At 47.1% G+C, this 276,014-nt stretch overlaps 5 protein-coding genes across 16 annotated transcripts in view; all 5 read right to left on the bottom strand.

The window, feature by feature from the left end:
- Window positions 1-8,844, bottom strand: part of LOC110506000 (sodium/calcium exchanger 3) — a 141,152-nt gene extending 132,308 nt beyond the window's left edge. For 3 of the 4 annotated variants that reach the window (XM_036962328.1, XM_036962330.1, XM_036962331.1), the window contains exon 1: window positions 7,941-8,844. The gene's annotated coding sequence lies outside the window, so the exon portion shown is untranslated. The remainder of the gene's footprint in view (window positions 1-7,940) is intronic. The other variant, XM_036962329.1, reaches the window with a different exon arrangement.
- A 37,965-nt stretch (window positions 8,845-46,809) lies between these two features.
- Window positions 46,810-81,710, bottom strand: cn112 (CN112 protein). 2 transcript variants are annotated; one of them, XM_036962210.1, is made up of 4 exons: window positions 81,531-81,710; window positions 80,951-81,028; window positions 49,266-49,334; window positions 46,810-47,193 (listed from the first exon to the last, which is right to left on the bottom strand). In XM_036962210.1, the coding sequence occupies exons 1-4, from the start codon at window positions 81,588-81,590 to the stop codon at window positions 47,080-47,082; spliced, it is 321 nt and encodes a 106-aa protein (XP_036818105.1). In that variant the 5' UTR covers window positions 81,591-81,710; the 3' UTR covers window positions 46,810-47,079.
- Window positions 81,711-82,774: 1,064 nt separating this feature from the next.
- On the bottom strand, window positions 82,775-216,071 carry LOC110504277 (alpha-actinin-1). Of its 5 annotated transcripts, XM_036962561.1 has the most exons (23): window positions 215,619-216,070; window positions 162,112-162,226; window positions 157,610-157,729; window positions 141,350-141,436; window positions 129,486-129,573; window positions 128,454-128,532; window positions 125,701-125,782; window positions 124,435-124,520; window positions 114,976-115,068; window positions 113,840-113,965; window positions 113,532-113,636; window positions 111,733-111,880; window positions 109,827-109,977; window positions 109,333-109,441; window positions 106,098-106,238; window positions 105,354-105,536; window positions 103,419-103,553; window positions 100,598-100,777; window positions 99,528-99,674; window positions 94,116-94,196; window positions 86,169-86,234; window positions 85,555-85,713; window positions 82,775-83,938 (listed from the first exon to the last, which is right to left on the bottom strand). In XM_036962561.1, exons 1-23 carry the CDS (start codon window positions 215,733-215,735, stop codon window positions 83,780-83,782), a joined length of 2,757 nt encoding a protein of 918 aa, XP_036818456.1. In that variant the 5' UTR covers window positions 215,736-216,070; the 3' UTR covers window positions 82,775-83,779. The 5 variants fall into 5 exon arrangements, with proteins under 5 accessions (XP_036818456.1, XP_036818453.1, XP_036818455.1 ...); XM_036962558.1 differs by lacking the exons at window positions 86,169-86,234; window positions 124,435-124,520 and adding an exon at window positions 122,385-122,470 and having other exon boundaries at window positions 215,619-216,071; XM_036962560.1 differs by lacking the exons at window positions 94,116-94,196; window positions 124,435-124,520 and adding an exon at window positions 122,385-122,470 and having other exon boundaries at window positions 215,619-216,071.
- Window positions 216,072-230,750: 14,679 nt separating this feature from the next.
- On the bottom strand, window positions 230,751-263,522 carry LOC110505975 (DDB1- and CUL4-associated factor 5). Of its 2 annotated transcripts, none has more exons than XM_036962566.1 (10): window positions 263,010-263,522; window positions 260,010-260,156; window positions 252,724-252,760; window positions 249,269-249,408; window positions 245,270-245,399; window positions 244,661-244,874; window positions 239,171-239,237; window positions 234,184-234,311; window positions 233,022-233,168; window positions 230,751-232,920 (listed from the first exon to the last, which is right to left on the bottom strand). In XM_036962566.1, the coding sequence occupies exons 1-10, from the start codon at window positions 263,215-263,217 to the stop codon at window positions 231,760-231,762; spliced, it is 2,379 nt and encodes a 792-aa protein (XP_036818461.1). In that variant the 5' UTR covers window positions 263,218-263,522; the 3' UTR covers window positions 230,751-231,759. The 2 variants fall into 2 exon arrangements, with proteins under 2 accessions (XP_036818461.1, XP_036818460.1); XM_036962565.1 differs by having other exon boundaries at window positions 230,751-232,929; window positions 263,010-263,518.
- A 10,621-nt stretch (window positions 263,523-274,143) lies between these two features.
- Window positions 274,144-276,014, bottom strand: part of LOC110505972 (phosphofurin acidic cluster sorting protein 2) — a 119,123-nt gene continuing 117,252 nt past the window's right edge. For all 3 annotated transcript variants that reach the window (XM_036962562.1, XM_036962563.1, XM_036962564.1), the window contains one exon: window positions 274,144-275,842. In XM_036962562.1, the coding sequence (XP_036818457.1) occupies window positions 275,724-275,842 (119 nt within the window). In that variant the 3' untranslated portion in view covers window positions 274,144-275,723. The remainder of the gene's footprint in view (window positions 275,843-276,014) is intronic.

Raw genomic sequence — 276,014 nt, 5'->3', positions numbered from 1 at the left:
ATTCAGCACCACAGACAGTACCGTAAACTAAAACATTCCATTCCGCACCACAGACATTACCGTAAACTAAAACAAAGGACTGACGGCTAAATTGAGCACAACGGCCTCTGAACAGCGCTGCTCGGGCCTCACAGCTCCAGTGGTGTTGGGTTAAGCTCCCAGATAGACTGTCTGCCATGTTGCCTAGCCCCCTTTCCAATGACACTTACAACTGTAAACCTATAAACGAATATAGAAAGAAAACACAAGGTTCAGAACGTAAAGACAGTGGACACGACCACGTCTATATCTAAACATTATGCAATGACACAAGATTACTACAAAGGAACATATTTTACAAAACAAATTCAATGTTATTAGGTAGTTATAACTTAGACCAAAATAGAAAGTGTTAAAATATGAATGTGCAATAACCTGTCTTGTTGCTATGGCCTCAATAACCTGTCTTGTTGCTATGGCCTCAATAACCTGTCTTGTTGCTATGGCCTCAATAACCTGTCTTGTTGCTATGGCCTCAATAACCTGTCTTGTTGCTATGGCCTCAATAACCTGTCTTGTTGCTATGGCCTCAATAACCTGTCTTGTTGCTATGGCCTCAATAACCTGTCTTGTTGCTATGGCCTCAATAACCTGTCTTGTTGCTATGGCCTCAATAACCTGTCTTGTTGCTATGGCCTCAATAACCTGTCTTGTTGCTATGGCCTCAATAACCTGTCTTGTTGCTATGGCCTCAATAACCTGTCTTGTTGCTATGGCCTCAATAACCTGTCTTGTTGCTATGGCCTCAATAACCTGTCTTGTTGCTATGGCCTCAATAACCTGTCTTGTTGCTATGGCCTTAATAACCTGTCTTGTTGCTATGGCCTCAATACAGTTGTCTGAAACCTCTACCTGTCTTGTTGCTATGTCCTCAATACAGTTGTCTGAAACCTCTACCTGTCTTGTTGCTATGGCCTCAATACAGTTGTCTGAAACCTCTACCTGTCTTGTTGCTATGGCCTCAATACAGTTGTCTGAAACCTCTACCTGTCTTGTTGCTATGGCCTCAATAAGTTGTCTGAAACCTCTACCTGTCTTGTTGCTATGGCCTCAATAAGTTGTCTGAAACCTCTACCTGTCTTGTTGCTATGGCCTCAATAAGTTGTGTGAAACCTCTACCTGTCTTGTTGCTATGGCCTCAATACAGTTGTCTGAAACCTCTACCTGTCTTGTTGCTATGGCCTCAATACAGTTGTCTGAAACCTCTACCTGTCTTGTTGCTATGGCCTCAATACAGTTGTCTGAAACCTCTACCTGTCTTGTAATATCATATCATTGACTTTTTCTTTAGTTCCTCAGTTATGTGGAGCTCTAAAGACGGCCTCTGCATCCCTACATAGATAGACCTCCCTCTCTCCCTCCATCCCTACATAGACAGCCCTCCCTCTCTCCCTCCATCCCTACATAGACAGCCCTCCCGCTTTCCCTCTCTCCCTCTCTCCCTCCATCCCTACATAGACAGCCCTCCCGCTCCCCCTCCATCCCTACATAGACAGGCCTCCCCTCCCTCCATCCCTACATAGACAGGCCTCCCTCTCTCCCTCCATCCCTACATAGATAGACCTCCCTCTCTCCCTCCATCCCTACATAGACAGGCCTCCCTCTCTCCCTCCATCCCTACATAGACAGGCCTCCCTCTTTCCCTCCATCCCTACATAGACAGGCCTCCCTCTCTCCCTTTATCCCTACATAGACAGGCCTCCCTCTCTCCCTCCATCCCTACATATACAGGCCTTCCTCTCTCCCTATCTCCCTCCCTACATAGATAGACCTCCCTCTCTCCCTCCATCCCTACATAGACTGGCCTCCCCTCCCTCTCTCCCTACATAGATAGACCTCCCTCTCTCCCTCCATCCCTACAAAGATAGATCTCCCTCTCTCTCTCCCTCCATCCCTACATAGACAGGCCTCCCCTCCCTCTCTCCCTCTATCACTACATAGACAGGCCTCCCTCTCTCCTTCTATCCATACATAGATAGACCTCCCTCTCTCTATCCCTATATAGACAGGCCTCCCTCTCTCCCTACATAGAGAGGCCTCCCTCTCTCCCTCTATCCCTACATAGATAGACCTCCCTCTATCCCTACATAGATAGACCTCCCTCTATCCCTACATAGACAGGCCTCCCTCTCTCCCTCTATCCCTACATAGACAGGCCTCCCTCTCTCCCTCCATCCCTACATAGACAGGCCTTCCTCTCTCCCTATCTCCCTCCCTACATAGATAGACCTCCCTCTCTCCCTCCATCCCTACATAGACAGGCCTCCCTCTCTCCCTATCTCCCTCCCTACATAGATAGACATCCCTCTCTCCCTCTATCCCTACATAGACAGGCCTTCCTCTCTCCCTCCATCCCTACATAGACTGGCCTCCCCTCCCTCTCTCCCTACATAGATAGACCTCCTTCTCTCCCTCCATCCCTACATAGACAGGTCTCCCTCTCTCCCTACATAGACAGGCCTCCCTCTCTCCCTACATCCCTACATAGATAGACCTCCCTCTCTCCCTCTATCCCTACATAGACAGGCCTCCCTCTCTCCCTACATAGACAGGCCTCTCTCTCTCCCTCTATCCCTACATAGACAGGCCTCCCTCTCTCCCTCCATCCCTACATAGACAGGCCTCCCTCTCTCCCTATCTCCCTCCCTACATAGATAGACCTCCCTCTCTCCCTCTATCCCTACATAGACAGGCCTTCCTCTCTCCCTACATAGACAGGCCTCCCTCTCTCCCTCCATTCCTACATAGATAGACCTCCCCTCCCTCCATCCCTACATAGACAGGCCTTCCTCTCTCCCTCCATCCCTACATAGACAGCCCTCCCTCTCTCCCTCCATCCCTACATAGACTGGCCTCCCCTCCCTCTCTCCCTACATAGATAGACCTCCTTCTCTCCCTCCATCCCTACAAAGATAGATCTCCCTCTCTCCCTCCATCCCTACATAGACAGGCCTCCCCTCCCTCTCTCCCTCTATCACCACATAGACAGGCCTCCCTCTCTCCGTCTATCCCTACATAGACAGGCCTCCCTCTCTCCCTACATAGACAGGCCTCCCTCTCTCCCTACATAGACAGGCCTCCCTCTCTCCCTACATAGACAGGCCTCCCTCTCTCCCTACATAGACAGGCCTCCCTCTCTCCCTACATAGACAGGCCTCCCTCTCTCCCTACATAGATAGGCCTCCCTCTCTCCCTACATAGACAGGCCTCCCTCTCTCCCTACATAGACAGGCCTCCCTCTCTCCTTCTATCCATACATAGATAGACCTCCCTCTCTCTATCCCTATATAGACAGGCCTCCCTCTCTCCCTCTATCCCTACATAGATAGACCTCCCTCTATCCCTACATAGATAGACCTCCCTCTATCCCTACATAGACAGGCCTCCCTCTCTCCCTACATAGACAGGCCTCTCTCTCTCCCTCTATCCCTGCATAGACAGGCCTCCCTCTCTCCCTCTATCCCTACATAGACAGGCCTCCCACTCTACCTACATAGACAGGCCTCCCTCTCTCCCTCTCTCCCTACATAGATAGACCTCCCTCTCTCCCCCCTTGATCCCTCACACAGCTGATGAAGCGGCCGAGTCAGCAGTGAACGCGCTCTGAGACACATGACATGATGTAGCCTGTGCTTCGCTCGGCGCACTGAGAGAAACCGAGACGGGCGCCTACGGATCTTTTTCCCCTTTCCCTATTTTGGACAGCCGGTTTGCAGAGGCTAGTTTAAGATGGCAATTTGAGAGGCCCGTAAACACGGACTCAGCAGGCGACATGGACAGCCTCAGCTGTTGCCGAATCAATCATTCAGAAGGACTTTTTTTCTTCTCATCTCACAGACACAGACAGTTCTGATTCACTGTTATTTACCTAAGGGGGGAATCCCTAGCCTAGTCTTACAGGCCGGGCCATACTTCCCTACCTACCTACCATTAGGAAAATAAACCAGGCCACGTTTACACATTGAATTATAATCTGTTCTATTTAAATCGTATATATATATATGGCAACACTGTCGCTAAAGCCTACTACCCTCATCATCAGAATCGACACCAGGCTTCCATCCATAATACAGTGGCATCAAAGTGGTCCAAACTATAAAGTGATGTAATAACGGTAGTTTAACCAATCACCAATAGGGCTGACATAGCTATGTGGTTGGCCAGTCCATGCTTGTCAATCACCAATAGGGCTGACACAGCTATGTGGTTGGCCAGACCATGCTTGTCAGTCACCAATAGGGCTGACACAGCTATGTGATTGGCCAGTCCATGCTTGTCAGTCACCAATAGGGCTGACACAGCTATGTGGTTGGCCAGTCCATGCTTGTCAGTCACCAATAGGGCTGACACAGCTATGTGGTTGGCCAGTCCATGCTTGTCAGTCACCAATAGGGCTGACACAGCTATGTGGTTGGCCAGACCATGCTTGTCAGTCACCAATAGGGCTGACACAGCTATGTGATTGGCCAGTCCATGCTTGTCAGTCACCAATAGGGCTGACACAGCTATGTGGTTGGCCAGACCATGCTTGTCAGTCACCAATAGGGCTGACACAGCTATGTGATTGGCCAGTCCATGCTTGTCAGTCACCAATAGGGCTGACACAGCTATGTGGTTGGCCAGTCCATGCTTGTCAGTCACCAATAGGGCTGACACAGCTATGTGGTTGGCCAGTCCATGCTTGTCAGTCACCAATAGGGCTGACACAGCTATGTGGTTGGCCAGTCCATGCTTGTCAGTCACCAATAGGGCTGACACAGCTATGTGGTTGGCCAGTCCATGCTTGTCAGTCACCAATAGGGCTGACACAGCTATGTGATTGGCCAGTCCATGCTTGTCAGTCACCAATAGGGCTGACACAGCTATGTGATTGGCCAGTCCATGCTTGTCAGTCACCAATAGGGCTGACACAGCTATGTGATTGGCCAGTCCATGCTTGTCAGTCACCAATAGGGCTGACACAGCTATGTGGTTGGCCAGTCCATGCTTGTCAGTCACCAATAGGGCTGACACAGCTATGTGGTTGGCCAGTCCATGCTTGTCAGTCACCAATAGGGCTGACACAGCTATGTGATTGGCCAGTCCATGCTTGTCAGTCACCAATAGGGCTGACACAGCTATGTGGTTGGCCAGTCCATGCTTGTCAGTCACCAATAGGGCTGACACAGCTATGTGGTTGGCCAGTCCATGCTTGTCAGTCACCAATAGGGCTGACACAGCTATGTGGTTGGCCAGACCATGCTTGTCAGTCACCAATAGGGCTGACACAGCTATGTGGTTGGCCAGTCCATGCTTGTCAGTCACCAATAGGGCTGACACAGCTATGTGGTTGGCCAGTCCATGCTTGTCAGGCACCAATAGGGCTGACACAGCTATGTGGTTGGCCAGACCATGCTTGTCAGTCACCAATAGGGCTGACACAGCTATGTGGTTGGCCAGTCCATGCTTGTCAGTCACCAATAGGGCTGACACAGCTATGTGGTTGGCCAGACCATGCTTGTCAGTCACCAATAGGACTGACACAGCTATGTGGTTGGCCAGTCCATGCTTGTCAGTCACCAATAGGGCTGACACAGCTATGTGGTTGGCCAGACCATGCTTGTCAGTCACCAATAGGGCTGACACAGCTATGTGGTTGGCCAGTCCATGCTTGTCAGTCACCAATAGGGCTGACACAGCTATGTGGTTGGCCAGTCCATGCTTGTCAGTCACCAATAGGGCTGACACAGCTATGTGGTTGGCCAGACCATGCTTGTCAGTCACCAATAGGGCTGACACAGCTATGTGGTTGGCCAGTCCATGCTTGTCAGTCACCAATAGGGCTGACACAGCTATGTGGTTGGCCAGTCCATGCTTGTCAGGCACCAATAGGGCTGACACAGCTATGTGGTTGGCCAGACCATGCTTGTCAGTCACCAATAGGGCTGACACAGCTATGTGGTTGGCCAGTCCATGCTTGTCAGTCACCAATAGGGCTGACACAGCTATGTGGTTGGCCAGACCATGCTTGTCAGTCACCAATAGGGCTGACATAGCTATGTGGTTGGCCAGTCCATGCTTGTCAGTCACCAATAGGGCTGACACAGCTATGTGGTTGGCCAGACCATGCTTGTCAGTCACCAATAGGGCTGACACAGCTATGTGGTTGGCCAGTCCATGCTTGTCAGTCACCAATAGGGCTGACACAGCTATGTGGTTGGCCAGACCATGCTTGTCAGTCACCAATAGGGCTGACACAGCTATGTGGTTGGCCAGTCCATGCTTGTCAGTCACCAAAAGGGCTGACAAAGCTATGTGGTTGGCCAGTCCATGCTTGTCAGTCACCAATAGGGCTGACACAGCTATGTGGTTGGCCAGACCATGCTTGTCAGTCACCAATAGGGCTGACACAGCTATGTGGTTGGCCAGTCCATGCTTGTCAGTCACCAATAGGGCTGACACAGCTATGTGGTTGGCCAGACCATGCTTGTCAGTCACCAATAGGGCTGACACAGCTATGTGGTTGGCCAGTCCATGCTTGTCAGTCACCAATAGGGCTGACACAGCTATGTGGTTGGCCAGTCCATGCTTGTCAGTCACCAATAGGGCTGACACAGCTATGTGGTTGGCCAGTCCATGCTTGTCAGTCACCAATAGGGCTGACACAGCTATGTGATTGGCCAGCCCATGCTTGTCAATCACCAATAGGGCTGACACAGCTATGTGGTTGGCCAGTCCATGCTTGTCAGTCACCAATAGGGCTGACACAGCTATGTGGTTGGCCAGTCCATGCTTGTCAGTCACCAATAGGGCTGACACAGCTATGTGGTTGGCCAGTCCATGCTTGTCAATCACCAATAGGGCTGACACAGCTATGTGGTTGGCCAGACCATGCTTGTCAATCACCAATAGGGCTGACACAGCTATGTGGTTGGCCAGACCATGCTTGTCAATCACCAATATGGCTGACACAGCTATGTGATTGGCCAGCCCATGCTTGTCAGTCACCAATAGGGCTGACACAGCTATGTAATTGGCCAGCCCATGCTTGTCAATCACCAATAGGGCTGACACAGCTATGTGGTTGGCCAGACCATGCTTGTCAATCACCAATAGGGCTGACACAGCTATGTGATTGGCCAGCCCATGCTTGTCAATCACCAATAGGGCCAGAGGCTATATCCAATGTGTAGCCCTGTATTTCTCTACATAACGCAGCTGTGATTTGACTGTCATGGGGTGTGGACCCTACAGAGAGATTGATTGCGTTGTATCTGTAGGCGCAAACGGAGCAGCACCCCGGAGAGGTGACACACTCGCTCTAATCAGCTTCCCCCTCTAGCGTGGCACGGCACACCGCATCAAACACACAGTCCTCATCCTCAACTCTACTGATGCACATGGACTGCCTGACTCATAAGGCATTGCCTAGGCGATGTTTGCTGTGACGCTGTGAAGAACCCCTCCTCCATACGAAGAGCTAGTCTGGTGGAACCTTATACTGCCACTGCATGGCTTTACGAAACATCATTGGCCCTTGTTATAGGCTTGGGGATATTCATTATGATCATAGGCACATACATACATTTAAATTATTACCGCCTCGGCTATCCGGATCTAGCAGTCTGTCTGCATCGCTTCTCAGAAACACTGTAGCATATAATCTATAGGTAAAAAATAGGTAAAAAAACGAACGTAAAATGCCATCTTAAAGGACTCGTACGCCTTCCACATTGCATAGCTAGTTGTCCTATACTCAATGTTACACATCCCCTTTCGTGTCCAAGGTCCCCCCTCCTTGAGAGTTGCACAGTGTTATTGTGCGGCCCTATAGTTTCAACGTCCATGCAGGCTATTGCATGCATATCATTGAGTTATAGCTACTAACGAGACCCTGGCGAATGCATTTCATTACAGCCCACCTGTACTTGTATCCTGAAGTGTTTTGGTCGACACTGCGTAATGCCTCTTTTCCTATCGACCCCTTTTTGTTTGACTCCGAGGTATCTATTTGGTCAGCTGTAAAGGTTTATATTGTTTGTATCAGCACCTCCTCCTCCTCAGTCAAACGTGCTGTAGCCTCCTAGCCTCCTGCCGTTGAAAGAATGCCCCAGAGGCGATATCGGTTTCCTCACGCACACTCAAACTGGTCCCCAAGCCCGTTCTGCTTCCGACCGATCGATCAAACCGGAGAAGTGATGGCTCGCTCTTCTTTTCCTCCCGTCCTTTTGCCGTTAGCCCGTTCCGCCAGGCAGATAGATAGACCAACCGCCAAGCTGTCAGCGGCGAAGAAGACGGTATTCTGAGGTCTGAACCGATGGAAGGGGACCTTAGAATCCAAATCCATGCAAACCCAAACGGCTCTTCTCTTCTCCCGCAAGCCGACAGCAGTGCTCGCCGCCTCTCCTGCCCATCTCCTCTGCGTTAGCGCAGAAAATGTATTCTGATGGTCTCGGTATAGATGCGGCTCCTTTTGCTGTCCAGTCCGTTGGTCAACTTTAATATATATATATATATATATATATATATATATATATATGTATATATATATATATATGGCACACCAGTCTTGCGAAATAACCGACCAAGGCTATATCCAACGTTACGATCTCAAATAAATCAAACACAAATATTCCATTTGATGATACATTGACATCATTTTGGTACGCGGACGGACAGAAGCTCCAGATTGTCAATTTGTTTTAGATTGTCTATTTGTTTTACATTTTAAATCCAGATGAAATTCCTTTAGAAAGATGATATTCTGTATTCAAATAGAACATCTTAAATGAGCAATGCCTTGCGCCCCTGCATGCCTCTTTTATCGTCCCCCCCCCCTCCCCCTTCGCCAAAAGTCACACAGACACACAAACACACGCGCGCATCTACGTCACCATCAGCTGGGGGACTTGGGTAGATAGAGAGAGAGAGAGCTGCAACACAAACCATGAATATTCTGTTTTATTGCAATGGTGCAGACGGGGCCGGGGAGGAGAAAGATTCCATAGGGACTGAGATTAGCTGGGACGCTAATCCGTCATCCGAATCCGATGGATTCCATTTCAAACTGTAATGGAGCCTTCTATGGCTGCTGCTGAAGTCGGTTACATCGTTGCTTCATGCCAATTACATGGATCATTCTGGAATGTTTCAAAATGAGCTATGGTTAGGCCACCCTAGTGTTAGTGGGATAACATTATTTAGATGGACTGTACTGTACTGTACTATATAGTTTAAGGGCTATGTCGTATTGCCTTCGGTTTATATGGATATACTGGGATGGCTTCTGGGAAAATAATTAGGTGAATATTTATCTAAGTCATTCATTCATTTATTAATGAATTTGTTTATTCATTCATGTATTTCTTCATTCATTAATTAATTAATTAATTCGTTTATTCATTCATTAATTTATTAATTTATTCATTCATTTGTTCATTTATTCATTCATTCATTAATTTATTCATTCCCAATGCTGCCGTTTGCCATTTTAAGGGAACCTAAACCAAAATGGATCTCCACAAGTAAAAGATATCTGGGAATCAAGGGGTTATGTTCTACACATTCAGAGATATCTGGGAATCAGGGGTTATGTTCTACACATTCAGAGATATCTGGGAATCAGGGGTTATGTTCTACACATTCAGAGATATCTGGGAATCAGGGGTTATGTTCTACACATTCAGAGATATTTGGGAATCAGGGGTTATGTTCTACACATTCAGAGATATCTGGGAATCAGGGGGTTATGTTCTACACATTCAGAGATATCTGGGAATCAGGGGTTATGTTCTACACATTCAGAGATATCTGGGAATCAGGGGTTATGTTCTACACATTCAGAGATATCTGGGAATCAGGGGGTTATGTTCTACACATTCAGAGATATCTGGGAATCAGGGGGTTATGTTCTACACATTCAGAGATATCTGGGAATCAGGGGTAAGGTTCCTACACATTCAGAGATATCTGGGAATCGGGGGTTATGTTCTACACATTCAGAGATATCTGGGAATCGGGGGTTATGTTCTACACATGCAGAGATATCTGGGAATCGGGGGTTATGTTCTACACATGCAGAGATATCTGGGAATCGGGGGTTATGTTCTACACATTCAGAGATATCTGGGAATCGGGGGTTATGTTCCTACACATTCAGAGATATCTGGGAATCGGGGGTTATGTTCTACACATGCAGAGATATCTGGGAATCGGGGGTTATGTTCCTACACATGCAGAGATATCTGGGAATCGAGGGTTATGTTCTACACATGCAGAGATATCTGGGAATCGGGGGATATGTTCCTACACATTCAGAGATATCTGGGAATCGGGGGTTATGTTCTACACATGCAGAGATATCTGGGAATCGGGGGTTATGTTCCTACACATTAAGAGATATCTGGGAATCGGGCGTTATGTTCCTACACATTCAGAGATATCTGGGAATCGGGGGTTATGTTCTACACATGCAGAGATATCTGGGAATCGGGGGTTATGTTCCTACACATGCAGAGATATCTGGGAATCGAGGGTTATGTTCTACACATGCAGAGATATCTGGGAATCGGGGGATATGTTCCTACACATTCAGAGATATCTGGGAATCGGGGGTTATGTTCTACACATGCAGAGATATCTGGGAATCGGGGGTTATGTTCCTACACATTAAGAGATATCTGGGAATCGGGCGTTATGTTCTACACATGCAGAGATATCTGGGAATCAGGGGGTTATGTTCTACACATTCAGAGATATCTGGGAATCGGGGGTTATGTTCCTACACACGCAGAGATATCTGGGAATCGGGGGTTATGTTCTACACATTCAGAGATATCTGGGAATCGGGGGTTATGTTCTACACATGCAGAGATATCTGGGAATCAGGGGTTATGTTCTACACATTCAGAGATATCTGGGAATCAGGGGTTATGTTCTACACATTCAGAGATATCTGGGAATCAGGGGTTATGTTCTACACATGCAGAGATATCTGGGACTCAGGGGGTTATGTTCTACACATGCAGAGATATCTGGGAATCAGGGGGTTATGTTCTACACATTCAGAGATATCTGGGAATCAGGGGTTATGTTCTACACATGCAGAGATATCTGGGAATCAGGGGGTTATGTTCTACACATGCAGAGATATCTGGGAATCAGGGGGTTATGTTCTACACATTCAGAGATATCTGGGAATCAGGGGGTTATGTTCTACACATTCAGAGATATTTGGGAATCAGGGGGTTATGTTCTACACATTCAGAGATATTTGGGAATCAGGGGGTTATGTTCTACACATTCAGAGATATCTGGGAATCAGGGGTTATGTTCCTACACATTCAGAGATATCTGGGAATCAGGGGTTATGTTCTACACATGCAGAGATATCTGGGAATCGGGCGTTATGTTCTACACATGCAGAGATATCTGGGAATCGGGGGTTATGTTCTACACATGCAGAGATATCTGGGAATCAGGGGTTATGTTCTACACATTCAGAGATATTTGGGAATCAGGGGGTTATGTTCTACACATTCAGAGATATCTGGGAATCAGGGGTTATGTTCCTACACATTCAGAGATATCTGGGAATCAGGGGTTATGTTCTACACATGCAGAGATATCTGGGAATCAGGGGTTATGTTCTACACATGCAGAGATATCTGGGAATCAGGGGTTATGTTCTACACATTCAGAGATATCTGGGAATCAGGGGTTATGTTCTACACATGCAGAGATATCTGGGAATCAGGGGGTTATGTTCTACACATGCAGAGATATCTGGGAATCAGGGGGTTATGTTCTACACATTCAGAGATATCTGGGAATCAGGGGGTTATGTTCTACACATTCAGAGATATCTGGGAATCAGGGGTTATGTTCTACACATGCAGAGATATCTGGGAATCAGGGGTTATGTTCTACACATTCAGAGATATCTGGGAATCAGGGGTTATGTTCCTACACATTCAGAGATATCTGGGAATCAGGGGTTATGTTCCTACACATTCAGAGATATCTGGGAATCAGGGGGTTATGTTCTACACATTCAGAGATATCTGGGAATCAGGGGGTTATGTTCTACACATTCAGAGATATCTGGGAATCAGGGGTTATGTTCTACACATGCAGAGATATCTGGGAATCGGGGGTTATGTTCTACACATTCAGCGATATCTGGGAATCGGGGGTTATGTTCCTACACATTCAGAGATATCTGGGAATCGGGGGTTATGTTCCTACACATTCAGAGATATCTGGGAATCGGGGGTTATGTTCTACACATGCAGAGATATCTGGGAATCGGGGGTTATGTTCCTACACATGCAGAGATATCTGGGAATCGAGGGTTATGTTCTACACATGCAGAGATATCTGGGAATCGGGGGTTATGTTCTACACATTCAGAGATATCTGGGAATCGGGGGTTATGTTCCTACACACGCAGAGATATCTGGGAATCGAGGGTTGTTCTACACATGCAGAGATATCTGGGAATCGGGGGTTATGTTCTACACATTCAGAGATATCTGGGAATCGGGGGTTATGTTCTACACATTCAGAGATATCTGGGAATCGGGGGTTTTGTTCTACACATTCAGAGATATCTGGGAATCTGGGGTTATGTTCCTACACATTCAGAGATATTTTTTTTTATTTTTATTTTTTATTTCACCTTTATTTAACCAGGTAGGCTAGTTGAGAACAAGTTCTCATTTGCAACTGCGACCTGGCCAAGATAAGGCATAGCAGTGTGAACAGACAACACAGAGTTACACATGGAGTAAACAATTAACAAGTCAATAACACAGTAGAAAAAAGGGGAGTCTATATACATTGTGTGCAAAAGGCATGAGAAGGTAGGCGAATAATTACAATTATGCAGATTAACACTGGAGTGATAAATGATCAGATGGTTATGTACAGGTAGAGATATTGGTGTGCAAAAGAGCAGAAAGGTAAATAAATAAAAACAGTATGGGGATGAGGTAGGTGAAAATGGGTGGGCTATTTACCGATAGACTATGTACAGCTGCAGCGATCGGTTAGCTGCTCAGATAGCAGATGTTTGAAGTTGGTGAGGGAGATAAAAGTCTCCAACTTCACCGATTTTTGCAATTCGTTCCAGTCACAGGCAGCAGAGAACTGGAACGAAAGGCGGCCAAATGAGGTGTTGGCTTTAGGGATGATCAGTGAGATACACCTGCTGGAGCGCGTGCTACGGATGGGTGTTGCCATCGTAACCAGTGAACTGAGATAAGGTGGAGCTTTACCTAGCATGGACTTGTAGATGACCTGGAGCCAGTGGGTCTGGCGACGAATATGTAGCGAGGGCCAGCCGACTAGAGCATACAAGTCGCAGTGGTGGGTGGTATAAGGTGCTTTAGTGACAAAACGGATGGCACTGTGATAAACTGCATCCAGTTTTCTGAGTAGAGTGTTGGAAGCAATTTTGTAGATGACATCGCCAAAGTCGAGGATCGGTAGGATAGTCAGTTTTACTAGGGTAAGTTTGGCGGCGTGAGTGAAGGAGGCTTTGTTGCGGAATAGAAAGCCGACTCTGGGAATCGGGGGTTATGTTCCTACACATTCAGAGATATCTGGGAATCAGGGGTTATGTTCTACACATTCAGAGATATCTGGGAATCGGGGGTTATGTTCTACACACGCAGAGATATCTGGGAATCGGGGGTTATGTCCCTACACGTGCAGAGATATCTGGGAATCGGGCGTTATGTTCTACACATGCAGAGATACAGTATCTGGCTAAATTAGATATAATTTAACTGAGATGGATGTTCTCTCCCAGTAGTTTACTGTGGTGTGTATATGCGTGTGCGTGCGCCAGCGCGCGCACGCGTGTGTGTGTGTGTGTGTGTGTGTGTGTGTGAAGTGGAACATGATTGCCAGAGCAGAGACACCGCTAGGGAACAAGTACTTATTGATTTGACATAAAACATAATTATAAAACATAATTATATGTTCGATGATTCCTTTTGGGACAAAACAGAGAGGAATAAAATGAAACAAAAGTAATATAGAGATTGATCATATGGGAATGTTGAAGAAGTAATCTGTGTTTTAGATTACTATTTATACTGTGAGAAGATACATTGAGGTAATATACATAAATACACAATTACATAACTTTATTACGTGATTAACAGTTCGCATGCTAAACAAAGCAAACAAATCACAGTGACAGAATCAGAATGGGAAGTTCAGCACTATGACAATGGACAGCGACCAGTGAAGTTCAGCACCATGACAGGGGACAGCGACCAGGGAAGTTCAGCACCATGACAGTAGACAGCGACCAGGGAAGTTCAGCACCATGACAGGGGACAGCGACCAGGGAAGTTCAGCACTATGACAATGGACAGCGACCAGTGAAGTTCAGCACCATGACAGGGGACAGCGACCAGGGAAGTTCAGCACTATGACAATGGACAGCGACCAGTGAAGTTCAGCACCATGACAGGGGACAGCGACCAGGGAAGTTCAGCACTATGACAATGGACAGCGACCAGTGAAGTTCAGCACCATGACAGGGGACAGCGACCAGGGAAGTTCAGCACCATGACAGTAGACAGCGACCAGGGAAGTTCAGCGCCATGACAGGGGACAGCGACCAGGGAAGTTCAGCACCATGCCAGGGGACAACGACCAGGGAAGTTCAGCACCATGGAGTGTTCAGAACCATGACAGTGGACAGCGACCATGGAAGTTCAGCACCACGACAGTGGACAGCGACCATGGAAGTTCAGCACCACGACAGTGGACAGCGACCAGGGAAGTTCAGCACCATGACAGTGGACAGCGACCATGGAAGTTTAGCACTATGACAGTGGACAGCGACCATCTCAGGTAAGGGAAAGGGGGATACCTAGTCAGTTGTACAACTGAATGCATTCAACTGAAGTGTGTCTTCCGAATTGAATCCAACCCCTCTGAATCAGAGAGGGGGGCGGGTGCCGCCATACTCGACATGCACGTCTTCTGTACCCGGGGAACAGTGGGTTAACTACCTTGCTCAGGGGCAGAACGACAGATTTTTACCTTATCAGCTCAGGGATTTAATCCAGCAACCTTTCAGTTAATGGGCCAACACTCTAACCACAGGTGCAGCTTTTCCCAGGAAGAGCACCTGAAGATAGCATTCTCTGATCTTCAAAGATGGCGCCGAAGAACATGGCTGACGGTTTACATTCTTCCAACCAATTGTGCATTTTGTGTAACTTATTTTTTTACTTATTTTGTACATAATGTTGCTGCTACCGTCTCTTATGACCGAAAATAACTTCTGGACATCAGAAAAGCGATTACTCACCGTGGACTGGAAGAAACATTTTCCTTTAACGAGTCCGACGAGAAGGATATCCTGCTTTCACTGGAACAGGCCCAGATCAACGCCTATCACTGGGACAGGCCCAGATCCACGCCTTTCACTGGAACAGGCCCAGATCCACGCCTTTCACTGGAACAGGCCCAGATCCACGCCTTTCACTGGAACAGGCCCAGATCCACACCTTTTACGTGAAGAAAAGACGCCGGAAAAGTGGACACAGATCGGGGATCCTTCTGAGAAGCCAGAAGCGAGTGAGTAAACTCCCAATGCCTTCCATTCTCCTTGATAACGTGCAATCGTTAGAAAATGAAATTGATGACTTACTATTAAGAGTATCCTACCAACGGGACATTATTAAAAACTGTAACATCTTATGTTTCACCGAGACGTGGCTGAACGAAGAAACTGACAATATAGAGCTGGCTGGATTTTCCATGCACTGGCTGAATTTTCCATGCAGAACAGAGGTGCTACCTCTGGTAAGACGAGGGGTGTGTGTGTGTGTCTTTTTGTCAATAGCAGCTGGTGTGCGATGTCTGATATTAAAGAAGTCTTTCGGTATTGCTTGCCTGAGGTAGAGTACCTTAAGATAAACTGACGACCACACATGCATAGCCGTCTATTTACCGCCACAGACTGATGCTGGCACTAAGACCGCTCTCAACCAACTCTATAAGGCCATAAGCAAACAAGAAAATGCTCAACCAGAGGAGGCTCTCCTAGTGGCCAGGGACTTTAATGCAGGGAAACTAAAATTCATTTTACCTCATTTCTACCAGCATGTCACATGTGCAACCAGAAGAAAAGAAAACTCTAGACCACCTTTACTCCACACACAGAGATGCATACAAAGCTCTCCCCCTCCCTCCATTTGGAAAATCTGACCACTATCCTCCTGATTCCTGCTTACAAGCAAGAACTAAAGCAGGAAGTACCAGTGACTCGCTCAATACGGAAGTGGTTAAATGACGTGGATGCTACACTACAGGACTGTTTTGCTAGCACAGACAGGAATATGTTCCGGGATTCATCCAATAGCAATGAGAAATACACCACCTCAGTCATCGGCCTCATCAATAAGTGCATCGACGACGTCTTCCCCACAGTGACTGTACATACATGTCCCAACCAGAAGCCATGGATTACAGGCAACATCCGCATCAAGCTAAAGGGTAGAGCTGCCACTTTCAAGGAGCGGGAGACTAATCCGGACGCTTATAAGAAATCCCTCTATGCCCTCAGATGAACCATCAAACAAGCAAAGCATCAAAACAGGATTAAGATTGAATCCTACTACTCTGACGCTCGTTGCATGTGGCAGGGCTTGAAAACTATTACGGACTACAAAGGGAAACCCAGACGCGAGCTGCCCAGTGACCCGAGCCTACCAGACGAGCTAAATGCATTTTATGCTTGCTTTAAGGTAAGCAACAATGAAGCATGCACGAGAGCACCAGATGTTCTGGATGACTGTGTGATAATGCTCTCTGTAGCCGATGTGAACAAAACCTTTAACCAGGTCAGCATTCACAAAGCCGCTGGGTCAGACGGATTACCAGGACATGTACTCAAAGCATGTGCAGACCAACTGTGAAGTGTCTTCACTGACATTTTCAACCTCTCCCTGACCGAGTCTGTGATACCTACATGTTTCAAGAGGACCGTCATAGTGCCTGCGCCCAAAGAAGCGAAGGTGACCTGCCTAAATGATTACCGCCCCGTGGCACTCACGTCAGCAGCCATGAAGTGATTTGAAAGGCTGGTCATGACTCACATCTACAGCATCCTCCCGGACACCCTAGACCCACTCCAATTCACATACCGCCCCAACAGATCCACAGATGACGCAATCTCAATCGCACTCCACACTGCTCTTTCTCACCTGGACAAAAGGAACACCTATGTGAGAATGCTGTTCATTACCTGCAGCTCAGCGTTCAACACCATAGTGCCCACGAAGCTCATCACTAAGCTCAGGACTCTGGGACTAAACATCTCCCTCTGCAACTGGATCCTGGACTTCCTGACGGGCCGCCCCCAGGTGGTAAGAGTAGGCAACAACACATCTGCCACGTTGATCCTTAACACTGGGGCCCCTCAGGGGTGCGTGCTTAGTCCCCTCCTGTATTCCCTGTTCACCCACAACTGCATGGCCAAACACGACTCCAACACCATCATTAAGTTTGCTGACGACACAACAGTGGTAGGCCTGATCACCGACAACGATGAGACAGCCTATAGGGAGGAGGTCAGAGTGTGTTGCCAGGACAACAACCTCTCCCTCAATGTGAGCAAGACAAAGGAGCTGATCATGGACTACAGGAAAAGGCGGACCGAACAGGCCCCCATTAATATCGACGGGGCTGTAGTGGAGCGGGTCGAGAGTTTCAAGTTCCTTGGTGTCCACATCACCAACGAACTATCATGGTCCAAACATACCAAGACAGTCGTGAAGAGGGCACGACAAAACCTTTTCCCCCTCAAGAGACTGAAATGATTTGACATGGGTCCCCAGATCCTCAAAAGGTTCTACAGCTACACCATCGAGAGCATCCTGACCAGTTGCATCACCGCCTGGTATGGCAACCACTCGGCATCTGACCGTAAGGCGCTACAGAGGGTAGTGCGAACGCCTCAGTACATCACTGGGGCCAAGCTTCCTACCATCCAGCACCATTCGGTGTCAGAGGAAGGCCCATAAAATTGTCAGAGACTCCAGTCACCCAAGTTATAGACTGTTTCCTCTGCTACCGCAAGGCAAGCGGTACCAGTGCGCCAAAGTCTAGGACCAAAAGGCTCCTCAACAGCTTCTACCCCCAAGCCATAAGACTGCTGAAGAATTCATAAAAATCTCCACCGGACAATTTACATTGACCCCCCCCCCCCCCCCCCCCCCTCTTGTACACTGCTGCTACTCGCCGTTTGTTTGTTATCTATGCATTGTCACTTCGCCCCCACCTACATGTACAGATTACCTCACCTAGCCTGTACCCCTGCACATTGACTCGGTACCAACTGTATATAGCCTCCACATTGACTCAGTACCCCCTGTATATAGCCTCCACACTGACTCAGTACCGGTACCCCCTGTATATAGCCTCCACACTGACTCAGTACCGGTACCCCCTGTATATAGCCTCCACATTGACTCGGTACCCCCTGTATATAGCCTCCACATTGACTCAGTACCCCCTGTATATAGCCTCCACACTGACTCAGTACCGGTACCCCCTGTATATAGCCTCCACACTGACTCAGTAGCCCCTGTATATAGCCTCCACACTGACTCAGTACCGGTACCCCCTGTATATAGCCTCCACACTGACTCAGTACCGGTACCCCCTGTATATAGCCTCCACATTGACTCGGTACCCCCTGTATATAGCCTCCACATTGACTCAGTACCCCCTGTATATAGCCTCCACACTGACTCAGTACCGGTACCCCCTGTATATAGCCTCCACACTGACTCAGTAGTCCCTGTATATAGCCTACACACTGACTCTGTACCGGTACCCCCTGTATATAGCCTCCACATTGACTCAGTACCGGTGCCCCCTGTATATAGCCTCCACATTGACTCTGTACCGGTGCCCCCTGTATATAGCCTCCACACTGACTCAGTACCGGTGCCCCCTGTATATAGCCTCCACATTGACTCTGTACCGGTACCCCCTGTATATAGCCTCCACATTGACTCAGTACCGGTGCCCTCTGTATGAAGCCTCGTTATTGTTATTCTTATTGTGTTACTTTTTATTATTACTTTTTATTTTAGTCTACTTGGTAAATATTTTCTTAACTCTTCTTGAACTGCACTGTTGGTTATTAAGGGGCTTTGTAAGTAAGCGTTTCAAGGTAAAGTCTACACTTGTTGTATTCGGCGCGTGTGGCCAATAAAGTTTGATTTGATTTGAAAAGACAAGAGTAACCCATTCAGAAACAAAACAACAACCTGTAAGGCCTCAACAGCAGGTGTTTCCACTATTTTACCTCCAGTCTTTTGTGTTCTCTGGGGATAGAAAAGAGCCCAACGCAGCAGCAGGAACATCAGTCCCATCTGATAGTAATTACAGTGGTGCTACAGTGGTGTCACAGTGGTGTCACAGTGGTGTTACAGTGGTGTTACAGTGGTGTTACAGTGGTGTTACAGTGGTGTTACAGTGGTGCTACAGTGGTGTTACAGTGGTGTCACAGTGGTGTCACAGTGGTGTTACAGTGGTGTTACAGTGGTGTCACAGTGGTGTTACAGTGGTGTTACAGTGGTGTCACAGTGGTGTTACATTGGTGTCACAGTGGTGTCACAGTGGTGTTACAGTGGTGTCACAGTGGTGTTACAGTGGTGCTACAGTGGTGTTACAGTGGTGTTACAGTGGTGTCACAGTGGTGTTACAGTGGTGTTACAGTGGTGTCACAGTGGTGTTACAGTGGTGTTACAGTGGTGTCACAGTGGTGTTACAGTGGTGTTACAGTGGTGCTACAGTGGTGTTACAGTGGTGTTACAGTGGTGTTACAGTGGTGTTACAGTGGTGTTACAGTGGCGCTCAGCATTGTGTTACGGAACCTGCTGTTACACACGCACACACCCCCTCCCCCTACTTCTCACCCTCCCTCCCTCCCTCTACTTCTCACCCTCCCTTCCTCCCTCTACTTCTCACCCTCCCTTCCTCTCTCTACTTCCTTCCCTCCCTCCCTCCACTTCTCACCCTCCCTCTACTTCTCACCCTCCCTCTACTTCTCACCCTCCCTCTACTTCTCACCCTCCCTCCCTCCCTCTACTTCATACCCTCCCTCTCGCCACTTCTCACCCTCCCTCTACTTCTCACCCTCCCTCCCTCTACTTCATACCCTCCCTCTCTCTACTTCTCACCCTCCCTCTACTTCTCACCCTCTTTCTACTTCTCACCCTCCCTCCCTCCCTCTACTTCATACCCTCCCTCCCTCTACTTCTCACCCTCGCTCTACATTTCACCCTCCCTCTACTTCTCACCCTCCCTACCTCCCTCTACTTCATACCCTCCCTTCCACTACTTCTCACCCTCCCTCCCTTCCTCTACTTCTAAGCCTCCCACCCTCAATCTACTTCTCATCATCACTCTCCCCCTTCCTCCTCCCACCTTTCTCCCCTCCCCCTCCACTAATTCATCCTCCCACTTTTCTCCCCCTCCACTAATTCTTCCTCCCCCCTTTCTCCCCCTCCCCCTCCACTAATTCATCCTCCCATCGGTAAGAGGGAGACTTTAATTAGCATAGGGAAAATAGCTGCTTGTTTTAATGAAGTTTCCTTATCTTCATTGGAAGGGATGAATGGAGGAAGGGATGTAGGAGGGATGGAGGTTAAAAAAAAAGAATGCAACGGTCACTTTGTTCTTCAGGGGTCTTTACTCTAGACCCCAGACCTGCAAGACCCTCCGTTCTGCTTGGTGAGATTAGAATTCAATGCTCCTAACTCTCTCATCAAAGGCATCCATGTGATGATTCATAGAATGTACGTGTAATCAACATACCAGGCATGCTAGCTGCTCACTGAGGCAGACAGGCAGGCAGACAGGCAGACCGACTGGCAGACCGACTGGCAGACAGACAGGCAGGCAGACTGACTGGCAGACAGGCAGACCGACTGGCAGACAGGCAGACAGACCGACTGGCAGACAGACAGGCATACCGACTGGCAGACGGGCAGACAGGCAGACCGACTGGCAGACAGGCAGGCAGACCGACTGGCAGACACGCCGGCAGACCGTCTGGCAGACAGGCAGACAGGCATAGGTAAACAGGCAGACAGACAGGCAGACAGGGCTGGGGTGGTTGTAGTACTTTACTGTATTGGTTTGGTGTAGTTGGTGGTATAGTACTGTATTGGTTTGGTGTAGTTGGTGGTATAGTACTGTATTGGTTTGGTGTAGTTGGTGGTATTATTGTACTGTATTGGTTTGGTGTAGTTGGTGGTATTGTACTGTATTGGTTTGGTGTAGTTGGTGGTATTATTGTACTGTATTGGTTTGGTGTAGTTGGTGGTATTGTACTGTATTGGTTTGGTGTAGTTGGTGGTATAGTACTGTACTGGCTGTAGTACTTTACTGTATTGGTTTGGTGTAGTTGGTGGTATAGTACTGTATTGGTTTGGTGTAGTTGGTGGTATTATTGTACTGTATTGGTTTGGTGTAGTTGGTGGTATTATTGTACTGTATTGGTTTGGTGTAGTTGGTGGTATTGTACTGTACTGGCTGTAGTACTGTACTGTATTGGTTTGGTGTAGAGACTGATTCTGTAAGCAAAATAAATATCCAAATATAGCTTTTAGGGGGAATCGAATATAGCTTTTAGGGGGAATCGAATATAGCTTTTAGGGGGAATCGAATATAGCTTTTAGGGGGAATCGAATATAGCTTTTAGGGGGAATCGAATATAGTTTTTAGGGGGAATTTAATACCTGTATACTCTGTAAGAAACATCAATAAAAACAAAAATAACTGACACAGTTAATGTAGGAGAAGAGGAGATCTCAGGTCAGGTCAGAGGTCACCACCATCATACAGCAGACTATCTTACCTCAGCAGTAGATGTCTGTTCTCGCCAGCATCACCTGTGGGGAGACGTGGTCTGACTGCTTGCTGCCTGCTCGCTGCCTGCTTGCTGACTGCTGCATGACAGTTGGCCGGTAATGAGGGATGATGTGAGTTAGAAAGATGAACGGTAATCTCAGATCAGATCAGATCAGACGGAGCACAGCACACTTCAACAGGCCGGTCCCCACTCACACACAGGACAGGAGAACAGGTCAGGACAGGTCAGGGGTCATACAGAGAGCTGAGGTGCACCGTACTGTTCGCGTCCTGTCCTGTCTCTCTGGCTCAGTGTGTCAGGTTGAGAGGAAGTTAGGAACTGAACTGGCAGCAGCACTAAGGCTAGGAAGATAAACAGTTATGTCAGATTGAACTCTGCACAGAACAGCCTTGTCCCTGTACCGCATGGCTGCGGTCAGGTATCCAACCAAAAGTTAAAATGCCGCAGCACCTATGTCACTTCCACGCTGGGATACCAACAAGATCTCACGGTTTTACCAGGCTGGGATATCAACAAGATCTCACGGTTTTACCAGGCTGGGATACCAACAAGATCTCACGGTTTTACCAGGCTGGGATACCAACAAGATCTCACGGTTTTACCAGGCTGGGATACCAACAAGATCTCACGGTTTTACCAGGCTGGGATACCAACAAGATCTCACGGTTTTACCAGACTGGGATACCAACAAGATCTCACGGTTTTATCAGACTGGGATACCAACAAGATCTCACGGTTTTACCAGGCTGGGATACCAACAAGATCTCACAGTTTTACCAGGCTGGGATATCAACAAGATCTCACGGTTTTACCAGACTGGGATACCAACAAGATCTCATGGTTTTACCAGACTGGGATACCAACAAGATCTCACGGTTTTACCAGACTGGGATACCAACAAGATCTCACGGTTTTACCAGGCTGGGATACCAACAAGATCTCACAGTTTTACCAGGCTGGGATATCAACAAGATCTCACGGTTTTACCAGGCTGGGATACCAACAAGATCTCACGGTTTTACCAGACTGGGATACCAACAAGATCTCACAGGTTTTACCAGGCTGGGATACCAACAAGATCTCACGGTTTTACCAGGCTGGGATACCAACAAGATCTCACGGTTTTACCAATTTTACTTCATATTCTGATGTCAATCCACGTTTCTCCAAATGTTGAATTTCAACGTGTTTTTTGCCGCCCCTTGGGTTGACTCCTGCTCGGCATCATTCAGTTCCTTTTCTCCAAACATCAAGTTAAAAAGTTAAAAGGGTAGGTAGCATAAACGTCATCACATGTAACTGTAAGAATCGATGCTATGGGACGAGAAGCAGGTACAGGGAGAGAACATTTAATTAACCACGGACATGGAACCGGACAGGACAGCGTCTGGACAGGAACACACAGAGACATTAATAATGACACAGGGATCTAACCAAAGAAACAGAAAAGATATAGGAGGGGCAATCAACATAGCGATGGAGTTCAGGTGGGTCCAATGAAGTGCAGGTGCGCGTAACGATGGTGACAGGTGTGCGTAACGATGGTGACAGGTGTGCGTAACGATGGTGACAGGTGTGCGTAACGATGGTGACAGGTGTGCGTAATGATGGTGACAGGTGTGCGTAACGATGGTGACAGGTGTGCGTAATGATGGTGACAGGTGTGCGTAATGATGGTGACAGGTGTTCGTAACGATGGTGACAGGTGTGCGTAATGATAGGCAGTCTGGCGCGCCCTGGAGCGCGGGAGAGCGGGGCAGTAACATTTGGATTTGCATTAGTAATTATATTAATTAATTAATAAATGAATAGTAATTATATTAATTAATTAATAGTAATTATGATTACATCAAAAGTCCTAATGCAAAGTTACACTTCTCTTTTCTATTTTACGAGTTGTTACATAAAACCCATCAGAATTCCCAAGAATCCCGAAGCCAATCCAGCCTGTTACCTACAATGTAAACTCCCAACAGAAATAACTTCAAATTAAAGAAAATCGTTTGCACTCGTGACGATTAGTTTCAATTACATTTTCAGCCCACTTACAACGTTGCAGGCATGGGTAGGGCTCAGGTTTAAAATTCATGCCCGTGCAGGGCTTTATTACAAATCAACTTGCAAGGTTGCTAGCCAACTAGCCTGCAAACGTCAGCCCTAATAACCTGCTTATGCTAGCCTTATCAGCCTGCTAATATTACATTAGCACTATCGTTAGCCCTACCAGCCTGCTAATATTACATTAGCACTAACATTAGCCCTACCAGCCTGCTAACGTTACATTAGCACTAACATTATCCCTACCAGCCTGCTAACGTTACATTAGCACTAACATTAGCCCTACCAGCCTGCTAACGTTACATTAGCACTAACATTAGCCCTACCAGCCTGCTAACGTTACATTAGCACTAACATTAGCCCTACCAGCCTGCTAACGTTACATTAGCACTAACATTAGCCCTACCAGCCTGCTAATATTACATTAGCACTAACATTAGCCCTACCAGCCTGCTAACGTTACATTAGCACTAACATTATCCCTACCAGCCTGCTAACGTTACATTAGCACTAACATTAGCCCTACCAGCCTGCTAACGTTACATTAGCACTAACATTAGCCCTACCAGCCTGCTAACGTTACATTAGCACTAACATTAGCCCTACCAGCCTGCTAACGTTACATTAGCACTAACATTAGCCCTACCAGCTTGCTAACGTTACATTGGCACTAACGTTAGCTCTACCAGTCTGCTGACATTGTATTAGCACTAAATGAGTCAGCTAGTTGCTATAAACACCTAACTTACAGCTACATTAAATTAAAACAAAGATTTGGGAATACATAACTTCATCTAACCAGTTATCAAAGAACGCTAGCTATATATGCAGTTATCTTAAGCAGCAAGCTAGCCAGCCAGCTAACCATAGCTATTTAGCCAACTAGCTATTAGCCTAGCGGTGACGGTTGGCAAACTAGAGCCCAACTACTGGAGACCAGCTAGAAATCATCCAACACGACTGCATATCAAACTGCATATCAAAAGCAAAGAGAGAGCAGAGACATACAGATTGATTGCTGGGGTCTATCCAATGGTAAAACTTTTAAAAGAGTGCAGGCTGAGTTAGCTGCCAAAGTGAAGGGGGAGAGTCAGGGAAATACAATAGGAATATCGGGAGAAAAATCAAAAATATATAGATTCCCAATGCAGCTAGCGCAGTAGCGCTAAGTCAACAGTACAGTGCCAATAAGGTTGACAAAACAAAAAGGACAACAGAGGAGGTACTACACAATGATTTTCTCTTTTCGGTTTGAGCCCACGGCAAGAAGGCACCAGAGCCTGCCGTGCTAACGGATTCCCACTAGATAGCACAGACACAAAGTCAGTGAAGAGCATGAGCTAGCTACCGAGCTAGCATATGAGTAAATCCTCCATATAACGTTGAGAATTAGCGCATTGTGGGTAGTTTTCAAGACATCCGGAAATAAGTTAACAAATACAGTATGTAATAACCTCAAAACATAACTATGTTTGTACTTATAGGTAACCAGACGATGACTAAAACTACGTTACTAAGTCTTTGACCACACTGTCGTCTCACCTACTGTTTTAGCTAGCTCTCCCAATCAACACCTGCGATTACTTTATGCCTCGCTGTATGTCTCTCTCAAATGTCAATATGCCTTGTATACTGTTGTTCAGGTTAGTCATCATTGTTTTAGTTTATGCGGTGACCTCACCCATTACAACCAGCATGTCCAGAGATACAACCTCTCTTATCATCACCCAGTGCCTGGCCTTACCTCCGCTGTACCCGCACCCCACCATACCCCTGTCTGCGCATTATGCCCTGAATATATTCTACTATGCCCAGATATCTGTTCCTTTTATTCTTTGTCCCCAACGCTCTAGGTGACCAGTTTTGATAGCCTTTAGCCGCACCCTCATACTACTCCTCCTCTGTTCCGCGGGTGATGTGGAGGTAAACCCAGGCCCTGCATGTCCCCAGGCACCCTCATTTGTTGACTTCTGTGATCGAAAAAGCCTTGGTTTCATGCATGTCAACATCAGAAGCCTCCTCCCTAAGTTTGTTTTACTCACTGCTTTAGCACACTCTGCTAACCCTGATGTCCTTGCCATGTCTGAATCCTGGCTCAGGAAGGCCACCAAAAATTCTGAGATTTCCATACCCAACTATAACATTTTCCGTCAAGATATACCTGCCAAAGGGGGAGGAGTTGCAGTCTACTGCAGAGATAGCCTGCAAAGTAATGTCATACTTTCCTGCCTCATTGCCTTTATCCGCTACGGATCCGCAGTCAAACGACCACCCCTCATCACTGTCAAACGCTCCCTAAAACACTTCTGCGAGCAGGCCTTTCTAATCGACCTGGCCCGGGTATCCTGGAAGGATATTGACCTCATCCCGTCAGTTGAGGATGCCTGGTCATTCTTTAAAAGTAACTTTCTCACCATTTTAGATAAGCATGCTCCGTTCAAAAAATGCAGAACTAAGAACAGATATAGCCCTTGGTTCACCCCAGACCTGACTGCCCTCGACCAGCACAAAAACATCCTGTGGCGGACTGCAATAGCATCGAATAGTCCCCGCGATATGCAACTGTTCAGGGAAGTCAGGAACCAATACACGCAGTCAGTCAGGAAAGCAAAGGCCAGCTTCTTCAGGCAGAAATTTGCATCCTGTAGCTCTAACTCTAACTCTAGTTCTGGGACACTGTAAAGTCCATGGAGAACAAGAGCACCTCCTCCCAGCTGCCCACTGCACTGAGGCTTAGGTAACACGGTCACCACCGATAAATCCATGAATATCAAAAACTTCAACAAGCATTTCTCAACGGCTGGCCATGCCTTCCTCCTGGCTACTCCAACCTTAGCCAACAGCTCCGCCCCCCCGCAACTACTCGCCCAAGCCTCTCCAGGTTCTCCTTTACCCAAATCCAGATAGCAGATGTTCTGAAAGAGCTGCAAAACCTGGACCCGTACAAATCAGCTGGGCTTGACAATCTGGACCCTCTATTTCTGAAACTATCTGCCGCCATTGTCGCAACCCCTATTACCAGCCTGTTCAACCTCTCTTTCATATCGTCTGAGATCCCCAAGGATTGGAAAGCTGCCGCAGTCATCCCCCTCTTCAAAGGGGGAGACACCCTGGTCCCAAACTGTTACAGACCTATATCCATCCTGCCCTGCCTATCTAAGGTCTTCGAAAGCCAAGTCAACAAACAGGTCACTGACCATCTCGAATCCCACCGTACCTTCTCCTCTGTGCAATCTGGTTTTTCCGAGCCGGTCACGGGTGCACCTCAGCCACGCTCAAGGTACTAAACGATATCATAACCGCCATCGATAAAAGAGAGTACTGTGCAGCCGTCTTCATCGACCTGGCCAAGGCTTTCAACTCTGTCAATCACCATATTCTTATCGACAGACTCAGTAGCCTCGGTTTTTCTAATGACTGCCTGGCCTGGTTCACAAACTACTTTGCAGACAGAGTTCAGTGTGTCAAATCAGAGGGCATGCTGTCCGGTCCTCTGGCAGTCTCTATGGGGGTGCCACAGGGTTCAATTCTCGGGCCGACTCTTTTCTCTGTATATATCAATGATGTTGCTCTTGCTGCGGGCGATTCCCTTCTCCACCTCTACGCAGACGACACCATTCTGTATACTTCCGGCCCGTCCTTGGACACTGTGCTATCTAACCTCCAAACGAGCTTCAATGCCATACAACACTCCTTCCGTGGCCTCCAACTGCTCTTAAACGCTAGTAAAACCAAATGCATGCTTTTCAACCGTTCGCTGCCTGCACCCGCACGCCCGACTAGCATCACCACCCTGGATGGTTCCGACCTAGAATATGTGGACATCTACCGATCCTCGACTTCGGCGATGTCATCTACAAAATAGCTTCCAATACTCTACTCAGCAAACTGGATGCAGTTTATCACAGTGCCATCCGTTTTGTTACTAAAGCACCTTATACCACCCACCACTGCGACCTGTATGCTCTAGTCGGCTGGCCCTCGCTACATATTCGTCGCCAGACCCACTGGCTCCAGGTCATCTACAAGTCCATGCTAGGTAAAGCTCCGTCTTATCTCAGTTCACTGGTCACGATGGCAACACCCACCCGTAGCACGCGCTCCAGCAGGTGTATCTCACTGATCATCCCTAAAGCCAACACCTCATTTGGCCGCCTTTCGTTCCAGTTCTCTGCTGCCTGTGACTGGAACGAATTGCAAAAAATTGCTGGTTGAAGACTTTTATCTCCCTCACCAACTTCAAACATCTGCTATCTGAGCAGCTAACCGATCGCTGCAGCTGTACATAGTCTATCGGTAAATAGCCCACCCATTTTCACCTACCTCATCCCCATACTGTTTTTATTTATTTATTTTTCTGCTCTTTTGCACACCAATATCTCTACGTGTACATAACCATCTGATCATTTATCACTCCAGTGTTAATCTGCATAATTGTAATTATTCGCCTACCTTCTCATGCCTTTTGCACACAATGTATATAGACTCCCCTTTTTTCTACTGTGTTATTGACTTGTTAATTGTTTACTCCATGTGTAACTCTGTGTTGTCTGTTCACACTGCTATGCCTTATCTTGGCCAGGTCGCAGTTGCAAATGAGAACTTGTTCTCAACTAGCCAACCTGGTTAAATAAAGGTGAAATAAAATAAATAAAAATAAATAAATAAACTGTGTTGTTACATCCTACCATTCAAGAGTTAAGGTTTGAGATAGGGTCAAAACAACATGTAATGCAATGGGATTATGCCCATCCACCCCCCCCCCCCCATCCACCCCCCCCCCCCCCCACCCCCCATCCACCACCCCATCCACCCCCCACCCCCATCCACCACCACCCACCCATCCACCCCCCATCCACCACCCTCTCCCCCATCCACCACCCCCCATCCACCCACCTCCCCCCATCCACCCCCCCCCCCCCATCCACCACCCCCCCATCCACCACCCCCCCATCCACCCACCTCCCCCCATCCACCCCCCCCCCCCCCATCCACCACCCCCCCATCCACCACCCCCCCATCCACCATACCTGTAGCAAAAACAAGACTATTTGATGGTAATACGCTATCTGCTGCCCCTAGGGACATGGACAGACGTCCAATTTGGAAGTCAATCTTGGGCGATCTGCCTGGGGGGGATACAGTATCATAATATGTCATGGAGCAGGGCCCAGAGTGTCCTAGATTCGACATGTGTGTTTGTGTGTGTGTGTGTGTGTGTGTGTGTGTGTGTGTGTGTGTGTGTGTGTGTGTGTGTGTGTGTGTGTGTGTGTGTGTGTGTGTGTGTGTGTGTGTGTGTGTGTGTGTGTGTGTGTGTGTGTGTGTGTGTGTGTGTGTGTGTGTGTTCTAGGACAGCAGAGACAGTAGATCCACTTGATGTGCAGTGGGACCAGTCATGCATCTATTCTATGGGAAGAGAGCTGTTCACACGGTATGGTAACACAATCTAATGGATGTCAGGGTAAATAAGTTAGTAGTGCCTTCGTGATACAAGCTGGGCACAGCGGAGTTGAACACACACACACACACGAGCAAGCTGTCCGGTTTCTCTCTCTTTTTCTCCTTCAATCTCCTTATTCATGAAACAGGTCTGTGGACCTGCTGCCTCAGGGTTTTTAAAAGGGGCACCATTGGTTCCAACAGTCTATGTAGTTCCATGTGTTCTACAGATATCGAATCCTAGTAGGGGATTATTGTTATTCTCTTAGAGTAAAGCCAGCTGTTCTGCTGCTGCTATGGTAACAGGGTTGAGCATGTTGACTGGATCAGTGTTCTGGAATGGCTCTGTGTGTGTGTGTGTGTGTGTGTGTGTGTGTGTGTGTGTGTGTGTGTGTGTGTGTGTGTGTGTGTGTGTGTGTGTGTGTGTGTGTGTGTGTGTGTGTGTGTGTGTGTGTGTGTGTGTGTGTGTGTGCGTGCCATGGGTGGTGTATTTGTTTTGCATGGTCTCAACCTCGGCTTCCAAGCCACACCATTAATATAACTGGTTTCAGAAGGCATGCTCAACCCTAACAGTTTTACTGGCTCCTGACCAATTCTGATATTTTGTGTATGTTTTTCATGCCGATCTGGCTAGCTTCCGGGTTAAGTGGGCGGGTTGTTAACTAGCGGGGTTTGCAGGTTACTTTTCGGAAGACGGATGACTTGACCTTCGCCCCTCCCGAGTTGCAGCGATGAGACAATTTCGTAATCAAGAAATTGCTACTTAAGCGCGGAGACAACTCACTAGACTACGTTAGCACGTTAGCGTGATGGCATCCTGACTAGACTACGTTAGCATCCTGACTAGACTAAGTTAGCGTGGAGGCATCCTGACTAGACTACGTTAGCGTGTCTGCATCCTGACTAGACTACGTTAGCATCCTGACTAGACTACGTTAGCATCCTGACTAGACTACGTTAGCATCCTGACTAGACTACGTTAGCCTGGAGGCATCCTGACTAGACTACGTTAGCATCCTGACTAGACTACGTTAGCGTGTCTGCATCCTGACTAGACTACGTTAGCGTGTCTGCATCCTGACTAGACTACGTTAGCATCCTGACTAGACTACGTTAGCATCCTGACTAGACTACGTTAGCATCCTGACTAGACTACGTTAGCCTGGAGGCATCCTTACTTGACTACGTTAGCATCCTGACTAGACTATGTTAGCGTGTCGGCATCCTGACTAGACTACATTAGCGTGGTGGCATCCTGACTAGACTACGTTAGCGTGGAGGCATCCTGACTAGACTACGTTAGCATCCTGACTAGACTACGTTAGCATCCTGACTAGACTAAGTTAGTGTGGAGACATCCTGACTAGACTACGTTAGCATCCTGACTAGACTACGTTAGCGTGGAGGCATCCTGACTAGACTACATTAGCGTGGTGGCATCCTGACTAGACTACGTTAGCGTGGAGGCATCCTGACTAGACTACGTTAGCATCCTGACTAGACTACGTTAGCGTGGAGGCATCCTGACTAGACTACGTTAGCACGTTAGCGTGCAAATAAACCGCCTCTACCGTCTGTTCTGTTGGCGAACGTACGGTCACTCAAGGACAAACTGCAAACTGCTCAATACGAGAATTTTCATCGTCAAGACCGTTCGGCAGCCTTGGGTAAGATGAGAGGGGAACAGCTGATGCGCCATCTCTAATGTTTTAAGGAAGTCTCGTGCTTTTGCTCGCCTGAGTTAGAATACCTCCTGATAATCTATAGACTTGACTATTTATCAAGAGAGTTTTCATCTATGTTTTTGTAGGTCTATTTATCACAACAAACCGATTCTGGCATTAAGACCGCACTCAAAGCAATGTATAGGGCCATAAGCAAACAAGAAAATACACACACAGAGGTGGTGCTTCTTGTGGCCGGTGATTTTCAAGCAGGGAAACTGATATCCGTTTTACCTCATGTTTACCAGCATGTCACCTGTGCAACTAGAGTCGACACAAAATTCTAGATCACCTTTACTCCACACACAGAAACACATACAAGATTCTCCCTCACCCTCCCTTTGGCAAATCTGACCATAACTATATCCTTCTGCTTCCTGCTTACAAGCAAAAACTCAAACAGGAAGTACCAGTGACACGCTCAATATGGAAGTGGTCAGATGAAGCGAATGCTGCAGCAGTCAGACAGGACTATGGTACAGAGACCTACAGCAGTCAGACAGGACTACGGTATAGAGACCTACAGCAGTCAGACAGGACTATGGTACAGAGACCTACAGCAGTCAGACAGGACTACAGTATAGAGACCTACAGTAGTCAGCCAGGACTACCGTATAGAGACCTACAGCAGTCAGACAGGACTACCGTATAGAGACCTACAGCAGTCAGACAGGACTACCATATAGAGACATACAGCAGTCAGACAGGACTACAGTATAGAGACCTACAGCAGTCAGACAGGACTACAGTATAGAGACCTACAGCAGTCAGCCAGGACTACGGTATAGAGACCTGCAGCAGTCAGACAGGACTACCGTATAGAGACCTACAGCAGTCAGACAGGACTACCATATAGAGACATACAGCAGTCAGACAGGACTACCATATAGAGACCTACAGCAGTCAGCCAGGACTACCTGCAGCAGTCAGCCAGGACTACCATATAGAGACCTACAGCAGACAGGACTACCGTATAGAGACCTACAGCAGTCAGACAGGACTACCATATAGAGACCTACAGCAGTCAGACAGGACTACCATATAGAGACCTACAGCAGTCAGACAGGACTACCATATAGAGACCTACAGCAGTCAGACAGGACTACCGTATAGAGACCTGCAGCAGTCAGACAGGACTACCGTATAGAGACCTACAGTAGTCAGCCAGGACTACCGTATAGAGACCTGCAGCAGTCAGACAGGACTACCATATAGAGACCTACAGCAGTCAGACAGTATTATGGTTTAGAGACCTGCAGCAGTCAGACAGGAATACGGTATAGAGACCTGCAGCAGTCAGCCAGGACTACCGTATAGAGACCTACAGCAGTCAGACAGTATTATGGTTTAGAGACCTGCAACAGTCAGAAAGGACTACGGTATAGAAACCAGCAGCAGTCAGACAGTATTATGGTATAGAGACCTGCAGCAGTCAGACAGTATTATGGTTTAAACCTCTGCAGCAGTCAGACAGTATTATGGTTTAGAGACCTACAGCAGTCAGACAGTATTATGGTATAGAGACCTACAGCAGTCAGCCAGGACCAGGACTACGGTATAGAGATCTGTAGCAGTCAGACAGGACTACGGTATAGAGACCTGCAGCAGTCAGACAGGACTATGGTATAGAGACCTACAGCAGTCAGACAGGACTACGGTATAGAGACCTGCAGCAGTCAGACAGGACTACGGTATAGAGACCTACAGCAGTCAGACAGGACTACAGTATAGAGACCTACAGCAGTCAGACAGGACTACGGTATAGAGACCTGCAACAGTTGAAGGTGCAGTCGGGGGATCTGGAAAATCAGGATACCCGGTCATCACTTCATTTCTTGATTCTTCCCATTGATTCTTATGGATTAACCTTGAGTTGTCTAGTTTGAGACAGACGACAGACCATTTCCTCATCCAATCCATGGCTGTGTAGCAAAACAAATGTTTTGAGCCGGAGCTGCCATTATGCTGATCCCAGACTGTAGCTTTAAAATGTAGAGAGCCAGCTTGGCTCGCTCTCTCCTCTTGAGGAGTTAATTAGTTATCCTATCCCTGTGTAGCAGTGTCTAGATGTGGTAAATATTGAATTTGATTTCTTCTTTTCTTAGCCTCGTCATGAATATTTGATCACTTTTTTTCGTGCATTTTCACAATAAAAAATGTAAGAGCACGTGACTGGGGGGGGGGGGGGGGGGGGGAATAACGAACTTCTCAAATCGGATCGGTTTCAGGAACGACTGGGGGTCCCTGCCAACCCATGCCATGCATCCTGACCACACGTTTATGTTAACGAACTAACCCGGACTAGGTTGACCCAGGTTATCTGGATCACTATGAGACCTGTTATAACCTGGTCCCAGATCTGTTTGTTCTTTCTTACAAATCAAATCAAATCAAATCAAATTTTATTTGTCACATACACATGGTTAGCAGATGTTAATGCGAGTGTAGTGAAATGCTTGTGCTTCTAGTTCCGACAATGCAGTAATAACAAGTAATCTAACTAACAATTCCAAAACTACTGTCTTGTACACAGTGTAAGGGGATAAAGAATATGTACATAAGGATATATGAATGAGTGATGGTACAGAGCAGCATAGGCAAGATACAGTAGATGGTATCGGGTACAGTACGTACAATGAGATGAGTATGTAAACAAAGTGGCATAGTATAGTATAAAGTGGCTAGTGATACATGTATTACATAAGGATACCGTCGATGATATAGAGTACAGTATATACGTATGCGTATGAGATGAATAATGTAGGGTAAGTAACATTTATATAAGGTAGCATTGTTTAAAGTGGCTAGTGATATATTTACATCATTTCCCATCAATTCCCATTATTAAAGTGGCTGGAGTTGAGTCAGTGTCAGTGTGTTGGCAGCAGCCACTCAGTGTTAGTGGTGGCTGTTTAACAGTCTGATGGCCTTGAGATAGAAGCTGTTTTTCAGTCTCTCGGTCCCAGCTTTGATGCACATGTACTGACCTCGCCTTCTGGATGATAGCGGGGTGAACAGGCAGTGGCTCGGGTGGTTGATGTCCTTGATGATCTTTATGGCCTTCCTGTGACATCGGGTGGTGTAGGTGTCCTGGAGGGCAGGTAGTTTGCCCCCGGTGATGCGTTGTGCAGACCTCACTACCCTCTGGAGAGCCTTACGGTTGAGGGCGGTGCAGTTGCCATACCAGGCGGTGATACAGCCCGCCAGGATGCTCTCGATTGTGCATCTGTAGAAGTTTGTGAGTGCTTTTGGTGACAAGCCGAATTTCTTCAGCCTCCTGAGGTTGAAGAGGCGCTGCTGCGCCTTCTTCACGATGCTGTCTGTGTGAGTGGACCAATTCAGTTTGTCTGTGATGTGTATGCCGAGGAACTTAAAACTTGCTACCCTCTCCACTACTGTTCCATCGATGTGGATAGGGGGGTGTTCCCTCTGCTGTTTCCTGAAGTCCACAATCATCTCCTTAGTTTTGTTGACGTTGAGTGTGAGGTTGTTTTCCTGACACCACACTCCGAGGGCCCTCACCTCCTCCCTGTAGGCCGTCTCATCGTTGTTGGTAATCAAGCCTACCACTGTTGTGTCGTCCGCAAACTTGATGATTGAGTTGGAGGCGTGCGTGGCCACGCAGTCGTGGGTGAACAGGGAGTACAGGAGAGGGCTCAGAACGCAACCTTGTGGGGCCCCAGTGTTGAGGATCAGCGGGGAGGAGATGTTGTTGCCTACCCTCACCACCTGGGGGCGGCCCGTCAGGAAGTCCAGTACCCAGTTGCACAGGGCGGGGTCGAGACCCAGGGTCTCGAGCTTGATGACGAGCTTGGAGGGTACTATGGTGTTGAATGCCGAGCTGTAGTCGATGAACAGCATTCTCACATAGGTATTCCTCTTGTCCAGATGGGTTAGGGCAGTGTGCAGTGTGGTTGAGATTGCATCGTCTGTGGACCTATTTGGGCGGTAAGCAAATTGGAGTGGGTCTAGGGTGTCAGGTAGGGTGGAGGTGATATGGTCCTTGACTAGTCTCTCAAAGCACTTCATGATGACGGATGTGAGTGCTACGGGGCGGTAGTCATTTAGCTCAGTTACCTTAGCTTTCTTGGGAACAGGAACAATGGTGGCCCTCTTGAAGCATGTGGGAACAGCAGACTGGTATAGGGATTGATTGAATATGTCCGTAAACACACCGGCCAGCTGGTCTGCGCATGCTCTGAGGGCGCGGCTGGGGATGCCATCTGGGCCTGCAGCCTTGCGAGGGTTAACACGTTTAAATGTCTTACTCACCTCGGCTGCAGTGAAGGAGAGACCGCATGTTTTCGTTGCAGGCCGTGTCAGTGGCACTGTATTGTCCTCAAAGCGGGCAAAAAAGTTATTTAGTCTGCCTGGGAGCAAGACATCCTGGTCCGTGACTGGGCTGGGTTTCTTCCTGTAGTCCGTGATTGACTGTAGACCCTGCCACATGCCTCTTGTGTCTGAGCCGTTGAATTGAGATTCTACTTTGTCTCTGTACTGGCGCTTAGCTTGTTTGATAGCCTTGCGGAGGGAATAGCTGCACTGTTTGTATTCGGTCATGTTACCAGACACCTTGCCCTGATTAAAAGCAGTGGTTCGCGCTTTCAGTTTCACACGAATGCTGCCATCAATCCACGGTTTCTGGTTAGGGAATGTTTTAATCGTTGCTATGGGAACGACATCTTCAACGCACGTTCTAATGAACTCGCACACCGAATCAGCGTATTCGTCAATGTTGTTATCTGACGCAATACGAAACATCTCCCAGTCCACGTGTTGGAAGCAGTCTTGGAGTGTGGAGTCAGCTTGGTCGGACCAGCGTTGGACAGACCTCAGCGTGGGAGCCTCTTGTTTTAGTTTCTGTCTGTAGGCAGGGATCAACAAAATGGAGTCGTGGTCAGCTTTTCCGAAAGGGGGGCGGGGCAGGGCCTTATATGCGTCGCGGAAGTTAGAGTAACAATGGTCCAAGGTCTTTCCTCCCCTGGTTGCGCAATCGATATGCTGATATTACCAACTCCTATGGTTGTTCACGACCAGGCTAATCGACCACAGAAGTTGTCAAGACAACACAAACAGATCTGGGACCAGCAGGCTTCTCCTGCTCTATTCAATGGGCATTATAATGTATGCGTGACTAAAAGGCTTTGGATAAAAGTGTCTGCTAAATGGCCCATATTATATTATTGTATTACATACTGCATATTAAGGGTTGTATCATTCTGACTACCAGTGTCAAGACCACTTAGAATACTGAAAGAACCATCTGTACCGAGGGATCACGGGGAGAATTATGTGAAATGTATTATTGTCTCAGACTGGCTGACAACATTAGGATAAGGAGAAGCGGGAGAGAGAGAGAGAGAGAGAGAGAGAGAGAGAGAGAAGAGGAGAAGAAAGAAAGAAAGAAAGAAATAAAAAGAGAAGGATAGCAAGAGAAAAGGATAGCAGAGGCAAAGAGACGGGGGAGAGATAAAGAGGGCTTGGGGACATCAGGGGAGGGACAGGGGATGGTCGACTAGCTCGGGAACTGGGCCATCCTGTCATGGTAGTAGTACTTGTACTCTGTTTTTACCAAAAGCTTTTAAAGTGGTGAATTTCTACATTCCCCTTTCCACAATGGCCAAAAGTCAATTATCTCAACAGCCAAACAGGATCAGTGCAAAGCTGGAAGCCAAAACTAGGTTTGGTTTTCGAGCCAAAAACTCTGAAACTCCCTCCCTGCAGGAGAAACAGAGATGACATCTGATCAGAGGAATCCTACACTAGGAGACAGGAAACCCAAACTACCCAGCTTTCAGAAAATATTCACACCCCTTGACTTCTTTCATATTGAAATCCAAATGGATTCAATGTATTTTTTTTTTCTTTCCATCGACACACAATACCCCATAATGAGAAAGTAGAAAAAAGTTATACTTTTGACTCATCTGTCCCATAGAACATTCTTCCAAGAGCCTTGATTATCATCCTTTTTGTTGTTGAGTCAACTTACTAGGTTTATTTCCTCGTTTTCTTCTTTCTTTTTTGGACGAGATGGTATAGATGGGTCCCATTATGTCAGGCGAAAACCAAACAGTGCATTCCACAGTAAGAACCTCGTACCAACGGTCCAGCGTGGTGGTGGTGGTAGTGTGATGGTTTTTGGGGATGCTTTGCTGCCTCAGGACCTGGACGACTTGCCTTAATGGAAGGAACCATACATTTAGCTCTGTGTCGGATCATTCTACAGGAGGAATGTCAGGCCATCCATCTGTGACCTGAAGCTGAAGCACAGCTGGGTCATGCAGCAAGACAATGATACTAGTCCACATGAAAATGGTTAAAAAAGCATCCATTTTTTGTTGTTGTTGTTGAATGGCCTAGTTAATAACCTCTTAGAGCTCTAGGGGCGCTATTTCATTTTTGGATAAAAAACGTTCCCGTTTTAAGCGCGATATTTTGTCACGAAAAGATGCTCAACTAAGCATATTCTTGACAGTTTTGGAAAGAAAACACTCTGAAGTTTCAGAATCTGCAAAGATTTTGTCTGTAAGTGCCCCAGAACTCATTCTACAGGCGAAACCAAGATGATGCATCACCCAGGAATTAGCAGAATTTCTGAAGCTCTGTTTTCCATTCTCTCCTTATATGGCTGTGATTGCGCAAGGAATGAGCCTACACTTTCTGTCGTTCGCCCAAGGTCTTAGCAGCATTGTGACGTATTTGTAGGCATATCATTGGAAGATTGGCCATAAGAGACTACATTTTCCAGAGGTCCGCCCGGTGTCCTTTGTCTAAATTTGTGCTTAATCTTCAGGTGCAGGCATTTTCTCCTGGGATTCAGGAGAGAAAGCATGTTTCCAAGAACGATGTATCAATGAAGAGATATGTGAAAAACACCTTGAGGATTGATTCTAAACAACGTTTGCCATGTTTTCAGTTGATATTATGGAGTTCATTTGGAAAAAAGTTTGCGTTTTGAGGACTGAATTTATGGATTTTTTTTGGTAGCCAAATGTGATGTATAAAACGGAGCTATTTCTAATACACAAGAAATCTTTTTGGAAAAACTGAGCATCTGCTATCTAACTGAGAGTATCCTCATTGAAAACATCAGAAGTTCTTCAAAGGTAAATGATTTTATTTGAAGGCTTTTATGTTTTTGTTAATGTTGCGTGCTGGATGCTAACGCTAATGCTAACGCTAAATGCTAACGCGAAATGCTAACTCTAGCTAGCTACTTTTACACAAATGATTGTTTTCCTATGGTTGAGAAGCATATTTTGAAAATCTGAGATGACAGTGTTGTTTACAAAAGGCTAAGCTTGAGAGATGGCATATTTATTTCATTTCATTTGCGATTTTCATAAATAGTTAACGTTGTGTTATGCTAATGAGCTTGCTGATAGATTTACACAATCCTGGATACAGGGGTTTTTTCATAGCTAAACGTGACGCAGAAAACGGAGCGATTTGTCCTAAACAAATAATCTTTCAGGAAAAACTGAACATTTGCTATCTGAGAGTCTCCTCATTGAAAACATCTGAAGTTCTTCAAAGGTAAATGATTTTTTTGAATGCTTTTCTGTTTTTTTGTGTAAATGTTGCCAGCTGAATGCTAATGCTAAATGCTACGTTAGCCATCAATACTGTTACACAAATGCTTGTTTTGCAATGGTTGAGAAGCATATTTTGAAAATCTGAGATGACAGTGTTGTTAACAAAAGGCTAAGCTTGAGAGCTAGCATATTTATTTCATTTCATTTGCGATTTTCATGAATAGTTAACGTTGCGTTATGGTAATGAGCTTGAGTCTGTATTCACGAACCCGGATCCGGGATGGGGAGATCAGAAAGGTTAAAGTCCAGACCTAATCCCAATTAAGATGTTTGTGACAAGACTTGAAACAAACAGATCACGCTTGAAAAAAAACACAAATGTAGCTCAATTTAAAAGCAGCTCTGTATGTAAGAGTGGGGCAAAATTCCTCCACAGCGAGAGAGTGTCACGGCCGTCAAAAGAAGGAGACCAAGTTGCAGCGTGGTGGGCGTGCATTTTCCTTTTATTCAAAATGTCGCCAACAAAACAGATAAACAACCGTGACGCTTACGAGGACTAAGTGCCACTAACACAAGTCAACGACCCACACTGAAAGGAGAGGAAAAAAAGGGCTACCTAAGTATGATTCCCAATCAGAGACAACGATAGACAGCTGTCCCTGATTGAGAACCATACCCGGCCAAAACATAGAAATCAAGAAACATAGAAAAGAAAAAACATAGAATGCCCACCCCACATCACACCCTGACCTAACCAAATAGAGAAATAAAACATCTCTCTGAGGTCAGGGCGTGACAGAGAGACTGATCAACAACTACAGGAAGTGTTTGGTTGGTGTCATTGCAGCTAAAGGTGGCACAACCAGTTATTGAGTATAACACGGTAATTACTTTTTCCCCTTTTTCTCCCAAATTTTTTGATCTTGTCTCATCGCTGCAACTCCCCAATGGGCTCGGGAGAGGCGAAGGTCGAGTCATACGTCCTCCGAAACATGACCCGCCAAACCGCGCTCCTTAACACTCGCCAGTTTAACCCAGAAGCCAGCCGCACCAATGTGTCAGAGGAAACACCGTTCAACTGGCACCCGGGGTCAGCCCGCAGGCACCCGGCCCGCCACAAGGAGTCGCTAGAGCGCGATGAGTAAAGCCCCACCGGCCAGACCCTCCCTTAGCCCGGACGACGCTGGGCCAATTGTGTGCCGTCCTGTGGGACTCCCGACCACGGCCGGTTGTGCGGGGCCGTAGTAACGCCTCTAGCATGCAATGCAGTGCCTTAGACCGCTGCACCACTCTGGAGCCCCTTCGCATCTTTTTTTATCCTGAAAAACTCCCCAGTCCTTAACGATTGCAAGCATATCCATAACATGATGCAGCCACCACTATGCTTGAAATTATGGAGAGTGGTACTCAGTAATGTGTTGTATTGGATTTGCCCCAAACATAACACTTTATATTCAGGAGAGAAAAAAAAGGATTGCTTGCCAATATTTTTTGCAGTATTACTTTAGTGCCTTGTTGCAAACAGGATGCATGTTTTGGAATATTTTTAATCTGTACTGGCTTCCCTCTTTTCACTCTGTCCTTTAGGTTAGTATTGTGGAGTAACTATAATGTTGTTGATCCATCCTCAGTTCTCTCCTATAACAGCCATTAAACTCTGTAACTGTTTTAAAGTCACCATTGACCTCCATGATGAAATCCCTGAGCAGTTTCCTTCCTCTCTGGCAACTGAGTTAGGACAGACACCTGTATCTTTGTTGTGACTGGGTGCATTGATGCACCATCCAAAGTGTAATTAATAACTTCACAGTGAAAAAGGGATATTCAATGTCCGCTTTTAAATGTTTTACTCATCTACCGATAGGTGCCCATCTTTGCAAGGCATTGGAAAACCTCCCTGGTCTTTCAAATCGAATCAAATCATTGGTCACATACACATGGTTAGCAGATGTTAATGCGAGTGTAGCGAAATGCTTGTGCTTCTAGTTCCGACAGTGCAGTAATATCTAACAAGTAATCTAACAAGTAATCTAACAAATTCACAAAGACTACCTAATACACACAATTGTAAAGGGATGAATAGAATATGTACATATAAATATATAAATGAGCGATGGCCGTGCGGCATAGATGCAGTAGATGGTATAGAATACAGTATATACATATGTGAGTAATGTAGGATATGTAAATATTATTAAAGTGCCGTTATTTAAAGTGACTAGTGATTAAATTATTATTAAATCCATTTATTACATCTATTCAAGTGGTAAGAGAGTTGAGTCAGTGTGTTGGCAGCAGCCTCTCTGTGTTAGTGACGGCTGTTTAACAGTCTGATAGCCTTGAGATAGAAGCTATTTTTCAGTCTCTCGGTCTCAGCTTTGATGCACCTGTACTGACCTCGCCTTCTGGATGATAGCGGGGTGAACAGGCAGTGGCTCGGGTGGTTGTTGTCCTTGATTATCTTTTTGTCCTTCCTGTGGCATCGGGTGCTGTAGGTGTCCTGGAGGGCATGTAGTTTGCCCCCGGTGATGCGTTGTGCAGACCGCACCACCCTCTGGAGAGCCCTGTGATTGTGGGCGGTGCAGTTGCCGTACATGGTTGTGATACAGCCCGACAGGATGCTCTCGATTGTGCATCTGTACAAGTTTGTGAGTGTTTTGGGTGACAAGCCAAATTTCTTCAGCCTCCTGAGGTTGAAGAGGCGCTGTTGCACCTTCTTCACCACGCTGTCTGCGTGGGTGGACCATTTCAGTTTGTCTGTGATGTGTCTACGCCGAGAAACTTTCCACCTTCTCCACTACTGTCCTGTCGATGTGAGGGCCCTAACCTCCTCCCTGTAGGCCGTCTTGTCGTTGTTGGTAATCAAACCTACCACCGCAGTGTCGTCTGAAAACTTGATGATTGAGTTAGAGGCGTGCATGGCCACGCAGTCATGGAAGTACAGGAAAGGGCTGAGAACGCACCCTTGTGGGGCCCCAGTGTTGAGGATCAGCGGGGTGGAGATGTTGTTTCCTACCCTCACCACCTGGGGGCGGCCCATCAGAAAGTCCAGGACCCAGTTGCACAGGGCAGGGTCGAGACCCATGGTCTCGAGCTCAATGACGAGTTTGGAGGGTACTATGGTGTTAAATGCTAAGCTGTAGTCAATGAACAGCATTCTTACATAGGTATTCCTCTGGTCCAGATGGAATAGGGCAGTGTGAGGGCGATTGCATCGTCTGTGGACCAATTGGTGCAGGAAAGCAAACTGAAGTGGGTCTAAGGTGTCAGGTAGGGTGGAGGTGACATGATCCTTAAATAGTCTTTCAAAGCACTTCAGGGGCGATAGTCATTTAGCTCAGTTACCTTCACTTTCTTGGGAACAGGGACAATGGTGGCCCTCTTGAAGCATGTGGGAACAGCAGACTGGGTTAAGGATTGATTGAACATGTCCGTAAACACACAAGCCAGCTTGGTCTGTGTATGCTCTGAGGGCGCAGCTGGGGATGCCGTCTGGGTCGGCAGCCTTGCGAGGGTTAACACGTTTAAATGTTTAACTCACGTTGGCCACGGTGAAGGAGAGCCCACAGGCTTTGGTAGCGGGCCGTGTCAGTGGCACAGTATTGTTCTCAAAGCGAGCAAAGAAGTTGTTTAATTTGTCTGGGAGCAAGGCGGCGATGTCCGCGACGGGGCTGTTTTTTTTGTTGTAATCCGTGATTGTCTGTAGATCCTGCCACATACATCTCATGTTTGAGCCGTTGAATTGTGACTTATTTTGTCTACTGACGCTTTGCCTGTTTGATTGCCTTGCGGAGGGAATAGCTGCACTGTTTGTATTGTCATGTTTCCAGTCGCCTTGCCCTGATTAAAAGCAGTGGTTCGCGCTTTCAGTTTTGTGCGAATGCTGCCATAAATCCACGGCTTGGTTAGAGAAGGTTTGGTTAGAGAAGGTTTTAATAGTCACAGTGGGTACAACATCTCCGATCCACTTGCTAATAAACTCGCTCACCGAGTCAGCGTATACATCAATGTTATTGTCTGAGGCTACCCGGAACATATCCCAGTCCCACGTGATCAAAGCAATCTTGAAGCGTGGAATCTGAATGGTCAGACTAGTGTTGGATAGACCTGAGCACGGGCGTTTCCTGTGTAAGTTTCTGGCTGGGAGCTACAAAATGGAGTCATGGTCAGATTTGCCAAAGGGAGGGTGGGGGAGGGCTTTGTATACATCGTGGAAGTTAGAGTTGCAATGATCCAGAATGCTACCAGCACATGCAGCACATTCGATATGCTGATAGAATTTAGGAAGCCTTGTGGTTGAATCTGTGTTTGAAATTCACTCCTCGAATGAGGGACCTTACAGATGTGTGGGGTACAGAGATGAGGTAGTCATTCAAAAATCATGGTAAACACTATTATTGCTCACAGAGTGAGTCCATGCAACTTATTATGTGACTTGTTAAGTATTTCATTTTCATTTTTTAATACTGATTGACTCAAGACATTTCAGCTTTTAATTTTTTATTAATCTGTAAACATTTCTAAAAAACATTATTCCACCTTGACGTTATGGGGTATTGTGATGTCATTATGGGGTATTGTGATGTCATTATGGGGTATTGTGATGTCATTATGGGGTATTGTGATGTCATTATGGGGTATTGTGATGTCATTATGGGGTATTGTGATGTCATTATGGGGTATTGTGTGTAGGCCTGTGACAAGAAAAATAATCAACATTTAATCAATTTTAAATCAACAAAATGTGGAAAAAGACAAGGGGTGTGAATACTTTCTGGGGGCACTGTAAATGACAGACAGAAACATACAGTTTAGGGTTGTCAAATTCCAGTAGTCTTCCCCCAAAATCCTGGAATCAGGAAGGAAGAAACAGGAAATCCAGAATCCTCCAAAACCAGGATATCTGGAAAGAAATAGGATGGCAAGTAACCAGACGTTTTACACCCCCTAGTACAGTAACGTATAATATGTTATGTTACTCTGTCAACTGGCTCACAGGGCATTGCCATTGGGTGGTAGGGTAGGGGCCCCAATACGGGGACCAATGACAACACAGTGGGTCAGATCCAGATTTGTAGAACTATAATCCTCTCATGTAAAGCTGCTAGTTGCTGTGACACTGTTGTCATCCTCTGAGCTAAAACAATAATAAAAAAAAAAGCTCTTGGTAAACAGTTATTAGGGTTGCTTTGTTTATGTGCTTTGTGTGCTTTGTGTGCTTTGTGTGTGTGTGTGTGTATGTGTGCGTGCGTGCGTGTGTGTGTGTGTGTGTGTGTGTGTGTGTGTGTGCGCGCAGCATTAGCAGTCACTCAACGTTATCTACTTGATGTAAATAAAACCCCAATTATAATTTTAAGAACAATTGTTATATTTGCATAATATCACTGTAATAAAATCAGATGAAATGTCTGCCATTTTAAAGCACCAACACAACAGCCAGCCAGTCAGACAGGGACATAGAGGGAAGGGGGAGGTAGGCCTTTTACGACACCTTAGGAAAACATGAAAGGAGGATGTGATGTTTTCTAATATCTATAAATTACCCTGTATGAGCGAGAGAGGAGAAAGAGGGGGAGAGGGAGAAACAGAGACAGAAGAGAGAGAGAGAGAGAGAGAGAGAGAGAGAGAGAGAGAGAGACAAACAGAGACAGAAGAGAGAGAAAGAGAGAGAGAGATAGGGACAGAGAGAGAGAGGGACAGAGAGAGAGAGAAACAGAGACAGAAGAGAGAGAGAGAGAGAGAGAGAGAGAGAGAGAGAGAGAGAGAGAGAGAAACAGAGACAGAAGAGAGAGAGACAGAGAGAGAGAAACAGAAAGAGGGGGAGAGGTAGAAACAGAGAAAGAGGAGAGAGAGAGCGAGAGAGAGAGCGAAAACGAGTGAGTTACAGGAGTGAGTGTGTCTTTGTGAATGTGTTTTTAAGAGTGTGTGCTGAGCACCACTACAAAGCCGGTCGTGTTGCAGCAGGTAGGTATATCATCCCCTTTATTGTCTCTCCATTAACACTCTGAGTCATCAGAGACCCTGGCTACGTCTCAAATGGTAACCAATTTCCAATGTAGTGCACTACTTTTGACCAGATGGCACCCTATTCCCTAGATAGTGCACTACTTTTGACCAGCAATGCATCTTCTCTTTTCTCTCTGAACAGCTCTAAAAGTGTCATGTACTTTTTCCAACAGCCTAGAACTGAGGGAAGAGTCCTACCAACAGCCTAGTGCTGGGTGAAGAGTCCTACCAACAGCCTAGTTCTGGGTGAAGAGTCCTACCAACAGCCTAGGACTGGGTGAAGAGTCCTACCAACAGCCTAGGACTGGGTGAAGAGTCCTACCAACAGCCTAGGACTGGGTGAAGGGTCCTACCAACAGCCTAGTTCTGGGTGAAGAGTCCTACCAACAGCCTAGGACTGGGTGAAGAGTCCTACCAACAGCCTAGTGCTGGGTGAAGAGTCCTACCAACAGCCTAGGACTGGGTGAAGAGTCCTACCAACAGCCTAGGACTGGGTGAAGGGTCCTACCAACAGCCTAGTGCTGGGTGAAGGGTCCTACCAACAGCCTAGTGCTGGGTGAAGAGTCCTACCAACAGCCTAGGACTGGGTGAAGGGTCCTACCAACAGCCTAGTGCTGGGTGAAGAGTCCTACCAACAGCCTAGTGCTGGGTGAAGAGTCCACTAGGTGAAGAGTCCACTAGGCGAAGAGTCCAGCAGGTGAAGAGTCCACAAGGTGAAGAGTCCACTAGGTGAAGAGTCCAGCAGGTGAAGAGTCCACAAGGTGAAGAGACCTAGTGAGACCACACAGACCTAGTGGTTCATATCCTAACCTCTCCACACAGGTCTAGTGGTTCATATCCTAACCTCTCCACACAGGCCTAGTGGTTCATATCCTAACCTCTCCACACAGGTCTAGTGGTTCATATCCTAACCTCTCCACACAGGCCTAGTGGTTCATATCCTAACCTCTCCACACAGGCCTAGTGGTTCATATCCTAACCTCTCCACACAGGCCTAGTGGTTCATATCCTAACCTCTCCACACAGGCCTAGTGGTTCATATTCTAACCTCTCCACACAGGCCTAGTGGTTCATATCCTAACCTCTCCACACAGGCCTAGTGGTTCATATCCTTACCTCTCCACACAGGCTTAGTGGTTCATATCCTAACCTCTCCACACAGGCCTAGTGGTTCATATCATAACCTCTCCACACAGGCCTAGTGGTTCATATTCTAACCACTCCACACAGACCTAGTGGTTCATATCATAACCACACAGGCCTAGTGGTTCATATCCTAACCTCTCCACACAGGCCTAGTGGTTCATATCCTAACCTCTCCACACAGGCCTAGTGGTTCATATCATAACCACACAGGCCTAGTGGTTCATATCCTAACCTCTCCACACAGGCCTAGTGGTTCATATCATAACTACACAGGCCTAGTGGTTCATATCCTAACCACACAGGCCTAGTGGTTCATATCCTAACCACACAGACCTAGTGGTTCATATCCTAACCTCTCCACACAGGCCTAGTGGTTCATATCATAACCACACAGGCCTAGTGGTTCATATCATAACCTCTCCACACAGGCCTAGTGGTTCATATCCTAACCTCTCCACACAGGCCTAGTGGTTCATATCATAACCACACAGGCCTAGTGGTTCATATCATAACCTCTCCACACAGGCCTAGTGGTTCATATTCTAACCTCTCCACACAGGCCTAGTGGTTCATATCATAACCACACAGGCCCAGCGGTTCATATCCTAATCTCTCCACACAGGCCTAGTGGTTCATATTCTAACCTCTCCACACAGGCCTAGTGGTTCATATCCTAACCACACAGGCCTAGTGGTTCATATCCTAACCACACAGGCCTAGTGGTTCATATTCTAACCACACAGGCCTAGTGGTTCATATCCTAACCACACAGGCCTAGTGGTTCATTTTCTAACCACACAGGCCTAGTGGTTCATATTCTAAACACTCCACACAGGCCGAGTGGTTCATTTTCTCATCATGACAATTGCCGAGGCATGTACCAGGTATGTGTACCAATGCACATGCCACCTAGTGGCAAGCCACTATGCCACCTAGTGGCCATATTGGACACAGACTCGTATTTCAAAACATGACATTTTTTTATATAACATATAAGACATGCACATTTGTTGTTTACATACAATTGGATCACAGATTCAACTGTCCATTTCCAAAACTCTCATTGACTCAAAGGTTTCGTTACTTTGAGTTACGACGATAAATACATATTACATTCCTCAAGCCATTGGCCTTGGTGATAACTTGGCCCTGTGTCTTCCCATCTCACTCAGTATATCCTGTTGCAAACCGTACGGGCCTCTGGTCAGCGGTATTCCGAGGCATATCTCCATCACGCTGCCTTGCCCTGTCTGGAGCGCTGCTGCTCTTGGTATTCCTTGGAGTCTTCCCAGGGACGAGGACCTCTGATGTTCCTCCACTCCTCCAGGTTTATATCCTTCATCTTCTGTTGTTGGGACAGAGAGACAACAGGACAGGGTTAGGGGCTTTACTCTACACGTCAGGGATAGGATCAGGTCAACACTGAACACCAGGAGGAGGTTTTACGAAAACCTCCACAGCACACCAGGAGGAGGTTTTAGTAGATAACAGAACACCAGGGAGGAGAAGGTTTTAGTAGATAACAGAACACCAGGAGGAGGTTTTAGTAGATAACAGAACACCGGGAGGTTTTAGTAGATAACAGAACACCAGGAGGTTTTAGTAGATAACAGAACACCAGGGAGGAGGTTTTAGTAGATAACAGAACACCAGGGAGGAGGTTTTAGTAGATAACAGAACACCAGGGAGGAGGTTTTAGTAGATAACAGAACACCAGGAGGTGGTTTCAGTAGATAACAGAACACCGGGAGGTTTTAGTAGATAACAGAACACCGGGAGGTTTTAGTAGATAACAGAACACCGGGAGGTTTTAGTAGATAACAGAACACCGGGAGGAGGTTTTAGTAGATAACAGAACACCAGGGGGGGGGGGTGTAGTAGATAACAGAACACCGGGAGGAGGTTTTAGTAGATAACAGAACACCAGGAGGTTTTAGTAGATAACAGAACACCAGGGGGCAGGAGGTTTTTAGTAGATAACAGAACACCAGGAGGAGGTTTTAGTAGATAACAGAACACCGGGAGGAGGTTTTAGTAGATAACAGAACACCGGGAGGTTTTTAGTAGATAACAGAACACCAGGGAGGGAGGATGTTTTAGTAGATAACAGAACACCGGGAGGAGGTTTTAGTAGATAACAGAACACCGGGAGGTTTTAGTAGATAACAGAACACCGGGAGGAGGTTTTAGTAGATAACAGAACACCGGGAGGTGGTTTTAGTAGATAACAGAACACCGGGAGGTTTTAGTAGATAACAGAACACCGGGAGGTTTTAGTAGATAACAGAACACCGGGAGGTTTTAGTAGATAACAGAACACCAGGGAGGAGGAGGTTTTAGTAGATAACAGAACACCGGGAGGAGGTTTTAGTAGATAACAGAACACCAGGGGGCAGGAGGTTTTAGTAGATAACAGAACACCGGGAGGTTTTAGTAGATAACAGAACACCAGGGAGGAGGAGGTTTTAGTAGATAACAGAACACCGGGAGGAGGTTTTAGTAGATAACAGAACACCAGGGGGCAGGAGGTTTTAGTAGATAACAGAACACCGGGAGGTTTTAGTAGATAACAGAACACCAGGAGGAGGAGGTTTTAGTAGATAACAGAACACCGGGAGGAGGTTTTAGTAGATAACAGAACACCGGGAGGTTTTAGTAGATAACAGAACACCAGGAGGAGGTGGTTTTAGTAGATAACAGAACACCGGGAGGAGGTTTTAGTAGATAACAGAACACCAGGAGGTTTTAGTAGATAACAGAACACCAGGAGGTTTTAGTAGATAACAGAACACCAGGAGGTTTTAGTAGATAACAGAACACCAGGGAGGAGGAGGTTTTAGTAGATAACAGAACACCGGGAGGAGGTTTTAGTAGATAACAGAACACCAGGGGGCAGGAGGTTTTAGTAGATAACAGAACACCGGGAGGTTTTAGTAGATAACAGAACACCAGGAGGAGGAGGTTTTAGTAGATAACAGAACACCGGGAGGAGGTTTTAGTAGATAACAGAACACCGGGAGGTTTTAGTAGATAACAGAACACCGGGAGGTTTTAGTAGATAACAGAACACCGGGAGGTTTTAGTAGATAACAGAACACCAGGAGGAGGAGGTTTTAGTAGATAACAGAACACCAGGGGGAGGAGGTTTTAGTAGATAACAGAACACCAGGGGGAGGAGGTTTTAGTAGATAACAGAACACCAGGGGGAGGAGGTTTTAGTAGATAACAGAACACCAGGGAGGAGGTTTTAGTAGATAACAGAACACCGGGGGGGGGGGGGGGGGGGTGTAGTAGATAACATATTTAATGATTAAAGATAAGGAAGAGTCATATCCTTGAGTCTTCCAGGATGGTATCAGAGAATACAGCATTACAGTACAAACACAGATCAACTCCCCTCGTCCATCAGACACCTACCTGGTACTCCTCCTCCAGGATAACAGACTGTTTCTGGGGGTTCACCTTGGCCTCTAGGGTGGGATCCAGCTGGAGGAGAGAGAAGAAGAGAGGAATGGTTTGTGCCACACACACACACAAGGCAGCTCCTTATTCACACACACAGACCGACACACCGATCTGAACTGTGATCTGGTGAACAAACTGTATATTTGATCATGTACATTTTCTGAAACACACAGCTGGTCTAAATCACAGCTCTCAACTGAATGGGGGGGGGGGGGGGGCATGAGGGAGGAAGGGGGAGAGGAGGAGGGAGGGAGGAAGGGGAAGAGGAGGAGGAGGGAAGGGGGGGAGAAGAACTCTTGACAATCAAAATGAGACAGCCTCCTCCTCCCCCCACCTTCCCTTTCTCATGCCCTTCCCTCCTCCCCCTCCTCATTGCCCTTCCCTCACCCTCTTCCCTCCTCATGCCCTTCTCCACCCCCTCCTCCTACCTCCCCTTCCCTCCTCATGCCCTTCCCTCCTCCCACCCCCCCCCTCCACCCCTCCATGCCCTTCTCTCCATCTATTATTTCTGTAATGTATAAATGATGACAGAAGCCAGAGGTAGTCTAGTTTCTAGCTGGCAAGTCGGAGAGAAGAAAACTGGCAGCGTAGAAAAGATGAGCACTAAGCTGACTCATTCACAGCCAGAAGTTACACCCCTCTTCCCCTGTCTCTTCTCTACCCAGAGAGTTGGCACAATTACAAATGGCCCTGTTTCCCTGATCAATTATTCAGCTTAATTTGGAGAAATGTCACCAGGTTGAGTAAAACAGCCAGCTTACCAGCCAAGCCAGATGACTTGGGAGAGGTCGCTTTCTGTCTTTTCTTAGCTGTAGCGTATTACAATCATTTTGAAATAAAGCCAATAATTTAATTTGTGTACCTCTTTGACACTGAGCACTTAACGAAACATTACACTAAAACCCCCAAAAGGCTGAGCGTAGTGTAACAGACTGCGGTGGGAGGGGAGGAACCCTGAGAGGAGACCAACTCTAGATGGGAGGAACCCTGAGAGGAGACCAACTCTAGATGGGAGGGGAGGAACCCTGATGGGAGACCAACTCTAGATGGGAAGGGAGGAACCCTGATGGGAGACCAACTCTAGATGGGAAGAAACCTTGAGAGGAGACCAACTCTAGATGGGAAGGAACCCTGAGAGGAGACCAACTCTAGATGGGAAGGAACCCTGAGAGGAGACCAACTCTAGATGGGAGGGAAGGAACCCTGAGGGGAGACCAACTCTAGATGGGAGGGAAGGAACCCTGAGGGGAGACCAACTCTAGATGGGAGGGAACCCTGAGAGGAGACCAACTCTAGAGGTAGGGAACCCTGAGAGGAGACCAACTCTAGATGGGAAGAAACCCTGAGAGGAGACCAACTCTAGATGGGAAGAAACCCTGAGAGGAGACCAACTCTAGATGGGAAGGAACCCTGAGAGGAGACCAACTCTAGATGGGAAGGAACCCTGAGAGGAGACCAACTCTAGGTGGGAAGGAACCCTGAGAGGAGACCAACTCTAGGTGGGAAGAAACCCTGAGAGGAGACCAACTCTAGATGGGAAGAAACCCTGAGAGGAGACCAACTCTAGATGGGAGGAATCCTGAGAGGAGACCAACTCTAGATGGGAGGAATCCTGAGAGGAGACCAACTCTAAATGGGAGGAATCCTGAGAGGAGACCAACTCTAGATGGAAGGGGAGGATCCTTGATGGGAGACCAACTCTAGAGGGAGGGAAGGAACCCTGAGAGGAGACCAACTCTAGAGATAGGGAAGAAACCTTGAGAGGAGACCAACTCTAGAGGGAAGAAACTCTGAGAGGAGACCAACTCTAGATGGGAAGGAACCCTGATGGGAGACCAACTCTAGATGGGAAGGAACCCTGAGAGGAGACCAACTCTAGATGGGAAGGAACCCTGAGAGGAGACCAACTCTAGATGGGAAGGAACCCTGATGGGAGACCAACTCTAGAGGGGAGGGAAGGAACCCTGAGAGGAGACCAACTCTAGAGGGAGGGAAGGAACCCTGAGAGGAGACCAACTCTAGAGATAGGGAAGAAACCTTGAGAGGAGACCAACTCTAGATGGGAGGGGAGGAACCCTGATGGGAGACCAACTCTAGATGGGAAGGGAGGAACCCTGATGGGAGACCAACTCTAGATGGGAGGGAACCCTGAGAGGAGACCAACTCTAGATGGGAGGGAACCCTGAGAGGAGACCAACTCTAGAGGTAGTGAAGAAACCCTGAGAGGAGACCAACTCTAGAGGGAAGAAACCCTGAGAGGAGACCAACTCTAGATGGGAGGGAACCCTGAGAGGAGACCAACTCTAGAGGTAGGGAAGAAACCCTGAGAGGAGACCAACTCTAGAGGGAAGAAACCCTGAGAGGAGACCAACTCTAGATGGGAGGGAACCCTGAGAGGAGACCAACTCTAGAGGTAGGGAAGAAACCCTGAGAGGAGACCAACTCTAGAGGGAAGAAACCCTGAGAGGAGACCAACTCTAGATGGGAGGGAACCCTGAGAGGAGACCAACTCTAGAGGTAGGGAAGAAACCCTGAGAGGAGACCAACTCTAGATGGGAAGGAACCCTGAGAGGAGACCAACTCTAGATGGGAAGAAACCCTGAGAGGAGACCAACTCTAGATGGGAAGAAACCCTGAGAGGAGACCAACTCTAGATGGGAAGGAACCCTGAGAGGAGACCAACTCTAGATGGGAAGGAACCCTGAGAGGAGACCAACTCTAGATGGGAAGGAACCCTGAGAGGAGACCAACTCTAGATGGGAAGGAACCCTGAGAGGAGACCAACTCTAGATGGGAGGGAAGGAACCCTGAGAGGAGACCAACTCTAGATGGGAAGGAACCCTGATGGGAGACCAACACTAGATGGGAAGGAACCCTGATGGGAGACCAACTCTAGAGGGGAGGGAAGGAACCCTGAGAGGAGACCAACTCTAGAGGTAGGGAAGAAACCTTGAGAGGAGACCAACTCTAGGTGGGAAGGAACCCCGAGAGGAGACCAACTCTAGAGGTAGGGAAGAAACCTTGAGAGGAGACCAACTCTAGAGGGAAGGAACCCTGAGAGGAGACCAACTCTAGATGGGAAGGAACCCTGAGAGGAGACCAACTCTAGATGGGAAGGAACCCTGAGAGGAGACCAACTCTAGATGGGAAGGAACCCTGAGAGGAGACCAACTCTAGATGGGAGGAACCCTGAGAGGAGACCAACTCTAGATGGGAGGAACCCTGAGAGGAGACCAACTCTAGATGGGAGGAACCCTGAGAGGAGACCAACTCTAGATGGGAGGAACCCTGAGAGGAGACCAACTCTAGATGGGAGGAACCCTGAGAGGAGACCAACTCTAGATGGGAGGAACCCTGAGAGGAGACCAACTCTAGATGGGAGGGGAGGAACCCTGATGGGAGACCAACTCTAGATGGGAAGGGAGGAAACCCTGAGAGGAGACCAACTCTAGATGGGAGGGAACCCTGAGAGGAGACCAACTCTAGATGGGAGGGAACCCTGAGAGGAGACCAACTCTAGAGGTAGGGAAGAAACCCTGAGAGGAGACCAACTCTAGATGGGAAGGAACCCTGAGAGGAGACCAACTCTAGATGGGAAGAAACCCTGAGAGGAGACCAACTCTAGATGGGAAGAAACCCTGAGAGGAGACCAACTCTAGATGGGAAGGAACCCTGAGAGGAGACCAACTCTAGATGGGAAGGAACCCTGAGAGGAGACCAACTCTAGATGGGAGGGAAGGAACCCTGAGAGGAGACCAACTCTAGATGGGAGGGAAGGAACCCTGAGAGGAGACCAACTCTAGATGGGAGGGAAGGAACCCTGAGAGGAGACCAACTCTAGATGGGAGGGAAGGAACCCTGAGAGGAGACCAACTCTAGATGGGAGGAACCCTGAGAGGAGACCAACTCTAGAGGGAAGAAACCCTGAGAGGAGACCAACTCTAGATGGGAGGGGAGGAACCCTGATGGGAGACCAACTCTAGATGGGAGGGGAGGAACCCTGATGGGAGACCAACTCTAGATGGGAAGGGAGGAACCCTGATGGGAGACCAACTCTAGATGGGAGGGAACCCTGAGAGGAGACCAACTCTAGATGGGAGGGAACCCTGAGAGGAGACCAACTCTAGAGGTAGGGAAGAAACCCTGAGAGGAGACCAACTCTAGATGGGAAGGAACCCTGATGGGAGACCAACACTAGATGGGAAGGAACCCTGATGGGAGACCAACTCTAGAGGGGAGGGAAGGAACCCTGAGAGGAGACCAACTCTAGGTGGGGAGGAACCCTGAGAGGAGACCAACTCTAGATGGGAAGGAACCCTGAGAGGAGACCAACTCTAGAGGTAGGGAAGAAACCTTGAGAGGAGACCAACTCTAGAGGGAAGGAACCCTGAGAGGAGACCAACTCTAGATGGGAAGGAACCCTGAGAGGAGACCAACTCTAGATGGGAAGGAACCCTGAGAGGAGACCAACTCTAGATGGGAAGAAACCCTGAGAGGAGACCAACTCTAGAGGGAAGAAACCCTGAGAGGAGACCAACTCTAGATGGGAGGGGAGGAACCCTGATGGGAGACCAACTCTAGATGGGAAGGGAGGAACCCTGATGGGAGACCAACTCTAGATGGGAGGGAACCCTGAGAGGAGACCAACTCTAGATGGGAGGGAACCCTGAGAGGAGACCAACTCTAGAGGTAGGGAAGAAACCCTGAGAGGAGACCAACTCTAGATGGGAAGGAACCCTGAGAGGAGACCAACTCTAGATGGGAAGAAACCCTGAGAGGAGACCAACTCTAGATGGGAAGAAACCCTGAGAGGAGACCAACTCTAGATGGGAAGGAACCCTGAGAGGAGACCAACTCTAGATGGGAAGGAACCCTGAGAGGAGACCAACTCTAGATGGGAGGGAAGGAACCCTGAGAGGAGACCAACTCTAGATGGGAGGGAAGGAACCCTGAGAGGAGACCAACTCTAGATGGGAGGAACCCTGAGAGGAGACCAACTCTAGATGGGAAGGAACCCTGATGGGAGACCAACACTAGATGGGAAGGAACCCTGATGGGAGACCAACTCTAGAGGGGAGGGAAGGAACCCTGAGAGGAGACCAACTCTAGATGGGAGGAACCCTGAGAGGAGACCAACTCTAGATGGGAGGGAAGGAACCCTGAGAGGAGAACAACTCTAGATGGGAGGAACCCTGAGAGGAGACCAACTCTAGATGGGAGGGAAGGAACCCTGAGAGGAGAACAACTCTAGATGGGAGGGAAGGAACCCTGAGAGGAGACCAACTCTAGGTGGGAAGGAACCCTGAGAGGAGAACAACTCTAGATGGGAAGGAACCCTGAGAGGAGACCAACTCTAGATGGGAGGGAAGGAACCCTGAGAGGAGAACAACTCTAGATGGGAAGGAACCCTGAGAGGAGACCAACTCTAGAGGGGAGGGAAGGAACCCTGAGGGGAGACCAACTCTAGATGGGGGAAACCCTGAGAGGAGACCAACTCTAGATGGGGGAAACCCTGAGAGGAGACCAACTCTAGATGGGGGAAACCCTGAGAGGAGACCAACTCTAGATGGGGGAAACCCTGAGAGGAGACCAACTCTAGAGGGGAGGGAAGGAACCCTGATGGGAGACCAACTCTAGATGGGAGGAACCCTGAGAGGAGACCAACTCTAGATGGGAAGGAACCCTGATGGGAGACCAACACTAGATGAGAAGGAACCCTGATGGGAGACCAACACTAGATGAGAAGGAACCCTGATGGGAGACCAACTCTAGAGGGGAGGGAAGGAACCCTGAGAGGAGACCAACTCAAGATGGGAAGGAACCCTGAGAGGAGACCAACTCTAGGTGGGAAGGAACCCTGAGAGGAGACCAACTCTAGATGGGAAGGAACCCTGAGAGGAGACCAACTCTAGAGGTAGGGAAGAAACCTTGAGAGGAGACCAACTCTAGATGGGAGGAACCCTGAGAGGAGACCAACTCTAGATGGGAGGAACCCTGAGAGGAGACCAACTCTAGGTGGGAAGGAACCCTGAGAGGAGACCAACTCTAGATGGGAAGGAACCCTGAGAGGAGACCAACTCTAGAGGTAGGGAAGAAACCTTGAGAGGAGACCAACTCTAGATGGGAGGAACCCTGAGAGGAGACCAACTCTAGATGGGAGGGAAGGAACCCTGAGAGGAGACCAACTCTAGATGGGAGGAACCCTGAGAGGAGACCAACTCTAGATGGAAGGAACCCTGATGGGAGACCAACTCTAGATGGGAAGGAACCCTGATGGGAGACCAACTCTAGATGGGAAGGAACCCTGATGGGAGACCAACTCTAGAGGGGAGGGAAGGAACCCTGAGAGGAGACCAACTCTAGATGGGAAGGAACCCTGATGGGAGACCAACTCTAGATGGGAAGGAACCCTGATGGGAGACCAACTCTAGATGGGAAGGAACCCTGATGGGAGACCAACTCTAGATGGGAAGGAACCCTGAGAGGAGACCAACTCTAGGTGGGAAGGAACCCTGAGAGGAGACCAACTCTAGATGGGAAGAAACCCTGAGAGGAGACCAACTCTAGATGGGAGGAATCCTGAGAGGAGACCAACTCTAGATGGGAGGAATCCTGAGAGGAGACCAACTCTAAATGGGAGGAATCCTGAGAGGAGACCAACTCTAGATGGAAGGGGAGGATCCTTGATGGGAGACCAACTCTAGAGGGAGGGAAGGAACCCTGAGAGGAGACCAACTCTAGAGATAGGGAAGAAACCTTGAGAGGAGACCAACTCTAGAGGGAAGAAACTCTTGAGAGGAGACCAACTCTAGATGGGAAGGAACCCTGATGGGAGACCAACTCTAGATGGGAAGGAACCCTGAGAGGAGACCAACTCTAGATGGGAAGGAACCCTGAGAGGAGACCAACTCTAGATGGGAAGGAACCCTGATGGGAGACCAACTCTAGAGGGGAGGGAAGGAACCCTGAGAGGAGACCAACTCTAGATGGGAGGGAAGGAACCCTGAGAAGAGACCAACTCTAGAGGGAGGGAAGGAACCCTGAGAGGAGACCAACTCTAGATGGGAGGGAAGGAACCCTGAGAAGAGACCAACTCTAGAGGGAGGGAAGGAACCCTGAGAGGAGACCAACTCTAGATGGGAGGGAAGGAACCCTGAGAAGAGACCAACTCTAGAGATAGGGAAGAAACCTTGAGAGGAGACCAACTCTAGATGGGAGGGGAGGAACCCTGATGGGAGACCAACTCTAGATGGGAAGGGAGGAACCCTGATGGGAGACCAACTCTAGATGGGAGGGAACCCTGAGAGGAGACCAACTCTAGATGGGAGGGAACCCTGAGAGGAGACCAACTCTAGAGGTAGTGAAGAAACCCTGAGAGGAGACCAACTCTAGAGGGAAGAAACCCTGAGAGGAGACCAACTCTAGATGGGAGGGAAGGAACCCTGAGAGGAGACCAACTCTAGATGGGAGGGAAGGAACCCTGAGAGGAGACCAACTCTAGATGGGAGGAACCCTGAGAGGAGACCAACTCTAGAGGGAAGAAACCCTGAGAGGAGACCAACTCTAGATGGGAGGGGAGGAACCCTGATGGGAGACCAACTCTAGATGGGAAGGGAGGAACCCTGATGGGAGACCAACTCTAGATGGGAAGGGAGGAACCCTGAGAGGAGACCAACTCTAGATGGGAGGGAACCCTGAGAGGAGACCAACTCTAGAGGTAGGGAAGAAACCCTGAGAGGAGACCAACTCTAGATGGGAAGGAACCCTGAGAGGAGACCAACTCTAGATGGGAAGGAACCCTGAGAGGAGACCAACTCTAGAGGTAGGGAAGAAACCTTGAGAGGAGACCAACTCTAGAGGGAAGGAACCCTGAGAGGAGACCAACTCTAGATGGGAAGGAACCCTGAGAGGAGACCAACTCTAGATGGGAAGGAACCCTGAGAGGAGACCAACTCTAGATGGGAAGGAACCCTGAGAGGAGACCAACTCTAGATGGGAGGAACCCTGAGAGGAGACCAACTCTAGATGGGAGGAACCCTGAGAGGAGACCAACTCTAGATGGGAGGAACCCTGAGAGGAGACCAACTCTAGATGGGAGGAACCCTGAGAGGAGACCAACTCTAGATGGGAGGAACCCTGAGAGGAGACCAACTCTAGATGGGAGGAACCCTGAGAGGAGACCAACTCTAGAGGGAAGAAACCCTGAGAGGAGACCAACTCTAGATGGGAGGGAAGGAACCCTGAGAGGAGACCAACTCTAGATGGGAGGAACCCTGAGAGGAGACCAACTCTAGATGGGAGGGGAGGAACCCTGATGGGAGACCAACTCTAGATGGGAGGGGAGGAACCCTGATGGGAGACCAACTCTAGATGGGAAGGGAGGAACCCTGATGGGAGACCAACTCTAGATGGGAGGGAACCCTGAGAGGAGACCAACTCTAGATGGGAGGGAACCCTGAGAGGAGACCAACTCTAGAGGTAGGGAAGAAACCCTGAGAGGAGACCAACTCTAGATGGGAAGGAACCCTGAGAGGAGACCAACTCTAGATGGGAAGAAACCCTGAGAGGAGACCAACTCTAGATGGGAAGGAACCCTGAGAGGAGACCAACTCTAGATGGGAAGGAACCCTGAGAGGAGACCAACTCTAGATGGGAAGGAACCCTGAGAGGAGACCAACTCTAGATGGGAGGGAAGGAACCCTGAGAGGAGACCAACTCTAGATGGGAGGAACCCTGAGAGGAGACCAACTCTAGATGGGAAGGAACCCTGATGGGAGACCAACACTAGATGGGAAGGAACCCTGATGGGAGACCAACTCTAGAGGGGAGGGAAGGAACCCTGAGAGGAGACCAACTCTAGGTGGGGAGGAACCCTGAGAGGAGACCAACTCTAGATGGGAAGGAACCCTGAGAGGAGACCAACTCTAGAGGTAGGGAAGAAACCTTGAGAGGAGACCAACTCTAGAGGGAAGGAACCCTGAGAGGAGACCAACTCTAGATGGGAAGGAACCCTGAGAGGAGACCAACTCTAGATGGGAAGGAACCCTGAGAGGAGACCAACTCTAGATGGGAAGGAACCCTGAGAGGAGACCAACTCTAGATGGGAGGGAAGGAACCCTGAGAGGAGACCAACTCTAGATGGGAGGAACCCTGAGAGGAGACCAACTCTAGATGGGAGGGAAGGAACCCTGAGAGGAGACCAACTCTAGATGGGAGGGAAGGAACCCTGAGAGGAGAACAACTCTAGATGGGAAGGAACCCTGAGAGGAGACCAACTCTAGATGGGAGGAACCCTGAGAGGAGACCAACTCTAGATGGGAGGGAAGGAACCCTGAGAGGAGAACAACTCTAGATGGGAAGGAACCCTGAGAGGAGACCAACTCTAGGTGGGAAGGAACCCTGAGAGGAGACCAACTCTAGATGGGAAGGAACCCTGAGAGGAGACCAACTCTAGAGGTAGGGAAGAAACCTTGAGAGGAGACCAACTCTAGATGGGAGGAACCCTGAGAGGAGACCAACTCTAGATGGGAGGGAAGGAACCCTGAGAGGAGAACAACTCTAGATGGGAAGGAACCCTGAGAGGAGACCAACTCTAGAGGGGAGGGAAGGAACCCTGAGGGGAGACCAACTCTAGATGGGGGAAACCCTGAGAGGAGACCAACTCTAGATGGGGGAAACCCTGAGAGGAGACCAACTCTAGATGGGGGAAACCCTGAGAGGAGACCAACTCTAGATGGGGGAAACCCTGAGAGGAGACCAACTCTAGAGGGGAGGGAAGGAACCCTGATGGGAGACCAACTCTAGATGGGAGGAACCCTGAGAGGAGACCAACTCTAGATGGGAAGGAACCCTGATGGGAGACCAACACTAGATGAGAAGGAACCCTGATGGGAGACCAACACTAGATGAGAAGGAACCCTGATGGGAGACCAACTCTAGAGGGGAGGGAAGGAACCCTGAGAGGAGACCAACTCTAGATGGGAAGGAACCCTGAGAGGAGACCAACTCTAGGTGGGAAGGAACCCTGAGAGGAGACCAACTCTAGATGGGAAGGAACCCTGAGAGGAGACCAACTCTAGAGGTAGGGAAGAAACCTTGAGAGGAGACCAACTCTAGATGGGAGGAACCCTGAGAGGAGACCAACTCTAGATGGGAGGGAAGGAACCCTGAGAGGAGACCAACTCTAGAGGGAAGAAACCCTGAGAGGAGACCAACTCTAGATGGGAGGGGAGGAACCCTGATGGGAGACCAACTCTAGATGGGAAGGGAGGAACCCTGATGGGAGACCAACTCTAGATGGGAGGGAACCCTGAGAGGAGACCAACTCTAGATGGGAGGGAACCCTGAGAGGAGACCAACTCTAGAGGTAGGGAAGAAACCCTGAGAGGAGACCAACTCTAGATGGGAAGGAACCCTGAGAGGAGACCAACTCTAGATGGGAAGAAACCCTGAGAGGAGACCAACTCTAGATGGGAAGAAACCCTGAGAGGAGACCAACTCTAGATGGGAAGGAACCCTGAGAGGAGACCAACTCTAGATGGGAAGGAACCCTGAGAGGAGACCAACTCTAGATGGGAAGGAACCCTGAGAGGAGACCAACTCTAGATGGGAGGGAAGGAACCCTGAGAGGAGACCAACTCTAGATGGGAGGGAAGGAACCCTGAGAGGAGACCAACTCTAGATGGGAGGAACCCTGAGAGGAGACCAACTCTAGATGGGAAGGAACCCTGATGGGAGACCAACACTAGATGGGAAGGAACCCTGATGGGAGACCAACTCTAGAGGGGAGGGAAGGAACCCTGAGAGGAGACCAACTCTAGATGGGAGGAACCCTGAGAGGAGACCAACTCTAGATGGGAGGGAAGGAACCCTGAGAGGAGAACAACTCTAGATGGGAGGAACCCTGAGAGGAGACCAACTCTAGATGGGAGGGAAGGAACCCTGAGAGGAGAACAACTCTAGATGGGAGGGAAGGAACCCTGAGAGGAGACCAACTCTAGGTGGGAAGGAACCCTGAGAGGAGAACAACTCTAGATGGGAAGGAACCCTGAGAGGAGACCAACTCTAGATGGGAGGGAAGGAACCCTGAGAGGAGAACAACTCTAGATGGGAAGGAACCCTGAGAGGAGACCAACTCTAGAGGGGAGGGAAGGAACCCTGAGGGGAGACCAACTCTAGATGGGGGAAACCCTGAGAGGAGACCAACTCTAGATGGGGGAAACCCTGAGAGGAGACCAACTCTAGATGGGGGAAACCCTGAGAGGAGACCAACTCTAGATGGGGGAAACCCTGAGAGGAGACCAACTCTAGAGGGGAGGGAAGGAACCCTGATGGGAGACCAACTCTAGATGGGAGGAACCCTGAGAGGAGACCAACTCTAGATGGGAAGGAACCCTGATGGGAGACCAACACTAGATGAGAAGGAACCCTGATGGGAGACCAACACTAGATGAGAAGGAACCCTGATGGGAGACCAACTCTAGAGGGGAGGGAAGGAACCCTGAGAGGAGACCAACTCAAGATGGGAAGGAACCCTGAGAGGAGACCAACTCTAGGTGGGAAGGAACCCTGAGAGGAGACCAACTCTAGATGGGAAGGAACCCTGAGAGGAGACCAACTCTAGAGGTAGGGAAGAAACCTTGAGAGGAGACCAACTCTAGATGGGAGGAACCCTGAGAGGAGACCAACTCTAGATGGGAGGGAAGGAACCCTGAGAGGAGACCAACTCTAGATGGGAGGAACCCTGAGAGGAGACCAACTCTAGGTGGGAAGGAACCCTGAGAGGAGACCAACTCTAGATGGGAAGGAACCCTGAGAGGAGACCAACTCTAGAGGTAGGGAAGAAACCTTGAGAGGAGACCAACTCTAGATGGGAGGAACCCTGAGAGGAGACCAACTCTAGATGGGAGGGAAGGAACCCTGAGAGGAGACCAACTCTAGATGGGAGGAACCCTGAGAGGAGACCAACTCTAGATGGAAGGAACCCTGATGGGAGACCAACTCTAGATGGGAAGGAACCCTGATGGGAGACCAACTCTAGATGGGAAGGAACCCTGATGGGAGACCAACTCTAGAGGGGAGGGAAGGAACCCTGAGAGGAGACCAACTCTAGATGGGAAGGAACCCTGATGGGAGACCAACTCTAGATGGGAAGGAACCCTGATGGGAGACCAACTCTAGATGGGAAGGAACCCTGATGGGAGACCAACTCTAGATGGGAAGGAACCCTGAGAGGAGACCAACTCTAGGTGGGAAGGAACCCTGAGAGGAGACCAACTCTAGATGGGAAGAAACCCTGAGAGGAGACCAACTCTAGATGGGAGGAATCCTGAGAGGAGACCAACTCTAGATGGGAGGAATCCTGAGAGGAGACCAACTCTAAATGGGAGGAATCCTGAGAGGAGACCAACTCTAGATGGAAGGGGAGGATCCTTGATGGGAGACCAACTCTAGAGGGAGGGAAGGAACCCTGAGAGGAGACCAACTCTAGAGATAGGGAAGAAACCTTGAGAGGAGACCAACTCTAGAGGGAAGAAACTCTGAGAGGAGACCAACTCTAGATGGGAAGGAACCCTGATGGGAGACCAACTCTAGATGGGAAGGAACCCTGAGAGGAGACCAACTCTAGATGGGAAGGAACCCTGAGAGGAGACCAACTCTAGATGGGAAGGAACCCTGATGGGAGACCAACTCTAGAGGGGAGGGAAGGAACCCTGAGAGGAGACCAACTCTAGATGGGAGGGAAGGAACCCTGAGAAGAGACCAACTCTAGAGGGAGGGAAGGAACCCTGAGAGGAGACCAACTCTAGATGGGAGGGAAGGAACCCTGAGAAGAGACCAACTCTAGAGGGAGGGAAGGAACCCTGAGAGGAGACCAACTCTAGAGATAGGGAAGAAACCTTGAGAGGAGACCAACTCTAGATGGGAGGGGAGGAACCCTGATGGGAGACCAACTCTAGATGGGAAGGGAGGAACCCTGATGGGAGACCAACTCTAGATGGGAGGGAACCCTGAGAGGAGACCAACTCTAGAGGTAGTGAAGAAACCCTGAGAGGAGACCAACTCTAGAGGGAAGAAACCCTGAGAGGAGACCAACTCTAGATGGGAGGGAAGGAACCCTGAGAGGAGACCAACTCTAGATGGGAGGGAAGGAACCCTGAGAGGAGACCAACTCTAGATGGGAGGAACCCTGAGAGGAGACCAACTCTAGAGGGAAGAAACCCTGAGAGGAGACCAACTCTAGATGGGAGGGGAGGAACCCTGATGGGAGACCAACTCTAGATGGGAAGGGAGGAACCCTGATGGGAGACCAACTCTAGATGGGAAGGGAGGAACCCTGAGAGGAGACCAACTCTAGATGGGAGGGAACCCTGAGAGGAGACCAACTCTAGAGGTAGGGAAGAAACCCTGAGAGGAGACCAACTCTAGATGGGAAGGAACCCTGAGAGGAGACCAACTCTAGATGGGAAGGAACCCTGAGAGGAGACCAACTCTAGAGGTAGGGAAGAAACCTTGAGAGGAGACCAACTCTAGAGGGAAGGAACCCTGAGAGGAGACCAACTCTAGATGGGAAGGAACCCTGAGAGGAGACCAACTCTAGATGGGAAGGAACCCTGAGAGGAGACCAACTCTAGATGGGAAGGAACCCTGAGAGGAGACCAACTCTAGATGGGAGGAACCCTGAGAGGAGACCAACTCTAGATGGGAGGAACCCTGAGAGGAGACCAACTCTAGATGGGAGGAACCCTGAGAGGAGACCAACTCTAGATGGGAGGAACCCTGAGAGGAGACCAACTCTAGATGGGAGGAACCCTGAGAGGAGACCAACTCTAGATGGGAGGAACCCTGAGAGGAGACCAACTCTAGAGGGAAGAAACCCTGAGAGGAGACCAACTCTAGATGGGAGGGGAGGAACCCTGATGGGAGACCAACTCTAGATGGGAAGGGAGGAACCCTGATGGGAGACCAACTCTAGATGGGAGGGAACCCTGAGAGGAGACCAACTCTAGATGGGAGGGAACCCTGAGAGGAGACCAACTCTAGAGGTAGGGAAGAAACCCTGAGAGGAGACCAACTCTAGATGGGAAGGAACCCTGAGAGGAGACCAACTCTAGATGGGAAGAAACCCTGAGAGGAGACCAACTCTAGATGGGAAGAAACCCTGAGAGGAGACCAACTCTAGATGGGAAGGAACCCTGAGAGGAGACCAACTCTAGATGGGAAGGAACCCTGAGAGGAGACCAACTCTAGATGGGAAGGAACCCTGAGAGGAGACCAACTCTAGATGGGAGGGAAGGAACCCTGAGAGGAGACCAACTCTAGATGGGAGGGAAGGAACCCTGAGAGGAGACCAACTCTAGATGGGAGGAACCCTGAGAGGAGACCAACTCTAGAGGGAAGAAACCCTGAGAGGAGACCAACTCTAGATGGGAGGGGAGGAACCCTGATGGGAGACCAACTCTAGATGGGAAGGGAGGAACCCTGATGGGAGACCAACTCTAGATGGGAGGGAACCCTGAGAGGAGACCAACTCTAGATGGGAGGGAACCCTGAGAGGAGACCAACTCTAGAGGTAGGGAAGAAACCCTGAGAGGAGACCAACTCTAGATGGGAAGGAACCCTGAGAGGAGACCAACTCTAGATGGGAAGAAACCCTGAGAGGAGACCAACTCTAGATGGGAAGGAACCCTGAGAGGAGACCAACTCTAGATGGGAAGGAACCCTGAGAGGAGACCAACTCTAGATGGGAAGGAACCCTGAGAGGAGACCAACTCTAGATGGGAGGGAAGGAACCCTGAGAGGAGACCAACTCTAGATGGGAGGAACCCTGAGAGGAGACCAACTCTAGATGGGAAGGAACCCTGATGGGAGACCAACACTAGATGGGAAGGAACCCTGATGGGAGACCAACTCTAGAGGGGAGGGAAGGAACCCTGAGAGGAGACCAACTCTAGGTGGGGAGGAACCCTGAGAGGAGACCAACTCTAGATGGGAAGGAACCCTGAGAGGAGAACAACTCTAGAGGTAGGGAAGAAACCCTGATGGGAGACCAACACTAGATGGGAAGGAACCCTGATGGGAGACCAACTCTAGAGGGGAGGGAAGGAACCCTGAGAGGAGACCAACTCTAGGTGGGGAGGAACCCTGAGAGGAGACCAACTCTAGATGGGAGGGAAGGAACCCTGAGAGGAGAACAACTCTAGATGGGAAGGAACCCTGAGAGGAGACCAACTCTAGAGGGGAGGGAAGGAACCCTGAGGGGAGACCAACTCTAGATGGGGGAAACCCTGAGAGGAGACCAACTCTAGATGGGGGAAACCCTGAGAGGAGACCAACTCTAGATGGGGGAAACCCTGAGAGGAGACCAACTCTAGATGGGGGAAACCCTGAGAGGAGACCAACTCTAGAGGGGAGGGAAGGAACCCTGATGGGAGACCAACTCTAGATGGGAGGAACCCTGAGAGGAGACCAACTCTAGATGGGAAGGAACCCTGATGGGAGACCAACACTAGATGAGAAGGAACCCTGATGGGAGACCAACACTAGATGAGAAGGAACCCTGATGGGAGACCAACTCTAGAGGGGAGGGAAGGAACCCTGAGAGGAGACCAACTCAAGATGGGAAGGAACCCTGAGAGGAGACCAACTCTAGGTGGGAAGGAACCCTGAGAGGAGACCAACTCTAGATGGGAAGGAACCCTGAGAGGAGACCAACTCTAGAGGTAGGGAAGAAACCTTGAGAGGAGACCAACTCTAGATGGGAGGAACCCTGAGAGGAGACCAACTCTAGATGGGAGGGAAGGAACCCTGAGAGGAGACCAACTCTAGATGGGAGGAACCCTGAGAGGAGACCAACTCTAGGTGGGAAGGAACCCTGAGAGGAGACCAACTCTAGATGGGAAGGAACCCTGAGAGGAGACCAACTCTAGAGGTAGGGAAGAAACCTTGAGAGGAGACCAACTCTAGATGGGAGGAACCCTGAGAGGAGACCAACTCTAGATGGGAGGGAAGGAACCCTGAGAGGAGACCAACTCTAGATGGGAGGAACCCTGAGAGGAGACCAACTCTAGATGGAAGGAACCCTGATGGGAGACCAACTCTAGATGGGAAGGAACCCTGATGGGAGACCAACTCTAGATGGGAAGGAACCCTGATGGGAGACCAACTCTAGAGGGGAGGGAAGGAACCCTGAGAGGAGACCAACTCTAGATGGGAAGGAACCCTGATGGGAGACCAACTCTAGATGGGAAGGAACCCTGATGGGAGACCAACTCTAGATGGGAAGGAACCCTGATGGGAGACCAACTCTAGATGGGAAGGAACCCTGAGAGGAGACCAACTCTAGGTGGGAAGGAACCCTGAGAGGAGACCAACTCTAGATGGGAAGAAACCCTGAGAGGAGACCAACTCTAGATGGGAGGAATCCTGAGAGGAGACCAACTCTAGATGGGAGGAATCCTGAGAGGAGACCAACTCTAAATGGGAGGAATCCTGAGAGGAGACCAACTCTAGATGGAAGGGGAGGATCCTTGATGGGAGACCAACTCTAGAGGGAGGGAAGGAACCCTGAGAGGAGACCAACTCTAGAGATAGGGAAGAAACCTTGAGAGGAGACCAACTCTAGAGGGAAGAAACTCTGAGAGGAGACCAACTCTAGATGGGAAGGAACCCTGATGGGAGACCAACTCTAGATGGGAAGGAACCCTGAGAGGAGACCAACTCTAGATGGGAAGGAACCCTGAGAGGAGACCAACTCTAGATGGGAAGGAACCCTGATGGGAGACCAACTCTAGAGGGGAGGGAAGGAACCCTGAGAGGAGACCAACTCTAGATGGGAGGGAAGGAACCCTGAGAAGAGACCAACTCTAGAGATAGGGAAGAAACCTTGAGAGGAGACCAACTCTAGATGGGAGGGGAGGAACCCTGATGGGAGACCAACTCTAGATGGGAAGGGAGGAACCCTGATGGGAGACCAACTCTAGATGGGAGGGAACCCTGAGAGGAGACCAACTCTAGAGGTAGTGAAGAAACCCTGAGAGGAGACCAACTCAATAGGGAAGAAACCCTGAGAGGAGACCAACTCTAGATGGGAGGGAAGGAACCCTGAGAGGAGACCAACTCTAGATGGGAGGGAAGGAACCCTGAGAGGAGACCAACTCTAGATGGGAGGAACCCTGAGAGGAGACCAACTCTAGAGGGAAGAAACCCTGAGAGGAGACCAACTCTAGATGGGAGGGGAGGAACCCTGATGGGAGACCAACTCTAGATGGGAAGGGAGGAACCCTGATGGGAGACCAACTCTAGATGGGAAGGGAGGAACCCTGAGAGGAGACCAACTCTAGATGGGAGGGAACCCTGAGAGGAGACCAACTCTAGAGGTAGGGAAGAAACCCTGAGAGGAGACCAACTCTAGATGGGAAGGAACCCTGAGAGGAGACCAACTCTAGATGGGAAGGAACCCTGAGAGGAGACCAACTCTAGAGGTAGGGAAGAAACCTTGAGAGGAGACCAACTCTAGAGGGAAGGAACCCTGAGAGGAGACCAACTCTAGATGGGAAGGAACCCTGAGAGGAGACCAACTCTAGATGGGAAGGAACCCTGAGAGGAGACCAACTCTAGATGGGAAGGAACCCTGAGAGGAGACCAACTCTAGATGGGAGGAACCCTGAGAGGAGACCAACTCTAGATGGGAGGAACCCTGAGAGGAGACCAACTCTAGATGGGAGGAACCCTGAGAGGAGACCAACTCTAGATGGGAGGAACCCTGAGAGGAGACCAACTCTAGATGGGAGGAACCCTGAGAGGAGACCAACTCTAGATGGGAGGAACCCTGAGAGGAGACCAACTCTAGAGGGAAGAAACCCTGAGAGGAGACCAACTCTAGATGGGAGGGGAGGAACCCTGATGGGAGACCAACTCTAGATGGGAAGGGAGGAACCCTGATGGGAGACCAACTCTAGATGGGAGGGAACCCTGAGAGGAGACCAACTCTAGATGGGAGGGAACCCTGAGAGGAGACCAACTCTAGAGGTAGGGAAGAAACCCTGAGAGGAGACCAACTCTAGATGGGAAGGAACCCTGAGAGGAGACCAACTCTAGATGGGAAGAAACCCTGAGAGGAGACCAACTCTAGATGGGAAGAAACCCTGAGAGGAGACCAACTCTAGATGGGAAGGAACCCTGAGAGGAGACCAACTCTAGATGGGAAGGAACCCTGAGAGGAGACCAACTCTAGATGGGAAGGAACCCTGAGAGGAGACCAACTCTAGATGGGAGGGAAGGAACCCTGAGAGGAGACCAACTCTAGATGGGAGGGAAGGAACCCTGAGAGGAGACCAACTCTAGATGGGAGGAACCCTGAGAGGAGACCAACTCTAGAGGGAAGAAACCCTGAGAGGAGACCAACTCTAGATGGGAGGGGAGGAACCCTGATGGGAGACCAACTCTAGATGGGAGGGGAGGAACCCTGATGGGAGACCAACTCTAGATGGGAAGGGAGGAACCCTGATGGGAGACCAACTCTAGATGGGAGGGAACCCTGAGAGGAGACCAACTCTAGATGGGAGGGAACCCTGAGAGGAGACCAACTCTAGAGGTAGGGAAGAAACCCTGAGAGGAGACCAACTCTAGATGGGAAGGAACCCTGAGAGGAGACCAACTCTAGATGGGAAGAAACCCTGAGAGGAGACCAACTCTAGATGGGAAGGAACCCTGAGAGGAGACCAACTCTAGATGGGAAGGAACCCTGAGAGGAGACCAACTCTAGATGGGAAGGAACCCTGAGAGGAGACCAACTCTAGATGGGAGGGAAGGAACCCTGAGAGGAGACCAACTCTAGATGGGAGGAACCCTGAGAGGAGACCAACTCTAGATGGGAAGGAACCCTGATGGGAGACCAACACTAGATGGGAAGGAACCCTGATGGGAGACCAACTCTAGAGGGGAGGGAAGGAACCCTGAGAGGAGACCAACTCTAGGTGGGGAGGAACCCTGAGAGGAGACCAACTCTAGATGGGAAGGAACCCTGAGAGGAGACCAACTCTAGAGGTAGGGAAGAAACCTTGAGAGGAGACCAACTCTAGAGGGAAGGAACCCTGAGAGGAGACCAACTCTAGATGGGAAGGAACCCTGAGAGGAGACCAACTCTAGATGGGAAGGAACCCTGAGAGGAGACCAACTCTAGATGGGAAGGAACCCTGAGAGGAGACCAACTCTAGATGGGAGGGAAGGAACCCTGAGAGGAGACCAACTCTAGATGGGAGGGAAGGAACCCTGAGAGGAGACCAACTCTAGATGGGAGGAACCCTGAGAGGAGACCAACTCTAGATGGGAGGGAAGGAACCCTGAGAGGAGAACAACTCTAGATGGGAAGGAACCCTGAGAGGAGACCAACTCTAGATGGGAGGAACCCTGAGAGGAGACCAACTCTAGATGGGAGGGAAGGAACCCTGAGAGGAGAACAACTCTAGATGGGAAGGAACCCTGAGAGGAGACCAACTCTAGGTGGGAAGGAACCCTGAGAGGAGACCAACTCTAGATGGGAAGGAACCCTGAGAGGAGACCAACTCTAGAGGTAGGGAAGAAACCTTGAGAGGAGACCAACTCTAGATGGGAGGAACCCTGAGAGGAGACCAACTCTAGATGGGAGGGAAGGAACCCTGAGAGGAGAACAACTCTAGATGGGAAGGAACCCTGAGAGGAGACCAACTCTAGAGGGGAGGGAAGGAACCCTGAGGGGAGACCAACTCTAGATGGGGGAAACCCTGAGAGGAGACCAACTCTAGATGGGGGAAACCCTGAGAGGAGACCAACTCTAGATGGGGGAAACCCTGAGAGGAGACCAACTCTAGATGGGGGAAACCCTGAGAGGAGACCAACTCTAGAGGGGAGGGAAGGAACCCTGATGGGAGACCAACTCTAGAGGGGAGGGAAGGAACCCTGAGAGGAGACCAACTCTAGATGGGAAGGAACCCTGATGGGAGACCAACACTAGATGAGAAGGAACCCTGATGGGAGACCAACACTAGATGAGAAGGAACCCTGATGGGAGACCAACTCTAGAGGGGAGGGAAGGAACCCTGAGAGGAGACCAACTCTAGATGGGAAGGAACCCTGAGAGGAGACCAACTCTAGGTGGGAAGGAACCCTGAGAGGAGACCAACTCTAGATGGGAAGGAACCCTGAGAGGAGACCAACTCTAGAGGTAGGGAAGAAACCTTGAGAGGAGACCAACTCTAGATGGGAGGAACCCTGAGAGGAGACCAACTCTAGATGGGAGGGAAGGAACCCTGAGAGGAGACCAACTCTAGAGGGAAGAAACCCTGAGAGGAGACCAACTCTAGATGGGAGGGGAGGAACCCTGATGGGAGACCAACTCTAGATGGGAAGGAACCCTGATGGGAGACCAACTCTAGAGGGGAGGGAAGGAACCCTGAGAGGAGACCAACTCTAGATGGGAAGGAACCCTGATGGGAGACCAACTCTAGATGGGAAGGAACCCTGATGGGAGACCAACTCTAGATGGGAAGGAACCCTGATGGGAGACCAACTCTAGAGGGGAGGGAAGGAACCCTGAGGGGAGACCAACTCTAGATGGGAAGGAACCCTGAGAGGAGACCAACTCTAGATGGGAAGGAACCCTGAGAGGAGACCAACTCTAGATGGGAAGGAACCCTGAGAGGAGACCAACTCTAGATGGGAGGAACCCTGAGAGGAGACCAACTCTAGATGGGAAGGAACCCTGATGGGAGACCAACTCTAGAGGGGAGGGAAGGAACCCTGAGGGGAGACCAACTCTAGAGGGGAGGGAAGGAACCCTGAGGGGAGACCAACTCTAGATGGGAAGGAACCCTGATGGGAGACCAAATCTAGAGGGGAGGGAAGGAACCCTGAGAGGAGACCAACTCTAGATGGGAGGGAAGGAACCCTGAGAGGAGACCAACTCTAGATGGGAAGAAACCCTGAGAGGAGACCAACTCTAGATGGGAAGAAACCCTGAGAGGAGACCAACTCTAGATGGGAAGAAACCCTGAGAGGAGACCAACTATAGATGGGAGGAACCCTGAGAGGAGACCAACTATAGAGGGGAGGAACCCTGAGAGGAGACCAACTCTAGATGGGAAGGAACCCTGAGAGGAGACCAACTCTAGATGGGAAGGAACCCTGAGAGGAGACCAACTCTAGATGGGAAGGAACCCTGAGAGGAGACCAACTCTAGATGGGAGGAACCCTGAGAGGAGACCAACTCTAGATGGGAGGAACCCTGAGAGGAGACCAACTCTAGATGGGAGGAACCCTGAGAGGAGACCAACTCTAGATGGGAGGAACCCTGAGAGGAGACCAACTCTAGATGGGAGGAACCCTGAGAGGAGACCAACTCTAGATGGGAGGAACCCTGAGAGGAGACCAACTCTAGATGGGAGGAACCCTGAGAGGAGACCAACTCTAGATGGGAGGAACCCTGAGAGGAGACCAACTCTAGATGGGAGGAACCCTGAGAGGAGACCAACTCTAGAGGGAAGAAACCCTGAGAGGAGACCAACTCTAGATGGGAGGGGAGGAACCCTGATGGGAGACCAACTCTAGATGGGAAGGGAGGAACCCTGATGGGAGACCAACTCTAGATGGGAGGGAACCCTGAGAGGAGACCAACTCTAGATGGGAGGGAACCCTGAGAGGAGACCAACTCTAGAGGTAGGGAAGAAACCCTGAGAGGAGACCAACTCTAGATGGGAAGGAACCCTGAGAGGAGACCAACTCTAGATGGGAAGAAACCCTGAGAGGAGACCAACTCTAGATGGGAAGAAACCCTGAGAAGAGACCAACTCTAGATGGGAAGGAACCCTGAGAGGAGACCAACTCTAGATGGGAAGGAACCCTGAGAGGAGACCAACTCTAGATGGGAAGGAACCCTGAGAGGAGACCAACTCTAGATGGGAGGGAAGGAACCCTGAGAGGAGACCAACTCTAGATGGGAGGGAAGGAACCCTGAGAGGAGACCAACTCTAGATGGGAGGAACCCTGAGAGGAGACCAACTCTAGAGGGAAGAAACCCTGAGAGGAGACCAACTCTAGAGGGGAGGGAAGGAACCCTGAGGGGAGACCAACTCTAGAGGGGAGGGAAGGAACCCTGAGGGGAGACCAACTCTAGATGGGAAGGAACCCTGATGGGAGACCAAATCTAGAGGGGAGGGAAGGAACCCTGAGAGGAGACCAACTCTAGATGGGAGGGAAGGAACCCTGAGAGGAGACCAACTCTAGATGGGAAGAAACCCTGAGAGGAGACCAACTCTAGATGGGAAGAAACCCTGAGAGGAGACCAACTATAGATGGGAAGAAACCCTGAGAGGAGACCAACTATAGATGGGAGGAACCCTGAGAGGAGACCAACTATAGAGGGGAGGAACCCTGAGAGGAGACCAACTCTAGATGGGAAGGAACCCTGAGAGGAGACCAACTCTAGATGGGAAGGAACCCTGAGAGGAGACCAACTCTAGATGGGAAGGAACCCTGAGAGGAGACCAACTCTAGATGGGAGGAACCCTGAGAGGAGACCAACTCTAGATGGGAGGAACCCTGAGAGGAGACCAACTCTAGATGGGAGGAACCCTGAGAGGAGACCAACTCTAGATGGGAGGAACCCTGAGAGGAGACCAACTCTAGATGGGAGGAACCCTGAGAGGAGACCAACTCTAGATGGGAGGAACCCTGAGAGGAGACCAACTCTAGATGGGAGGAACCCTGAGAGGAGACCAACTCTAGATGGGAGGAACCCTGAGAGGAGACCAACTCTAGATGGGAGGAACCCTGAGAGGAGACCAACTCTAGAGGGAAGAAACCCTGAGAGGAGACCAACTCTAGATGGGAGGGGAGGAACCCTGATGGGAGACCAACTCTAGATGGGAAGGGAGGAACCCTGATGGGAGACCAACTCTAGATGGGAGGGAACCCTGAGAGGAGACCAACTCTAGATGGGAGGGAACCCTGAGAGGAGACCAACTCTAGAGGTAGGGAAGAAACCCTGAGAGGAGACCAACTCTAGATGGGAAGGAACCCTGAGAGGAGACCAACTCTAGATGGGAAGAAACCCTGAGAGGAGACCAACTCTAGATGGGAAGAAACCCTGAGAAGAGACCAACTCTAGATGGGAAGGAACCCTGAGAGGAGACCAACTCTAGATGGGAAGGAACCCTGAGAGGAGACCAACTCTAGATGGGAAGGAACCCTGAGAGGAGACCAACTCTAGATGGGAGGGAAGGAACCCTGAGAGGAGACCAACTCTAGATGGGAGGGAAGGAACCCTGAGAGGAGACCAACTCTAGATGGGAGGAACCCTGAGAGGAGACCAACTCTAGAGGGAAGAAACCCTGAGAGGAGACCAACTCTAGATGGGAGGGGAGGAACCCTGATGGGAGACCAACTCTAGATGGGAGGGGAGGAACCCTGATGGGAGACCAACTCTAGATGGGAAGGGAGGAACCCTGATGGGAGACCAACTCTAGATGGGAGGGAACCCTGAGAGGAGACCAACTCTAGATGGGAGGGAACCCTGAGAGGAGACCAACTCTAGAGGTAGGGAAGAAACCCTGAGAGGAGACCAACTCTAGATGGGAAGGAACCCTGAGAGGAGACCAACTCTAGATGGGAAGAAACCCTGAGAGGAGACCAACTCTAGATGGGAAGGAACCCTGAGAGGAGACCAACTCTAGATGGGAAGGAACCCTGAGAGGAGACCAACTCTAGATGGGAAGGAACCCTGAGAGGAGACCAACTCTAGATGGGAGGGAAGGAACCCTGAGAGGAGACCAACTCTAGATGGGAGGAACCCTGAGAGGAGACCAACTCTAGATGGGAAGGAACCCTGATGGGAGACCAACACTAGATGGGAAGGAACCCTGATGGGAGACCAACTCTAGAGGGGAGGGAAGGAACCCTGAGAGGAGACCAACTCTAGGTGGGGAGGAACCCTGAGAGGAGACCAACTCTAGATGGGAAGGAACCCTGAGAGGAGACCAACTCTAGAGGTAGGGAAGAAACCTTGAGAGGAGACCAACTCTAGAGGGAAGGAACCCTGAGAGGAGACCAACTCTAGATGGGAAGGAACCCTGAGAGGAGACCAACTCTAGATGGGAAGGAACCCTGAGAGGAGACCAACTCTAGATGGGAAGGAACCCTGAGAGGAGACCAACTCTAGATGGGAGGGAAGGAACCCTGAGAGGAGACCAACTCTAGATGGGAGGGAAGGAACCCTGAGAGGAGACCAACTCTAGATGGGAGGAACCCTGAGAGGAGACCAACTCTAGATGGGAGGGAAGGAACCCTGAGAGGAGAACAACTCTAGATGGGAAGGAACCCTGAGAGGAGACCAACTCTAGATGGGAGGAACCCTGAGAGGAGACCAACTCTAGATGGGAGGGAAGGAACCCTGAGAGGAGAACAACTCTAGATGGGAAGGAACCCTGAGAGGAGACCAACTCTAGGTGGGAAGGAACCCTGAGAGGAGACCAACTCTAGATGGGAAGGAACCCTGAGAGGAGACCAACTCTAGAGGTAGGGAAGAAACCTTGAGAGGAGACCAACTCTAGATGGGAGGAACCCTGAGATGAGACCAACTCTAGATGGGAGGGAAGGAACCCTGAGAGGAGAACAACTCTAGATGGGAAGGAACCCTGAGAGGAGACCAACTCTAGAGGGGAGGGAAGGAACCCTGAGGGGAGACCAACTCTAGATGGGGGAAACCCTGAGAGGAGACCAACTCTAGATGGGGGAAACCCTGAGAGGAGACCAACTCTAGATGGGGGAAACCCTGAGAGGAGACCAACTCTAGATGGGGGAAACCCTGAGAGGAGACCAACTCTAGATGGGGGAAACCCTGAGAGGAGACCAACTCTAGAGGGGAGGGAAGGAACCCTGATGGGAGACCAACTCTAGATGGGAGGAACCCTGAGAGGAGACCAACTCTAGATGGGAAGGAACCCTGATGGGAGACCAACACTAGATGAGAAGGAACCCTGATGGGAGACCAACACTAGATGAGAAGGAACCCTGATGGGAGACCAACTCTAGAGGGGAGGGAAGGAACCCTGAGAGGAGACCAACTCTAGATGGGAAGGAACCCTGAGAGGAGACCAACTCTAGGTGGGAAGGAACCCTGAGAGGAGACCAACTCTAGATGGGAAGGAACCCTGAGAGGAGACCAACTCTAGAGGTAGGGAAGAAACCTTGAGAGGAGACCAACTCTAGATGGGAGGAACCCTGAGAGGAGACCAACTCTAGATGGGAGGGAAGGAACCCTGAGAGGAGACCAACTCTAGATGGGAGGAACCCTGAGAGGAGACCAACTCTAGGTGGGAAGGAACCCTGAGAGGAGACCAACTCTAGATGGGAAGGAACCCTGAGAGGAGACCAACTCTAGAGGTAGGGAAGAAACCTTGAGAGGAGACCAACTCTAGATGGGAGGAACCCTGAGAGGAGACCAACTCTAGATGGGAGGGAAGGAACCCTGAGAGGAGACCAACTCTAGATGGGAGGAACCCTGAGAGGAGACCAACTCTAGATGGAAGGAACCCTGATGGGAGACCAACTCTAGATGGGAAGGAACCCTGATGGGAGACCAACTCTAGATGGGAAGGAACCCTGATGGGAGACCAACTCTAGAGGGGAGGGAAGGAACCCTGAGAGGAGACCAACTCTAGATGGGAAGGAACCCTGATGGGAGACCAACTCTAGATGGGAAGGAACCCTGATGGGAGACCAACTCTAGATGGGAAGGAACCCTGATGGGAGACCAACTCTAGATGGGAAGGAACCCTGATGGGAGACCAACTCTAGAGGGGAGGGAAGGAACCCTGAGGGGAGACCAACTCTAGATGGGAAGGAACCCTGAGAGGAGACCAACTCTAGATGGGAAGGAACCCTGAGAGGAGACCAACTCTAGATGGGAGGAACCCTGAGAGGAGACCAACTCTAGATGGGAAGGAACCCTGATGGGAGACCAACTCTAGAGGGGAGGGAAGGAACCCTGAGGGGAGACCAACTCTAGAGGGGAGGGAAGGAACCCTGAGGGGAGACCAACTCTAGATGGGAAGGAACCCTGATGGGAGACCAAATCTAGAGGGGAGGGAAGGAACCCTGAGAGGAGACCAACTCTAGATGGGAGGGAAGGAACCCTGAGAGGAGACCAACTCTAGATGGGAAGAAACCCTGAGAGGAGACCAACTCTAGATGGGAAGAAACCCTGAGAGGAGACCAACTCTAGATGGGAAGAAACCCTGAGAGGAGACCAACTCTAGATGGGAAGAAACCCTGAGAGGAGACCAACTATAGATGGGAGGAACCCTGAGAGGAGACCAACTATAGAGGGGAGGAACCCTGAGGGGAAACCAACTCTAGATGGGAGGGAAGGAACCCTGAGAGGAGACCAACTCTAGATGGGAGGGAAGGAACCCTGATGGGAGACCAACTCTAGATGGGAGGGAAGGAACCCTGAGGGGAGACCAACTCTAGAGGGGAGGGAAGGAACCCTGAGGGGAGACCAACTCTAGATGGGGGAAACCCTGAGAGGAGACCAACTCTAGATGGGGGAAACCCTGAGAGGAGACCAACTCTAGATGGGGGAAACCCTGAGAGGAGACCAACTCTAGAGGGAAGGCAAGGAACCTTGAGAGGAGACCAACTCTAGAGGGAAGGAACCCTGAGAGGAGACCAACTCTAGATGGGAGGGAAGGAACCCTGAGAGGAGACCAACTCTAGATGGGGGAAACCCTGAGAGGAGACCAACTCTAGATGGGGGAAACCCTGAGAGGAGACCAACTCTAGAGGGGAGGGAAGGAACCCTGATGGGAGACCAACTCTAGAGGGGAGGGAAGGAACCCTGAGAGGAGACCAACTCTAGATGGGAGGGAAGGAACCCTGATGGGAGACCAACTCTAGAGGGGAGGGAAGGAACCCTGAGAGGAGACCAACTCTAGATGGGAGGGAAGGAACCCTGAGAGGAGACCAACTCTAGATGGGAGGGAAGGAACCCTGAGAGGAGACCAACTCTAGAGGGAAGAAACCCTGAGAGGAGACCAACTCTAGATGGGAGGGAAGGAACCCTGAGAGGAGACCAACTCTAGATGGGAAGGAAACCTGATGGGAGCAACTCTAGAGGGGAGGGAAGGAACCCTGAGGGGAGACCAACTCTAGATGGGAGGGAAGGAACCCTGAGAGGAGACCAACTCTAGAAGGGAGGGAAGGAACCCTGAGGTGAGACCAACTCTAGATGGGAAGGAACCCGGATGGGAGACCAACTCTAGAGGGGAGTCCCAAATGATATCGTGTCTGCGGGTTCTCGCTCCTCGCTTGTACTTTCACATTTTTATTTAACCTTTTATTTAACTAGGCAAGTCAGTTAAGAACAAATTCTTATTTACAATGACGGCCTACCGAGGAACAGTGGGATAACTGCCTTGTTCAGGGGCAGAATGACAGATTTTCTTAAACCTTGGGGATTTGATCTAGCAACCTTTCGGTTACTGGCCCAACGCTCTAACCACTAAGCTACCCTGCCGGCTACCTACTTGATTGATTAATGAAGGTCCCTAATTGGTAAGGAACTCCCCTCACCTGGTTGTCTAGGTCTTAATTGAAAGGGAATAAAAAATTGTTTTTAATAAACCTATGGACACGAGTCCCTCCACAGAATGAGTTGGACCCCCCCTGACATAGGGAGCCATTTGGGATTCAACCCATGTTGGTCTGGAGGGGCTTCAATGGAATGAGTCATTGAGAAAGAGCTCTAATTGGGTCATAGAGACAGTCAGCGGCTTTAAGACTTAACTAGGTCGCTGTCTGGGAGGGAAGATGGAGTAGTTTGTAGAGTAACGCACTGTAGCTAACATGGGTGTGTGTGTGTGTGTGTGTGTGTGAACTGCACTCCAACCCACGGCTATTTAGCCAGGCCTTGGCATACATTAGATTATTTCTCTCTCACACACTCACACGCAGATGCCACACACACACACACAAACTTAAAAACACACAATCACAGAAGCAGCAGTCACTGCTGAGGCCCAGGGTTTAGAGTGAGACTGTCACTGCTGAGGCCCAGGGTTTAGAGAGAGACTGTCACTGCTGAGGCCCAGGGTTTAGAGAGAGACTGTCACTGCTGAGGCCCAGGGTTTAGAGAGAGACTGTCACTGCTGAGGCCCAGGGTTTAGAGAGAGACTGTCACTGCTGAGGCCCAGGGTTTAGAGAGAGACTGTCACTGCTGAGGCCCAGGGTTTAGAGAGAGACTGTCACTGCTGAGGCCCAGGGTTTAGAGAGAGACTGTCACTGCTGAGACCCAGGGTTTAGAGGGAGACTGTCACTGCTGAGGCCCAGGGTTTAGAGGGAGACTGTCACTGCTGAGGCCCAGGGTTTAGAGGGAGACTGTCACTGCCGAGGCCCAGGGTTTAGAGGGAGACTGTCACTGCTGAGGCCCAGGGTTTAGAGGGAGACTGTCACTGCTGAGGCCCAGGGTTTAGAGGGAGACTGTCACTGCTGAGGCCCAGGGTTTAGAGAGAGACTGTCACTGCTGAGGCCCAGGGTTTAGAGGGAGACTGTTACTGCTGAGGCCCAGGGTTTAGAGTGAGATCCAGGGTTTAGAGGGAGACTGTCACTGCTGAGGCCCAGGGTTTAGAGGGAGGCTGTCACTGCTGAGGCCCAGGGTTTAGAGGGAGACTGTCACTGCTGAGGCCCAGGGTTTAGAGGGAGACTGTCACTGCTGAGACCCAGGGTTTAGAGGGAGACTGTCACTGCTGAGGCCCAGGGTTTAGAGTGAGACCCAGGGTTTAGCGGGAGGCTGTCACTGCTGAGGCCCAGGGTTTAGAGTGAGACCCAGGGTTTAGCGGGAGGCTGTCACTGCTGAGGCCCAGGGTTTAGAGTGAGGCCCAGGGTTTAGAGTGAGACCCAGGGTTTAGAGGGAGGCTGTCACTGCTGAGGCCCAGGGTTTAGAGGGAGACTGTCACTGCTGAGGCCCAGGGTTTAGAGGGAGACTGTCACTGCTGAGGCCCAGGGTTTAGAGGGAGACTGTCACTGCTGAGACCCAGGGTTTAGAGGGAGACTGTCACTGCTGAGACCCAGGGTTTAGAGGGAGAACCAGGGTTTAGAGGGAGACTGTCACTGCTGAGGCCCAGGGTTTAGAGGGAGACTGTCACTGCTGAGACCCAGGGTTTAGAGGGAGACCCAGGGTTTAGAGGGAGACGGTCACTGCTGAGACCGAGGGTTTAGAGGGAGACTGTCACTGCTGAGGCCCAGGGTTTAGAGTGAGACTGTCACTGCTGAGGCCCAGGGTTTAGAGTGAGACTGTCACTGCTGAGGCCCAGGGTTTAGAGGGAGACTGTCACTGCTGAGGCCCAGGGTTTAGAGGGAGACTGTCACTGCCGAGGCCCAGGGTTTAGAGGGAGACTGTCACTGCCGAGGCCCAGGGTTTAGAGGGAGACTGTCACTGCCGAGGCCCAGGGTTTAGAGGGAGACTGTCACTGCTGAGACCCAGGGTTTAGAGGGAGACCGTCACTGCCGAGACCCAGGGTTTAGAGGGAGACTGTCACTGCTGAGACCCAGGGTTTAGAGGGAGACTGTCACTGCTGAGACCCAGGGTTTAGAGGGAGACTGTCACTGCTGAGACCCAGGGTTTAGAGGGAGACTGTCACTGCTGAGACCCAGGGTTTAGAGGGAGACTGTCACTGCTGAGACCCAGGGTTTAGAGGGAGACCCAGGGTTTAGAGTGACACTGTCACTGCCGAGGCCCAGGGTTTAGAGGGAGACTGTCATTGCGGTGAGCGTTACCGGTATAAACGGCGGTGAGCGTTACCGGTATAAACGGCGGTGAGCGTTACCGGTATAAACGGGGGGTCATTTGGTATCCAGGGGGATAGGGGGGTCATTTGGTATCCAGGGGGATAGGGGGGTCATTTGGTATCCAGGGGGATCATTTGGTATCCAGGGGGATAGGGGGGTCATTTGGTATCCAGGGAATAGGGGGTAATTTTATCATCATAGCTATTCATATAAGAGCACCGTTTTTTTTCCCCATCAAAGATACTAGTTAGTGATAGGTGGTATATAGCATATCCAGCTGCATAGAGGTATAATGATTCTGTCACATAATGTACCGATTCCAGTCCTAGAGGGCAGCACTGATAACATTGTGCTATTTTGACACCTAAAGGATCTAGCGTACCTGTGTCGTGACTGACTCTCTCATGAGCGGTAATCTGTCTACCGGGTAGGGCTACAGCCGAACACTCAGTGCCGGTGCCACAGTGCCATCAAATCATCAGTCAAACGTTCACACACACGCACACATTTGAAAGGGTAATATTATATACGTAAAAAATAAATGTTATATTATAAAAAGGTAATTGATACCTCTAGAATATAATATATTGCTGAGGAATCAAATAACCTCTGAGGACTATAAGGGAGTTATACTCCTCAGCGCCTCAGGATGGCACGCCTGACCAGCATCACCACCCTGGATGGTTCCGACCTTGAATATGTGGACATCTATAAGTACCTAGGTGTCTGGCTAGACTCTAAACTCTCCTTCCAGACCCATATCAAACATCTCCAATCGAAAATCAAATCAAGAGTCGGCTTTCTATTCCGCAACAAAGCCTCCTTCACTCACGCCGCCAAACTTACCCTAGTAAAACTGACTATCCTACCGATCCTCGACTTCGGCGACGTCATCTACAAAATTGCTTCCAACACTCTACTCAGCAAACTGGATGCAGTTTATCACAGTGCCATCCGTTTTGTCACTAAAGCACCTTATACCACCCACCACTGCGACTTGTATGCTCTAGTCGGCTGGCCCTCGCTACATATTCGTCGCCAGACCCACTGGCTCCAGGTCATCTACAAGTCCATGCTAGGTAAAGCTCCGCCTTATCTCAGTTCACTGGTTACGATGGCAACACCCATCCGTAGCACGCGCTCCAGCAGGTGTATCTCACTGATCATCCCTAAAGCCAACACCTCATTTGGCCGCCTTTCGTTCCAGTTCTCTGCTGCCTGTGACTGGAACGAATTGCAAAAATCGCTGAAGTTGGAGACTTTTATCTCCCTCACCAACTTCAAACATCTGCTATCTGAGCAGCTAACCGATCGCTGCAGCTGTACATAGTCTATTGGTAAATAGCCCACCCATTTTCACCTACCTCACCCCCATACTGTTTTTATTTATTTATTTTTATTTTTCTGCTCTTTTGCACACCAATATCTCTACCTGTACATAACCATCTGATCATTTATCACTCCAGTGTTAATCTGCATAATTGTAATTATTTGCCTACCTCATGCCTTTTGCACACAATGTATATATAGACTCCCCTTTTTTTCTACTGTGTTATTGACTTGTTAATTGTTTACTCCATGTGTAACTCTGTGTTGTCTGTTCACACTGCTATGCCTTATCTTGGCCAGGTCGCAGTTGCAAATGAGAACTTGTTCTCAACTAGCCTACCTGGTTAAATAAAGGTGAAATAAAAAAAAATAAAAAAAAATACTGCCTGTCTGTTCTGTTGGTCTCCTCTTCACAGTGTCTACGGTAGTTTTTCAGACATTTCAGAGGACACAGTGTTGATTTCATTATGCTGGATCAGCTGCTTTACCTTCTTCATGATCTTCTGAGCATCGTAGCGGATCTGTGTGAACTCCCGGAGCCCAAAGGAACCTCCCACTACCAGCAACTTAGAAACAGAATCCATAAATTGGTTTCATAATGAGGCATTGTCATCAATATACAGTACATTCATACTATCTCTGACTGCACTAACTATTGAAACTAAAATTGTATGCTGTCAGGGATGAATATGCAGTTGTGTGTTTAAACAAGAGGACGGACGATTTATTAGTGCTTCTAGTTAACATATCTATTGAAGATGATGTCTCAGGTCACTTGTACTTTCATTGTTTGGAGATTGGCTTGTATTTTGTCAGTCGCTTCAGCAGCTAACGGCACGAAACCACTTAACTAGCTAGCTATGAGTTAATTGATCGGATTTTATAATGACTGTTCTTCGTGTTTGTAGCCTACATGTTGATGCTAATGCTCAAGCTGCTATCTAGTTCATGTAGTCAACTTTAGCTGATAAGCTAATAACCACTGATAGCTAAGCTAGCTACCCTCTCTCTAGCGAGCAAAAGTCTAGTCACGAAACTGAAAAAGACCGTATCAAACCTATGACTCACCAACATGGGAACTCCATATTTAAGGGTTTTGTTCCTCTGTAATGCTTTGAAGGTCAACATGATTATTCGACCCAGATAACGCTACAACCCCATGTTACTTGTTGTTCACTGCGGAAGGTGAATTCTGTCGGACGCACTGACGAGTAAGTCCTACTCCCTATAATTCCCGGATGTTCCATAAACTCCCATTTTTAGTTCCGCATGTGGAGTGACAGAGGTAGAAACACTGAAGCAGTGTTATTTGTATGATTTTGGCTGATGAATTATTGGTCATACGTATGAGATATGTGGGCATATTACTTTAGTCACATGTTATATTTAGAAAAAAAAGCCCCACATTAGCTACATGTTTCTGTAAATAACATTGATCTAAATAACATGCCAAACCCACTTAATTAATTTCTTCCATTGTCCAGATTACTGTAATTTGATTACAGAATCCAACATAAATATGTAAGTGAATCAAGGAAATGAATAAGCTCTTCTCCCAGTCTCTTCTTCTTTATCAGCCTCTGAATCCATTCTTCGATCTTCTTCTGGCAGACGACCAGAGCCAGCAGCCCAAAGAAAACGCTGTACAGGAACAGGATTCTTCTCAAACACAAAGTAATATAACTACTTCTTGCTAGCAGGGTGGACTGAACTTGGGTATATAACCTCCCAGGGCTCAAATGTCAGAATATGATATTGCATATTCCTCTTGTATCCTCAGCATTGCCCTATAGCCAATCTACATCCAGTCTATCACCCCAGCTACCATTCATTTTTATTATAAACTGGGTGGTTCCGGCCCTGAATGCTGATTGGCTGACAGCCGTGGTATATGAGACCGTATACCACGGCTATGACAAAACATGTATTTTTACTCCTCTAATTACGTTGGTAACCAGTTGATAATAGCAATAAGACACAGGGGTTTGTGATATGGCCAATATACCACGGCTAATGGTTGTATCCAGGCACTCCGCGTTGCGTCGTAACTAAGAACAGACCTTAGCCGTGGTATATTGGCCATATACCACAAACCCCTCGTGCCAAATTGAACCATATTACACCTGCACCTAAAGCTACTTTCCAGCTTGATATTGTCTTATGTTCAGCAACATCGCTTCACAATGTCATACTTATGCTGGAGATAGTTCATTTTGAATATCACATATAGTTTCATCACAGACACAATAAACGTCATCGGTTATTAATGTCACTGTGTACTTATCAAAGGAGAAAACAATGGGTAAATTAAGGACCAAGTATAGCAATTTATCTTTATTTCAATTGTTGTTTCTTTCTTTTTTTTTTACCAGGTGAAGAAAAATACCTTTTTTTGTTCTGTATAATAAAATATGTTAGCTTTATTCATTTTATGAAGAAAAACAATAACAAGAAAAATAAAAACACATTTCTCTCCCTTTTTGTAAACCTGGAGAGTGTTGCTGCATGGGAAGCGAGTCCAACTGAGACAAAGTATGAGGGAGGGAAGGGGCTTGCTCCGTCCGGGGGTGAAGTTTCCCTTGGGTACAGATCTAGGATCAGCTTTCACTCCCTCAATCCTAACTAACTACTAGAGTGGGGAAAGTGCTAAACTGACCCCAGATCAGCATCTAGGGGCAACTTCAGCCTACACCAGTAAAGGGGTTGGCGGAGGGGGGAATGAGTGGAAAAGGAAGGGGGGGTGGGCAGACAAGATGATTATGACATATAAGATAAGGCCAGGAACATAGAAAAAACATGTTAGCATTATAGAGCAGGGCTAGCCTGATGCCAGATTTGTCTGTGCTGTTATGAGCGTTGTATAGCAGGGCTAGCCTGATGCCAGATTTGTCTGTGCTGTTATGAGCGTTGTAGAGCAGGGCTAGCCTGATGCCAGATTTGTCTGTGCTGTTATGAGCGTTGTAGAGCAGGGCTAGCCTGATGCCAGATTTGTCTGTGCTGTTTTGAGCATTATAGAGCAGGGCTAGCCTGATGCCAGATTTGTCTGTGCTGTTTTGAGCATTATAGAGCAGGGCTAGCCTGATGCCAGATTTGTCTGTGCTGTTTTGAGCATTATAGAGCAGGGCTAGCCTGATGCCAGATCTGTGTTTTGCTAAACTGGCGTGACAACAATGAGTTGGGTAAGACAACACAAACAGATCTGGCACCTATGCTAGAGCAGAGCTGCGGTGTTGGGGCAGTAGGAGGGTCTTGCGGGGGGCGGTGGTAAGAGCAGGTAGGCTGGTGAGCGACCTCACATGTTAGGGGTCAAAGGTCACTCAGAGGTCACTCTCTCCGTAGAGTGCGGTGGAGAAGGACATGTAGTCGAGGGCACCGGGTATCGCGTCGGGGCCTGCGTAGGGAGCCATGCGGGCAATACAGTACTCTGCCTGGTCAGGAGGCAACTCACGACGAAGCTCATCGGCCAGGATGTAGTTCTGGTGGAGGGGAAACGAGAAGGTAAGAACAGTCTAGGGGTTCTCAAACCTTTGGGCTCGTTTGGCCAAAATATAAAATCAGTGGTTGGCCGTGGGCCACACAAATAGACGTTTATGTATTTATAAATAAAAAAGGTAAACAATAGCTTTTTAGTAAGCAATCATAAAATCATACAAAATGTAGCCATATAACTTGACACCAAACAACACATTCTAATTACCAGTATTAAATGTATAAAAATGTATAAAAAAAAAAACCTGTTGTGGCACAGAAACTGCAACCAAGTTTCTATGTTCGTAAAGGCTAATAACTTGAATATGTGTTTCAAATGACTTGGAAATATGGGAAAGGTGTGTTTGCAGCCGTAAATCACTGAAATGCATCAGAAAGGTATCGGAATGTTCCGGAAAATATCAGGGAAGCTCATCAGACAAAAACGCCTCTAGAGGCCTAGGCTTTTGGGGGCCCTAAGCAAGATTTGGCAGTGGCCAAAGTAAGTACCTGCTTAAATGTGCAATAAGCAAAAATTGCTCCGCCATTTCCTGGTTGGATAAATTCTAATAGTTCGCCTAATTTCAGTTTATGTGACAAAACAAGCAAAGTATATATAGTGTAGAGAATCATTGTACCATCCACGCCGCTGAGAAATATATATTTTACATAATTGAAACTAGAGGTCGGCCGATTAATTAGGGCCGAATATTGAAGACTCACCACCACCAGCTTTCATATGTCCTCATGTTCTGAGCAAGGAACTGAAACGTTAGCTTTTCTTACATGGCACATATTGCACTTTTACTTTCTTCTCCAACACTTTGTTTTTGCATTATTTAAACCAAACTGAACAGGTTTCATTATTCATTTGAGGCTAAATTGAATTTATTGATTCAAATAACCAACTGATCATCATCATCAAGCTTTAATTATTTGAAATCAGCTGTGTTGTGATAAAAATTCTAATAGTTCGCCTAATTTCAGTTTGTGACAAAACAAGCAAAGTATATATAGTGTAGAGAATCATTGTACCATCCTAAGCCGCTGAGAAATATATATTTTCAATGACCAAAAATATTGTATTTTCAGCTCTTTGAAGCTGGTGTACAAAACCGAAAGTAAAAGACATGAAAACTAAATTTAAGAACGGGAAGCATAGAAATAGGAAGCATAGAAATAGGAAGCATAGAAATAGAGCACGTAGAACCGATCTACCGCTTCTTAGACTGGCTTTCAGTGAGCTTTATGAATACATTTGATTGATTGATTGACCGACTGATACTGACCGACTATTATTCAAACCTCAGTGTGGAAATATATATATAAAATGGAGGAATATCTGTTTTTTGACTGTACTGGGCCTTTAAAAACTGCAAACATTTGTCTCTACCTTATGGCAAAATGTGTAGATTTACAGAAAATGTACTCTAAAACTCTCCGCTGTCAAGATTTCGATTTTGGCCCCCAAAAGGCTAGGGCCGGCTCTGACTGTATGCGTGTGTGTATGGATGTGGGTACACAGACCCACAAGCCACTGCGGCCCCTCATGATGAGTTCAGATTTTTTTTGTGGCTCCCACCCCTATCAAAGTTGCCCATCCCTGGTCTAGTTGGAGGAGTACCTTGTCCCCAGCCAGGACCTTGAAGGAGGCCATGACCTGGTCAGCGGTGTCTGTGTCGGCCGTCTCCCGGGACATGAAGTCTATGAAGGCCTGGAACGTGACCACGCCCACCCGGTTGGGATCCACGATGCTCATGATGCGAGAGAACTCTGCTTCACCCTATTGGACAGGAGCCACGAACACCGTCACCACGGGAACCATTGTGGGGCCCTTTTGGGCTCTGGTCAAAAGTTGTGCACTATGTAGGGCCATTTGAGACATAGCCTGGTTTCCAGATCTGTTTGTGCTGTCTTGCCAACTATGGTCATTGTATGACAGCACAAACAGATGTGACAGGGACCAGGCTATAGAGACAGTAAACAAACTAGAATGTTTACACAGTAATATACAGTTATTCAGAGACGATAGATGATTTTCTGTTTTTTACAACACACGTGATCATGACTGGTGAAACATTTATTTTCCAATTCAATGCAGACTGATCTTGAAGAGACAAGTGAACAGTTTCCACAAATGACTACAAGGCAGACTAAACACATTTTGGAACGTGTATAAGTAACCATGGGAGGATACTTGACTGAGGGAGGGGATTGGAGCGGATGTTTAGGCTTTACCATGTTGTAACCGAGGGAGATAAGGCAGGTTTTGAAGTCTTCAGCTTCCATCATCCCTGTTTTCTTCTACAGGTATCAGAGAGGGACAAACAGTACGGAGGAGGAACGAACGAGGAAGAAGATTGAAAAGTGATAGGAGGTATTGAGGAGGAGGAGGTATTGAGGGGGAAATAGAGTAGGAGAGGGATGTCACATGACATTGAGAAAGGAAAATTGGAGGAAGGATAGTAAGAAGGGGTAGAAGAAGAATCAGAAGAATAAAGGTAAAGGGGTAGAGGTGGTTAGAGGAGAGTAGAGGTGGTTAGAGGAGAGTAGAGGGGGGTAGAGATGGTTAGAGGAGAGTAGAGGTGGTTAGAGGAGAGTAGAGGTGGTTAGAGGAGAGTAGAGGTGGTTAGAGGAGAGTAGAGGTGGTTAGAGGAGAGTAGAGGTGGTTAGAGGAGAGTAGAGGGGGGTAGAGGTGGTTAGAGGAGAGTAGAGGTGGTTAGAGGAGAGTAGAGGGGGGTAGAGGAGAGTAGAGGGGGGTAGAGGTGGTTAGAGGAGAGTAGAGGAGAGTAGAGGTGGTTAGAGGAGAGTAGAGGTGGTTAGAGGAGAGTAGAGGTGGTTAGAGGAGAGTAGAGGTGGTTAGAGGAGAGTAGAGGTGGTTAGGAGAGGAGAGGGAGGAGTAGAGGTGGTTAGAGGAGAGGAGAGGTGGTTAGAGGAGAGTAGAGGGGGGTAGAGGTGGTTAGAGGAGAGTAGAGGTGGTTAGAGGAGAGTAGAGGTGGTTAGAGGAGAGTAGAGGTGGTTAGAGGAGAGTAGAGGTGGTTAGGAGAGGAGAGGGAGGAGTAGAGGTGGTTAGAGGAGAGTAGAGGTGGTTAGGAGAGGAGAGGGAGGGGTAGAGGTGGTTAGAGGAGAGGGAGGGGTAGAGGTGGTTAGAGGAGAGTAGAGGGAGGTAGGGGGAGTAGAGGGAGGTAGGGGGAGTAGAGGTGGTTAGAGGAGAGTAGAGGTGGTTAGAGGAGAGTAGAGGTGGTTAGAGGAGAGTAGAGGTGGTTAGAGGAGAGTAGAGGTGGTTAGAGGAGAGTAGAGGGAGGTAGGGGGGAGTAGAGGTGGTTAGAGGAGAGTAGAGGGAGGTAGGGGGGAGTAGAGGTGGTTAGAGGAGAGTAGAGGGAGGTAGGGGGGGTAGAGGTGGTTAGAGGAGAGTAGAGGGAGGTAGGGGGGAGTAGAGGTGGTTAGAGGAGAGTAGAGGGAGGTAGGGGGGAGTAGAGGTGGTTAGAGGAGAGTAGAGGGAGGTAGGGGGGGTAGAGGTGGTTAGAGGAGAGTAGAGGTGGTTAGGAGAGTAGAGGTGGTTAGAGGAGAGTAGAGGTGGTTAGGAGAGGTAGAGGGAGGAGTAGAGGTGGTTAGGAGAGGAGAGGGAGGTAGGGGGGGTAGAGGTGGTTAGAGGAGAGTAGAGGGAGGTAGGGGGGAGTAGAGGTGGTTAGAGGAGAGTAGAGGGAGGTAGGGGGGGTAGAGGTGGTTAGAGGAGAGTAGAGGTGGTTAGGAGAGTAGAGGTGGTTAGAGGAGAGTAGAGGGAGGTAGGGGGGAGTAGAGGTGGTTAGGAGAGGAGAGGGAGGTAGAGGTGGTTAGAGGAGAGTAGAGGTGGTTAGGAGAGTAGAGGTGGTTAGAGGAGAGTAGAGGTGGTTAGGAGAGTAGAGGTGGTTAGAGGAGAATAGAGGTGGTTAGAGGAGAGTAGAGGTGGTTAGGAGAGGAGAGGGAGGTAGAGGTGGTTAGAGGAGAGTAGAGGTGGTTAGAGGAGAGTAGAGGGAGGTAGAGGGAGGTAGAGAGAGGTAGAGGGGTAGAGGTGGTTAGAGGAGAGTAGAGGTGGTTAGAGGAGAGTAGAGGTGGTTAGAGGAGAGTAGAGGTGGTTAGGAGAGGAGAGGGAGGTAGAGGTGGTTAGAGGAGAGTAGAGGTGGTTAGAGGAGAGTAGAGGGAGGTAGAGGGAGGTAGAGAGAGGTAGAGGGGTAGAGGTGGTTAGAGGAGAGTAGAGGGAGGTAGGGGGGAGTAGAGGTGGTTAGAGGAGAGTAGAGGGGGGTAGAGGTGGTTAGAGGAGAGTAGAGGGAGGTAGGGGGGAGTAGAGGTGGTTAGGGGAGAGTAGAGGTGGTTAGAGGAGAGTAGAGGTGGTTAGGGGAGAGTAGAGGGAGGTAGGGGGAGTAGAGGTGGTTAGGGGAGAGTAGAGGTGGTTAGAGGAGAGTAGAGGTGGTTAGAGGAGAGTAGAGGTGGTTAGGAGAGGAGAGGTGGTTAGGAGAGGAGAGGGAGGTAGAGGTGGTTAGAGGAGAGTAGAGGTGGTTAGAGGAGAGTAGAGGTGGTTAGAGGAGAGTAGAGGGAGGTAGGGGGGAGTAGAGGTGGTTAGAGGAGAGTAGAGGGAGGTAGGGGGGGTAGAGGTGGTTAGAGGAGAGTAGAGGTGGTTAGAGGAGAGTAGAGGTGGTTAGAGGAGAGTAGAGGTGGTTAGAGGAGAGTAGAGGGAGGTAGAGGAGAGTAGAGGTGGTTAGAGGAGAGTAGAGGTGGTTAGAGGAGAGTAGAGGTGGTTAGAGGAGAGTAGAGGTGGTTAGAGGAGAGTAGAGGTGGTTAGAGGAGAGTAGAGGTGGTTAGAGGAGAGTAGAGGTGGTTAGAGGAGAGGAGAGGTGGTTAGAGGAGAGTAGAGGTGGTTAGAGGAGAGTAGAGGGAGGTAGAGGAGAGTAGAGGTGGTTAGAGGAGAGTAGAGGTGGTTAGAGGAGAGTAGAGGTGGTTAGAGGAGAGTAGAGGTGGTTAGAGGAGAGTAGAGGTGGTTAGAGGAGAGTAGAGGTGGTTAGAGGAGAGTAGAGGTGGTTAGAGGAGAGTAGAGGTGGTTAGAGGAGAGTAGAGGTGGTTAGAGGAGAGTAGAGGTGGTTAGAGGAGAGTAGAGGTGGTTAGAGGAGAGGAGAGGTGGTTAGAGGAGAGTAGAGGTGGTTAGAGGAGAGTAGAGGGAGGTAGAGGTGGTTAGAGGAGAGTAGAGGGAGGTAGAGGTGGTTAGAGGAGAGTAGAGGTGGTTAGAGGAGAGTAGAGGGAGGTAGAGGTGGTTAGGAGAGGAGAGTAGAGGGAGGTAGAGGTGGTTAGGAGAGGAGAGTAGAGGGAGGTAGAGGTGGTTAGAGGAGAGTAGAGGGAGGTAGAGGTGGTTAGGAGAGAGTAGAGGGAGGTAGAGGTGGTTAGGAGAGAGTAGAGGGAGGTAGAGGTGGTTAGGAGAGAGTAGAGGGAGGTAGAGGTGGTTAGCGGAGAGTAGAGGGAGGTAGAGGTGGTTAGGAGAGAGTAGAGGGAGGTAGAGGTGGTTAGGAGAGGAGAGTAGAGGGAGGTAGAGGTGGTTAGAGGAGAGTAGAGGGAGGTAGAGGTGGTTAGGAGAGGAGAGTAGAGGGAGGTAGAGGTGGTTAGAGGAGAGTAGAGGGAGGTAGAGGTGGTTAGAGGAGAGTAGAGGGAGGTAGAGGTGGTTAGAGGAGAGTAGAGGGAGGTAGGGGGAGTAGAGGTGGTTAGAGGAGAGTAGAGGGAGGTAGAGGTGGTTAGGAGAGGAGAGTAGAGGGAGGTAGAGGTGGTTAGAGGAGAGTAGAGGTGGTTAGAGGAGAGTAGAGGTGGTTAGAGGAGAGTAGAGGGAGGTAGAGGTGGTTAGAGGAGAGTAGAGGTGGTTAGAGGAGAGTAGAGGTGGTTAGAGGAGAGTAGAGGTGGTTAGAGGAGAGTAGAGGGAGGTAGAGGTGGTTAGGAGAGGAGAGTAGAGGGAGGTAGAGGTGGTTAGAGGAGAGTAGAGGGAGGTAGAGGTGGTTAGAGGAGAGTAGAGGTGGTTAGAGGAGAGTAGAGGGAGGTAGAGGTGGTTAGAGGAGAGTAGAGGGAGGTAGAGGTGGTTAGAGGAGAGTAGAGGTGGTTAGAGGAGAGTAGAGGGAGGTAGAGGTGGTTAGAGGAGAGTAGAGGGAGGTAGAGGTGGTTAGAGGAGAGTAGAGGTGGTTAGAGGAGAGTAGAGGGAGGTAGAGGTGGTTAGAGGAGAGTAGAGGGAGGAGTAGAGGTGGTTAGAGGAGAGTAGAGGGAGGAGTAGAGGTGGTTAGAGGAGAGTAGAGGGAGGTAGGGGGAGTAGAGGTGGTTAGAGGAGAGTAGAGGAGAGTAGAGGGAGGAGTAGAGGTGGTTAGAGGAGAGTAGAGGGAGGAGTAGAGGTGGTTAGAGGAGAGTAGAGGGAGGTAGAGGAGAGTAGAGGTGGTTAGAGGAGAGTAGAGGTGGTTAGAGGAGAGTAGAGGTGGTTAGAGGAGAGTAGAGGTGGTTAGAGGAGAGTAGAGGTGGTTAGAGGAGAGTAGAGGTGGTTAGAGGAGAGTAGAGGTGGTTAGAGGAGAGTAGAGGTGGTTAGAGGAGAGTAGAGGTGGTTAGAGGAGAGTAGAGGTGGTTAGAGGAGAGTAGAGGTGGTTAGAGGAGAGTAGAGGTGGTTAGAGGAGAGTAGAGGTGGTTAGAGGAGAGTAGAGGTGGTTAGAGGTGGTTAGAGGAGAGTAGAGGTGGTTAGAGGTGGTTAGAGGAGAGTAGAGGTGGTTAGAGGAGAGTAGAGGTGGTTAGAGGAGAGTAGAGGTGGTTAGAGGAGAGTAGAGGGGGGTAGAGGTGGTTAGAGGAGAGTAGAGGTGGTTAGAGGAGAGTAGAGGTGGTTAGAGGAGAGTAGAGGTGGTTAGAGGAGAGTAGAGGTGGTTAGAGGAGAGTAGAGGTGGTTAGAGGAGAGTAGAGGGAGGTAGGGGGGAGTAGAGGTGGTTAGAGGAGAGTAGAGGGAGGTAGGGGGGAGTAGAGGTGGTTAGAGGAGAGTAGAGGGAGGTAGGGGGGGTAGAGGTGGTTAGAGGAGAGTAGAGGTGGTTAGGAGAGTAGAGGTGGTTAGAGGAGAGTAGAGGTGGTTAGAGGAGAGTAGAGGTGGTTAGAGGAGAGTAGAGGGAGGTAGAGGTGGTTAGAGGAGAGTAGAGGGAGGTAGGGGGAGTAGAGGTGGTTAGAGGAGAGTAGAGGGAGGTAGAGGTGGTTAGAGGAGAGTAGAGGTGGTTAGAGGAGAGTAGAGGGAGGTAGGGGGAGTAGAGGTGGTTATAGGAGAGTAGAGGTGGTTAGAGGAGAGTAGAGGGAGGTAGGGGGGAGTAGAGGTGGTTAGAGGAGAGTAGAGGGAGGTAGGGGGGAGTAGAGGTGGTTAGAGGAGAGTAGAGGGAGGTAGGGGGGAGTAGAGGTGGTTAGAGGAGAGTAGAGGTGGTTAGAGGAGAGTAGAGGGAGGTAGGGGGGAGTAGAGGTGGTTAGAGGAGAGTAGAGGTGGTTAGAGGAGAGTAGAGGGAGGTAGGGGGGAGTAGAGGTGGTTAGAGGAGAGTAGAGGTGGTTAGAGGAGAGTAGAGGGAGGTAGGGGGGAGTAGAGGTGGTTAGAGGAGAGTAGAGGTGGTTAGAGGAGAGTAGAGGGAGGTAGGGGGGAGTAGAGGTGGTTAGAGGAGAGTAGAGGGAGGTAGGGGGGAGTAGAGGTGGTTAGAGGAGAGTAGAGGGAGGTAGGGGGGGTAGAGGTGGTTAGAGGAGAGTAGAGGGAGGTAGGGGGGGTAGAGGTGGTTAGAGGAGAGTAGAGGTGGTTAGGAGAGTAGAGGTGGTTAGAGGAGAGTAGAGGTGGTTAGGAGAGTAGAGGTGGTTAGAGGAGAGTAGAGGTGGTTAGGAGAGGAGAGGGAGGTAGGGGGAGTAGAGGTGGTTAGAGGAGAGTAGAGGGAGGTAGGGGGAGTAGAGAGAGGTAGAGGAGAGTAGAGGGAGGTAGGGGGAGTAGAGAGAGGTAGAGGAGAGTAGAGGGAGGTAGGGGGAGTAGAGAGAGGTAGAGGTGGTTAGAGGAGAGTAGAGGGAGGTAGGGGGAGTAGAGGTGGTTAGAGGAGAGTAGAGGGAGGTAGGGGGAGTAGAGAGAGGTAGAGGTGGTTAGAGGAGAGTAGAGGGAGGTAGGGGGAGTAGAGGTGGTTAGAGGAGAGTAGAGGGAGGAGTAGAGGTGGTTAGAGGAGAGTAGAGGGAGGAGTAGAGGTGGTTAGAGGAGAGTAGAGGGAGGTAGGGGGAGTAGAGAGAGGTAGGGGGGAGTAGAGAGAGGTAGAGGGGTAGAGGTGGTTAGAGGAGAGTAGAGGGAGGAGTAGAGGTGGTTAGAGGAGAGTAGAGGGAGGTAGGGGGGGAGTAGAGGGAGGTAGGGGGGAGTAGAGGGAGGTAGGGGGGAGTAGAGGGAGGTAGGGGGGAGTAGAGAGAGGTAGAGGGGTAGAGGTGGTTAGAGGAGAGTAGAGGGTGGTTAGAGGAGAGTAGAGGGAGGTAGGGGGGGAGTAGAGGGAGGTAGGGTGGAGTAGAGGGAGGTAGGGGGGAGTAGAGGGAGGTAGGGGGGAGTAGAGAGAGGTGGGGGGAGTAGAGAGAGATAGAGGGGTAGAGGTGGTTAAAGGAGAGTAGAGGGAGGGGGAGTAGAGGGAGGTAGGGGGGAGTAGAGAGAGGTAGGGGGAGTAGAGAGGTAGAGGAGAGTAGAGAGAGGTAGAGGAGAGTAGAGGGAGGTAGGGGAGGGTAGAGAGAGGTAGAGGGGAGTAGAGAGAGTAGAGAGAGGTAGAGGGGAGTAGAGAGGTAGAGAGGAGTAGAGAGAGGTAGAGGGGAGTAGAGAGAGGTAGAGGGGAGTAGAGAGAGGTAGGGGGAGTAGAGGGAGATAGGGGGAAGTAGAGGGAGGTAGGGGGAAGTAGAGGGAGGTAGGGGGGTTAGAGGGAGGTAGGGGGGAGTAGAGGGAGGTAGGGGGGAGTAGAGGGAGGTAAGGGGGAGTAGAGGTAGGTAGGGGGGAGTAGAGGGAGGTAGGGGGGAGTAGAGGGAGGTAGGGGGGAGTAGAGGGAGGTAGGGGGGAGTATAGGGAGGTAAGGGGGAGTAGAGAGAGGTAGAGGGGGTTAGAGAGGTAGAGGGGAGTAGTGAGGTAGAGGGGAGTAGGAGAGGTAGAGGGGAGTACAGAGGTAGAGGGGAGTTGAGGGAGGTAGAGGGGAGTAGAGGGAGGTAGGGGGAAGTAGAGGGAGGTAGGGGGGAGTAGAGGGAGGTAGGGGGGAGTAGAGGGAGGTAGGGGGGAGTAGAGGGAGGTAAGGGGGAGTAGAGAGAGGTAGAGGGGGTTAGAGAGGTAGAGGGGGTTAGAGAGGTAGAGGGGGTTAGAGAGGTAGAGGGGGTTAGAGAGGTAGAGGGGGTTAGAGAGGTAGAGGGGAGTAGAGAGGTAGAGAGGTAGAGGGGAGTAGAGAGGTAGAGGGGAGTAGAGAGGTAGAGGGGAGTAGAGAGGTAGAGGGGAGTAGAGAGGTAGAGGGGAGTAGAGAGGTAGAGGGGAGTAGAGGGAGGTCGAGGGGAGTAGAGGGCGGTAGGGGGGAGTAGAGAGGTAGAGGGGAGTAGAGAGGTAGAGGGGAGTAGAGGGAGGTAGAGGGGAGTAGAGGGAGGTAGAGGGGAGTAGAGGGGAGTAGAGGTGGTTAGAGGGGAGTAGAGGGAGGTAGGGGGGAGTAGAGGGAGGTAGAGGGGAGTAGAGGTGGTTAGAGGGGAGTAGAGGGAGGTAGAGGGGAGTAGAGGGAGGTAGAGGGGAGTAGAGGGAGGTAGAGGGGAGTAGAGGGAGGTAGAGGGGAGTAGAGGTGGTTAGAGGGGAGTAGAGGGAGGTAGGGGGGAGTAGAGGGAGGTAGAGGGGAGTAGAGAGGTAGAGGGGAGTAGAGGGAGGTAGAGGGGAGTAGAGAGGTAGAGGGGAGTAGAGAGGTAGAGGGGAGTAGAGAGGTAGAGGGGAGTAGAGGGAGGTAGAGGGGAGTAGAGGGAGGTAGAGGGGAGTAGAGAGGTAGAGGGGGTTAGAGGAGAGTAGAGGGAGGTAGGGGGGAGTAGAGAGGTAGAGGGGAGTAGAGAGGTAGAGGGGAGTAGAGAGGTAGAGGGGAGTAGAGGGAGGTAGAGGGGAGTAGAGGGAAGTAGAGGAAGAAAGAGAACAAAACAAACCAACATTGTTAACCTCAGTACCTGTGCATCGTTGGCTATATCGAAGCCCAGGCTGATCAGGCAGGCCTTGAACTCCTCAGCCCCCAGAGTGCCTGAGTGGTCCTAGGGTGTCAGGTGCGGTGGGGGTGCCAACCAGGTGTGCCAGGTACCAAAGGCCAGGTGAGTGTGGGCCAGGTGCATGTGAAGTGGGGGTGGGCAGGAGGAGCAGGGTGGATTGGAGAGGGTGGGTGTGCGTCATGCAGAGGGAGAGGGGGTAGGGGTGGATGGTTGATAAGGGGTTGGGGTGGATGGTTGATAAGGGGTTGGGGATGGGGGGGTTGGTTGATAAGGGGTTGGGGGTAGGAGGGGATGGTTGATAAGGGGTTGGGGGTAGGAGGGGTTGGTTGATAAGGGGTTGGGGGTAGGAGGGGATGGTTGATAAGGGGTTGGGAATAGGAGGGGATGGTTGATAAGGGGTTGGGGATGGTTGATAAGGGGTTGGGGATGGGGGGGTTGATAAGGGGTTGGGGATAGGAGGGGATGGTTGATAAGGGGTTGGGGATGGGGGGGTTGATAAGGGGTTGGGGATGGGGGGGTTGATAAGGGGTTGGGGATGGGGGGGTTGATAAGGGGTTGGGGATGGGGGGGTTGATAAGGGGTTGGAGATAGGAGGGGATGGTTGATAAGGGGTTGGGGATGGGGGGGTTGATAAGGGGTTGGGGATGGGGGGGTTGATAAGGGGTTGGGGATGGGGGGGTTGATAAGGGGTTGGGGATGGGGGGGTTGATAAGGGGTTGGAGATAGGAGGGGATGGTTGATAAGGGGTTGGGGATGGGGGGGTTGATAAGGGGTTGGGGATGGGGGGGTTGATAAGGGGTTGGGGATGGGGGGGTTGATAAGGGGTTGGGGATGGGGGGGTTGATAAGGGGTTGGAGATGGGGGGGTTGATAAGGGGTTGGAGATGGGGGGGGTGATAAGGGGTTGGGGATGGGGATGGTTGATAAGGGGTTGGGGTGGGGGGGTTGATAAGGGGTTGGGGATTGTTGATAAGGGGTTGAGATGGGGGGGGTTGATAAGGGGTTGGGGATGGGGGGGTTGATAAGGGGTTGGGGATTGTTGATAAGGGGTTGTGATGGGGGGGGTTGATAAGGGGTTGGGGATGGGGGGGTTGATAAGGGGTTGGGGATTGTTGATAAGGGGTTGAGATGGGGAGGTTGATAAGGGGTTGGAGATGGTTGATAAGGGGTTGGGGATGGTTGATATGGGGTTGGGGATGGTTGATATGGGGTTGGAGACGGGGGGGGTTGATAAGGGGTTGGGGATGGTTGATAAGGGGTTGGGGATGGTTGATAAGGGGTTGGGAATAGGAGGGGATGGTTGATAAGGGGTTGGGGATAGGAGGGGATGGTTGATAAGGGGTTGGGGATGGTTGATAAGGGGTTGGGGATGGTTGATAAGGGGTTGGGAATAGGAGGGGATGGTTGATAAGGGGTTGGGGATAGGAGGGGATGGTTGATAAGGGGTTGGGGATGGTTGATAAGGGGTTGGGAATAGGAGGGGATGGTTGATAAGGGGTTGGGGATGGTTGATAAGGGGTTGGGAATAGGAGGGGATGGTTGATAAGGGGTTGGGGATGGTTGATAAGGGGTTGGGACCATGCACAAGAAGAGACAGAAAACACAACAGTGCCAAACATTAGGACCTGAGGTGAGGTGCTGTGTCATATGGAGGCATTCAGAGCTGTTAGGTGCAGTGTGGCCAGCAGACTATAGTAGACAGTACGAGGTATCATTCATTTCACATCATATACAGTAACACAGTGTTTCCCAAACTTGGTCCCGGGGTCCCCAAATGGGGGCACATTTTGTTTTGTTTTTTGCCCTAGCACTATACAGCTGATTCAATTCATGATGAGTTGATTCAGCTGTGTAGTGCTAGAGCAAAAACCAAAACGTCCCCCCCCCCCCCCCCCCTCAGGCGTCCCTGGGACTGATCTTGGGTACATAGCACCACATAGGTTAAATAGCAATAGGGGACTATATTATTCAAACTGGGGTGGGGGGGGTCCACAGAGGTACTGCAGGGGGGTCCACAGAGGTACTTCAGGGGGGGTCCACATAATTATTTTATAACATGTTTTTTTTTATTTAGGAATAGGCCTATCGCTAGTAACAACAGAATAAACAAAAAAGTAGATTATTTTATTTTATCCTAATGGAAATTACACTCACTGACCACAATTACATCCACATGTTTTCATGTGTAAAAGACAGAGGAGAATTAGGACGTTTTCAAGTACAATTTTATAAATGGCGACAGATAAAAATTGATTGTGCGAGAAATGGCGGTGGAAATGCCTTGATATAATAAGAATGAATATTGAAGTACATTCACGAGATGATGTGATGTGTTTGGGGGTTCTTCCTCCACTATGATGTCGTAGAAACCATGTTCATTAGGCTACAGATTAACTCGGGTGTTATCACAGGGTGGTAAAAGTTCACAGTCCTAACCTTTATTCTTCTTATTGTGGTGACCGTGGTGACCGTGGTGACCATGACGATCGATGCTTGACTGCCGTTTGACCAACAAATTCAAAAAAAAAAATATATATATATATATATATATATATATCTCTCTCATCCATAATAATCTAATCATGTTGACTAGCCTACCCTCACGAGTGGCGCAGATGTCTAAGGCACTGCATTTCAGTGCTAAAGGCGTCACTAAAGACCCTGGTTCGATCCCCGGGCTGTATCACAACCGGCCGTGATCGGGAGTCCCATAGGGCGGCGCACAATTGGCACAGGGTCATCCGGGTTTGGTCGGGGGAAAGCCGTCATTGTAAATAAGAATTTGGTCTTGGCTCATCATGTAGACTAGTCTATCAGGGTAGCCTAGTGGTTAGAGTGTTGGACTAGTAACCGGAAGGTTGCAAGATCAAATCCCCGAGCTGACAAGGTACAAATCTGTCGTTCTGCCCCTGAACAAGGAAGTTAACCCACTGTTCCTAGACCGTCATTCTGAACTGACTTGCCTGGTTAAATACTGTATCTGTGAGCTGTTGGCTAGAGGGCATGAAGATCAGAGTAGGTATTATTGAGAGAAAAAAACTATTGGTAGAGTTGAAAGTGGATTTATTTTTCATTCGGCGTGTACTATGTACTCTGATGCACTGTATCTGTAACGAGTCTTGTTTGGCTGAAACAACGGTTTGCCTGGGCGGGGGTCACCAGTTTGCCTGGGCGGGGTCCCTGGGTCACCGGTTTGCCTGGGCGGGGGTCACCAGTTTGCCTGGGCGGGGTCCCTGGGTCACCGGTTTGCCTGGGCGGGGGTCACCGGGTTGCCTGGGCGGGGCTCCCTGGGTCACAGCCATTTTTCATGGGAAAAGTTCCCCTATATATTTTTATCCACAAAGAGAAAGACACCACCCCTAAAAAAGGCTTTGTAAATGCTCTCTCTCGTCAGTGCAGTAGGACTAAGGTAAAGTCTCATCTCCTCTCTCTCGTCAGTGCTGTAGGACTAAGGTAAAGTCTCATCTCCTCTTTCTCGTCAGTGCAGTAGGACTAAGGTAAAGTCTCATCTCCTCTCTCTCGTCAGTGCAGTAGGACTAAGGTAAAGTCTCTGGGACATAATGTATCATCTCCTCTCTCTCATCAGTGCAGTAGGACTAAGGTAAAGTATCTGGGACATAATGTATCATCTCCTCTCTCTCGTCAGTGCAGTAGGACTAAGGTAAAGTCTCTGGGACATAATGTATCATCTCCTCTCTCTCGTCAGTGCAGTAGGACTAAGGTAAAGTCTCATCTCCTCTCTCTCATCAGTGCAGTAGGACTAAGGTAAAAGTCTCTGGGACACGTGTGTTCTTAATGTATCATCTCCTCTCTCTCTCGACAGTGCAGTAGGACTAAGGTAAAAGTCTCTGGGACACGTGTGTTGTTAATGTATCATCTCCTCTCTCTCTCGTCAGTGCAGTAGGACTAAGGTAAAAGTCTCTGGGACACGTGTATTCTTAATGTATCATCTCCTTTCTCTCGTCAGTGCAGTAGGACTAAGGTAAAAGTCTCTGGGACACGTGTGTTCTTAATGTATCATCTCCTTTCTCTCGTCAGTGCAGTAGGACTAAGGTAAAAGTCTCTGGGACACGTGTGTTCTTAATGTATCATCTCCTTTCTCTCGTCAGTGCAGCAGGACTAAGGTAAAAGTCTCTGGGACACGTGTGTTCTTAATGTATCATCTCCTTTCTCTCGTCAGTGCAGTAGGACTAAGGTAAAAGTCTCTGGGACACGTGTGTTCTTAATGTATCATCTCCTCTCTCTCTCGACAGTGCAGTAGGACTAAGGTAAAAGTCTCTGGGACATAATGTATCATCTCCTCTCTCTCGTCAGTGCAGTAGGACTAAGGTAAAAGTCTCTGGGACACGTGTGTTCTTAATGTATCATCTCCTTTCTCTCGTCAGTGCAGTAGGACTAAGGTAAAAGTCTCTGGGACACGTGTGTTCTTAATGTATCATCTCCTTTCTCTCGTCAGTGCAGTAGGACTAAGGTAAAAGTCTCTGGGACACGTGTGTTCTTAATGTATCATCTCCTTTCTCTCGTCAGTGCAGTAGGACTAAGGTAAAAGTCTCTGGGACACGTGTGTTCTTAATGTATCATCTCCTTTCTCTCGTCAGTGCAGTAGGACTAAGGTAAAAGTCTCTGGGACACGTGTGTTCTTAATGTATCATCTCCTTTCTCTCGTCAGTGCAGTAGGACTAAGGTAAAAGTCTCTGGGACACGTGTGTTCTTAATGTATCATCTCCTTTCTCTCGTCAGTGCAGTAGGACTAAGGTAAAAGTCTCTGGGACACGTGTGTTCTTAATGTATCATCTCCTTTCTCTTCATCAACAGATATGGTAAAGTTAGATTAGTTCAAACACCACGATCGATGTTATCAGTTGGTCCTGGTTGACTATCTACATGATGCACGTCCTGTAGTTTTGTTAGTGCCACTATGAGAGGAATAACATGGTTCAATGACCCAACAAACGATCCTCCGCTCACCTCAACCTCCTCGCTTTGCTCATGCGGCCTAAATATGTGTAAAACACATCGTCCATAACGATATTCTGATCCGTACTATTCAGTAGTTAGGCAATATGAGTGTACTATACAGTATATGTGACCTAAAACAGTCTAACCCCCCCCCCCACAGGACCTCTTCCTCCCTGGACGGTCTCTTCTCTGTGAAACTGACCCTGAAACGGTCTAACCCCTCCCCCCACAGCACCTCTTCCTCCCTGTACGGTCTCTTCTCTGTGAAACTGACCCTGAAACGTCTAACCCCCCCCCCCCACAGCACCTCTTCCTCCCTGTACGGTCTCTTCTCTGTGAAACTGACCCTGAAACGGTCTAACCCCTCCCCCCACAGCACCTCTTCCTCCCTGTACGGTCTCTTCTCTGTGAAACTGACCCTGTCGAAGTGGTTGAAGGAGGCTCTGAACTCGTTCATCTGGTCCTGGCTGATGCCCTTGGCATCCCGCGTCAGAATCTGGTTCTCGATCTCGTTGATGGTTCTGGCGATGGTGGTCAGGAGCTGCTCCCAGCCCACACGGATATGCTGCAGGGAGGACGAGAGAGGGAGAGGAGGAGAGAGAGGAAAGAGAGAAACAGATAGACAGGTAGAGAGAGGGGAAGAGAGAGAGGGAGAAAATTGAATTGAAAGAAAGAAGTTGAGACACCAAGAAGTTTGAAGATGGTCGTCGTAAGATCAGATCATCTATTCTATACCACTTGTACCCTCTCTTGGGATCTGTAGCGGTGATCAGTAAAGATCAACTTGTACCCTCTCTTGGGATCTGTAGCGGTGATCAGTAAAGATCAACGTGTACCCTCTCTTGGGATCTGTAGCTGTGATCAGTAAAGATCAACTTGTACCCTCTCTTGGGATCTGTAGCGGTGATCAGTAAAGATCAACTTGTACTCTCTCTTGGGATCTGTAAAGATCAACGTGTACCCTATCTTGGGATCTGTAGCGGTGATCAGTAAAGATCAACTTGTACCCTCTCTTGGAATCTGTAGCGGTGATCAGTAAAGATCAACTTGTACCCTCTCTTGGGATCTGTAGCGGTGATCAGTAAAGATCAACTTGTACCCTCTCTTGGGATCTGTAGCGGTGATCAGTAAAGATCAACTTGTACCCTCTCTTGGAATCTGTAGCGGTGATCAGTAAAGATCAACTTGTACCCTCTCTTGGGATCTGTAGCGGTGATCAGTAAAGATCAACTTGTACCCTCTCTTGGAATCTGTAGCGGTGATCAGTAAAGATCAACTTGTACCCTCTCTTGGGATCTGTAGCGGTGATCAGTAAAGATCAACTTTTACCCTCTCTTGGGATCGGTTGGACTTCTATTTCTTTCCATTACCTTCCATGATGTAGTTGATGTGCTTGTTGTGTAGTTGCGTGTTGTGTAGTTGTGTGTTGGGTAGTCGTGTGTTACAGTAAATCCATAGTGTAGTGTTGTGTAGATGTGCGCTTCTCACCTCCATGGTATAGTTGGTGTGTTTGTTGTCGAAGATCAGAGCTTCCTGAATCAGCTGGTGGTCTCCCTCCAATTGGTCGATCTTTGGCTTGTAGTTGACGATGTTCTTCTCGTATTGGCGGAGGTGGGTCAGCTGATCCTCCAGGGTTCCGTGCATCTCGATAGAGATACGACCAATCTCCTGCAGAGAGAGAAACACAGGGAGGAGAAGAGGGAGGATAATACATGAGGAGAGTGTGAGTCAAGACCTACTGGAAAGAATGTTTGAATTAGATTGTGAATAGAAACAGGCGTGAGAACACAAACAAAACTGTTTTTGAGGATGACAGGGGTGATACGATTAAGGATGACAGGGGTGATACGATTGAGGATGACAGGGGTGATACGATTGAGGATGACAGGGGTGATACGATTGAGGATGACAGGGGTGATACGATTGAGGATGACAGGAGTGATACGATTGAGGATGACAGGGTTGATACGATTGAGGATGACAGGGGTGATACGATTGAGGATGACAGGGGTGATACGATTGAGGATGACAGGCATGATAAAAGTTGTGGTCTGAATCCAAGCGTCTTTGACACTTACAACTCTACCTGTTCTGTTCAGTACCAACTCTACCTGTTCTGTTCTGTCCAGAACCAACTCTACCTGTTCTGTTCTGTCCAGTACCAACTCTACCTGTTCTGTCCAGTACCAACTCTACCTGTTCTGTTCTGTCCAGAACCAACTCTACCTGTTCTGTCCAGTACCAACTCTACCTGTTCTATCCAGTACCAACTCTACCTGTTCTGTTCTGTCCAGTACCAACTCTACCTGTTCTGTTCTGTCCAGAACCAACTCTACCTGTTCTGTTCTGTCCAGAACCAACTCTACCTGTTCTGTTCTGTCCAGTACCAACTCTACCTGTTCTGTTCTGTCCAGTACCAACTCTACCTGTTCTGTTCTGTCCAGAACCAACTCTACCAGTTCTGTTCTGTCCAGAACCAACTCTACCTGTTCTGTTCTGTCCAGAACCAACTCTACCTGTTCTGTTCTGTCCAGAACCAACTCTACCTGTTCTGTTCTGTCCAGAACCAACTCTACCTGTTCTGTTCTGTCCAGAACCGACTCTACCTGTTCTGTTCTGTCCAGAACCGACTCTACCAGTTCTGTTCTGTCCAGTACCGACTCTACCTGTTCTGTCCAGTACCGACTCTACCTGTTCTGTTCTGTCCAGAACCGACTCTACCATTTCTGTTCTGTCCAGTACCGACTCTACCTGTTCTGTCCAGTACCGACTCTACCTGTTCTGTCCAGTACCGACTCTACCTGTTCTGTCCAGTAACGACTCTACCTGTTCTGTCCAGTACCGACTCTACCTGTTCTGTCCAGAACCAACTCTACCTGTTCTGTTCTGTCCAGAACCAACTCTACCTGTTCTGTTCTGTCCAGAACCAACTCTACCTGTTCTGTTCTGTCCAGAACCGACTCTACCAGTTCTGTTCTGTCCAGTACCGACTCTACCTGTTCTGTCCAGTACCGACTCTACCTGTTCTGTTCTGTCCAGAACCGACTCTACCATTTCTGTTCTGTCCAGTACCGACTCTACCTGTTCTGTCCAGTACCGACTCTACCTGTTCTGTTCTGTCCAGAACCGACTCTACCTGTTCTGTTCTGTCCAGAACCGACTCTACCTGTTCTGTTCTGTCCAGAACCGACTCTACCTGTTCTGTTCTGTCCAGAACCGACTCTACCTGTTCTGTTCTGTCCAGAACCGACTCAACCTGTTCCGTCCAGAACCAACTCAACCTGTTCCGTCCAGAACCAACTCAACCTGTTCCGTCCAGAACCAACTCAACCTGTTCCGTCCAGAACCAACTCAACCTGTTCCGTCCAGAACCGACTCAACCTGTTCCGTCCAGAACCGACTCAACCTGTTCCGTCCAGAACCGACTCAACCTGTTCCGTCCAGAACCAACTCAACCTGTTCCATCCAGAACCAACTCAACCTGTTCTGTCCAGTACCAACTCTACCGGTTCTGTTCTGTCCAGTACCAACTCTACCTGCTCTGTCCAGTACCAACTCTACCTGTTCTGTCCAGTACCAACTCTACCTGTTCTGTCCAGTACCAACTCTACCTGCTCTGTCCAGTACCGACTCTACCTGTTCTGTTCTGTCCAGTACCAACTCTACCTGTTCTGTCCAGTACCGACTCTACCTGTTCTGTTCTGTCCAGTACCGACTCTACCTGTTCTGTCCAGTACCAACTCTACCTGTTCTGTCCAGTACCGACTCTACCTGTTCTGTCCAGTACCGACTCTACCTGTTCTGTTCTGTCCAGAACCGACTCTACCGGTTCTGTTCTGTCCAGAACCGACTCTACCGGTTCTGTTCTGTCCAGAACCGACTCTACCTGTTCTGTTCTGTCCAGAACCAACTGTTCTGTCCAGAGCCAACTCTACCTGTTCTGTCCAGAACCAACTCTACCTGTTCTGTCCAGAACCAACTCTACCTGTTCTGTCCAGAACCAACTCTACCTGTTCTGTCCAGAACCAACTCTACCTGTTCTGTCCAGAACCAACTCTACCTGTTCTGTCCAGAACCAACTCTACCTGTTCTGTCCAGAACCAACTCTACCTGTTCTGTCCAGAACCAACTCTACCCGTTCTGTCCAGAACCAACTCTACCCGTTCTGTCCAGTACCAACTCTACCCGTTCTGTCCAGAACCAACTCTACCCGCTCTGTCCAAAACCAACTCTACCCGTTCTGTCCAGTACCAACTCTACCTGCTCTGTCCAGAACCAACTCTACCTGCTCTGCTCTGTGTAGACTCACCTCCATCTTGGTTTGTATCCAGGGCCCGATGACATTGGCTTGGTTGGCAAACTGCCTCCGGAGACGTTCGTTGTTCTGCTGGCGGGCGTGCTCCTCGATCAGGGCCTGGTCCCTCTGTGGCACCAGCTGTCTCACCTGGGGTGGCCGGGGGAGAAACAGGGGTTAGAGTCATAAAGGGGTGTATCACCTGGGGTGGCCGGGGGAGAGACAGGGGTTAGAGTCATAGAGGGGTGTATCACCTGGGGTGGCCGGGGGAGAGACAGGGGTTAGAGTCATAGAGGGGTGTCTCACCTGGGGTGGTGGGGGGAGAGACAGGGGTTAGAGTCATAGAGGGGTGTATCACCAGGGGTGGTGGGGGGAGAGACAGGGGTGTCTCCCCTGGGGTGGTGGGGGAGAGACAGGGGTTAGAGTCATAGAGGGGTGTCTCACCTGGGGTGGTGGGGGGAGAGACAGGGGTTAGAGTCATAGAGGGGTGTCTCACCTGGGGTGGTGGGGGGAGAGACAGGGGTTAGAGTCATAGAGGGGTGTATCACCTGGGGTGGTGGGGGGAGAGACAGGGGTTAGAGTCATAGATGGGTGTCTCACCTCGGGTGGTGGGGGAGAGACAGGGGTTAGAGTCATAGAGGGGTGTCTCACCTGGGGTGGTGGGGGGAGAGACAGGGGTTAGAGTCATAGAGGGGTGTCTCACCTGGGGTGGTGGGGGGAGAGACAGGGGTTAGAGTCATAGAGGGGTGTATCACCTGGGGTGGTGGGGGGAGAGACAGGGGTTAGAGTCATAGAGGGGTGTCTCACCTGGGGTGGTGGGGGGAGAGACAGGGGTTAGAGTCATAGAGGGGTGTCTCACCTGGGGTGGTGGGGGGAGAGACAGGGGTTAGAGTCATAGAGGGGTGTATCACCTGGGGTGGTGGGGGAGAGACAGGGGTTAGAGTCATAGAGGGGTGTATCACCTGGGGTGGTGGGGGAGAGACAGGGGTTAGAGTCATAGAGGGGTGTCTCACCTGGGGTGGTGGGGGGAGAGACAGGGGTTAGAGTCATAGAGGGGTGTATCACCTGGGGTGGTGGGGGAGAGACAGGGGTTAGAGTCATAGAGGGGTGTCTCACCTGGGGTGGTGGGGGAGAGACAGGGGTTAGAGTCATAGAGGGGTGTCTCACCTGGGGTGGTGGAGGGAGAGACAGGGGTTAGAGTCATAGAGGGGTGTCTCACCTGGGGTGGTGGGGGAGAGACAGGGGTTAGAGTCATAGAGGGGTGTCTCACCTGGGGTTGTGGGGGGAGAGACAGGGGTTAGAGTCATAGAGGGGTGTCTCACCTGGGGTGGTGGGGGAGAGAGGGGTTAGAGTCATAGAGGGGTGTATCACCTGGGGTGGTGGGGGAGAGACAGGGGTTAGAGTCATAGAGGGGTGTCTCCCCTGGGGTGGTGGGGGGAGAGACAGGGGTTAGAGTCATAGAGGGGTGTCTCACCTGGGGTGGCCGGGGGAGAGACACCCTGTCCCACACCCTGTCCCACACCTTGTCCCACACCCTGTCCCACACCCTGTCCCATACACTTAGTGTTGATCTCCTGTACGTGTTGCCTGTCCCACACCTTGTCCCACACCCTGTCCCACACCCTGTCCCATACACTTAGTGTTGATCTCCTGTACGTGTTGCCTGTCCCACACCTTGTCCCACACCCTGTCCCACACCCTGTCCCATACACTTAGTGTTGATCTCCTGTACGTGTTGCCTGTCCCACACCTTGTCCCACACCCTGTCCCACACCCTGTCCCATACACTTAGTGTTGATCTCCTGTATGTGTTGCCTGTCCCACACCTTGTCCCACACCTTGTCCCACACCCTGTCCCACACCCTGTCCCATACACTTAGTGTTGTTCTCCTGTACGTGTTGCCTGTCCCACACCTTGTCCCACACCCTGTCCCACACCCTGTCCCACACCTTGTCCCACTTGGCGTTGATGTCCTGAGGGTTGATGGTGGTGTAAGGGTTGGTACCAGCCATGTTCACATGATAGGTGGCCACTATCTTGGCGATCTCATTGTGGATTCCCAGGATGGCACCGCGTTCCTTATCCGCATCAGGGAGAGTGGCTTTAAACTGCTCGTGGGCTGTACTCAGACCCTGCAAACGGACGAAGACACACGCACACACACAATCAAATGTGTGTGTGTGTGTGTGTGTGTGTGTGTGATAGGTGAGAATTGTCTGTCAATTGAATGTTTAGAATATTCCACCCTGAAACGTATTAATTGTATGGAATTGATTAGAATGTATGAAATCATAATCAATAAATGTGTTGTCAGAATGAGGGTAAAACAATATGTCTTTATGGTATTTTAAACACAGCCTGTCTGAGCTCGGTGCCGACCTGACTAGAGATTTGGGAGAGAACAGGGAGTGCGTCTCAAGGACAAGGTCACTATCTCTGTCGGCTGGGAAGTGAGACGTACAGTGTGTGCGTAGCAGGACATGTTTGTGTGTATGTATGTGCGTCTGTTTGTGTGTGTGTGTGTGTGTGTGTATGTGCTTATGTGTGTGCTTGTGTTTATGTGTGTTTATGTGTGTGTGTGTGTGTGTGTTTATCTGTATGTGTGTGTGTTTATGTGTGTGTGTGTGTGTGTGTGTGTTTATATGTGTGTGTATGTGTTTATGTATGTGTGTGTGCCCCTCTACAGTACTAACCTGTATCTCCTCTATGGTGTGAACTATGAAGGTGTCCTGCAGATCCTCCATGGCTCCCTCCATCCAGTTGTTGAACGGAGCAGCTCGCTTGGCAAACTCCAGATACAACTGGTCTATGGTCTCCAGAAGCTTCTCAGTTCTCTGTCGGTTTCCCACGAGGAAACACAGAGGAAAAAGAGTGTATGAGTGCATGAGCGTATGAGCAGTTCTGGCTCATATTAAGCACGGAACCTATGGACCATCAAACTGAATTGAGCATCTAATTGACCATCTAATTGACCATCTAATTGACCATCTAATTGACCATCTAATTGACCATCTAATTGACCATCTAATTGACCATTAATTGACCATCTAATTGATCGCATTCATATATATTTCTATCACAGCATTGTTGAATACTAATTTCTGATTGGCTAGAAGGGCGTTTTAGAAGGGATATTAAAACCAGGAACCATATGGGGACATTTGGAAATCACTTGCAATCATGACGCAATATGTGCCTACACATAGAGACTGATATACACCAACAACTACACATAGACTGTACTGCACCAACAACTACACATAGAGACTGTACTACACCAACAACTACACATGGAGACTGTACTACACCAACAACTACACATGGAGACTGTACTACACCAACAACTACACATGGAGACTGTACTACACCAACAACTACACATGGAGACTGTACTACACCAACAACTACACATGGAGACTGTACTACACCAACAACTACACATAGACTGTACTACACCAACAACTACACATAGAGACTGTACTACACCAACAACTACACATGGAGACTGTACTACACCAACAACTACACATGGAGACTGTACTACACCAACAACTACACATAGACTGTACTACACCAACAACTACACATATAGACTGTACTAAACCAACAACTACACATAGAGACTGTACTACACCAACAACTACACATGGAGACTGTACTACACCAACAACTACACATGGAGACTGTACTACACCAACAACTACACATAGACTGTACTACACCAACAACTACACATAGAGACTGTACTAAACCAACAACTACACATAGACTGTACTACACATGGAGACTGTACTACACATGGAGACTGTACTACACATGGAGACTGTACTACACATGGAGACTGTACTACACCAACAACTACACATATAGACTGTACTAAACCAACAACTACACATATAGACTGTACTACACCAACAACTACACATGGAGACTGTACTACACCAACAACTACACATGGAGACTGTACTACACCAACAACTACACATATAGACTGTACTAAACCAACGACTACACAGAGACTGTACTAAACCAACAACTACACATGGAGACCGTACTAAACCAACAACTACACATGGAGACCGTACTAAACCAACGACTACACAGAGACTGTACTAAACCAACAACTACACAGACTGTACTACACCAACAACTACACATGGAGACTGTACTACACCAACAACTACACATATAGACTGTACTAAACCAACGACTACACATGGAGAACGTACTAAACCAACAACTACACAAACTGAAATAGGCTACATTATCGATGGAGGTCCAACAAGGAAAAACTTAAGATGATTTAGTTTTTTTTGCAGAGACATATTGTTTTGTAGCATCTGATGACCTAACGTGGTGAGTGATGAACATGAACGTCCTCGCTCCCCTCCCAACGTTTATAGTTTGAGCAGCTGCGAGCATGGCGACGGGACTTGAAGAACGAGCGACTGGGTCGCATCTCTAGCACCCAAAAGATGAGAAAGTATGGATTCACTTAACAAAAAAATATAAACCAAAAAAAAAAGTATTCATACCAGTAAATATGTGTTTTCTTTGGAAACGGTGGTTTGAGTTTGAGTTTATTTTTATTTTTACAGGGACAGTGCACATTAATCAACGTTTCAGTAAAAGTGCCGGTTTTAGCCAGCCGGAGTCAACCGCAGTCCCTGGGCAGGTTATTAAAAACAATTACAATATAGACAATAGCAGCATAGGACAAGCAAGACGTAGCATACAGACAGAGCAACATAGGACAAGCAAGACGTAGCATACAGACAGAGCAACATAAAACAAAAAGCAGCAAGATAAAATTCATAAAAGTAACGACGTGTTTCCACACCTCACAAGCTACAGACAACAGACAACATGGAAAGCGGCAACACACAGCTAGGGACCATGTTCACAAATCTGATTGACCTTTAGCCATGTCTTCAAGCATGTATAAGTGTGGCATGGTATAAGTGGGATAAACTCCTCAGTTTTGTACATTACCTTGGAGAAAAATGGACTCTGCAAAGGGACTCGGCTCCTGCGTCGTCCCTTGTTTCCAAGGTAATGTAGAGAACATGAGCTTTTATCCCTGACATATACAGTATACATCAGTAATGGACTGTCTCTTTCCTGTGAAGGACAGTGCTTCCTGTCTGCCCCATAGAAATAAATTCCCATTCAAGTGAACGTTCCGAGGTCTCAGAGGCTTGGGCTTCGTCCCTTCGAGTAATTACATGTCCATGCTCTATGATAAGCTCCTCCTACTTAAAGGACCACTACTCACTAAGCACCTCCTCCCTGTAGACCACGCCCACTAAGCCCATCCTACCTACAGAGACACACCCTGTTAAGCCCCTCCTACTGTACCTGCAGAGCCCCTCCCCACTAAGCTTTTCCTACTGTACCTGCAGAGCCCCGCCCCACTAAGCCCCTCCTACTGTACCTGCAGAGCCCCGCCCCACTAAGCTTTTCCTACTGTACCTGCAGAGCCCTGCCCCACTAAGCCCCTCCTACTGTACCTGCAGAGCCCCGCCCCACTAAGCCCCTCCTACTGTACCTGCAGAGCCCCGCCCCACTAAGCCCCTCCTACTATACCTGCAGAGCCCCGCCCCAATAAGCCCCTCCTACTGTACCTGCAGAGCTCTGCCCCACTAAGCCCGTCCTACTGTACCTGCAGAGCTCTGCCCCACTAAGCCCCTCGAACTGCACCTGCTGGACCATTCCCCACTAAGCCCCTCCTACTGTACCTGTTGAACCACTCCCCACTAAGCCCCTCCTACTGTTCCTGCAGAACCTCTCCCCACTAAGCCCCTCCTATTGTACCTGCAGAGCCCCGTCCCACTAAGCCCCTCCTACTGTACCTGCAGAGCCTCGCCCCACTAAGCCCCTCCTACTGTACCTGCAGAGCCCCGCCCCACTAAGCCCCTCCTACTGTACCTGCAGAGCCTCGCTGCGTTTCTGAGTCAAGGCTCCCAGGGCATCCCATTGGTCACAGATGTTCTGGCAGCGAGCGTTCACACTGGGGGAGTCATAGTAGTCCAGCTCACTGAGGAACGAGACAGGGGTACGAGACAGAGCAGGTCAATGTTATGTTATAGCAGCCATATTGTAAAGATAGTGGAGGAACTTCAATCAAAACAGATCCATCCCTCCCATCCCTCCCTCTTCCCTCCACTCCTTCCTCCATCCCCCCCCTCTCCCAATCCCTCCCTTCCCCCCTCCCTCCATCCCTCTTCCCTCCACTCCCCCAATCCCTCCCTTCCTCCCTCCTTCATCCATCCATCTTTCCTCCATCCCTCTTCCCTCCATCCCTCTTCCCTCCATTCCTCCTCCCTCCATTCCTCCTCCCTCCATTCCTCCTCCCTCCATTCCTCCTCCCTCCATTCCTCCTCCCTCCATTCCTCCTCCCTCCATTCCTCCTCCCTCCTTACTTTAACTCCTGAGCGATGGCAGCTATCTGCTCTACGCGGTCCTGGTGCGCGGCCAGGTCGCTCTCGAAGGCCTCGTGTTTCTTCAACAGAGCCTTGATCTCAGACAGAGAAGCCGTCTCAAAGTCCCGCGCCTGCAGCATCACCTCCTTACCTGCAGGGGGAGACACACCACAGACATCGCTGGAAAATGTATACACAGTAAATACACGAATACAGAATGTATGTTGAACAAAAACAGATTACAGAGGACATGATACATATTTAAAGGTGCTGCACACAGTGATCCAATCATTTCTGGGTAACGAATCAAATCGTTATTTGTCACGTGTGCTGAATAAAACATGTATAGACCTTACAGTGAAATGTTGACTTGACAAGCCCTTAACTTGTTATGGCTGGGGGCAGTATTGAGTAGCTTGGCTGAATAAGTTGCCCAGAGTAAACTGTCTGCTACTCAGGCCCTGTTGCTAATATATGCATATTATTAGTAGATTTGGATATAAAACACTCTGAAGTTTCTAAAACTGTTTGAATGATGTCTGTGAGTATAACATAACTCATATGGCAGGCGAAAACCTGAGAAAAAAATCCAACCAGGAAGTGGGAAATCTGAGGTTTGTAGTTTTCAACTCATTCCCTATCGAATGCACAGTGTCTATGGGGTCAAATTGCACTTCCCAAGGCTTCTACTAGATGTCAACAGTCTTTAGAACCTTGTTTGATGCTTCTACTGTGAAGGAAGGGGAATGGGAGCTGAATGAGTCAGAGGTCTGCTAGAGAGCCACGAGCTGGCCACGCGTGTTCACGTGAGAGTTAGCTTGAGTTCCATTGCATTTCTGAAGACAAAGGAATTCTCCGGTTGGAACATTATTGAAGATTTATGTTAAAAACATCCTAAAGATTGATTCTATACATCGTTTGACATGTTACTATGGACTGTAACGGAACTTTTCGCACGTCATGAATTTGGCTTACTGGGCTAAACGCGCGAACAAAAAGGAGATATTTAGACATAAATGATGGACGATATCGAACAAAACAAACATTTATTGTGGAACTGGGATTCCTGGGAGTGCATTCTGATGAAGATCAAAGGTAAGTGAATATTTATAATGCTATTTCTGACTTCTGTTGACACAACATGGCGGATATCTGTTTGGCTTGATTTGTTGTCTGAGCGCTGTACTCAGATTATTGCATGGTGTGCTTTTTCGATAAAGCTTTTTAAAAATCTGACACAGCGGTTGCATTAAGGAGAAGTGTATCTATAATTCCGTGCATAATAGTTGTATCTTTTATCAATGTTTATTATGAGTATTTCTGTAAATTGACGTGGCTCTCTGCAGAATCACAGGATGTTTTGGAACTACTGAACTTAACACGCCAATATATACTGAGATTTCTGGATATAAATATGAACTTTATCGAACAAAACATACATGTATTGTGTAACATGAAGTCCTATAAGTGTCATCTGATGAAAATCATCAAAGGTTAGTGATTAATTTTTTCTCTATTTCTGCTTTTTGTGACTCCTCTTCGGCTGGAAAAATGGCTGTTTTTCTGTGACTTGGCTCTGACCTAACATAATCGTTTGGTTTGCTTTCGTCGTAAAGCCTTTTTGAAATCGGACACTGCGGTGGGATTAACAAGAAGTGTATCTTTAAAATGGTGTAAAATACTTGTATGTTTGAGGAATTGTAATTATGGGATTTCTGTTGTTTTTAATTTTGGCGCCCTGCACTTTTCACTGGCTGTTGTCATATCGATCCCGTTAGTGGGATCTCAGCCCAAATAGTTTTTTTTAACCAACAATACAGTTTACAATTAAGTCACTTATAATACTAGCTTCAAAAAAAATGGTCAAACGGAAACAGATGTGGTTTCTGTTTCATGGTTCTGGTACCTTCAGTCCAGGTTTCGTGGATGGCTGCTTTCTGACGAAACTTCTCGGCCAGGTGGTCGAGTCTCTCCAGCCGGCGTATCTCGTTGAGGAGCCACTCCTCATAACCCTTCTCCGCCCCTTCTAGACCGCCCCAGGCGTTAGAGACGTCCTGCACAAATACAACAACTAACATATAGGTTCAGCTTACAGTCACCAATCAACAGTCCAATTCCAGCCGTGTCCGAGGGGGGGGGCTGATTTAAAGTCCCGATGGTAACGAGGCTTCAGGCTGGATTGTTTGCACAACTGAAGTTCTTCATGCAAACCCACAGTTTCATCAGCTGACCGGGTGGCTGTTCTCAGACGATCCCACAGTTTCATTAGCTGACCGGGTGGCTGTTCTCAGATGATCCCACAGGTGAAGAAGCCGGATGTGGAGGTCCTGGGCTGTCGTGGTTACACGTGGTCTGTGGCTGTGAGGCCGGTTGGACGTACTGCCAAATTCTCTAAAATGACGTTGGTTGAGCGGCTTATGGTAGAGAAATGAACATACAATTCTCTGGCAACAGCTCTGGTGGACATTCCTGCAGTCAGCGTGACAATTGCATCCTCCCTCAAAACTTGAGACATCTGTGGCATTGTGTTGTGTGACAAAACTGCACATTTTAGAGTTATTGTCCCCAGCACAAGGTCCACCTGTGTGATGATCATGCTGTTTAATCAGCTTCTTGATAGGCCACACCTGTCAGGTGGATGGATTATCTTGGCAAAGGAGAAATGCTCACTAACAGGGATGTAAAACAAATTTGGGCTCAAAACTTGAGAGAAATACGCTTTTTGTGTGCGTATGGAACATTTCTGGGATCTTTTATTTCAGCTCATGAAACATGGAACCAACACTTTACATGTTGCGTTTATATTTGTGTTCAGTGTAGCTGCTCGTTTTGTGATTGAGATTCAGGGAATCTGAGTAGCGTCTTGCTAAAGCCGATGCTGATCTCCTCGAATGTGCTGTGTAAATAGCAACTGACTTAAACAGAGGGCGTGATGAGAGAGAAAGAGCGAGAGAGAGAGAAATCATGAGAAAACAAAAAGATAATTACTTGACACATTGGAAAGAATTTACAAAAAAAACAGAGCAAACTAGGATGCTATTTGGCCCTAAACATAGAGTACACAGTGGCAGAATACCTGACCACTGTGACTGACCCAACTTAAGGAAATCTTTGACTATGTACCGACTCAGTGAGCATAGCCTTGCTATTGAGAAAGGCCGCCGTAGACAGACATGGCTCTCAAGAGAAGACAGGCTATGTGCACACTGCCCACAAAATGAGGTGGAAACTGAGCTGCACTTCCTAACCTCCTGCCCAATGTATGACCATATTAGAGACACATATTTCCCTCAGACTACAAAGACACACAAAAAATTTGAAAACAAATCCAATTTTGATTAACTCCCATATCTACTGGGTGAAATACCACAGTGTGCATCACAGCAGCAAGATTTGTAACCAGTATAGGACAAACACCATTTGTAAATACAACCTATATTTATTTATTTGTCCTATTTACACATCGCTACAACACTGTATATTGACATAATGTGACATTTGAAACTTCTGTCAGTGTAATGTTTCCTGTTACTGTTTTATTGTTTATTTCACTTGTGTTTATTATCTACTTCACTTCGCTTTGGGCAAATTTAACATGCGTTTCCCATTTCCCAATAAAGCACCTTAAATTGAATTGAGTGAGAGAAAGAAACAGAGAAATAGAGAGGTGTGTGTGTAGTGTACTTCATACTGTAGGCTACCTACCGACACCATCTTCCCCTCGGAGGGCATGAAGGCAGGTCTGTTGCTGAGTCTCAGCTTGGTCTGCAGGGTGTTGAAGTTGATCTCCAGCTGACACTTCTCCTGGACCTTTTAATATCGCAATTATAGTCGCCACTTAGCAGACGTTTCCATCCAAAAATGACTTGAGTCACACATGCATACATACATAGTTCGTGTTATTATTAAACCTATTCAGGGAAGTCCCATTGACACCGATGTCTCTGTTAACAAGGGAGCCCTGATTCATAAAAGGAATTAGTGACAGTTATTATAACAAGCGGGTGTAGAACCTTGGGGGGCTTGTGTTGACGTCGATAGTCCCTGAAGTCCTCCAGCTTCTGCTGCATCGCCTGCATGGTGTTCTCTGGAGCACGGTTCTCCAGCCACGGGATGGTGCGACGGATCCACTCCAGGAGCTATGGGGGGGGGGGGGGGGGGGGGGTGGAAGAGGAGAGGCATAGAGGGAGAATTGGAGAAGAGGAGGGAGAAAGGAACAGGAGGAGAGAGTAGATGGTAAGGAGTAGGGGTAAGAGGTGACGAGGGACAGAAGGAGAGGGAGAATTGGAGGAGGGAGAAAGGAACAGGAGGAGAGAGTAGATGGTAAGGAGTAGGGGGTAAGAGGTGACGAGGGACAGAAGGAGAGGGAGAATTGGAGGAGAGGAGGGAGAAAGGAACAGGAGGAGAGAGTAGATGGTAAGGAGTAGGGGTAAGAGGTGACGAGGGACAGGCAGGGCAGGTATAGAGGAACAGTAAAGGTAGAGCAGGTGAGGTTAGCACAATGAGAAAAAGGAATGGAAAGAGCGAGAGAGAGATACTTTTTTGTTACTAATAGTGAATGACTAATACATATAGTAGTGTGAATGTAGGAAGCTAATTCAACAAGCACAATTCTGCCTACTGTTCATTTGTTGTTAGTCTATATACCACCTGTATATAGCCTCCACATTGACTCTGTACCGGTATCCCCTGTGTATAGCCTCCACATTGACTCTGTACCGGTACCCCCTGTATATAGCCTCCACATTGACTCTGTACTGGTACCCCCTGTATATAGCCTCCACATTGACTCTGTACCGGTATCCCCTGTGTATAGCCTCCACATTGACTCTGTACCGGTACCCCCTGTATATAGCCTCCACATTGACTCTGTACTGGTACCCCCTGTATATAGCCTCCACAATGTTATTTTACTGGTGCTGTTTAATTATTTGTTACTTATATTTAAAATGTTTTACTTATCTATATTTTACTTAGCCCTTTTTTTTCTTAAAACTTCTTAAAGCATTGTTGGTTAAGGGCCTGAAAGTAAACATTTCACTGTTTACAACAAGGTCTACACCTGTTGTATTGGGGCGCATGTGACAAATAACATTTTAATTGATTTGATTATGGGGGGAGGGGGACAGAGGAGGGGTGTGGTGCTTACATCACTAGCCAGCTTCTCGTAGTCCTCCATCAGCTGCTCATTCTCCTGGTTGACAGCCAACACCTTGCAGATCCGATTGGCTGCAGTCTCCGCCTGGGGGAGGAACAGGAAGGAATATGGTGAATACATTCTATCATCGCCATGGGAACTGTTACCGTGTTGTCAGTCATGGTTGATATCTATCACTCTCCCTCTCTAGATATCTAACTCTCTTGGCCGAACCTCTCTCTAGATATCTAACTCTCTCTCCCTCTCTAGATATCTAACTCTCTCTCTAGATATCTAACTCTCTCCCCCTCTCTCTAGATGTCTAACTCTTCCCCTCTCTCCAGATATCTAACTCTCCCTCTCCCCCTCTCTGTCTAGAAATCTAACTCTCTCTCTCCCCCTCTCTGTCTAGATATCTAACTCTCCCCCTCTCTGTCTAGATATCTAACTCTCCCCCTCTCTGTCTAGATATCTAACTCTCCCCCTCTCTGTCTAGATATCTAACTCTCCCCCTCTCTGTCTAGATATCTAACTCTCCCCCTCTCTGTCTAGATATCTAACTCTCCCCCTCTCTGTCTAGATATCTAACTCTCCCCCTCTCTGTCTAGATATCTAACTCTCCCCCGAAAAGTTGGAAAAACAGGTGGCGGATCTTACTTCAAAACTAAACTCGCTCAAGATTCACCACAGGTCAAATTTGAGACTGGTTAATCTATCCGAAAAAGTGGAAAATGGTGACGCAGTTGCATTTCTCCAGAGATGCCTTCCCGAGGCATTAGGCATGGACAACTTTCCGGACCCCCTACGCATTGAAAGAGCCCATCTGCTTCCGGCTCCTTCCGGCCACCCCTCTCCTCCAACGTCTACGATGGGGTCAAACGCCAGGTCCCTCAACATTGCCTATGGAATAGCCTTCCCAGCTAAACTACAGCTGACTTACAATGGACGGTCACACGGGTTTGAATCTCCGTCTCAAGGCGAGGCGTTCATCCGTGGCATACAGCGTGAATCTTCTTCCTAGTCATGTTGCCGCTGTCAAGTTTACCACCACTCTGGACTACGGAAAATTAAACCACCTTCGAGTAAGTGACTGTTGGCAAGCTAACTAACATTAGCTAATGTATTAGCTGCTACTGTAGTACTGCAGCTAGCATAACAGCTAAGTGAATAATATGGCAGCTAGCATAACAGCTAAGTGAATAATATGGCAGCTAGCATAACAGCTAAGTGAATAATATGGCAGCTAGCATAACAGCTAAGTGAATAATATGGCAGCTAGCATAACAGCTAAGTGAATAATATGGCAGCTAGCATAACAGCTAAGTGAATAATATGGCAGCTAGCATAACAGCTAAGTGAATAATATGGCAGCTAGCATAACAGCTAAGTGAATAATATGGCAGCTAGCATAACAGCTAAGTGAATAATATGGCAGCTAGCATAACAGCTTAAGTTTCCTTATATTATTTGTAGCCTGTATGTGCTCATCAGTTAGCTCAGTTTCTTCTATATGACAGGCGAGATAGCTCCGTCCGTTCAACGTTGGACTTCATGTTTAAGTTCATTTTTGTTATGTTGATAATTCGCTTCCATTGGATTACATAAAACCTTGTAAAATGCCAAGTGAAGATGTTCAGCTCCATGTCAACGGACACACCGGGACCTTGTTCATTCTTCCTGCACCACCGAGAAGCATCGGGACCTTGTTCATTCTTCCTGCACCACCGAGAAGCACCGGGACCTGGTTCATTCTTCCTGCACCACCGAGAAGCATCGGGACCTTGTTCATTCATCCTGCACCACCGAGAAGCATCGGGACCTTGTTCATTCTTCCTGCACCACCGAGAAGCATCGGGACCTTGTCCATTCATCCTGCACCACCGAGAAGCATCGGGACCTTGTCCATTCATCCTGCACCACCGAGAAGCATCGGGACCTTGTCCATTCATCCTCCACCACCGAGAAGCATCGGGACCTTGTCCATTCATCCTGCACCACCGAGAAGCATCGGGACTACTTTATATGAAGACTTAAGTTTCGATCATATGGACTTAAATGATTGACACTCACGTGCAAGCCTGACATCAACATCATACGCAAGGGCCTTTGGATAACGTAGCACATATTCAATTGTATCTCTTTTTCTCACGTAGCCTGTTCATTTCTGAATTTTGATACTTTTTTTGTTGGTTTATAAACGTATTATGGTATACTATGTTAACGCTATATGTATGGGTCATTTTGTTACTTGGTAGCTACTAGCAGCAGACCCTATGTTGTGGATCATTTACAACTATTTCCGATGACGTTGTCCCCACAGTGACCGTACGAACATAACCCAACCAGAAGCCATGGATTACCGGCAATATCCGCACTGAGCTAAAGGGTAGAGCTTCCGCTTTCAAGGAGCGGGCCTCTAACCCAGACGCTTATAAGAAATCCTGCTATGCCCTGAAATAAACCATCAAACAGGAATAACATAAATATAGGACTAAGATTGAATAATACTACACCGGCTCCGACGCCATGCTGATCCATGATTGAGGACACTCAGGTACCATGCTGATCCATGGCCTGTCATTGAGGACACTCAGGTACCATGCTGATCCATGGCCTGTCATTGAGGACACTCAGGTACCATGCTGATCCATGATTGAGGACACTCAGGTACCATGCTGATCCATGGTTGTGGACAATCAGGTACCATGCTGATCCATGACCTGTCATTGAGGACACTCAGGTACCATGCTGATCCATGGCCTGTCATTGAGGACACTCAGGTACCATGCTGATCCATGATTGAGGACACTCAGGTACCATGCTGATCCATGGCCTGTCATTGAGGACAATCAGGTACCATGCTGATCCATGATTGAGGACACTGAGGTACCATGCTGATCCATGGCCTGTCATTGAGGACACTCAGGTACCATGCTGATCCGTTATTGAGGACACTCAGGTACCATGCTGATCCATGATTGAGGACACTCAGGTACCATGCTGATCCATGGCCTGTCATTGAGGACACTCAGGTACCATGCTGATCCATGGCCTGTCATTGAGGACACTCAGGTACCATGCTGATCCATGGCCTGTCATTGAGGACACTCCGGTACCATGCTGATCCATGGCCTGTCATTGAGGACACTCAGGTACCATGCTGATCCATGGTTGAGAACACTCAGGTACCATGCTGATCCATGATTGAGGACACTCAGGTACTATGCTGATCCATGGCCTGTCATTGAGGACACTCAGGTACCATGCTGATCCATGATTGAGGACACTCAGGTATCATGCTGATCCATGATTGAGAACACTCAGGTACCATGCTGATCCATGATTGAGGACACTCAGGTACCATGCTGATCCATGATTGAGGACACTCAGGTATCATGCTGATCCATGATTGAGAACACTCAGGTACCATGCTGATCCATGATTGAGGACACTCAGGTACCATGCTGATCCATGATTGAGAACACTCAGGTACCATGCTGATCCATGGTTGAGGACACTCAGGTACCATGCTGATACATGATTGAGGACACTGAGGTACCATGCTGATCCATGGCCTGTCATTGAGGACACTCAGGTACTAAGCTGATCCATGGTTGAGAACACTCAGGTACCATGCTGATCCATGATTGAGGACACTCAGGTACTATGCTGATCCATGGCCTGTTATTGAGGACACTCAGGTACCATGCTGATCCATGATTGAGGACACTCAGGTACCATGCTGATCCATGATTGAGGACACTCAGGTACCATGCTGATCCATGGCCTGTCATTGAGGAGATTCAATGTTTTTCAATAGAGTCGGCGGAATGAACACACCCCTGATCACACGCGAACACATTTCACTTCCATAGAAGCCACATACAAACAGCGTGATCCCTATAGTATGGTGGTATAGGACTATGGTATGGTGGTGTAGGGGTATAGGACTAGGGTATGGTGGTCTAGTGGTATAGGACTATAGTGGTATATAGGACTATGGTATAGTGGTATAGGACTATGGAATAGTGGTATATAGGACTATGGTATAGTGGTATATGACTATGGTATAGTGGTATATGACTATGGTATAGGACCATGGTATGGTGGTGTAGTGGTATAGGACTATGGTTTGGTGGTGTAGTGGTATAGGACTATGGTATGGTGGTATATAGGACTATGGTATGGTGGTATAGGACCATGGTATGGTGGTGTAGTGGTATAGGACCATGGTATGGTGGTCTAGTGGTATAGGCCTATGGTATGGCGGTCTAGTGGTATAGGTCTATGGTATGGCGGTCTAGTGGTATAGGTCTATGGTATGGTGGTCTAGTGGTATAGGACTATGGTATAGGTGTCTAGTGGTATAGGACTATGGTATGGTGGTATAGGACTATGGTATGGTGGTGTAGTGGTATAGGACCATGGTATGGTGGTCTAGTGGTATAGGACTATGGTATCGCGGTCTAGTGGTATAGGTCTATGGTATGGCGGTCTAGTGGTATAGGTCTATGGTATGGTGGTCTAGTGGTATAGGACTATGGTATAGGTGTCTAGTGGTATAGGACTATGGTATAGTATAGTGGTATAGGACTATGGTATAGTGGTCTAGTGGTATAGGACTATGGTATGGTGGTCTAGTGGTATAGGACTATGGTATAGGTGTCTAGTGGTATAGGCCTATGGTATAGTGGTATAGGACTATGATATAGTGGTATAGGACTATGGTATGGTGGTCTAGTGGTATAGGACTATGGTATAGTATAGTGGTATAGGACTATGGTATAGTGGTCTAGTGGTATAGGACTATGGTATGGTGGTCTAGTGGTATAGGACTATGGTATAGTATAGTGGTATAGGCCTATGGTATAGTGGTCTAGTGGTATAGGACTATGGTATGGTGGTATAGGACTATGGTATGGTGGTATAGGACTATGGTATGGTGGTATAGTGGTATAGGACTATGGTATGGTGGTCTAGTGGTATAGGACTATGGTATGGTGGTCTAGTGGTATAGGACTATGGTCTAGTGGTATATGACTATGGTATAGTGGTATAGTGGTATAGGACTATGGTATGGTGGTCTAGTGGTATAGGACTATGGTATGGTGGTCTAGTGGTATATGACTATGGTATGGTGGTCTAGTGGTATATGACTATGGTATGGTGGTATAGGACTATGGTATGGTGGTGTAGTGGTATAGGACTATGGTATGGTGGTGTAGTGGTATAGGGCTATGGTATGGTGGTATAGTGGTATAGGACTATGGTATGGTGGTATAGGACTATGGTCTGGTGGTCTAGTGGTATAGGACTATGGTATGGTGGTCTAGTGGTATAGGACTATGGTATGGTGGTATAGGCGTATAGGACTATGGTATAGTGGTCTAGTGGTATAGGACTATGGTATGGTGGTCTAGTGGTATAGGACTATGGTATAGTGGTCTAGTGGTATAGGACTATGGTATGGTGGTGTAGTGGTATAGGACTGTGGTATAGTGGTTTAGGACTATGGTATAGTGGTATAGGAATATGGTATGGTGGTCTAGTGGTATAGGACTATTGTATAGTGGTATAGGGCTATGGTATAGTGGTATAGGACTATGGTATAGGTCTATGGTATAGTGGTATAGGACTATGGTATAGTGGTATAGGACTATGGTATAGGCCTATGGTCTAGTGGTATAGGACTATGGTATAGTGGTCTAGTGGTATAGGACTATGGTATGGTGGTCTAGTGGTATAGGACTATGGTATATTATAGTGGTAAAGGACTATGGTATGGTGGTCTAGTGGTATAGGACTATGGTATGGTGGTGTAGTGGTATAGGTCTATGGTATGGTGGTGTAGTGGTATAGGACTATGTTATGGTGGTCTAGTGGTATAGGACTATGGTATGGTGGTGTAGTGGTATAGGACTATGGTATGGTGGTATATAGGACTATGGTATAGTGGTATAGGACTATGGTATAGGACCATGGTATGGTGGTCTAGTGGTATAGGACTATGGTATAGTGGTATTGGGCTATGGTATAGTGGTATAGGACTATGGTATAGGTCTATGGTATAGTGGTATAGGACTATGGTATAGTGGTATAGGACTATGGTATAGGCCTACGGTATAGTGGTATAGGACTATGGTATAGCGGTCTAGTGGTATAGGACTATGGTATGGTGGTCTAGTGGTATAGGACTATGGTATAGTATAGTGGTAAAGGACTATGGTATGGTGGTCTAGTGGTATAGGACTATGGTATGGTGGTGTAGTGGTATAGGACTATGGTATGGTGGTGTAGTGGTATAGGACTATGTTATGGTGGTCTAGTGGTATAGGACTATGGTATGGTGGTGTAGTGGTATAGGACTATGGTATGGTGGTATATAGGACTATGGTATAGTGGTATAGGACTATGGTATAGGACCATGGTATGGCGGTCTAGTGGTATAGGACTATGGTATGGTGGTATAGGACTATTGTATGGTGGTATAGGACTATGGTATGGTGGTGTAGTGGTATAGGACCATGGTATGGTGGTCTAGTGGTATAGGACCATGGTATGGTGGTCTAGTGGTATAGGTCTATGGTATGGTGGTCTAGTGGTATAGGACTATGGTATAGGTGTCTAGTGGTATAGGACTATGGTATAGTTGTATAGGACTATGATATAGTGGTATAGTGGTATAGGACTATGGTATGGTGCTCTAGTGGTATAGGACTATGGTATAGTATAGTGGTATAGGACTATGGTATAGTGGTCTAGTGGTATAGGACTATGGTATGGTGGTCTAGTGGTATAGGACTATGGTATAGTGGTCTAGTGGTATAGGACTATGGTATGGTGGTCTAGTGGTATAGGACTATGGTATAGTGGTCTAGTGGTATAGGACTATGGTATGGTGGTCTAGTGGTATAGGACTATGGTATAGTATAGTGGTATAGGACTATGGTATAGTGGTCTAGTGGTATAGGACTATGGTATGGTGGTCTAGTGGTATAGGACTATGGTATGGTGGTCTAGTGGTATAGGACTATTGACTGGTGGTGTAGTGGTATAGGACTATGGTCTAGTGGTGTAGTTGTATATGACTATTATGGTCTCTAGTAGTACAGGACTATTATGGTCTCTAGTGGTACAGGACTATTATGGTCTCTAGTGGTACAGGACTATTATGGTCTCTAGTGGTATAGGACTATTATGGTCTCTAGTGGTATAGGACTATTATGGTCTCTAGTGGTACAGGACTATTATGGTCTCTAGTGGTATAGGACTATTATGCTCTCTAGTAGTATAGGACTATTATGGTCTAGTGGTACAGGCCTATTATGCTCTCTAGTGGTCTAGAAGGACTAGAGACTAGAGGGAGGCGCACACCTTCTGCTTGCCTGAGAAGGCCTGGTAGTAACACTGTGGTACTGTACCTTCTGCTTGCCTGAGAAAGCGTGGTAGTAACACGACACATAAGTCATGATGGCCTTCTCATCCGGCCTCAACGTGCTAACGATGTCTGCCCAGGGAACAAAGGGAGGAGGAGAAGGGGAGAGGGAAGGAGAGATGGAAAAAAAAGAGAGAAGCGCAGAGTAAAAGTGTGAGCCAACAGGCACCAGTCTGACCAGGTTGTCAGACACCAGGGAGAGAGGAGACAACAGGCACCACCAGTCTGACCAGGTTGTCAGACACCAGGGAGAGAGGAGACAACAGGCACCACCAGTCTGACCAGGTTGTCAGACACCAGGGAGAGAGGAGACAACAGGCACCAGTCTGATCAGGTTGGTTGGTTTGTTAGTTTATCTGTCTGTTTGGATTCTATTGGCGGTTTAGCTGTTATAGTCCCAATGGCTAGTATTCCTGGTGGCACCACTAAACAGGTGGGTAGGAGTTGGCTCGTCCACATTTAGTAATATTTCTGACTGTATTCATCATACTTGTTGATAGTGTGAATTTGTTTGATGTAGCCTTCTTTATACAGTAATCTGAGCTACGTGAGGTTCACTATATACTGCTCATACTCTTGATCTTGACCCCATTTTTCCCCTTCTTCTACATGCCATAATAAAAGGCAGGCAGTGTCTGAATCCTCTCTTCCAATTATAAATAGAGAGAATATTTTTTCCCACTCTGTCTTTTAAACACAGCTGGTCTCTCTGCTGCCTGGCTGCTGCAATGTGCTCTTTAGTTCTGGACCTCTCCAGTGAAATTAGTCCTTATATAACTACACAACTCTTCTTCTTCTTCTCTAGTTCTGGTCCTTATATAGCTACACAACTCTTCTTCTCTAGTTCTGGTCCTTATATAACTACACAACTCTTCTCTAGTTCTGGTCCTTATATAACTACACAACTCTTCTTCTATAGTTCTGGTCCTTATATAACTACACAACTCTTCTTCTCTAGTTCTGGTCCTTATATAACTACACAACTCTTCTTCTTTAGTTCTGGTCCTTATATAACTACACAACTCTTCTTCTTCTCTAGTTCTGGTCCTTATATAACTACACAACTCTTCTTCTTCTCTAGTTCTGGTCCTTATATAACTACACAAGATCAACCACTGTAGAACCAGATGGTATCAGATAAGAGATCAACCACTGTAGAACCAGATGGTATCAGATAGGAGATCAACCACTGCAGAACCAGATGGTATCAGATAAGAGATCAACCACTGCAGAACCAGATGGTATCAGATAAGAGATCAACCACTGCAGAACCAGATGGTTTCACATAAGAGATCAACCACTGCAGAACCAGATGGTATCAGATAAGAGATCAACCACTGCAGAACCAGATGGAGAGAGATCCAATGAAAACATGACCCATTCAACTCAAAGGTGACCAAGTACACATTGGCGGTAGTTGAGGTTAAGGAGCATCCTTCCCCCCCACCCTCCCTCCCTCACTACATAAAGTAATGAATCCAATCAAACAATTACATGTTGAGTTAGTTGTGTGCTAGGAGTTGAGTTAGTTGTGTGCTAGGAGTTGAGCTAGTTCTGTGCTAGGAGTTGAGTTAGTTGTGTACTAGGAGTTGAGTTAGTTGTGTGCTAGGAGTTGAGCTAGTTGTGTGCTAGGAGTTGAGTTAGTTGTGTACTAGGAGTTGAGTTAGTTGTGTACTAGGAGTTGAGTTAGTTGTGGTAGACTGGTCTGTCTGACTGGTGCCTGTTATAGCAACAGAGATAGACTATTTATTTTCCCATCATGCATTTGGAAAGTGTGAAACTGTGAACCAATACGGAGAGAGAGGAGGAAGAGCGTGAGCGGTTCCCCCCTGTTGTGGGGCGGTGCAGCTGCAGAGAGAGAATATGGTTAGTGTTAGAGGACAGATAGAGGAGCAGGAACCGAACAACCAGGAGGTGGTGAGGAGGAGAGGAGGAGGAGGGAGAGGTGAGGAGGAGGATGAGAGGTGAGGAGGAGGATGAGAGGTGAGGAGGAGGATGAGGTGAGGAGGAGAGGGGAGCGTTGCATCCTGGGATACCTTCTGAGCGCCAGAGAATGCGTGGTAGAAGCTAGACACGTAGGTCATGATGGCCTTTTCATCTGGGCGGGCCGTGCCTACGATGTCTGTGGAGAGAAAGGGTGGATGGGGGGGGGGGTGGAGGAACGAGGAGAGGGAGAAGGGGGTATGGTAATGATCATGTTAAACAACAGATAAATGACATGTCGTAAAGACTGGGGGTGAATGGTAAACACACCCTATTCTCTATATACAGTATACTACTTCTGGACAGGTTCAACACACAACAGACAAAATGAGTCAAGACCATAGAGTTGAAATAGAGGGCGGATCTTTGCAATAATAGCTTCAGTGACAGCAGAGCCTTCAGAAAGTATTCACACGCCCTCTTGACTTTTCCCACATTGTGCTACAGCCTGAATTTAAAATGTTTTAAGATTAGATTTTGTGTCACTGGTCTACACACAATAATACCCCGGGGGGGGGGGGGTACCCGGCCCCCCCCCCCCCCCCCCCCCCATTTCTTTTTTTTTTTTAGACCTCCTGCTCTATCCAACTCTATGGTAAAGAACCTCCACCCCACGATAACACGATGACAGCTTGATAAACAGGATAATAATATCCAGGAAGAAAAACTCCACTTTGGGTAACTCCAGACAGGGTGCTAATCTAGGGAAAATTCTAGAAAAAAATGCACTCGCACGCAAACACAGACGTGCACGTGCACACGCACGCACGCACTCGCACACAAACACACACACTCTCTCTCTAACCCTCTATGACATGTATATTTATGTACAGAGATAGCCAGAGACACTGGGACAAGGCAAGAGGAACGGAATAGAGAGAGCAGTCTGTCATCTGACTGTATTCCTCTGTTCAGCTTCCTGAAAAATGAGAGTACCAGACAACCTCTGTGGGGTCAAAATGTCTTGGTATAAACAAATACCACTGAAAAAAAAGACAATGGTAGCATCCCTATTCCCTATATAGTGCACTACTTTTCACCAAAGCTGGTCAAAAGTAGTGCACTTAATAGGGAATAGGGTGCCAGCTGCATTTGTATCTAGTTAAACACCAAACAACACTGTTAAGGTCATTTTTAATGAATGTCAGTCTCCACTTCTGTCTGCTTAGCCCAGTGTTTCTTCATCCTGGTTCTGGGGACCTAAAGGACATGTTCGTTTTGGCCCTAGCACTAACACCCGATTCAAATAATAAACGGGTTGGGTCCCCAGGACCAGGTTTGGGAAACACTTCCTTAACCCTTGACCCTCCTGGTCTTACCCTCAGCGTCCAACATCTTGGGAATGTCCAGGTACTTCTCTGCCACGTCGAAGGCTGTGTTCAGGTTAGTCATGGGGTCATCCTACAGGAGAGTGGAGAGACAGAGATAGAGGTCAGGGGTCATCCTACAGGAGAGAGGAGAGACAGAGATAGAGGTCAGGGGTCATCCTACAGGAGAGAGGAGAGACAGAGATAGAGGTCAGGGGTCATCCTACAGGTGAGAGGAGAGACAGAGCGATAGAGGTCAGGGGTCATCCTACAGGAGAGAGGAGGAGGAATACAGACAGACAGTCCGCCCTCCCGTCCGTCCACCTACCTACCTACCTGTGGTACAGACAGGTAGAGGGACAGACAGACAGACAGACGGAGAGACAGGTAGACAGACAGGTAAAGGGACAGACAGACATGTAGGCAGACAGGTAGAGGGACAGACAGACATGTAGGCAGACAGACAGGTAGACATGTAGGCAGACAGACAGGTAGAGAGACAGGTACACAGACCGGTACACATACTGTCACACCCTGATCTGTTTCACCTGTTCCTGTGATTGTCTCCACCCCTTACAGGTGTCGCTTATTTTCCCCAGTGTATTTATCCCTGTGTTTCCTGTCTCTCTGTAACAGTGTATTTATCCCTGTGTTTCCTGTCTCTCTGTACCAGTGTATTTATCCCTGTGTTTCCTGTCTCTCTGTACCAGTGTATTTATCCCTGTGTTTCCTGTCTCTCTGTACCAGTGTATTTATCCCTGTGTTTCCTGTCTCTCTGTACCAGTGTATTTATCCCTGTGTTTCCTGTCTCTCTGTACCAGTGTATTTATCCCTGTGTTTCCTGTCTCTCTGTACCAGTGTATTTATCCCTGTGTTTCCTGTCTCTCTGTACCAGTGTATTTATCCCTGTGTTTCCTGTCTCTCTGTACCAGTGTATTTATCCCTGTGTTTCCTGTCTCTCTGTACCAGTGTATTTATCCCTGTGTTTCCTGTCTCTCTGTACCAGTGTATTTATCCCTGTGTTTCCTGTCTCTCTGTACCAGTGTATTTATCCCTGTGTTTCCTGTCTCTCTGTACCAGTGTATTTATCCCTGTGTTTCCTGTCTCTCTGTACCAGTGTATTTATCCCTGTGTTTCCTGTCTCTCTGTCCCAGTGTATTTATCCCTGTGTTTCCTGTCTCTCTGTCCCAGTGTATTTATCCCTGTGTTTCCTGTCTCTCTGTATCAGTGTATTTATCCCTGTGTTTCCTGTCTCTCTGTGCCAGTGTATTTATCCCTGTGTTTCCTGTCTCTCTGTGCCAGTGTATTTATCCCTGTGTTTCCTGTCTCTCTGTACCAGTGTATTTATCCCTGTGTTTCCTGTCTCTCTGTACCAGTGTATTTATCCCTGTGTTTCCTGTCTCTCTGTACCAGTGTATTTATCCCTGTGTTTCCTGTCTCTCTGTACCAGTGTATTTATCCCTGTGTTTCCTGTCTCTCTGTACCAGTGTATTTATCCCTGTGTTTCCTGTCTCTCTGTACCAGTGTATTTATCCCTGTGTTTCCTGTCTCTCTGTACCAGTGTATTTATCCCTGTGTTTCCTGTCTCTCTGTACCAGTGTATTTATCCCTGTGTTTCCTGTCTCTCTGTACCAGTGTATTTATCCCTGTGTTTCCTGTCTCTCTGTACCAGTGTATTTATCCCTGTGTTTCCTGTCTCTCTGTACCAGTGTATTTATCCCTGTGTTTCCTGTCTCTCTGTACCAGTGTATTTATCCCTGTGTTTCCTGTCTCTCTGTACCAGTGTATTTATCCCTGTGTTTCCTGTCTCTCTGTCCCAGTGTATTTATCCCTGTGTTTCCTGTCTCTCTGTCCCAGTGTATTTATCCCTGTGTTTCCTGTCTCTCTGTATCAGTGTATTTATCCCTGTGTTTCCTGTCTCTCTGTGCCAGTGTATTTATCCCTGTGTTTCCTGTCTCTCTGTGCCAGTGTATTTATCCCTGTGTTTCCTGTCTCTCTGTGCCAGTGTATTTATCCCTGTGTTTCCTGTCTCTCTGTTCCAGTGTATTTATCCCTGTGTTTCCTGTCTCTCTGTACCAGTGTATTTATCCCTGTGTTTCCTGTCTCTCTGTACCAGTGTATTTATCCCTGTGTTTCCTGTCTCTCTGTACCAGTGTATTTATCCCTGTGTTTCCTGTCTCTCTGTACCAGTGTATTTATCCCTGTGTTTCCTGTCTCTCTGTACCAGTGTATTTATCCCTGTCAACCAGCGTGTTTTTCCCCGCGCTCCTGCTTCTTCTATTCTCTCTTTTGCTCGTCCTCCTTTTGACCCTTGCCTGTTTCTGGACTCTATACCCACCTGCCTGACCTGTCTGCCTGCCCTGACCTCGAACCTGCCTGCCCTTCGGTACCTCCTGAACTCTGAACTGGTTTTGACCTTCTGCCCGTCCACAACCATTCTCTTACCTAATGCCTTTTGGATTACAATCAATATCAAAGAGTCCATCTGCCTCCATCTGCCTGCCATGTCTGCATCCATCTGCCTGCCATGTCTGCATCTGCCTCCATCTGCCTCCCATGTCTGCATCTGCCTCCCATGTCTGCATCTGCCTACATCTGCCTCCATCTGCCTCCCATATCTGCATCTGTTTCTGGCCTTGTGACCCGATACAGACGTGTTATTAAGCGAGAGGAAAAACAGATAGAGGATCATTTCCACCTCGTTAGACGTGATTTGCATTAGTGGTGGAAAGACTGCTAAGGTAAAACAGTAGCAGTAGCCTCACCTTGCGCAGCTTGCCATAGTCAATGAGCTCTGGACGGTGTCTGTGTATGAGAGCACAGAATCCCAACCCATCTTTCCAGCTGAGAGAGAGACAAAGAGAGGGAGAGAGAGAGACAGAGACAGAGAGAGAGATATAAGAGAACATTAGAATGAATCATAACACACCAAACCATGGAGCATATACTATAGAGCAGCACTGAGGAATCCCTAAACCTACACACTATTTAAATTCACTTTGACCTTCTCTCCCTGTCCATCCTTCCAGAAGGCATTGCCATGGCAGATAATCTACCCTATGTGGACTGATAGATGAGCTACATTCATGTGCCATCAGGTCCTCATTAAAACAACAACGAGCTCTAACACTCTGATGCACATCACAGAACACATTGTTGGTCTGACCACCCTCGGAGTCAGGACTGGTGTTCATAGAGCCGGGTCTGACCAGCCTCGGAGTCAGGACTGGTGTTCATAGAGCCGGGTCTGACCAGCCTCGGAGTCAGGACTGGTGTTCATAGAGCCGGGCCTGACCAGCCTCGGAGTCAGGACTGGTGTTCATAGAGCCGGGTCTGACCAGCCTCGGAGTCAGGACTGGTGTTCATAGAGCCGGGTCTGACCAGCCTCGGAGTCAGGACTGGTGTTCATAGAGCCGGGTCTGACCAGCCTCTGAGTCCTCTCCTCTCCTCCCCCTCCTCCCCCTTCTCTGTTCAATTATTGTCCTCCATCTTATGAACACCAGTCCTGACTCCGAGGCTGAATCACACTGCCTGTAAAACCTCTAGCAGAGGCCTTGTGTGCGTCCCAAATTGCACCCTATTCCCTATATAGTGCACTACTTTTAACTAAGACCCTATGGCACCCTATTCCCTATATAGTGCACTACTTTTAACTAAGGCCCTATGGCACCCTATTCCCTATATAGTGCACTACTTTTAACTAAGGCCCTATGGCACCCTATTCCCTATATAGTACACTACTTGTAACCAGTGCTATATAATAGGGTGCCATTTGGGACGTAGGGTTCTTCTATTACCTAATGTGAAAGTTCTGAATGTTGACATTCTTGTAGGGAGCAGTCTTCCTCTGGCACCACAGAAGAAGACCCTCTTTGGCTGATGTTTCTGTAGGTAGGACAGGAGAAGAGAGGAAGGGAGGAGAGGAGCAGAAGGGAGGAGATGGGATGAGAGGGGAGGAGAGGAGCAGAAGGGAGGAGATGGGATGAGAGGGAAGGAGAGGAGCAGAAGGGAGGAGAGGGGAGGAGCAGAAGGGGGGAGAGGGGAGGAGAGGAGGAGCAGAAGGGGTAGAGGGGAGGAGAGGAGGAGAGGAGCAGAAGGGAGGAGAGGGGAGGAGAGGAGCAGAAGGGGGGAGGGGGGAGGAGAGGGGCAGAAGGGGGGAGAGGGGAGGAGAGGAGCAGAAGGGAGGAGAGGGGCAGAAGGGAGGAGAGGGGAGGAGAGGGGCAGAAGGGAGGAGAGGGGAGGAGAGGAGCAGAAGGGGGGAGAGGGGAGGAGAGGAGGAGCAGAAGGGGTAGAGGGGAGGAGAGGAGGAGAGGAGCAGAAGGGAGGAGAGGGGAGGAGAGGAGCAGAAGGGGGGAGGAGAGGGGCAGAAGGGGGGAGAGGGGAGGAGAGGAGCAGAAGGGAGGAGAGGGGCAGAAGGGGGGAGAGGGGAGGAGAGGAGGAGAGGAGCAGAAGGGAGGAGAGGGGAGGAGGAGAGGAGCAAAAGGGAGGAGAGGAGAAGGGAGGATGTAGGCGGAAAAACAAATCAATGAGAAATGAGTTAGTTAAAATCGTGCTGTGACATAGGATTGGTTCCAAACGGCGGTTTCTGCTGAGCCAGTTCAAACTAATCACATTTGTGGCTGTAAGGGGTTTTAAAAGGAGAGGCTGTAAGGGGTTTTAAAATGAGAGGCTGTAGGGGGTTTTAAAAGGAGAGGCTGTAGGGGGTTTTAAAAGGAGAGGCTGTAGGGGGTTTTAAAAGGAGAGGCTGTAAGGGGTTTTAAAATGAGAGGCTGTAGGGGGTTTTAAAAGGAGAGGCTGTAGGGGGTTTTAAAGGGAGAGGCTGTAGGGGTTTTTAAAAGGAGAGGCTGTAGGGGGTTTTAAAAGGAGAGGCTGTAGGGGGTTTTAAAAAGGAGAGGCTGTAGGGGGTTTTAAAAGGAGAGGCTGTAGGGGGTTTTAAAAGGAGAGGCTGTAGGGGGTTTTAAAAGGAGAGGCTGTAGGGGGTTTTAAAAGGAGAGGCTGTAAGGGGTTTTAAAATGAGAGGCTGTAGGGGGTTTTAAAAGGAGAGGCTGTAGGGGGTTTTAAAGGGAGAGGCTGTAGGGGTTTTTAAAAGGAGAGGCTCTAGGGGGTTTTAAAAAGAGAGGCTGTAGGGGGTTTTAAAAAGAGAGGCTGTAGGGGGTTTTAAAAAGAGAGAGGCTGTAGGGGGTTTTAAAAGGAGAGGCTGTAGGGGGTTTTAAAAGGAGAGGCTGTAGGGGATCTAAAATGAGAGGCTGTAGGGGATCTAAAATGAGAGGCTGTAGGGGATCTAAAACCAGATGGGGAATCATTAATCTCTGAAGTTCTCATGTCTTTATATCAAGGAATAATAATAGCAATAATAAATACAGTAATAATAACAATAATAAATACAGTAATAATAGCAATAACGAATAATAATAATAATAATAACAATCATAAATAATAATGAATAATAACAATAACGAATAATAACAATAATGAATAATAATAACAATCATACATAATAATTAATAATAACAATAATGAATAATAATAACTATCATAAATAATAATGAATAATAACAATAATGAATAATAATAATAGCAATAATAAATACAGTAATAATAACAATAATAATAATAATAATAATAATAATAATAACAATCATACATAATAATGAACACTAACAATAATGAATAATAATAATGGCAATCATGAATAATAATAATACTAATGAATAATAATAATAATACGAATGAATAATAATAACAAAAATAAGAATAATATTAATGAATAATAATAACAATAATAACAATAATGAATAATAATAAAAACAACAATAATACTGAATAATAATTAATAATGATGAATAATAATAATAATGATAATAATAATGATACATAATAATAATAATAATAATAATAATAATAATAATAATAATAATAATAATAATAATAATAATAATAAGGAAGGCTGGGAAGATTCAATCAAAACATCAGCGGGAAGAATGTCCTCATGTTATATGGTATATTACTACGGTATATATTCATCTATCATGTTATATGGTATATTACTACGGTATATATTCATGTATCATGTTATATGGTATATTAATACGGTATATATTCATCTATCATGTTATACGGTATATTACTACGGTATATATTCATCTATCATGTTATATGGTATATTACTACGGTATATATTAATCTATCATGTTATATGGTATATTACTACGGTATATATTAATCTATCATGTTATATGGTATATTACTACGGTATATATTCATCTATCATGTTATATGGTATATTACTACGGTATATATTCATCTATCATGTTATATGGTATATTAATACGGTATATATTATGACATTATATATTCATCTATCATGTTATATGGTATATTACTACGGTATATATTCATCTATCATGTTATATGGTATATTACTACGGTATATATTCATCTATCATGTTATATGGTATATTACTACGGTATATATTAATCTATCATGTTATATGGTATATTACTACGGTATATATTAATCTATCATGTTATATGGTATATTAATACGGTATATATTCATCTATCATGTTATTTGGTATATTACTACGGTATATATTCATCTATCATGTTATATGGTATATTACTACGGTATATATTCATCTATCATGTTATATGGTATATTACTACGGTATATATTAATCTATCATGTTATATGGTATATTACTACGGTATATATTATGACATTATATATTCATCTATCATGTTATATGGTATATTACTACGGTATATATTAATCTATCATGTTATACGGTATATTACTACGGTATATATTAATCTATCATGTTATATGGTATATTACTACGGTATATATTCATCTATCATGTTATATGGTATATTACTACGGTATATATTAATCTATCATGTTATATGGTATATTACTACGGTATATATTAATCTATCATGTTATATGGTATATTACTACGGTATATATTCATCTATCATGTTATATGGTATATTACTACGGTATATATTCATCTATCATGTTATATGGTATATTACTACGGTATATATTAATCTATCATGTTATATGGTATATTACTACGGTATATATTATGACATTATATATTCATCTATCATGTTATATGGTATATTACTACGGTATATATTATGACATTATATATTCATCTATCATGTTATATGGTATATTACTACGGTATATATTAATCTATCATGTTATATGGTATATTACTACGGTATATATTATGACATTATATATTCATCTATCATGTTATACGGTATATTACTACGGTATATATTCATCTATCATGTTATATGGTATATTACTACGGTATATATTATGACATTATATATTCATCTATCATGTTATATGGTATATTACTACGGTATATATTATGACATTATATATTCATCTATCATGTTATATGGTATATTAATACGGTATATATTCATCTATCATGTTATATGGTATATTACTACGGTATATATTCATCTATCATGTTATATGGTATATTACTACGGTATATATTCATCTATCATGTTATATGGTATATTAATACGGTATATATTCATCTATCATGTTATACGGTATATTACTACGGTATATATTCATCTATCATGTTATATGGTATATTACTACGGTATATATTATGACATTATATATTCATCTATCATGTTATATGGTATATTACTACGGTATATATTATGACATTATATATTCATCTATCATGTTATATGGTATATTAATACGGTATATATTCATCTATCATGTTATATGGTATATTACTACGGTATATATTCATCTATCATGTTATATGGTATATTAATACGGTATATATTATGCCATTATATATTCATCTATCATGTTATATGGTATATTACTACGGTATATATTCATCTATCATGTTATATGGTATATTACTACGGTATATATTCATCTATCATGTTATATGGTATATTACTACGGTATATATTCATCTATCATGTTATTTGGTATATTACTACGGTATATATTCATCTATCATGTTATATGGTATATTAATACGGTATATATTCATCTATCATGTTATATGGTATATTACTACGGTATATATTCATCTATCATGTTATACGGTATATTACTACGGTATATATTAATCTATCATGTTATATGGTATATTACTACGGTATATATTCATCTATCATGTTATATGGTATATTACTACGGTATATATTCATCTATCATGTTATTTGGTATATTAATACGGTATATATTCATCTATCATGTTATATGGTATATTACTACGGTATATATTCATCTATCATGTTATATGGTATATTACTACGGTATATATTAATCTATCATGTTATATGGTATATTAATACGGTATATATTCATCTATCATGTTATATGGTATATTAATACGGTATATATTATGACATTATATATTCATCTATCATGTTATATGGTATATTACTACGGTATATATTAATCTATCATGTTATATGGTATATTACTACGGTATATATTATGACATTATATATTCATCTATCATGTTATATGGTATATTACTACGGTATATATTAATCTATCATGTTATATGGTATATTAATACGGTATATATTCATCTATCATGTTATATGGTATATTACTACGGTATATATTCATCTATCATGTTATATGGTATATTACTACGGTATATATTCATCTATCATGTTATATGGTATATTACTACGGTATATATTCATCTATCATGGTATATGGTATATTACTACGGTATATATTCATCTATCATGTTATATGGTATATTACTACGGTATATATTCATCTATCATGTTATATGGTATATTACTACGGTATATATTCATCTATCATGTTATATGGTATATTACTACGGTATATATTCATCTATCATGTTATATGGTATATTACTACGGTATATATTCATCTATCATGGTATATGGTATATTACTACGGTATATATTCATCTATCATGTTATATGGTATATTACTACGGTATATATTCATCTATCATGTTATATGGTATATTACTACGGTATATATTCATCTATCATGTTATATGGTATATTACTACGGTATATATTATGACATTATATATTCATCTATCATGTTATATGGTATATTAATACGGTATATATTCATCTATCATGTTATATGGTATATTACTACGGTATATATTCATCTATCATGTTATATGGTATATTACTACGGTATATATTCATCTATCATGTTATATGGTATATTACTACGGTATATATTCATCTATCATGTTATATGGTATATTACTACGGTATATATTCATCTATCATGTTATATGGTATATTACTACGGTATATATTCATCTATCATGTTATATGGTATATTACTACGGTATATATTCATCTATCATGTTATATGGTATATTACTACGGTATATATTCATCTATCATGGTATATGGTATATTACTACGGTATATATTCATCTATCATGTTATATGGTATATTACTACGGTATATATTCATCTATCATGTTATATGGTATATTACTACGGTATATATTCATCTATCATGTTATTTGGTATATTAATACGGTATATATTCATCTATCATGTTATATGGTATATTACTACGGTATATATTATGACATTATATATTCATCTATCATGTTATATGGTATATTACTACGGTATATATTATGACATTATATATTCATCTATCATGTTATATGGTATATTACTACGGTATATATTAATCTATCATGTTATATGGTATATTAATACGGTATATATTCATCTATCATGTTATATGGTATATTACTACGGTATATATTCATCTATCATGTTATATGGTATATTAATACGGTATATATTCATCTATCATGTTATATGGTATATTAATACGGTATATATTCATCTATCATGTTATATGGTATATTACTACGGTATATATTCATCTATCATGTTATATGGTATATTACTACGGTATATATTCATCTATCATGTTATATGGTATATTACTACGGTATATATTCATCTATCATGTTATATGGTATATTACTACGGTATATATTAATCTATCATGTTATATGGTATATTAATACGGTATATATTCATCTATCATGTTATATGGTATATTACTACGGTATATATTCATCTATCATGTTATATGGTATATTACTACGGTATATATTCATCTATCATGTTATATGGTATATTAATACGGTATATATTCATCTATCATGTTATATGGTATATTACTACGGTATATATTCATCTATCATGTTATATGGTATATTAATACGGTATATATTCATCTATCATGTTATATGGTATATTACTACGGTATATATTAATCTATCATGTTATACGGTATATTACTACGGTATATATTAATCTATCATGTTATATGGTATATTACTACGGTATATATTCATCTATCATGTTATATGGTATATTACTACGGTATATATTCATCTATCATGTTATATGGTATATTACTACGGTATATATTCATCTATCATGTTATATGGTATATTACTACGGTATATATTCATCTATCATGTTATATGGTATATTAATACGGTATATATTCATCTATCATGTTATACGGTATATTACTACGGTATATATTCATCTATCATGTTATATGGTATATTACTACGGTATATATTATGACATTATATATTCATCTATCATGTTATATGGTATATTACTACGGTATATATTATGACATTATATATTCATCTATCATGTTATATGGTATATTAATACGGTATATATTCATCTATCATGTTATATGGTATATTACTACGGTATATATTCATCTATCATGTTATATGGTATATTAATACGGTATATATTATGCCATTATATATTCATCTATCATGTTATATGGTATATTACTACGGTATATATTCATCTATCATGTTATATGGTATATTACTACGGTATATATTCATCTATCATGTTATATGGTATATTACTACGGTATATATTCATCTATCATGTTATTTGGTATATTACTACGGTATATATTCATCTATCATGTTATATGGTATATTAATACGGTATATATTCATCTATCATGTTATATGGTATATTACTACGGTATATATTCATCTATCATGTTATACGGTATATTACTACGGTATATATTAATCTATCATGTTATATGGTATATTACTACGGTATATATTCATCTATCATGTTATATGGTATATTACTACGGTATATATTCATCTATCATGTTATATGGTATATTAATACGGTATATATTCATCTATCATGTTATATGGTATATTAATACGGTATATATTATGACATTATATATTCATCTATCATGTTATATGGTATATTACTACGGTATATATTAATCTATCATGTTATATGGTATATTACTACGGTATATATTATGACATTATATATTCATCTATCATGTTATATGGTATATTACTACGGTATATATTAATCTATCATGTTATATGGTATATTAATACGGTATATATTCATCTATCATGTTATATGGTATATTACTACGGTATATATTCATCTATCATGTTATATGGTATATTACTACGGTATATATTCATCTATCATGTTATATGGTATATTACTACGGTATATATTCATCTATCATGGTATATGGTATATTACTACGGTATATATTCATCTATCATGTTATATGGTATATTACTACGGTATATATTCATCTATCATGTTATATGGTATATTACTACGGTATATATTCATCTATCATGTTATATGGTATATTACTACGGTATATATTCATCTATCATGTTATATGGTATATTACTACGGTATATATTCATCTATCATGGTATATGGTATATTACTACGGTATATATTCATCTATCATGTTATATGGTATATTACTACGGTATATATTCATCTATCATGTTATATGGTATATTACTACGGTATATATTCATCTATCATGTTATATGGTATATTACTACGGTATATATTATGACATTATATATTCATCTATCATGTTATATGGTATATTAATACGGTATATATTCATCTATCATGTTATATGGTATATTACTACGGTATATATTCATCTATCATGTTATATGGTATATTACTACGGTATATATTCATCTATCATGTTATATGGTATATTACTACGGTATATATTCATCTATCATGTTATATGGTATATTACTACGGTATATATTCATCTATCATGTTATATGGTATATTACTACGGTATATATTCATCTATCATGTTATATGGTATATTACTACGGTATATATTCATCTATCATGTTATATGGTATATTACTACGGTATATATTCATCTATCATGGTATATGGTATATTACTACGGTATATATTCATCTATCATGTTATATGGTATATTACTACGGTATATATTCATCTATCATGTTATATGGTATATTACTACGGTATATATTCATCTATCATGTTATTTGGTATATTAATACGGTATATATTCATCTATCATGTTATATGGTATATTACTACGGTATATATTATGACATTATATATTCATCTATCATGTTATATGGTATATTACTACGGTATATATTATGACATTATATATTCATCTATCATGTTATATGGTATATTACTACGGTATATATTAATCTATCATGTTATATGGTATATTAATACGGTATATATTCATCTATCATGTTATATGGTATATTACTACGGTATATATTCATCTATCATGTTATATGGTATATTAATACGGTATATATTCATCTATCATGTTATATGGTATATTAATACGGTATATATTCATCTATCATGTTATATGGTATATTACTACGGTATATATTCATCTATCATGTTATATGGTATATTACTACGGTATATATTCATCTATCATGTTATATGGTATATTACTACGGTATATATTCATCTATCATGGTATATGGTATATTACTACGGTATATATTCATCTATCATGTTATATGGTATATTACTACGGTATATATTCATCTATCATGTTATATGGTATATTACTACGGTATATATTAATCTATCATGTTATATGGTATATTAATACGGTATATATTCATCTATCATGTTATATGGTATATTACTACGGTATATATTCATCTATCATGTTATATGGTATATTACTACGGTATATATTCATCTATCATGTTATATGGTATATTAATACGGTATATATTCATCTATCATGTTATATGGTATATTACTACGGTATATATTCATCTATCATGTTATATGGTATATTAATACGGTATATATTCATCTATCATGTTATATGGTATATTACTACGGTATATATTAATCTATCATGTTATACGGTATATTACTACGGTATATATTAATCTATCATGTTATATGGTATATTACTACGGTATATATTCATCTATCATGTTATATGGTATATTACTACGGTATATATTCATCTATCATGTTATATGGTATATTACTACGGTATATATTCATCTATCATGTTATATGGTATATTACTACGGTATATATTCATCTATCATGTTATATGGTATATTACTACGGTATATATTCATCTATCATGTTATATGGTATATTACTACGGTATATATTCATCTATCATGTTATATGGTATATTACTACGGTATATATTCATCTATCATGTTATATGGTATATTACTACGGTATATATTCATCTATCATGTTATATTCTATTACTTGTATATAACTTATGTTTGTTTTAGTAGACATGCAAAGCCAACAATACAAAATGCATCTGATACTTACTAATTCAATTTGAATGTACAGTGCCTTGCGAAAGTATTCGGCCCCCTTGAACTTTGCGACCGTTTGCCACATTTCAGGCTTCAAACATAAAGATATAAAACTGTATTTTTTTGTGAAGAATAAACAACAAGTGGGACACAATCATGAAGTGGAACGACATTTATTGGATATTTCAAACTTTTTTAACAAATCAAAAACTGATAAATTGGGCGTGCAAAATTATTCAGCCCCCTTAAGTTGATACTTTGTAGCGCCACCTTTTGCTGCGATTACAGCTGTAAGTCGCTTGGGGTATGTCTCTATCAGTTTTGCACATCGAGAGACTGAAATTTTTTCCCATTCCTCCTTGCAAAACTGCTCGAGCTCAGTGAGGTTGGATGGAGAGCATTTGTGAACAGTAGTTTTCAGTTCTTTCCACAGATTCTCGATTGGATTCAGGTCTGGACTTTGACTTGGCCATTCTAACACCTGGATGTGTTTATTTTTGAACCATTCCATTGTAGATTTTGCTTTATGTTTTGGATCATTGTCTTGTTGGAAGACAAATCTCCGTCCCAGTCTCAGGTCTTTTGCAGACTCCATCAGGTTTTCTTCCAGAATGGTCCTGTATTTGGCTCCATCCATCTTCCCATCCATTTTAACCATCTTCCCTGTCAATTCTGAAGAAAAGCAGGCCCAAACCATGATGCTGCCACCACCATGTTTGACAGTGGGGAGGGTGTGTTCAGCTGTGTTGCTTTTACGCCAAACATAACGTTTTGCATTGTTGCCAAAAAGTTAAATTTTGGTTTCATCTGACCAGAGCACCTTCTTCCACATGTTTGGTGTGTCTCCCAGGTGGCTTGTGGCAAACTTTAAACGACACTTTTTTATGGATATCTTTAAGAAATTGCTTTCTTCTTGCCACTCTTCCATAAAGGCCAGATTTGTGCAATATACGACTGATTGTTGTCCTATGGACAGAGTCTCCCACCTCAGCTGTAGACCTCTGCAGTTCATCCAGAGTGATCATGGGCCTCTTGGCTGCATCTCTGATCAGTCTTCTCCTTGTATGAGCTGAAAGGGAGGGACGGCCAGGTCTTGGTAGATTTGCAATGGTCTGATACGCCTTCCATTTCAATATTATCGCTTGCACAGTGCTCCTTGGGATGTTTAAAGCTTGGGAAATCTTTTTGTATCCAAATCCGGCTTTAAACTTCTTCACAACAGCATCTCGGACCTGCCTGGTGTGTTCCTTGTTCTTCATGATGCTCTCTGCGCTTTTAACGGACCTCTGAGACTATCACAGTGCAGGTGCATTTATACGGAGACTTGATTACACACAGGTGGATTGTATTTATCATCATTAGTCATTTAGGTCAACATTGGATCATTCAGAGATCCTCACTGAACTTATGGAGAGAGTTTGCTGCACTGAAAGTAAAGGGGCTGAATAATTTTGCACGCCCAATTTTTCAGTTTTTGATTTGTTAAAAAAGTTTGAAATATCCAATAAATGTTGTTCCACTTCATGATTGTGTCCCACCTGTTGTTGATTCTTCACAAAAAAATACAGTTTTATATCTTTATGTTTGAAGCCTGAAATGTGGCAAAAGGTCGCAAAGTTCAAGGGGGCCGAATACTTTCGCAAGGCACTGTAAAATTGAGCTGCCTACTGTAACCCCAATCCCATTTTACTCTGCCCAAGGTACCACCAAAGTACCCACTCTTATGCCATTTACCAGTAGGCCTATTGCCTCATGAGTCTTCACAAGTACCCCTGTGGACAGGCCAAGTACCCCTGTGGACAGGCCAAGTACCCGTATGGATTGTACCCATGTGGACAGGCCAAGTACCCCTGTGGATTGTACCCATGTGGATATAATGTGTTATAACATGTTGTAAGCATGAATAAGCCTTTATAATGTCTACATCCTGGTACCTTCCACAGAGATGTCCTGGATGGCGAAGCGAAGGATTATGGTCCAGATCATTCCCAGGGTCATTTTAGCATTGCCGTCGACGATCTCTGCGGGAGAGGAGAGGAGAGGTTAGCCTGAGGTCACACTGACAGTGCTAGTTATAGTTTCACTGTGATGTATATCAGGTTTATGATTTCATTGCTGGTGAAATAACATTGATCTGACTTCACATGTATTACAGAACTCCTACATGCACTACAGAACTCCTACATGCACTACAGAACTCCTACATGCACTACAGTACTCCTACATGCACTACAGTACTCCTACATGCACTACAGTACTCCTACATGCACTACAGTACTCCTACATGCACTACAGTACTCCTACATGCACTACAGTACTCCTGCATGCACTACAGAACTCCTACATGCACTACAGTACTCCTACATGCACTACAGTACTCCTACATGCACTACAGTACTCCTGCATGCACTACAGAACTCCTACATGCACTACAGTACTCCTACATGCACTACAGAACTCCTACATGCACTACAGTACTCCTACATGCACTACAGTACTCCTACATGCACTACAGTACTCCTACATGCACTACAGTACTCCTGCATGCACTACAGAACTCCTACATGCACTACAGTACTCCTACATGCACTACAGTACTCCTACATGCACTACAGTACTCCTGCATGCACTACAGAACTCCTACATGCACTACAGTACTCCTACATGCACTACAGAACTCCTACATGCACTACAGTACTCCTACATGCACTACAGTACTCCTACATGCACTACAGAACTCCTACATGCACTACATAACTCCTACATGCACTACAGAACTCCTACATGCACTACAGTACTCCTACATGCACTACAGAACTCCTACATGCACTACAGAACTCCTACATGCACTACAGAACTCCTACATGCACTACAGTACTCCTACATGCACTACAGTACTCCTACATGCACTACAGTACTCCTGCATGCACTACAGTACTCCTGCATGCACTACAGAACTCCTGCATGCACTACAGAACTCCTGCATGCACTACAGAACTCCTGCATGCACTACAGAACTCCTACATGCACTACAGTACTCCTACATGCACTACAGAACTCCTACATGCACTACAGAACTCCTACATGCACTACATAACTCCTACATGCACTACAGAACTCCTACATGCACTACAGAACTCCTACATGCACTACAGTACTCCTACATGCACTACAGAACTCCTACATGCACTACAGAACTCCTACATGCACTACAGTACTCCTACATGCACTACAGTACTCCTACATGCACTACAGAACTCCTACATGCACTACAGTACTCCTACATGCACTACAGTACTCCTACATGCACTACAGTACTCCTACATGCACTACAGTACTCCTACATGCACTACAGTACTCCTACATGCACTACAGAACTCCTACATGCACTACAGAACTCCTACATGCACTACAGTACTCCTACATGCACTACAGTACTCCTACATGCACTACAGTACTCCTACATGCACTACAGTACTCCTGCATGCACTACAGAACTCCTGCATGCACTACAGAACTCCTGCATGCACTACAGAACTACTACATGCACTACAGTACTCCTACATGCACTACAGAACTCCTACATGCACTACAGAACTCCTACATGCACTACAGAACTCCTACATGCACTACATAACTCCTACATGCACTACATAACTCCTACATGCACTACAGAACTCCTACATGCACTACAGAACTCCTACATGCACTACAGAACTCCTACATGCACTACAGAACTCCTACATGCACTACAGAACTCCTACATGCACTACAGAACTCCTACATGCACTACAGAACTCCTACATGCACTACAGAACTCCTACATGCACTACAGAACTCCTACATGCACTACAGAACTCCTACATGCACTACAGAACTCCTACATGCACTACAGAACTCCTACATGCACTACAGAACTCCTACATGCACTACAGAACTCCTACATGCACTACAGAACTCCTACATGCACTACAGAACTCCTACATGCACTACAGAACTCCTACATGCACTACAGAACTCCTACATGCACTACAGAACTCCTACATGCACTACAGAACTCCTACATGCACTACAGAACTCCTACATGCACTACAGAACTCCTACATGCACTACAGAACTCCTACATGCACTACAGAACTCCTACATGCACTACAGAACTCCTACATGCACTACAGAACTCCTACATGCACTACAGAACTCCTACATGCACTACAGAACTCCTACATGCACTACAGAACTCCTACATGCACTACAGTACTCCTACATGCACTACAGTACTCCTACATGCACTACAGTACTCCTACATGCACTACAGTACTCTTACATGCACTACAGTACTCCTACATGCACTACAGTACTCCTACATGCACTACAGTACTCCTACATGCACTACAGTACTCCTACATGCACTACAGAACTCCTACATGCACTACAGTACTCCTACATGCACTACAGTACTCTTACATGCACTACAGTACTCTTACATGCACTACAGTACTCTTACATGCACTACAGTACTCTTACATGCACTACAGTACTCTTACATGCACTACAGTACTCTTACATGCACTACAGTACTCTTACATGCACTACAGTACTCTTACATGCACTACAGTACTCTTACATGCACTACAGTACTCTTACATGCACTACAGTACTCTTACATGCACTACAGTACTCTTACATGCACTACAGTACTCCTACATGCACTACAGTACTCCTACATGCACTACAGTACTCCTACATGCACTACAGTACTCCTACATGCACTACAGAAGTCCTACATGCACTACAGAAGTCCTACATGCACTACAGTAGTCCTACATGCACTACAGAACTCCTACATGCACTACAGTACTCATACATGCACTACAGTACTCTTACATGCACTACAGTACTCCTACATGCACTACAGTACTCCTACATGCACTACAGTACTCCTACATGCACTACAGTACTCCTACATGCACTACAGTACTCCTACATGCACTACAGTACTCCTACATGCACTACAGAAGTCCTACATGCACTACAGAAGTCCTACATGCACTACAGTAGTCCTACATGCACTACAGAACTCCTACATGCACTACAGTACTCATACATGCACTACAGTACTCCTACATGCACTACAGAACTCCTACATGCACTACAGAACTCCTACATGCACTACAGAACTCCTACATGCACTACAGAACTCCTACATGCACTACAGTACTCCTACATGCACTACAGTACTCCTACATGCACTACAGAAGTCCTACATGCACTACAGTACTCCTACATGCACTACAGAACTCCTACATGCACTACAGAAGTCCTACATGCACTACAGTACTCCTACATGCCTACGTAGCTGCTGTGCCGAGTGCCCACTACTGGTTCTAACTACTCCGTCCTGGTTCTAACTACTGCATTTGATGCCTCTGTCAGCATAATAAACGTGATTTAATGTTATTTCTCTTCAGGAGGGCTGCGTGCAGAAAATAGACCTTACAGTGAAATGCTGAATACAACAGGTGTAGTAGACCTTACCGTGAAATGCTGAATACAACAGGTGTAGTAGACCTTACAGTGAAATGCTGAATACAACAGGTGTAGTAGACCTTACAGTGAAATGCTGAATACAACAGGTGTAGTAGACCTTACAGTGAAATGCTGAATACAACAGGTGTAGTAGACCTTACAGTGAAATGCTGAATACAACAGGTGTAGTAGACCTCACAGTGAAATGCTGAATACAACAGGTGTAGTAGACCTTACAGTGAAATGCTGAATTCAACAGGTGTAGTAGACCTTACAGTGAAATGCTGAATACAACAGGTGTAGTAGACCTTACAGTGAAATGCTGAATTCAACAGGTGTAGTAGACCTTACCGTGAAATGCTGAATACAACAGGTGTAGTAGACCTTACAGTGAAATGCTGAATACAACAGGTGTAGTAGACCTTACAGTGAAATGCTGAATACAACAGGTGTAGTAGACCTTACAGTGAAATGCTGAATACAACAGGTGTAGTAGACCTCACAGTGAAGTGCTGAATACAACAGGTGTAGTAGACCTCACAGTGAAATGCTGAATACAACAGGTGTACTAGACCTTACAGTGAAATGCTGAATACAACAAGTGTAGTAGACCTCACAGTGAAATGCTGAATACAACAGGTGTAGTAGACCTGCCTCTCCCCTTCTCCCTGTAGGTCACCCTGCCCCTCCTCTTCTCCCTGTAGGTCACCCTGCCTCTCCCCTTCTCCCTGTAGGTCACCCTGCCTCTCCCCTTCTCCCTGTAGGTCACCCTGCCTCTCCCCTTCTCCCTGTAGGTCACCCTGCCTCTCCCCATAGGTCACCCTGCCTCTCCCCATCTCCCTGTAGGTCACCCTGCCTCTCCCCATCTCCCTGTAGGTCACCCTGCCTCTACCATTCTCCCTGTAGGTCACCCTGCCCCTCCTCTTCTCCCTGTAGGTCACCCTGCCTTTCCTCTTCTCCCTGTAGGTCACCCTGCCTCTCCTCTCCTCCCAAACGAAACACTACCTCTCCTCTCCTCTCAAACTAATCACTGCATCTCCTCTCCTCCCAAACTAATCACTGCCTCTCCTCTCCTCCCAAACTAATCACTGCCTCTCCTCTCCTCCCAAACTAATCACTACCTCTCCTCTCCTCCCAAACTAATCACTGCATCTCCTCTCCTCCCAAACTAATCACTGCCTCTCCTCTCCTCCCAAACTAATCACTGCCTCTCCTCTCCTCCCAAACTAATCACTGCCTCTCCTCTCCTCCCAAACTAATCACTGCCTCTCCTCTCCTCCCAAACTAATCACTGCCTCTCCTCTCCTCCCAAACTAATCACTGCCTCTCCTCTCCTCCCAAACTAATCACTCCTCCCAAACTAATCACTGCATCTCCTCTCCTCCCAAACTAATCATGTGTTTCTACCTCTAATCTAGGGCACGTGGTGCGTTAGTTACCCACTGAACTGGAATCAGTTCACTTCCAACAGGCTCACCACATGTCACATCATATAAAACACTGACACGATATAACATCAGGTCAGGGGCTTCAAGTTTAATGGTACATAAGAACACAATACTTCAAGAAAATTGTTAAAGAAAACAGACTGTCAATATGGTGAGATTAGGGATCTACTGAACAAACATCCAGCTGGGGGAGGGAACCACAAATCCTGTTCATTCCATTTAAAGATCTGGCATTGTCCTGTCACTAATCCCAACCTCCCACCCCTGTCCTGTCACTAATCCCAACCTCCCACCCCGTCATGTCATTAATCCCAACCTCCCACCCCGTCATGTCATTAATCCCAACCTCCCACCCCGTCCTGTCACTAGCCCTCAGTCACCCGTCACTAGCCCTCAGTCACCCGTCACTAGCCCTCAGTCACCCGTCACTAGCCCTCAGTCACCCGTCACTAGCCCTCAGTCACCCGTCACTAGCCCTCAGTCACCCGTCACTAGCCCTCACCCACCCGTCACTAGCCCTCACTCAACCGTCACTAGCCCTCACCCAACCGTCACTAGCCCTCACCCACCCGTCACTAGCCCTCACCCACCCGTCACTAGCCCTCACCCACCCGTCACTAGCCCTCACCCACCCGTCACTAGCCCTCACCCACCCGTCACTAGCCCTCACCCACCCGTCACTAGCCCTCAGTCACCCGTCACTAGCCCTCAGTCACCCGTCACTAGCCCTCAGTCACCCGTCACTAGCCCTCACCCACCCGTCACTAGCCCTCAGTCACCCGTCACTAGCCCTCAGTCACCCGTCACTAGCCCTCACCCACCCGTCACTAGCCCTCACCCAACCGTCACTAGCCCTCACCCAACCGTCACTAGCCCTCACCCACCCGTCACTAGCCCTCACCCACCCGTCACTAGCCCTCACCCACCCATCACTAGCCCTCACCCACCCGTCACTAGCCCTCACCCACCCGTCACTAGCCCTCACCCACCCGTCACTAGCCCTCACCCACCCGTCACTAGCCCTCAGTCACCCGTCACTAGCCCTAGCCCTCAGTCACCCGTCACTAGCCCTCACCCACCCGTCACTAGCCCTCACCCACCCGTCACTAGCCCTCAGTCACCCGTCACTAGCCCTAGCCCTCAGTCACCCGTCACTAGCCCTCAGTCACCCGTCACCAACCTATAACCACCAGCCCTCACCCACCCGTCACTAGCCCTCAGTCACCTGTCACTAGCCCTCACCCACCCGTCACTAGCCCTCAGTCACCTGTCATTAGCCCCCACCCTCCCCGTCACCAGCCCCCACCCCCACCCTCCCTGTCACCAGCCCCCACCCACCCGTCCTCCACCATGCCCCCTGTCCTGTCATATGACCCTCTGCCACCCTCACTCCATGAGCTACCTGTTAGGCTGTTACTGTCTGCTAGCTATTTAGCCTGCTATTCTAGCTGAGATAACTAGGTCCACTTCTCCCTCCTACTGAACTCCCGCCCCCTCCCCATCCCGCCCACAAGTCCCTGGGCAGCAACGAAGCGCATCCAAGAGGGGATTCCAATCGGCTAATCTGTCTGGAATGCAAGTCTGGTTTAGGCCCTTTTATTCTGGCCTCAGTGTGGATTAACCCCAGGAGAGGAAGAGAAGAAGAGATAGGGGGAAGAGAAGGAGGCACACACACAGGGAGCGAGAGAGAGAGAAAAGAGAGAAGGAGAGAGAGAGAGAAGGTGAGAGAGTAGGAGATAGAGAGTAGGGGAAAGAGTAGGAGAGAGAGAGAGAAGGAGAGAGAGCGAGAGAGTAGGGGAGAGAGAGAGAGAGTAGGGGAGAGAGAGAGAGTAGGAGAGAGAGAGAGAGTAGGAGAGAGAGAGAGAGTAGGAGAGAGAGAGAGTAGGGGAGAGAGAGAGTAGGGGAGAGAGAGAGAGAAAGGGGAAGAGTAGAGAGAGAGAAGGAGAAATGGGAAGAGTAGAGAGAGGAGAGAGGCACTGTCACAGAGAGAATGAACAGTGAAGAAAGTGAGAGAGGATACAATCTACACCAGCACATAGAGAACTCCTTATAAGGCTTACTGGGATACAGGAAGAAGGAGGAGAGGAAGAGAGAGCTCCTTATACGGCTTAATGGGATACAGGAAGGAGGAGAGGAAGAGAGAGACAGAAGGATAGGAAAGAGGCGCAGACATGGGGAGCGAGAGAGACAAGCTTACAGTTATGAATATAACTAATGTTCCCTGAAGGAGGGATAACACTGAGTCAATTACCAATCAAATATATACATATAACCTTTATTTAACGAGGCAAGTCAGTTAAGAACAAATTCTTATTTACAATGACGGCCTACACTGTGCGCCAGCCCTTTGGGACTCCCAATCACGGCCAGTTGTGATACAGCCTGGATTCGAACCAGGGTGTCCGTGGAGATGCAGTGCCTAAGACCGCTGCGCCACTCCGGAGCCCAAAGTATATTCACCTGAAGAACACGCCCAAAGGGCCAATGAATGCAGAGATCGCCCTCGGAAGACCACATTAATTTCCCTCAATTCAGTACCGAGTCCAAACCCACTGACGACCCGGGGCCAAAATATGTAATACCTCGTTCCCTCCTTCAGGGAACTGTAGATAATATTCATAATTTAAAAAAATTAAATAATAAATAAATATAATGTATATAAATAAAATAAGAGTCACTTTAATAACTCTACCTACATGCACATATTACCTCAATTACCTCGACTAACCTGTGCCACCACACATGGACTCTGTACCGTAATACCCTGTATATAGCCTCCACATTGACTCTGTACTGGTGCCCCCTGTATATAGCCTCCACATTGACTCTGTACCGTAATACCCTGTATATAGCCTCCACATTGACTCTGTACTGGTACCCCCTGTATATAGCCTCCACATTGACTCTGTACCGGTACCCCCTGTATATAGCCTCGCTATTGTTATAGGGTACCAAACTAGCCGGAACACAGGCTCCACTGGCTCCAAGCAAGCTCAGAGGTTACCAAACTAGCCGGAACACAGGCTCCACTGGCTCCAAGCCAGCTCAGAGGGTACCAAACTAGCCGGAACACAGGCTCCACTGGCTCCAAGCCAGCTCAGAGGTTACCAAACTAGCCGGAACACAGGCTCCACTGGCTCCAAGCCAGCTCAGAGGGTACCAAACTAGCCGGAACACAGGCTCCAAGCCAGCTCAGAGGGTACCAAACTAGCCGGAACACAGGCTCCAAGCCAGCTCAGAGGGTACCAAACTAGCCGGAACACAGGCTCCAAGCCAGCTCAGAGGGTACCAAACTAGCCGGAACACAGGCTCCAAGCCAGCTCAGAGGGTACCAAACTAGCCGGAACACAGGCTCCAAGCCAGCTCAGAGGGTACCAAACTAGCCGGAACACAGGCTCCACTGGCTCCAAGCCAGCTCAGAGGGTACCAAACTAGCCGGAACACAGGCTCCACTGGCTCCAAGCCAGCTCAGAGGGTACCAAACTAGCAGAAACACAGGCCCCACTGGCTCAAAGCCAGCTCAGAGGGTACCAAACTAGCAGGAACACAGGCTCCACTGGCTCCAAGCCAGCTCAGAGGGTACCAAACTAGCCGGAACACAGGCTCCACTGGCTCCAAGCCAGCTCAGAGGGTACCAAACTAGCCGGAACACAGGCTCCACTGGCTCCAAGCCAGCTCAGAGGGTATCAAACTAGCCGGAACACAGGCTCCACTGGCTCCAAGCCAGCTCAGAGGGTATCAAACTAGCCGGAACACAGGCTCCACAGGCTCCAAGCCAGCTCAGAGGGTACCAAACTAGCCGGAACACAGGCTCCACAGGCTCCAAGTGGTTACAGAAGCCTGCCTCGTTCTAACGGACCTTTATCCAGCTCCTGTGAACAGTATAACGTTGTTGACATTTCTCCGTTCTCTCTCTCTAATGGACCTTTATCCAGCTCCTGTGAACAGTATAACGTTGTTGACATTCCTCCGTTCTCTCTCTCTAATGGACCTTTATCCAGCTCCTGTGAACAGTATAACGTTGTTGACATTCCTCCGTTCTCTCTCTCTAATGGACCTTTATCCAGCTCCTGTGAACAGTATAACGTTCTCTCTCTCTAATGGACCTTTATCCAGCTCCTGTGAACAGTATAATGTTGTTGACATTCCTCCGTTCTCTCTCTCTAATGGACCTTTATCCAGCTCCTGTGAACAGTATAATGTTCTCTCTTTCTAATGGACCTTTATCCAGCTCCTGTGAACAGTATAATGTTCTCTCTTTCTAACGGACCTTTATCCAGTTCCTGTGAACAGTATAATGTTCTCAATCTCTCTAATGGACCTTTATCCAGTTCCTGTGAACAGTATAACGTTCACTCTTTCTGGTGGACCTTTATCCAGCTCCTGCGAACAGTATGACGTTCTCTCTCTCTCTAATGGACCTTTATCCAGTTCCTGTGAACAGTGTGGATGTGAGTAAACCCCTCCATAGTGTGTTGTCTTGCCTGTATTATACTGTACACACACAGGGACCAATGATGGTGCCTGGAACTGTATTTAAACCAATTAAAATCAACATGCCGTTTCCTGTTTAGTGGAATTTATAATACAATTTATATTCGAGCCCTGAATGCTGATTGGCTGACAGCCGTGGTATATCAGCCCGTATACGCTATACGGTCTGATATATAAAACATTTAGTTTTACTACTAATTTACATTGGTGACCAGTTTATAATAGCGATGAGGAAGGGTTGTGATACATTACAATATACCACGGCTAAGGGCTGTGTTCAGGCACTCCGCGTTGCGTCGTGCGTAATAATAACAACAGCCCTTAGCCGTGGTATATTGGCCATATACCACACCCCCTCGGGCCTTATTGCTTAATTATGCACGTGTCTTTAAAAGGCCTTATCAATAGCCTAGTGAATGTAATCTTGCTAATTGACTACGCTTGGCATGCCCATATCCAGACTGTAATTTACAGTAGGCCTAGCCCCTATATCAGTGAGAACGCTATCGCCCATATCCAGACTGTAATTTACAGTAGGCCTAGCCCCTATATCAGTGAGAACGCTATCGCCCATATCCAGACTGTAATTTACAGTAGGCCTAGCCCCTATATCAGTGAGAACGCTATAGCCCATGTCCAGACTGTAATTTACAGTAGGCCTAGCCCCTATATCAGTGACAACGCTATAGCCCATATCCAGACTGTAATTTACAGTAGGCCTAGCCCCTATATCAGTGAGAACGCTATAGCCCATATCCAGACTGTAATTTACAGTAGGCCTAGCCCCTATATCAGTGAGAACGCTATAGCCCATGTCCAGACTGTAATTTACAGTAGGTCTAGCCCCTATATCAGTGAGAACGCTATAGCCCATATCCAGACTGTAATTTACAGTAGGCCTAGCCCCTATATCAGTGAGAACGCTATAGCCCATATCCAGACTAATTTACAGTAGGCCTAGCCCCTATATCAGTGACAACGCTATAGCCCATATCCAGACTGTAATTTACAGTAGGCCTAGCCCCTATATCAGTGAGAACGCTATAGCCCATATCCAGACTAATTTACAGTAGGCCTAGCCCCTATATCAGTGAGAACGCTATAGCCCATGTCCAGACTGTAATTTACAGTAGGCCTAGCCCCATATCAGTGAGAACGCTATAGGCCATATCCAGACTGTAATTTACAGTAGGCCTAGCCCCTATATCAGTGAGAACGCTATAGCCCATATCCAGACTGTAATTTACAGTAGGCCTAGCCCCTATATCAGTGAGAACGCTATAGCCCATATCCAGACTGTTATTTACAGTAGGCCTAGCCCCTATATCAGTGAGAACGCTATAGCCCATGTCCAGACTGTAATTTACAGTAGGTCTAGCCCCTATATCAGTGAGAACGCTATAGCCCATATCCAGACTGTAATTTACAGTAGGCCTAGCCCCTATATCAGTGAGAACGCTATAGCCCATGTCCAGACTGTAATTTACAGTAAGCCTAGCCCCTATATCAGTGAGAACGCTATAGCCCATGTCCAGACTGTAATTTACAGTAGGCCTAGCCCCTATATCAGTGAGAACGCTATAGCCCATATCCAGACTGTAATTTACAGTAGGCCTAGCCCCTATATCAGTGAGAACGCTATAGCCCATGTCCAGACTGTAATTTACAGTAGACCTAGCCCCTATATCAGTGAGAACGCTAGAGCCCATGTCCAGACTGTAATTTACAGTAGGCCTAGCCCCTATATCAGTGAGAACGCTATAGCCCATATCCAGACTGTAATTTACAGTAGGCCTAGCCCCTATATCAGTGAGAACGCTATAGCCCATGTCCAGACTGTAATTTACAGTAGACCTAGCCCCTATATCAGTGAGAACGCTATAGCCCATATCCAGACTGTAATTTACAGTAGGCCTAGCCCCTATATCAGTGAGAACGCTATAGCCCATGTCCAGACTGTAATTTACAGTAGACCTAGCCCCTATATCAGTGAGGGAGCTATAGCCCATGTCCAGACTGTAATTTACAGTAGGCCTAGCCCCTATATCAGTGACAACGCTATAGCCCATATCCAGACTGTAATTTACAGTAGGCCTAGCCCCTATATCAGTGAGAACGCTATAGCCCATGTCCAGACTGTAATTTACAGTAGGCCTAGCCCCTATATCAGTGAGAACGCTATAGCCCATGTCCAGACTGTAATTTACAGTAGGCCTAGCCCCTATATCAGTGAGAACGCTATAGCCCATATCCAGACTGTAATTTACAGTAGGCCTAGCCCCTATATCAGTGAGAACGCTATAGCCCATGTCCAGACTGTAATTTACAGTAGGCCTAGCCCCTATATCAGTGAGAACGCTATAGCCCATGTCCAGACTGTAATTTACAGTAGGCCTAGCCCCTATATCAGTGAGAACGCTATAGCCCATATCCAGACTGTAATTTACAGTAGGCCTAGCCCCTATATCAGTGAGAACGCTATAGCCCATATCCAGACTGTTATTTACAGTAGGCCTAGCCCCTATATCAGTGAGAACGCTATAGCCCATGTCCAGACTGTAATTTACAGTAGGTCTAGCCCCTATATCAGTGAGAACGCTATAGCCCATATCCAGACTGTAATTTACAGTAGGCCTAGCCCCTATATCAGTGAGAACGCTATAGCCCATGTCCAGACTGTAATTTACAGTAAGCCTAGCCCCTATATCAGTGAGAACGCTATAGCCCATATCCAGACTGTAATTTACAGTAGGCCTAGCCCCTATATCAGTGAGAACGCTATAGCCCATGTCCAGACTGTAATTTACAGTAGACCTAGCCCCTATATCAGTGAGAACGCTAGAGCCCATGTCCAGACTGTAATTTACAGTAGGCCTAGCCCCTATATCAGTGAGAACGCTATAGCCCATATCCAGACTGTAATTTACAGTAGGCCTAGCCCCTATATCAGTGAGAACGCTATAGCCCATGTCCAGACTGTAATTTACAGTAGACCTAGCCCCTATATCAGTGAGAACGCTATAGCCCATATCCAGACTGTAATTTACAGTAGGCCTAGCCCCTATATCAGTGAGAACGCTATAGCCCATGTCCAGACTGTAATTTACAGTAGACCTAGCCCCTATATCAGTGAGAAAGCTATAGCCCATGTCCAGACTGTAATTTACAGTAGGCCTAGCCCCTATATCAGTGACAACGCTATAGCCCATATCCAGACTGTAATTTACAGTAGGCCTAGCCCCTATATCAGTGAGAACGCTATAGCCCATGTCCAGACTGTAATTTACAGTAGGCCTAGCCCCTATATCAGTGAGAACGCTATAGCCCATGTCCAGACTGTAATTTACAGTAGGCCTAGCCCCTATATCAGTGAGAACGCTATAGCCCATATCCAGACTGTAATTTACAGTAGGCCTAGCCCCTATATCAGTGAGAACGCTATAGCCCATGTCCAGACTGTAATTTACAGTAGGCCTAGCCCCTATATCAGTGAGAACGCTATAGCCCATGTCCAGACTGTAATTTACAGTAGGCCTAGCCCCTATATCAGTGAGAACGCTATAGCCCATGTCCAGACTGTAATTTACAGTAGACCTAGCCCCTATATCAGTGAGAACGCTATAGCCCATGTTTAACAACGTATTTCTATACTGAAGCAAGGCAATTAGAACAGTGTACTACAGTCGAGTGTACTACAGTCGAGTGTACTACAGTCGAGTGTACTACAGTCTAGTGTGCTACATAGTACTACAGTCGAGTGTACTACAGTCGAGTGTACTACAGTCGAGTGTACTACAGTCTAGTGTGCTACATAGTACTACAGCCTAGTGTACTACAGCCTAGTGTACTACAGCCTAGTGTACTACAGTCGAGTGTACTACAGTCGAGTGTACTACAGTCGAGTGTACTACAGTCGAGTGTACTACAGTCGAGTGTACTACAGTCTAGTGTGCTACATAGTACTACAGTCTAGTGTACTACAGCCTAGTGTACTACAGCCTAGTGTACTACAGCCTAGTGTACTACAGCCTAGTGTACTACAGTCGAGTGTACTACAGTCGAGTGTACTACAGTCGAGTGTACTACAGTCTAGTGTGCTACATAGTACTACAGTCTAGTGTACTACAGCCTAGTGTACTACAGTCTAGTGTACTACAGTCTAGTGTACTACAGTCTAGTGTACTACAGTCTAGGCTATGTAACGAACTAGGCCATAACGGACTAACATTCGAATTGGAGTTGATGACCGTAAAAATAAACAACTTGAAGAAACCACATATTTAGCTATGGAGCACGTTCTGATTGGTCAGTGAGGGGCCAAGCCTCGACATTCATCAAAAACCCAGCCCCTTTTATACCACCACTGCCAGGAACTGCGCCCATAATTACAATTACTGCGCCCATGGGTAACATTTAGACTACGTTACCCAGCAGGCTATGCGGGCAAGCGAGTTGGTTAAAGAATGTCTTGCATGGCTAAACATGGAGTTTTCTAGCTGAAGTATATGTTCATTAAAAGTAGTTAAACCTACGCCCCGGTTTGTCATTTATATAAGGAACAAACATAACAAAAATAGCAACAATATTTCTGAACACAACCCCCGAACCTACAGCGCTACTGCCAGCGTTTACATTCACCCCTGTGTTAAGTTAGTTAAACTAGAACCGTGGTTAACATAGCCCTTTAGCTCAGCTTCTGTTCTGAGGGTGGAAGGGAGGAGGAGGAGGAGGAGGAGGAGGATTGAGGGGCCCAACATTGCTTTTGAGGGATGCGGTCATGTGTGACCACCACAGACAAAACACAAGCATATGCGCACACACACACACACACACACACACACACACACACACACACACACACGCTTCCAATTACAGTAAATCCCAGAGAGTTTTTGTTGCAGACAGTGTCGGAGAACAGACGTTGTTTTGGGTGTTTATTCAACTTATTAGAATATCGGTTCAGTTCCAAATGGCACTCTATTCCCTATGAAGTGCACTACTTTAGACCAGGTCCCATAGGATTCTGTTATGTCGTGGCCTCGGGTGGTCTAAGCCGATAACTCCAGATCACGTAAACTGCAGGGCCTGGTGAAAACTATGATCCCCTACTGATGTCACTTGTTAAATCCAGGGAGGAGACAGGTGGTTAAAGAAGGAGCTTTACACCTTGAGACAAATTAAGACATGGATTGTGTGTGTGTGTGTCATTCAGAGGGTGAATGGGGAAGACAAAATATTGAAGTGCCTTTGACTGGGGTTTGGTAGTAGATGCCAGGGCGCACCGGTTTGTGTCAAGAACTGCAACGCTGCTGGGTTTTTCCACCCTCAACAGTTTCCCGTGTGTATCAAGAATGGTCCACCCACCCACCTAAAGGACATCCAGCCAACTTGACACAACTGTGGGAAGCATTGGAGTCAACATGGGTCAAGCATCCCTGTGGAACAATTTGGACTGAGGGGAGAACGGCTCACAATATTGGCTGGAACAGAGCTAATCGAATTAAACCAAGTTTGATGTATTTCATACCATTCCACTCACTCAGGTCCAGCCATTAACACGAGCCGGGTCCTCCCCAATTAAGGTGCCACCAACCTCCCGTGTTGTAGAGTCCACGCCCTGATGAATTGAGACTGTTCTGAGGGCAAAAGGGGATGTTCCTAATGTTTTGTACACTCAGTGTATCCTTCCTTTCTACTTCTGTCCTATCCAACAAACAAAAAAGCCCAAAATATGTGAGAAGTGAGAATAAAAAAAAGAGTACAGCAGTATGTAGGGAATAGGGTGCCATGGATGTGTCCCAAATAACACTACTTTTGACCAGGACTCGCGAGATGGGGCTGGTCTAATGAGGCTAGTACTACAGTCTAGTGTACTACAGTCTAGTGTACTACAGTCTAGTGTACTACAGCCTAGTGTACTACAGCCTAGTGTACTACAGACTAGTGTACTACAGTCTAGTGTACTACATAGTACTACAGCCTAGTGTACTACAGCCTAGTGTACTACAGACTAGTGTACTACAGTCTAGTGTACTACAGCCTAGTGTACTACAGCCTAGTGTACTACAGCCTAGTGTACTACAGCCTAGTGTACTATATAGTACTACAGCCTAGTGTACTACATAGTACTTCACCCTAGTGTACTACAGCCTAGTGTACTACAGACTAGTGTACTACAGCCTAGTGTACTACAGCCTAGTGTACTACATAGTACTACAGCCTAGTGTACTACAGACTAGTGTACTACAGACTAGTGTACTACAGCCTAGTGTACTACAGTCTAGTGTACTACATAGTACTACAGCCTAGTGTACTACAGCCTAGTGTACTACATAGTACTACAGCCTAGTGTACTACAGCCTAGTGTACTACAGCCTAGTGTACTACATAGTACTACAGACTAGTGTACTACAGTCTAGTGTACTACAGCCTAGTGTACTACAGCCTAGTGTACTACAGCCTAGTGTACTACAGCCTAGTGTACTACATAGTACTACAGCCTAGTGTACTACATAGTACTACAGTCTAGTGTACTACAGTCTAGTGTACTACAGTCCAGTGTACTACAGTCTAGTGTACTACGTAGTACTACAGCCTAGTGTACTACAGTCTAGTGTACTACAGTCTAGTGTACTACAGTCTAGTGTACTACAGTCTAGTGTACTACAGTCTAGTGTACCACAGTCCAGTCAGTGTCAGTAGTGACCAGGGTATTGTTGAACCCACCCTCAGCTCCGATGGACACCAGCTTGACTCCTTTACTGGTGATGTAGTGGAGAGCTTTGTTGACATTGGAGATCTTGTGAACTCTCATCTTCCCTCTCTCTGGTTTGGCCAAGCGCTCTCCTGGACAGGAAACACAGAGGTCAGGGGTTAGAGGTCACTATCGAACAGGAAACTACAGATACTAGGGCTGGGAATAGCCAGGGACCTCACCATACGATATGTATTGAATAGCCAGGGACCTCACGATACGATATGTATTGAATAGCCAGGGACCTCACGATACGATATGTATTGAATAGTCAGGGACCTCACGATACGATATGTATTGAATAGCCAGGGACCTCACGATACGATATGTATTGAATAGTCAGGGACCTCACGATACGATATGTATTGAATAGCCAGGGACCTCACGATATGTATTGAATAGCCAGGGACCTCACGATACGATATGTATTGAATAGCCAGGGACCTCACGATACGATATGTATTGAGTAGCCAGGGACCTCACGATACGATATGTATTGAATAGCCAGGGACCTCACGATACGATATGTATTGAATAGCCAGGGACCTCACGATACGATATGTATTGAATAGCCAGGGACCTCACGATACGATATGTATTGAATAGCCAGGGACCTCACCATACGATATGTATTGAATAGTCAGGGACCTCACGATACGATATGTATTGAATAGCCAGGGACCTCACGATACGATATGTATTGAATAGCCAGGGACCTCACGATACGATATGTATTGAATAGCCAGGGACCTCACGATACGATATGTATTGAATAGCCAGGGACCTCACGATACGATATGTATTGAATAGTCAGGGACCTCACCATACGATATGTATTGAATAGCCAGGGACCTCACGATACGATATGTATTGAATAGCCAGGGACCTCACGATACGATATGTATTGAATAGTCAGGGACCTCACGATACGATATGTATTGAATAGCCAGGGACCTCACGATACGATATGTATTGAATAGTCAGGGACCTCACGATACGATATGTATTGAATAGCCAGGGACCTCACGATATGTATTGAATAGCCAGGGACCTCACGATACGATATGTATTGAATAGCCAGGGACCTCACGATACGATATGTATTGAGTAGCCAGGGACCTCACGATACGATATGTATTGAATAGCCAGGGACCTCACGATACGATATGTATTGAATAGCCAGGGACCTCACGATACGATATGTATTGAATAGCCAGGGACCTCACGATACGATATGTATTGAATAGCCAGGGACCTCACCATACGATATGTATTGAATAGTCAGGGACCTCACGATACGATATGTATTGAATAGCCAGGGACCTCACGATACGATATGTATTGAATAGCCAGGGACCTCACGATACGATATGTATTGAATAGCCAGGGACCTCACGATACGATATGTATTGAATAGCCAGGGACCTCACGATACGATATGTATTGAATAGCCAGGGACCTCACGATACGATATGTATTGAATAGCCAGGGACCTCACGATACGATATGTATTGAATAGCCAGGGACCTCACGATACGATATGTATTGAATAGCCAGGGACCTCACGATACGATATGTATTGAATAGCCAGGGACCTCACGATACGATATGTATTGAATAGCCAGGGACCTCACGATACGATATGTATTGAATAGCCAGGGACCTCACCATACGATATGTATTGAATAGCCAGGGACCTCACCATACGATATGTATTGAATAGTCAGGGACCTCACCATACGATATGTATTGAATAGCCAGGGACCTCACGATACGATATGTATTGAATAGTCAGGGACCTCACGATACGATATGTATTGAATAGTCAGGGACCTCACCATACGATATGTATTGAATAGCCAGGGACCTCACGATACGATATGTATTGAATAGCCAGGGACCTCACGATACGATATGTATTGAATAGTCAGGGACCTCACGATACGATATGTATTGAATAGCCAGGGACCTCACGATACGATATGTATTGAATAGTCAGGGACCTCACGATACGATATGTATTGAATAGCCAGGGACCTCACGATATGTATTGAATAGCCAGGGACCTCACGATACGATATGTATTGAATAGCCAGGGACCTCACGATACGATATGTATTGAGTAGCCAGGGACCTCACGATACGATATGTATTGAATAGCCAGGGACCTCACGATACGATATGTATTGAATAGCCAGGGACCTCACGATACGATATGTATTGAATAGCCAGGGACCTCACGATACGATATGTATTGAATAGCCAGGGACCTCACCATACGATATGTATTGAATAGTCAGGGACCTCACGATACGATATGTATTGAATAGCCAGGGACCTCACGATACGATATGTATTGAATAGCCAGGGACCTCACGATACGATATGTATTGAATAGCCAGGGACCTCACGATACGATATGTATTGAATAGCCAGGGACCTCACGATACGATATGTATTGAATAGCCAGGGACCTCACGATACGATATGTATTGAATAGCCAGGGACCTCACGATACGATATGTATTGAATAGCCAGGGACCTCACGATACGATATGTATTGAATAGCCAGGGACCTCACGATACGATATGTATTGAATAGCCAGGGACCTCACGATACGATATGTATTGAATAGCCAGGGACCTCACGATACGATATGTATTGAATAGCCAGGGACCTCACCATACGATATGTATTGAATAGTCAGGGACCTCACGATACGATATGTATTGAATAGCCAGGGATCTCACGATACGATATGTATTGAATAGTCAGGGACCTCACGATACGATATGTATTGAATAGCCAGGGACCTCACGATACGATATGTATTGAATAGTCAGGGACCTCACGATACGATATGTATTGAATAGCCAGGGACCTCACGATACGATATGTATTGAATAGTCAGGGACCTCACGATACGATATGTATTGAATAGTCAGGGACGATACGATATGTATTGAATAGCCAGGGACCTCACGATACACAAACAAACGCACAGACATGATATAGAAACAATGATGAGGCGCGTAACGATGGTGACAGGTGTGAGAGATACATGTGGGCACCATTACAGATACACGTGGGCACCATTACAGATACATGTGGGCACCATTACAGATACATGTGGGCACCATTACAGATACACGTGGGCACCATTAGAGATACATGTGGGCACCCTTACAGATACACGTGGGCACCATTAGATACATGTGGGCACCATTACAGATACACGTGGGCACCATTACAGATACATGTGGGCACCATTACAGATACACGTGGGCACCATTAGAGATACATGTGGGCACCCTTACAGATACACGTGGGCACCATTACAGATACACGTGGGCACCATTACAGACACACGTGGGCACCATTACAGATACACGTGGGCACCATTAGAGATACACGTGGGCACCATTACAGATACACGTGGGCACCATTACAGACACACGTGGGCACCATTACAGATACACGTGGGCACCATTAGAGATACATGTGGGCACCCTTACAGATACACGTGGGCACCATTAGAGATACATGTGGGCACCCTTACAGATACACGTGGGCACCATTACAGATACACGTGGGCACCATTACAGATACACGTGGGCACCATTACAGACACACGTGGGCACCGTTACAGACACACGTGGGCACCGTTACAGACACACGTGGGCACCGTTACAGACACACGTGGGCACCGTTACAGATACACATGGGCACCGTTACAGATACACGTGGGCACCGTTACAGATACACGTGGGCACCGTTACAGACACACGTGGGCACCGTTACAGACACACGTGGGCACCGTTACAGATACACGTGGGCACCGTTACAGATACACGTGGGCACCGTTACAGATACACGTGGGCACCGTTACAGATACACGTGGGCACCGTTACAGATACACGTGGGCACCGTTACAGATACACGTGGGCACCGTTAGAAATACACGTGGGCACCGTTACAGATACACGTGGGCACCGTTACAGATACACGTGGGCACCGTTACAGATACACGTGGGCACCATTACAGATACACGTGGGCACCGTTACAGATACACGTGGGCACCGTTACAGATACACGTGGGCACCGTTACAGATACACGTGGGCACCGTTACAGATACACGTGGGCACCATTACAGATACACGTGGGCACCATTACAGATACACGTGGGCACCATTACAGATACACGTGGGCACCGTTAGAGATACACGTGGGCACCGTTACAGATACACGTGGGCACCATTACAGATACACGTGGGCACCATTACAGATACACGTGGGCACCATTACAGATACACGTGGGCACCATTACAGATACACGTGGGCACCATTACAGATACACGTGGGCACCATTACAGATACACGTGGGCACCATTACAGATACACGTGGGCACCTTTACAGATACACGTGGGCACCATTACAGATACATGTGGGCACCAGGCCTTTCCTCCTCACCTGATATGACCTCCAACAGCAGCATGAGTTTCAGTCCGTCTCTGAAGTCCTCCTCGATGTTCTCGATCTGCGTTCCTGCTTTCCTCAGGTGGGAGTTGCACCAGGCCGTGAACGTCTAGTGAGGAGAGACAGGAGCAGACATCAGTTAGTAAGAAAGGAGCAGGGTGGTAGTTACCATGGATGGCAAAGTTACTATGGTGTTTGTTACTATGATGCAGGCATAGTGAAGATGAGAATATGGAATAGAACACGGTAGAGAACAATAGAATAGAACACGGTAGAGAACAATAGAATAGAACACGGTAGAGAACAATAGAATAGAACACAATAGAGAACAATAGAATAGAACACGGTAGAGAACAATAGAATAGAACACGGTAGAGAACAATAGAATAGAACACGGTAGAGAACAATAGAATAGAACACGGTAGAGAACAATAGAATAGAACACGGTAGAGAACAATAGAATAGAACACAATAGAGAACAATATAATGTAACACGGTAGAGAACAATAGAATAGCATAGAACACAGTAGAGAACAATAGAATAGAACACGGTAGTTAACAATAGAATAGAACACAGTAGAATAGAATTGAACACAGTAGAGAACAATATAATATAATACAGTAGAGATCAATAGAATAGAACACAGTAGAGATCAATAGAATAGAACACAAGAGAACAATATAATAGAACATAAGAGAACAATATAATAGAACACAGTAGAGATCAATAGAATAGAACACAAGAGAACAATATAATAGAACATAAGAGAACAATATAATAGAACACAGTAGAGAACAATATAATATTACCATAGAGAACAATAAAATAGAGCACATTAGAAAACAATAGAACATAACACATTAGATAACAACATAATAGAACACGGTAGAGAACAATATAATAGAACATAATAGAGAACAATATAATAGAACATAAGAGAACAATATAATAGAACACAGTAGAGAACAATATAATAGAACACGGTAGAGAACAATAGAACATAACACATTAGATAACAACATAATAGAACACGGTAGAGAACAATAGAATAGAACACAATAGAGAACAATATAATGTAACACGGTAGAGAACAATAGAATAGCATAGAACACAGTAGAGAACAATAGAATAGAACACGGTAGTTAACAATAGAATAGAACACAGTAGAATAGAATTGAACACAGCAGAGAACAATAGAATATAACACAGTAGAGAACAATAGAACAGAACACAGTAAAGAACAATAGAATAGAACACAGTAGAAGACAATAGAATAGAACACAGTAGAGAACAATAGAATAGAACACAGTAGAAGACAATAGAATAGAACACAGTAGAGGACAATCAAATAGATTATACAACAGGTGGGTCTAATCCTGAATGCTGATTGGTTAAAACCGCATTCCAGCCGGTGTCTATTCCTCAAATTGCCACCGGCTAAATCTATTGCGTTCAAATGCCTGTTTAATCTGTTCCATCTGATAGTGGATCGCACACTGTCTCATCAGCCCAGGCAGGGATGTTATAAACATGATCTCCACTATTAAAAGCATCTAGACATCATCTCACATTTCTTTTAGACTAACATTTCGTTTTCAACAGCAGAGATTTGTATAAACCGTTCTGTCTGTCTCTCTGACATTTGCAACATTGTTTCAATATTCAAATTCGATCTCCATCTGTCCCATTGTAATGAACGTGTCGGAGTCGGGATGGAACAGACAGACAGGCAGCGTTTCTCTGCCAGTCACAATCATGAATCAGCTGGCATCATATTTATGGATATATACAACAAACAAACAAAAAAACATTTTAAAAAGTCAAACAAAACACAGCTAGTTTGCAGTGTTTCCAGCTTCAGTTTGAAGTGAGTGTGTTAGCTGTGTTGTTGGCTAGCTCCTCTGAACAAGTGTCCTGACGAGAGCACATTTTCTCTGCCAGGTGAAACCGGGCCTCATTAGCTCATTGTTATGGATCCAAATAAATGTCACTAGAAAACAGCTTCAACAAATACAAATGCAGCTACTTTGCTGTTATTCTGGCTGCATGTTTTGTCGTGACTAAGTTAGCCGTAGTTGGCTAGCGAGCAAGCAAGGGATATGAACGTTGCCAGCCAGTATGGCAATGGAACATTTAGAATGAACGACTTGGGTCGAGTCCATATAGAGCAATCCTAGATTTGTGTCGGGACTATATCTTGTGAAAGGATGAAATAGTATGAATAAATGAATCAAAATACCATTTTTTAAAAATAAAAATATGTCAATCATCATTTGAATATGTTAGTAACCCGTTGTGTAAAAGTGAAAATGTCCTCGAATCCGTTGTTTGGAGGATATATTGACTGTCTCGGGCCTAACAATACTCATACCCTCCCAACGCCGGCTTGGAGGGCATTATCCCTTAAATAGAACACAGTAGTACAGAGTGCCTGTGTGTTCTAGTGGCAGAAGCAGGTCCAGACCATTCCATGTTACTAACATAACCACCTGATGATAGGAAACATCTGGGCTCTCCCTCCCCCTGCCTCACTCTCACTCTCACTCGCTCTCCTTCCCGTCCCTCTCTCCCTCCCTCCCTCCCTCCCTCTCTCTCGCTCTCCCTCCCTCTCTCTCTTCACTCTCGCTCTCCCTCCTTCTTTCTCTCTCCCTCTCTCTCCCTCCCCCTCCCTCCCTTCACCCTCTCTCTCCCTCCCCCTCCCTATCCCTTCCTGCCTCTTTCCCTCCCTCCTTTCCTCAGCCTTTGGCTTGACAGCCTATTGACCTAACGGGAGCTGGCATGAGCACGGGGCCCGCCATAACGCCATGCATCCTGCTGAGAACCCATCTTTATGAGAACCTGGGTTAATCACACACATTCCCCCAGTCTCCAGGGGCGGGGAGGACCGGCAGGACTGGAGCAGAGCAGAGAGAGCCCAGCCCTCTTAGTGAAACCCCAGCCCAGCCCTCTTAGTGAAACCCAGCCCTCTTAGTGAAACCCCGGCCTTCCCTCTTAGTGAAACCCCGGCCGTCCCTCTTAGTGAAACCCCGGCCCTCCCTCTTAGTGAAACCCCGGCCCTCCCTCTTAGTGAAACCCCGGCCCTCCCTCCTAGTGAAACCCCGGCCCTCCCTCTTAGTGAAACCCCGGCCCTCCCTCCTAGTGAAACCCCGGCCCTCCCTCCTAGTGAAACCCCGGCCCTCCCTCTTAGTGAAACCCCGGCCCTCCCTCTTAGTGAAACCCCGGCCCTCCCTCTTAGTGAAACCCCGGCCCGCCCTCTTAGTGAAACCCCGGCCCGCCCTCTTTGTGAAACTCCAGCTCTCTCTCCCTCTCTCCCCCTCTCTCCAGCTCTCTCTCCCTCTCTCTCTCCAGCTCTCTCCCTCCCTCTCTCCAGCTCTCTCTCCCTCCCTCTCTCCAGCTCTCTCTCCCTCCCTCTCTCTCTCTCCAGCTCTCTCTCCCTCCCTCTCTCTCTCCAGCTCTCTCTCCCTCCCTCTCTCTCTCCAGCTCTCTCCCTGCCTCTCTCTCTCCAGCTCTCTCCCTGCCTCTCTCTCTCCAGCTCTCTCCCTGCCTCTCTCTCTCCAGCTCTCTCTCCCTCCCTCCCTCTCTCTCTCTCCCTCCCTCTCTCTCTCCAGCTCTCTCTCCCTCTCTCCAGCTCTCTCTCCCTCCCTCTCTCCAGCTCTCTCTCTCCAGCTCTCTCTCTCCAGCTCTCTCTCTCCAGCTCTCTCTCTCCAGCTCTCTCTCTCCAGCTCTCTCTCCAGCTCTCTCTCCAGCTCTCTCTCCAGCTCTCTCTCCAGCTCTCTCTCCAGCTCTCTCCCCAGCTCTCTCCCCAGCTCTCTCCGTCATTCAAGCACTTTGCAGCACTAACCCATAACATACCATCTCTGGCCTGGCAGCCATCCTCACGATCACACGACTGAGTGTTGTGGTCAGGGCTCTCTTGCTCTGAGGCTACAGTCGTTACAGGAAGGATAGTCCAGCTGGGCTGGTTGAGGCCTCGTGCTCCACAGGGAGCAGAGGAGTAACTAAGTAAGAAGAGAGGCAGTGAAGCACTAAACGAGATGCTATGCAGGAACTAGGACTTTTTCATGTTGTCTGTCTGCGGTCTGAAGGCACAACATACAACAGAAGCAAATAGCACAGGAATCAGGAAAAGCATCTGGATCTTCGATGACCCTAGTTTTAGAGCATGTTTTGTTTATACTACAACAGTTTAACAGTAGAAGTATTATCCAGCAGGACATCAAGGCCATAAATATCTAGTCTCCCCTTCTCTCTCCTCCTGTCTCACCCCTCCTTCCCCCCCTTCCTACCATGTGTCCCGCCCTGACTTCTCCTCCCACCCCCTTCCTACCATGTGTCCCGCCCTGCCTTCTCCTCCCACCCCCTTCCTACCATGTGTCTCACCCTGCCTTCTCCTCCCACCCCCTTCCTACCATGTGTCCCGCCCTGCCTTCTCCTCCCACCCCCTTCCTACCATGTGTCCCGCCCTGCCTTCTCCTCCCACCCCCTTCCTACCATGTGTCTCACCCTGCCTTCTCCTCCCACCCCCTTCCTACCATGTGTCCCGCCCTGACTTCTCCTCCCCCCCCCTTCCTACCATGTGTCCCGCCCTGCCTTCTCCTCCCACCCCCTTCCTACCATGTGTCCCGCCCTGCCTTCTCCTCCCACCCCCTTCCTACCATGTGTCCCGCCCTGCCTTCTCCTCCCACCCCCTTCCTACCATGTGTCCCGCCCTGCCTTCTCCCCTACCCCTTTCCTACCATGTGTCCCGCCCTGCCTTCTCCTCCGACCCCTTTCCTACCATGTGTCTCACCCTGCCTTCTCCTCCCACCCCCTTCCTACCATGTGTCCCGTCCTGCCTTCTCCTCCCACCCCCTTCCTACCATGTGTCCCGCCCTGCCTTCTCCTCCCACCCCTTTCCTACCATGTGTCTCACCCTGCCTTCTCCTCCCACCCCCTTCCTACCATGTGTCCCGCCCTGCCTTCTCCTCCCACCCCCTTCCTACCATGTGTCCCGCCCTGCCTTCTCCCCTACCCCTTTCCTACCATGTGTCTCACCCTGCCTTCTCCTCCCACCCCCTTCCTACCATGTGTCCCGCCCTGCCTTCTCCCCTACCCCTTTCCTACCATGTGTCCCGCCCTGCCTTCTCCTCCCACCCCTTTCCTACCATGTGTCTCACCCTGCCTTCTCCTCCCACCCCCTTCCTACCATGTGTCCCGCCCTGCCTTCTCCCCTACCCCTTTCCTACCATGTGTCTCACCCTGCCTTCTCCTCCCACCCCCTTCCTACCATGTGTCCCGCCCTGACTTCTCCTCCCCCCCACCTTCCTACCATGTGTCCCGCCCTTCCTTCTCCACTACCCTGACTTCTCCCCTTCTCTCACCTCTCACCCTCCTCCTCCTCGCTACCCTGTTTTGCTTCTTCATCATGTTTTTTTCTCTCCCTGTTCTGAGAAATTACCCATAGTCACTTGCATTATTTACTATAAAGTTGTGTGAAAGTACCAGGTTTCGCCCACTAGATGCTGCTGTTCCTGATACTTTTATCAATTTGCTTGTCTCTTGTGTTTCTTAAATGGATCACTTTTTATTTTAAACTTTGGGTAAAAAAAATATATATATTAAAATATATATATTAAATATATATTTTTTTTTTATTGTGCAGTCATCCTCACAATGAAAGCAATTCAGTTTGTCCTTCTCATAGGCTTAATGAGTTAAATAAAAGGTTAAATAAAATACATAAAAAATAAACGAGTCCAGGAAATGACCCCTGTGTCTCGTTTATAAAGGCCTGCATTAGTTCCTGGTCAACAAGCAAACCATTAGGCAACAGCATTTCTAATGGTTTCAATGTTACGTTCGCTAATGGTCTTTCAATGATAGAAGTACTCAAACATAGTACACTATATAGTGTTTTGCAAAGGTAAATGGTATTGGGGTTGGGTTTAATGGTAAAATGTCACTAAATCACACTAGATATAAAAATTTTCTAATCATTTTATTGAAAAACATACGACTGCCACGCAATGGTTTCTAATTGTATTATTTTATTAGGGTTGTCACAACATTTTAGTCACCAAGCCCATTTCTCCTTCAAAAGTTTTGGGCTTGTAGGAAACCCCTTCATATGATAACTGCACCACATGGATAGCCCTCTCAGGGTTGAAGCATTAGGTTGCTAAGAGAAGGACAAACTGAATTGCTCTCATGGAGGACTGGCTATTGGTTTTCTGCCCAAACTTGCAAAGGAAATGTTGTGAATGTTGTAATAAACACAAGAGACCAGCAAAATTACAAAAAATATTGTGGCGGTATAGCAGGAACAGCGGCATCTAGTGGTCAAAGCCTGGTACTATCACACTACTTTATGGTAAATAATGCAAGCAACTTCAATTACTAATTTCTCTGAACAGGGGATTAAAACATCACCTAATTCACAGAGAATGCCTTACATAGTATGAAGAAGCGATACTCCAAACCACATATTTAAACTACTTGTCAAACAGAGAACTGATACGGTGTACTGTTTGGTTGGGGTGTGTGGGGTCCGTGGGTGGCTTTATGACCATTTTTTGACTCATTTTTAGGAAGAATTATGGTGCAAATTGGATGTTAGGTACTATATTTATTGAAGATTAAATGAATCCTATACATTTAAAAAAAAATGGTCAATTCATGGAGCAATCAATTAGCTTACATTTGCAGAGATCAAATTCAATGAATAAAATAATGTTTCAGAAATGCTAATCTTATCCGTTTCTAACTACAGAAACGATTCCAGAATATGGCTTGCTGAAATTACATGGAATGACCCAGCTGCTTTTTGGTGTTGTTGTACCCAGCCAAGACATTCTAAAATAGTCAACAACATGTCAAGTTTATAGCCCGTAGTTTCCTTCAACGTTTCCCCCATATCGCTCTGTCTATGTTCTCTCTCTTCCCCACTGCTCTACTCCTCTCTTCTTCCCAATCCCATCACTCCCTCTGTCCCTCCCCCATCCCTGTCTCTCTCCTTCCCAATCCCATCACTCCCTCTGTCCCTCCCCCATCCCTGTCTCTCTCCTTCCCAATCCCATCCCTCCCTCCATCCCTGTCTCTCTCCTTCCCAATCCCATCACTCCCTTCGTCCTTGTCTCTCTCCTTCCCAATCCCATCCCTCCCTCCGTCCCTGTCTCTCTCCTTCCCAATCCCATCACTCCCTCTGTCCCTGTCTCTCTCCTTCCCAATCCCATCCCTTCCTCCATCCCTGTCTCTCTCCTTCCCAATCCCATCACTCCCTCTGTCCCTCCCCCATCCCTGTCTCTCTTCTTCCCAATCCCATCCCTCCCCCCATCCCTGTCTCTCTTCTTCCCAATCCCATCCCTGTCTCTCTCCTTCCCAATCCCATCACTCCGTCTGTCCCTCCCCCCCATCCCTGTCTCTCTTCTTCCCAATCCCATCCCTTCCTCCATCCCTGTCTCTCTCCTTCCCAATCCCGTCACTCCCTCTGTCCCTCCCCGTCTCTCTCCTTCACCAATCCCGTCACTCCCTCTGTCCCTCCCCCATCCCTGTCTGTCTCTCTCCTTCCCAATCCCGTCACTCCCTCTGTCCCTCCCCCCATCCCTGTCTCTCTCCTCCCCAATCCCGTCACTCCCTCTGTCCCTCCCCCATCCCTGTCTCTCTCCTTCCCAATCCCATCCCTCCCCCCATCCCTGTCTCTCTTCTTCCCAATTCCATCCCTGTCTCTCTCCTTCCCAATCCCATCACTCCCTCTGTCCCTCCCCCCATCCCTGTCTCTCTCCTTCCCAATCACGTCACTCCCTCTGTCCCTCCCCCATCCCTGTCTGTCTCTCTCCTTCCCAATCCCGTCACTCCCTCTGTCCCTCCCCCCATCCCTGTCTCTCTCCTTCCCAATCCCGTCACTCCCTCCCCCATCCCTGTCTCTCTCCTTCCCAATCCCATTCCTCCCTCCATCCCTGTCTCTCTCCTTCCCAATCCCATCCCTCCCTCCATCCCTGTCTCTCTCCTTCCCAATCCCATCCCTCCCTCCATCCCTGTCTCTCTCCTTCCCAATCCCGCCACTCCCTCTGTCCCTCCCCCATCCCTGTCTCTCTCCTTCCCAATCCCGTCACTCCCTCTGTCCCTCCCCAATCCCTGTCTCTCTCCTTCCCAATCCCATCCCTCCCTCCATCCCTGTGTCTCTCCTTCCCAATCCCATCCCTTCCTCCATCCCTGTCTCTCTCCTTCCCAATCCTAATTGGGGCGGCAGGGTAGCCTAGTGGTTAGAGCGTTGGACTAGTAACCGGAAGGTTGCAAGTTCAAGTTCTGCCCCTGAACAGGCAGTTAACCCACTGTTCCTAGGCCGTCACTGAAAATAAGAATTTGTTCTTAACTGACTTGCCTAGTTAAATAAAGGTAAAAATAAAATCACTCCCTCTGTCCTTCCCAATCCCATCACTCCCTCGGTCCCTCCCTCCATCCCTGTCTCTCTCCTTCCCAATCCCATCACTCCCTCCATCCCTTCCGGTCTCCCTCCTTCCCAATCCCATCACTCCCTCCATGTCTCCCTCCTTCCCAATCCCATCACTCCCTCCATCCCTCCCGGTCTCTCTCCTTCCCAATCGCATCACTCCCTCCATCCCTCCCGGTCTCCCTCCTTCCCAATCCCATCACTCCCTCCATCCCTCCCGGTCTCCTTCCTTCCCAATCCCATCACTCCCTCCATCCCTCCCGGTCTCCCTCCTTCTCTATTCACCCCCGTCAGTTCAGAGTTTCCTGCCTCTCTGCCAGCTCCATATTAGTACAATACGTTCACTTAAACCATCTAAGTACAAACCCTCTGACTCTGACTCTCGCTCGCTCTGTCTGACACACACACACACACGAAGAGGGAATGCAAATATATTGGCAGACTATCTGAGACAGGAAATAAAATAGTTCAGCGTTCAGTGTAGCCAATTTATCCTGCAGTCCTCGAGCTCCTCATGATACCAGGAAGCCAAACGTGTCCCTCTGAGGCAACCCTGGGTTCAAATAGTATTTGAAACCTTTCAAATACTTGCTTTGGACCATAGGACCATGCCTCAGGACTACCTGGCATGACGACTCCTTGCTGTCCCCAGTCCACCTGGCCGTGCTGCTGCTCCAGTTTCAACTATTCTGCCTGCGGCTATGGAACCCTGACCTGTTCACCGCACGTTCTACCTGTCCCAGACCTGCTGTTTTCAACTCTCTAGAGACAGCAGGAGCAGAGTGGTAGAGATACTCTGAATGATCGGCTATGAAAAGCCAACTGACATTTACTCCTGAGGTGCTGACCTGTTGCACCCTCGACAACCACTGTGATTATTATTATTTGACCCTGCTGGTCATTTATGAACATCTTGGCCATGTTCTGTTATAATCTCCACCCGGCACAGGCAGAAGAGGACTGGCCACCCCTCATAGCCTGGTTTCTTCCTAGGTTCTGGCCTTTCTAGGGAGTTTTTCCTAGCCACCGTGCTTCTACACCTGCATTGCTTGTTGTTTTGGGGGTTTTAGGCTGGTGTTTCTGTACAGCACTTTGATACATCAGCTGATGTACGAAGGGCTTTATAAATACATTTGATTTGACTTTAGCCTGCCTGGATTGGCCAGGTGGGCAGGGTTTCTATTGGTTCCATTGCACCAGACAAGCCCAATCAAGCACAGCAACAGTTTTTGAAATAATTTCAAATAGAAGACAAACCCAAGGTCTGCTCATAGGCACCAGAAGACACCAGATGGATTAGTAAATAATGTACATTTGTCATGGTGTGTGTGTGTGTGTGTGTGTGTCACCAGAGGAAAGGAAACAGGAGGCAGGAAGAGTAACCATGACTCCTAGTAGTCCACACTTCACCCTGTCACTGTAGTGTAGGGACAAACAGAATGCTTCACCCTGTCACTGTAGTGTAGGAACAAACAGAATGCTTCACCCTGTCACTGTAGTGTAGGAACAAACAGAATGTTTCACCCTGTCACTGTAGTGTAGGAACAAACAGAATGCTTCACCCTGTCACTGTAGTGTAGGAACAAACAGAATGCTTCACCCTGTCACTGTAGTGTAGGAACAAACAGAATGCTTCACCCTGTCACTGTAGTGTAGGAACAAACAGAATGCTTCACCCTGTCACTGTAGTGTAGGAACAAACAGAATGCTTCACCCTGTCACTGTAGTGTAGGAACAAACAGAATGCTTCACCCTGTCACTGTAGTGTAGGAACAAACAGAATGCTTCACCCTGTCACTGTAGTGTAGGAACAAACAGAATGCTTCACCCTGTCACTGTAGTGTAGGAACAAACAGAATGCTTCACCCTGTCACTGTAGTGTAGGAACAAACAGAATGCTTCACCCTGTCACTGTAGTGTAGGAACAAACAGAATGCTTCACCCTGTCACTGTAGTGTAGGAACAAACAGAATGCTTCACCCTGTCACTGTAGTGTAGGAACAAACAGAATGCTTCACCCTGTCACTGTAGTGTAGGAACAAACAGAATGCTTCACCCTGTCACTGTAGTGTAGGAACAAACAGAATGCTTCACCCTGTCACTGTAGTGTAGGAACAAACAGAATACTCACTGTTAGGTGTAAACTCTCTACTGATCAAGTGGATCCATAGTTTCCTTGTGAACCGAAGTTTAACTCCGCCATCTCCACATCTAGAATACGGGAGCCCCTCAAGGTTGCGTACTTTCACCGATACTGTACGCAAACGATTGTCAAGCCTCTGACGCAGTCTACAAATTCTTTAAATAAGCAGATGACACCTCTGTTGTGGGTTTCATCCACCCAGATCAAGCCTCCCTGCAGAGCGTGCTGTCCTTCGGTCTGATATGTTGTATAAATCTGTCCTGCAGAGCGTGCTCTCATTTGGTCTGATATGTTGTATAAATCTGTCCTGCAGAGCGTGCTGTCCTTTGGTCTGATATGTTGTATAAATCTGTCCTGCAGAGCGTGCTCTCATTTGGTCTGATATGTTGTATAAATCTGTCCTGCAGAGCGTGCTCTCATTTGGTCTGATATGTTGTATAAATCTGTCCTGCAGAGCGTGCTCTCATTTGGTCTGATATGCATGTCTGGAAACATGCGAGCGCAAGACCAAGTCAAGATTCAGCGCTTGATTAAGACAACGGGAAGGATAATTGGTATAGATCAAGAATCAGCCTCCAACCTGTACACAAAACACATCCTCCTAAAACTTGAAAAGCATTTTACAGGACAGTACTCATCCCATTCACACAAAACTCATCCTCCTAAAACTTGAAAGGCATTTTACAGGACAGTACTCATCCCCTCCACTGAAAACTGAGTGACAGCAGCAGCCAGACAAGGGGAAAGATACTTATTTAAAAGAAGATCAGAACAGACTGGGGACTCTTTTATTCCTACAGCCATTAGGCTGTATAACAGATAGTCTGTTGGTTCCTCCAGTATTGCACTACTCAACTGTATTCCTAACCTTTGTCACATTCAACTGTATTCCATCCCTTTCTGTCATTCAACTGTATTCCTAACCTTTGTCACATTCAACTGTATTCCTAACCTTTCTGTGATATTCAACTGTATTCCATCCCTTTCTGTGACATTCAACTGTATCCATCCCTTTCTGTGACATTCAAATGTATCCCATCCCTTTCTGTGACATTCAACTGTATCCCATCCCTTTCTGTGACATTCAACTGTATCCCATCCCTTTCTGTGACATTCAACTGTATCCATCCCTTTCTGTGACATTCAACTGTATCCCATCCCTTTCTGTGACATTCAAATGTATCCCATCCCTTTCTGTGACATTCAACTGTATCCCATCCCTTTCTGTGACATTCAAATGTATCCCATCCCTTTCTGTGACATTCAACTGTATCCATCCCTTTCTGTGACATTCAACTGTATTCCATCCCTTTCTGTGAAATTCAACTGTATCCATCCCTTTCTGTGACATTCAACTGTATTCCATCCCTTTCTGTGACATTCAAATGTATCCCATCCCTTTCTGTGACATTCAACTGTATTCCATCCCTTTCTGTGATATTCAACTGTATTCCATCCCTTTCTGTGACATTCAACTGTATTCCATCCCTTTCTGTCACATTCAACTGTATTCCTAACCTTTCTGTCACATTCAACTGTATTCCTAACCTTTGTCACATTCAACTGTATTCCATCCCTTTCTGTGACATTCAACTGTATTCCATCCCTTTCTGTGATATTCAACTGTATTCCATCCCTTTCTGTCACATTCAACTGTATTCCTAACCTTTCTGTCACATTCAACTGTATTCCTAACCTTTGTCACATTCAACTGTATTCCTAATCTTTGTCACATTCAACTGTATTCCTAACCTTTGTTACATTCAACTGTATTTATAACCGTTCTGTCACATTCAACTGTATTCCTAACCTTTCTGTCACATTCAACTGTATTCCTAACCCTTCTGTCACATTCAACTGTATTCCTAACCTTTCTGTCACATTCAACTGTACTCCTACCCTTTGTCACATTCAACTGTATTCCATCCCTTTCTGTGATATTCAACTGTATTCCATCCCTTTGTGATATTCAACTGTATTCCATCCCTTTCTGTCATTCAACTGTATTCCTAACCTTTGTCACATTCAACTGTATTCCTAACCTTTCTGTGATATTCAACTGTATTCCATCCCTTTCTGTGATATTCAACTGTATCCATCCCTTTCTGTGATATTCAACTGTATTCCATCCCTTTCTGTCACATTAAACTGTATTCCTAACCTTTCTGTAACATTCAACTGTATTCCATCCCTTTGTGATATTCAACTGTATTCCTAACCTTTGTCACATTCAACTGTATTCCTAACCTTTGTCACATTCAACTGTATTCCTAACCTTTGTCACATTCAACTGTATTCCATCCCTTTCTGTCACATTCAACTGTATTCCTAACCTTTCTGTCACATTCAACTGTATTCCTAACCTTTGTCACATTCAACTGTATTCCTAACCTTTGTCACATTCAACTGTATTCCTAACCTTTGTCACATTCAACTGTATTCCATCCCTTTCTGTCACATTCAACTGTATTCCATCCCTTTCTGTCACATTCAACTGTATTCCTAACCTTTCTGTCACATTCAACTGTATTCCTAACCTTTGTCACATTCAACTGTATTCCTAACCTTTGTTACATTCAACTGTATTTATAACCGTTCTGTCACATTCAACTGTATTCCTAACCTTTCTGTCACATTCAACTGTATTCCTAACCCTTCTGTCACATTCAACTGTATTCCTAACCTTTCTGTCACATTCAACTGTACTCCTACCCTTTGTCACATTCAACTGTATTCCATCCCTTTCTGTGATATTCAACTGTATTCCATCCCTTTGTGATATTCAACTGTATTCCTAACCTTTGTGATATTCAACTGTATTCCATCCCTTTCTGTCACATTAAACTGTATTCCTAACCTTTCTGTGATATTCAACTGTATTCCATCCCTTTCTGTCACATTAAACTGTATTCCTAACCTTTCTGTAACATTCAACTGTATTCCATCCCTTTGTGATATTCAACTGTATTCCATCCCTTTGTGACATTCAACTGTATTCCTAACCTTTGTCACATTCAACTGTATCCCTAACCGTTGTGTCACATTTAACTGTATCCCTAACCGTTCTGTCACATTCAACTGTATCCCTAACCTTTCTGTCACATTCAACTGTATTCCTAACCTTTCTGTCACATTCAACCGTATTCCTAACCGTTCTGTCACATTCAACCGTATTCCTAACCTTTCTGTCACATTCAACTGTACTCCTAACCTTTGTCACATTCAACTGTATTCCAGCCCAGCCAGCAAACTGCTCCTCTCTTAGAACACCAAGGTAATACCGTACTGTAGTAGAACACCAAGGTCACACCGTACTGTAGTAGAACACCAAGGTAACACCGTACTGTAGTAGAACACCAAGGTAACACCGTACTGTAGTAGAACACCAAGGTAACACCGTACTGTAGTAGAACACCAAGGTAACACCGTACTGTAGTAGAACACCAAGGTAACACCGTACTGTAGTAGAACACCAAGGTAACACCGTACTGTAGTAGAACACCAAGGTCACACCATACTGTAGTAGAACACCAAGGTCACACCGTACTGTAGTAGAACACCAAGGTAACACCCTACTGTAGTAGAACACCAAGGTCACACCGTACTGTAGTAGAACACCAAGGTAACACCGTACTGTAGTAGAACACCAAGGTAACACCGTACTGTAGTAGAACACCAAGGTAACACCGTACTGTAGTAGAACACCAAGGTAACACCGTACTGTAGTAGAACACCAAGGTCACACCGTACTGTAGTAGAACACCAAGGTAACACCGTACTGTAGTAGAACACCAAGGTAACACCGTACTGTAGTAGAACACCAAGGTAACACCGTACTGTAGTAGAACACCAAGGTCACACCGTACTGTAGTAGAACACCAAGGTAACACCATACTGTAGTAGAACACCAAGGTAACACCGTACTGTAGTAGAACACCAAGGTAACACCGTACTGTAGTAGAACACCAAGGTAACACCGTACTGTAGTAGAACACCAAGGTAACACCGTACTGTAGTAGAACACCAAGGTAACACCGTACTGTAGTAGAACACCAAGGTAACACCATACTGTAGTAGAACACCAAGGTAACACCCTACTGTAGTAGAACACCAAGGTAACACCATACTGTAGTAGAACACCAAGGTAACACCGTACTGTAGTAGAACACCAAGGTAACACCGTACTGTAGTAGAACACCAAGGTAACACCGTACTGTAACACCGTACTGTAGTAGAACACCAAGGTAACACCGTACTGTAGTAGAACACCAAGGTAACACCCCACTGTAGTAGAACACCAAGGTAACACCCTACTGTAGTAGAACACCAAGGTAACACCCTACTGTAGTAGAACACCAAGGTAACACCGTACTGTAGTAGAACACCAAGGTAACACCGTACTGTAACACCGTACTGTAGTAGAACACCAAGGTAACACTGTACTGTAGTAGAACACCAAGGTAACACCATACTGTAACACCGTACTGTAGTAGAACACCAAGGTAACACCATACTGTAGTAGAACAACAAGGTAACACCGTACTGTAGTAGAACACCAAGGTAACACCGTACTGTAGTAGAACACCAAGGTAACACCGTACTGTAGTAGAACACCAAGGTAACACCATACTGTAGTAGAACAACAAGGTAACACCGTACTGTAGTAGAACACCAAGGTAACACCGTACTGTAGTAGAACACCAAGGTAACACTGTACTGTAGTAGAACACCAAGGTAACACCATACTGTAACACCGTACTGTAGTAGAACACCAAGGTAACACCGTACTGTAGTAGAACACCAAGGTAACACCGTACTGTAGTAGAACAAACACTTACTGTAGTAGAACACCAAGGTAACACCCTACTGTAGTAGAACACCAAGGTAACACCCTACTGTAGTAGAACACCAAGGTAACACCGTACTGTAGTAGAACACCAAAGTAACACCGTACTGTAGTAGAACACCAAGGTAACACCGTACTGTAACACCGTACTGTAGTAGAACACCAAGGTAACACCGTACTGTAGTAGAACACCAAGGTAACACCGTACTGTAGTAGAACACCAAGGTAACACCGTACTGTAGTAGAACACCAAGGTAACACCGTACTGTAGTAGAACACCAAGGTAACACCGTACTGTAGTAGAACACCAAGGTAACACCATACTGTAGTAGAACACCAAGGTCACACCGTACTGTAGTAGAACACCAAGGTAACACCGTACTGTAACACCGTACTGTAGTAGAACACCAAGGTAACACCATACTGTAGTAGAACACCAAGGTAACACCATACTGTCGTAGAACACCAAGGTAACACCGTACTGTAGTAGAACACCAAGGTAACACCGTACTGTAGTAGAACACCAAGGTAACACCGTACTGTAGTAGAACACCAAGGTAACACCGTACTGTAGTAGAACACCAAGGTCACACCGTACTGTAGTAGAACACCAAGGTAACACCGTACTGTAGTAGAACACCAAGGTAACACCGTACTGTAGTAGAACACCAAGGTAACACCGTACTGTAGTAGAACACCAAGGTAACACCGTACTGTAGTAGAACACCAAGGTAACACCGTACTGTAGTAGAACACCAAGGTAACACCGTACTGTAGTAGAACACCAAGGTAACACCATACTGTAGTAGAACACCAAGGTAACACCGTACTGTAGTAGAACACCAAGGTAACACCGTACTGTAGTAGAACACCAAGGTAACACCATACTGTAGAAGAACACCAAGGTAACACCCTACTGTAGTAGAACACCAAGGTAACACCATACTGTAGTAGAACACCAAGGTAACACCGTACTGTAGTAGAACACCAAGGTAACACCGTACTGTAGTAGAACACCAAGGTAACACCATACTGTAGAAGAACACCAAGGTAACACCGTACTGTAGTAGAACACCAAGGTAACACCGTACTGTAGTAGAACACCAAGGTAACACCATACTGTAGTAGAACACCAAGGTAACACCGTACTGTAGTAGAACACCAAGGTAACACCGTACTGTAGTAGAACACCAAGGTAACACCCTACTGTAGTAGAACACCAAGGTAACACCGTACTGTAGTAGAACACCAAGGTAACACCCTACTGTAGTAGAACACCAAGGTAACACCGTACTGTAGTAGAACACCAAGGTAACACCGTACTGTAGTAGAACACCAAGGTAACACCCTACTGTAGTAGAACACCAAGGTAACACCGTACTGTAGAAGAACACCAAGGTAACACCGTACTGTAGTAGAACACCAAGGTAACACCGTACTGTAGTAGAACACCAAGGTAACACCCTACTGTAGTAGAACACCAAGGTAACACCATACTGTAGTAGAACACCAAGGTAACACCGTACTGTAGTAGAACACCAAGGTAACACTATACAAGTGAGTGGGTGGCAGGCAGGCAGCAGGCAGGCAGCAGAGAGAAGAGCAAGACTGCAAACTCTCACTAACCTGACAGCTGAGCTGCAGACACAGAGAGACAGCACATACCACACACAGAGACAGCACATACACACTGATATGAAGTACACACACAGACAGCACATGCACGCTGATATGAAGTACACACACAGAGAGACAGCACATACACACTGATATGAAGTACACACACAGAGACAGCACATACACACTGATATGAAGTACACGCACAGAGAGACAGCACATACACGCTGATATGAAGTACACGCACAGAGAGACAGCACATACACGCTGATATGAAGTACACGCACAGAGAGACAGCACATACACGCACAGAGAGACAGCACATACACACTGTCCAGAGTGACTCACAGGCACAATATGACTTTACGACTGCTGAACTGAACCTTAGGGAGCGAAAGAAGTCTCACACTCACTCACTCGCTCACGAGGAAAGGGGCCTGCCAATAGAATCAGGGGTGTATCCCAAATGGCACCCTATTCCCTACATAGTGCACTACTTTAGACCACTGCTCATAGGACCCCGGACTAAAGTAGTGCACTATATATAGGGAATAGGGTGCCATTTGGGACACAACCCGGTGGGCTGAGGAGGGTCATAGGTCCTCATTCATCCCTTCGGTCTCCTTCCTCTAAAACGAACTGGAGGAACCCCACCCCTCTAACACCAAGGATAGGGATGCTGGGCAGATGTGAGTGAGTGAGTGAGTGAGTGAGTGAGTGAGTGAGTGAGTGAGTGAGTGAATGAGTGAGTGAAAGACATTTGGCAATGTGAAACCAACTGGACCAAATGAAAGAAATGTTAACAAATAATCCAACTCTGATTCCAACAATAGCTCTGAAGTACGTGTGAAAACTCCCTCAGTGGGACCCGAGTACACAGGCAACCAGACACTATCATGACTGCATCCCATAATGGCATCCTACATCCTACAAAGTGCCCCATCTTTGACCAGACCCCGGTCAAAAGTAGTGCACTATATAGGGTACCATTATGGGAAGCATGAAGACACTCAGGTGTGTGTGTGTGTATGTATATATATATATATATATATATATATATATATATATATGGGGTACAGAGATGAGGTAGTCATTCAAAAAAAATCATATATATATATACACAGTGCCTTGCGAAAGTATTCGGCCCCCTTGAACTTTGCGACCTTTTGCCACATTTCAGGCTTCAAACATAAAGATATAAAATTGTATTTTTTTGTGAAGAATCAACAAGTGGGACACAATCATGAAGTGGAACGACATTTATTGGATATTTCAAACTTTTTTAACAAACCAAAAACTGAAATTGGGCGTGCAAAATTATTCAGCCCCCTTAAGTTAATACTTTGTAGCGCCACCTTTTGCTGCGATTACAGCTGTAAGTCGCTTGGGGTATGTCTCTATCAGTTTTGCACATCGAGAGACTGACATTTTTTCCCATTCCTCCTTGCAAAACAGCTCGAGCCACCACCATGTTTGACAGTGGGGATGGTGTGTTCAGCTGTGTTGCTTTTACGCCAAACATAACGTTTTGCATTGTTGCCAAAAAGTTCCATTTTGGTTTCATCTGACCAGAGCACCTTCTTCCACATGTTTGGTGTGTCTCCCAGGTGGCTTGTGGCAAACTTTAAACAACACTTTTTATGGATATCTTTAAGAAATGGCTTTCTTCTTGCTACTCTTCCATAAAGGCCAGATTTGTGCAATATACGACTGATTGTTGTCCTATGGACAGAGTCTCCCACCTCAGCTGTAGATCTCTGCAGTTCATCCAGAGTGATCATGGGCCTCTTGGCTGCATCTCTGATCAGTTTTCTCCTTGTATGAGCTGAAAGTTTAGAGGGACGGCCAGGTCTTGGTAGATTTGCAGTGGTCTGATACTCCTTCCATTTCAATATTATCGCTTGCACAGTGCTCCTTGTGATGTTTAAAGCTTGGGAAATCTTTTTGTATCCAAATCCGGCTTCACAACAGTATCTCGGACTTGCCTGGTGTGTTCCTTGTTCTTCATGATGCTCTCTGCGCTTTTAACGGACCTCTGAGACTATCAGAGTGCAGGTGCATTTATACGGAGACTTGATTACACACGGGTGGATTGTATTTATTATCATTAGTCATTTAGGTCAACATTGGATCATTCAGAGATCCTCACTGAACTTCTGGAGAGAGTTTGCTGCACTGAAAGTAAAGGGGCTGAATAATTTTGCACGCCCAATTTTTCAGTTTTTGATTTGTTAAAAAGGTTTGAAATAGCCAATAAATGTCGTTCCACTTCATGATTGTGTCCCACTTGTTGTTGATTCTTCACAAAAAAATACAGTTTTATATCTTTATGTTTGAAGCCTGAAATGTGGCAAAAGGTCGCAAAGTTCAAGGGGGCCGAATACTTTCGCAAGGCACTATATATATATATATATATATATATATATAATACACACACACACATCTGTAAGGTCCCTCAGTCAAGTATTGAATTGAATTTCAAGCACAGATTCGACTACGACATAGACCAGTGAGCTTTACGAAAGCCTCATGAAGAAGGGCAGAAAAATCTCTTTAAGCATGGTCAAGTGAATAATGATGCCGTGATTTATTAAACCACCCAGACACATCAAAGATACAGTCGTCCTTCTGAACTGAGCTGCAGGACAGGGAGGAAACTGCTCGGGGATTTCACCATGAAGCCAATGGTGATTTTTGAAACAGTAACAGAGTTCAAAGGCTGTGATGGTAGAAAACTGAGAATGGATCAACAACATTGTAGTGACTCAACAATAATGTCCTAAATGACAAGAGTGAAAAAGAAGAATAAAAATATACAGAATACAAAACATTCATCCTGTTTGCAATAAGACACTAAAGTAATACTGTGGGGAAAACAAGGCAAAGGAAAACATTTTATGCCTAAATACAAAGCCTTGTTTGGGGCAAATCCAACACAACACATCACTGAGTAACTGCCTCCTTATTTTCATGCATGGTGATGGCTGCATCGTGTTATGGGTATGCTTGACATAGGCAAAGACTAGAGAGTTTTTCAGGATAAAAATAAACGGGATGGAGCTAAGCACATGCAAAATCCTAGAGGAAAACTTACTTCAGTCTGCTTTACACCAGACACTGGGAGATGAATTCAACATTCAGCAGGACAATAACCTAAAACACATGGCCAAATCTACACTGGAGTTGCTTCCCAAGAACAACGTGAATGTTCCTGAGTTGCCAAGTTACAGTTTTGACTTAAATCTGCTTGAAAGTCTATGTCAAGATTTGAAAATTGGTGTCTAGCCATGATCCCCAACACCTTGACAGAGCTTGAAAGAAATCTGAAAAAAATGGGCAAATATTGCAGAAGGTCCCTGGTTCGAACCCAGGTATGGGCGAGGAGAGGGATGGAAGCAATACTGTTACATTGGTGCCGTGACCCAGATCACTGGTTGCTGCGGAAAAGGCTTCTCAACAGCTTTTACACCCAAGCCATAAGACTCCTGAACAGGTAATCAAATGGCTACCCGGACTATTAGCATTGTGCCCCCTCCACCCCCCTCAGACAACCCCTTGTTTACTCTGTTTATCATCTATGCGTAGTCACTTTAACTATACATTCATGTACATATTACCTCAATTACCTCGACTAACCGGTGCCCCCGCACATTGACTCTGTACCGGTATCTCCTGTATATAGCACACACATTGACTCTGTACCGGTACCCGCTGTATATAGCCTCCACATTGACTCTGTACCGTAATACCCTGTATATAGCCTCCACATTGACTCTGTCCCGTAACACCCTGTATATAGCCTCCACATTGACTCTGTACCGTAACACCCTGTATATAGCCTCCTCATTGACTCAGTACCGTAATACCCTGTATATAGCCCTGTATATAGCCTCCACATTGACTCAGTACCGTAATACCCTGTATATAGCCTCCGCAATGACTCTGTACCGTAACACACTGTATATAGCCTCCACATTGACTCTGTACCGTAACACCCTGTATAGAGCCTCCTCATTGACTCTGTACCGTAATACCCTGTATATAGCCTCCACATTGACTCTGTACCGTAATACCCTGTATATAGCCTCCACATTGACTCTGTACCGTAATACCCTGTAGCCTAGTGGTTAGAGCCTTGGACTAGTAACCGGAAGGTTGTGAGTTCAAACCCCTGAGCTGACAAGGTACAAATCTGTCGTTCTGCCCCTGAACAGGCAGTTAACCCACTGTTCCCAGGCCGTCATTGAAAATAAGAATTTGTTCTTAACTGACTTGCCTGGTTAAATAAAGGTAAAATAAAAAAGAAATAAAAAAATATAGCCTCCTCATTGACTCTGTACCGTAATACCCTGTATATAGCCTCCACATTGACTCTGTACCGTAATACCCTGTATACAGCCTCCACATTGACTCTGTACCGTAATACCCTGTATAGAGCCTCGCTACTGTTATTTGCCCTGTCATTTACTGTTTTATATTTTACTTACTTACCCATTTATTGTTTACCTAATACCTACTTTTTTACTTAAAAATTGCACTGTTGGTTAGAGCTCGTAAGTAAGCATTTCTCTGTGGTATTCAGCGCACGTGACAAATAAACTTTGATTTGCAGAGGGGGTGAATACTTCTGAAGTTGGGGATACTGTATATAAAGTGGTATATAGGAGGAGAAATGTGGTGGCCTTGGTTCAGTTCATACAACAAAAGCCTACTAGCTGTCTCCTTTTGTGGAAAATACTGCAGAGCTAAAACTGAGGGTTGCTATGACAACCACAGTAATCCTGGAAACCAAACCTTCAAGCAAAAACATAAAAGTCGTGACTGGCTGCACTGAGAGACTGGCTATATACGGTGAGACTGGCTATATACGGTGAGACTGGCTATATACGGTGAGACTGGCTATGAGACTGGCTATATACGGTGAGGCTGGCTATATACGGTGAGACTGGCTATGAGACTGGCTATATACGGTGAGGCTGGCTATATACGGTGAGACTGGCTATGAGACTGGCTATATACGGTGAGGCTGGCTATATACGGTGAGACTGGCTATATACGGTGAGACTGGCTATATACAGTGAGACTGGCTATGAGACTGGCTATATACGGTGAGGCTGGCTATATACGGTGAGACTGGCTATATACGGTGAGACTGGCTATATACGGTGAGACTGGCTATATACGGTGATACTGGCTATATACGGTGAGACTGGCTATATAAGGTGATACTGGCTATATATGGTGAGGCTAGCTATATACGGTGATACTGGCTATGAGACTGGCTATATACGATGAGACTGGCTATATACGGTGAGACTGGTATATACGGTGAGACTGGTATATACGGTGAGACTGGCTATATACGGTGAGACTGGCTATATACGGTGAGACTGGCTATATACGGTGAGACTGGCTATATACGGTGAGGCTGGCTATGAGACTGGCTATATACGGTGAGACTGGCTATATACGGTGAGACTGGCTATGAGACTGGCTATTTACGGTGAGACTGGCTATATACGGTGAGACTGGCTATGAGACTGGCTATATACGGTGAGACTGGCTATGAGACTGGCTATATACGGTGAGACTGGCTAAATACGGTGAGACTGGCTATGAGACTGGCTATATACGGTGAGACTGGCTATATACGGTGAGACTGGCTATGAGACTGGCTATATACGGTGAGACTGGCTATATACGGTGAGACTGGCTATATACGGTGAGACTGGCTATGAGACTGGCTATATACGGTGAGACTGGCTATATACGGTGAGACTGGCTATGAGACTGGCTATATACGGTGAGACTGGCTATATACGGTGAGACTGGCTATATACGGTGAGACTGGCTATATACGGTGAGACTGGCTATATACGATGAGACTGGCTATATACGGTGAGACTGGCTATATACGGTGAGACTGGCTATATACGGTGAGACTGGCTATGAGACTGGCTATATACGGTGAGACTGGCTATATACGGTGAGACTGGCTATGAGACTGGCTATATACGGTGAGACTGGCTATATACGGTGAGACTGGCTATGAGACTGGCTATATACGGTGAGACTGGCTATATACGGTGAGACTGGCTATATACGGTGATACTGGCTATATACGGTGAGACTGGCTATATACGGTGAGACTGGCTATATACGATGAGACTGGCTATATACGGTGAGACTGGCTATATACGGTGAGACTGGCTATATACGGTGACACTGGCTATATACGGTGAGACTGGCTATATACGGTGAGACTGGCTATATACGGTGAGACTGGCTATATACGGTGAGACTGGCTATATACGATGAGACTGGCTATATACGGTGAGACTGGCTATATACGGTGAGACTGGCTATATACGGTGAGACTGGCTATATACGGTGAGACTGGCTATATACGGTGAGGCTGGCTATATACGGTGAGACTGGCTATGTACGGTGAGGCTGGCTATATACGGTGAGGTTAGCTATATACGGTGATACTGGCTATATACAGTGAGACTGGCTATATACGGTGATACTGGCTATATACGGTGATACTGGCTATATACGGTGAGGTTAGCTATATACGGTGAGACTGGCTATGTACGGTGAGGCTGGCTATATACGGTGAGGTTAGCTATATACGGTGAGGTTAGCTATATACGGTGATACTGGCTATATACAATGAGACTGGCTATATACGGTGAGACTGGCTATATACGGTGAGACTGGCTATATACGGTGAGACTGGCTATATACGGTGAGACTGGCTATATACGGTGAGACTGGCTATATACGGTGAGACTGGCTATATACGGTGAGACTGGCTATATACGGTGAGACTGGCTATATACGGTGAGACTGGCTATATACGGTGATACTGGCTATATACGATGAGACTGGCTATATACGGTGAGACTGGCTATATACGGTGAGGCTGGCTATATACAATGAGACTGGCTATATACGGTGAGGCTGGCTATATACGGTGAGACTGGCTATATACAATGAGACTGGCTATATACGGTGAGACTGGCTGTGTAAAATCCCATGAACACCAAGAGGATACTGCTCCCTACCTTCACATTCACACAGTGTGCACATACATTAAACACACACACACACACACACCTCTCCCTGCCTCCAGATTCAGACAGTATGTACATACATGATACACACACACACATATCTATCTGTCACACACAGGACACATGTACTGTCATAAAACACACATTATCTAGGGAAACACAACATACTGTAAACACATGAGGGAATCCATCATGTAATTATCTAGGGAAACACAACATACTGTAAACACATGAGGGAATCCATCATGTCATTATCTAGGGAAACACAACATACTGTAAACACATGAGGGAATCCATCATGTCATTATCTAGGGAAACACAACATACTGTAAACACATGAGGGAATCCATCATGTCATTATCTAGGGAAACACAACATACTGTAAACACATGAGGGAATCCATCATGTCATTATCTAGGGAAACACAACATACAGTAAACACATGAGGGAATCCATCATGTCATTATCTAGGGAAACACAACATACTGTAAACACATGAGGGAATCCATCATGTCATTATCTAGGGAAACACAACATACAGTAAACACATGAGGGAATCCATCATGTCATTATCTAGGGAAACACAACATACTGTAAACACATGAGGGAATCCATCATGTCATTATCTAGGGAAACACAACATACAGTAAACACATGAGGGAATCCATCAGGTCATTATCTAGGGAAACACAACATACTGTAAACACATGAGGGAATCCATCATGTCATTATCTAGGGAAACACAACATACTGTAAACACATGAGGGAATCCATCATGTCATTATCTAGGGAAACACAACATACTGTAAACACATGAGGGAATCCATCATGTCATTATCTAGGGAAACACAGCATACTGTAAACACATGAGGGAATCCATCATGTCATTATCTAGGGAAACACAACATACTGTAAACACATGAGGGAATCCATCATGTCATTATCTAGGGAAACACAACATACTGTAAACACATGAGGGAATCGATCATGTCATTATCTAGGGAAACACAACATACTGTAAACACATGAGGGAATCCATCATGTCATTATCTAGGGAAACACAACATACTGTAAACACATGAGGGAATCCATCATGTCATTATCTAGGGAAACACAACATACTGTAAACACATGAGGGAATCCATCATGTCATTATCTAGGGAAACACAACATACTGTAAACACATGAGGGAATCCATCATGTCATTATCTAGGGAAACACAACATACTGTAAACACATGAGGGAATCCATCATGTCATTATCTAGGGAAACACAACATACTGTAAACACATGAGGGAATCCATCATGTCATTATCTAGGGAAACACAACATACAGTAAACACATGAGGGAATCCATCATGTCATTATCTAGGGAAACACAACATACTGTAAACACATGAGGGAATCCATCATGTCATTATCTAGGGAAACACAACATACTGTAAACACATGAGGGAATCCATCATGTCATTATCTAGGGAAACACAACATACTGTAAACACATGAGGGAATCCATCATGTCATTATCTAGGGAAACACAACATACTGTAAACACATGAGGGAATCCATCATGTCATTATCTAGGGAAACACAACATACTGTAAACACATGAGGGAATCCATCATGTCATTATCTAGGGAAACACAACATACTGTAAACACATGAGGGAATCCATCATGTCATTATCTAGGGAAACACAACATACTGTAAACACATGAGGGAATCCATCATGTCATTATCTATGGAAACACAACATACTGTAAACACATGAGGGAATCCATCATGTCATTATCTAGGGAAACACAACATACTGTAAACACATGAGGGAATCCATCATGTCATTATCTAGGGAAACACAACATACTGTAAACACATGAGGGAATCCATCAGGTCATTATCTAGGGAAACACAACATACTGTAAACACATGAGGGAATCCATGTCATTATCTAGGGAAACACAACATACTGTAAACACATGAGGGAATCCATCATGTCATTATCTAGGGAAACACAACATACTGTAAACACATGAGGGAATCCATCATGTCATTATCTAGGGAAACACAACAGTTTCATCTCTTGTATTTAGTCTATCATCTCTGGACAGAGAAATATCTTGTTGAAAACATGATTCGGACAAACTGGACTAATCAGGAATAATAACATTATAGAAGTAAAGTAAGGACCTTCATCAGTTCATCTCTACACAGTGAAGTACAGACCTTCATCAGTTCATCTCTACACAGTGAAGTACAGACCTTCATCAGTTCATCTCTACACAGTGAAGTACAGATCTTCATCAGTTCATCTCTACACAGTGAAGTACAGATCTTCATCAGTTCATCTCTACACAGAGAAGAACAGATCTTCATCAGTTCATCTCTACACAGTGAAGTACAGATCGTCATCAGTTCATCTCTACACAGTGAAGTACAGAACTTCATCAGTTCATCTCTACACAGTGAAGTACAGATCTTCATCAGTTCATCTCTACACAGTGAAGTACAGACCTTCATCAGTTCATCTCTACACAGTGAAGTACAGACCTTCATCAGTTCATCTCTACACAGTGAAGTACAGACCTTCATCAGTTCATCTCTACACAGAGAAGAACAGATCTTCATCAGTTCATCTCTCCACAGTGAAGTACAGATCTTCATCAGTTCATCTCTACACAGTGAAGTACAGACCTTCATCAGTTCATCTCTACACAGTGAAGTACAGACCTTCATCAGTTCATCTCTACACAGTGAAGTACAGACCTTCATCAGTTCATCTCTACACAGTGAAGTACAGACCTTCATCAGTTCATCTCTACACAGTGAAGTACAGATCTTCATCAGTTCATCTCTACACAGTGAAGAACAGATCTTCATCAGTTCATCTCTACACAGTGAAGTACAGACCTTCATCAGTTCATCTCTACACAGTGAAGTACAGATCTTCATCAGTTCATCTCTACACAGTGAAGTACAGACCTTCATCAGTTCATCTCTACACAGAGAAGTACAGACCTTCATCAGTTCATCTCTACACAGTGAAGTCTGGGTGGACCAGATGCTGCCTCTATTCTACATAGTAAAGGAGTGACTCTCTCTCTCTCTGCCTCTCTCCCTGCCCCTGCCTCTCTCCCTGCCTCTGCCTCTCTCCCTGCCTCTGCCTCTCTCCCTGCCTCTGCCTCTCTCCCTGCCTCTGCCTCTCTCCCTGCCTCTGCCTCTCTCTCTCTGCCTCTCTCTCTCTGCCTCTCTCTGCCTCTCTCTGCCTCTCTCTGCCTCTCTCTGCCTCTGCCTCTCTCTGCCTCTCTCTGCCTCTGCCTCTCTCTGCCTCTGCCTCTCTCTGCCTCTGCCTCTCTCTGCCTCTGCCTCTCTCTGCCTCTCTCTGCCTCTGCCTCTCTCTGCCTCTGCCTCTCTCTGCCTCTGCCTCTCTCTCTCTGCCTCTCTCTCTCTGCCTCTCTCTCTCTGCCTCTCTCTCTCTCTCTGCCTCTCTCTCTCTCTCTGCCTCTGCCTCTCCCTCTGCCTCTCTCTCTGCCTCTCTCTCTGCCTCTCTCTCTGCCTCTCTCTCTGCCTCTCTCTCTGCCTCTCTCTCTGCCTCTCTCTCTGCCTCTCTCTCTGCCTCTCTCTCTGCCTCTCTCTCTCTCTGCCTCCTAAATATAGAAAAGGGTGCCATTTGAGACATACAAATGGCACATTCTCTGTACAATGGAGACGTTGTTGCAAGACCTTATTCCCCTCTCTATTCCCCTAAAGGCTAGTTAGCTACACTAGCAGTAAGAGGCTAAGACCCAGTCAACTAAACTCTACACTGAAGAACAGCTAAGACCCAGTCAACTAAACTCCACACTGATGGGCAGATAAGACCCAGTCAACTAAACTCCACACTGAAGGGCAGATAAGACCCAGTCAACTAAACTCTACACTGAAGAACAGATAAGACCCAGTCAACTAAACTCCACACTGAAGAACAGCTAAGACCCAGTCAACTAAACTCCACACTGATGGGCAGATAAGACCCAGTCAACTAAACTCTAAACTGAAGAACAGCTAAGACCCAGTCAACTAAACTCCACACTGAAGGGCAGATAAGACCCAGTCAACTAAACTCTACATACTGTAGGACGGCTAGGAGGTATCACTTCTGTAGTGAATAAGAGTTCAAAGCTCACGCTGAGGTTGGCTTCGTTCTGTAGTTATTATCTGAACCCTTCTGACATTGGATCGTCATCCTAATGTACCCGGAACATGAAGTTATATTGTCGTCAAGGCTTTATATAGGAAGGGAGAGGAGGGCGTGTTTCATAGTTTACAACCAATGTCTCTTCACGTGGGCGGGCCACTACGTTGGGCCTAATTCACTCATGAAAACCCAATTCTCACATTTTAGAAGCTAAAATCACATTTCATCCCCCCCACAAATAATTTCATATTCAAACATTTAAATTGAACAACAATTCCATGTGATTCTGATAACTATAATATGTAGACTTTCCACTGTAGAGTTTATGTCATCTTATCATTGATGAGAATGTCTCAGATGACAACCGAACTGACATCATATTCATTAAGTACCAACGCATATGTTCAACTGGTCGGATTACCAAAATCTAGTTCATTTCCCCCCACCTTCTGATGTTCCCAGAATCTCTATGTTAACCAAGGGGTTTTCAATAGTCACATCAGTAGGGTAGAGAGAGGAAAAAAGGGGGGAGAGGTATTTATGATTGTCATGAACCTACCCCCAGGCCAGCGTCAGGACAGCACTATATAGGGAACAGGGTGCAAAGTAGTGCACTAGATAGGGAACAGGGTGCAACGTTGTGCACTAGATAGGGAACAGGGTGCAACGTTGTGCACTAGATAGGGAACAGGGTGCAACGTTGTGCACTAGATAGGGAACAGGGTGCAACGTTGTGCACTAGATAGGGAACAGGGTGCAACGTTGTGCACTAGATAGGGAAGAAGGGCTACGGAGGGAGGGATCGCAGAGAGGAGAGATGGAGTGGGAGGGAGGGAGGGATCACAGAGAGGAGAGATGGAGCGGGAGGGAGGGAGGGAGGGAGGGAGGGAGGGAAGGAGGGATCACAGAGAGGAGAGATGGAGCGGGAGGGAGGGAGGGAGGGAGGGAGGGAGGGAGGGATCGCAGAGAGGAGAGATGGAGCGGGAGGGAGGGATCGCAGAGAGGAGAGATGGAGCGGGAGGGAGGGAGGGAGGGAGGGATCGCAGAGAGGAGAGATGGAGTGGGAGGGAGGGAGGGAGGGATCGCAGAGAGGAGAGATGGAGCAGGAGGGAGGGAGGGATCACAGAGAGGAGAGATGGAGCAGGAGGGAGGGAGGGATCACAGAGAGGAGAGATGGAGCAGGAGGGAGGGAGGGATCGCAGAGAGGAGAGATGGAGTGGGAGGGAGGGAGGGAGGGAGGGAGGGAGGGAGGGAGGGAGGGATCGCAGAGAGGAGAGATGGAGCGGGAGGGAGGGATCGCAGAGAGGAGAGATGGAGCGGGAGGGAGGGAGGGAGGGATCGCAGAGAGGAGAGATGGAGTGGGAGGGAGGGAGGGAGGGATCGCAGAGAGGAGAGATGGAGCAGGAGGGAGGGAGGGATCGCAGAGAGGAGAGATGGAGCGGGAGGGAGGGATCGCAGAGAGGAGAGATGGAGTGGGAGGGAGGGAGGGAGGGAGGGAGGGAGGGAGGGAGGGAGGGAGGGAGGGAGGGAGGGAGGAGAGATGGAGTGGGAGGGAGGGAGGGAGGGATCGCAGAGAGGAGAGATGGAGTGGGAGGGAGGGAGGGAGGGATCGTAGAGAGGAGAGATGGAGTGGGAGGGAGGGAGGGATTGCAGAGAGGAGAGATGGCGTGGGAGGGAGGGAGGGAGGGATCGCAGAGAGGAGAGATGGCGTGGGAGGGAGGGAGGGATCGCAGAGAGGAGAGATGGCGTGGGAGGGGAGAGAACACTAGAGAGGTGCGAGAGATCGAACTGGAGGGGGGGGGGGGGGGTTGTTTTGGTACCGTTTTTCTCCCAGCTATGTCCTTTATGAGATACGTACAGTATATGTACTGTGCCTATAAATTCATTATGTATGGGTTATGAATGTGTTATAAAGGCCTAATGTAGGTACCCTTCATTATAAAGGCTTATACATGCTTATAACAAGTCATTAAGCTTTATGTTAAGTGGTAGCCTTCAGCTCAAAGTGTAATTGGTCGGCTACAAAACAGTCTCCCATCAAGAGGAGATGTAATTGGTTAGGCTACAATACAGTCTCCCATCAAGAGGAGATGTAATTGGTTAGGCTACAATACAGTCTCCCATCAAGAGGAGATGTAATTGGTCGGCTACAACACAGTCTTTCATCAAGAGGAGATGTAATTGGTCGGCTACAACACAGTCTTTCATCAAGAGGAGATGTAATTGGTTAGGCTACAATACAGTCTCCCATCAAGAGGAGATGTAATTGGTCGGCTACAACACAGTCTTTCATCAAGAGGAGATGTAATTGGTTAGGCTACAATACAGTCTCCCATCAAGAGGAGATGTAATTGGTCGGCTACAATACAGTCTCCCATCAAGAGGAGATGTAATTGGTCGGCTACAACAGTCTCCCATCAAGAGGAGATGTAATTGGTCGGCTACAACAGTCTCCCATCAAGAGGAGATGTAATTGGTCGGCTACAACAGTCTCCCATCAAGAGGAGATGTAATTGGTCGGCTACAACAGTCTCCCATCAAGAGGAGATGTAATTGGTCGGCTACAACAGTCTCCCATCAAGAGGAGATGTAATTGGTCGGCTACAACACAGTCTTTCATCAAGAGGAGATGTAATTGGTTAGGCTACAATACAGTCTCCCATCAAGAGGAGATGTAATTGGTCGGCTACAACACAGTCTTTCATCAAGAGGAGATGTAATTGGTTAGGCTACAATACAGTCTCCCATCAAGAGGAGATGTAATTGGTCGGCTACAACAGTCTCCCATCAAGAGGAGGTGTAATTGGTTAGGCTACAACAGTCTCCCATCAAGAGGAGGTGTAATTGGTCGGCTACAACAGTCTCCCATCAAGAGGAGATGTAATTGGTCGGCTACAACACAGTCTCCCATCAAGAGGAGATGTAATTGGTCGGCTACAACACAGTCTCCCATCAAGAGGAGGTGTACATTAATGTCATAATGAATTGCCGTGAGTGTGGAGGAGGAGGGAAAAAGCTCTTGTGAAATTGAAAAGGAAGTAAAATCAAATCATTTATAACCTGGTCAGTGATGATGACATCATAAATGATTGACAGGAGGTTGAAACATGGTTGCCATGTCGACAAAGGATGTCATCTGTTTTTCCTGTAGGATGGAAGGTACTCTGTGTGAGCAGTTCCCCTCTCCTGCTCTCCCTCTCCACCTCCTCCCTACCTCACTGCTCTCTCTCCGTCTCCCTCAACTCTCTACCACCTACCTACCTCCACCCCCCTCTCCACCCACCTCCCTCCACCCCCCTCTCCACCCACCTACCTACCTCCATCCATCCCCTCTCCACCCACCTACCTCCCTCCATCCCCTCTCCACCCACATGGCTAGTAAATGGGAAGGTGTGCCTGCTGTTACCCAGGCATCTGTTTTCTCCAGTAGCTTTCCCTTACAGAGAGACATCTTATCTTCATGTTTGACTAAACCATCCTTGTTTTATGTTCAATTTGAAAATGTAAGTGCTCTAACTTTCCATGTCAATAAAGTTTATTGGATTGAAGTGAGAGAGAGAGAGAGAGAGAGAGGTGAGAGGTGAGAGGTGAGAGGTGAGAGGTGAGAGGTGAGAGGTGAGAGGTGAGAGAGAGGTGAGAGAGAGGTGAGAGAGAGAGAGAGAGGTGAGAGGTGAGAGGTAAGAGGTGAGAGGTGAGAGGAGAGAGAGAGGTGAGAGAGAGAGAGAGAGAGAGAGAGAAGCTCCTCCTGTGTGCAGTAAGGATCCATGCAAATCAAATCGTATTTGTCACATGCTTTGAAAAACAACAGGTGTAGACTAACAGTGAAATGCTTACTTACGGGCCCTTCCAAAACAATGTAAAGGAAAAAAAAATATATAGAAAAATAATAACAAGGAATAATTACACAATAAATAACAATAACTTGGCTATATGAATGGGGTACCAGTACCGAGTCAATGTGCAGGGGTACGAGGTAATTAAGGTAATGGGGTGCATATAGGTGACGAGGCAACAGGGTCGATAATAAACAGTAGCAGCAGCAGTGTATGTGATGAGTCAAAAGAGTTTGTACAAAAAGGCTCAATGCAGGTAGTCCGGGTAGCCATTTTAGTCAGCTATTTATCATTCTTGTTTAGATGTCTTATGGCCTGGGGGTAGAAGCTGTTCAGGGTCCTGTTGGTTACAGACTTGGTGTGTCGGAACAGCTTGCTTGGCAGTAGCAGAGAGAACAGTATATGACTTGGGTGGCTGGAGTCTTTGAAAATGTTTCAGGCCTTCCTCCGACACCGCCTGGTACAGAGGTCCTGGATGGTAGAGAGCTCGGCCCCAGTGTTGTACTGGGCCGTACACACTAGCTCTGTAGCGCCTTGCGGTCGGATGCCGAGCTGCTCTCAAATGGTGCTGCTGTAGAACTCTGAGGAGCCTGCCAAATCTTCTCAGCCTCCTGAGGGGAAAGAGGCGTTGTCATGCTCTCTTCACGGCTGTGTTGGTGTGTGTGGACCATGTTAATTCCTTAGTGATGTGGACACAGAGGAACTTGAAGCGTTCATCCCGCTCCACTACAGCCCCGTCGATGTGAATGGGGACAAGCTCGGCACTCCGTTTCCTGTTGTCCACGAATCAGCTCCTTTGTCTTTCTGAGGCTGAGGGAAAGGTTGTTGTCCTGGCATTGTTGTCCTCATCGTTGTCGGTGGGCAGGCCTACCACTGTCTTGTCATCAGTAAACCTAATGGTGGTGTTGGAGTCCTGTTTGGCCATGCAGTCGTGGGCAAACAGGGAATAGGACTAAGCACGCACCCTGAGGGCCCCCGTCTTGAGGGTCAGTTGCCTACCTTCACCACCTGGGGGCGGCCCATCAGGAAGGGATTGCGTCATCTGTGGATATGTTGGGGATTTATGCTAATTGAATTGGGTCCAGGGTTTCTGGGATGATGGGGTTGATGTGAGCCATGACCAGCCGTTCAAAGCAATTCATGGCTACAGATGTGAGTGATACGGGACAATAGTTATTTTAGACGGGTTACCTTGGTGTAGTCTGCTTGAAACATGTAGGTATTACAGACTGGGTCAGGGAGAGGTTGAAAATGTCAGTGAAAGCGACAGCACTAGTCTTTAGCTCAGTGCGGATGTTGCCTGTGATCCATGGCTTCTGGTCGGGATATGTACGTACGGTCAATGTTGAGACGACGTCGTTGTCGATGCACTTATTAATGAAGCCGGTGACTGATGTGGTAAACTTCTCAATGTTATCGGATTAATCCCGGAACATATTCCAGTCTGTGCTAGTGAAACCACTTCCGTATTGAGCGCGTCACTGGTATCAAATCAAATGTTATTGGTCGAGGACACATATTTTGTAGATGTTATCGAGGGTGTAGCAAAATGCTTATGTTTCTAGCTCCAACAGTGCAGTATTACCTAAAAATACATGCAAATCTAAAAAATTAAAATAAAGGAATTAAGAAAAATTAGAAAGTGCAATGTCTGAGTCCGGAACATAAATATATATAAATATGATATGATGGTGTGTATAGACAATATGGCCAAGTATATGGTACTTCCTGTTTGAGTTTTTTTTGCTTGTAAACAGGAATCAGGAAGATAGAGTTAGCCCAGATTTGCCAAATGGAGGTACTCGTCTCTGTGTGTGCAGTAAAGGTGGTGATCTAAGTTTCTTCCCCTTCTAGTTGCACCGGGCCACTAGGAGCGCCGACCGCTGGGGCGCGGTCTTTAGTGACAGAATTGATTTGTGGTGGTAAATAGACAGTTACAAAAAATATAGATAAACTTACTTGGTAAATAGTGTGGTCTACAGCTTATCATGAGATATTCTACCTCAGGCGTGCGATACCTCGAGACTTCCTTCATATTAGATATCCCACACCAGCTGTTGTTAACAAAGACTCACCCCTCCCCCTGTTCACACGCACAAATACAAATGTCCTGATTCTAATTGATATTATATTGAGTCAAAGAACCCACTATGCTGTTACCCTACTGGAAATCCCCTGGAAACATGCACACACACACAAACACCACTCTGCCCCAGGGTCGTTCATTATTGACCATAATGTTGCCTCGGTGGAAGCAGACAGAAACATTGTTGCACTGTGTGTGTGTGTGTGTGTGTGTGTGTGTGTGTGTGTGTGTGTGTGTGTATGTATGTGTAAAAAGTCTTCTCTTCACCCCCTGACTCCACAGGACGTGAACACTGACCCCAGGTTCCCATGTTGGATGAGGAATTCAGTTCCCACAAGTCTGGCTCTCAGCATGGGTTTTTTACTACAAACCATCTTGCTTTCTGCAACTTGTGCAATTCACACTCCATAGAGAGTCACTACAGAGTCTAAGGGTTTTGGATCAATTACACCATCTTGCTTTCTGCTATTGAAATTCACAACAACAAAAAGTCTTGAAGGCTTTAAGGGGATGAAAAGCAGGACACTGACCTGGGGTCATCCCTTTAACAGAGCCAGCCATCCCTTTAACAGAGCCAGCCAGCCATCCCTTTAACAGAGCCAGCCAGCCATCCCTTTAACAGAGCCAGCCATCCCTTTAACAGAGCCAGCCAGCCATCCCTTTAACAGAGCCACCCAGCCATCCCTTTAACAGAGCCAGCCAGCCATCCCTTTAACAGAGCCAGCCAGCCATCCCTTTAACAGAGCCAGCCAGCCATCCCTTTAACAGAGCCAGCCAGCCATCCCTTTAACAGAGCCAGCCAGCCATCCCTTTAACAGAGCCAGCCAGCCATCCCTTTAACAGAGCCAGCCATCCATCCCTTTAACAGAGCCAGCCATCCCTTTAACAGAGCCAGCCATCCCTTTAACAGAGCCAGCCAGCCATCCCTTTAACAGAGCCAGCCAGCCATCCCTTTAACAGAGCCAGCCAGCCATCCCTTTAACAGAGCCAGCCAGCCATCCCTTTAACAGAGCCAGCCATCCCTTTAACAGAGCCAGCCATCCCTTTAACAGAGCCAGCCATCCCTTTAACAGAGCCAGCCATCCCTTTAACAGAGCCAGCCATCCCTTTAACAGAGCCAGCCAGCCATCCCTTTTTTATTTATTTATTTATTTCACCTTTATTTAACCAGGTAGGCAAGTTGAGAACACCTTTATTTAACCAGGTAGGCAAGTTGAGAACAAGTTCTCATTTACAATTGCGACCTGGCCAAGATAAAGCAAAGCAGTTCGACACATACAACGACACAGAGTTACACATGGAGTAAAACAAACATACAGTCAATAATACAGTATAAACAAGTCTATATACGATGTGAGCAAATGAGGTGAGATAAGGGAGGTAAAGGCAAAAAAAGGCCATGGTGGCAAAGTAGATACAATATAGCAAGTAAAACACTGGAATGGTAGATTTGCAATGGAAGAATGTGCAAAGTAGAAATAAAAATAACAGAGCCAGCCATCCCTTTAACAGAGCCAGCCATCCCTTTAACAGAGCCAGCCATCCCTTTAACAGAGCCAGCCATCCCTTTAACAGAGCCAGCCATCCCTTTAACAGAGCCAGCCAGCCCTTTAACAGAGCCAGCCATCCCTTTAACAGAGCCAGCCATCCCTTTAACAGAGCCAGCCAGCCCTTTAACAGAGCCAGCCATCCCTTTAACAGAGCCAGCCATCCCTTTAACAGAGCCAGCCATCCCTTTAACAGAGCCAGCCATCCCTTTAACAGAGCCAGCCATCCCTTTAACAGAGCCAGCCATCCCTTTAACAGAGCCAGCCATCCCTTTAACAGAGCCAGCCAGCCCTTTAACAGAGCCAGCCAGCCCTTTAACAGAGCCAGCCATCCCTTTAACAGAGCCAGCCATCCCTTTAACAGAGCCAGCCATCCCTTTAACAGAGCCAGCCATCCCTTTAACAGAGCCAGCCATCCCTTTAACAGAGCCAGCCAGCCCTTTAACAGAGCCAGCCATCCCTTTAACAGAGCCAGCCATCCCTTTAACAGAGCCAGCCATCCCTTTAACAGAGCCAGCCATCCCTTTAACAGAGCCAGCCAGCCATCCCTTTAACAGAGCCAGCCATCCCTTTAACAGAGCCAGCCATCCCTTTAACAGAGCCAGCCATCCCTTTAACAGAGCCAGCCATCCCTTTAACAGAGCCAGCCATCCCTTTAACAGAGCCAGCCAGCCCTTTAACAGAGCCAGCCAGCCCTTTAACAGAGCCGGCCATCCCTTTAACAGAGCCAGCCATCCCTTTAACAGAGCCAGCCATCCCTTTAACAGAGCCAGCCATCCCTTTAACAGAGCCAGCCATCCCTTTAACAGAGCCAGCCAGCCCTTTAACAGAGCCAGCCATCCCTTTAACAGAGCCAGCCATCCCTTTAACAGAGCCAGCCATCCCTTTAACAGAGCCAGCCATCCCTTTAACAGAGCCAGCCATCCCTTTAACAGAGCCAGCCATCCCTTTAACAGAGCCAGCCATCCCTTTAACAGAGCCAGCCATCCCTTTAACAGAGCCAGCCATCCCTTTAACAGAGCCAGCCATCCCTTTAACAGAGCCAGCCATCCCTTTAACAGAGCCAGCCATCCCTTTAACAGAGCCAGCCATCCCTTTAACAGAGCCAGCCATCCCTTTAACAGAGCCAGCCATCCCTTTAACAGAGCCAGCCATCCCTTTAACAGAGCCAGCCAGCCCTTTAACAGAGCCAGCCATCCCTTTAACAGAGCCAGCCATCCCTTTAACAGAGCCAGCCATCCCTTTAACAGAGCCAGCCATCCCTTTAACAGAGCCAGCCATCCCTTTAACAGAGCCAGCCAGCCCTTTAACAGAGCCAGCCATCCCTTTAACAGAGCCAGCCATCCCTTTAACAGAGCCAGCCATCCCTTTAACAGAGCCAGCCATCCCTTTAACAGAGCCAGCCATCCCTTTAACAGAGCCAGCCATCCCTTTAACAGAGCCAGCCATCCCTTTAACAGAGCCAGCCAGCCCTTTAACAGAGCCAGCCATCCCTTTAACAGAGCCAGCCATCCCTTTAACAGAGCCAGCCATCCCTTTAACAGAGCCAGCCATCCCTTTAACAGAGCCAGCCAGCCCTTTAACAGAGCCAGCCATCCCTTTAACAGAGCCAGCCATCCCTTTAACAGAGCCAGCCATCCCTTTAACAGAGCCAGCCATCCCTTTAACAGCATTTGGAACCCATGTCTAATGAAAGTCTATGTCCATATTTGGACCATAGAGGCCTGAGAAAACAACTGAAGTGAATATTTGCATGGATGTCCTGGTGGCATTACAGAACTCCCCAGATAGCGGCTGGTTAGTGGCACACATTTGACTCTTCAAACAGTGCATTCTGTACACACCGACGTCTGCATTTATAACTTAATAAGGAAGAAATGTATTTTGCACTCCCAAAACCCAAGGGACAGAGTCTGCGTGTTGGAACTACAAAGAAACGCTTTCCAAACCAGACAAAAAGCTATGGGAAGAAATTTCCTCTATGATTTTGGCAAGGTCTGGGTAGCTGTGTTAAGGGCAGGGGGAGAGAGAGAAGAAGGAGAGACAAAATGAGAGAAGAGGAGAGCGAGGAGAGAGAGAAGAGGAGAGAGAAGAGTGTCAAGTCAGGATTCCTTCTTTAGGGTAATCACACTACCAGCAGACAAATTAAATTTCCTGCGATGGGTGTGTGTGTGTGTGTGTGTGTGTGTGTGACCCCATCCATCAGTGGAAACGAGGCATGGGCAAGGCAGCGTGACTGGGGTCGAGTCATTGGGGATAAAAAGTTTCTCTGAGATTTAGAACTGGACTGGATCAACTATGACAGACCAGACACACACACACACAAAACAAACACACACGCACTGCCTGCAAACCGCTCATCTAACCCTGGAACATGTACCAATTCAAACTTCCGTGGACATATCAGCTCATAACTCTCGCTCTCTAATGTCCTGGGTCCTGGAGCAAAGCGGATCTCAGTCATGAAAACCTTTTTCTAAGTAGTGAGAACGCTCGGGAGAGAGAGAGAGGTAGTGAGAACGCTCGGGAGAGAGAGAGTGGTAGTGAGAACGCTCGGGAGAGAGAAGTGGTGAGAACGCTCGGGAGAGAGAAGTGGTGAGAACGCTCGGGAGAGAGAAGTGGTGAGAACGCTCGGGAGAGAGAAGTGGTGAGAACGCTCGGGAGAGAGAAGTGGTGAGAACGCTCGGGAGAGAGAGGTGGTGAGAACGCTCGGGAAAGAGAAGTGGTGAGAACGCTCGGGAGAGAGAAGTGGTGAGAACGCTCGGGAGAGCGAAGTGGTGAGAACGCTCGGGAGAGCGAAGTGGTGAGAACGCTCGGGAGAGCGGTGGTGAGAACGCTCGGGAGAGAGAAGTGGTGAGAACGCTCGGGAGAGAGAGGTGGTGAGAACGCTTGGGAGAGAGAAGTGGTGAGAACGCTCGGGAGAAGGCTATGTTGAAAAGTAATCTTCAGACATGTTGTACGTTCCTTAAAAGTTTGTTTTGCAATTGACTAAAAACAAGGAGACAACAAGAAAATGCTATTTGGAAAAAACAACGGTCAAGTATTTGCTGTGAGCCAATGGGGTAACCTAGGTAACCACAACATTCTAATAGTGACACAGAGAAGGAATGGTCAGATGCGTAACACTGACCCTGGAACTAGGCCACACGGGGAGACAAATATGACATGGAATACATTGAATAGATGGAGAAGGGTAGAATAAATCAATTGCAATAAAACACGATTTAAAACAGTATTTTCAGAAGGACTGTTGTGGACACCATTCACGTAATACATTAAATATATACACATCAGACGATATTGGCACAGTTTCTAAACCCAGAGGCGCAACATCACAAGTCTTCCAGGAACTATTGCGAAACAGACTAGGACAGGGCTTTCTACTTGAGAAGTCAATGAGAGAAGTGAAAAAAATGTATTCAGTTCTCTCGAAATCTAAAGAAACAACCTAGATTCAGGCCAATGTTTTAATTACTTGAACATGTTATTACTCCAACCTCTTGAAAGAGACAAACTGACACTTTTTTCATTTTCATCAAAAAACAACTTTATATTGAAGGAAGCCTCCTCCCTAAGTTTGTTTTATTCACTGCTTTAACACACTCTGCCAACCCGGATGTTCTAGCCGTGTCTGAATCCTGGCTTAGGAAGTCCGCCAAAAACCCTGAAATCTCCATCCCTGACTATAACATTTTCCGACAACATGGAACTGCCAAAGGGGTCGGCGTAGCAATCTACTGCAGAGATAGCCTGCAGAGTTCTGTCCTACTATCCAGGTCTGTACCCCAAAAAATTTGAGCTTCTACTTTTAAAATCCACCTTTCCAGAAACAAGTCGCTCACCGTTGCCGCCTGCTATAGACCACCCTCTGCCCCCAGCTGTTCCCTCGACACCATATGTGATTTGATTGCCCCCCATCTGTCTTCTGAGCTCGTGCTACAAGGTGACCTAAACTGTGACATTTTTAACACCCCGGCCATCCTACAATCTAAGCTTGAAGCCCTCAATCTCACACAATTGATCAATGAACCTACCAGGTACAACCCCAAATCCGTAAACACGGGCACACTCATAGATATCATCCTAACCAACTTGCCCTCCAAATACACCTCTGCTGTTTTCAACAAAAGTGATCAATGCCTCATTGCCTGCATCCGTAATGGGTCTGTGGTCAAACGACCACTCCACTGTCAAACGCTACCTAAAACACTTCAGCGAGCAGGCCTTTCTAATCGACCTGGCCCGGGTATCCTGGAAAGATATTGACCTCATCCCTTCAGTAAATGATGCCTGACTATTCTTTAAAAGTGCTTTCCTCACCATCTTAAATAAGCATGCCCCATTCAAAAAATTTAGAACCAGGAATAGATATATCCCATCCCATCCATAACCACAGCCATACTCTGGACCTGGTTGTTACCAAGGGGCTTTCTACTGGGCCCAGCCATAACCACAGCCATACTCTGGACCTGGTTGTTACCAAGGGGCTTTCTACTGGGCCCAGCCATAACCACAGCCATACTCTGGACCTGGTTGTTACCAAGGGGCTTTCTACTGGGCCCAGCCATAACCACAGCCATACTCTGGACCTGGTTGTTACCAAGGGGCTTTCTACTGGGCCCACCCGTAACCACAGCCATACTCTGGACCTGGTTGTTACCAAGGGGCTTTCTACTGGGCCCAGCCATAACCACAGCCATACTCTGGACCTGGTTGTTACCAAGGGGCTTTCTACTGGGCCCAGCCATAACCACAGCCATACTCTGGACCTGGTTGTTACCAAGGGGCTTTCTACTGGACCCACCCGTAACCACAGCCATACTCTGGACCTGGTTGTTACCAAGGGGCTTTCTACTGGGCCCAGCCATAACCACAGCCATACTCTGGACCTGGTTGTTACCAAGGGGCTTTCTACTGGGCCCAGCCATAACCACAGCCATACTCTGGACCTGGTTGTTACCAAGGGGCTTTCTACTGGGCCCAGCCATAACCACAGCCATACTCTGGACCTGGTTGTTACCAAGGGGCTTTCTACTGGGCCCAGCCATAACCACAGCCATACTCTGGACCTGGTTGTTACCAAGGGGCTTTCTACTGGACCCACCCGTAACCACAGCCATACTCTGGACCTGGTTATTACCAAGGGGCTTTCTACTGGACCTGGTAATTACCAAGGGGCTTTCTACTGGACATCCCAAGACCTGTTGAGAAGTTTGATGATATGTGCCTACTACACAAAAAAAAAAAAAAAGCCTACTACACAAAAGGCTCTATGGAATTATTTTCCCTGGTTGACACAGACACGCTCAGGAAAGTGATATTACAACTTAAGCCCTCTACCTGTTGTCGTCACGATCCTATCCCCAACACCTTTTTCCAAACAGTTTTTAATTGCATATAAGAAGACGTGCAAGATATTTGTTAATCTCTCCCTGTTCACAGGCACGTTCCCCGCGGTACTAAAAACTGCTCTGGTGAAACCCCTTCTGAAGAGAAGTAATCTAGATTTTTCAGCTTCTAGCAAATTTCAGCCATTTTACAACCTATCCAACCTTAAGCCAACATTCTGGAGAAATTGGTGTTAAAACAGCTAAATGATTGTTTAAGTGCCAACTGTAATTTAAAAAAAAAAAAAAAAAAATGTAAAAGCCCAGCTGAAAAGAAATGGAAATCTGGTTTTGGTGTCCAACACAGCACTGAGACAGCCTTAGTTAAAGTGGTAAATTATCTTAGAGCCAACACAGATGCCAAACAACTCTCTGTCCCTGTTTCTCTTAAATGTAAGTGCTGCCTTCAACACTGTTGGCCATGATGTCCTTCTGTACGGACTGGAGAGGTGGGTTGGCCTCTCCGGGTCCAGATCTAAATTGGTTTAGGACCTATTTAACCGGTCAAGAGTTCTCTGTCACCCTTGTTGAACATAACTCAGAGAAAATACATATCACAGTAGTGTTCAGTTGATATATACGTTACCCTTTGGCACACGTTATCAGAAAGCACAGCGTTGATTTTCACTGCTACACAGACGAATCCAACTTTACATTTCTGTGTCACCAGAGGATTTTTAGCTCCACGGATAAATTATTAGACTGTATTAGTGATTTAAATACTTGGGATGGTTCACAACTTTCTCCAGCTAAATCAAGACGAGACCGAGGCACTTATTGTTGGAGCCAAAGCACAGCGAGAGAATCTGGCTGCACATTTGAGTTATTATGCCCCCCAGCCTCTGGAATACCCTGCCAGAGAGGGGACCAAGAGGCATGGAGAGACAGCCTTTAGTTACTAAGCCCCCAGCCTTTAGTTACTATGTCCCCAGCCTTTAGTTACTATGTCCCCAGCCTCTGGAATACCCTGCCAGAGAATCTGAGGGGGACCAAGAGGCATGGAGAGACAGCCTTTAGTTACTATGCCCCCAGCCTCTGGAATAGCCTACCAGAGAACCTGAGGGGGGCCAAGAGGCATGGGGAGCCAGCCTTTAGTTACTATGCCCCCCAGCCTTTAGTTACTATGCCCCCAGCCTCTGGAATAGCCTACCAGAGATCCTGAGGGGGACCAAGAGGCATGGAGAGACAGCCTTTAGTTACTATGCCCCCCAGCCTTTAGTTACTGTGCCCCCCAGCCTTTAGTTACTGTGCCCCCCAGCCTTTAGTTACTGTGCCCCCCAGCCTTTAGTTACTGTGCCCCCCAGCCTTTAGTTACTGTGCCCCCCAGCCTTTAGTTACTGTGCCCCCCAGCCCCTAGTTACTATGCCCCCCAGCCCCTAGTTACTATGCCCCCCAGCCCCTAGTTACTATGCCCCCCAGCCTCCGGAATAGCCTACCAGAGATCCTGAGGTGGACAAAACTGTGGACACATTTAAAAGAGATCTTAAAACACCTTTTTTTTTAGCTTTGCTTTTCCTTACAGTATTTTCTATGTTGTTCAGTATTGTCATTCTTTAAAAAATAAATGTAATCTTATGTTTGTTGAGTAGTAAATATCTCAGCTTTAATTTGTATCGTTTTTTTTTTTATTCTGTTTTCTCCTGTAAAGCACATTGCGTTGCATATCATTTATAAATGACTTGTGTCACAGCCAGACGAGTGCTAGGCCTTCATCAATATATAATATCAATATCAACCCAACCAGATACCTTGCCTTGCTCTTTCAGGCTCAGACTCAGCCATGATCGGAATGAACAATTATTTATCCTGGAATTGAATTTATCGTGGAATCAATTAAAACTTTATCTTCCCCCTGGCACAGAGGAGACAGGCTGGGGAATGTCGGGGGCTCCAAAACTACAAAGGGAGTAGAGGGGAGGTCTAGAGGTTTACCAGCAGGGGTAAATTGAAGGTACAGTGCCTTGCGAAAGTATTCGGCCCCCTTGAACTTTGCGACCTTTTGCCACATTTCAGGCTTCAAACATAAAGATATAAAACTGTATTTTTTTGTGAAGAATCAACAACAAGTGGGACACAATCATGAAGTGGAACATTTATTGGATATTTCAAACTTTTTTAACAAATCAAAAACTGAAAAATTGGGCGTGCAAAATTATTCAGCCCCCTTAAGTTAATACTTTGTAGCGCCACCTTTTGCTGCGATTACAGCTGTAAGTCGCTTGGGGTATGTCTCTATCAGTTTTGCACATCGAGAGACTGACATTTTTTTCCCATTCCTCCTTGCAAAACAGATCGAGCGCAGTGAGGTTGGATGGAGAGCATTTGTGAACAGCAGTTTTCAGTTCTTTCCACAGATTCTCGATTGGATTCAGGTCTGGACTTTGACTTGGCCATTCTAATGGTAAATTGAAGGTACATGCTAGTCGCTTCCATATAAGGACAAGCCTGGACAAATTAGCCTTCAGCAGTCAGTCAGTAAACACCTGCATTCAGAGTCAGTCACGACATCTCTGGGCTCTGGCTACAACAAACGTCTATTCTAGATGATGAGATTATGAACACAGAGAGAGAGGAGGGAGAGAGAGAGAGAGAGAGAGAGACAGAGTCATCACCTACAGAGAGATGAATCTGGAGAACAGTCCCCTAAGCAAGCTGGTCCTGGGGCTCTGTTCACAAACACAAACACACCCTACAGAGCCCCAGGACAACAGCACAATTAGACCCAACCAAATCATGAGAAAACAAAAAGATAATTACTTTGACACATTGGAAAGAACTAACAAAAAAACAGAGCAAACTAGAATGCTATTTGGTCCTACACAGAGAGTACAAAGTGGCAGAATACCTGACCACTGTGACTGACCCAAAATTAAGGAAAGCTTTGACTATGTACAGACTCAGTGAGCATAGCCTTGCTATTGAGAAAGCCTGTCTTCTCTTGAGAGCCATGTCTGTCTATGTGCACACTGCCCACAAAATGAGGTGGAAACTGAGCTGCACTTCCTAACCTCCTGTCCAATGTATGACCATATCAGAGACACATATTTCCCTCATATTACACAGATCCACAAAGAATTCGATAACAAATCCAATTTGGATAAACTCCCATATCTACTGGGTGAAATACCACAGTGTGCCATCACAGCAGCACGATTTGTGACCTGTTGCCACGAGAAAAGGGCAACCAGTGAAGAACACACACCATTGTAAATACAACCCATATTTATGCTTATTTATTTTATCTTGTGTCCTTTACCATTTGTACATTGTTACAACACTGTATATATATATATATATATATATATATATATATATAAATAATATGACATTTGTAATGTCTTTATTGTTTTGAAACTTCTGTATGTGTAATGTTTACTGTTAATTTTTATTGGTTATTTCACTTTATATATTATCTACCTCACTTGCTTTGGCAATGTTAACACATGTTTCCCATGCCAATAAAGCCCCTTGAATTGAATTGAGACAGAGATATAATCATATATTACATTATGGAAGTGAACCTGATCTCAGACTTATGACCCTGGCCCTTATGTCTCCTATTGGTATATAAGGAGTCGCAACAGTGAATCTACACACCTGGCCCTGATTCACTACCTGGCCCTGTTTCACTAAGACACACCTGGCCCTGATTCACTAAGACACACCTGGTCCTGATTCACTAAGACACACCTGGCCCTGATTCACTAAGACACACCTGGCCCTGATTCACTAAGACACACCTGGCCCTGATTCACTAAGACACACCTGGCCCTGATTCACTAAGACACACCTGGCCCTGATTCACTAAGACACACCTGGCCCTGTTTCACTAAGACACACCTGGCCCTGTTTCACTAAGACACACCTGGCCCTGATTCACTAAGACACACCTGGCCCTGATTCACTAAGACACACCTGGCCCTGATTCACTAAGACACACCTGGTCCTGATTCACTAAGACACACCTGGCCCTGATTCACTAAGACACACCTGGCCCTGATTCACTAAGACACACCTGGCCCTGATTCACTAAGACACACCTGGCCCTGTTTCACTAAGACACACCTGGCCCTGATTCACTAAGACACACCTGGCCCTGATTCACTAAGACACACCTGGCCCTGATTCACTAAGACACACCTGGCCCTGATTCACTAAGACACACCTGGCCCTGTTTCACTAAGACACACCTGGTCCTGATTCACTACCTGGCCCTGATTCACTAAGACACACCTGGTCCTGATTCACTAAGACACACCTGGCCCTGATTCACTAAGACACACCTGGCCCTGATTCACTAAGACACACCTGGCCCTGATTCACTAAGACACACCTGGCCCTGTTTCACTAAGACACACCTGGCCCTGATTCACTAAGACACACCTGGCCCTGATTCACTAAGACACACCTGGCCCTGATTCACTAAGACACACCTGGCCCTGTTTCACTAAGACACACCTGGCCCTGATTCACTAAGACACACCTGGCCCTGATTCACTAAGACACACCTGGCCCTGATTCACTAAGACACACCTGGCCCTGATTCACTAAGACACACCTGGCCCTGTTTCACTAAGACACACCTGGCCCTGATTCACTAAGACACACCTGGCCCTGTTTCACTAAGACACACCTGGCCCTGTTTCACTAAGACACACCTGGCCCTGATTCACTAAGACACACCTGGCCCTGATTCACTAAGACACACCTGGCCCTGTTTCACTAAGACACACCTGGCCCTGATTCACTAAGACACACCTGGCCCTGATTCACTAAGACACACCTGGCCCTGTTTCACTAAGACACACCTGGTCCTGATTCACTAAGACACACCTGGCCCTGTTTCACTAAGACACACCTGGCCCTGATTCACTAAGACACACCTGGCCCTGTTTCACTAAGACACACCTGGCCCTGTTTCACTAAGACACACCTGGCCCTGATTCACTAAGACACACCTGGCCCTGTTTCACTAAGACACACCTGGTCCAGTCTGTATACCTATGTAGTGGTGGAGGGGAGAGTCATTCAGATTCCACTGAGAAGGAGAGAGTCTGTATACCTATGTAGTGGTGGAGGGGAGAGTCATTCAGATTCCACTGAGAAGGAGAGACAGTCTGTATACCTATGTAGTGGTGGAGGGGAGAGTCATTCAGATTCCACTGAGAAGGAGAGACAGTCTGTATACCTATGTAGTGGTGGAGGGGAGAGTCATTCAGATTCCACTGAGAAGGAGAGACAGTCTGTATACCTGACAGTCAAGTTGAGACATGCTGGGGACATTTCCTAACCACATCATATCCCTCAGAAAAGCAAAATCCAATGGGACGTGTGTCCCAAATGGCATGCTATTCACCCTATTCCCTACATAGTGCACTACTTTTGACCAGAGCCGGAGTCCTATGTTGGGATGCATGTACCATTGATCTACTAGGGGGGCACTGAAGGAAAAAGGTCACTAAACTCTTATAATGAATATCAACAAGGGACATTCAATGGGTTTATCTGTGGTGAGGCTAGTGGGTGTCCCTCCCCGCTTGCTCCCTCCCTCCCCTAATTCCTTCCTCCCTGTCAGCGTGCTCCCTCCCTCCCTCTCCTCCCTGTCAGCGTGCTCCCTCCCTCCCCTCCTTCATCCCTGTCAGCGTGCTCCCTCCCTCTCCTCCCTGTCAGCGTGCTCCCTCCCTCCCCTCCTTCATCCCTGTCAGCGTGCTCCCTCCCTCTCCTCCCTGTCAGCGTGCTCCCTCCCTCCCCTCCTTCCTCCCTGTCAGCGTGCTCCCTCCCTCCTCCCTGTCAGCATGCTCCCTCCCTCCCCTCCTTCCTCCCTGTCAGAGTGCTCCCTCCCTCCCCTCCTTGTCAGAGTGCTCCCTCCCTCTCCTCCTTCCTCCCTGTCAGCGTGCTCCCTCCCTTCCCTCCCTGTCAGAGTGCTCCCTCCCTCTCCTCCATCCTCCCTGTCAGCGTGCTCCCTCCCTCCCCTCCCTGTCAGCGTGCTCCCTCCCTCCCCTCCCTCTCCTCCTTCCTCCCTGTCAGCGTGCTCCCTCCCTCCCCTCCCTGTCAGAGTGCTCCCTCCCTCCCCTCCCTGTCAGAGTGCTCCCTCCCTCTCCTCCTTCCTCCCTGTCAGCATGCTCCCTCCCTCCCTCCCCTCCTTCCTCCCTGTCAGAGTGCTCCCTCCCTCCCCTCCCTGTCAGAGTGCTCCCTCCCTCTCCTCCTTCCTCCCTGTCAGCGTGCTCCCTCCCTCCCCTCCCTGTCAGAGTGCTCCCTCCCTCCCCTCCCTGTCAGAGTGCTCCCTCCCTCTCCTCCTTCCTCCCTGTCAGCATGCTCCCTCCCTCCCTCCCCTCCTTCCTCCCTGTCAGAGTGCTCCCTCCCTCCCCTCCCTGTCAGAGTGCTCCCTCCCTCTCCTCCTTCCTCCCTGTCAGCGTGCTCCCTCCCTCTCCTCCCTGTCAGCGTGCTCCCTCCCTCTCCTCCTTCCTCCCTGTCAGCGTGCTCCCTCCCTCTCCTCCCTGTCAGCGTGCTCCCTCCCTCCTCCCTGTCAGCATGCTCCCTCCCTCCCTCCCCTCCTTCCTCCCTGTCAGAGTGCTCCCTCCCTCCCTGTCAGAGTGCTCCCTCTCCTCCTTCCTCCCTGTCAGCGTGCTCCCTGCCTCCCCTCCCTGTCAGAGTGCTCCCTCCCTCTCCTCCTTCCTCCCTGTCAGCGTGCTCCCTCCCTCCCTCCCTCCCTGTCCTCCCTGTCAGAGTGCGCCCTCCCTCCCCTCCTTCCTCCCTGTCAGCGTGCTCCCTGCCTCCCCTCCCTGTCAGAGTGCTCCCTCCCTCTCCTCCTTCCTCCCTGTCAGCGTGCTCCCTCCCTCCCTCCCTCCCTGTCCTCCCTGTCACAGTGCGCCCTCCCTCCCCTCCTTCCTCCCTGTCAGCGTGCTCCCTGCCTCCCCTCCCTGTCAGAGTGTTCCCTCCCTCTCCTCCTTCCTCCCTGTCAGCGTGCTCCCTCCCTCCCTCTCATCCCTGTCAGCGTGTTCCCTCCCTCCCCTCCCTGTCAGCGTGCTCCCTCCCTCTCCTCCCTGTCAGAGTGCTCCCTCCCTCTGCTCATTCCTCCCTGTCAGCGTGCTCCCTCCCTCCTTCTCCTCCCTGTCAGCGTGCTCCCTCCCTCCCTCCCCTCCCTGTCAGCCTGCTCCCTCTCTCCCCTCTCTGTCAGCCTGCTCCCTCTCCTCCCTCCCTCCCTCTCCTCCCTGTCAGCGTGCTCCCTCCCTCCCCTCCCTGTCAGCGTGCTCCCTCCCTCCCCTCCCCTCCTTCCTCCCTGTCAGTGTGCTCCCTCCCTCCCCTCCTTCCTCCCTGTCAGCGTGCTCCCTCCCCTCCCTCCCTCTCCTCCCTGTCAGCGTGCTCCCTCCCTCACCTCCCTGTCAGAGTGCTCCCTCCCTTTCCTCCCTGTCAGAGTGCTCCTTCCCTCTCCTCCTTCCTCAATGTCAGCGTGCTCCCTCCCTCTCCTCCCTCCCCTCCCTGTCAGCGTGCTCCCTCCCTCCCCGTCAGCGTGCTCCATCCCTCCCTCTCCTCCCTGTCAGCATCCTCCCTCCCTCCTCTCCCTGTCAGCGTGCTCCCTCCATCCCCTCCCCATCAGCGTGCTCCCTCCATCCCTCCCTCTCCTCCCTGTCAGCATGCTCCCTCCTTCTCCTCCCTGTCAGCGTGCTCCCTCCCTCCTTCTCCTCCCTGTCAGCGTGCTCCCTCCCTCCTTCTCCTCCCTGTCAGCGTGCTCCCTCCCTCCCCGTCAGCGTGCTCCCTCCCTCCCTCCCTCTCCTCCGTGTCAGCATGCTCCCTCCCTCTCCTCCCTGTCAGCGTGCTCCCTCCCTCTCCCCCCTGTCAGCGTGCTCCCTCCCTCCCCGTCAGCGTGCTCCCTCCCTCCCTCCCTCTCCTCCCTGTCAGCATGCTCCCTCCCTCCCCTCCCTGTCAGCCTGCTCCCTCCCTCTCCTCCCTGTCAGCATGCTCCCTCCCTCCCCTCCCTGTCAGCCTGCTCCCTCTCCTCCCTCCCTCCCCTCCCTGTCAGCGTGCTCCCTTCCTCTCCTCCCTGTCAGCGTGCTCCCTCCCTCTCCCCCCTGTCAGAGTGCTCCCTCCCTCTCCTCCTTCCTCCCTGTCAGAGTGCTCCCTCCCCTCCCTGTCAGCGTGCTCCCTCCCCTCCCTGTCAGAGTGCTCCCTCCCTCCCCTCCCTGTCAGCGTGCTCCCTCCCTCTCCTCCCTGTCAGCGTGCTCCCTCCCTCTCCTCACTGTCAGCGTGCTCCCTCCCTCTCCTCACTGTCAGCGTGCTCCCTCCCTCCCCTTCCTGTCAGTGTGCTCCCTCCCTCCCCTCCCTGTCAGTGTGCTCCCTCCCTCCCTCCCCTCCCTGTCAGCCTGCTCCCTCCTTCCCCCTGCTCCCTCCCCTTCCTGTCAGTGTGCTCCCTCCCTCCCCTCCCTGTCAGCGTGCTCCCTCCCTCCCCTCCCTGTCAGCGTGCTCCCTCCCTATCAGAGTGCTCCCTCCCTCTCCTCCTTCCTCCCTGTCAGCGTGCTCCCTCCCTCCCCTCCCTGTCAGCGTGCTCCCTCCCTGTCAGCGTGCTCCCTCCCTCCCCGTCAGCGTGCTCCCTCCCTCCCTGTCAGCGTGCTCCCTTCCTCTCCTCCCTGTCAGCGTGCTCCCTCCCTCCCCTCCCTGTCAGCGTGCTCCCTCCCTCTCCCCCTGTCAGAGTGCTCCCTCCCTCTCCTCCTTCCTCCCTGTCAGCGTGCTCCCTCCCTCCCCTCCCTGTCAGCGTGCTCCCTCCCTGTCAGCGTGCTCCCTCCCTGTCAGCGTGCTCCTTCCCTCCCTGTCAGCGTGCTCCCTTCCTCTCCTCCCTGTCAGCGTGCTCCCTCCCTGTCAGCGTGCTCCCTCCCTCTCCCCCTGTCAGAGTGCTCCCTCCCTCTCCTCCTTCCTCCCTGTCAGCATGCTCCCTCCCTCCCCTCCCTGTCAGTGTGCTCCCTCCCTGTCAGCGTGCTCCCTCCCTCACCTCCCTGTCAGAGTGCTCCCTCCCTCTCCCCCCTGTCAGAGTGCTCCCTCCCTCTCCTCCTTCCTCCCTGTCAGCGTGCTCCCTCCCTCCCTCCCCTCCCTGTCAGAGTGCTCCCTCCCTCCCCTCCCTGCCAGTGTGCTCCCTCCCTCCCCTCCCTGTCAGTGTGCTCCCTCCCTCCCCTCCCTGTCAGTGTGCTCCCTCCCTCCCCTCCCTGTCAGTGTGCTCCCTCCCTCTCCTCCCTGTCAGTGTGCTCCCTCCCTCTCCTCCCTGTCAGCGTGCTCCCTCCCTCCCCTTCCTGTCAGTGTGCTCCCTCCCTCCCCTTCCTGTCAGTGTGCTCCCTCCCTCCCCTTCCTGTCAGTGTGCTCCCTCCCTCCCCTTCCTGTCAGTGTGCTCCCTCCCTCCCTCCCTGTCAGCGTGCTCCCTCCCTCCCCTCCCTGTCAGTGTGCTCCCTCCCTCCCTCCCTCCCCTCCCTGTCAGCGTGCTCCCTCCCTCCCCTCCCTGTCAGTGTGCTCCCTCCCTCCCTCCCCTCCCTGTCAGCGTGCTTCCTCCCTCCCCTCCCTGTCAGCGTGCTCCGCCCCCCCCGTGTCAGCGTGCTCCCTCCCTCCCCTCCCTGTCAGCGTGCTCCCTCCCTCCCTCTCCTCCCTGTCAGCGTGCTCCCTCCCTCCCCTCCCTGTCAGCATGCTCCCTCCCTCCCTCCCTCTCCTCCCTGTCAGCATGCTCCCTCCCTCTCCTCCCTGTCAGCGTGCTCCCTCCCTCCCCTCCCTGTCAGCGTGCTCCCTCCCTCTCCTCCCTGTCAGCGTGCTCCCTCCCTCTCCTCCCTGTCAGCGTGCTCCCTCCCTCCCCTCCCTGTCAGCGTGCTCCCTCCCTCCCCTCCCTGTCAGCGTGCTCCCTCCCTCCCCTCCCTGTCAGCGTGCTCCCTCCCCTCCCTGTCAGCGTGCTCCCTCCCTCCCCTCCCTGTCAGCGTGCTCCCTCCCTCCCTCCCTCCCTCCCTGTCAGCGTGCGCCCATCCCATAATATTTTTTTTTGTCTAGTCAGAGCTCCATTCAATAAACACACTTCTGTCTCTTTGTGTCCTCACATTCAGAAACACATAATGAATAATGAATCCTGTTATGTGTGACCGCCCACACAGCAGTCACTGAGGAGGGCTGAGGCACGAGTGGGTCTCCCCCCCCAACGACCAAAGAAATAAAGTCTGTCGAAGTATAATTACTCCACACCTGGGAAATCTCACAGGGTACCTTTGTTTCATTGTTTATATATTTGTGGGCGGGTCCAGGCCTACTGTTTCTCTGTCTGCACAGCTTACCTTACAGAGTCGGGCTATAATACATACAATTAAATGGGTATAATTCATCGCATTACTGCAATGCCTTGTTTGGTCTAGCTTATACTACCACCTCTACTGAACGTATCTGCTGTCTATCTTGGCATAAACTATGAACATCGCTCAGTCTTTTGAAAGCCTTGGTCTACAGTGGCCCTTTCCTTGCATGAAAAATTAAGTCTAAACAAAACTGTCATTTGATTCAAAAGAGAGACTATAAAGCACTGCCAGTGGATTCTCAGTCATTCCATGGTATTACTACGGTAGCTACTCAAACTCAGCGTGCTCCCTCACTCCCTCCCCTGCTCCCTCCCTCCCCTGCTCCCTCCCTCCCTCTCCCCCTGCTCCCTCCCTCCCTCTCCCCCTGCTCCCTCCCCCCTGCTTCCTCCCTCTCCCCCCTGCTCCCTCCCCCTCTGCTCCCTCCCTCTCGCCCCCTGCTCCCTCCCTCTCTCCCCCCCCTCCTGCTCCCTCCCTCTCCCCCCTGCTCCCTCCCTCTCCCCCCTGCTTCCTCCCTGCTCCCTCCCTCTCCCTCCCCCTTACTCCCTCCCTCCCTCTCCCCCTTGCTCCCTCCCTCCCCCTTACTCCCTCCCTCCCTCCCTCTCCCTTGCTCCCTCCCTATGACTACTGTAGCTACTCAAACTGCCGTAGTGAGAGCCTCCAGATGATGTCTCAGGACAGGCAGGCTCGTGCTAGTTGTTGGCTCCCTGCATCTGTAATTATTTACGTGTAACCCCTGACCTCGCATACCTAGCCGCCCCGGTGCTTCTCTCACCGACACCAGTAGCCGTCTGGCGATGACAACATAATTCAGGAAACTGGAAGCCAAAGCTTTCGAAGCAGAAAAAAAAAGGAAAAGTTTTTCCAACTGCTGCTGCAAAGAGAAGGAGGACGATTATGACCATTTTAGGGCACGCTCGCTCCGATCCAAGCCCAACCCTTCTAACCACAATGCTTACTCAGATTCCACTGCGTTTTCTTCCCTGTTTTCTCAAAGCAAAAAAGGAAAGTGTGAGAGAGCGAGAGACAGAGAGAGCAAGCACAGGCACAAATGTTTTCAGCCACTCTCTAAATACTTTCATTTGAATGATTCCATTGGAACTCAGTGTAGTGTACACTGTCCATACTTACTAGTTCTGAACCACACACACACACACAGAATATTCTAATACTGTTGACATCACTGGAACTGAGGTAGATAGGGACATTTACAATAGGAGGAGAGGAGAACTGAGGTAGATAGGGGCACTTACAATAGGAGGAGAGGAGAACTGAGGTAGATAGGGGCACTTACAATAGGAGGAGAGGAGAACTGAGGTAGATAGGGACACTTACAATAGGAGGAGAGGAGAACTGAGGTAGATAGGGACACCTACAATAGGAGGAGAGGAAAGAAGGGGAGAGGGGAGCGGAGGGAGGAAGGAAGGAAAGGGAGGAGGGAAGGAGGGTAGAGGAGTTGGGAAGAGGAGATGAGGAAAGGGGAGAGGAGAGGACAGAAGAGGACATGAGGAGGAAAGGAGATGAGGAAAGGGGAGAGGAGAGAAGGGAAGGGGAGAGGATGAGGAAAGGGAAGAGGGGAGGAGGGAAGAGGAGATGAGGAGGAAAGCGGAGAGGAGATATGATACAGCAGTAGGAACACATGTCTGACATCTGTTGCTCTGCGATGTTGCTTCAACTACATCCGGTCGGCTGCTTTTACACATTAGGATAGAACTAGCCGAAATCCTTAATGTGATGTTTAGGCTAGTCAACGCATTAGGCTACTCAAAAGTTTTGGTGAATTTGCAATATGACAGTTGACACATCGGTTAGCCTATCTAAATGTAGTGTAAAAATAGTTACAAAAACACCCCCCGGTGTCAATAATACACAAAAGCGTATTTGTTAATCTTCCCAGTTCCCAAGAGCAGTATCAATTTCAAAATAGACTACAGGTTTCCTGCTGCGCGCTCATATGTCCCTCTCCCCTCTCATCTCACTGCTGCACCACACCGGGAAAGAGGAAGCTAGATCACTATATATATATTTAAATAACACGGTAAACTGTATTCACCTTCCTCTGCTGCTTCTCCCACGCCGGGTCCAACAGCATATCCCGGTCCCAGTCATCTTCCTGAGGCATATAATTGTTTTCATCTCCATCATAGGGATCCATGTCGAAAGTAGGCATGAATGATACTTCTTCACGCTCCTGTATTCCCCGGGACTCACGCGGGGGTGGACCGGAGGGGATGTTGCAACAATACGTTACCGACCGTCTACCGCACTCGATCAAGACGGTGTGAATTAAATTAACGGTCGCCCGGATTCACTGTATCTCTTTCGCTGACTCTCTTTTCCCTTCCCCTCTCTCTCGCTCGCTCTCTACTAAATCACACAAACCCCTCGCCTTTCTTTTTCTATCAATGTGTTTCAACCTCCGAGCTACAGCGCTATTCTAAGTAGGCAGATCCTTGAGCGATGCTGCCGACAGAAGCAAAATGTTGCTGTGAAGAAAAAATTAACTTCAATGGCAAAAATATACAACTTGATTGGGTACAAGGGAGTTATAAGGCCCGCCCACTATCGACCAGGCACACATAATTGGCTGTAGCAGCTGTCAGTGCAACTACTTATTGTACGCTGATTGTATTAGTATAGGTTGTCTGCTCTGGACATACGGGTACTTTGATTGGATACATTCTAATCTGTCAAAGTGTTTAATTTAGTTTGAAACAATGTAATTTAAAGACCTAAATTACTAATGCGCGCAAACATTAGCGCCTGTATTACGGTAATTTACCATTTCAGTGTAGGCTACGCCAAAAAGCGTACATCCTCCTACCAGTAGAGCCTATAGCTGCAGGTTGTTTTCAGAAGCGGCACTTACCCCCTGGAAGAGGAGACCACAACCCCCATTATCGTCATCTATAGTAAGGATCAATGGGTCGCGTCTTCTAGGCAACTTGTTGACACACAAATACATCTAACACACGTGGTTCCCATCTATTCGATGGCATTCCATTTGCTCTGTTCCAGTCATTATTATGAGCCGTCCTCCCGTCAGTAGCCTCCACTGACACACGCCATCTAGGTTAACACATGTCCATAAAGCGACAATGCCCTCCCGGTCATTAATGACTGAGGTTAAAGGCTAGTTACTAATGATTTATTTAACGCTGATGGCTACATAATAACGTTAATGTGCCAGACATGGAGTCTGTAAAAATGATTAATTGTCCATTAATTACAAATCAATGAGCCAACAATTTCACGCGCTTTTACGCAATGGCTCTAAATGGCTGAAACAAATTTCAAGACAAATCCAATGAGTTGTAAAGTTTTTAATTTTGTTAATATTTTACCGGTAGTTATATAGTTACCATGTGTTACATAATTTTGTACTTTTGTTTATTTTTTCACATATCAACCGAGTTTCCTGCTCGTGACTCTTGAGATCTCGTCATTCATCTCAGCTCAGATTCCATGTTTCTCTTGTCCCCAAGATTACCAAGAAGGTTGGCTGAGCTGGGCTGTGCGAGGTGATGCGCCACCGGACGGCTTCAACCCTGTCATGTAAACACAGAGCCGTGCTGCCGTGGCCACGGTCTCTACCTTGTAAGGTAAAACCACATACTGGAACTACTCGCTGCATGAAGGCCTCGCTCCTAAACTGAATAGCCTACAAGGGGTAGCCCAGGTCAGTCTTGCGTCGTTCTTAGTGGCTACGTGAAACTGGAGCGCTCTTCCATATATGGACAAACTTCCAAGCGGGTGAATGTTCAGGGAAAGTGACGTCACAGATTAAGCGCAGGCTAAAGACTGGTCTGTGTTTAAAGAGGCAGAGTTCCTTTCACAGCAGGATGAGTGTGTTACCACTGTGCAGACGTAGGTGAGGAGAACCGCAACCAAACAGTGAAAGACTGTGTAGCCTACTGTATTAAAACAGGGTTTTAGGACAGTGATTGTAATTCAAAAATCTGTTTTTCACAGGTAAGGAGAGGAAGGTTTGCAGAACGACCGTTTTAAGGAGCATTTCTTCTAGGTTCATTATTACGGCAAAGAAACAAAATCAAATCACAGTTTATTCCTCACGTGCTTGGTAATTAATCAACAGGTTGTGGACTAACAGTGAAATGCTTCCTGGCGGGACCTTCCCAACAATACAGAGACACAGAAAGAAAAACACGTAATAATAAATACACAATGAGTAATGATAACTAGGCTATATACACAGAGTACCAGTACTGAGTAATGATAACTAGGTTATATACACAGGGTACCAGTACTGAGTAATGATAACTAGGTTATATACACAGGGTACCAGTACTGAGTAATGATAACTAGGTTATATACACAGGGTACCAGTACTGAGTAATGATAACTAGGCTATATACACAGAGTACCAGTACTGAGTAATGATAACTAGGCTATATACACAGAGTACCAGTACTGAGTCAATGAGTAATGATAACTAGGTTATATACACAGAGTACCAGTACTGAGTAATGAATGATAACTAGGCTATATACACAGAGTACCAGTACTGAGTAATGATAACTAGGCTATATCCACAGGGTACCAGTACTGAGTAATGATAACTAGGCTATATACACAGGGTACCAGTACTGAGTAATGATAACTAGGCTATATACACAGGGTACCAGTACTGAGTAATGATAACTAGGCTATATACACAGGGTACCAGTACTGAGTAATGATAACTAGGCTATATACACAGAGTACCAGTACTGAGTAATGATAACTAGGCTATATCCACAGAGTACCAGTACTGAGTAATGATAACTAGGCTATATCCACAGAGTACCAGTACTGAGTCAATGAGTAATGATAACTAGGTTATATACACAGGGTACCAGTACTGAGTAATGATAACTAGGCTATATACACAGAGTACCAGTACTGAGTAATGATAACTAGGCTATATACACAGGGTACCAGTACTGAGTAATGATAACTAGGCTATATCCACAGGGTACCAGTACTGAGTAATGATAACTAGGCTATATACACAGGGTACCAGTACTGAGTAATGATAACTAGGTTATATACACAGGGTACCAGTACTGAGTAATGATAACTAGGTTATATACACAGAGTACCAGTACTGAGTAATGATAACTAGGCTATATCCACAGGGTACCAGTACTGAGTAATGATAACTAGGCTATATACACAGGGTACCAGTACTGAGTAATGATAACTAGGCTATATACACAGGGTACCAGTACTGAGTAATGATAACTAGGCTATATACACAGGGTACCAGTACTGAGTAATGATAACTAGGCTATATACACAGAGTACCAGTACTGAGTAATGATAACTAGGCTATATCCACAGAGTACCAGTACTGAGTCAATGAGTAATGATAACTAGGTTATATACACAGGGTACCAGTACTGAGTAATGATAACTAGGCTATATACACAGAGTACCAGTACTGAGTAATGATAACTAGGCTATATCCACAGAGTACCAGTACTGAGTCAATGAGTAATGATAACTAGGCTATATACACAGAGTACCAGTACTGAGTAATGATAACTAGGCTATATACACAGGGCACCAGTACTGAGTAATGATAACTAGGCTATATACACAGGGTACCAGTACTGAGTAATTATAACTAGGCTATATACACAGGGTACCAGTACTGAGTAATGATAACTAGGCTATATACACAGAGTACCAGTACTGAGTCAATGAGTAATGATAACTAGGTTATAAACACAGAGTACCAGTACTGAGTAATGATAACTAGGCTATATACACAGGGTACCAGTACTGAGTAATGATAACTAGGCTATATACACAGGGTACCAGTACTGAGTAATGATAACTAGGCTATATACACAGAGTACCAGTACTGAGTCAATGATGCCAAATATTTTCAGCCTCCTGAGGGGGAAGTGGTAGTGTTGTCACGACTATGTTGGTGTGTGAGGAACATGGCAGCTCCTTACTGATGTGGACACTGAGGAACTTGAAGCTCTCAACCCGTCAATGTGAATAGGGGGCGTGGCTCGGCCCTCCGTTTCCTGTAGTCCATGATCAGCTCCTAAGGGAGAGGTTGTTGTTGTCCTGGCACCAGGTCTCACACTTCATCCCTATAGGCTGTCTCAGTTGATGAGGTCATTATATGAATCATCTGGGGGGAAGAAGAAAACAAAAAATTGCACCTCTTGGGATCCCCAGGACCAAGTTTGGGAAACGCTGCTAAAGGCTGTGTCATCGTCGTCAGTGCTCAGGCCTACCACCGCTGTGTCATCGTCGTCAGTGCTCAGGCCTACCACCGCTGTGTCATCGTCGTCAGTGCTCAGGCCTACCACCGCTGTGTCATCGTCGTCATTGCTCAGGCCTACCACCGCTGTGTCATCGTCGTCAGTGCTCAGGCCTACCACCGCTGTGTCATCGTCGTCAGTGCTCAGGCCTACCACCGCTGTGTCATCGTCGTCAGTGCTCAGGCCTACCACCGCTGTGTCATCGTCGTCAGTGCTCAGGCCTACCACCGCTGTGTCATCGTCGTCAGTGCTCAGGCCTACCACCGCTGTGTCATCAGCAAATTGAATGATGATGTTTGGAGTCATGCGTGGCTACGCTGTCGTGGTCAAACAGTGAGTACAGGAGGGGACTACGCATGCAACCCTGAGGGGCCCCTGTGTTGAGGGTCAGCGTGGCGGATGTATTGTTGCCTACCCTCACCAACTGGGGACGGCCCATCAGGAAGTTCAGGATCCAGTTGCAGAGGGAGCGGTTTAGTCCCAGGGACCTTAGCTTAGCGATGAGCTTTGAGGGCACTATGGTGTTGAACACTGAGCTGTAGTCATGCATTCTCACATAGGTGTTATTTTTGTCCAAATGGGAAAGGGCAGTGTGGAATGCAATAGAGATTGCGTCATCTGTGGATCTGTTGGGGCGGTATGAGAATTGTAGTGGGTCCAGCGTGTCTGGGATGATGGGGTTGATGTGAGCCATGACCAGCCTTTCAAAGCATTTCATGGCTACAGATGCGAGTGCAAAAGGGCGATTGTCATTTAGATGGGTTACCTTGACGTTCTTGGACACAGGGACTATGGGGGTCTGCTTGAAACATGCAGGTATTACAGACTGGGTCAGGGAGAGAAGGAAAATGTCAGTGAAGACACTTGCCAGCTGGTCAGCGCATGTTCTGAGTATGCGTCCTGGTAATCAATCTGTGAATGTTCACCTGTTCAAAGGTCTTACTCACATTGGCTACGTAAAGCCTGATCACACAGTCGTCCAGAACAGCTGGTGCTCTCATGCATGGTTCAGTGTTGCTTGCCTCGAAGCGCGCATAGAAGGCATTTAGCTCGTCTGGCAGGCTCTCATCACTGGGAAGCTCGCGGCTGGGGTTCCCTTTGTAATCCGTGATAGTTTGCAAGCCCTGTCACATCCGCAGAGCGTCCGAGCTGGTGTAGTAGAATTGGATCTTAGTCCTGTATTGACGCTTTGCCTGTTTGATGGTTCGTCAAAGGGGATAGCGAGATTTCTTATAAGCGTCCGGATTAGTGTCCCGCTCCTTAAAGACGGCAGCTCTAGCCTTTAGCTCAGTGCGGATGTTGCCTGTAATCCATGGCTTTTGGTTGGGATACAGTGCTTAGCAAGTATTCACACCCCTTGATTTTTTCCACATTTTGTTGTTACAAAGTGGAGTGGGATTAAAATGGATTTAATTCTATTTTTTTGTCAATCTACACAAAATACTCTAATGTGGAAGAGAAATTCCCCCAAAAATCATGGAATATAAAGCACAGCTGTGAATCTATCTGGGTAAGTCTAAGAGTTCTGCACACCTGGATTTTACAATATTTGCCCATTATTCTTTCAAATTGGTTGTTGATCATTGATAGACAGCCATTTTCAACTCTTGCTATAGATTTACAAACCCAAAATAAGTCAAAACAGTAACTAGGCCACTCAGGAACATTCAATGTCATCTTGGTAAGCAACTCCAGTGAATATTTGGCATTGTTATTTTAGGTTATTGTCCAGCTGAAAGGTGAATTTGTCTTCCTCTGTGTCAAAGCAGACTGAACCAGGTTTTCCTCTAGGATTTTGCCTGTGCTTAGCTCTAGTCTGTTTGTTTTATCCTAAAACCTTGTTCTTGCCGATGACAAGCATACCCATAACATGATGCAGCCACCACCATGTTTGAACATATGAAGAGAGGTACTCAGTGACGTGTTGGATTTGCCCCAAACATAATGCTTTGTATTCAGGACATAAAGTTCATTTTTTTGCCACATTTCTTGCTTTATTGCAAACAGGATGCATGTTTTGGAATATTCTTTATTTTGTACAGGATTCCTTCTTTTCACTCTGTCATTTAGGTTAGTATTGTGGAGTAACTACAATGTTGTTGATCCATCCTCAGTTTCTCCTATCACAGCCATTAAACTCTGTAAACTGTTTTAAAGTCACCATTGACCTCATGGTGAAATCCCTGAGCGGTTTCCTTCCTCTCCGGTAACTCAGTTAGGAAGGACGCCTGTATCTTTGTAGTGACTGAGTGTATTGATAACTTCACCATGCTCAAAGGGATATTCAATGTCTGCTTTTTTTGTTTACCCATCTACCAATAGTTGCCTTTTCTTTGCGAGCCATTGGAAAACCTCCCTGGTCTTTGTCGTTAAATCTGTGTTTGAAATTCACTGCTGGACTGAGGGACCTTACAATTATCTGTATGTGTGTGGTACAGAGATGAGATAGTACTTTAAAAAGAATGTTAAACACTATTATAGCACACAGGGTGAGCCCATGCAATTTATGTAACTTGTTAAGCACCTTTTTACTCCTGAACTTATTTATGCTTTTCATTTTTGTAAACATTTCTAAAAACCTAATTCCACTTTGGCATTATAGTGTGTCGATCAGTGACACCAAATCTCAATGTAATCCATTTTAAATTCAGGTTGTAACAAAACAACATTTGAAAAAAGTCAAGGGGTGTGAATACTTTCTATAGGCACTGTATGTACGTACGGCCACTGTGGGGACGACGTCGTCGATGCACTTATTAATGAAGCCGGTGACTGATGTGGTAAACTCCTCCTGGTTATCGGATGAATCCCGGAACAGTCCTGTAGCTTAGCAACCGCTTCATCAGAACACTTCAGTAATGAGCGCGTCACTGGTACTTCCTGTTTGAGTTCTTTGTTGTTGCTTGTAGGCAGGAATGAGGAGGATAGAGTTATGTCCAGATTTGCCAAATGGAGGGTGAGGGAGAGCTTTGTACGCATCTCTGTGTGTGAAGTAAAGGTCATCTAGAATTCTGTTTACTCTAGTTACACAGGTGACATGCTGGTAGAAATGAGGTAAAACGGATTTCAGTTTCCCCGCATTAAAATCACCGGACTAATAGGATCCCATTCAGAATGAGCTTCTTCCTATTTGCTTATGGCCTTAAGACCTCACTCAACGAGCCGAATGAGGACAACATCGGTTTGTGGTGGTAAAAATAGACGGCTACGAAGAAAAAAAAATACAGATACAAACTCTCTTGGTAAATAGTATGATCTGCAGCTTATCATGAGATACTCTACCTCAGGTGAACAGAACCTCAAGACGTCCTTTAATATCAGCGAGCACCAGCAGTTGTTAACAGAGACACCCCCACCACTCCCATCTAACCTTACCCGACAATGGAAAAAAAAAAACAGCTCGATTCATATCAACCATGTTCTTGTTCAGCCACGTCTCTGAGAAACAAACTATATTATATTTCTTCAGTTGCCGTTGATAGTCTCGAACAAAGCAAAGTCCAGTTTGTTCTCCAGTGATTGTACGTTCGCCAATAGAACGGACGGTAGAGGGGGGGGGGGGGGGGGGGGGCGTATTTATTAGACGACAGCTTCGTCAAAGTGCCCACACGTCGGCTTTATAGGGCCTGGTTTGGGGGGGGGGGGGGGGGGGGGAGCAGTAGAAATCTTAATTCAAATCAAGGTTAGTGATCACTGTTCTGTTGTCCAGAAGCTCCTTTTCGGTCATAGGAAACGATGGGGGAAACATTATGAACAAAAAAAAAGTAAAGATTATTTAAAATTATATATATTTTTTTTAATGTGTAGTGTTGACCAGTAAAACAGAAGCTATCCATTGCAGCGCCATTCTTCAATTCATAAGTTACTGTCTAATTATAATTGTATCAAGTTCTTTCTCTGGTCTGGTCATTTCTGTCTTGGAGGACTGATCACATGACATGTCGAGACAACAGGAAATAGTAAGACAAGCAGCTTTGAGTTTCTGAGACGGAGGTCGTGTGAAGACCATGTGTGTGTGAAGACCGTGTATGTGTGTAGACTGTGTGTGTGTGTGAAGACCGTGTGTGTGTGGTGTGTGTGAAGACCGTGTGTGTGTGTGAAGACCGTGTGTGTGTGTGTGTGTGTGTGTGTGTCATTGTTTGATCGTTCTCTGGCATCTAACCAAGGTATTCCAACCATGTTGTAGGGAATTCAAATGCAGCCATCCTTCCCTTCAGTTACAGATATCATTCCTTGTATGGGATAACTAGCTGGGAAAACAATGACAATGTTTTTTTTTGTAGAATGGTTGTATAAATAAAGTATCAAGCTTTTAAATTGTGAGCCGAGAGTTAAAGGTCAATTCCTTCTCAAAACAACGAGGGCTGAATGTGTGCAGCCTCAGTGCCCCAATGCATTAAATGTGACTCAAAAACATAATATTTCCCTTTACATACATGAGAATATTTCACAATTCTTTACAAAGAAGATAGTTGTAACAGTAAAAAAAAACAAGATGCTGCTGTGTCGTGGGGGGAGGAGTGAAGGATGTCCATCTATTTCCTGTAAAGTTGATCCCAAATGGCTCTCTCTTCCCTATATCGTGTACTACTTTTGACCGAGGCCTATGGGGAATAGGGTGCCATTGTGGACATAGTCACAGTGACAGCTTGCCTGGATGTTCACACTGCTGTGGTCGGCAGCACAATGTTGAGGGAGAGAGACAACCTCCAATAACAATACTGTCTGGTCTGTCGTCTCTCAGATCTCCAACACCATGAGGGTTTAGACATAGAATGACTAGAAGGGCTTGAGGACATAGAATGACTAGAAGGGCTTGAGGGCATAGACATAGAATGCCTAGAAGGGCTTGAGGGCATAGAATGACTAGAAGGGCTTGAGGACATAGACATAGAATGACTAGACGGGCTTGAGGGCATAGAATGACTAGAAGGGCTTGATGGCATAGACGTAGAATGACTAGAAGGGCTTGAGGACATAGACATAGAATGACTAGAAGGGCTTGAGACATAGAATGACTAGAAGGGCTTGATGGCATAGACGTAGAATGACTAGAAGGGCTTGAGGGCATAGACATAGAATGACTAGAAGGGATAGGTATGTTAGTGTGTGCTCTGGACTTAGCCCCAGGATATCCTCTGGCGATAACCTCGAACAATATGGCCTATTCTCAATTGGATTGGCTCAACTCCTGAGTCCTCTCTCGCCTTCCTTTTGAAAAAGGTCATAGATAATTGAGGATAGGCGTCGAGGAAAGGGAACGTCTTCCATTTGCCTACTAATGAATTGATACTCTCCTCGACCACTTATCGGTTTCCGGTCACGGAGGAGAGGAAGACCAAGGGCAGGACCGAGGAGAGGAGGACCGAGGAGGACAGAAGAGAGGAGGACCGAGGAGGAGAGGACAGAAGAGGACCGTAGACAGACTTTTTCCAAAACAAGAATAGGCCATTGACTAGACTAGACTAGACATTGGCCCTGAAGACATCCTACTAGAATCATGGATTCCAAGACAGACAGCTACAGATGATGATATCATTTGCCCCACTAACAATCCTTCCACTGTTAGGAGAATCTGAGCTTGCGTCCCAAACGGTTCCCTTCATTCCCTTTACAGTGCACTGCTTTTAACCACTGTGTAGGGAATAGGGTGCCAGTTGGAACACGTTTCAGTCTGAGAGGGCGTGGCTTCTTTTGTCATCTGATCAGAAGACGTTAGTCCTTTTATGGTAATTCAGCTCACTCTCAGGTCACTGTGAATGAAGTCTTCTTTTGGGTAGAGACCTAGCATAACCCTGTGGAATTCCTCTCCCATCAATTACACTGAAATTGCTAGCTGCTGTTAGTTGGTACTATAAATAACGGCGTATTAAGAAATGTTATCTAACAAAATCGAGAAAGGATATTATATTAAAAATGACAGTGGGGGGGATGTACATTTATATTTAGAATAAAGTGACAGGAATGTAGACGGTTACCACAGCTGATTTCTGTTTTCATTGAATAATCACTGACACAGGAATGATGATCGTAGAAGGAAAAAGGCTAAACCTGTTCTTGAGTTTGGTCCAGTATATACAGTTGAAGTCGGAAGTTTACATACACTGTGAGGTTGGAGTCATTTTTCAACCCCTCCACACATTTCTTGTTAACAAACTATAGTTTTGGCAAGTCGGTTAGGACATCTACTTTGTGCATGACACAAGTACTTTTTCCAACAATTGTTTACAGACAGATTTTTTCACTTATAATTCACTGTGTCACAATTCCAGTGGGTCAGAAGTTTACATAAAACTAAGTTGACTGTGCCTTTAAACAGCTTGGAAAATTCCAGAAAATGATGTCATGGCTTTAGAAGCTTCTGATAGGCCAATTGACGTCATTTGAGTTAATTGGAGGTGAATCTGTGGATGTATTTCGAGGCCTACCTTCAAACTCAGTGCCTCTTTGCTTGACATCATGGGAAAATCAAAAGAAATCAGCCAAGACCTCAGAAAAAAAATTGTAGACCACAAGTCTGGTTCATCCTTGGGAGCAATTTCCAAACACCTGAAGGTACCATGTTCATCTGTACAAACAATATTACGCAAATATAAACACCATGGGACCACGCAGCCGTCATACCGCTCAGGAAGGAGACGCGTTCTGTCTCCTAGAGATGAATGTAACTTCGTGCGAAAAGTGCAATCCCAGAATCAATCCCAGAACAACAGCAAAGGACCTTGTGAAGATGCTGGAGGAAACAGGTACAAAAGTATCTATATCCACAGTAAAACGAGTCCTATATCGACATAACCTGAAAGGCCGGTCAGAAGCCACTGGTCCAAAACCGACATAACAAAGCCAGACTACGGTTTGCAACTGCACATGGGGACAAAGATCGTACTTTTTGGAGAAATGTCCTCTGGTCTGATGAAACAAAAATAGAACCGTTTGGCCATAATGACCATCGTTATGTTTGGAGGAAAAAGGGGGAGGTTTGCAAGCTGACGAACACCATCCCAACCATGAAGCATGGAGGTTTCAGCATCATGTTGTGGGGGTAATTTTCTGCAGGAGGAACTGGTGCACTTCACAAAATAGATGGCATCATGAGGTAGGAAAATTATGTGGATATATTGAAGCAACATCTCAAGACATCAGTCAGGAAGTTAAAGCTTGGTCGCAAATGGGTCTTCCAAATGGACAATGACCCCAAGCATACTTCCAAAGTTGAGGCAAAATGGCTTAAGGACAACAAAGTCAAAGTATTGGAGTGGCCATCACAAAGCCCTGACCTCAATCCTATAGAAAATCTGTGGGCAGAACTGAAAAAGCGTGTGCGAGCAAGGAGGCCAACAAACCTGACTCAGTCACACCAGCTCTGTCAGGAGGAATGGGCCAAAATTCACCCAACTTATTGTGGGAAGCCTGTGGAAGGCAACCCGAAACGTTTGACTCAATTTAAACAATTTAAAGGCAATGCTACCAAATACTAATTGAGTGTATGTAAACTTCTGACCCACTGGGAATGTGATGAAAGAAATAAAAGCTGAAATAAATCATTCTCTCTAATATTATTCTGACATTTCACATTCTTAAAATAAAGTGGTGATCCTAACTGACCTAAAACAGGGAATTTTTACTAGGATTAAACGTCAGGAATTGTGAAAAAACTGAGTTTAAATGTATTTGGTTAAGGTGTATGTAAACTTCAGACTTCAACTGTTTGTTGAATGATGACATGATGACTCCTTGCTGTCCCCAGTCCACCTGGCCGTGCTGCTGCTCCAGTTTCAACTGTTCTGCCTTATTATTATTGGACCATGCTGGTCATTTATGAACATTTGAACATCTTGGCCATGTTCTGTTATAATCTCCACCCGGCACAGCCAGAAGAGGACTGGCCACCCCACATAGCCTGGTTCCTCTCTAGGTTTCTTCCTAGCTTTTGGCCTTTCTAGGGAGTTTTTCCTAGCCACCGTGCTTCTACACCTGCATTGCTTGCTGTTTGGGGTTTTAGGCTGGGTTTCTGTACAGCACTTTGAGATATCAGCTGATGTACGAAGGGCTATATAAATACATTTGATTTGTGAATGGACAAAGTAATCAACAGCATTCATTCCATATGTGAAGACTGTGCATCACATGTCTCCAGGAGACGCCATCATAATCGCTACGGTAACACATTGAAACCAAAAGAAGCCGATTGTGACGGCGTGTCATGGAGACGTATCATGCGCGGTTTGAGCTTCTCAAGGGAGTCACGTTGCAGGCTAGCTCAGTGCTGCCCCCTCTAACTGCCTCAAGATGAAGACCGATCAAGGTACTGCAGGCTGTCTTCAGCATCTGAATTACTTAAAATAGTTATCCTTGAACTTCTGCGGTGTCAATGAGAGGGGACATTTATATTCCTAGAACGTCTAACCATAGATCGGTCTATAGATTGGTGTGGTCTGTATTCTGTATTCTCCAGTCTATAGATTGGTTTGGTCTGTGTTCTCCAGTCTATAGATTGGTGTGGTCTGTATTCTCCAGTCTATAGATTGATTTGGTCTGTGTTCTGTATTCTCCAGTCTATAGATTGGTGTGGTCTGTGTTCTCCAATCTATAGATTGGTGTGGTCTGTGTTCTCCAATCTATAGATTGGTGTGGTCTGTATTCTCCAGTCTATAGATTGGTTTGGTCTGTGTTCTGTATTCTCCAGTCTGTGTTCTGTATTCTCCAGACTATAGATTGGTTTGGTCTGTATTCTCCAGTCTATAGATTGATTTGGTCTGTGTTCTGTATTCTCCAGTCTATAGATTGGTGTGGTCTGTATTCTCCAGACTATAGATTGGTTTGGTCTGTATTCTGTATTCTCTAGTCTATAGATTGGTTTGGTCTGTGTTCTGTATTCTCCAGTCTGTGGTCTGTGTTCTGTATTCTCCAGTCTGTGTTCTGTGTTCTGTATTCTCCAGTCTGTGTTCTGTATTCTCCAGTCTGTGTTCTGTGTTCTGTATTCTCCAGTCTGTGTTCTGTATTCTCCAGTCTGTGTTCTGTGTTCTGTATTCTCCAGTCTGTGTTCTGTGTTCTCCAGTCTATAGATTGGTTTGGTCTGTATTCTCCAGTCCATAGATAGGTTTGGTCTGTGTTCTGTGTTCTGTATTCTCCAGTCTGTGTTCTGTGTTCTGTATTCTCCAGTCTGTGTTCTGTATTCTCCAGTCTGTGTTCTGTGTTCTGTATTCACCAGTCTGTGTTCTGTATTCTCCAGTCTGTGTTCTGTGTTCTCCAGTCTGTGTTCTGTGTTCTCCAGTCTGTGTTCTGTGTTCTCCAGTCCATAGATTGGTTTGGTCTGTATTCTCCAGTCTATAGATTGGTTTGGTCTGTGTTCTGTATTCTCCAGTCTGTGTTCTGTGTTCTGTATTCTCCAGTCTGTGTTCTGTATTCTTCAGTCTGTGTTCTGTATTCTTCAGTCTGTGTTCTGTATTCTCCAGTCTGTGTTCTGTGTTCTGTATTCTCCAGTCTATAGATTGGTTTGGTCTGTGTTCTGTATTCTCCAGTCTATAGATTGGTTTGGTCTGTGTTCTGTATTCTCCAGTCTGTGTTCTGTATTCTCCAGTCTGTGTTCTGTATTCTGTGTTCTGTATTCTCCAGTCTGTGTTCTGTATTCTGTGTTCTGTATTCTCCAGTCTGTGTTCTGTATTCTCCAGTCTGTGTTCTGTATTCTCCAGTCTGTGTTCTGTGTTCTGTATTCTCCAGTCTGTGTTCTGTATTCTTCAGTCTGTGTTCTGTATTCTTCAGTCTGTGTTCTGTATTCTCCAGTCTGTGTTCTGTGTTCTGTATTCTCCAGTCTATAGATTGGTTTGGTCTGTGTTCTGTATTCTCCAGTCTATAGATTGGTTTGGTCTGTGTTCTGTATTCTCCAGTCTGTGTTCTGTATTCTCCAGTCTGTGTTCTGTATTCTGTGTTCTGTATTCTCCAGTCTGTGTTCTGTATTCTGTGTTCTGTATTCTCCAGTCTGTGTTCTGTATTCTCCAGTCTGTGTTCTGTATTCTCCAGTCTGTGTTCTGTATTCTCCAGTCTGTGTTCTGTATTCTGTGTTCTGTATTCTCCAGTCTGTGTTCTGTATTCTGTATTCTCCAGTCTGTGTTGTGTTCTGTATTCTCCAGTCTGTGTTCTGTATTCTGTGTTCTGTATTCTCCAGTCTGTGGTCTGTTCAGGGTCACATTTCTTTCACTGCAGTGTTGAAGCTGCGTTGCCATGGTGACTTGGTACTGTGCGGTTCGGAAACATTATACAATCTCTTTTCAATTAGAGAAATGGAATGGTACACTAAAAGAGAATGTACGTCGATTATTGTTTCAATTTGCTATTTAATTCAAAGTATCCTTTGGGTGTCTTGAAAGGTGAGAGTAAAAATGCGATTTTCATCATTGTAAATTGATTTTAAAAATCCTTATAAAACGGAGAGAAAAAACATCTCAAAAATGGCATCAGTGTAACCAGACAATGAATGATTCTTTAATTGACTAAATAAACCAGAATAAAACATGTGCTGCTGGCGACAGAGGGGTTTGGATGAGGACGAGAGAGACGAGAAACAATTATCATCCTGAACACGTGAAACGATTTATTTTTTATAAATGCCGCCACTCAGCTGTTTGCATGGCAACAACAGATTAGCCAGCTGTTTGCATGGCAACAACAGATTAGCCAGCTGTTTGCATGGCAACAACAGATTAGCCAGCTGTTTGCATGGCAACAACAGATTGGCCAGCTGTTTGCATGGCAACAACAGATTAGCCAGCTGTTTGCATGGCAACAACAGATTAGCCACAGAAATGACACTTCACCAAGAATCTCACTGAAAACTCTAAATGACTCAAAGCCTTTAGTCCTGAACCAGACCTGCTTTCTTCAACAACAAAAACACTAAACCGGCCTTATTATTATTTATTTTTTTAATTCAACAAAAATACAAGTTCTGCCTTAAGACTAAATGACTAACTAGTAGTGCATTTACAATACCATTGTCAATGTTATTACATATTTTTGGATCTTTTGATATTTAATGTCATCTATGGTTTGACCTCAGAAGTGATGACAATTTCTAGAAGTTCCAGAACGCATTGCTGCCCCAGTAATATTGGACCAATCATTATCCAGTATGTTCTGATTGACAGACAGAGAGCCAAGCCCTCATAGCCACTGTGTTCTGCTCTTAGCAGAATACACGTCCCAATGGCGCAAAAATGATAAATTGCGACATCCTTTTTAGGGTCACCAAACCAAGAAACTGGACTGTAAAAACACAAAAGAAAACCAGAGTCTCAGGTTGAATCCAAAATGGCCCCCCTTCCCTTACATAGTATACTACCATTGGCTCCTGGTGAAAAGTAGTGTTTCTCAGACCTCTCCTCTGGGACCCCCCCAGTTGTTCCATGGGCCAGTGTTACTGGGACCCCAAAGTTGTTCCATGGCCCAGTGTTACTGGGACCCCAAAGTTGTTCCATGGGCCAGTGTTACTGGGACCCCCCAGTTGTTCCATGGCCCAGTGTTACTGGGACCCCCCAGTTGTTCCATGGGCCAGTGTTACTGGGACCCCCCAGTTGTTCCATGGGCCAGTGTTACTGGGACCCCCCAGTTGTTCCATGGGCCAGTGTTACTGGGACCCCTCAGTTGTTCCATGGGCCAGTGTTACTCAGACCTCTCCTCTGGGACCCCTCAGTTGTTCCATGTATTTAATCTATACCAGAGCTAGCAGACCTGATTTAACTAGTCAACTAACCCTGAAACCCTTGACAAGGTGAATCAGATGAGGTCGTTCAGGGCTACAACGATGTTGTGCAACGTCCCAGAGGAGAGGTTGGAGAGCTACGGGGAATAGGGTAATGTGGGACAACATCAGTCATTCACCAAATGATCACCTTCCCACGACAGGCGTCATCATCATCTCTTCAACTTCTTCTCTAACCCCTCCCCTGACCCTTGACCTCCTGACCCCAGGTGAGTCCGTTTTATCGCCCCCTGGGTCCGGGCCTGGCCTCTCTGAGAAGACAGCCCTGCCTCTTCCTGTTTCCTAGTGTCTGTTTGTTTCCCCGCCAAGGCCTCCCTCTCCCCCCTGGAATCTGGGGACGCAAACCGGTCTGGAGCCAGACGGTCTACTGGCACTTCAGTCATCTCAGTCTGGTGGGGGCTGTGGTGATGTCTGGAGGAAGAGGAGACCCAGCTACTGTTGTCCATCCTCTCTAAAGCAGCCCCCGTCACCCCTCCCTCCCGGGACTCGGTCCTCTGCTGCAGGGTGTCCTGAGAGGTGATGAGAAGGTCGTCTTGGCTGTCCAGAGACACTGCAGGGCTGGAACCGGTATGTCTGCCCGAATTGCTGGCACATCTCCCCGTTTTCGAGCTCCTTCTGTGGGGTCCGATCTGGATCGAGTCCCGGCCCTGCTGCAGCTCCGTGGAGGATGCGGAGGAGGATGAGGCCTCATCCATGGAGATCTTTGGGTAGGAGCAGGAGTCGACACCCCCGGGGTACAGGGCCTGGGCGGACTCGGGGCGCCCTCCACTGGGCCTGCAGGGGAAGTGCATGCGGCGCCTCCGTGCGGCGTTGCGTTGCCTGGTGCTGACCCTGCGACGCTCCTCGTCCTCAGAGCTGGTGGAGGAGGTGGTGGAGGAGCTGGAGGAGGCCCCAGTGGGGGAGGATGTGGGGCTGGAGAGGGTGGAGTTGTCTCGGGGGCTGGGGCGTGGCATGGGGTCCAGCCAGAACCCAGAGGAATCAGAGTCCTCTCCCACCAGGTCCAATAAGAACGCAGACTGGTGATGTCGCTGACGACTCCTGGGCAGCAGCGGCTCCGCCCCCAAGGCCTCGGGTGCAGCCAATGAGGATGAGGAGGAGCGGTCCGAGTCGCCCATAGCAGCAGCGGGATGTACAGGTGAAGCAGCACCAACCAGGACCCCGGCGCCGTCTCCTACAGCCCGCGTGGAGCGTCGTCCCCTGGCGTGGAGCTGGAGGATGGCCCCCTCACTCAGGTCACTGTCTGAGTCCGAACTCCAGCCCTCGATCTCCCGACGAACCAGAGAGTCAAAGAAGGCCATCATACGAGGATCCTCCTGGATGGACTGAGATGACATGAGAAAGATGCAATCGTACTTCAATTCATCCCCTAGAGTGTGTGTGTGTGTGTGTGTGTGTGTGTGTGTGTGTGTGTTACCTGTGAGACGTAGTCGTGCCTCAGGCCGCTGCCGCTGTTCAGCACCAGGCTGATATACTCCTCATGGCTGTACAGACTCCTGGACTTATTCTCCACACAACCATCCAGGTCGCCCAGACTCTCTGTCTGCTGGTAGGGGCTCCACGCCTGGGGGGGGGAGAAACGAGGCAGGGGTCAGGTTTAGAAAGCCTGTATCAGCTTTCAAACTTCTGGTACAGAACTAGAGCTGCTGTAGGAGAGGAGACCTAGAGCCGCTGCGGGAGAGGAGACCTAGAGCCGCTGCGGGAGAGGAGACCTAGAGCCGCTGCGGGAGAGGAGACCTAGAGCCGCTGCGGGAGAGGAGACCTAGAGCCGCTGCGGGAGAGGAGACCTAGAGCCGCTGCGGGAGAGGAGACCTAGAGCAGCTGCGGGAGAGGAGACCTAGAGCTGCTGCGGGAGAGGAGACCTAGAGCAGCTGCGGGAGAGGAGACCTAGAGCAGCTGCGGGAGAGGAGACCTAGAGCCGCTGCGGGAGAGGAGACCTAGAGCCGCTGCGGGAGAGGAGACTAGAGCCGCTGTGGGAGAGGAGACTAGAGCCGCTGCGGGAGAGGAGACTAGAGCCGCTGTAGCAGAGCGCGTTATGATGATGAACCGACATCTTCCTTCGACAAGCTTGTCAAAAGGGGACAGATGGCGAAGGAGATGAGTCGTCTGTCTTCACCTCAGGCCCTGTGATTCACGAGGGACAGTGAGTTATCATGACTGAAGACCTGAGTCATACAGGATGGGAAACCACCAAGTGAGGAATGAGTTACTACCGTTACTCTTTCAGAGGGTTTAGGAGTCGAGGGAGCTGAGATAATGATTCCGATGGCACGGTGAGCACCCAGGCGGTTTCTCCTTTTCTTGCAAAGAATAATTACCTTCAATATTCTGTGCATTTTTTAAAAGTACTCAAACAACCGAACTGATGAACTTTAAAATCACGACGATGTAATCAATTGATGTTCATGATGTAATGTGGATATGTCACTGATGATTTCATGAACCACTGATGAACCAAATCATTGTATCAAGTCATACACCCACCCACAACCTGTGATTTGAATGATTATTAAAACTGTATATAAATAATAATAATAATAATAATAATAATAATAATAATCTACGACTTAACTACTGACCTTGATGACCTTCTCGACCCCGGAGGAGCAGATCATATTGGTGCTGGGGTTGAACCGGACTTGGTTCACGATGGAACGGTGCCCCTTCAGGACCATGGACGCTCCGTTGACCACACGACCCGGGCCTCCTGGGAAGGGAGGGAGACAGAGTAATAGAGACGTGTCATCTGTAACCATGTTTCCATCCAAACATTTCATGAGGATGAATCACCCGACGTATAGAGAAAACGACTGAAACATGAAATGTTCGACAAGACAAATGTGTTAGTTTCGACGTGGTCTGTTTGTGTCTGGCAGAAACGCCTTTATGCGCAAATATTGATATAATAACCGTCATATTGAAGTAAACTTTGAGTCATGCGACGATATGTTGTCTGGTCCTCCCGCTACGACTCGGAGCCTAGTGGTTAGAGAGTTGGTCTGGTCCTCCCGCTACGACTCGGGGCCTAGTGGTTAGAGAGTTGGTCTGGTCCTCCCGCTACGACTCGGAGCCTAGTGGTTAGAGAGTTGGTCTGGTCCTCCCGCTACGACTCGGGGCCTAGTGGTTAGAGAGTTGGTCTGGTCCTCCCGCTACGACTCGGGGCCTAGTGGTTAGAGAGTTGGTCTGGTCCTCCCGCTACGACTCGGAGCCTAGTGGTTAGAGATTTGGTCTGGTCCTCCCGCTACGACTCGGAGCCTAGTGGTTAGAGAGTTGGTCTGGTCTTCCCGCTACGACTCGGGGCCTAGTGGTTAGAGAGTTGGTCTGGTCCTCCCGCTACGACTCGGAGCCTAGTGGTTAGAGAGTTGGTCTGGTCCTCCCGCTACGACTCGGGGCCTAGTGGTTAGAGAGTTGGTCTGGTCCTCCCGCTACGACTCGGGGCCTAGTGGTTAGAGAGTTGGTCTGGTCCTCCCGCTACGACTCGGAGCCTAGTGGTTAGAGAGTTGGTCTGGTCCTCCCACTACGACTCGGGGCCTAGTGGTTAGAGAGTTGGTCTGGTCCTCCCACTACGACTCAGGGCCTAGTGGTTAGAGAGTTGGTCTGGTCCTCCCGCTACGACTCGGAGCCTAGTGGTTAGAGAGTTGGTCTGGTCCTCCCACTACGACTCGGGGCCTAGTGGTTAGAGAGTTGGTCTGGTCCTCCCGCTACGACTCGGAGCCTAGTGGTTAGAGAGTTGGTCTGGTCCTCCCACTACGACTCGGGGCCTAGTGGTTAGAGAGTTGGTCTGGTCCTCCCACTACGACTCGGGGCCTGGTGGTTAGAGAGTTGGTCTGGTCCTCCCGCTACGACTCGGAGCCTAGTGGTTAGAGAGTTGGTCTGGTCCTCCCGCTACGACTCGGGGCCTAGTGGTTAGAGAGTTGGTCTGGTCCTCCCACTACGACTCGGGGCCTAGTGGTTAGAGAGTTGGTCTGGTCCTCCCGCTACGACTCGGGGCCTAGTGGTTAGAGAGTTGGTCTGGTCCTCCCGCTACGACTCGGAGCCTAGTGGTTAGAGAGTTGGTCTGGTCCTCCCGCTACGACTCAGGGCCTAGTGGTTAGAGAGTTGGTCTGGTCCTCCCGCTACGACTCGGAGCCTAGTGGTTAGAGAGTTGGTCTGGTCCTCCCGCTACGACTCGGAGCCTAGTGGTTAGAGAGTTGGTCTGGTCCTCCCGCTACGACTCGGGGCCTAGTGGTTAGAAAGTTGGTCTGGTCCTCCCGCTACGACTCAGGGCCTAGTGGTTAGAGAGTTGGTCTGGTCCTCCCGCTACGACTCGGAGCCTAGTGGTTAGAGAGTTGGTCTGGTCCTCCCGCTACGACTCAGGGCCTAGTGGTTAGAGAGTTGGTCTGGTCCTCCCGCTACGACTCGGGGCCTAGTGGTTAGAGAGTTGGTCTGGTCCTCCCGCTACGACTCAGGGCCTAGTGGTTAGAGAGTTGGTCTGGTCCTCCCGCTACGACTCAGGGCCTAGTGGTTAGAGAGTTGGTCTGGTCCTCCCGCTACGACTCGGGGCCTAGTGGTTAGAGAGTTGGTCTGGTCCTCCCGCTACGACTCGGGACCTAGTGGTTAGAGAGTTGGTCTGGTCCTCCCGCTACGACTCGGGGCCTAGTGGTTAGAGAGTTGGTCTGGTCCTCCCGCTACGACTCGGGGCCTAGTGGTTAGAGAGTTGGTCTGGTCCTCCCGCTACGACTCGGGGCCTAGTGGTTAGAGAGTTGGTCTGGTCCTCCCGCTACGACTCGGGGCCTAGTGGTTAGAGAGTTGGTCTGGTCCTCCCGCTACGACTCAGAGCCTAGTGGTTAGAGAGTTGGTCTGGTCCTCCCGCTACGACTCGGGGCCTACTGGTTAGAGAGTTGGTCTGGTCCTCCCGCTACGACTCAGGGCCTAGTGGTTAGAGAGTTGGTCTGGTCCTCCCGCTACGACTCGGAGCCTAGTGGTTAGAGAGTTGGTCTGGTCCTCCCGCTACGACTCGGAGCCTAGTGGTTTGAGAGTTGGTCTGGTCCTCCCGCTACGACTCGGAGCCTAGTGGTTAGAGAGTTGGTCTGGTCCTCCCGCTACGACTCGGGGCCTAGTGGTTAGAGAGTTGGTCTGGTCCTCCCGCTATGACTCGGGGCCTAGTGGTTAGAGAGTTGGTCTGGTCCTCCCGCTACGACTCGGGGCCTAGTGGTTTGAGATTTGGTCTGGTCCTCCCGCTACGACTCGGGGCCTAGTGGTTAGAGAGTTGGTCTGGTCCTCCCGCTACGACTTGGGGCCTAGTGGTTAGAGAGTTGGTCTGGTCCTCCCGCTACGACTCGGGGCCTAGTGGTTAGAGAGTTGGTCTGGTCCTCCCGCTATGACTCGGGGCCTAGTGGTTAGAGAGTTGGTCTGGTCCTCCCGCTACGACTCGGGGCCTAGTGGTTTGAGATTTGGTCTGGTCCTCCCGCTACGACTCCGGGCCTAGTGGTTTGAGAGTTGGTCTGGTCCTCCCGCTACGACTCGGGGCCTAGTGGTTAGAGAGTTGGTCTGGTCCTCCCACTTCGACTCTGGGCCTAGTGGTTAGAGAGTTGGTCTGGTCCTCCCACTACGACTCAGGGCCTAGTGGTTAGAGAGTTGGTCTGGTCCTCCCACTACGACTCGGGGCCTGGTGGTTAGAGAGTTGGTCTGGTCCTCCCGCTACGACTCGGGGCCTAGTGGTTAGAGAGTTGGTCTGGTCCTCCCGCTATGATTCGGGGCCTAGTGGTTAGAGAGTTGGTCTGGTCCTCCCACTACGACTCAGGGCCTAGTGGTTAGAGAGTTGGTCTGGTCCTCCCACTACGACTCGGGGCCTGGTGGTTAGAGAGTTGGTCTGGTCCTCCCGCTACGACTCGGGGCCTAGTGGTTAGAGTTGGTCTGGTCCTCCCGCTACGACTCGGGGCCTAGTGGTTTGAGATTTGGTCTGGTCCTCCCGCTACGACTCGGGGCCTAGTGGTTTGAGATTTGGTCTGGTCCTCCCGCTACGACTCGGGGCCTAGTGGTTTGAGATTTGGTCTGGTCCTCCCGCTACGACTCGGGGCCTAGTGGTTAGAGAGTTGGTCTGGTCCTCCCACTACGACTCTGGGCCTAGTGGTTGGAGAGTTGGTCTGGTCCTCCCACTACGACTCGGGGCCTGGTGGTTAGAGAGTTGGTCTGGTCCTCCCGCTACGACTCGGGGCCTAGTGGTTAGAGAGTTGGTCTGGTCCTCCCACTACAACTCGGGGCCTATTGGTTAGAGAGTTGTTCTAGTAACCGGAAGGTTGCAAGAACGGATCCCCGAGCTGACAAGGTACAAATCTGTCGTTCTGCCCCTGAACAAGGCAGTTAACCCACTGTTCCTTAGGCCGTCGTTGAAAATAAGAATTTGTTCTTAACTGACTTGACTAGTTAAATAAAGGTAAAATTAAAAAAATAAGTGATGAACTTCACAGGGTGGTGAAAGTTCAAGGTGAGCTTGATGTTCCTTTCCAATAAATATTGAGGGTCTTATACTGGTGATATGGCTGCCATTTGACAAACACAAATAATTTAAAATCGCTCGTAATCTCATGTAGGTAAACTAACCACACTGTCTCTGTGAGCTGTGCCAGAGGACACATTCCACTGTCTCTGTTGGCCAGAGGACACATTCCACTGTCTCTGTTGGCCAGAGGACACATTCCACTGTCTCTGTTGGCCAGAGGACACATTCCACTGTCTCTGTTGGCCAGAGGACACATTCCACTGTCTCTGTTGGCCAGAGGACACATTCCACTGTCTCTGTTGGCCAGAGGACACATTCCACTGTCTCTGTTGGCCAGAGGACACATTCCACTGTCTCTGTTGGCCAGAGGACACATTCCACTGTCTCTGTTGGCCAGAGGACACATTCCACTGTCTCTGTTGGCCAGAGGACACATTCCACTGTCTCTGTTGGCCAGAGGACACATTCCACTGTCTCCGTTGGCCAGAGGACACATTTCACTGTCCCCGTTGGCCAGAGGACACATTCCACTGTCTCTGTTGGCCAGAGGACACATTCCACTGTCTCTGTTGGCCAGAGGACACATTCCACTGTCTCTGTTGGCCAGAGGACACATTCCACTGTCTCTGTTGGCCAGAGGACACATTCCACTGTCTCTGTTGGCCAGAGGACACATTTCACTGTCTCTGTTGGCCAGAGGACACATTTCACTGTCTCTGTTGGCCAGAGGACACATTTCACTGTCCCCGTTGGCCAGAGGACACATTCCACTGTCTCTGTTGGCCAGAGGACACATTTCACTGTCTCTGTTGGCCAGAGGACACATTTCACTATATAAAACGCGTTTAAATCAGTAGAGTTTAAAATGTCATGGAAACCCATTTATGAGAATTCATGAGAATATAACAGCAAAAGTCATTTTTATGGGGACGTAGTTATCACGCAAAGCCTTTTATCCACAAAATAAAGTTTGTTTACTGTAAACCTCCCTGGTGGGGAAATGTGCATATTGTTTCATCTGTCACAAATTGTACAGAAACTTAGCTATTTACACATATAAGATTGAAACACACACACACACTTACCTGCTTCAGGATCCTTTGGGATTCTCCACATATAAAGGTTGAAGTCATCTGATCCAGACAAGACGTACTGGAGGAAGACCACAGAGAGATTAACATAGAGGCATCTCAAAATGCCACCCTATTCCCTATGTAGTGCACTTCTTTAGTCCAGAGCCCTGCTGACAAAAGTAGTGGACTACATAGGGAATAGGGTTGGATTTGGGACTCCTTGTAAGACAACGTCCCCTATAAAAACACATCATGATGTTGAACACGATGTTCTCCGTTTATGTTGATACCAAAAAAAAAAAAAGAGAAGCTTGTTATCAACAATTAATCCTCCAAAATAAAAAGCTTGAGAAGATAGTCAGGGAACATCTAAACTTTAAAACAGTACAGCCAGTCCATTTTGAGTATTCATAAAGAGCCTCCCTGAATAAGACTGCTGATCTAGGATCAGTTTAGGTTTGTATTTTAGATCACAATGAAAAAAAGATTACACAGACAAGATGTGATCCTAGATCAGCACTCTTAACACTTTATGAATCTAAGTCCTTTAGGGGAAAATAATTGCCATTTTTACATTTATTTAAAAACAAAAAACTTCCAAGGATCCAGTTGGAGAAACACCAAAACAGGCAGCGCAGTTACAATACGGAGACAGAAGAATTTATGACAAATCTCTTCTCCGAGGGAAGATAGAATTTGAGATGAGGTGTACACTTCTCCAAAAAAACACACTGAGCAGAAATATGTGTGGTGTCTGTTGCCAGGCAACGAGGAGCCGAGCCAATGAAGCCAGAAGAGAAGAATGATCCAGAATGATCCAAAGACTGCACCTCAAATGGCAGCCTATTCCAGTTATAGTGCACTACTTTGGACCAGGGTAGTGAGCTATGGGAGGGAACAGGGTGCTATTTGTCTCACTCAACTCACTAGGGTCATTGTCTACTAACTAGTGACATCACTGGGGTCATTATCTACTAACTAGTGACATCACTGGGGTCATTATCTACTAACTAGTGACATCACTGGGGTCATTATCTACTAACATCACTGGGGTCATTATCTACTAACATCACTGGGGTCATTATCTACTAACTAGTGACATCACTGGGGTCATTATCTACTAACTAGTGACATCACTGGGGTCATTATCTACTAACTAGTGACATCACTGGGGTCATTATCTACTAACATCACTGGGGTCATTATCTACTAACTAGTGACATCACTGGGGTCATTATCTACTAACATCACTGGGGTCATTATCTACTAACTAGTGACATCACTGGGGTCATTATCTACTAACTAGTGACATCACTGGGGTCATTATCTCCTAACTAGTGACACCACTGGGGTCATTATCTCCTAACTAGTGACATCACTGGGGTCATTATCTACTAACTAGTGACATCACTGGGGTCATTATCTACTAACATCACTGGGGTCATAATCTACTAACTAGTGACATCACTAGGGTCATAATCTACTAACTAGTGACATCACTAGGGTCATTAAGAGGCCCGCGGTGACATCACTAGGGTCATTGGGAGGCCTGCGGTGACACCACTAGGGTCATTGGGAGGCCCGCGGTGACATCACTAGGGTCATTGGGAGGCCCGCGGTGACATCACTAGGGTCATTGGGAGGCCTGCGGTGACACCACTAGGGTCATTAGAGGCCCGCGGTGACGCCACTAGGGTCATTAAGAGGCCCGCGGTGACACCACTAGGGTCATTGGGAGGCCCGCGGTGACACCACTAGGGTCATTGGGAGGCCCGCGGTGACGCCACTAGGGTCATTAAGAGGCCCGCGGTGACGCCACTAGGGTCATTAAGAGGCCCGCGGTGACACCACTAGGGTCATTGGGAGGCCCGCGGTGACACCACTAGGGTCATTGGGAGGCCCGCGGTGACACCACTAGGGTCATTGGGAGGCCCGCGGTGACACCACTAGGGTCATTGGGAGGCCCGCGGTGACACCACTAGGGTCATTGGGAGGCCCGCGGTGACACCACTAGGGTCATTGGGAGGCCCGCGGTGACACCACTAGGGTCATTGGGAGGCCCGCGGTGACACCACTAGGGTCATTGGGAGGCCCACGGTGACACCACTAGGGTCATTGGGAGGCCCGCTGTGACACCACTAGGGTCATTGGGAGGCCTGCGGTGACACCACTAGGGTCATTAGAGGCCCGCGGTGACGCCACTAGGGTCATTAAGAGGCCCGCGGTGACACCACTAGGGTCATTGGGAGGCCCGCGGTGACACCACTAGGGTCATTGGGAGGCCCGCGGTGACACCACTAGGGTCATTGGGAGGCCCGCGGTGACACCACTAGGGTCATTGGGAGGCCCGCGGTGACGCCACTAGGGTCATTGGGAGGCCCGCGGTGACACCACTAGGGTCATTGGGAGGCCCGCGGTGACACCACTAGGGTCATTGGGAGGCCCGCGGTGACACCACTAGGGTCATTGGGAGGCCCGCGGTGACACCACTAGGGTCATTGGGAGGCCCGCGGTGAAACCACTAGGGTCATTGGGAGGCCCGCGGTGAAACCACTAGGGTCATTGGGAGGCCCGCGGTGACACCACTAGGGTCATTGGGAGGCCCACGGTGGCACCTGGGAGGGGAACCCCAGGACACACGAATAGAATTGTAACCTTAACCGGCACAAGCCTTTTGTCGTCTCTAAGCAACATCGTCACCTTGACAACAAGTAGTCAGGGGCCAGTCCGCACAGAAGAGAGAAAGCACTAGTGAATGTAGCTGCAGGCACTCTACATCACCTCCTCCCCCACAAGGCCTAACTTCTCCCTCGCGCTTCGTGTAACTCTGGTCTCACACGCCACTGGTAGATTCCAGCCGGCTGCAGCACGGTTCTGTTATTCTAGAAGGGTCTTCTTCTGCAGCGAAGGTCTCCCCTGACAGCACCGCAGCCAATTGTGAACATAAACTAGACATGGTTTCAGAGTGATATCATGTCTCATATGAGGGGGAGGTGGGCTAGTGCCAAATTGCATCCTATTCCTTACATAGTGCCCTACTTTTGACCAGAGCCAGGGACACTATGTGAGGAATAGGGGGATGCAAACCAGGTTTGTGGAGGAGCTGAGGGAAGAGTTTTGGCTAGAGATTACAGGGCTTCTGTGTTCATCACTAGAAGGAGACTGAAGAGCCTCAATAAAAAGTCTTCGACTTTCACCGTTGCCCTCTGGACGACCTCCCCAACTAGATAAAAGGGCTAAGGTCTAATGTAGTGCACGGCCTAGGGAACAGGGTACCATTTGAGACGGATCCCTTGAGCCTACTGCAGAGTTCCTTCAGGAAAACCCAACTTTATAAATGTCTCTGTAGGGAAGCCTCTATTTAACAGACTCTCTCTCTTCCCAGAATAGAAAGAGAAAGAAAACACACACAAGAAAAATTGGGACGTTGACTTTCTAGGTATGCCCCATAACAGAACGGTCTGTAGTTTAGATAGTACGAGTGTTACCTAGCGACGCAAAAGGTTGAAGGTCAAAGTCCCACAGGGATCACATCCACACACTGTACTGGAAGTGTCTCTGCTAATTGGTAGATACCGTACCAGTCAAAAGTTGACACCTACTCATTATAGGGTTTTTCTTAATTTTTTTACTATTTTCTACATTGTAGAATAATAGTGAAGACATCAAAACTATGAAATAACACATTTGGAATCATGTAGTAACCAGAAAAGAAGTGTTAAATCAACATATATTTTATAGTTGAGATTCGTCAAAGTAGTCACCCTTTGCCTTGATGACAGCTTTGCACACTCTTTGCATTCTCTCAACCAATAAGGTAGGGGTGGGTATACAGAAGATAGCCCTATTTGGTAAAAGACCAAGTCCATATTATGGCAAGAACAACTCCAATAAGCAAAGAGAAACGACAGTCCATCATTACGTTAAGACATGAAGGTCAGTCAATACGGGAAATTTCAAGAACTTTGAAAGTTTCTTCAAGTGCAGTCCCAAAAAAATGATCAAGTGCTATGATGAAACTGTCTCTCATGAGGACCACTACAGGAAAGACCCAGAGATACCTCTGCTGCAGAGGATAAGTTCATTAGAGTTACCAGCCTCACAAATTGCAGCCCAAAGAACTGCTGCAAAGAAACCACTACTAGAGGACACCAATAAGAAGAAGAGACTTGGACATTAGATCGGTAGAAATCTGTCCTTTGGTCTGATTTGAGATTTTTGCTTCTAACCCCCACTGTGAAGCATGGAGGTGGTGGTGCGATGGTGCTTTGCTGGTGATACGGTCAGTGCTTTATTTAGAACTCAAAGGCACACTTAACCAGCATGGCTACCACAGCATTCTGCAGCGATACGCCATCCCATCTGGTTTGGGCTTAGTGTGACTATCATTTGTTTTTCAACAGGACAATGACCCAACACACCTCCGGGCTGTGTAAGGGCTATTTGACCAAGAAGGAGAGTGATGGAGGGCTGCGTCAGATGACCGGTGGACACTGAGCAACAGTGCTGTTGGAAAACAGAAAGCTTTGAGATGGTCACAAAGGCTGCTTCCCAGAGGGCACCCTATTCCCTATATAGTGCACTACTTTAGACCCTATTCCCTATATAGTGCACTACTCTAGACCCTATTCCCTATATAGTGCACTACTCTAGACCCTATTCCCTACATAGTGCACTACTTTAGACCCTATTCCCTATATAGTGCACTACTCTAGACCCTATTCCCTATATAGTGCACTACTCTAGACCCTATTCCCTATATAGTGCACTCCGTTAGACCCTATTCCCTATATAGTGCACTCCTTTAGACCCTATTCCCTATATAGTGCACTCCGTTAGACCCTATTCCCTATATAGTGCACTACTCTAGACCCTATTCCCTATATAGTGCACTACTCTAGACCCTATTCCCTATATAGTGCACTACTCTAGACCCTATTCCCTATATAGTGCACTACTTTAGACCCTATTCCCTATATAGTGCACTACTTTAGACCCTATTCCCTATATAGTGCACTACTCTAGACCCTATTCCCTATATAGTTCACTACTCTAGACCCTATTCCCTATATAGTTCACTACTCTAGACCCTATTCCCTATATAGTGCACTACTCTAGACCCTATTCCCTATATAGTGCACTACTCTAGACCCTATTCCCTATATAGTGCACTACTTTAGACCCTATTCCCTATATAGTGCACTACTCTAGACCCTATTCCCTATATAGTGCACTACTCTAGACCCTATTCCCTATATAGTTCACTACTCTAGACCCTATTCCCTATATAGTTCACTACTCTAGACCCTATTCCCTATATAGTGCACTACTCTAGACCCTATTCCCTATATAGTGCACTCCTTTAAACCCTATATAGTGCACTACTTTTGACCAGGGTCTACAGGGTAGAGGGTACAGGGTAGAGGGTACAAGCTGTAGGGAGTGCACTATGTAGGGAACAGCGTGCCATTTGGGATGCCATCCATAGCCCCAAGGGCTCACCTGATCCTTGTCTCCAGCGAAGCAGCAGCTCTTCATGGTACAGGAGTTGAAGTAGCCCTGGTTGTCGAACTGGAAGCTGGGTAGGCGAGAGTGTAGCTCGTAGAGGACCGGGGGTAGCCTGCGACGCAGAGCCAGGAGCTGGGTCCCTGCGCTGTTAAAACGCACCGACATGGCACTCTGCAGGGACATGCTACCGCCGTAACGCAGCAGAGAACTGGGAGAGACGGAGAGAGAGGTGGATTAGGAAGGAAGAGCAGGAGTCGTGTTCCTCTCTAGGTTTCTTCCTTCAAAAGGGGAGTTTTTCCTGGCCACTGCTTTGCTGTTTGTTAAAGTCACTGACAGCCGCTGATGTAAAAAGGGCCTTTATAAAATAAGAGTGATTGACAGACGGTGTAGATCAAGAGGAGACAAATAAATGGAGGGTCCTTATGTCTGATTACATTTAGAGGCAGTTTCAATCTTATATGGTCAGAATAGAAGCAATGTTAAGAAATTGGTGAATTAAATAATAAATAAATAAACAGTGCCATCTGGTGGACAAATTGGGTAAAACAGATGCTGGATTACAGCCTGAGCGTTCCGAGTGTGACGGTTAACAGAAGCTCTCACGTGCGAGGCTTGCGGATGTCCCACAGCCCCACCCCTTCCTTGGAGTTGGCTGTAGCCAGCAGTCGGGGCTCTGCCGGGTTGAACATCACACTGTGGAAGGCTGACGGGTAGTTGGCCAGACAAAAGGGCTCTGAAACACACAGGGAAAGATATGGATTTAACTCTGGTGACATGGTTATTGATCAGGTGTAGGCCTATCGCAATAGGTTTTATATACACAGTAATACACTGAAAAATACTTTACAAAAACATAAAAATGCAACATTAACATTTTCTATTCATGCAACCTTTATTTAAACTAGGCAAGTCAACTAACATGTTAAGTGTTGGTCCCATGTTTAATGAGCTGAAATAAAAGATCCCAGAAATGTTCCGTACACACCAGAAAGCTTATTTCTCTCAAATTTTGTGCACAAATTTGTTCACATCCCTGTTAGTGAGCATTTCTCCTTTGCTAAGAAAATCCATCCACCTGACGTGTCTGTGCCCATGTTTGTCACAGTTTTTTAAAAATCTACTTTGACTTCTTGCATCAGTTACCTGATGTGGAATAGAGTTCCATGTAGTCATGGCTCTATGTAGTACTGTGGAATAGAGTTCCATGTAGTCATGGCTCTATGTAGTACTGTGGAATAGAGTTCCATGTAGTCATGGCTCTATGTAGTACTGTGGAATAGAGTTCCATGTAGTCATGGCTCTATGTAGTTCTGTGGAATAGAGTTCCGTGTAGTCATGGCTCTATGTAGTACTGTGGAATAGAGTTCCATGTAGTCATGGCTCTATGTAGTACTGTGGAATAGAGTTCCATGTAGTCACGGCTCTATGTAGTACTGTGGAATAGAGTTCCATGTAGTCATGGCTCTATGTAGTTCTGTGGAATAGAGTTCCGTGTAGTCATGGCTCTATGTAGTACTGTGGAATAGAGTTCCATGTAGTCATGGCTCTATGTAGTACTGTGGAATAGAGTTCCATGTAGTCATGTCTCTATGTAGTACTGTGGAATAGAGTTCCATGTAGTCATGGCTCTATGTAGTACTGTGGAATAGAGTTCCATGTAGTCATGGCTCTATGTAGTACTGTGGAATAGAGTTCCATGTAGTCATGGCTCTATGTAGTACTGTGGAATAGAGTTCCATGTAGTCATGGCTCTATGTAGTACTGTGGAATAGAGTTCCATGTAGTCATGGCTCTATGTAGTACTGTGGAATAGAGTTCCATGTAGTCATGGCTCTATGTAGTACTGTGGAATAGAGTTCCATGTAGTCATGGCTCTATGTAGTACTGTGGAATAGAGTTCCATGTAGTCATGGCTCTATGTAGTACTGTGGAATAGAGTTCCGTGTAGTCATGGTTCTATGTAGTACTGTGGAATAGAGTTCCGTGTAGTCATGACTCTGTGTAGTACTGTGGAATAGAGTTCCATGTAGTCATGGCTCTATGTAGTACTGTGGAATAGAGTTCCGTGTAGTCATGGCTCTATGTAGTACTGTGGAATAGAGTTCCATGTATCCATGGCTCTATGTAGTACTGTGGAATAGAGTTCCATGTAGTCACGGCTCTATGTAGTACTGTGGAATAGAGTTCCGTGTAGTCATGGTTCTATGTAGTACTGTGGAATAGAGTTCCGTGTAGTCATGGCTCTATGTAGTTCTGTGGAATGGAGTTCCATGTAGTCATGGCTCTATGTAATACTGTGGAATAGAGTTCCATGTAGTCATGGCTCTATGTAGTACTGTGGAATAGAGTTCCATGTAGTCATGGCTCTATGTAGTACTGTGGAATAGAGTTCCATGTAGTCATGGCTCTATGTAGTACTGTGGAATAGAGTTCCATGTAGTCATGGCTCTATGTAGTTATGTGGAATAGAGTTCCATGTAGTCATGGCTCTATGTAGTACTGTGGAATAGAGTTCCATGTAGTCATGGCTCTATGTAGTACTGTGGAATAGAGTTCCATGTAGTCATGGCTCTATGTAGTTATGTGGAATAGAGTTCCATGTATCCATGGCTCTATGTAGTTCTGTGGAATAGAGTTCCGTGTAGTCATGGCTCTATGTAGTTCTGTGGAATAGAGTTCCGTGTAGTCATGGCTCTCTGTAGTACTGTGGAATAGAGTTCCATGTAGTCATGTCTCTATGTAGTACTGTGGAATAGAGTTCCGTGTAGTCACGGCTCTATGTAGTACTGTGGAATAGAGTTCCGTGTAGTCATGGCTCTATGTAGTTCTGTGGAATAGAGTTCCGTGTAGTCATGGCTCTATGTAGTACTGTGGAATAGAGTTCCATGTAGTCATGGTTCTATGTAGTACTGTGGAATAGAGTTCCATGTAGTCATGACTCTATGTAGTACTGTGGAATAGAGTTCCATGTAGTCATGGCTCTATGTAGTTCTGTGGAATAGAGTTCCGTGTAGTCATGGCTCTATGTAGTACTGTGGAATAGAGTTCCATGTAGTCATGGCTCTATGTAGTACTGTGGAATAGAGTTCCATGTAGTTATGGCTCTATGTGGTACTGTGGAATAGAGTTCCGTGTAGTCATGGCTCTATGTAGTACTGTGGAATAGAGTTCCGTGTAGTCATGGCTCTATGTGGTACTGTGGAATAGAGTTCCATGTAGTCATGACTCTATGTAGTACTGTGGAATAGAGTTCCATGTAGTCATGGCTCTATGTAGTACTGTGGAATAGAGTTCCATGTAGTCATGGCTCTATGTAGTACTGTGTAATAGAGTTCCATGTAGTCATGTCTCTATGTAGTACTGTGGAATAGAGTTCCGTGTAGTCATGGCTCTATGTAGTTCTGTGGAATAGAGTTCCGTGTAGTCATGGCTCTATGTAGTACTGTGGAATAGAGTTCCATGTATCCATGGCTCTATGTAGTACTGTGTAATAGAGTTCCATGTAGTCATGGCTCTATGTAGTTCTGTGGAATAGAGTTCCATGTAGTCATGGCTCTATGTAGTTCTGTGGAATAGAGTTCCATGTAGTCATGGCTCTATGTAGTACTGTGGAATAGAGTTCCATGTAGTCATGGCTCTATGTAGTACTGTGGAATAGAGTTCCATGTATCCATGGCTCTATGTAGTACTGTGGAATAGAGTTCCATGTAGTCATGGCTCTATGTAGTTCTGTGGAATAGAGTTCCATGTAGTCATGGCTCTATGTAGTTCTGTGGAATAGAGTTCCATGTAGTCATGGCTCTATGTAATACTGTGGAATAGAGTTCCATGTAGTTATGGCTCTATGTGGTACTGTGGAATAGAGTTCCATGTAGTCATGGCTCTATGTAGTACTGTGGAATAGAGTTCCATGTATCCATGGCTCTATGTAGTACTGTGGAATAGAGTTCCATGTAGTCATGGCTCTATGTAGTTCTGTGGAATAGAGTTCCATGTAGTCATGGCTCTATGTAGTACTGTGGAATAGAGTTCCATGTAGTCATGGCTCTATGTAGTACTGTGGAATAGAGTTCCATGTAGTCATGGCTCTATGTAATACTGTGGAATAGAGTTCCATGTAGTCATGGCTCTATGTAGTACTGTGGAATAGAGTTCCATGTAGTCATGTCTCTATGTAGTACTGTGGAATAGAGTTCCATGTAGTCATGGCTCTATGTAGTAGTGTGGAATAGAGTTCCATGTAGTCATGGCTCTATGTAGTACTGTGGAATAGAGTTCCATGTAGTCATGGCTCTATGTAGTTCTGTGGAATAGAGTTCCATGTATCCATGGCTCTATGTAGTACTGTGGAATAGAGTTCCATGTAGTCATGTCTCTATGTAGTACTGTGGAATAGAGTTCCATGTAGTCATGGCTCTATGTAGTACTGTGGAATAGAGTTCCATGTAGTCATGGCTCTATGTAGTACTGTGGAACAGAGTTCCGTGTAGTCATGGCTCTATGTAGTACTGTGGAATAGAGTTCCATGTAGTCATGGCTCTATGTAGTACTGTGGAATAGTTTTTAAAAAATGGTTGAAATTGTTGTTAAGTGTATTGTTACCTCCGTGTGGCGGCTGCCGTGTGTCCCAGATGAGGACCCGTCCGTCGTCCGAGGAGCTGGCGAACACGTTGTCGTTAACGGGGCTGACTGACAGGCCGTACACCGCATCGTCGTGAAGGAACACGTTCAGAGTCTCGCCTCTGGAGGGGAAACAGAATACAGCGACTTCATGTATAACAGCAAAGTCAATATTTCCCCTGATAGGCCTACAGTGAATTCGGGAAAAGTATTCAGACCCCTTCAACTATTCAATTTTGTTACGTTACAGCCTTATTCTAAAATGGGTTAAATCAATTTTTTTTGCCTCAATCTACACACAATACCCCCAAAAATGACAAATGTGATATCAGTTTTTTTTAATACATTTGCAAACATTTCTAAAAACCTGTTTTTGCTTTGTCATTATGGGGTATTGTGATGTCATTATGGGGTATTGTGATGTCATTATGGGGTCTTGTGATGTCATTATGGGGTATTGTGATGTCATTATGGGGTATTGTGATGTCATTATGGGGTCTTGTGATGTCATTATGGGGTCTTGTGATGTCATTATGGGGTCTTGTGATGTCATTATGGGGTCTTGTGATGTCATTATGGGGTCTTGTGATGTCATTATGGGGTCTTGTGTGTAGATTGATGAGGAAAAAAAACAACAATTTTATCAATTTTAGAATAAGGCTGTAACGTAACAAAATGTGGATAAAGTCCAGGGGTCTGAATACTTTCCAAATGCACTGCAGATGAGGTGGTATATAAATGGGGTTTCAGACTATGTCCCAATGCCCACACTAATTACAACTAACCTACCACTTAGAATGAAGCCACGTGTTACTACTGACCTACCACTTAGAATGAAGCCACGTGTCTATACTGACCTACCACTTAGAATGAGGCCACGTGTTACTAATGACCTACCACTTAGAATGAAGCCACGTGTCTATACTGACCTACCACTAACCTACCAATTAGAATGAAGCCACGTGTCTATACTGACCTACCACTTAGAATGAAGCCACGTGTCTATACTGACCTACCACTAACCTACCACTTAGAATGAAGCCACGTGTCTATACTGACCTACCACTAACCTACCACTTAGAATGAAGCCACGTGTTACTACTGACTTACCACTTAGAATGAAGCTGCATGTCTATACTGACCTACCACTTAGGATGATGCAGATGATGAGAGGCAGGTACAAGGAGATGGGGTGGAACGAGAGGCAGATACATACAAGGAGATGGGGTGGAACGAGAGGCAGGTACATACAAGGAGATGGGGTGGAACGAGAGGCAGGTACATACAAGGAGATGGGGTGGAACGAGAGGCAGGTACATACAAGGAGATGGGGTGGAACGAGAAGCAGGTACATACAAGGAGCTGGGGTGGAACGAGAAGCAGGTACATACAAGGAGATGGGGTGGAACGAGAGGCAGATACATACAAGGAGATGGGGTGGAACGAGAGGCAGATACATACAAGGAGATGGGGTGGAACGAGAGGCAGGTACATACAAGGAGATGGGGTGGAACGAGAAGCAGGTACATACAAGGAGATGGGGTGGAACGAGAGGCAGGTACATACAAGGAGATGGGGTGGAACGAGAGGCAGGTACATACAAGGAGATGGGGTGGAACGAGAGGCAGGTACATACAAGGAGATGGGGTGGAACGAGAGGCAGGTACATACAAGGAGATGGGGTGGAACGAGAAGCAGGTACATACAAGGAGATGGGGTGGAACGAAAGGCAGGTACATACAAGGAGATGGGGTGGAACGAGAGGCAGATACATACAAGGAGATGGGGTGGAACGAGAGGCAGATACATACAAGGAGATGGGGTGGAACGAGAGGCAGGTACATACAAGGAGATGGGGTGGAACGAGAGGCAGATACATACAAGGAGATGGGGTGGAACGAGAGGCAGGTACAAGGAGATGGGGTGGAACGAGAGGCAGGTACATACAAGGAGATGGGGTGGAACGAGAGGCAGATACATACAAGGAGATGGGGTGGAACGAGAGGCAGATACATACAAGGAGATGGGGTGGAACGAGAGGCAGATACATACAAGGAGATGGGGTGGAACGAGAGGCAGGTAAATACAAGGAGATGGGGTGGAACGAGAGGCAGATACATACAAGGAGATGGGGTGGAACGAGAGGCAGGTACATACAAGGAGATGGGGTGGAACGAGATGCAGGTACAAGGAGATGGGGTGGAACGAGAGGCAGATACATACAAGGAGATGGGGTGGAACGAGAGGCAGATACATACAAGGAGATGGGGTGGAACGAGAGGCAGATACATACAAGGAGACGGGGTGGAACGAGAGGCAGATACATACAAGGAGATGGGGTGGAACGAGAGGCAGGTACATACAAGGAGATGGGGTGGAACGAGAGGCAGATACATACAAGGAGATGGGGTGGAACGAGAGGCAGATACATACAAGGAGATGGGATGGAACGAGAGGCAGACACATACAAGGAGATGGGGTGGAACGAGAGGCAGGTACATACAAGGAGATGGGGTGGAACGAGATGCAGGTACAAGGAGATGGGGTGGAACGAGAGGCAGATACATACAAGGAGATGGGGTGGAACGAGAGGCAGATACATACAAGGAGATGGGGTGGAACGAGAGGCAGGTACAAGGAGATGGGGTGGAACGAGAGGCAGGTACATACAAGGAGATGGGGTGGAACGAGAGGCAGGTACATACAAGGAGATGGGGTGGAACGAGAGGCAGGTACAAGGAGATGGGGTGGAACGAGAGGCAGATACATACAAGGAGATGGGGTGGAACGAGAGGCAGGTACAAGGAGATGGGGTGGAACGAGAGGCAGGTACATACAAGGAGATGGGGTGGAACGAGAGGCAGATACATACAAGGAGATGGGGTGGAACGAGAGGCAGGTACATACAAGGAGATGGGGTGGAACGAGAGGCAGATACATACAAGGAGCTGGGGTGGAATGAGAAGCAGGTACATACAAGGAGATGGGGTGGAACGAGAGGCAGATACATACAAGGAGATGGGGTGGAACGAGAGGCAGATACATACAAGGAGATGGGGTGGAACGAGAGGCAGGTACATACAAGGAGATGGGGTGGAACGAGAGGCAGGTACATACAAGGAGATGGGGTGGAACGAGAGGCAGGTACAAGGAGATGGGGTGGAACGAGAGGCAGGTACATACAAGGAGATGGGGTGGAACGAGAGGCAGGTACATACAAGGAGATGGGGTGGAACGAGAGGCAGGTACATACAAGGAGATGGGGTGGAACGAGAGGCAGATACATACAAGGAGATGGGGTGGAACGAGAGGCAGGTACATACAAGGAGATGGGGTGGAACGAGAGGCAGATACATACAAGGAGCTGGGGTGGAATGAGAAGCAGAAGACAGATTCCAGTGTAGGCACAAACTGATGAAGACTTATAATATACTCACTGCTCTACATCATGAAGGATGACCTGTTCGTCGTTACCTTGAGAAAGAGACACAACAGACCACAAATTAACACATGAAAATCAGGCTACGGGTCGACCCACAGAACACTAAATCTAAATATTATAAACTGGATGGTTCGATCCCTGAATGATGATTGGCTGACACCCGTGGTATATCTGACCGTATACCACAGGTATGACAAAACGTGTATTTTTAATGCTCTATTTACAATGGTAAACAGTTTATAATAGCAATAAGGCACCTCAGGGCGGTTTTGTGGTATATGGTCAATATACCACGGCTAAGGGCTGTATCCAGGCACTCCACGTTGCGTCGTGCTTAAGAACAGCCCTTAGCCGTGGTATATCGGCCATATACCACACACGGTTGTGCCTTATTGCTTAACTAGAACACTTTAGTTGAAGGATACCTAGATAAGGACTTCATACCCCATTCATAACCAAAACAGAGGCACATAAGAACGTATGACATGCTTAGGGCAACAACTGCATGTTTTTTCATTGCAGTATAAGTGATACTACGGCGACAAAACAAATACACCCAGGCCAGTTTATTAGGTACACCACCCCATTTAAAAAAAAAAATGGATCCCTTCTACAGACAGTGAGTCACGTGGCTGTGGTTTCCTATAGAAAAAGCAGGCAGACAGGCATCAAGGCATTCAGCTACTGTTCCGATTGAGTGGGGGCAAAATGAGTGACCTGAGCATTGTCTAATCGTCGGTGCCAGGCACACTGGTTCCAGTGTCTCGGGCACACCGGTGTCTAGTGTTTACAGAGAATGGTGCGACAAACAAAAATCCTACAGTCAGAAGCAGTCCTGTGGGCGAAGAGAGAGGTCGAAGGAGAATAGCAAAAATTGTGCAAGTTAAAACAGGCGGGCCAGAAACAGACAAATAACAGTGCAGTAGAATAGTGGTTTGCAGAACATCTCGGAACGCACAACTCGTCAGTCCTTGTCACAGATGGGCTAAAGCATAGCAGCAGACCGGCCAACACCGGGCTATAGCAGCAGACCGGCCAACACCGGGCTATAGCAGCAGACCGGCCAACACCGGGCTACAGCAGCAGACCGGCCAACACCGGGCTATAGCAGCAGACCGGCCAACACCGGGCTACAGCAGCAGACCGGCCAACACCGGGCTATAGCAGCAGACCGGCCAACACCGGGCTATAGCAGCAGACCGACCAACACCGGGCTACAGCAGCAGACCGGCCAACACCGGGCTACAGCAGCAGACCGGCCAACACCGGGCTATAGCAGCAGACCGACCAACACCGGGCTATAGCAGCAGACCGACCAACACCGGGCTACAGCAGCAGACCGGCCAACACCGGGCTACAGCAGCAGACCGGCCAACACCGGGCTATAGCAGCAGACCGACCAACACCGGGCTATAGCAGCAGACCGGCCAACACCGGGCTACAGCAGCAGACCGGCCAACACCGGGCTACAGCAGCAGACCGGCCAACACCGGGCTATAGCAGCAGACCGGCCAACACCGGGCTACAGCAGCAGACCGGCCAACACCGGGCTATAGCAGCAGACCGGCCAACACCGGGCTATAGCAGCAGACCGACCAACACCGGGCTACAGCAGCAGACCGACCAACACCGGGCTACAGCAGCAGACCGGCCAACACCGGGCTATAGCAGCAGACCGGCCAACACCGGGCTATAGCAGCAGACCGGCCAACACCGGGCTATAGCAGCAGACCGGCCAACACCGGGCTATAGCAGCAGACCGGCCAACACCGGGCTATAGCAGCAGACCGGCCAACACCGGGCTATAGCAGCAGACCGACCAACACCGGGCTACAGCAGCAGACCGGCCAACACCGGGCTATAGCAGCAGACCGGCCAACACCGGGCTATAGCAGCAGACCGGCCAACACCGGGCTATAGCAGCAGACCGACCAACACCGGGCTACAGCAGCAGACCGGCCAACACCGGGCTACAGCAGCAGACCGGCCAACACCGGGCTACAGCAGCAGACCGGCCAACACCGGGCTATAGCAGCAGACCGGCCAACACCGGGCTACAGCAGCAGACCGGCCAACACCGGGCTATAGCAGCAGACCGGCCAACACCGGGCTATAGCAGCAGACCGGCCAACACCGGGCTATAGCAGCAGACCGACCAACACCGGGCTACAGCAGCAGACCGGCCAACACCGGGCTACAGCAGCAGACCGGCCAACACCGGGCTATAGCAGCAGACCGACCAACACCAGGCTATAGCAGCAGACCGACCAACACCGGGCTCCACTCCTATCAGCTAAAAACAATGAGAAGCGGCTCCAGTAGGCAAGTGATCACCAACACTGGACAACTGAGGAGTGGGAAAACATTGCCTGGAACAAGACAGCGAGGTTAATTTACTTGAGTCTCCTGTTCAGTCCCTAGACCACAGCCCAGTAGAGTAGAGGTGTTAAACTCATTCCATGGAGGGCCTGGTGTCTGCAGGTTTTTGTTTTTACCAATTAAGACCTAGACAACCAGGTGATGGGAGTTCCTTACAGTGACCTTAACTCATCAATCAAGTACAAGGGAGGAGTGAAAACCTGCGGAGACACGGCGCTCTGTGGAATGAGTTCGACACATGGGAAATAGAGCATATTTGGGATGAGATGGAAAGGGGGGCTGTTCACCGCATAAAAACACACCAACGTACAATCTGCAGAAACTGTGTGACGCCATCGCGTCTGCACGGACCAACATGCCCGTGGAATGATTCCGACACCGTGTAGAATGCCCCGAAGAATTTAGACTGTTCTGGATGAAAAGGGGGGGGGGGGGGGGGGGTCCAGACCCTGTACTAGACGGTCGTACCTAATAAATTGAGGTTGTTGACACGTACTGACAAATTATAATGAATGTGTTATGTACTGTATGCTGCTACCTACCAGTCCTTATAAAGGAACGGTGTGATTTCTGAAAAACAACATATCGATTTATATAAACAGCTGATGTCAGCTAACTCGAGCCCTCTACAAACGAATATGAAGTGAACCACTATAACTCCCACAGTGGTAGATGAACCAGTAGTCGCCACCACAAAGCCTGTCAAACCATGATCTAAAACTGTGTCTGAACTCCTACGGTGGGTGTTTATCAAGATGCATGGTATTGTGTTCCACACTCGTGCTCCGAATGCATTCTCTTGAGTACGTTTCCCGTGAGGACTAGTGTGTGGAGAACGCATAAAACATGACATTAGAGAATCACTCTACTGTATTACCTCACGCTGAGCAGCACTCCCCCTACTGTATTACCTCACGCTGAGCAGCACTCCCCTACCGAATTACCTCACGCTGAGCAGCACTCCCCTACTGTATTACCTCACGCTGAGCAGCACTCCCCCTACTGAATTACCTCAGCACTCCCCTACTGTATTACCTCACGCTGAGCAGCACTCCCCTACTGAATTACCTCAGCACTCCCCTACTGTATTACCTCACGCTGAGCAGCACTCCCCTACTGAATTACCTCACGCTGAGCAGCACTCCCCCTACTGTATTACCTCACGCTGAGCAGCACTCCCCTACTGAATTACCTCACGCTGAGCAGCACTCCCCTACTGTATTACCTCACGCTGAGCAGCACTCCCCCTACTGAACTACCGCAGCACTCCCCTACTGTATTACCTCACGCTGAGCAGCACTCCCCTACTGAATTACCTCAGCACTCCCCTACTGTATTACCTCACGCTGAGCAGCACTCCCCTACTGAATTACCTCACGCTGAGCAGCACTCCCCCTACTGTATTACCTCACGCTGAGCAGCACTCCCCTACTGTATTACCTCACGCTGAGCAGCACTCCCCTACTGAATTACCTCAGCACTCCCCTACTGTATTACCTCACGCTGAGCAGCACTCCCCCTACTGTATTACCTCACGCTGAGCAGCACTCCCCCTACTGTATTACCTCAGCACTCCCCTACTGTATTACCTCACGCTGAGCAGCACCCCCCCCCTACTGTATTACCTCACGCTGAGCAGCACTCCCCCTACTGTTTTACCTCACGCTTAGCAGCACTCCCCCCTACTGTATTACCTCACGCCGAGCAGCACTCCCCTACTGTATTACCTCACGCTGAGCAGCACTCCCCTACTGTATTACCTCACGCTGAGCAGCACCCCCCCTACTGTATTACCTCACGCTGAGCAGCACCCCCCCTACTGTATTACCTCACGCTGAGCAGCACTCCCCCTACTGTATTACCTCACGCTGAGCAGCACTCCCCCTACTGTATTACCTCACGCCTCACACTGAGCAGCACTCCCCTACTGAATTACCTCACGCTGAGCAGCACTCCCCGTACTGTATTACCTCACGCTGAGCAGCACTCCCCTACTGAATTACCTCACGCTGAGCAGCACTCCCCTACTGTATTACCTCACGCTGAGCAGCACTCCCCCTACTGAACTACCGCAGCACTCCCCTACTGTATTACCTCACGCTGAGCAGCACTCCCCTACTGAATTACCTCAGCACTCCCCTACTGTATTACCTCACGCTGAGCAGCACTCCCCTACTGAATTACCTCACGCTGAGCAGCACTCCCCCTACTGTATTACCTCACGCTGAGCAGCACTCCCCTACTGTATTACCTCACGCTGAGCAGCACTCCCCTACTGAATTACCTCAGCACTCCCCTACTGTATTACCTCACGCTGAGCAGCACTCCCCCTACTGTATTACCTCACGCTGAGCAGCACTCCCCCTACTGTATTACCTCAGCACTCCCCTACTGTATTACCTCACGCTGAGCAGCACCCCCCCTACTGTATTACCTCACGCTGAGCAGCACTCCCCCTACTGTTTTACCTCACGCTTAGCAGCACTCCCCCCTACTGTATTACCTCACGCCGAGCAGCACTCCCCTACTGTATTACCTCACGCTGAGCAGCACTCCCCTACTGTATTACCTCACGCTGAGCAGCACCCCCCCTACTGTATTACCTCACGCTGAGCAGCACCCCCCCTACTGTATTACCTCACGCTGAGCAGCACTCCCCCTACTGTATTACCTCACGCTGAGCAGCACTCCCCCTACTGTATTACCTCCCACTGCCCCCTACTGTATTACCTCACGCTGAGCAGCACTCCCCTTACTGTATTACCTCACGCTGAGCAGCACTCCCCCTACTGTATTACCCCACTCTGAGCAGCACTCCCCCTACTGTATTACCTCACTCTGAGCAGCACCCCCCCTACTGTATTACCTCTCTGAGCAGCACCCCCCCCCTACTGTATTAGCTCACTCTGAGCAGCACTCCCCCTACTGTATTACCTCATGCTGAGCAGCACTCCCCCTACGGTATTACCTCACGCTGAGCAGCACTCCCCCTACTGTATTACCTCACGCTGAGCAGCACTCCCCTTACTGTATTACCTCACGCTGAGCAGCACTCCCCCTACGGTAATACCTCACGCTGAGCAGCACTCCCCCTACTGTATTACCTCACGCTGAGCAGCACTCCCCTTACTGTATTACCTCACGCTGAGCAGCACTCCCCCTACTGTATTACCTCACGCTGAGCAGCACTCCCCCTACTGTATTACCTCCCACTCCCCCTACTGTATTACCTCACGCAGAGCAGCCTCCCGCTACTGTATTACCTCACACTGAGCAGCACTCCCCCTACTGTATTACCTCACTCTGAGCAGCACTCCCCCTACTGTCTTACCTCACACTGAGCAGCACCCCTCCTACTGTATTACCTCACGCTGAGCAGCACTCCCCCTACTGTATTACCTCACACTGAGCAGCACTCCCCCTACTCCATTACCTCACACTGAGCAGCACTCCCCCTACTGTATTACCTCAAGCTGAGCAGCACTCCCCCTACTGTATTACCTCCCACTGCCCCCTACTGTATTACCTCACGCTGAGCAGCACTCCCCTTACTGTATTACCTCACGCTGAGCAGCACTCCCCCTACTGTATTACCCCACTCTGAGCAGCACTCCCCCTACTGTATTACCTCACTCTGAGCAGCACCCCCCTTACTGTATTACCTCTCTGAGCAGCACCCCCCCCCTACTGTATTAGCTCACTCTGAGCAGCACTCCCCCTACTGTATTACCTCATGCTGAGCAGCACTCCCCCTACGGTATTACCTCACGCTGAGCAGCACTCCCCCTACTGTATTACCTCACGCTGAGCAGCACTCCCCTTACTGTATTACCTCACGCTGAGCAGCACTCCCCCTACGGTAATACCTCACGCTGAGCAGCACTCCCCCTACTGTATTACCTCACGCTGAGCAGCACTCCCCTTACTGTATTACCTCACGCTGAGCAGCACTCCCCCTACTGTATTACCTCACGCTGAGCAGCACTCCCCCTACTGTATTACCTCCCACTCCCCCTACTGTATTACCTCACGCAGAGCAGCCTCCCGCTACTGTATTACCTCACACTGAGCAGCACTCCCCCTACTGTATTACCTCACGCTGAGCAGCACCCCCCCTACTGTATTACCTCACGCTGAGCAGTTCTCCCCCTACTGTATTACCTCACTCTGCAGCTCTCCCCCTACTGTATTACCTCACTCTGAGCAGCACTCCCCCTACTGTATTACCTCACTCTGAGCAGCTCTCCCCCTACTGTATTACCTCACGCTGAGCAGCACTCCCACTACTGTATTACCTCCCACTCCCCCTACTGTATTACCTCACGCTGAGCAGCTCTCCCTCCACTATATTACCTCACGCTGAGCAGCACTCCCCCTACTGTATTACCTCCCACTCCCTCTACTGTATTACCTCACGCTGAGCAGCTCTCCCCCTACTGTATTACCTCACGCTGAGCAGCTCTCCTCCTACTGTATTACCTCACGCTGAGCAGCTCTCCCCAAACTATATTACCTCAGGCCGAGCAGCACCATTCACTAAACCTTCCTCCAGCCAGGACAATGGCAAAAATAGAGACAAAACAAGATATACACAAAGCGATGGTTTTACTTCAGAAATATCAGCCATGTGAATCATAATAATCTAAGTTAACACAGTATGTGTTTATTAACTTAGCAAGCTAAAATATTTAAAATCAGGCAAAATATGGTATATGGTATAATATATGGTATAATATGGAGAGTTTATTATCTCTCACTTCAGCTCAAATAATGACCGAGATTGATTTCAAGAAACGTTGCGTTGTGCCCTACGTGGTCTGTTTCGCATACTTTGATTTGGACTCACTCCGACCATCCTGTGCTCAGAACTAAATCAAAACGGACAATTTTATTTTGTCTCACCCCCAGAGAACACCCTCTTGTTGGTGCTGTCGAAGGCCAGGCAGAAGATGTTGGAGAGGTGTTCTCCCTTCAGTGTGAGAGGCTTGGCCGAGCGAGCATGGAGGACTCTCTCCATATCCCACAGCAGCACTCTGCGGTCATCCCCTCCTGTAGATAGGGAAGACAAATCCACAGTAAACAAAACCAGTAAAAACAAACTCGGGGTTTGGTCTGGGGTTATTACTCTTGCAAGGCCCACCAGTAGAGAAACACATTCGACTCTGAACAGTTGACGTTGAGATGTGTCTGTTACTTGAACTCTGTGAAGCATTTATTTGGGCTCCAATCTGAGGTGCAGTTATTTTCCCGATTTCTGAAGCTGGTAACTCTAATGAACTTATCCTCTGAAGCAGAGGCAACTCTGGGTATTCCATTCCTGTGGCGGTCCTCACGAGAGCCAGTTTCATCATAAGGCTTGATGGTTTTTGCAACTGCACAAAGTTCTTGAAATGTTTCAAATTGACTGACCTTCACGAAGGGTCTGAATACTTATAAGGTATTCGTTTTTAATTTCTTATAAAATTTGCAAAACATTTCTAAAAACCTGTTTTTGCTTTGTGTGTAGATTGATAATGAAATCCATTTATTTAATACATTTTAGAATAAGGCTGTAATGTAACAACATTTGGGAAAAGTCAAGGGGTCTGAATACTTTGCAAATGCAGTGTATATACACACTGAACAAATCTATAAAAAAACAACATGCAACTATTTCAGAGATTTTACAGAGTTACAGAAATCAGTCAATTTATAAGCCCTAATCTATGGATTTCACAACTGGGCAGGGGCGGGTCTAGGAGGGCATAGGCCCACCCACTTGGGAGCCAGATCAGAATTAGTTTTCCCCCACAAAAGGGCTTTTTTTACAGACGGAAATAATCCTCAGCACCCCACGCTCTCTGTCCTCAGACGATCCTGCAGATGAATAAACCCAGATGTGGAGGTCCTGGGCTTGCGTGGTTACACATGGTCTGGGTTGTGAAGCCGGTTGGATGTACTGCCTAATTCTCTAAAACGTCGTTGGAGGCGTCTTATTGTAGAGAAATAAATGATCTGGCAACAGCTCTGGTGGACATTCCTACAGTCAGCATGCCAATTGCACGCACCCTCAACTTCTGTGGCATTGTGTTATGTGACAAATCTGCACATTTTAAATTGGCCTTTTATTGTCCCCAGCACAAGGTGCACCTTTGTAATGATCATGCTGTTTAATCAGCTTCTTGATATGCCAGACCTGTCAGGTGGATGGATTTTCTTGACATAGGAGAAATGCTCACTAACAGGAATGTAAAATTATTATTTTTTTAAATAAATAGTTTGAATTTTTACCCCATTTTTCTCCCCAATTTCGTGGTTTCCAATTGTTAGTAGTTACAATCTTGTCTCATCGCTACAACTCCCGTATGGGCTCGGGAGAGACGAAAGTTGAAAGTCGTGCGTCCTCCGATACACAACCCAAACAAGCCACACTGCTTCTTAACACAGCGCGCATCCAACCCGGAAGCCAGCCGCACCAATGTGTCGGAGGAAACACCGTGCACCTGGCAACCTTGGTTAGCGCGCACTGTGCCCGGCCCACCACAGGAGTCTCTGGTGCGCAATGAGACAAGGATATCCCTACCGGCCAACCCCTCCCTAACCCAGACGACGCTAGGACAATTGACTCTGGGCGAACCCAGAGTCTCTGGTGGCACAGCTGGCGCTGCAGCCCTTAACCTCTGCGCCACCCGGGAGGCCGGAATGTAAAACAAATTTGTGCACAAAATTTCAAGGATCTTTTATTTCAGCCCATGAAACATGGGACCAACACTTTACATGTTGCGTCTATATTTTGCTTCAGTATAAATAGGCCTGTTTAATGTTGTCTATAATTTTGTTATATAACTTTTAACAAACAAGTTATGTGTAGGTATAGGTATACTGGGACATGACTAAAGAATTAAAATCAGGGTGATTTGTCCACAAATAGGGTATCAAGATCTTAGCTAATTTGGTTAACTTTCTATTTAAAACGTATTTCGGGATATGAATAGCGAGTATGTCCACTTCACCGTCAGACCATTTTATTGGTGGATATTCATGTTCTTTTAAATCCACAATCTGGATCTCTCCACAGCCTCCTAGAGGATCAAGATACTTTGTATAACCTCTCTGGATTAAAACCAAATTATGATTTATACCATATGACTTATTGGATCACAAAAGAATCCAACTTTTACATTACCGTGTAGTTCTACCATCCAAATCACCAACCTGTGAAGTCCTTGGAGAAATTATTATTTTTTAAAGTCACTTTTAATGCTTAAATCCACGCACGTCTATACTTTACTCTATACCATCTACTGCATCTTGCCTATGCCGTTGGCCATCGATCATTCATATATTTTTATATACATATTGTTATTCATTCCTTTACACTTGTGTGTATGAGGTAGTTGTGAAATTGTTAGGTTAAATTACTTGTTAGATATTACTGCATGGTCGGAACTAGAAGCACAAGCATTTCACTACACTCGTTTTAACATCTGCTAACCATGTGTATGTGACAAATAACATTTGATATAATTTGATTTTAAATATATAAATACAGATCCTAATCTTAGCAAGAGGAATTATGGTGAAAAACGTATTTTTTTTTGGGGGGGGGGGGTCAATTGCCAGTTATGAAAATCAATCCTATATGTAATGTTGAGGTAACGTTAGCTTGTCAGCTGGATAACATGCTAACCTAGCCAACGGTAGGTTTTATTTGCTAGTAGTTAGCCAAAATGATTGTCAGTTTTACGCACGCACGCGTGCATGTTGACAATAGATGAACAGGGAGCAAAATGTGCATATTCGCCGTCCTAACCAACTAAGCTTGATATCTGACGTGCTAGCTAGTCAGCAAGGCATCTGTCAACACACAGGCTGCTCGGATAGCAACTTCCATAACTAGTGATGGTCAATTCACCAACTTACCGGACACAAGGTATTCCCCTCCATTGTTGGAAAACTCTATGGCGTTTACACACCCGAAATGTCCCAGCATATCTTTCTTGTAAAGGCTTGTGCATCCTGCCAACCGGAGTCTCTGAAATTCTTCCTTCATCAGTGGGTTCCCGAAAAGGCTTCTCTGAGACAGAAAGCCCACAGAGGACCGCATACCACAACCCTTCACCTCCTTCATTTTTTCCTGGAGCCGTTAGCTAGCTAGTTAGCCTGCTTAGCTAAAACACAGCAGAAAGATAGCTTGCAATTCCTCACCAACTTGTGCACTTTAACTTTACCCGATAGTGCGCTTCATTACCCCGGAAATTGTACATGTTTCCAAGTTCATATATGCAATCTGTCTGTCTCTAACCTACGTTAAGGAGAAGGGAGATATCCCCGAGCGTAATGCCGTTGTTTTCGTTGTTAGCAGCAGTGCCGTTTCCGTGTAGTCACTTCCGGTTCAGCTTCCTGTTCCGCTCCCCTTCGGTCGTCACTAGTTACCACAGTCATAAACCCCGCCTATACCATTTATATTCTTAAAATGTGACCTTAAACATTTTTCGAAGCGTAGGATCTTAAATCTTTCATATCGGGGAGAAATAATAATTGTCAACAAAAAAAAAAGGTTACATTGACACACACCTTTATTTGGGTTCCCACACCGTCTCATCTTTATATTACAAAGGGACCACCTGTACTATCTAGCATGCCCCAAACACCTGTGTGTAGTAACAGAAGGCCGCCATGAAACGGGTTGTCACTGAAAAATACTGTCGGCTGCAACAGCGATAAAGCTGGTTAAAACACTATTTGTGAAATTATTTTGATGTGATATGAAAGTAAAGGATTTTGTTTCTAGAACCGTGTCGCAATTGTGACTCGATTAATGTTTCGATAATGTATTTGGCTGCCAGAGCCAGTCTACATCTGAATATAACAAAAGGACCTTGGACCTGTATCTACTTCCTGTCCAGTATGGAGGAAGTTAGTGGTATTTCCGTGACCCAATGCTAACTAGCGTTAGCACTATGACGACGTGTCAGATACTCATAGACTTTGTCAACTTCCTTCAAATCGCACGAAGAGGCATAAAAAATTGTATCCATGAGTTAATTTGACTGTGGGGAAGTAGACAATGGACCTCATTGCCAAAATCCCGAAGGATGAGTACATATCGGGCTAACCTTAAATGAAGACACAAGCACATTTGTTTTCATTAACTTTTACGATAGTCAATATATCGCATTGGTGGCTACTCACACCTGCTCTCAGGGCAGGTCTTCCGGTTTTGACTAACAGAAGTACATTTTCGGAGCAGGTTTAGAAAGAGGAACATTCTATAGGTAGTTAATGTCAAATTTGTCCCTGACGACTCGAACACATCTACAATAGCTACAACCAGGCTTGTCCTGAGAACAAACTTGGTTTCACCTAATGCGATTCTGCCCGCTTCAAAATCCTAGATCCGCCTCTCAGAACGTCGTAACACGCCTGCTGCCGCATTCAAGACAATTAGCCTCCCAAATAATACGCATATATAATTCCTCACTTGAACCATACACTTCACTTTTTTTTTTAAATGATATCACATTTGGGAAAGTTGGCTTACCATAATAAATTAAACATTATTGTCAATTGAATTTGCAGCAAAAAAAAAAAAAACGTTAAAGATTCATATCACATTTAAATAAATAAATCAAAAGCACACATTTTAGTCTAGTTTTTTTTATTCCCGACATTGGGATTACAGTGGTAGTCTTTAAATAAAAAACAATTTTAATAGGGGAACCTTCCATTCATTACAATCCATTTTCCCCAAGATAAACAGGATCATATTTATAACACAACTTAAAATACTTTTTGCCAAAGAAAGAAATACAAGCGTTGCCAGTTCAACATGAAGCCTTTGAGGCTTCACAAAGCAAAATGATTTACCCCACTGTGAAGGGAGCACGGTGTGCATCCCAATATCTCCTTTCTCTAGAAATGTGCAGGTGTTCACTTCCATTCATAAATTGGAAAAATAAATGACTGGCATATGTATACTCCCTCTAACGACCCATGCCTCCACCAATACAACGGGTTTAGATTTGTGGGGAGTAGTGAATGAGTGCACGCTTTAGGAGGAAGGAGAGATAATTGGGACGTAGCCACTGTATACCATAGGAGTTATAGACTATTTGGAATAATACATTTCTCTCCTTGGTATAACTGTGTAGGGGTGGGTGGCGGGGGGGTGGGGGTAGCCAGAGAACCTCAACTTGGCAAGAATGGATACCTGGCATCAACCTACTAAAAAGATCTTTAGGTCAGTTTATTACAGCCACACTTCCAAGCCTGGGTAAGTATTTCACCGATGTATCAAAACGGGGGATACTTCTGTACGTCAACTAGAAATAATCTTGGTAATGGTTACATTTTAGGCACACAATGAAATAGCTACTACAACAGTAGGCTATAATGTATTTCAAAGTGTTTTGACAAAATATCACCAAGGATTGTAATAACTAGTAACATTATATGTTTTTTTTTAGACATAAGGATTGGTTGATGATACTCCAATAGATAAGGAGTCATTTGGTTGCTATAGTTTAAAGCTTCTCTAACTTCTGTAATATTAGGGTGTCTGGCTGTTTTTAAATAAGAATTGAAATAGCACCAGTGTTTTACAGAGTGGAATCTGAGAGATCAAGCAAAAAATAAGGACGATCTGAGCTTACACAGCAATGTAGTGCAGTTTTATTGTATGGCTTTAATGCACACATTTAAATTAGCCATACTTTCTTTTTTTCTTTTAAATGTCTGTTCAGCTCAGAAATATGACAGATTACAATGCCTGTCTATGTGCCTTTGTGAGCTACAGCTACTTGGCATCAGTGGTGTATTCATTAGTGGTACACGGTTGCGAACAAGTTTCTTATTGGACAAGTTCACCTAGTCCCACCCCATCTTCTTTCATTAAGTAGTAGTAGTAGTAGTAGTAGTAGGTTATCATAAGGCGCAGGTAAGTAGCAAACTAAACAGAGTCAAATACAGTGCCTTCGGAAAGTATTCAGACCCCTTGACTTTTTCCACATTTTGTTACGTTACAGCCTTAAATAAATACAAATCCTCAGCAATCTACACACAATACCCCATAATGACAAAGCGAGAACAGTTTTAAAAATGTAGTTTTTTTTTTTATAAATGTTTGCTAATTTATAAAAATGTAAAAACAGATACCTTATGTAAATAAGTATTCAGACCCTTTGCTATGAGACTTGAAATTGAGCTCAGGTGCATCCTGTTTCCATTGATCATCCTTGAGATCTTTCTACAATTTGATTGGAGTCCACCTGTGGTAAATTCAATTAATTGGACATGATTTGGAAAGGCACCCACCTGTCTATATAAGGTCCCACAGTTGACAGGGCACGTCAGAGCAAAAAAAAAAAAAAACAAGCCATGAAATTGAAGGAATAAGGCTGTAACCTAACAACAACAAAAAATGTGGAAAAAGTCAAGAGGTCCAAATGTTCTGAGTTTAGAGAAGCTGGGCTTTTACAATGTGGAATATTGTTCTGATCCTACACATTCAGTTACATTATTTAAATATTCCGTGTGTAACGTTAAACGGGGGAGCTAACATGGCTGCTATTTGTGTAACGTTAAACGGAGGAGCTAACATGGCTGCTATATGTGTAACGTTAAACGGAGGAGCTAACATGGCTGCTATATGTGTAACGTTAAACGGAGGAGCTAACATGGCTGCTATATGTGTAACGTTAAACGGAGGAGCTAACATGGCTGCTATTTGTGTAACGTTAAACGGAGGAGCTAACATGGCTGCTATATGTGTAACGTTAAACGGAGGAGCTAACATGGCTGCTATATGTGTAACGTTAAACGGGGGAGCTAACATGGCTGCTATATGTGTAACGTTAAACGGAGGAGCTAACATGGCTGCTATATGTGTACTGTTAAACGGAGGAGCTAACATGGCTGCTATATGTGTAACGTTAAACGGAGGAGCTAACATGGCTGCTATATGTGTAACGTTAAACGGAGGAGCTAACATGGCTGCTATATGTGTAACGTTAAACGGGGGAGCTAACACGGCTGCTATATGTGTAACGTTAAACGGAGGAGCTAACATGGCTGCTATATGTGTAACGTTAAACGGAGGAGCTAACATGGCCGCTATATGTGTAACGTTAAACGGGGGAGCTAACATGGCTGCTATTTGTGTAACGTTAAACGGAGGAGCTAACATGGCTGCTATATGTGTAACGTTAAACGGGGGAGCTAACATGGCTGCTATATGTGTAACGTTAAACGGAGGAGCTAACATGGCTGCTATATGTGTAACGTTAAACGGAGGAGCTAACATGGCTGCTATATGTGTAACGTTAAACGGAGGAGCTAACATGGCCGCTATATGTGTAACGTTAAACGGAGGAGCTAACATGGCCGCTATATGTGTAACGTTAAACGGAGGAGCTAACATGGCTGCTATATGTGTAACGTTAAACGGAGGAGCTAACATGGCTGCTATATGTGTAACGTTAAACGGAGGAGCTAACATGGCTGCTATATGTGTAACGTTAAACGGAGGAGCTAACATGGCTGCTATTTGTGTAACGTTAAACGGAGGAGCTAACATGGCTGCTATATGTGTAACGTTAAACGGGGGAGCTAACATGGCCGCTCTATGTGTAACGTTAAACGGAGGAGCTAACATGGCTGCTATATGTGTACCGTTAAACGGAGGAGCTAACATGGCTGCTATATGTGTAACGTTAAACGGAGGAGCTAACATGGCTGCTATTTGTGTAACGTTAAACGGAGGAGCTAACATGGCTGCTATATGTGTAACGTTAAACGGGGGAGCTAACATGGCCGCTCTATGTGTAACGTTAAACGGAGGAGCTAACATGGCTGCTATATGTGTACCGTTAAACGGAGGAGCTAACATGGCTGCTCTATGTGTAACGTTAAACGGGGGAGCTAACATGGCTGCTATATGTGTAACGTTAAACGGAGGAGCTAACATGGCTGCTATATGTGTACCGTTAAACGGGGGAGCTAACATGGCCGCTATATGTGTAACGTTAAACGGAGGAGCTAACATGGCTGCTATATGTGTACCGTTAAACGGAGGAGCTAACATGGCTGCTATATGTGTACCGTTAAACGGAGGAGCTAACATGGCCGCTATATGTGTAACGTTAAACGGAGGAGCTAACATGGCCGCTATATGTGTAACGTTAAACGGAGGAGCTAACATGGCCGCTATATGTGTAACGTTAAACGGAGGAGCTAACATGGCCGCTATATGTGTAACGTTAAACGGAGGAGCTAACATGGCTGCTATGTGTGTAACGTTAAACGGAGGAGCTAACATGGCTGCTATTTGTGTAACGTTAAACAGAGGAGCTAACATGGCTGCTATATGTGTAACGTTAAACGGGGGAGCTAACATGGCCGCTCTATGTGTAACGTTAAACGGAGGAGCTAACATGGCCGCTATATGTGTAACGTTAAACGGAGGAGCTAACATGGCCGCTATATGTGTAACGTTAAACGGAGGAGCTAACATGGCCGCTATATGTGTAACGTTAAACGGAGGAGCTAACATGGCCGCTATATGTGTAACGTTAAACGGAGGAGCTAACATGGCTGCTATGTGTGTAACGTTAAACGCAGGAGCTAACATGGCTGCTATTTGTGTAACGTTAAACGGAGGAGCTAACATGGCTGCTATATGTGTAACGTTAAACGGGGGAGCTAACATGGCCGCTCTATGTGTAACGTTAAACGGAGGAGCTAACATGGCTGCTATATGTGTAACGTTAAACGGAGGAGCTAACATGGCTGCTATATGTGTAACGTTAAACGGAGGAGCTAACATGGCTGCTATTTGTGTAACGTTAAACGGAGGAGCTAACATGGCTGCTATATGTGTAACGTTAAACGGGGGAGCTAACATGGCTGCTATATGTGTAACGTTAAACGGAGGAGCTAACATGGCTGCTATATGTGTAACGTTAAACGGAGGAGCTAACATGGCCGCTATATGTGTAACGTTAAACGGAGGAGCTAACATGGCCGCTATATGTGTAACGTTAAACGGAGGAGCTAACATGGCCGCTATATGTGTAACGTTAAACGGGGGAGCTAACATGGCTGCTATTTGTGTAACGTTAAACGGAGGAGCTAACATGGCTGCTATATGTGTAACGTTAAACGGGGGAGCTAACATGGCTGCTATATGTGTAACGTTAAACGGAGGAGCTAACATGGCTGCTATATGTGTAACGTTAAACGGAGGAGCTAACATGGCTGCTATATGTGTAACGTTAAACGGAGGAGCTAACATGGCCGCTATATGTGTAACGTTAAACGGAGGAGCTAACATGGCTGCTATATGTGTAACGTTAAACGGGGGAGCTAACATGGCCGCTATATGTGTAACGTTAAACGGAGGAGCTAACATGGCTGCTATATGTGTAACGTTAAACGGAGGAGCTAACATGGCTGCTATATGTGTAACGTTAAACGGAGGAGCTAACATGGCTGCTATATGTGTAACGTTAAACGGAGGAGCTAACATGGCTGCTATTTGTGTAACGTTAAACGGAGGAGCTAACATGGCTGCTATATGTGTAACGTTAAACGGGGGAGCTAACATGGCCGCTCTATGTGTAACGTTAAACGGAGGAGCTAACATGGCTGCTATATGTGTACCGTTAAACGGAGGAGCTAACATGGCTGCTATATGTGTAACGTTAAACGGAGGAGCTAACATGGCTGCTATTTGTGTAACGTTAAACGGAGGAGCTAACATGGCTGCTATATGTGTAACGTTAAACGGGGGAGCTAACATGGCCGCTCTATGTGTAACGTTAAACGGAGGAGCTAACATGGCTGCTATTTGTGTAACGTTAAACGGAGGAGCTAACATGGCTGCTATATGTGTAACGTTAAACGGGGGAGCTAACATGGCTGCTATATGTGTAACGTTAAACGGAGGAGCTAACATGGCTGCTATTTGTGTAACGTTAAACGGAGGAGCTAACATGGCTGCTATATGTGTAACGTTAAACGGAGGAGCTAACATGGCTGCTATATGTGTAACGTTAAACGGGGGAGCTAACATGGCTGCTATATGTGTAACGTTAAACGGAGGAGCTAACATGGCTGCTATATGTGTACTGTTAAACGGAGGAGCTAACATGGCTGCTATATGTGTAACGTTAAACGGAGGAGCTAACATGGCTGCTATATGTGTAACGTTAAACGGAGGAGCTAACATGGCTGCTATATGTGTAACGTTAAACGGGGGAGCTAACATGGCTGCTATATGTGTAACGTTAAACGGGGGAGCTAACATGGCTGCTATATGTGTAACGTTAAACGGGGGAGCTAACATGGCTGCTATATGTGTAACGTTAAACGGAGGAGCTAACATGGCTGCTATATGTGTAACGTTAAACGGAGGAGCTAACATGGCTGCTATATGTGTAACGTTAAACGGAGGAGCTAACATGGCCGCTATATGTGTAACGTTAAACGGAGGAGCTAACATGGCTGCTATATGTGTAACGTTAAACGGGGGAGCTAACATGGCCGCTATATGTGTAACGTTAAACGGAGGAGCTAACATGGCTGCTATATGTGTAACGTTAAACGGAGGAGCTAACATGGCTGCTATATGTGTAACGTTAAACGGAGGAGCTAACATGGCTGCTATATGTGTAACGTTAAACGGAGGAGCTAACATGGCTGCTATTTGTGTAACGTTAAACGGAGGAGCTAACATGGCTGCTATATGTGTAACGTTAAACGGGGGAGCTAACATGGCCGCTCTATGTGTAACGTTAAACGGAGGAGCTAACATGGCTGCTATATGTGTACCGTTAAACGGAGGAGCTAACATGGCTGCTATATGTGTAACGTTAAACGGAGGAGCTAACATGGCTGCTATTTGTGTAACGTTAAACGGAGGAGCTAACATGGCTGCTATATGTGTAACGTTAAACGGGGGAGCTAACATGGCCGCTCTATGTGTAACGTTAAACGGAGGAGCTAACATGGCTGCTATATGTGTACCGTTAAACGGAGGAGCTAACATGGCTGCTCTATGTGTAACGTTAAACGGGGGAGCTAACATGGCTGCTATATGTGTAACGTTAAACGGAGGAGCTAACATGGCTGCTATATGTGTACCGTTAAACGGGGGAGCTAACATGGCCGCTATATGTGTAACGTTAAACGGAGGAGCTAACATGGCTGCTATATGTGTACCGTTAAACGGAGGAGCTAACATGGCTGCTATATGTGTACCGTTAAACGGAGGAGCTAACATGGCCGCTATATGTGTAACGTTAAACGGAGGAGCTAACATGGCCGCTATATGTGTAACGTTAAACGGAGGAGCTAACATGGCCGCTATATGTGTAACGTTAAACGGAGGAGCTAACATGGCCGCTATATGTGTAACGTTAAACGGAGGAGCTAACATGGCTGCTATGTGTGTAACGTTAAACGGAGGAGCTAACATGGCTGCTATTTGTGTAACGTTAAACGGAGGAGCTAACATGGCTGCTATATGTGTAACGTTAAACGGGGGAGCTAACATGGCCGCTCTATGTGTAACGTTAAACGGAGGAGCTAACATGGCCGCTATATGTGTAACGTTAAACGGAGGAGCTAACATGGCCGCTATATGTGTAACGTTAAACGGAGGAGCTAACATGGCCGCTATATGTGTAACGTTAAACGGAGGAGCTAACATGGCCGCTATATGTGTAACGTTAAACGGAGGAGCTAACATGGCTGCTATGTGTGTAACGTTAAACGGAGGAGCTAACATGGCTGCTATTTGTGTAACGTTAAACGGAGGAGCTAACATGGCTGCTATATGTGTAACGTTAAACGGGGGAGCTAACATGGCCGCTCTATGTGTAACGTTAAACGGAGGAGCTAACATGGCTGCTATATGTGTAACGTTAAACGGAGGAGCTAACATGGCTGCTATATGTGTAACGTTAAACGGAGGAGCTAACATGGCTGCTATTTGTGTAACGTTAAACGGAGGAGCTAACATGGCTGCTATATGTGTAACGTTAAACAGGGGAGCTAACATGGCTGCTATATGTGTAACGTTAAACGGAGGAGCTAACATGGCTGCTATATGTGTAACGTTAAACGGAGGAGCTAACATGGCCGCTATATGTGTAACGTTAAACGGAGGAGCTAACATGGCCGCTATATGTGTAACGTTAAACGGAGGAGCTAACATGGCCGCTATATGTGTAACGTTAAACGGGGGAGCTAACATGGCTGCTATTTGTGTAACGTTAAACGGAGGAGCTAACATGGCTGCTATATGTGTAACGTTAAACGGGGGAGCTAACATGGCTGCTATATGTGTAACGTTAAACGGAGGAGCTAACATGGCTGCTATATGTGTAACGTTAAACGGAGGAGCTAACATGGCTGCTATATGTGTAACGTTAAACGGAGGAGCTAACATGGCCGCTATATGTGTAACGTTAAACGGAGGAGCTAACATGGCTGCTATATGTGTAACGTTAAACGGGGGAGCTAACATGGCCGCTATATGTGTAACGTTAAACGGAGGAGCTAACATGGCTGCTATATGTGTAACGTTAAACGGAGGAGCTAACATGGCTGCTATATGTGTAACGTTAAACGGAGGAGCTAACATGGCTGCTATATGTGTAACGTTAAACGGAGGAGCTAACATGGCTGCTATTTGTGTAACGTTAAACGGAGGAGCTAACATGGCTGCTATATGTGTAACGTTAAACGGGGGAGCTAACATGGCCGCTCTATGTGTAACGTTAAACGGAGGAGCTAACATGGCTGCTATATGTGTACCGTTAAACGGAGGAGCTAACATGGCTGCTATATGTGTAACGTTAAACGGAGGAGCTAACATGGCTGCTATTTGTGTAACGTTAAACGGAGGAGCTAACATGGCTGCTATTTGTGTAACGTTAAACGGGGGAGCTAACATGGCCGCTCTATGTGTAACGTTAAACGGAGGAGCTAACATGGCTGCTATATGTGTACCGTTAAACGGAGGAGCTAACATGGCTGCTCTATGTGTAACGTTAAACGGGGGAGCTAACATGGCTGCTATATGTGTAACGTTAAACGGAGGAGCTAACATGGCTGCTATATGTGTACCGTTAAACGGGGGAGCTAACATGGCCGCTATATGTGTAACGTTAAACGGAGGAGCTAACATGGCCGCTATATGTGTACCGTTAAACGGAGGAGCTAACATGGCTGCTATATGTGTAACGTTAAACGGAGGAGCTAACATGGCCGCTATATGTGTAACGTTAAACGGAGGAGCTAACATGGCCGCTATATGTGTAACGTTAAACGGAGGAGCTAACATGGCCGCTATATGTGTAACGTTAAACGGAGGAGCTAACATGGCTGCTATGTGTGTAACGTTAAACGGAGGAGCTAACATGGCTGCTATTTGTGTAACGTTAAACGGAGGAGCTAACATGGCTGCTATATGTGTAACGTTAAACGGGGGAGCTAACATGGCCGCTCTATGTGTAACGTTAAACGGAGGAGCTAACATGGCTGCTATATGTGTAACGTTAAACGGAGGAGCTAACATGGCTGCTATATGTGTAACGTTAAACGGAGGAGCTAACATGGCTGCTATATGTGTAACGTTAAACGGAGGAGCTAACATGGCTGCTATATGTGTAACGTTAAACGGAGGAGCTAACATGGCTGCTATATGTGTAACGTTAAACGGAGGAGCTAACATGGCTGCTATATGTGTAACGTTAAACGGAGAAGCTAACATGGCTGCTATATGTGTAACGTTAAACGGAGGAGCTAACATGGCTGCTATTTGTGTAACGTTAAACGGAGAAGCTAACATGGCTGCTATATGTGTAACGTTAAACGGAGGAGCTAACATGGCTGCTATATGTGTAACGTTAAACGGAGGAGCTAACATGGCTGCTATATGTGTAACGTTAAACGGAGGAGCTAACATGGCCGCTATATGTGTAACGTTAAACGGAGGAGCTAACATGGCCGCTATATGTGTAACGTTAAACGGGGGAGCTAACATGGCTGCTATATGTGTACCGTTAAACGGAGGAGCTAACATGGCTGCTATATGTGTAACGTTAAACGGGGGAGCTAACATGGCTGCTATATGTGTACCGTTAAACGGGGGAGCTAACATGGCTGCTATATGTGTACCGTTAAACGGGGGAGCTAACATGGCCGCTATAGACCGTTGACGTGTCGTGTAAAACGCACCAACGGCAGAAACGACAACGTTCCCAAACTCTCTAGCGACACACGTGGGCTCTGGTAGCAGGTAATGAGTGAGCTGCAGTCTGTCTAGTATTCCGCCTAGAAGACGTGTGGTTGCTGTGAGATAAAGAGATTTAGGGTACGAGGACGGGACCGATGATATGTTATGTCTGCCGGTGGCACACCCACGGCTCCCTTTCAAAAGAAGGGAAGGTGGAAAAAGGAAAGTGAGAGAGAGAGAGATGCACCAACCATTAGTTAGTGCAGGGTCAGTTCCATCTCAATTATGATTTGTGTTTACATATAATTGATTGGATGTGCGGGACATATACAGCACATTGTAGCCTGGGTACCAGTCTGTTTGTGCCATCATTCCACTCCTTGTCATTGCCAAACATATGACACAGAGTTTTAAAAGGAAGGAAAAAAAGAGTGGAATAATAGCACAGAACAGGTCTGTATTTCAGGCTACAGTAAGTCTATTGTACATGTCAGTCTTCTTCCGATGAGTGCAGAAGGGTCTCAGTGACCCGCTACAACAACAGGAGTCACTGTCCTTAGGGGAGTATTCATTAGTGCACAGTGTAGCAAACCCGCAGTGCAACGGGAAAACATTTAGCAACGAAATAGTTTAATTTCGGACAAATTCAGGTAGGTTCCTTTCCCGTTATGTTTGCTTCTGTTTGGTTCCTAATGAATACACCCCAGGACTCGGGGTGTTCTAGAATGATTTCAGTCCAGGATCCAGACCACTTCCTCTTTTATGTGTTGTCCATCTTCCATTGTTTCAGGGCCTTTTGGTCACAAAGTGATCATGACTAGGACTTGTTAAATTGTGCCTGGCAAAGTGTTTGAAACAATCTATCTTTTTGCCACATTAGAAAAAAGCAAAGAGCGGGAGAGGGGGGGGGGGGGGGGGGGGGGGGGGGGGGGGGGGGCGAAATGTTACTAGTTATAGAGGAGTTTTTTCAAACTATTTATTTAATTAGGTTTCCGCTCGGCTTTGTGTATAGAAAATCAGCAGGATTTTTTAAAAACTTGGTGAGAAACAAATCTCCTTATGACAGCCGACGCCTTGGTAACTTTTAGAAACACAACAACAAACACAGAAGTGTAAACAATAGGTACATCTGGGTCTTAAATTAAGACAGTGGGGTGGGCAGATGTGTGTTGCCTGGTCCCAGATCTGTTTGTGCTGCCGTGCCAACGTTGGGTTTGACAATTGACCATAGGAGTTGGAAAGAGCACAGACAGATCTGGGACCAGTCTAAGATGTGCGGGAGGGGGTTCGGCTATTATAAAAGCTATTGGCACATGAGGGAGGGGACGTTGTCCTCCGTTCCAGATGAGTCTCTATGGTAACGGTTGCCCGCTACTATGGCAACGCGTCGCTTGTCAGTAAGGCCCTTTACTGTGTCCAAAGATCCCGATGGGGAAATGTTTGACGTGCGACGACCACTGTGCCGCCAACTGGAAAAACTTAACGTCGTTCCACTCCACGCCGTCAATCAGCACTGGAAGAAAATAACAGATTAAAAATAAAAAATCATCTAGAAATAATCCCAAATCACACAATGAAATGACCTTACAATTTACAAATTGTTATACTAAACCTAGTTCATGATTATCGATGTAATACCTGGTTCAGATAAGCATCTGTTAAAAGACACGATGGTCTTAAACAGC

The sequence above is a fragment of the Oncorhynchus mykiss genome, chromosome 25 (genome assembly GCF_013265735.2).
Source record: "Oncorhynchus mykiss isolate Arlee chromosome 25, USDA_OmykA_1.1, whole genome shotgun sequence".
In the NCBI taxonomy this organism is placed as follows: domain Eukaryota; kingdom Metazoa; phylum Chordata; class Actinopteri; order Salmoniformes; family Salmonidae; genus Oncorhynchus; species Oncorhynchus mykiss.
The sequence above is the reverse complement of the archived record's forward strand: the minus strand, read 5'-3'. Positions and strand labels throughout refer to the sequence as shown.

Coding starts and splice junctions, on each gene's coding strand:
- LOC110505975 (XM_036962565.1), bottom strand. CDS start 263,217: ATGAAGGAGGTGAAGGGTTGTGGTATGCGGTCCTCTGTGGGCTTTCTG. Junction 249,409..252,723: donor ATCCTTCATGATGTAGAGCA/GTGAGTATATTA, acceptor TTTCCCCTCCAG/AGGCGAGACTCTGAACGTGT. Junction 233,169..234,183: donor GGGTCGAGAAGGTCATCAAG/GTCAGTAGTTAA, acceptor TCCCCCCCCCAG/GCGTGGAGCCCCTACCAGCA.
- LOC110504277 (XM_036962561.1), bottom strand. CDS start 215,735: ATGCCTACTTTCGACATGGATCCCTATGATGGAGATGAAAACAATTAT. Junction 128,533..129,485: donor ATTCAGAACTTTCACATTAG/GTAATAGAAGAA, acceptor TCTCTCTCTCAG/CTGGAAAGATGGGTTGGGAT. Junction 106,239..109,332: donor AACGCAGCGAGGCTCTGCAG/GTACAGTAGGAG, acceptor GGAAACCGACAG/AGAACTGAGAAGCTTCTGGA.
- cn112 (XM_036962210.1), bottom strand. CDS start 81,590: ATGTTGACCTTCAAAGCATTACAGAGGAACAAAACCCTTAAATATGGA. Junction 81,029..81,530: donor AATATGGAGTTCCCATGTTG/GTGAGTCATAGG, acceptor TCTGTTTCTAAG/TTGCTGGTAGTGGGAGGTTC. Junction 47,194..49,265: donor TCCTGGAGGAGGAGTACCAG/GTAGGTGTCTGA, acceptor TCCCAACAACAG/AAGATGAAGGATATAAACCT.